Source organism: Mesoplodon bidens (genome assembly GCF_964165515.1).
Source record: "Mesoplodon bidens genome assembly, chromosome: 13".
Lineage (NCBI taxonomy): Eukaryota > Metazoa > Chordata > Mammalia > Artiodactyla > Ziphiidae > Mesoplodon > Mesoplodon bidens.
The window spans coordinates 47234499-47478074 of record NC_138169.1 but is presented as its reverse complement, the minus strand read 5'-3'; the positions used below and the strand labels follow the sequence as shown (position 1 = coordinate 47478074).

General features: G+C 38.5%; 3 protein-coding genes and 1 pseudogene across 11 annotated transcripts; 1 reads left to right on the top strand and 3 right to left on the bottom strand.

The window, feature by feature from the left end:
- Positions 1-7670: 7670 nt before the first annotated feature.
- Positions 7671-111539, bottom strand: RNF125 (ring finger protein 125). Of its 6 annotated transcripts, XM_081253442.1 has the most exons (8): positions 72831-73083; positions 61307-61474; positions 41337-41487; positions 29008-29161; positions 25039-25133; positions 22551-22641; positions 14707-14814; positions 7671-11959 (listed from the first exon to the last, which is right to left on the bottom strand). In XM_081253442.1, exons 4-8 carry the CDS (start codon positions 29047-29049, stop codon positions 11873-11875), a joined length of 423 nt encoding a protein of 140 aa, XP_081109568.1. In that variant the 5' UTR covers positions 29050-29161; positions 41337-41487; positions 61307-61474; positions 72831-73083; the 3' UTR covers positions 7671-11872. The 6 variants fall into 6 exon arrangements, with proteins under 6 accessions (XP_081109568.1, XP_081109569.1, XP_081109567.1 ...); XM_081253443.1 differs by lacking the exons at positions 41337-41487; positions 72831-73083 and adding an exon at positions 111420-111539; XM_081253441.1 differs by lacking the exon at positions 41337-41487.
- Positions 111540-111778: 239 nt separating this feature from the next.
- On the top strand, positions 111779-204652 carry TRAPPC8 (trafficking protein particle complex subunit 8). Of its 3 annotated transcripts, none has more exons than XM_081252084.1 (29): positions 111779-112291; positions 119060-119254; positions 129461-129550; positions 130363-130537; positions 132603-132756; positions 135263-135356; positions 135980-136233; positions 136587-136702; positions 137391-137541; positions 143590-143690; positions 147684-147789; positions 154039-154170; positions 157698-157922; positions 159138-159246; positions 161157-161351; positions 162499-162626; positions 165549-165623; positions 166151-166277; positions 168221-168375; positions 174618-175060; positions 176411-176558; positions 179636-179732; positions 187709-187777; positions 187868-187926; positions 190259-190432; positions 193674-193775; positions 196181-196326; positions 202563-202652; positions 203620-204652. In XM_081252084.1, the coding sequence occupies exons 1-29, from the start codon at positions 112135-112137 to the stop codon at positions 203852-203854; spliced, it is 4302 nt and encodes a 1433-aa protein (XP_081108210.1). In that variant the 5' UTR covers positions 111779-112134; the 3' UTR covers positions 203855-204652. The 3 variants fall into 3 exon arrangements, with proteins under 3 accessions (XP_081108210.1, XP_081108209.1, XP_081108211.1); XM_081252083.1 differs by having other exon boundaries at positions 135977-136233; XM_081252085.1 differs by lacking the exons at positions 174618-175060; positions 176411-176558 and having other exon boundaries at positions 135977-136233.
- LOC308627135 (small ubiquitin-related modifier 2-like) lies at positions 139478-142891 on the bottom strand (annotated as a pseudogene). The gene is made up of 2 exons: positions 142839-142891; positions 139478-140024 (listed from the first exon to the last, which is right to left on the bottom strand). The product of its transcript is annotated as a small ubiquitin-related modifier 2-like (transcript).
- LOC308626696 (homeobox protein NANOG-like) lies at positions 176566-179613 on the bottom strand. Its single transcript, XM_081252086.1, has one exon. It carries the CDS (start codon positions 178552-178554, stop codon positions 177835-177837), a length of 720 nt encoding a protein of 239 aa, XP_081108212.1. The 5' UTR covers positions 178555-179613; the 3' UTR covers positions 176566-177834.
- Positions 204653-243576: the final 38924 nt, after the last annotated feature.

Here is a 243576-nt window from a genome sequence, read left to right as displayed (position 1 = left end):
GTGTGACTTTCTTCTGATTGGTTGGTGGTAAGGTAACAGGGTGGCGTTCCAGGAATCCCAATTATAAGCCTTCTGGCTCCAATCATTCTGGTGTCCACATGCTTGTGCCCAGCCTGAAGTTACCATCCTCCACACTGAATGGGGGCCTTAGTTTCTGTAGAAGAACTCAGAGATATATACCAGACTGCCTTGCATATTTCCCCCTAGGAGGAACCAGAACTCTGCCCCATTGCTGCACTATTGTTTCTTGACTGCCTTTCCTTTGTTTCTGCATTCCCTCATTTCCCTGATTAGTAACAGTTTGAATCTGCCCTTTGGAACCCAAAGAAGGTCTAAGAGGCTGAAGTCTTTTTCCTACAAACAAGAAATGGGGAGACACAGAAAGGCTATTGTACCTGGGAGGGTCCCACAGGATCCTGCTCGGTTTCAACAGTACCCATAACAAAAACAAGAACTGCCTTCTCGTCCTAAGAGTTCCATCAAAAATCCTATAAAGAAGTGATGCTAACTCAGACTGGCAACTCAAATCAGTAAATATCTAAGAGAATGTACAACTGCAAATGGGGGAAAAAGCAAGCAAACAAAGCTGTGTGCTCTAAGTTTATCAGAAGTCTGGAGAGAGACCTGGGGGTGGAGGAAAAAAAGCAACAGGGAGAAGCATTGTTCAGTCTCTATATTTAAGTACGTTATTTTTGAAACCTCAAGGGCTTCACCAGTGACATGATACTTCTTTCCTAAATTTCACCAACAATTGTAATTTCCCAAACTGAGAGGCATGAAACTATATATTCGGCATATAAATTGGTATTTGGTTTACCCACATACCAATTTTGTTTGTTTGTTTACTGTGGTTAAAAAAAAAAGCATAAAAGTTTCCCCTTTGGGCTTCCCTGGTGACACAGTGGTTAAGAATCCGCCTGCCAATGCAGGAGACACGGGTTTGAGACCTGCTCCAGGAAGATCCCACAGGCCATGGAGCAACTAAGCCCGTGCACCACAGCTACTGAGCCCGTGTGCTACAACTACTGAAACCCACGCACCTAGAGCCCATGCTCCGCAACAAGAGAAGCCACTGCAATGAGAAGACTGTGCAATGCAACGAAGAGTAGCCCCCACTTGCCGCAACTAGAGAAAGCCCGCGTGCAGAAACAGAGACCCTATGCAGCCAAAAATAAATAAATAAAATAATTTTTAAAATAAATAAATTTTTAAAAATTTCCATTTTAACCATTTTTAACTGTATGGTTCAATAATGTTAACTATATGTACCTTGCTATGCAACAGGTCTCTAGAATTTTTTCATCTTGCAAAACTGAAACTCTATATCCATTGAATAACTCCTCTTTTCACCCTCCCTCTGCCCCCGGCAACAACCATTCTATTTTCTGTTTCTAAGAGTTTGACTACTTTAGGAAAAAAATTTCATTACAAATTTTTGGCCATGCCACATGGCTTGCAGTTTCTTAGTTCCTCAACCAGGGATTGAACCTGTGGCCCCTGCAATGGAAGTGCAGAGTCTTAACCACTGAACTGCTAGGGAATCCCCCTAAAGTAGTTTTAAAATCAAAAAGCCTTGAGACTGAAATTTCTGGAGAACACGCTCTTGAAATACTGTCAAAGCATAGTATGATTTTATATATAAGACTTTGACCTTCTTGCATGTATTAAGGATGTGTCAAGGGGACAAAGTGAAATACATTTAGAGGCATATCAAAATATAGTAGATATAAGAACTAAACATTTCCTTCATTTTATCTGATTACCTGGGTTTTATTTAGTTGTCTACAGTGACTCTGCAGCAAATTACTACACTGTATAATCTGGAGCAAGTTAAACTCAGCAACTGTAAAATACAATGTATAGTTGTCCTTCAGAATTAGTGCAATACCTCTAATATCACCAAATGAAGGTGAAATAATACTGCTTGTCCCATAGGAGCTATGTTACTGGACTGCTCACTGCTTTAAAACTCTGTCTAGAAGAGAAGATGCCTAGTAGTTTGGCTCACTTGACAAGTCTCTCTCTAAAAAGAAGAGCTGCATCTGGCTTGAAGACTTTATTCGTTAAGAACATCTTGCCTATGCTTCTCAAACTACAATTTATTCACTAATTTATTCATCAGATATTTATTGAGTGCCCATAGATGCACTGTGCTAAGTTCTGGGGAAATAGTAATGAGCAAATTCAGACATAAAGTTGCGCTTTTTACTATAATTTTGCTCCCCATATAGACTTTATTAGTGAGGAAAGGATATACTGAGGAGCTAACATGAGTATTCTGATCCACTTGTCAACCACTCATTTTTCCGTTCAACAAACATATTGTTTTGTTTTTTTTGTTTTTTTTATTTTTTTCGGTACATGGGCCTCTCACTGTTGTGGCCTCTCCCGTTGCGGAGCACAGGCTCCGGACGCGCAGGCTCAGCAACCATGGCTCACGGGCCCAGTTGCTCCGCAGCATGCGGGATCTTCCCGGACAAGGAACAAACCCGTGTCCCCTGCATCGGCAGGCGGACTCCCAAAACTGCACCACCAGGGAAGCCCCTAAACATATTGTTATGGCCTGATTTTCTGTCCCCCTCAAATGCATATGTTGAAACCCTAATCCCCAATGTAATGGTATTTGTAGACAGGACATTTGGGAGGTAATGAGGGTTAGATGAGGTCATGAGGGTGGTGCGCTCATGATGGGATTGGTGCCTTTATAAGAAGAGACACTAGAATGCTTGATCTCTCTCTCTCTGCCATGTGAGGACACAGTGAGAGTGTGACTGTCTGTAAGCCAGGGAGAGAGCCCTCACCAGAAACTGAACCCTGAAGGTCCTTGATGGCAGACTTTCCAGCCTCCAGAACTGTGAGAAAACAAATTTCTGTCTAAGCCACCCAGTGTATGGTGTTATGTTATGACAGCCCTAGCAAACTAAGACACATGTACTGAGTTTCTAGTAAGGCCCTGTGAATGTAACCCTCGCCCTTAAGGAATGCCCAATCTCATGAGTATCAGTCATATAAACAAAGAAATATAATATGGTATCTATAGCAATGGAGGTGTGGTCCAGAGATAGTGTGGTCTAGTGATATAAAAGATGGTGTGATTGACTCTGCTTGGATAGCTCAAAGGAGTCTTCTCAGAGAAATTATGAAATTTATTATAAGGAGAGATAAGATGCCACTACCAAATTGCTTTGTAATGTGTAAATTCTACCACTAACACCATCCCAGTGTGCCAGTTCCTCCACATCTTCTTTGCATGGGGGACCATCAGTTGAGAAATTTGCTAATAGACTGATTCAAAAAGTATTTACTGAGAGCTTACACTATGTCAGACATTGTGTTAAGATAGAAAAATAATACATCACTATAGAGTTCAAATTAATATCTATAATTACTGTATTTGCATGTTTTATATGTATGTTTTACTAGCTATTTCTCTCTATTCTTACTTATATTTATATTATTACATACTTATTGTTATGGGCTGAATGTTTGTGTCCCCAAAAATTCATGTTGAAGCCCTAACCCCTTATGTGATGGTATTTGGAGGTGGATCTTTGAGGGTAATTAGGTTTAGATGGGGTCCTGAGCAGATTAGTACTCGTATAAGAAGAGGAAGAGACCAGAGGTCACTGTCTCTGCTATGTGAGGATTCAGCAAGAAGGTGGCCATCAACAAGCCAGAAAGAGGGCCCTCACCAATAACAAAATCTGCTGACACCTAGATCTTGGACTTCCCAGCCTCCAGAACTGTGAAAAATAAATGTCTATTGTTTAAGCCACCCAGCCTATGCTATTTTTTTTTTCTTTTCTTTTTTGGCCACATCCTGCGGCTTGTGGGATCTTAGATCCCTGAGCAGGGATTGAACCCACACCCTCAGCAGTGAAAGCTTGGAGTCCTAGCCACTGGACCACCAGAAAATTCCCATACGGTATTTTTTTTTAAATTGAAGTATAGTTGATTTACAGTGTTGTTAGTTTCTGGTGTACAGCAAACTGATTCAGCTATACATATATATATATTCTTTTCCATTATGGCTTATTATAGGATATTGAATGTATTTCCCTGTGCTATACAGTAGGACCTTGTTGTTTTTCTATTTTATATATAATAGTTTGTATCTGCTAATGCTGAACTCCAAATTTATCCCTCCTCCACCCCCTCTCCCCTTTGGCAACTTTAAGTTTGTTTTCTATGTCTGTGAATCTGTTTCTGTTTTGTAAATAAGTTCATTTGTACCATATTTTAGATTCCACATATAAGTGATATCATATGGTATTTGTCTTTCTCTGTCTGACTTCACTTAGCATGATAATCTCTAGGTCCATCCATGTTGCTGCAAATGGCATTATTTCAATCTTGTTTATCAGCCTATCATATTTTTTTATAGTCTGCTAAGCTAAGACACTTATCTATTGAGGTATTCTTACTAATGAGTTAATTTACACTTCTGCTTGGTTTCATGAAGACTTTGAGCTAGATTACTAGGGTTTTAATATTTTTTATCACTCTTGTGAACTCCATGTGATAAAAACATTATGTTTTTACATGTTTTTATATCATCAATAACTATAATGATAGATTAGCAGAAATATTTACTAAGTACTTACCATGTGCCACTGTTTTTGATTTTGTCTTAAGATGCACATTAAGATATTGGGTAGATTAGTGGTGTATACCTGCACTCAAAGAATTTATATTCTAGAGAGGGGAGACACTCAATAAAAATGAAAATAAACATGTAAGCTAATTTCAAATTCTAATAGCAGTTAAGAAGAAACTATAATAGGATAATAGACAAAAGGGGGAAATGACTTTGGCTAGAATTATGATAAAAATCCTTTATGAGAAGATGACATTTGATCTGGGAGTTAAAGATTAGAAGGCAGCCATGTGAAACTCTGGGAAAGGGCTTTTCAAACAGAAGGAATAGAAAGTGCCAAGGTGCAGGAACCACTAATCTTGGTGTGCTTAACCTAAAGACCAGTGTGGCTGACTTGTAGGGATTAAAGGAGAGAGTAGAGATGAAATTGGAAAAGTAGGCAGAGGCCAGATCATGAGGAACTTTGGAAGGGAATGGAAAGGCATTTAGATTTTATTCACGTAACAATGGAAAGCCCTTGGTGCATTTTAAGCAGTGGGAAGGGGGTGGGAGCATGATCAGATTTATGCTTTTGAAGATCTCTCTGACTGCTCTATGGATAATGGTCCATACTGCCATAAGTGGAGGGAGGCCAATTAGATGTTTACTACAGGGATCCAGGAAACAGATGATGATGGTTTAGATTAAAATTGTAATCATGGAGATAGTGAGAAATTGATAGATCTGAATGTATTTTGATGACTTGCTGATGAATCCATCAGAATTTCAGACATTCTAATTCTGTACATCTGGGGAGGGCTGAGAAAAATGCAGTTATACCAAGTAACCCAAGTGGTTCTGATGAAGGTACACAAGTATACTGAGAAAATACAGTGGTAAAGACTGAGAATGCACTTGGTGTTTCTTTTAATAAATAAGAAAAATGATTCAAAAAAAGAAATTATTGTCTTATGTTTGAGAAACGGACAGGTTTCTCATTTGGTAAACTGATCCCAAATTGTGAAATAAAATTAATGAAAAAATTACCATGGCAAAAAAGAATATTATTTCCTGTTTTTAAAAACCCACTCTCATTTTGACTTTCACCCTTCCATTTCAAAGATGTTTTTAAGACCTTTCCCCTATGGACCTCTGCTTCTCTGTCAGCTTTTCTTGGCTTGTACCTCCATGGTTGACATTAATATTATATCCCAATATCCAGAATCTCTGTGTTTCACCTTCACTGGGCCCTTTTTTTTTTTTTGGCCATACCACATGGCATGCAGGATCTTAGTTCCCCGACCAGGGATCGAACCCGTGCCCCCTGCAGTGGAAGCGTGGAGTCTTAACCACTGGACAACCAGGGAAGTCCCCATTGGGCCTTTTATTTTTATTTATTTATTTAAACATTTTATTTATTTATTGGCTGTGCTGTGTGTTAGTTGCAGTAGCACATGGGATCTTCATTGAGGCATGCAGGATCTTTCATTGCGGCGAGTGGGCTCTTCGTTGTCTCGCGCGGGCTTCTCTCTAGTTGTGGCATGCGGGTTTTCTCTCTCTAGTTGCAGCGCTGGGCTCCAGAGCGCATGGGCTCTATAGTTGCAGCACGTGGGCTCTCTTGCTGAGGCTCACGAGCTCAGTAGTTTTGGCGCACGGGCTTCGATGCCCCACAGCATGGGGGATCTTGGTTTCCTGATGAGGGATGGAACGGATGTCCCCTGCATTGGAAGGCAGATTCTTTACCACTGGACCACCGGGGAAGTTCCATGGGCCTTTTAAATGGCTGCTTTGGGGCAATGATTAGCCCTAATCAAGACCCTTGTATGGTCTTCTCTGAAGCCTGCAGGATTAAAATACCAGATGAGGGCTTCCCTGGTGGTGCAGTGGTTGAGAGTCCACCTGCCACTGCAGGGAACATGGGTTCATGCCCTGGTCCGGGAAGATCCCACATGCCGTGGAGGGGCTGGGCCCATGAGCCATAGCCGCTGAGCCTGCGCATCCGGAGCCTGTGCTCCACAACGGGAGAGGCCACAACAGTGAGAGGCCCGCATACCGCAACAACAACAACAAAAAAAATTAAAATAGGCTAAAATACTAGATTTTTCTAGACGTAAGATAAAAACTTAAATATTTCTTAGCCTCAAGGATCTCAGACATACGTGTCCCTCTGTTATATATTTACCTTATTTTTATTTGTTTGCGCGAGGTCTTAGTTGTGGCTTGCTGGCTCCTTAGTTGCAGCACTAGGGCTCCTTAGTTGTGGCATGCAAACTCTTTAGTTGTGGCATGCGTAGGAGATCTAGTTCCCTGACCAGGGATCAAACCTGGGTCCCCTGCATTGGGAGCACGGAGTCTTATCCACTGTGCCACCGGGGAAGTCCCATTTTACCTTATTTACTTCAATAACTCTAACCTAAGTGATGAAAGTAAGTCTTCCCAAACCATTCTGGGTTCCTGGTATCTTTTAGGATGTCACTCAGCAAACAGTCATCAGAGGTCATGCCATTAAGACCTGTGCTCTGGCCTGTTCCTCTCCTTGTGAAAAAATCCAAAAAAAACTTTCCTGTTTTAGTATATTCTGAACTGGGGTACATATGACAGCTATAGCCACCCCAAACTTAGTATGTATTTAGCAGGGAGTAAGAGATACAAAATTCATCTTCATCTTGCCTTTTAAATTTCAGTGGAGTCCCTTGGAAGCAGAGCCAATAATAACTTCATGATGCTCAGCTTTACCTTGACTCAAAACAGGGTTTCTAAACCTCATCACTATTGACAGAAAGGGTAATCCTTTGCTGTGAGGGGCTGTCCTGTGCATTGTAGAATGTTGAGTAGCATCCCTGGCTTTGATCCACATCCTGGGCAATAGCACATCACAGTTATGACAACCCCAAATGTTTTGACATTGTCAAGTGTCCCCTAGGAGGCAAAATTGCTTCCAATTGAGAACTACTGGCCTAAATGAAAGAATATTTTCATGATAGATATTGCTGAATGATGACAATTTAAAAAACATATGAGGTTTAAAAGCATAAAAGGGTATTAGATGTAAAAAATTATCAAGATCCATGTTTAAGAACAGACACAGCAGATATTTTAATGAAAGCAATGGTCCTGCCATTCTTTATTTCTCACAATAACGTATATTTACAGAAGAAAAGGAATTGTACATTTTAATTTCTGATCATTATACAGATTTATTTTTTGCAGTTGAATAATAAAAGGATGAATCTCTTAGTGACTTTTAAAAATAATTTCAATGTTACTTGAAGGTACTAATTATATGTTAAATGTGTTCAGTAACTGTTGTAAGCTCACTTGAAAACAAAGGACACTTAGCACCCAGTAAAAGTAATAAAGTAACATCATTAGAGCCAGGATCTTTTAGAAGATCTGACCTGGAACTATCTTCACCGTAGATTCCCAATCCAATTTCTCAATATGTTTTAGAAACTTGGGTGTAAAAAATATGTAAAAGGAAAATCTCCATAGGTTTTTGTAGGATTAGAAGAATTTAGCTTTTAAAGAATAACATGTGAATCAGTTTTTCCCTCATAAGGCCTTGAAAAATTGGCACCTTGAGGTGCTATTAAAAAAAAAAGGAGATTTTTTGCTTAGTCAACAGCTTCAAATATTGGTTTTCATTTTTTAAGACAACAATGAATTATAAATTCCTTTTAATAAAAGGTTAAAGGCACAGTGAAACAATGAATAATAGTTGCACTTCACTATTTTAGAACTCAAGATAATTCAAAAGGCAAAATAATTCAGGTGGCCAGCACCTGGTTTGTCCCGTAGGGGGCAAAACTATCATAAGAGATATCCAGGGACAGGATGTAGAATTGCTGCACTGAGGTTTAACAGTGGCAGGTGACTTAAAGCTTTACTCAAAATACAGTTTTTAAGTTTTGAAGTTTTTTTTCAAGTTTTACAGATTTAAAGATGCCTTTTGTATTGCTTGGAATTAACAAAAATTTATTTTCTGGATAGTGAGTACTAATACTCAGAAATATATTCTTTTATTTTTCCAGGACTATATTTTCAATCTAATGATTACCTCTTAAAAGTTCCTCTCCTTTTGCCCTTGTTGTCCAATAAGTTTTGCTTTACTGGTTGAGCCATCCAAACTGTAGGAAGAGAGGTGGTGAAACTAAAAATCTGTTGTTACTTGTTAGCAGCTGTGAAAAGCAAGCTTGAAACTAGTATCTAAAAGGGAGGAAATATGGCCCTCTAGATTTCACCCAGCTTTACGTTTCTCTAATTACCTTGCAGTGGATGGCAGAATGGTAAGCAAGGCTTTTAAGAAGTAATGGATAATTTACTATAGAAAATTTTGGGGAACATGACTATGACTACATTTACGTGTAAGGAACAAAGAAGTTTATAGACGATTACAGTTAAGAAGCTAACCACAACCAAGTAACATTTTATCCTCAGGAGTTGAAATCATGCATCTTCGTAGCTTCTTTGCTTGCCTTCAAGATGGAAATATTATTCTATGTGCTAGATTTGTCATTAGAGAGCCAAATATGAAAAATAGAGCCATCAAATAAGGAGTGGTAGCAAGCACTGAATATACAGGTACTTGAAGAACTAAGCTAAATGGGGGATAGAAGAGAGTATTGTATGTTACACCAATAGGTTCTCAAAAAACGTTTTTTTTGGTCTTCCCTGCTGGCGCAGGGGTTGAGAGTCCGCCTGCCGATGCAGGGGACATGGGTTCATGCCCCGGTCTGGGAAGATCCCACATGCCACGGAGCGGCTGGGCCCGTGAACCATGGCCGCTGAGCCTGCGCGTCCGGAGCCTGTGCTCCACAACGGGAGAGGCCACAACAGTGAGAGCCCCGCGTACCGTAAAAAAAAAAAAAAAAAAAAAAAAAAAAAAAAACAAAAACAGAAAACGTTTTTTTTTTGTTCTGGCTGCACCGTGCGGCTTGCAGAATCTTAGTTCCCCCGGTTCAGGGGTCAGACCCGGGCCCTGGGCAGTGAGAACACAGAGTCCTAACCACTGGACCGCCAGGGAATTCCTTGAAAATGTTGATATACTACAACTTTAAACAATAGGAGATTAGGGAGAACAAATGAAAAACATTTTTAATTGTACCAGCTATCATACTGGTGATGGTTTATTAGTATTATTATTCTGAGACTGTTGCATGCATAAAGTAGATTAAGGAAACGAATAATTGTGGGATATTCCTGTGTCCTTGAAGGCCAGGATTCTCAGTAGAGAAAAACAAAAGACACAAATGTAATAGAAAAGATTAGGCAAAAACCCTGTAGTACTTAATTTGATTTGCAAGTATCAAAATAAACTCAAGAATAAGTGTTTTATCTTAAAAAAAAGGGTATTTCCTAGCTCTCTCCTAGAAACAAAGACCAATATAGCCGCTATGAACTTAACAGTCACAATTACAGTTCTGAAGCACTATTTCTCACTGAAAGTAACCAGGCTCATTAAGAGAAATGGCTGATACCAGGTCTGGGGCAGGAAACATCCAAGTTGAGCCTGGAATAGCCTGTCATACGAGACTACAAGGAAGCCAGTAAAGACTGCTAGAGTAGTGTCAAAAGGACTCAGAGTGAACTTGGTAAGGCTCCCAATGACCAAAGATAGGACAATTTGAGCTTTAATAAGGCAATATGTGAAATGGATTAAAGCCTATCAAATATGTTTGAATCCATGAGTTCACAACACTTAAAAAAAGTGATCTACAGAGGATGATAGAAAACAAATTTATTATCTTGAAATTTGGTAAATAAAGGGGAAAATTCAAGTTTATTTTCCCTTTCCTATATGAACTTGACCACTGGTTAACCAAATAGTAGATATGGGGAAACACCTCTTTAAAAAAATGTTCCAACTAATAAATGAAAAAGAAATGATAGAATATTCTCCAACCCACAACAAATCAATGGATCTAGGCATTGAGTATCAATTTCAGCTGACATCACAAAAGAGAGAAGCAGACATTCTGTGCCCTCTGTTGAAAGAATACACCATGATCTATGGTCTGGCCAAAAGTTTGAACCTGAGTCTGCTCAGATCTCTGGATCCATGTGTCAGTATCCAGAGGATAGAAGAACATGCTGAATTGTGCCATGAGTATGCAATTAACAAAATATAGACAGTGGGAAATGTATAAAACCAGGTTCTTCAGTAGGTAAATTTTAAGGAAAAGAAAGAAGGAGAAACCCAGAAATTAAAAACAGACATTAAGAGATATATCTAATAAAGCAATTTTAAATGGGTAAGATTAAAAGCTAGTGTGTAGAGACACACACTTGGGGGATAAACTAAGAAAGAAATGCAAGGAAGTGAGTACTATTAAAATCAATGTAGTGTTTACTTTTGTGGGGTTGAGGAAGAGGTTTGTTAACTGTGACAGGACACATAGAAGACATCCAAGGTGACTGGCAGAGTTCTAAAAGAATGTTTCTTTATGAGAATGTAATAAGCTATATATTTTCTGTTTGGTTTTCAGTTTTTCTGTTTATTTTATAATTTTCCTAAAAGATAAAATTAAAAAAAAAATAAAAGCCCTTAGGATTTTCCACTAAAAATTATGGATGTGAATACTTCTACTGTAAATATCAGCTGATGGTTCTTAAGAAGTTGCCTGTATTATAGAAATATTTCTAAATAATAAGCTACAAATATTTGAAAAATATAATATTAAATTCTTATGTGTGCATAGTTATAAAAAGTCAAAGCATTAAGTATACATTCCTAACATGAAATTTATTTTATTACAGTATTATGTTATACAATTTGGTTAAATGGATGTTGTCAACTGCCAAAATTTTCCTTTCCTACTCCATACAAGGTTATTCCTTTTATTCTATTAGCGGTTAGAACGTGAACTCTAGAAGAGATTTCACATTTCCTTGAATGACCACACTTTGTTTCACTCTCCATAGAACAAAGATTAGTTAATTTGACCAACCATGAGGGAAGTTATCAATATGTAGCATTACACACAATGTCATCCGATTTGCAAATAAAGATCCTTCACCCACATACTCAGCCTTATGTTCTCTTCCATATATTAATGGCTGATGGAGACTTTTTTTGCTGTTAAGTGTCTGAGAAACTCAAGAATGTAAAACAGACCTAAACCACTAAAATGAAAGCAGTTTTAAAATGCAGTATAACAATAAACGTGGACAAACATATAACTGTGTTGTACACTTTTTTGCCCATCAAACATTGACAGTTTCCCTCCAATCCTTCAAGCAGCATCTTGAAAAAAATGGTGCAATTGTACGATCTCCTTCCCTTTTCTTTTAATACAATTATGTGGTGTTCGAGTGATTCACATATTCCAGAAGTGACCGGTCTAAAACCCTTTGAATAAGAGCTTCCTCAATTATATTAAAATCCTACAATAAAGAAAAATAATTAGAAACATACAGTCAGAGATGACAGTTTTCAGAAATTGGAGGATGGGAGTTAAGACAATGCCTCATTTTGCAAAGTGAAGCCCTGAATTTAGTCCAAGTTTCCACAAAAACTCATAGAACCCAGGACTTCTGCTTTGGGGCTTGTGTATTTTCTATGTCATTTTTACTGCCTATCAACTAACTAGGTACAGTCATAGTAAAATAGTTTTGATCTGGAATTTAAAGTTTTTATCTGATCTAACTAGTAGTTTTTAGTCAACAGTACAAATCCTGTCAGAGTGCTATGCTCCACATAAACATGTAATAGTTAAGACATTCCCATAGATGAGACATGTAATAGTTAAGACATGTAAAGTTAAGACATTCCCATAGGACTCATCGATCCCGGCAGTACTACTGAATATCTAGTTTTGAAAAAAGAAAGGCTGAAAACAAAACGCTCTTTCTCCTTGCTACCCTATGGTCAAAATGGAATTCAAAACTTTAGGTCAGCACATTTTATAAATAAAGCAAAAAGTATTAAGAGCCCCATCCTCTGCAATCCATCTCCTCTTCGCCAATAAACTAAAAAAATAAAATAAAATCATTATTGGAAGTCCACTCTAAAACATAAAAGCAAATAAATGAAATCCAAAGGAAAGCTATAAAGCACAGCAGAGCACAAGATTTGGACTCAATGCCAGGTTGTTCTGAGGCAATTTATTAACCTTTGAGAATCAGATATTTCATAGCTAAGTAAGGATAATGATATAGTACTTACTTCACAGAAGTTGCTGCAAGGAATAAAATGAGATAATTTGCATAAAATGCCTAGCATAGTACTTGGTAGTTTAGGAAACAAAAAATCAAAACAAAGAACACTTTTTCAACCTCACTTCCACATCCAAAAATATGGTTTTGAGTGGGTGGAAAGTATTCTCATCAAAGTGGCTTCTTCCTGACCAGCCCTGGGTCATACTTTGAATGATCTTGAGAAGAATGGACTGAACATGAACAGCCAAGACAGGCATGGAATCAACCTGGCTTTTAGAACGTCTTATGGAGCTAAGATAAAGAGGAACCCCTATGTGTTATGAAAAATGAGAACACATGGCTCTGTTGAGGGCTTGTGTGCCTTGGTGGCCAGAAAAGACATTATTTGAGAGACGGACGAAAGAATATGAAGCCTCTGTAGTGTGGTTTGTTTGATTCTTCAAGTGGTCCTGATATTCCCATTTAGCCTCTCCCCATCTCCAGTTTGCCTAACATCCGTGCCCTAACTGTGCAAATCACTCTACATGAATTATCTCATTTAATTCTCACAAGAGCTTCTGGAAGCAGTGTGTACTTTGCTCTCCTCACTTAACAAATGAACAAACAGAGGCTCCAATGTTAAATACCTTGCCTAAGGTCACACAGCTGTGACAGGGCTGTTACTGAAACCCAGGTCAGAACCCAGGTTTCCCTGTGTTGAATCTGGATAATCATAGTGGGCAGATCAGAAGGCATGGAGAAAAATTTCCAATGACAATCTTCAACAATTATTAAATTCCATCTTGAAATTGCATAAAAATAGTCAAAATCATGTGAAAATTATATGCAAATTCAAATTTAACCCTTAACATTTCATGTATTTAGATAAACGTAACAATAAAATGTGCTATTTCAGAACATGGCTATGAATGATTTTCCTGCTCATGATAGGCAATACCCCTTTGCCGAAAGGGACTCAGGAGACAAAGCATTACTCTCACGTGACAATGCATAGAAAAAAGGCTATGTTAACCTTTTGCTTGTTATTACCATTTTTGATAACAGAAACTACGGTCATAAGTATTAGAACTATTCATACTATACCAGATTTTTCTTTCATCTTAAAAAAATCCTTAATATAATGAGATTGGCCATGAGTTGGTAGTTATTGATGGGTAGCTGATGGGTATACAGGGGTTCATTATATTATCCTACTTCTGTATATGTTTAAAAATTTTTCATGATAAATTTGTTTTAAGTTGAAAAAAGTTCAATAAACACGAGAGTTGTGTTTTTTTGTTTTTTTGGGTTTTTTTTGCGGTACGCTGGCCTCTCACTGTTGTGGCCTCTCCCGTTGCGGAGCACAGGCTCCGGACGCGCAGGCTCAGCGGCCATGACTCAGGGGCCCAGCCGCTCCGCGGCACGTCGGATCTTCCTGGACCGGGGCACGAATCCATGTCCCCTGCATCAGCAGGCGGACTCGCAACCACTGAGCCACCAGGGAAGCCCGAGAGTTGCGTTTTACAGAATTTAAATTAAAAATAGAGCCCGTGTGTCTCGCTACACTGATAATGTCATGTCTGTTACTAGCCATTCAGTATATTATAAAATGAACGCAAATTCTCTGAGCCATTTCCTTACGGATATGATTTCCTCTCAGCTATATAAGTTTTTTACTTCATAAAAATTATAACTATTAACGTATATTGGGAGGCACTAGAGTAGAAATTAAAATAATGTGAAAGTGAAATCTAGGTCTTTACACGATGGCTAATTATTTACATCACAAAGAAAATGATTTTGTCTAAGGGAGGTAACTACTTTACTATTAACAGTTTATAAAACAGCATGTTTTTATGATTTCCTACTTAATGCTAATACTTAGCATTTCAGCTATACATACATTTTTTCCTCTACAATCTTACTCACTTGGATTAAGAAAGCTACGCTAAACACAGCATAAAAACAATGTAAAAGTAAGAAAATATACTTACTATGAAATCATCATAAAACAAAGTGTGACTGACTTGCAAATGTCTTATTAAGCTGCCATTGAAGCTGCTTGGATTCTCATTAGGTACTAAACGGCAAAGTGGACAGAACTGGAAATAAACAAGATCAAGAGTTCAAGAAAGAATTTTAAATAATCATTACTGTCAGAATTAAAAAATTAAATAACCATTCAACAAAATAAATTTTAATTTTATGAATATATTGGCCATACCTTGGTATTGTCTTAGAATTGTATAAATATTAAAGCAACATAAAGAAATAAAATTGCACTTATTTCTTCATATGCATTTCTTGTATATAAAAGTATATGTTTACCACTTAAAAAAATAATTTATTTATTTTTGGCTGCATTGTGTCTTTGTTGCTGCGCGCGGGGCTTTCTCTAGTTGTGGCGAGCGGGGGCTACTATTTGTTGCGATGTGCAGCCTTCTCATCGTGGTGGCTTCTCTTGTTGCAGAGCACGGGCTCTAGGCACATGGGCTTCAGTAGTTGTGGCACGCGGCCTCAGTGGTTGTGGCTCACAGGCTCTAGAGCGCAGGCTCAGTAGTTGTGGCGCACGGCCTTAGTTGCTACGCGGCATGTGGGATCTTCCCAGACCAGGGCTTGAACACGTGTCCCCTGCATTGGCAGTCGGATTCTTAACCACTGTGCCACCAGGGAAGTCCCTATCACTTTATCATTTAAACAATATTACAGTCAGTAGGTGTGCCATAATTTAATTAGTTACCTACCTCTTGGAATACTGACGTTTTCTTGGTATGTGGATATTCTATTATTACCAATTATAGTATCTATATTGTTTACTTTTGGGGGGATTATTTTCTTAGGATACATGACCATAAATGGAGATTAGAAGGTCAAAGTTATGAACTTCACAGTTCATAATATATATTACTCTATAGTTTTATACTGCCACCAGCAATATAGATTATAATACACCAGCATCAAATACTAATACCAGCATCAGGTGTCAGTATTTATACATATTTTCCTAATTTAATAGACATTAATGGCTCTCTAATAAAACTTTTTCATTTTGAAATATTTATAAGCTCACAAGAAACTGCAAAAATAACACAGAGAGGTACCATGTCACAATCACCCAGCTTCCCCTAATGGTAACTTCTTACATAACTGTGGTACATTACCAAAACCAGGAAACTGGCAATTAACTAGACAACATCTGACTTAGATTTCACCATTTTTTGCATGAACTCATTTTTTTGGGTGTGTATGTATAGTTCTATGAAATTTTATCACACATATAGAAATGCACGTAACTACCGACACAATCAAGATACAGAACTGTTCTCTCACTACAAAGAACTCCCTTGTGCTGCTCCTTAACTTCCTCTTCTCTCCCAGACCCTGGCAACCACCAATCTCTTCTCCAGAACTTTTGAGACTGCCTTTTTTTTTTTTTTTTTTTTTGCTGTACGCAGGCCTCTCACTGCTGTGGCCTCTCCTGTTGTGGAGAACAGGCTCCCGACGCGCAGGCTCAGCGACCATGGCCCACGGGCCCAGTCGCTCCACGGCATGCGGGATCCTCCCGGACCGGGGCACGAACTCGCGTCCTCTGCACCGGCAGGCAGACTCCCAACCACTGTGCCACCAGGGAAGCCCGAGACTGGCTTTTTTCACTAAGCATAATGGCCTTGGAATTCATCCAAATTGTTGAGTGCATCAATATAGTTCCTTCCTTTTTACTGCTGAGTAGTATTCCATGGTATGGAGGTACCACAGTTATCCATTTACCTTTGAAGGACATTTGTTGCTTTGGGCTGCTACAAATAGAGCTGCAATGAACATTTGTGCATAGATGTTTTATGTAAACATATTTTCATTTTTCTAGGATTAATTTCTAGGAGTGTGATTGCTGGGTTAGTGTTACAGTTAACTGTAAAAAACTGCCAAACTATTTTGTTTGTAAATGGCTGGACCATTTTACATTCCCACAAGCAATGAGTGAATTATCTAGCTTTTCCTCATTCTCATCAGCATTAGTTACTGTCAACATTTTTCTATTTTAGTTGTTTTCACAGGCATGTAGTGGTATCTCATCATGGTTTTAATTTGTAATTCTCAAATGGCTAATATAAATGACTCTTTCTTTTAATATATACCACTTTATCACATCTTAACATAGGTTTTTTTAAAAATTGTATTTCTTCGTGTATTCATTTTGAAAAATGAGATGCAGAATCATTACTGAGTGCCAAGTATATGTTAGGCAATAAATGAGGTGGTATTCTCATTTGATTCTCACAGAAACCCAGTGAATTATCATCTTTATTTTGTTGATGAAACCAATTTCAGAGAGGAAAAAGATTAGCTTAAATCTACACCACTTCAAGTATCAGAGCTGGAATCTAGGCCTCTACTAGACAATCCAATGTCCTTTTCATATTATAACAGTGTCTAATTTATCAGCTTGGATGATGTTTTTCTCTAAATTTAAATGAGATCTTTACATATTTCTTTTCATTCTTATTATTTTATGGGGGGGGTCCCAGTTTCAATATGCTCAACTTCTATAAATAAGGTCCATTTTAAAATTTTGCTCTACTCAATTAATCTTAATGTCTTATTTTAAATAAAATTACATCATTTAAATTATTATTGCTTTATAATAATTAATGATTTCCTTACATTCTAGCTATCTTGGTTAATTGACAACATGGCTATCCCAAAATAGCACTCAATCTACCCTGAGACCCCTACATAGTGAGAACAGAGCTGAGACCAAGAAATATTTTAATAATAGAAACAACCTAAGTGTCCAGCAACGGATGAATGGATAAATAAGACATGGTATATACACACACACACACTCACACACACACACAGTGGAATACTATTCAGCCATAAAAAAGGAAATATTGCCATTTGCAGCAACATGGATGGACTTGGAGGGTATTATGCTAAGTGAAATAAGTCAGTCAGAGAAAGGCAAATTCTGTATGATATCACTTATATGTGAATCTAAAAAAAATACAACAAACTAGTGAATATAACAAAAAAGAAGCACACTCACAGATATAGAGAACAAACTAGTGGTTACCAGTAGGGGAAGGGGAGGGGTAACATAGGGGTAGAGGATTAAGAGGTGGGGGATTAAGGGGTACAAACTATTATATATAAAATAAGCTACAAGGATATATTTTACAACATATATCCCATATATTGGGATTATGGACAATATTTTATAATAATTATAAATGGAGTATAACCTTTAAAAATTGTGAATCACTATATTGTATACCCATACCTGTAACTTATATAATATTGTACATCATCTGTACTTCAATTGAAGAAAAAGGATGTTGGCCTCACCTCTATGACAGTGAACGCAATGGGTAAATAACAGTCACCATATTAGAAGCTACCACTAACCTCAATCCTTTGGAGCATCTATTACAATGGACACCCAGCTCTATCTGTGGTTTCGATTAACTCCCACAGCAACTCAGCCAATTACAGGACACTTTCTATATAATGGTAAATACCATTTGGGGAAGAAATTAAAGACAACGGAATCCAGTGCCAAAAGAGACACGCACTGAAAATAATTATAGACAAATATGCAACCAAACTTAAGGTACCAGATGGCACATCTAATTTAATGGGAGCTTGGAAGCATATCTAATGAAGATTTTCTCCTTCTAACACGTTTATGCATATATGCTCCCACTGCCCAGTCCAGCCACAGACATTCTGAATACCCATGGAAATAAACTACTGTGGGAATGAGGGCTCAAGCTCTTGTCACTACAGCTTTTAATTCCAAACCAGCTGAAGTCCTGTCCCTTCCCATAAGGAATGAACCTCAGGATCAAGGCAGAAAGTAAGACTACCTTTGAACCTGTGTGAATCGAAATACGATTTTTAAAATACCCTATTTTTCATATCACTACATCCTACTATGTGCTAGGTTCTCTGCCAAGAGCTGGGCATGCAGTGCTGAACAAAGAATTAAGTTCTATGGCTTCATGAACCTAATAATTTGGAGGGAGAGACAGACACAAATACACAATTAACGATTTGTGATAAATGAGAAAAAAGGGGAGAAATGCAAGAGCTGAAACTAATTTGGGTGTCAGATAAGTGAAATTTAAGTTGAGTTCTAAAGGATAAATAAGAACCAACCAGTGGGGACTTCCTTAGCAGTCCAGTGGTTAAGACTCCATGCTTCCACTGCAGGGGGCGCAGGTTCAACCCCAGGTTGGGTAACTAAGATCCCACATGCCGGGCAGAGCGGGGTTGGGGCAGGGGGGCAGGAAGCACACACAAAAAAGAACCAACCAGTGAAAGAAAACACTGGAAAGGGAGAAGAGCCAGAAAGTGTGGTTCTTGCTGAAACGTCTTCCTTTTATAAGATAAAATATTAAATTTCTCTCGAGTGGCCTCATAATTAAATCTGAAGCATGCTGTGTGTGTCATTTGCCTTTTTTTTTTTTTTTTTTTTTTTTTTTGTGGTACACGGGCCTCTCACTGCTGTGGCCTCTCCCGTTGCGGAGCACAGGCTCCGGACGCGCAGGCTCAGCGGCCATGGCTCACGGGCCCAGCCGCTCTGCGGCATGTGGGATCTTCCCGAACCGGGTCACGAACCCGTGTCCCCTGCATCGGCAGGCGGACTCTCAACCACTGCGCCACCAGGGAAGCCCCCATTTGCCTTTTTTGAGTCCAATATTCCATAGATATAATTTTTCAAAAAGAAAAAAACATGGCAGAATATAATTACTGTGTGACAAAAAGGAGCTGTTCTGAAGGTTGCACATGAGAACAGTCAAAATTCCTTGATGTTCATAACTTACTACCCCCGTTTGCTTCAGCAACTCAGAAAGAAAAGATTAGTTGCTTGTGGTTTGATCTCGAATTATCTAATTCTATCTGGAAGGCAGAATCATTTGCCCAAATCTCTAACCGCCCTGAAACTTCTTACATCTGGTAAGTCAGATGATGTCACTGATCTTATCTGAAGGCAAACCCAGCAATTCAGTCCTTCAGAGCAATAATTCCTTGTTAACTTCCACACCAATCCAGAAGCAGCCTTGGACTCAGCCCTCCTCATCCAAGGATTCCACCAGGTGTTTTCACCTACGTGCCCCCAGAGGGTCCCTAAGCACGTGACCCCAGCCCTGCCACAGTATCTGCATCCAGCCTTTCCCTAACCACAGGGTTTTTCCGGACTTCTAGTGGCACTAGATGCTTCAGAGTGCATGTGTCTTAAGCTTCTACACTTAAGCACGAAACACTAACCCAGGAAACCTGAAGGTGTTCGGTTCCAGAGACCACTTTTACACAGCCCTGGTGTATTACAGAACCATGGCTTTTCTGAGCAATCTGTTCCTGCCTGAAGGCCTTGATAGCATCCTGGTCTTGTGGTAAAATTTACTTCACCTCCTCCACCTCTCCCAGTTTGGGTTCCCCAACTGTGAGAGTACATGGCTTCCTCTGAGAAATCTGCTCTAGCCTTGATTTGATATAGCTGCAAAAATGGTAGTAACCCGGCATCATCACCTGACTCACTTACTACTACCCTGTGAAAAAGGCATCATCATTACCGTCATCTCCATTTTACAAATGATGAAACAGAGGCAAAGAGGTTAATGGGATTTTCTGCGATTTGCACCAAAGCTTATCTCCTCCAAAGCCTAGGCTTTCCTCCCCCTGCCCCAGGGCATTTCTGTTCAATAGAAATGTAACAGAAGCCACACACATAATTTTATTTTTTGAGTAGCCACATTACAAAAACTAAAAGGAAACAGGTGGGATTAATTTTAATAATATGTTGTATATAACTCCAGATATACAAGTTATTATTATTTTTAATAGAAATTTATTGAAGTATAAACGCTTCACAATACCGTGTTAGTTTCTGTTGCACAACAAAGTGAATCGGCCATATGCATACACGTGTCCCCATATCCCCTCCCTCTTGAGCCTCCCTCCACCCCCCCATCCCACCCCTCTAGGTCATGGCAAAGCACCAAGCAGATCTCCTTGTGCTATGCTGCTGCTTCCCACCGGCCAGCTATTTTCCATTCGGTAGTGTATATATGTCGATGCTACTCTCACTTTGCCCCAGCGAAGCCTAGGCATTTTAACTACTAAATTCCACGATTCCTGGTTTATCTCTGTCCTTATGTCGGCTTTCTTCAGTGACCTCTATGACCTCTAAATCATAGAAGACCCAGCTTCCATGGACCACCTTCAATCTGATGGCCAAACTGAGTGGCACGTGGACTGGACTTCTGCGGAGCAGGTACACAGTACCAATGGATGGACAAATATGGGGCCTGCCCTGGAGGGATGCTATAATGCGGCCCATGGTCCAGAGTGCCTAGTGTTCCTCCAGCCAGAGCAGCACCCCGGGCACTACTGGTCAGGGCTCAGACTGTGTCGATAATATCTCCTTCATAGGGTTGCTAGGAGAAGGCAAAGAGGCACTCAGAACTCAGTAAATGGTAGTCACTATTATGCCATCCTAATGTTTTCTTCAAGCTTCCTCTAGGACGGTTCCCCAGGGACATATCATAAAACACCTCCTTAGCCCAGTTCCTCCCACAGAGCAACTTGAGCAGGAAAAGCCCCTGACAACCTCCTCTGCTGCCCCAACACATGTCTAGCTCTTAGATAGCCATTCCAAGAACCAAACCTCTGGGCCATTAGGATGAATAACAAATTCCTTTGACTGTGCTGTAGGAGGACTTTTGTCTTGAACTTGCTAGTGGAGCACAGTGTCTATGCCCTGGAGCTAGACTACTTGGGTTCAAACCGTAGCTCTGATTATTTACCAGCTATGAGATTTACCTCGTAAGACTTAACCTCTCTGAGCCTCAGTTTATCATTTGTAAAATGGGGATAAGAATCATATCTATCTCATAGGATTGTCGTAAGGGCTATCTAGCTATCTCTCCATCAATCACCTATCTAATATACTTACATTTCAACTTCACCCACTTTCTGAAAGGATTTTATGGAAAAAAAAAACAAACCTTAAGACAAATTTAAAAAAACCCAAACTCATATATATGAAAAACACATATACATATATACACATGTACACATATACAACATAAAACTAAAATAAAATTCAAAAAGCTCTTCAAGGTATCATTTTACATCTGTCAAGCCTGGATAATTTAAAAATAAGTGTACGTATAATTTATCCCTTATAAGTACAACATTCAAAAGTCCATACATTTGTGTTCATACCATCATTTTATAATTTCCTTCCATATAAGAATAGTCTCTACTCTGATTTTGTTGATCATATTTTGTCCTTTTTCTCTGAGTTAGAAATATGCTACAGGGTATTACTGTGTAAAGAACTCTCTTATTGGGTAATTCAAGACACTCTCCTAAGTCAAAAAAAATTTTTTTAAAATAAATAAATAAATGTACCCAATCTTGGCCAGGTTAAGGTGAAAGTGGTTTACTCATAAATTGCTGACACAAATATAAATTGACTCAAACTATTTAGAACACATTTCAAGAGTTAATAAAAACTTGCACTCTTGGTCCCAGAAATATCAATCTAAGGAATTTCCTCTCAGGAAAAAAGTGCTTTAGACGGAAAAGTTTAAATGTACAAGAATGTGAATTCGAATCCTAAAAACTGTTACCAATCCAAATGTTTTAAAATAGTAAAATGGCTAAGTAAATGATGACATATCCATCGTCACCCTGCCTTACCTCTCAACTATACAAAAATGAAAATTATAAGGGGAACTCCCTGGCGGTCCAGTGGTTAGGACTCCACGTTTTCTAATGTGTATCAAATTTAGACACTGCAGAAATGTATAATAACACAAATCCTCACCACAGGTCTCCTTTCTGATCTGTGATGAGTAATGCAATGATCCAGCAAGCTGTCTTCATCCAATTCCTTCTGACAAAATGGACATACACACCTGGAAATTACATAGAATACAAACGTTACTGAAATTGTTGATCATTAGACAGTAGTCACTTAACTAAAGGTAAAAAATAGAATGTAAGGGGATCTAGTTTCTAGTCCTCATTCTTTCTGAGTTGATGTTCTTTTTCCAATCCTGATAATAATCTTGGTGCCTAAATTTTTTCTCATGAGAAATGTAAATGTGTAACCTCACAGGGGCAGGATAGAGAATCAGTTATAGTGCACTTGAAACACTTGATTTTCTTTGGAAGAGAAGTACAATCTGAGCACCCCATTAACTGAGAAACAGAGGAACAAACCACCCAGCTGTGCCTAGGTTACTTCTTCTGTCCCTTTTACTTCCTCCCTTTCCTAAATCAGGTAACATCTGAATGGGGTGTTACTTTGTTCTCCAACTAGCATATCTAACAACACTGGCATATATAACTAAAGGTGTCAACTCACAGTATTAGCATCCAGTGAAGAATGGAAAATGGCCTGCAACTACCTTGTTACATCCTTATGCACACCTAGGAGTATCTGTCCCTCACATCTGTGCTGTCCAACGGACTAGCCATTCGGTATGTGTGTACTGGGCTAGTCCAAACTGAGATATGCTGGAAGTATAAAACACACACTCAATTCTGAAGGCTTTATATATACATAAAAAAGTAAAATATCTCAATAATTTATATATTGATTACATGTTCAAAGGATAAGACTTTGGCTATATTCAGTTAAATAAAATATATTACAAATTAATTTCACTTGTTTCTTTTTACTTTTTTGAGTATGGCTATTAGAGAATTTAAAATTACATATGTGCTCTGCATTATATTTCCATTGCACAGTGCTGCCTTAACTTCTTAGGGACAATATGGAGGCTTGGAATTTTTTGCTCACTTTCCATTGTAGATATAACTTCCTGTTCCCCAAGAGTTGTATTCTGGACAAGCTCCCTGCATAAGAATTTTAAAAATTTGAATTATGTAGTAAGTTCTTCCATAAAGCAAAGATTTCTATCTTAAATGCAAATATTAATCTATCCTGTAATACTGATTAATCAACAACACTTCTCATTTTCTGTTATTTCAATTCTTTATTATTTCATTCTAACCAGCAGGAGAAATTAGTATTTAAAGTAGGTTTCATATATTTCAAAATTTTCATAAAGCCTATCAACCTTACAATCAAACCACACAGAATTCATACTCTGCCTAGAGCTAAAATACTCACTTACAATTTAACAGAATGGCATAATCCTATAATAAAAGGTATATTTGCAAAGTAATCTCTAGTAAAATGAGAGGAATGGGGTGATCATTTAGACTTTTGGGTTAGGAAATTTAAGTTATATTTTGAGTAGTATATTTTCTTTTTTTAAACATTTTTATTTAAGTACAGTTGATTTACAATGTTGTGTTAGTTTCAGGTGCACAGCACAGTGATTCAGTTATCAATCAATCAATCAATCAATCAATCATACATACATATATATTCTTTTTCAGATTCTTTTCCCTTATAGGTTATTACAAAATATTGGGTATCTATCCCTGGGCTATACATGCGTTTTCTTAAAATAAGCAGAACTAACATTTATCTTCAGGAGAAAAGAAGAAATTATACTGAATACCTCTTTGGATAGCTGCGTTCATAAGCAGATTTAATGGTTTCAAAACCATCATCCCTATGCAGGAGAACACAAATCATTTCTTTATTTCTTTAGCAGAGGCAGATGCCGAACTTTCTAATTCCTCTGCCTATCAGGAGAGTAATAACCCAGATTTCTTTCTTTCTTTTTTTTTTAAGAAAAAATAATTAATGATCAATATCCTCCATTACACCTACTAGCCACCTCCATCCTTCCTCCAGCCCCATATAAGATTACCCAGAAAACAGGTATAGCATTCAGAATGCCTGCCCCACACCTGTTCTTTCTTGTTAGAATACATACTGAGATGTCACTTCGTCCCTTCTAAAGAGAAACCAGCAAAAGGAGAGAGAATGAGCTGGGGAACTGAGAGGAGGTGATGGAAAAGTAAAGACAACAACCTCTAAACCATCATCTACTTCAGGACTCTGTTAGTCACAAAATAAAGCCTAGCAGAAATTGAACAGTTCTGCTTTCTATTTTTGTATCTTCCTCCATATAAACTTGTCTGAGGAAGTTTCCACAATCTCTCCAGTGTTCAGTTGGTTCTCCCCATACAAAGTTTTTAAAGCAGAGAGAACAAAATTCTTTTGTAATTATTCCCATTAACAAATGATTACCAATAATAGGTATTATGGTCAGAAGCCAAAACATAACTACATACATATTTTCAGGACAAAAATGTTAAGCTTTCTGGCTCATTAAGTTCTTTATAAGCGTATCAAATTTAGCATTAAACTAAATTGTACTGAAACAAACCTTGTTGCTGTCTCTCCAAGTTCTTGTAGTGGTCCATACTTATCTATGTACTTCTGACATGTTCTTATGTGTGCCCTCATTTCACTGAGGCAAACCTATATAAAAGCAGATTAAAATAAGCTCACTGTTGAAAAGGGGTTCATTTCAGTCAATGAAGTCTTTTGTGACCCAGCTTTATTGCTTTCCTTATTTCAAATAAGGTCATAGTGTGGGGTCAGTTGATTAAAAGGATGCAGTCATGATAACAGTACAACCAATTTAAGGCATTATCAAGCATAACACTATTTTAAGTAGTTTTTTGGGGGGGCCGCGTCCCGTGGCATGTGGGATCTTTGTTCCCCGACCAGGGATTGAACCCCCAGCCCCTGCATTGGGAGAGCGGAGTCTTAACCACTGGACTGGCAGGGAAGTCCCAAGAAAAACACTATTTTAAATTTTTCTTACAACTAGAAGACCCAAAAGCTGAGTTCTTGAATTTGGTTCTTCTACAAAGTATATGTTTTTTAAAGTGCAAAGAGGTATATTAAATCAAATTTACTTTTTTTGGATACAATTACCTAAATCGGTGATGGAAAGAGGGAAGTAAGGAAGAAAAAGGGGAGGAAAAAAAGAGCAAAAGGAAGGAAAGGAAAAAAAGTAAAAAGAGAGATAGAAAGAAAGAAAAACAAAGAGAGGTAAAAAGAATAAATAGATGGATTTTAGAGATGTCCAGAGTAAGTGAAAAGAAACCCTGTGCTTCAGGGAAAGATATAAATACCATGGCTTTATAATACATCCAGTAGTATTACATGAATTCACAGTATACAGTATACTTAATGGCCCCATTAAGAGCAAACATAAAGGACAGCTACTGCAGTCCATTTTTATCAAGGCAGAATAAAGAGCCCTTGTCCTTCCAGATATACATTCAGATTTCCTAACCATGAGGGATCTGTTGCTAAATAACACATACTCTACTAAATGTGTCATTAGAAACTCTGATAAGATCTTGTGCTAAAGGAAGCTCTGTACAGCTGTAAGGTGGCCCACCCACCCCGCTTCATTTTGCCCAAGCTACGGAAGTTAAACCTCAGACATGAAATCTACCATGTCAAGAAAACAGTTATAACTGTCACAAAAGACAAAAATAAAAGCAAATGGGGGGCTTCCCTGGTGGAACAGTGGTTAAGAGTCCACCTGCCAATTCAGGGGACACGGTTTCAATCCCTGGTCCGGGAAGATCCCACATGCCGCGGAGCAACTAAGCCCATGCGCCACAACTACTGAGCCTGCGCTCTAGAGCCCGCGAGCCACAACAAAGAGTAGCCCCCGCTCGCCGCAACTAGAGAAAGCCTGCACACAGCAATGAACACCCAACGCAGCCAAAAATAAATTAAAAAATTTTTAAAAGCAAATGGAAAAGTAAGAACAAATCCTTGCTTTATAACTATCCATCTAAAAAGATGTAAAAGCTAGGACCGATCTAGGCATCTGTCTTAAAACAGACTGTTTGGGACTTCCCTGGTGGTGCAGTGGTTAAGAATCCGCCTGTCAATGCAGGGGACACGGGTCTGGGAAGATCCCGCATGCCACGGAGCATCTAAGCCCTTGCGCCACAACTGCTGAGCCTGCACCCTAGAGCCCATGTGCCACAACTACTGAAGCCCGCGTGCCTAGAGCCCTTGTCCCACAACAAGAGAAGCCACTGCAATGAGAAGCCCACGCACCGCAACGAAGAGTAGCCCCCGCTCTGCAACTAGAGAAAGCCCGTGCACAGCAACGAAGACCCAACGCAGCCAAAAATAAAAAAAAAATAAAAAAAAACCCAGACTGTTTTACAACTTTTAACATCCAACTTTGCACATCAGTGCTCTCTCATCTCCTTATGACTTTTGTTAAAAGTTTCTTTCTTCTTCTTTATATTCCTTGATCAACAAAGAGACACAGTCCTCATATAAATTAGCAATCTGGGGACTATGTCCTGACAGATGAATTGATAAATGGATAGAGCGTCTACCCCAGACACAAAACTGTGAAAGCCATTGTCAGAGGTGGCAGAAGGAGCACAAGCCACTGAGCTTGCGCTAAAGGAGCTTATCATCTAATGGAGGAAAAACAAACAAACAAAAGATGTGAAGACAAGCAGACACTGGGGACTGGAATACTAAAGCCAGGCTCATGGAAGGGAGGTAAGGAGGACTCTGAAGAGTAAGAAGAGTTGAAAATGGCTATAGGAGGAATGGCAGTATTCCTGACGAGAGGAAGAGACAGATACAAGAAATACCTCAAAGCAAAGATCAAAATACTTGTGAATAATCAGAAATGCAGGGGGGTGAAAAAGGAAGGGGATCTCCACCCAGGATAACTGAGAGAATGCTCTTGTTTCTGACAGGTACCAAAGGTGGGATAAAGAACTGGAAGACAAAATAATACGCTGAGTTTGATTCTGTGCATGTTGAACTTTAAATGATGGCAAAATATCAAAGTAAAAATAATCAGTAATGATATTAAGAATGTGAAAGCTATTGATTTTAAGCATTTACTATGTTTCACAGTGCTAAAAGCCACTTACATTTTGTTGTTTACCTTTACAACCACTCTGTGACACAAGCATTACCTTTTCCCTCAATTTAAAAGAGTCAAACAAAAACTTAGATTAATCACTTGCCCCAAATCACAAAGAGTAAGGGAGAGAATTAGTGTTTAATCCCAGGATGTCTGACTCCAAAGACCATGCATGGATTCCGTAATCAGGCAGCCACGAATAGATTTTTGAGTCTTACAAAAATATTCAAAAATGCATTGAGCATTTATTATGTGCCAGTCACTCTTCAAAGTGCTGGGTATACAGCTGTCAATAAAACAGTCATGGTCCTTACCCTCATGGAATCTTGTGGAGATAATGGATAATGGACATTAAATTTAAAAATTCACAAAAGCATAATTAAAAATGGTGATAAGTGCTATGAAGAGAAAGCACAGACTGCTAAGAGAAAGTGTAACAGGCTATATTTTAGATGAACAATCAAGAAAGGTTCTCTAGAGAAATGTAGATCTTCAGCACATGATCTCTCTTTTGATCTCTAGACTGGTAATACCTAAATACCCTTCCGTTAGCAGTTCAAATTTAATGTATCTAAGACTTAACTGTGGATTCTTCTCTGAATTTGCTCGCCATATTAGCACCTTCACCTACTCATCTCAGAAACTTGGGGAGCATTTTGATACCTCACTGTCACTCACCTCCACATCCAGTTAATTATCAATTTCCTTCAATCCCTCTCAGAATACACCTTGAAACAACTTCTTATTCCATACCTAATGCTAGACCCTAACCCAGCTTCCTTAACACCTATCCTAAAATCCACTAAACTGGCTTCACCAATCCTGCTTTTGCCCCCTCCAAACCATTTTCCACTCACATGCTAGAGTGACATCTTAAAAATATAAACCTGATCAAAAGCTTATACTTTTTCTATGACTCACTATTGCGTTTAAGATAAAATCTAGAATCTTTGTCACAGCTTCTAAGACCTCACATGATCTAACCAGGCTAGCATAATAACAACGGAGGAAAACTGCAGCAAGGAGGAAGTGGTCAACAGAGACAAATACTGCAAAGCCCAGAACAGTACAGGTGGAATTATGCGACTGGAATTGAAAATAAAGCTATTCATTGGGTGGGCTGCAACCGCATAGCAGGAATGGAGGCCACATAATAGGGGGTCATGGGAGTAATGGGAAGAGAGGAAATGGAGGTGGTCAATGAAAGCATTTGTTTGAAAAATGAGCTGACAGTGGGCATCAGGTGACTGCTGTCCAGCAGCCCATACATAGGAAACCAGAGGAAAGGAAGAGGAGAGGCTGAGACAATAAACTTTGGAAAGTCGGGGTAGGATGAGGTCAAAGGCATAGGTGAAACAACTGGCTGCAAAACAATTTTCTCAGAGTTCTAAGCCGGTAACTATGAGCAAAGGCAGGGTCACATACCAGGGTGTCACACTCAGTGCAATTCTGGAACTCGGATTTCATTTTCTTGGCTACATCAGTGGCTGGAACTCCTTCAGAAGGAAGATATGCCCGGCAGTAAGGACAGGTCCACTTATTGTTCTTGAGACTGGTAGCAATGCAAGAACGGCAGAATCTACAGGACACAAACCAAGAACACATCACTTTCCTTAACAGTATAAAGGAGCCACCACTAGGTGTTCATTTATGGAAACCGTATTTTAATGACACCTTGTACACTAAGAGCTGTTCTGCCAAACGAAAGCTCTATCTGCATCCTACAGCTGCTGGGGAGTCTCTTACCTTCCCTGCAAGACCTCCCTGGGGCCACACATTCTCACCACGTGTGCTGCACGCATTGAAACAGAAGGTGACAGACAAAGTGGTGAAACAGCCTTCCTACAAACAGAAGGAAAACTATAACTCAAATATTGCCAGCCATAAAAAAGAATGAAATAATGCCATTTCAGCAACATGGATGGACCCAGAGATGATCATACTAAATGAAGTAAGTCAGAGAAAGACAAATATCACATGGTATCATTTATATGTAGAATCTAAAAAAATGATACAAATAAATTATTTACAAAACAGAAACAGACTCACAGACATAGAAAATAAACTTACCAAAGGGGAAAGGGGGAGGGAGGGACAAATTAGGAGCTTGGGATTAGCAGATACATACTACTATATATAAAATACATAAACAACAAGGGCCAACTGTATAACATAGGGAACTATAATGAAAAAGAATCTGAAAAAGAATATATCTATATCTATATCTATGTGTGTGTATGAATGAATCACTTTCCTGGATACCTGAAACTAACAAAACATTGTATATCAACTATATTTCAAAAAAAAACCCCTCTAACTCAAAGGATATCTAATGTGTTCTTTCTTTTCTTTAATCCTATTTTACCTTAAAATCTGTGGGGCTGGGGGGAATAGGTCTTTGCTCTGTGAGATTCTGTGTGTTAGATTAGAAAATAGCAGCAAGTTGAGGAGGTAAAAATACGAAACACGTTAAAGTCTTCATAAAATAATTTTAAACTCATCCTCAGATGCAGGAAATTATCTAATCAAAAGTACCACTTTAGGAATGTCCTCCACGTCAGTAAATACATTCTCTGTTTACTTAAAGATGATCATGATGAAATCTTAACACAGTCAACAGAATTCACAGAAAATCTTGACCTATCTATGGGAGCTGCTGAAGGCTACATGTGCACAGAAGTAAAAGTGAGCATTTCAATAGGTTATACACATTAGCATGAGCTGACAGCTCTTAACTCAGCATGTAATATATATTTGCGAATATTTATACACGGCAAAAGTTAAGCTGTTTAAGTAAATTATACATACTGAAAAGTTCATATATCATAGGTATACATACAGCTGAATGAAGTTTCACAATCAAAATTCCTAGTATATTAGCCATTTCTGATTCTTTTTAAAAAAATTTATTTATTTTCATTTTTAGCTGCGTTGGGTCTTCGTTGCTGCGCACGGACTTTTCTCTAGTTGCGGTGAGCAGGGGCTACTCTTCGTTGTGGTGCGTGGGCTTCTCATTGCGTGGCTTCTCTTGTTGCAGAGCACGGGCTCTAAGCACACGGGCTTCAGTAGTTGTGGCACGCGGGCTCAGTAGTTGTGGCTTGCGGGCTCTAGAGCGCAGGCTCAGTAGTTGTGGCACACGGGCTTAGTTGCTCCGTGGCATGAGGGATCTCCCCGGACCAGGGCTCGAACCCGTGTCCCCTGTATTGGCAGGTGGATTCTTAACCACTGCGCCACCAGGGAAGTCCAGCCATTACTGATTCTTAAAAGTATTCTCTTCCACCTCTGTTATAAAAGTCTTATATTCACACAGAGGATGCTTACTTCTGCACTGTTCTTGAGGCATCTGCTTGATGTTGATGCCTGCCCAGCACCCATTTCCCCCTTTTTCTTGCCATAGCATCCTGATTTTGCTCTGCAGGAACTACACCTCTTATATGAGATACAATTTGGTGGGACCTCAATCCAGGTGCCCATAATCCCCTGCTGAAGGCAGAGCGCCTAATGTCGGCCACGCTAAGTAAACCCTCTCTGGGAGATGAATACTAAACAGAGTGACATAAAGACTGATTCAGCAACAACTTGATAGGACTATCCTGCTCTTTATTTAGAACCCCAGATCTGCCTGGGTTCCTACCCTTTTCTTCCTGGGTGTTTTTGTTATTAATGTCGTTTGGTAACTTTATATTTTGATATAATTTCAAATTTGATACACTGCTTTTTTTTATTTACAAAATTTTAAAACACTTCCACATACCTTAATTCATTTAACCTTAATAAACCCCTAAGAAAGATCATTATTTCCTTTATAGATGAGGAAACTGAGGTACGTAGAGGTTAAGTTACTTCAGCAAGGTCACAGCTACAGAAAGTGCCTGAACTTTGTTGACCTTAAGCTGGGGTTTCCTGACTCAGAATTCAGTGACCTATCTTTCCACAACTGCAGCTACCCCAGTTGGAAAGAGCAATACTTTCAGAATCAAAAGACCTAAGTCCCCTGCTGTATTTTACTTCTATCTGCCTCAGGTGATTAATTGTAAGTTCTAAGGCACATTTGCCCTTGCATTTCTTTTAGTCCCTAAGAATTGGTTCTCAAAGTGTAAGCTTTGAAGGGTATTTATTACAAATGGTCCAAATGCTCAACTCATAATTAACATTTCTAATACAACACCTGTGGTTCTGACAGGAATTCTTTGTTTACATAATTTAGGAGCAAGCAGATAACACTGTGTTTCTTGTCAACTAAAAGTCTTCCCCCCTTTCTCACAGTTTGAGTTTTATGCTAATACAAACAGAAGATGAATATTGGTGCAAAGGGACTTCCCTGGTGGCACAGTGGTTAAGAATCTGCCTGCCAATGCAGGGGACATGCAAAACAAACAAACAAAATATACTGGTGCCAAGCCCCGTGGTAGGCACTGATACAACATCAGCTCATTTCACCTCATTTCGCTCTCACAGGAATCCTAAATGCTGCTCTTTCTCCTTACCCTGACTGATAGCAAACTGAAGTTCAAAGAGGTGTAACAACTTGCTGAAGTCACAGAGCCAGAAGATAGTAGTATTTTTTTTTTTTTTTTTTTTTTTGCGGTACGTGGGCCTCTCACTGTCGCGGCCTCTCCCGTTGCGGAGCACAGGCTCCGGACACGCAGGCTCAGCGGCCATGGCTCACGGGCCCAGCCGCTCCGCGGCATGTGGGATCTTCCCGGACTCAGGCACGAACCTGCGTCCCCTGCATCGGTAGGCGGACTCTCAACCACTGCGCCACCAGGGAAGCCCCTCTTCTGTTATTTTATAAATACTTCATACATGTTTTTGTAACTATGATTGATAACCACAATGGAAATTCCTAGTAGATATTCATGAAAAGTAGCACACTTGAGGCATTAAAAAAATTTTTTTTATTGGCGTATAGTTGCTTTACACTGTTGTGTTAGTTTCTGCTCTACAGCAAAGTGTATCAGTCACACGTATACACATATCCCCTCTTCCTTGGACTCCTTCCCATTTAGGTCACCACAGAGCACTGAGTAGAGTTCCCTGTGCTATACAGTCTGTTCTCATTAGTTATCTATTTTATATGTAGTAGTGAATATATGTCAGTCCCAATCTCCCAATCCATCCCACCCCACCCTTACCCCCTTGGTATCCATACGTTTGTTCCCTACGTCTGTGTCTCTATTTCTGCTTTGCAAATAAATTCATCTATACCGTTTTTCTAGATTCCACATATATGGCTTAATATACGATATTTGTTTTTCTCTTTCTGACTTACTTTACTCTGTATGACAGTCTCTAGGTCCATCCAAGTCTCTGCAAATGGCACAATTTTGTTCTTTTTTATGGCTGAGTAATAATCCATTGTATATATGTACCACATCTTCTTTATCCATTCATCTGTCTATGGACATTTCGGTTGCTTCCATGTCCTGGCTATTGTAAATAGTGCTGCAATGAACACTGGGGTACATGTATCTTTTTGAATTATGGTTTTCTCTGGGTATATGCCCAGTAGTGGGATTGCTGGGTCATATGGTAGTTCTATTTTTAGTTTTTTAAGGAACCTCCATACTGTTCCCCATAGTGGCTATATCAATTTATTGAGCATTTAAAAAATCAAGTCCCTCCCTATAACCCCCCCAACTAAGTCTGTACAGTGGTATTATCTGTGGCATGAAACTCACAAATAAGCATTATATAGATGTCATTGCATTATGTGAGAATATTAGTTGCAAATCCGGTAGATTAGTCAATTAACTATACTTTTGATAGAAGAGATTATGAACTGGAGAAAACACATCAAGATCAAGGTGTTTTGGAACAGATTGAACTTACTGATTATGAGTATATGAAAACCACAGCTTTTAGAAGTGTTACCATGGAAAGGTACTGGATGCTGCTGCACCTCAAGTCTCATTTTCTGGGGTGCAGAAGCAAGACTGCAGAACTGCTTAGTTCAAAAGATCTGAGGAGAACATTCTCTCCTTAAAGGTACAGTTATCAAATTCAAGTCATGAGAGCTGAAGCATCTACCATCCTTACCCTAGCACCTTGGCATGAAAAGTATACAAGTGATCATTTTCTGAATCGTCTAATCAGAATCCTCACAGGGCTATTCAGCTTTAGGTAATATATATTATATAACAGGGCACAGAGAAAAGATAACTCTAAATTAAAACCTCTGAGAAAGCAAAGTGTAGAAGTGTATATAGAGTGTGAGCTTCTTACAGGTTTGTAGATGTGTAAAAACACCTAGGGTAAAGAAAATAAGAACATTTACCTACCTGTTGGAGAAATGGGAACTGGAAAGAAAGGGGTATATGGTAGAAGAAGGGTATTTTCACTGTCGAATTTTAAGTGTGAACCATATAACCTTATTACCTACACAATAAACAATTCTTTTAAGAAGTTAATTACCTACAACCACTTGGGATAAATGGTCTGGTAGTGTCTGATAAAACAAAATTACAAGCACCCCTTGACCCTGCAGTACCAAGCCCGTGTTTTACTCGAGAAGTTAAAAAATATATCCATTTGTATTCAGAAGGGATGTTTTCACAGTAGACCCAACCTGGAAATAACCCAGATATTTATCAACAAGAAAATGAATAAAGAACCCATGGCACATTCCTACAATGGAATACTACACAGCAATAAAAAAGAACAAATTACTGATACACGCCATAACATGGATGACTCTCAGAGACATACTAAGAAGCCAGACACATGAACTTATCTACGAAACAGAAACAGACTCACAGACATAGAGAACAGACTTGTGGTTGCCAAGGGGGATGGGATGTGGGGGAGGGATGGATTGGGAGTTTGGGATTAGCAGGTGCAAACTATTATATATAGAATGGATAAGCAACAAGGTCCTACTGTATAGCACAGGGAACTGTATTCAATATCCTGTAATAAACCATAATGGAAAAGAATACGAAAAAGAATATATATAAATATAAATATATGTAACTGAATCACTCTGCTGTATACCAGAAACTAACACAACATTGTAAATCAACTATACTTCAATAAAATAAATTTTAAAAAAAGAAGCCAGACACAAGAAAGTACATCTTGTGTAATTCCACTTATTTGAAATTTTTGAATAGGCAAAACTGATCTATAATGGGAAAAAAATAACTCAACAGTGATTGCCTACGGTGGTACACGGACGGGGATGGCTGGGAAGGGGCATAAGGGAACCATATGGGGGGTAATGAGACTATTCTATATCTTTTTTTTTTTTTTTTTTTTTTTGCAGTATGTGGGCCTCTCACTGTTGTGGCCTCTCCCGTTGCCTAGCACAGGCTCGGGACGCGCAGGCTCAGCGGCCATGGCTCACGGGCCTAGCCACTCTGCGGCATGTGGGATCTTCCCGGACCGGGACACGAACCCGTGTCCCCTGCATCGGCAGGGGGACTCTCAACCACTGCGCCACCAGGGAAGCCCGAGACTATTCTATATCTTGATAGGGGTTTGGGCTAAACATTGGTCAAAGCTCTGCAAGTGTTATACCTAGGATGTATGCATTTCACACTATGTGTAATTTACCTTTAGAAAATCCCATAGACAAGTTGTGAACTCTGGTTAATATTACGCATGCTGATATGAGAAGGGGTAGAGTGTGCTGATGTTTGTAACCTACTCTAAAACGCATCCAAAAAATAAGATGGATTGATGGATGGATAGGTATGTGATAAAGTGAGAGGTAAAAGCAAATACGGTAAAACTAACAATGGTAGAAATAGGTATGGATATATGGTTGTTCACTGTACAATTCTTTCAACTTAGCTGTATGTTTGACATTTTTCATAATAAAATGTTAGGGAAAATGAACCACCTTACTATGACTTAAATTTTCTTTACTTTTCAGAAAAATTTGGTTGGAAAACCGGGAAGGGAAATGCTTGGAGGATGAGAGACCTGAAATATTTAACAGAATGTGATTTGAAGAGAAAAACATTTTTAAAAATGATATTTTTAAGAGCATCCAAATTCAGTGTGAGGAAAAGATTATTTTGCATTTATGATTATTTAAATAAATTTAAAGAGCACAGAACAATTTGAAAGATAATATAAGGCTGAAGTTTTGTTTTATGTTTAAGTTTTTTTTTTTTTTTTTTTTTTTGCGGTACATGGGCCTCTCACTGTTGTGGCCTCTCCCGTTGCGGAGCAGAGGCTCCGGATGCACAGGCTCAGTGGCCATGGCTCACGGGTCCAGCCGCTCCGCAGCATGTGGGATCTTCCTGGATCGGGGCACGAACCCGTGTCCCCTGCATCGGCAGGCGGACTCTCAACCACTGCGCCACCAGGGAAGTCCTATGTTTAAGTTTTGTTTTATAAGGTTTGTTTTCCCTCGAAAACAAAACTGTAAAAAAAATGAATTCGTGTGGCTTTTAGCAAGAACAGTTATTGCATGGTTATAATGAAGATTTATAAAACATGCACAAGTCTCCCCAGACCCAACCATACAAGCATGCATTCACTAACGAAATTTTCACTAATAGCTTATGACTGCCAATGTTTGACATGCCAGAGATGAAACCATGGCAGTGCCTGAGGTCCCTGCTCTCAAGAGTTCTAGAAGGAGGAGAGAGGAAATGAGAAGGTAAACAAAAAGACTGGCAAACGATAAATGCTCTGAGAAGAATAAAACAGTTGACAACACACATTGAGTGGGTGGGGCAGAGGGAGCAGTGAGATGGGTGGTCCCTCAGATGACATTTGAAGGCATCAGTCTTGGGAAGGTCTGGGAATGGTTTTCCCAGCTGAAAACAGGGACCATTTTGCTGAGGTACAGAAAGCCAGCGTGGTTGAAATGCAGGAGGCCCAGGGGAGGGTGATTGGCAGTATGTGGGACAGTAAGGTAGGTAGGAGACCAACCATAAAGCCAGAGCTAAGCATGATGGGAAGGCACTGGAGGGTTTTAAGTGGGAGAGTGATACGACTTGATTTACATTATATAGATCACTGGCTCCGGTGTGAAGAATGGATTACAGAGGTACGAGAGTCACGGCTCAGAGTCCAGTGTTAATTCCATTGTAAGTGTTGGTTCAAGAGAGCATGGTGGCTTAGCCCAGCAAAGGAGCAGTAGACAGTGTAAATGGACAGACAGATTTAGGATTGATTTGGGAAGCAGAGGCAAAAGGGCTTACAATATACCAAATGACAACAAATATATGCCCCATTATGCCAAGGGAAAGAAGTCAAATACAAGACTATTTACTGTATGACTCCAAAGCTCAGTGACAGAAAGCTGATGGGGTTGCCTGGGGCCCAGGAGTTTGGGGAGTGGATTGATTGTAAAGGATTCCAGGGAACTTCTTAGGGTAATGGAACTAACTGTTCTAGATCTTGTTTATGGTGGTGGTTATAGGATTGTATACAATTACGTACTGTATCACCTCAATAAAGCTGAAAAACGCAACCCAACTAAACAAAAAATGCCCCAGTGACAACAGGTCAGTAACAACAACACAGCATGAGCATCACAGAAATACACACAGCACAGAACCATTCAGAATCCTGTAGGGGTCCCTCCCACACAGCCCCAGGTACAGAGTAGCTACTCAGTAAATGGTCAGTAGATTGAAATAACCAAATCAGTTATGAGGAATGGGCCCAAGGGGAATTTTCTGGGCAGGGCCCAATGTTCCCATTAATAAATAAGTGTTGTGTCCTTCCGGAAGAACCCAGGGGGTAAAAATGAACACAAACCCCAGAGATAAGAAATTCCTATTTGTCTGTCCCCCTCTCCCCCTCCATAAGGTGGCTGAGAATGACAAATCACAACAGACATGATCAGAATTAGGAGAATGTAGGGGAAAGATAGAAGTCAACTGCATTGTTTTTAAAGACCGATTTAATGTTTTCAAAAATTCTGAATGAGTTGTTGTTGCCTTTTTTTTTTTTTTTTTTTTTGGCCGTGCCTTGTGGCATGCGGGATTTTATTTCCCTGACCAGGGACAGAACCCGTGCCCCCTGCAGTGGAAGCACAAGATGTCATAGCTTTAAAATCAGATTTCACACACAAATTCAAATTTCTGGCTTCTCTTGAAAAGCTAAGTCTCCTGCAACTCTGGACTCATCTCCCACGTGGCCACATGGGTCGGTGTCCCTTCCTGTAGATACCCATCCTCCTCGCTCACTCACACACCTTGCCTCCCCCCTGCTGAGTTTGCAGCTCCTGATGACATCAGTCAGGAACCAGATAATGACTCTAAGAACTTTAAAACCAGCTGGGAACTTAATTATCCCACCCCCATTGTTTACTTTATTAACCCCTTTCTGTTTCTCTAATTAAGTGGTTAGCAATAAAACTCATATAAGGAAAGGGTGGCAAGGTATTGGAGGAAAATGGGGAAAGAGTTGCTGAGGACACTGGGTAAAGTTATGCACACAGTCGTAAGGGGGAAAACTGCACCCTAAGTATAGGAGAATTAAAGAGGAAAGGGCTGTATTAGGGACTCCATGGGGCCTAGGGCTAGACAGGTAAAATAAGTAGCCAGAGGTGGCCCCTAAATGTGGTTCTGGAAGAAGCCCTTGGCAACATGTGGTTGGTCTAACATTTTCGTTATGTTCTCAACACTGGGCTGCTTCACTGTGGGTAGGCCAACATGAAGCTGAATGAAAATCTTGGGCTCCCTTGGGGAGCTGGAACATATAAATAGAATAAGGGGAGCTGCAATTGTTATTCAAAGGGAGGATGAGAGTCTCGGGCTAAAATACTCCAATATAGGACAGTACACACACACACACACACACACACACACTCTCTCTCTCTCTCTCTCTCTCTCTCTCTCCCTCTTCAGTGATCCAATGATGGATCGATCAGCCTGGACAGCCCCAAGCACAGCTATTCTTAGAGCACAGGCCTTTAGCCACTGTCCCTCAAGATTTCCTTGGAGGTGTTTATGTATTCAATTAGGTTACGCTCAAAGTCCATCCTGGGAATCATTCAGCCTCCAAAAATTGACTCTGCATATCTCTACACTCCTTTACATGTTGATTTTTATATTTAGCCCCCTAAGGAAAATTTTATTTCCTTTAATCTACAGTCTTAGAGGGGTACCTCTCTATAACCCTTAAACACTGTCCTCAACTTGCAGTATCTTACTGTCAATTAAATAGGGTTATCTGAGGCTGTACTTCTCAAATCTTAAAATGCATATAAATCACATGGGCATCTTGTGAAAATGCAGATTGCGATTCAGCAGATTTGAGTTGGGGGCTGAGATTCTGCAATGCTGCTGGTCCTAGGACCAGTAGTCAGGTGCTAAAGAGAATCCTGGTGTAAAACTCAGTCTGCTACATTATTTAGGTTCTGTTTGTTGGAGAATACGTAATTTAATAGATCACTAATATTTAATGTGCCTACGACAACACCAATGTTGCTAAGTAACACAGAGCAGTCCAACCACCAGATGAGGCAAACTTCAGGCCAGCTTATTACATCTTTCTAAAATTCTCAGTGATACAGGCACAGATGAGTAACCCTATAAAAGGAAGGGAGTTCAAAAACTATCATGGGACTTCTATCTATGACTCAAACTCCATAGCACCAGCTGGCTGGCACTATGAAATGGTTGTCCAAAGTTGTGCTCACCAAAGTATCTAAATTCTGTCTTTTTTTAAAAAAAATAAATTTATTTTTTATTTATTTTTGGCTGCGTTGGGTCTTCGTTGCTGCACGTGGGCTTTCTCTAGTTGTGGCGAGCAGGGGCTGCTCTTTGTTTTGGTACATGGGTTTCTCATTGCAGTGGCTTCTCTTGTTGTGGAGCACGGGCTCTAGGCACACAGGCTTCAGTAGTTGTGGCATGCGGGCTCAGTAGTTGTGGCTTGTGGGCTCTAGAGCGCAGGCTCAGTAGTTGTGGTGCACAGGCTTAGTTGCTGCACGGCATGTGGGATCTTCCCAGACCAGGGCTTGAACCCGTCCGTGTCCCCTGCATTGTCAGGCGGATTCTTAACCACTGCGCCACCAGGGAAGCCCCAAATTTTGTCTTATTATTTTTAAATTAATTAATTAATTTATTTTTGGCTGCATCGGGTCTTAGTTGAGGCACAAATCCTTCATTGCAGTGCACAGGCTCTTGGTTGCAGCACTTGGGCTTCCCTCCAGTAGTGGCACCCGGGCTCCAGAGCACATGGCTTCTGTAGTTGCGGTGCGCAGGCTCAGTAGTTGCGGCATGCATGTGGGATCTTAGTTCCCCGACCAGGGATCAAACCCGCATCCCGTGCATTGGAAGGTGGATTCTTAACCACTGGACCACCAGGGGAGTCCTCCAAATTTTGTCTTAGAGTCATTCATTAATTAAAAATACTTAACACCTACTAAGTGCCAGACCTTAAAGGAGTGGCAATGCAGAAAGTAGCATTCCTTTATTAGAGCAACGGCTCTCAAGAGTTTTGGGTCTTGATGGTACAAAAGACTCCAATCATCCTATTTTAAGTGATGCTTATCCAAGTACATTAGAAGAAGGAAGCATTCTATTTAGCATCAGGGGCCTGGATGATTTCATCTTAAAATCAAATCACAGGTCAACAGGCACATGAAAGGATGCTCAAGATTGCTAATCATGAGGGAAATGCGAATCAAAACCACAATGAGATATCACCTCACACCTGTCAGAATGGCTATCATCAAAAAGAACACAAATAACAAATGTTGGAGAGGATGTGGAGAAAAGGGAACCCTCGTACACTGTTGGTGAGAATGTAGATTGGTGCAGCCACTGTAAGAAAATGGTATGAAAGTTTCTCAAAAGACTAAAAATAGAACTACCCTATGACTCTGCAATTCCACTCCTGGGTATATATCTGAAAAAAATGAAAACACTAATTTGAAAAGATACACACACCCCAACATTCATAACAGCATTATTTACAATAGCTAAGATATGGAAGCAACCTAAGTGTCCATCAACAGACGAATGGATGAAGAAAAGGAATGGACTACTACTGAGCCATAGAAAAGGAACGAAATTTTGCCATTTGCAGCAACATGGATGGACTTGGAGAGCATTATGCTAAGTGAAATAAGTCAGACAGAAAAAGACAGATACTGTATGATATCACATGCGGAATCTAAAAAATACAACAAACTAGAGAATATAACAAAAAAGAAACAGACTCACAGAGAACAAACTAGTGGTTATCAGTGGGGAGAGGGAAGGGGGAGGGGCACTTTAGGGGATTAAGAGGTACAAACTATTAGGTATAAAATAAGCTACAAGGATATATTGTACAAAACGGGGAATATAGCCAATATTTTATAACTAAATGGAGTATAACCTTTAATAATTATGAATTACTATATTATACACCTGTAACATATAATATTGTACAGCAACTACACTTCAAAAAAAATCAAATCACAGGTCAAATATTATGTCAACATAAGTTGCAATCAGATGGGAACCTTCCACCAACTCCCACTACTTCAACTACTTGCATCTGTGCCCATTTAATATTCTACATCCTCTTAAATGGATGAACTGTCCATTCTCCTGCCTAAGGCCAAGCCCCCCACTGTAAATCCTAGCCCTGCAATTCTCTCTTCTCTCCTGTGCATCAAAGTTTCCCTCACTATTGGTTCATTTCCATCAGCATACAAAATATTCCATTCTTCTTTTAGAAGAAAATTCTCTTGATCCCACTTCTTTTTCCAGCTATTGCCCAATTTCTCTCTACCCTTTGCCTCTAAACTTCATGAAAGGGCTTTCTCTACCCCCCATCTCTATCACGTACTCGACCTTTAAAGCAGCACTGGATTCAGCGGGTCGCTCTTCCCTGGAAAATACTTCTTGCACTCACTCAGCCTCCAGGACACCTGGGGGTTTCCTTCCTCTCCTTTGGCTGCTGCTTTTCTGGCTTCCATGTCCCAGCTTCTTCTTCTTCTTTTTTCTAAAAATAATTAATTAATTATTTATTTGGTTGCGCCAGGTCTTCGTTGTGGCAGGCAGGTTCCTTAGTTGCGGCCTGCGAACTCTTAGTTGCGGCATGCATGTGGGATCTAGTTCCCTGACCAGGGATCAAACCCGGGCCCCCTGCATTGGGAGTGTGGAGTCAACCACTGCGCCACCGGGGAAGTCCCCATGTCCCAGCTTCTAAATATCGGTGGGCACCGCTGCTCAGTCCTTGGACCTCTATTCTTTTCTAACTATATTTAACTCCTTGATGAGCTCATCCAGTCCCATGGATTTATATCGAGTATATGTTTATGATTCCCAAGTTTATTACCTACAGCCCAGTTCCTCCTCTGAACTTCAGGCTCACATATCCAATTGTCCACTCCACAGCTCCACTCAGTTGTCTGAAACTTGGCTTGTCAGTAACTGAACTCTTGACTTAAACGTGATCTTCATCCCATCCTCTTAGTCTCTCCCATCTCAGTCAGAGCGGCTCCAGCCTTTGCTCAGGCCAAGCACTTTGCAGCCATCCTTGATTCTTCACTTTCTTCCACACTCCGCATCAAATCCATCGTGTTACTGGTACCTTCAATGACATCTCTACAGTCCTACTATTCTTACCACCTCCACGGTCCCCATGCTGGTCCCATCCTCTCCCATCTGGATTACTATGGTGGCCTCTGAACTCAATCTCCTTAGCTTGCTCCTCCCTCTACAGACTATTCTCAGCAGCCCGGCAGATGCTTTTAAATCAGCTCAAGCCATGAATCTGCTCAAAATCCTCACTCAGAGGAAAAGGCAAACTTCTTATAAATGTCCCCACACCAGTCAAACTAGCTTCCTCACCTCCTGCTTCCCTCTGGACCAACACTGTACAAAATCAGGCCCTGTTTATTAAGAGTCCATGCTTATTAAGAATAGAAATTGAGAGAAGTAATATTTAGAAAATTGTATAGGAATCTGACAGAGTAATATTATGCTGTTGAATCTAATAACAATTTTTCAAATGATGGCTTGTATTTGATATATCTTTTTTTTTTTAAGTTGGCCGCACTTCATGGCTTGTGGGATCTTAGTTCCCCAACCAGGGATGGAACCCGGGCCACGGCACTGAGCCCTAACCACTGGACTGCCAGGGAACTCCCTATCTTTGGTATTTTTAAATTTCATTGTTCCACAATACATTTTTTATTTTATAAAATTATTGGTCTGGAAATTAAAACAAAACACTTCAGAGGTTCTTTACAACAGATAATTTAAGATGCACTGCTCTAAGTATCCTAATATTGCAACTCCCACATACTTCCTATCTCACTTCTTTGTCTTATTTTTTTTTAATCCTTAACACTATATAACAAACTATATACTTAACACCTGTATCTTGTTTATTGTCCATCTTCCTCATAAGAATGCAAACTCCAAAAGGATAAGCCTTTGTGTCTGTGTGCTCAGCACAGAGCAGGCCACGCTGGCTGGATCAAAAAACGAATGCACCGTATGCAATAGTAGGTCTAACCAAACAACCCACAGCAAACTAAAATGATAATGATGAAGCTAAATGAACAATGATTTTAATTTTAAGAGAACTGTGGACTCCTACTGTCTGCTTGAGCAACGTGTAGGTGTGTGCATGGCTGCCTGATAGTCAGGCTTCTTAAGAGAATTCTGAAGTGTCTTCTAGTAAAGCCTGAATAATGATCTAATTTTTGGTTTTGATCACCTGATTTTAATAACCCTTAAAAGCCTGTTGAAAAGATGTGATGGTTAGTCTTATGTATCAACTTAGCCAGCCTATAGTACTCAGTTTAATTCAACACTTCAGCAAATGTTGCTGTGAAGGTATTTTGTAGATGTGGTTAACATCTATAATCAGTTGACTTCAAGTAGAGCGATTATCCTCAAAAATGTAAATCAATTCCTTAAAATCAATCTCTCTTTCTCTCTCTCTCCATATATTTATATACAACCTATTGGTTGTTTCTCTGGAGAATCCTCACTGATAGAAAATATGTATTAATATCTATAATAAATAATAGGATAAGTAGCTTTAATCTTAGGTTAAAAAGAAGTCTTTGGGATTGTGTACCTCCTGTAAGAATGAAAGCACTGTGGGCTTTGGAAGTGAAAAGGGTAAAGGGAGTCAAGAGGCACAAACTTTGAGTTATAAAATAAGTAAGTCATGGGATGTAATATATAGCATGGTGACTATAGTTAATTAATACTGTATTGCTTATTTGAAAGATGCTAAGAGAGTAGATCTTAGGACTTCCCTGGTGGCACAGTGGTTAAGAATCCGCCTGTCAATGCAGGGGACACGGGTTCCATCCCTGGTCTGGGAAGATCCCACATGCCGTGGAGCAACTAAGCCCATGCACCACAACTACTGAGCCCGTGTGCCACAACTACTGAAGCCCGTGTGCCTAGAGCCTGTGCTCTGCAACAAGAGAAGCCACTGCAGTGAGAAGGCTGCGCACTGCAACGAGGAGTAGCCCCCAATCACCCCAACTACAGAAAGCCCGCGTGTAGCAACAAAGACCCAACACAGCCCCAAAATAAATAAATAAATAAATTAGGAAAAAAGAGAGTAGATCTTAAAAGTTATCATCACAAGAAAGAAAAATTTTGTAACCATGTATTCTGACAGATGTTAACTAGACTTTTGGTGGTGATCATTTTGCAATATTTACAAAAATTGAATCATTACGCCATACACCTGAAACGAATATAATGTTATATGTCAATTTTACCTCAATAAAAATTTTAATATAAAATAAAATATACTAAAATTTAAAAAAAAGAATGAAAGCACTGATGTCTATTTCTGGGTCAGTTTAAAACACATCAGGAAACCCTCAGACTCTACTTAGAGAACCATGAATTTGATGCTCATACTTGACCACAAATGAAACGTTTTAATCCATTTACCAGAAAGCACTTCAGAATTATCTTCAACAGTTTCATTTAAAAAAATTAGGCAAACTCTGTGACTTGGAGCAACTCAACCCAACTCAGGTCTATGGCGATGTGGCTCTTTGTACTGTATGGTCTGCTCTGGTTTGTATTTAGCTCTCTTAGGCCTATTCTCAACCTCTTGACCCTTTCTGGTGACTCCCTCAGCTCCAGCCTTGAGCTCTGTCCGTAAACCCACGTTCCCAGTGCCTTTGGGACATTTCCATTTAGATGTCTCCCTATCAGACTACTGTACATTCAACAGGCTTAATTGTGAGTTCATTAACTTCCTCCTGAGCTAAACTCTGTCCCCCTATATCTCTGTCTTCGACTTCTGTCTCCCTCGGTATATACCATACCAAATTTCTTGAATATTTCTTTTAAATGTAAATCAGATTCCGTTTTAGTTTCCCTTATGCAGTTTCAACTTATCTATTCCCTCTTTTCCCAGCTCACTGTTAATAGAAAAAAGGCAGAGGTACGAAGTCTTTTCCCCCAAATCTACTTTTACAACTGATACTGATACTGAGATATGAATAACGTCAGTTTGAAATGACAGACATTAAAATGGAACTTCTTAAATTAAAGTCCACCAAATGAAAAAAGAATTAAGCTAAAAGTAAGGCTATCTGGGACATCTTGGAAATGTCAGACTTATCTTTTGTGGCCCAGTTTTATTCCAAAAGAAACATAGAGATAAGAAATAAAACATGGGGGCTTCCCTGGTGGCGCAGTGGTTAAGAATCCATCTGCCAACTCAAGGGACACGGGTTCGAGCCCTGGTCCAGGAAGATCCTACATGCCGCAGAGCAACTAAGCCCGTGCGCCACAACTACTGAGCCTGCGCTCTAGAGCCCGAGAGCCCGAGAGCCACAACTACCTAACTCCGAGCACCTAGAGCCTGTGCTCCGCAATGAAAACAGAATAAGAAGCCCCCGCACCACAACAAAGAGTAGCCCCCGCTCGCCGCAACTAGGGAAAGCCCGTGCACAGCAATGGAGACCCAGCACAGCCAAAAATAAATAAATAAATAAATACATAATTTTTTAAAAAAGAAATAAAACCTGTTCATGGGTTTTTGCTTGCTTTACGGAATGACTTCGATGGAAATAGAAACTATGTTTTGACACCTGAAACTAAGACAACACTGTAAATCAACTATACTCCAATAAAAGTTAAACAACAACAAAAAAAGAAACGTTTTGAGCCTATATTATGGGCTACTTTTACACTTTAAGTACTCATAAAAATTCCATTACTCACCTTATTTTACAAATGAAGAAGCTGAGATCAAAAAGATTAACCAAAGTGGTGATTACACAGCTGGTTAGTGGCTATGAAGCTCTCACTGTTTTACTGCATCACAATACATAGATACATATTCATTCAAGGTATTGTTGCCGTATTATACTTGCTTGACTTGAAACTAGTTTATAAACAGAAATTAGCATAAACAACCTAGTTCAGCAAGTTTGGAAATTAGCTTAGTATGGGATAATATAGAGGTTTCATATGCATTTCCTCATTTTCCAATTTAAGTTCAATGGAAGAGAGTAATTCATTTAGGAAGTACAAACGGTGTTAGGAAGGCTCACCATCCCCAGAGCAGAAGGGACTCTAGTTAACATTTACAAAGTGGAAGAGGCCCAAGTAAATTTGCCAAAAGTAGGAATATGGAAATTCTGCCCCCGGCCAGAACAATGGACATAGATTTGTCAAAACAAAGAATAGTAAAGTGAGGGAAGGCAATTTGTCCAGCCCTTATTGTGCTACTTCATGACTATTTTTCCAGTTGCTGGTTTCCTATTCACTCTAACAAAGAAAAAGATTAAACAAAGGATTCAACATTTTTCAAATTTATATTACTCTAGCAGAAGCAAAACACTGCAGACACTAAGTTATAGCATTCAAAATCCAAACCAGCGAAAACAATCAGATAACAATCTCCAATAGCAAAGCTGCCCAGTTCAGTTCTACAAAAGAAAATCTTCCAAGACTTGAGCCCCACTGTGTGTCTTTGGTGCAACCTAAAAGTTTTAATGCTAATACAGACTAAATTTAAATGTAGGCTAGGTATCCTGCGGTTATTACTGCTCTGAACTAATCAATGTATTTCATATAATGCAATAACATCTTGGCTTCCATCTTGGCCTTGGGGAATTACGTCAATGAGCTACATCTGGACAGCTGGGAAACAATGTCAGTAATCAGACAGGAGCTAAATTAGCTTTGAGTTTAAAGTACAGAGCTGAAACAACAGGCCCTGAAAATATGGCCACAAAAGAATGCCCAGGGACAATTTTTCTTTAAACATTGTGTGGGCTGCAGATTTTTCTCCCTGGCTCTCTGCTTTTCAGTATTGAAAACTGCTTCTCAGATACTAGGCTATAGGTGTCAAGGACCACCTAAGTCCTTTTAAAGACGGTTTGTGCACTTGCATTCATGATTTATGATACTTCTTTTTTCCTGGTAAGCCAGAAAGCACTTACTGCTTCGGGGCTTCATCAAACTAGTTAGTCGGCGGTCCAGAGAAGACATTAAGTGGGTTTCCACTCATGCTCTATGCAATCCCCTCCCCCGCCCGCCCCCCACCAATCTCACCCACACAGTCACACACCCACGCACCCACGGGAAGAAAGCTTTTAAGCAAATAGAACACAAACTCACAGATCCAACCCCTACTACTAGTTACTCAGGCACACGTTAAGGACGTGCCAATTTTATAAAGGGATTTTGTTTTTAAACTCTTCCTAGAAACTACCACGGATGTGCGCTAACAGCGAGTTTTAGTTGGTGTGTACGTGGTTTCTAAGACAGTTATTTTTATCTCTACTTCCTACCGCGGTGGGGAGTCTGTGCATAAGGCAGGTAGTCTGCAACCTCCTTCACTCGGTTGGCTGTGTTTTTAACTGCTGCATTCACGGGCTTGGGGGTAACGTTCAAGCCGCAGACCCAGCCCTGGCGGCTTGTTCAACTCTAACGACTACAGAAAGTCACTTGGACGTTCCCGTTTGATTGATCTTTGAGGGGTTTGGGCGTCTGTGTTGGGAAAGGGAGGTGGGGATGGAAGGACAGTTTGCACAGATCCTTGTTTGCTCAAGAGACCAGCCTCGCGGGCGTTCTAGAACACGTGCACAGAGCCAGCAAAACAAAACCGACCCGGGTTCCGGGCGGAGAAGGAAGCACCGCCCGATTAACCGAGTGGAGCGGGAACTGCGCTCGGCGGGAGCCCCTGCCTTGGGCCCAGGCGGGTGCTGCTTCTCCAGCCAAGCGCACCCTCCTCAGCCGGCAAGCCCTTGCTCCCCGCGGCTCTCGCGCCCGGAATTCCTGTCCCTGGGACTCCGCACTTGGGCTGCGGGAGGAGGCGGCTCTACGGCGGCTGCAGGGCCCGCTTGTTGCTGTTTTCTCCTCCTGAAATCCTGTGTCACCTTCCGACTGGGCACTTTCCCCGTGGTCCGCACTCGACGGGTCCAGGTCTCTCCCTGCAGCAGTTTCCTTCAAGCGCCGGCTTCTGAACCCCCCGATCCCCAACGGCTCCGCTAACATCGCCCTCCCCAGGGGGTGGGCGCGCAAACCCAGCTTCCCTGGCACTTACACGTGGCCACAGCGGGTCCGGACGGGGTGGTGCAACACCTCGAGGCAGACGGAGCAGTCGAAGGACGTGACGGGCAGCTCGGGGTCCCCCCTGCGCTCCAGGGCCCGCGGGGTGGCCGAGGCGGGTGCGGATTTTCCGCTATCGCTGCTCAGCACGGAGCCCATCGCTGCGCCTCCGGCCCAGACCGTTACCAAGAGCCCGGTGCCTGCAGCCGGCTTGTTTTGTTGTCCTGCGGTGGAGGAAGTAAGTCCCGGCCCAGCCGCGATCGCCGCCTCCCAGAGCGCGCAGCTAGCGCAGCCCCGAAGCAGCCTCCGCGGCGGGGCCCAGCCTCGGTCTGCGGCAGGCCGAGTGCGCGGCCGCGCGTCTGAAGTGAGCCTTCGCTCGCTGCCTAAGTCTAGGCTTGGAGGCGGAGGCGGCCGCCGCACCGGGCACGCCGCGACGTCCAGTGGCCCTGGGAGAATTGAAACCTGACACCTCAACTGCAGAGCAGGGGACCTGGGCGGGCAGTGAGCCTTCCAAGCAATCGCCCGCCTCCTCCTTGCGAACCACTGTAGCAAGTGAATGAAAGTGCGGGCGTGGTCCTGTTTGAAGGCAATCAGAGAACACCCACTTGTAAGGTGGTGGTCCTACGGGTCCTGCACTGTTGTAATCATAATAGGCCACAAAGATTATCTACGAGCGTCTCCTAAGAAAGTGCTAATCACCACTTCCGTCTTGTAATCAACACTGCATAAATGGAGAGGTAGCATGCAGTAGTGGAAAGAGTTCTGGGACCTGGATTCGAATCCTAACGCTAGGACAGGGACTCTAGTGCTAAACCCTAGGACCCTCCCGACCCCCACCCCGTCCAGTTTCGTCACCTTAGAATCTCCTGCTGTTGTTTGTATTCCCCTCTCCATCCTCTTTTGAATATTTATGACCAAATATAGCATTTATTAATTCACGCATTTAATAAGGCTTTAATGCCCACTGCATGCCAGACTCCTTTCTGGTGATGGGGACACAGTTCCCAACAAGCAAACAAAATCCCAGTTCTCACCGAACTTACTTAAAAAACATTTTTTTGGAGATATAAATTCACGCTTTTTATTTTAAAAAATCCATGGTAATACATAATATGCATATGCAATACACACAAACGATAATACACAAATAATAATCCTGTAAACTTCACCCAGTTTTCCCCAGACTTTACTTTTAATGAGAAGATATAAGTAATCAACACTAAATAAATAAATGAACAAGTTCATTTCAGCTGATAAGAGCCAAAAAGAAGATAAAACAGGGAGTGAGGATGGGGGCGGGGAGGGTAAGAAGGTCAGGGAAGACTTCTTGGATGCGGTGACATTTGAGCAGAGTCATGAATAATGAAAAGGAGTCAGCCACTCAGAGATTTAGGAAGAAGCTTGCTAAGCTCTGGGAACAGTGAGCAAGGCAAGAACAACAACAACAAAAACCAGGGTGTGGAGCTGGAGCATGAGGGACCAGAGGTGTAAATGGCATGAGATGAGGTAGGAGACGGTCCTGATCATACCCAGTCTTACAGGGCAAGACCAAGAGCTTGGGTTTTATTCCAGGTGCCACGTTTGATTTAATTCCACTGCTGTGTGGTTTGGAAAAAACAGGAACAAAATAAGAATGGAAGCAGAGAAACCAGTTAGGAGGTTACTGAATGAATCCAAGTGAGGATAATAATGGCCCGAACCAGGGAGTCACCTGGGTAGTAGGTGAGAGATGGACAGGTTTGTGATATATTTTAGACAAAGACCTAAATGGGCTTGCTAATGAATTGGGTATAGGAGTGAAGGAAAGATAGCTATTGCTACCTGTAAAAGATAAACAAAAACCTTCCCTTGATCCCACATTTCCCTCAGCTCCTACACTATGTCTTCTTTAAGGCCAAATTTCTTGACCTGATTCTCTACTTTTTAGGTCTTCATTTCTTAATTACTCCATCCTTATGCCATCTAACCTGGGTTCTGAACTGACCACTTTATCTGTCCAAAAACTGCTTTGTCATCAGTGTCAGTGGTGGGTGGCTTTTATGTGGATAAATCTAATAGACATCCTTTTAGTCCTTTTCTTGCTTCACCTCTCAGCTGCATTTGTCAGTGTTGACTGCTCCCTCCTTGTAGAAACATGCTTTGGCTTTCCTTCTTTCTTTCTGGCTGTTCTTTCTCAGTCTCCTTCACTGGACTCCCCTGCTCCATGGAAAAGCTAAGTGCTACGGATCGCAGGATTCTGTCTTGGGACCTTTTCCCTTCTGATCACTCATTCCCTACCTAAGAATCTCAAAAATCACATAGATTCTGTTACCATCTAGATTCCAAACTCTTTATCTTTCCTCTAGGCTCTCAAATGCCCAACTGCTTTCTTGATATAATCACCTGGTTGCTTCAGGCACCTTCAACTCAACACTGCCAACAATGAACTCATTATTGTGACTTCCCACCTGTTCTACCTCCAGTTGTTTATTCCTCTCTTAGTAAATGGCATCAAAATCTACCTAGTAGCTCAGTCCAGACACCTGGGAGCCATCTTTGATTTCTTCCTCGTCTTCACTCACATTGAATCAATCCCAATCACAGTTCTGCCTCCAATATATCTCTCAACAGTTCTTGAATTGTTTCATTTTTCTCTATTCCCATGGCCAGCCACCACTTACTTTAAACCACTGTGTTCTCTTGTGTGACCTGTTGCAATAGTTCCTATCTGCTCCACCTGCATCCACAATAGCCACTGTCCAATCTATTATCCACATCGCAACTAAAGTGACCTTTTGAAAAGATATCCTATCTTGTATCACTCCATGCTCAAAAGACTTAAATGGCTCTCCATAACCCTTAGCATTACATTTCAAATACTTAGCATGATCTACGAAGTTCTCCATGATCTTACTCCTTCCATAACTATAATCAGTAGAATACCTTCAGCAGCAGGGAATAGAAATTCAACTGAACACACCTTAATCAATAAGGATATTTATTATCTAATAGGTAAATTAGTCCAGAGCGAAGCAGTTCCAGAGTTGGCTCAGCAGTTAAAGATGTCCTTAAGGTCTCAGCCCTTTGCCATCCCCAGTGTATTAGTAGTGTCTTCCTCATGACGGAAGGATGGCAGGAAGTGCTCCAATAATCACATCTACACACAACCATCTCCAAAAGCAGAAAGGAAAGATAGAGTTTCCTTCTATTAGCTCCTTCTCCTTTTAAAGTGGGAGGAAAACACTTCCTAGGGGCCTTCTTCTGCAGACTTCCCCTTATATCCTATTTGTCTAAACTGGGCCCCATGATGGTTCTTAAACCAGTCACCAGCAGAGGACAATGAGGGTACTCTAACTGGCTTAAACTCATAATATACTCCACCAGGCTTGGCACTTCAGTTGTCTGAGCAATACAATTAGGGGTTCTTTACTGGGAAAGAAGAAGATAAGGAAATTGGATAGGCCAACAATAGGGCCTCCCAAAATACCACTGTGGGCCCCATCTGCTATCACTCTCTCCCTTATTCTGCATGGTCCTAAATTTCTCTTACTTCTTATAATTTCTGGACTGTACGAAGCTCCTTCTGACCTCAGCGCCTTTATACATGCTTTTTTGCTCTGTTTGAACACTTCCTACCAACACCCACAACTCTCAGCTCCTCTCATTCAAATCTCAGGTCTTAGTTTGGTGACTTTCTACACCACATCCATCTCATACTATCATCTCCTTGATTTTCTCATAGTCTGCTGTATTGGCCTTCCTATTTCTCCTGTGGCGGCTACTCTTAAGAGCAGACATAATGAATGTGAAGTGTAGGAGCAGCCTTGCGTGTAGGAGCTGATACATGTATTTATCCTTATATATGTAATTCGATACTAAATTCACAAGATAGATATTATGTGTTCCCATTTTATAGGCTCAGAGAATGTAACTTAGCAAAGGTCACATAGCAAACATGTGGCAGATCCATAATTTAATACCAGATCTTTTGTTTTAAAATCCATGTGTTTTGCACTAAGGCACTTGTGTAGAGATGAGAAGTACTAAGAATCTTAGAAAAGAATAAGACAAAAATTAGATAAATTAAGGCAGGAAACTGGGACCTGGGAGGATAGATGAAAATTAAACATCTGATATTATTTATAAGGCTCTTAATAAACTTATAAAATTGACAGTAATGATGATAATGATGATGATGATGATAATGATGATGATGATGATGATGGAGGAATCAGCCAGAGAATAAATTTATAATCCAGACTCTAGGCCCAGAAAGGCATCAGAAGTATAGGTTAGTACAAAAGAAATTTGAAAGCCCTATAATCAACACCTCTGGTATCAAGAAGGCTGATGAATCTCTCACTAAATCAAAAGGAGAATAAAATTGTCAGAAAAAATACATACTTTCCTTACTTAGTTCCTTCCAGTTGTAATGAAAAGAAATGAATTTACAATTTTAAGTAGTGCTGAAGATATGAGAAAGACGTCTCTATATTCTTTGAAGTTTATTGTTCATACCAGAAACTTAGAGGAAATCTAAATGTCCATAATAGGAAAATGTTTTTGTAAAGTATGGTAAATTTACTTAACAAACAGATAAAGCTCCATTTAAAAATGTGCAGCTTGGACTTCCCTGGTGGTGCAGTGGTTACAAATCTGCCTGCCAGTGCAGGGGACAGGGGCTCGAGCCCTGGTCCGGGAAGTTCCCACATGCCACGGAGCAACTAGCCTGCGCTCTAGAGCCCTCAAGCCACGACTACTGAAGCCCACACGCCTGGAGCCCGTGCTCTGCAACAAGAGAAGCCACCGCAATGAGAAGTTTGCGCACCGCAAGCAAGAGTAGTGCCCTGTTCGCCGCAACTGGAGAAAGCCCGCGCACAGCAACAAAGACCCAACGCAGCCATCTCCCCTCCACCCCCCAAAAATGTGCAGCTTGCCATTTTTAGGCCTGTTTGTAGTGTTTCATTTTAAAAATGCACGTGGGTGAAAAGACAGGGATGTTTATTATGGTATTGTTTGTAATAGCAAAATATTAGAAATACTTTGAATGTCTACCAATACAAGAGTGATTAAATACATTATGGTACATCTTTACAATGGAATACTATGCAGTCTTTAAAAAAGAAGAGCAACTCTGTAACTCTCCTCAAAGGAACCTCTCCAACATATACTGTTGTGAAAAGGGCTTTAGGAGCACAACTGTATGTATTGAATACTATCATTTATATTTTTTAAAGCCCATATGCATGCATCCACACATACACACACACACACATATTTGTACTGGCATATGCATATTAATATCCTTAAAAATATACACAAGGAATGTGTATGTAAGTGTGATTGCCTCAAGGGAGGGGAACTAATTGGTTGCTGGGGAGCAAGAATGGGAAGAAGTAATTTTATTGCATGATCTTTTGCATATTTTGATATTTGTGCTGTGTATGCACTGTAATAGATAAAAATTAATTTTAACATACATATACCCTTCAATGCAATAATTCTAATCCTTGAACTAATGTGTAGACAAACATATAACAAGGAGATATAAACAGAAATGTTCTTTGAAGCATTGTCTATAATATCAAAAATATGCAGCTAACAAAATTTCCATGGGGAATGATTAAATATATTATGGTACACACATTCTGTGGAAAGCAATGCAGTAATAAAAAGAACAAGCAAAATTTTATAGCACTTAACTATATATCAGGTATTAAGCTAAATGCTTTATATATAGTAACTAATTTAATCCTCGTGGTAACCCTATGACATAGGTAACTAATTTTGTCCTCCTGATTTTCCAGAGAAACAGAGGTGCAGATAGGTTAAAAACTTCCCTCAGATCACATTCATGGTAAAAAGCAGAGCTGGGAGTCCAACCCAGGAAAGCTCTCTCAATATCTACGAATTTAACCACTGTGCAATATTGGCCTTCCCTGGGATAACATGGGAGGTATCTCTAAGACACTGTTAACTAAACAGGGATATTGTTGAAAAAAGAGATGTTATACTTCTTATGAAGAAAAAGCATTATATATTTCTCACTGGGGGAAGGCAGTGCAGTACATGTTCAAGATCCTAGCTCTTTCTCTTGCTGAGTGACCTTGGCAAGTTACTTCTTTGGTTTCGTTTCCTCATTTTCAAAACACAGATAATGTTTACTTGTAGAACTGTTGTGAGAGGTCAAATGCAATAATGTTGAAACCCTTGCTCATTGCCTGGCAGGTAGTATTAAATAAATGTTAGTTAGCTCTGGCTTTGTTTATTCAGCAAACATCCAAGGAGAGCCTACTGGGTGTCACGCTCCTCACTGGACTCTGGGGACACAAGCAGGAGCAAGACTCAATGGAAGGACTTCCCGGGTGGTGCAGTGGTTAAGAATCTGCCTGCCAATGCAGGGGGCATGGGTTCAATCCCTGGTCCAGGAAGATCCCACATACCGTGGAGCAACTAAGCCCGTGCGTCACAACTACTAAGCCTGTGCTCTAGAGCCCACGAGCCACAACTACTGAGCCCACGTGCCACAACTACTGAAGCCCATGCGCCTAGAGCCTGTGCTCCGCAACAAGAGTAGCCACCCCAATGAGAAGCCTGCGCACCACAACGAAGAGTAGCCCCCACTCGCCTCAACTAGAGAAAAGCCCATGCACAGCAACAAAGACCCAACACAGCCAAAAATAAATAAATAAATAAATTTATTTATTAAAAAAAAAAAAGACTCAATGGAGTGGAAGCTGTTGCTTTTGTCTGCCCAGTATCTCCTAACCTTTTTCAGTAACAGCACCACATCCTCTTCCTTTGGAGGAACTGACTTTTCGTCATCTCACATGACCTCACTGGGGCCACCAATCATGTGTCTGCTTTGTAGCCCTCGTTGCCCTCCCCTGTCCTGAGTAGGAGTTCCTGTTGCTGGGATCTGCAGCTTCCCTGGTGTCTGTGCTTCCTAAGTACAGTTGACACACTTCCTGTTTATCTCCTAGCTATGCAGTATCTTAACAGTGCTTCCTCTTTTTTCTTGATTAATTTATTGAGTTGAGTTCTGTTGCTTGCCACCAAACTCACTTACATATTTATTCTGCGTTCTCAAGGCCTTTCATGGCCAAGTAGGTAAGATGGACAGAAAAATAGCATTACTTTTGTTATTCAATATGATAAGACCAATCTATACAGAGAAAGATCATTATTGGTGCTGACTTAGCCCAGGTGGAATGTAATGAAGGGGAGGAGGAAGAAAGAGCATTCCAAATAGAGGGAATCTGGAATGAAAGACAGAAGGGCAGAGCATTCCAGATAGAGGACCTGGTGAGCACAGATAAGGAGGCAAGCAGCAGCATGCTCTGTTCGAGTCTACAAGTCTACAAGTCTGCTGCAATTTTAAGCACACAGCAGGCGGTAAGGAGAGAAAAAAACCAGAGACCTAGGCAGAGGTTATATCATGAAAGGTATATTTGACAGGTGAAAAAATTTCAACTTGCTTCTGTGGCTTAGCAGAGCCAGTTAGGAGGTTAGGTAGAAGAGTGAAATGGCCATACTGCGATTTTGACAAGTCACTCTGTTCATGTCAAGGGTTCTCAAACATTATGTAGCATCAGAATCACCTGAGGAGTTTATTAAAATGGCCTCATTCCAAGATATTTCAATTCAGGAGTGAGCTATGGAAGCTGCATTTTTAACAGTCCCCCAGCTGGTTCTGATGCAGGGGGTCAATGGACCATTCCTTGAGAAATGTGGTTCCACATGATGGGCAAGCAGCAGATCCTTTGGGTTACTCTGACAACAGCAGAGATGTCAGTTTCCAGGAGAGAGTTACTTACATGCATTGCTAATGTAATCTGTCCACCACCTTGACCCTGCCTCCTCAATACTGGATGAGATTACACTGGTAAGTACCATGGCACCGAAACATACATATCTCTGTATTTACAAAGACAATTAAAAAATTCCTACCTATAAACCTATCGAGAGTAATAAAGATTCATAGTATTCATCAGAAATACAGGCATCCGACATGTGAATCTGAATGGTGTGAGCACACCTCCACAATCTGAAGTGTCATTTGATGGTACAGTGAGGCACGATTCTCTTCTCAAAGGGAGAAGAACATCATTACAAATGAAGTTTTGCTGAATGAAAGACCTATGAGTTCCCCCCCAGGTAAGGTCCTAAATCTTCGCCTCCGGCTTCAGCATAATTGGTTTTTCATACTTGAATACTGTCCTCAGTTTTCCTGCTAAGCAATCTCACTGCTGTTTGTTGCTAGGTTTCCCAGGTAGCGTGTTAGGGGCAGCTGTCCCTGTGCCTTTCCGACCATTGCCATTTTCTGCAGCCATGGACAGTCACATTACAGCATATTCTCAAAACATGCTGTCTGACTCCAGGAATAACTCGGTGGAATATTTCTGTAACTTTCAGTGGACAGCACAACTGAGGAATGTTGGAACCAAATCCACATTTGGGGTGTTCTACTTCAATGAACATGAAATCGTGGCGTGCCTAGAATGGGAAAGGACCACAGAGGGTTTCTGACCCAGTTCTCTCATTTTGCAGATTAGTAAGCTGATTTCCAGTGAAGTGAAAGCAGTTACACTGCATCCTTCAACATTTCAAATGGACACATTTGAAAGAAAAATTAAGGCATTAAGTACTCGGAAAGTATTGGCATATTTATAAGCGACGCAGTCTATTTGGGGAGGCAAGATCACAAATGATGAAAAGGTAAGTAACAATAAATGATTTAAACAGTAGTTTAAAACAAAATTAGAAGCAATATTAACAAAGTAGTCCATGATTAATTGCTTACAAATATAAGATCTCTTTGTGATTTTGCACAACACCAACAATTTGCCATTGAATATTCTTCTATTACCTACACAACTATCCATCTTTTATCACAGAATAATGTCAATGCTTCAGGCTTTAATTCCAAAAAAATGTGATTGCTTTCTGTGCTGCCATTATAAGCAAATAATATAGATATATTATGTCTTTTCACCTGGGGAAGGCAAAAATATACTTTATTGGTACACATGAGTGTATATAAATATGCTCCCATTACGGAAGTCTTCTTTAAGCTAGAAGATAGTAAAGATAACAACAGATACTATATTGATTGATTACTACAAATTATGCACAATGTTTAATGCCAAGTACATATATGGATGTATGTATTATAACAATTAAGCCATGTATACATTCATATACATACATGTGCTTTTATATACATATGTGTGTGTATAGTTGAATGTTTCAATGACACATTTCTTTCTGATCCCCTTTTCAAAATTTAGGCTAAGAGAGTAACTTGTCCGAAGTCGAACAATCGCCATGTGACAGAGCCAGAGTCTGGCACCACATAGCTCAGCCTCCTAAGTCTATGTTTTTGGTCACTACACAAGGTTACAGGTGTCAGGTTTTTCCCATTATAGCACCAGATATATAGGTAGGACTGAATCTGTTTTATTTATGCTGTTTGTTTCCTTAGGTTGACACTCTGAGTTCCCAAATCCAGAAAATAATATAGGATATGGTGAAAACAGACTTGATTTTTTTAAGGCATAACATAGATAACTGAAAATATCTTACAGCATTAAAGATGTCCCTAGAATAAAGCAGCTGTAAACTTTGTTATTCCCACTTTACAAATGGACAACTCAAGCATACAAATAGGCCTAACACACCATTTATTTCTAGCCTATGCCCTCACAATTTGAAAGGTACGTCAGTTGAAAAAGAGACACAGAAATTATGGTAGAAGTTAAATTCCAATGATCTGGAGTGGCAACAACAGCTACTGTATGAATTTTATGAAGAAATTTCTGGGAAAATTAATGGTAAGAGCTCTTTTTCTGTGCCTCAAACTGAAGAACAACTTCTCCTCTTAAAAAATAGCATAGCAGTAAAGGTTGTGGGTGTCATTTTTTTGACATTATATCCAAATCCATATCAGTTGCACCATGTGAAAGACCAGTGGTGTCCTCAGATGTTGAAGTAAACAACTACTGTCTATAAGAAAGTGCTAGAATAAATATGTTTTATGCAGTGCTTGTGTTCCTCTTTTCCCTCCTCTGTTTGTATTTGGTCTTCTGATCTTTTGCACAAGCAATAGGAAAAGTGGGACAGGGTGGAGAGACACGGCCCACCTGGGAATTAGATGCATACCCCTGGGCCAGGATAAGGACATGCTGTGAAGCAACCCTCCAGGTGCCGTGCTAGATACACAGAGCCTTTTTCCAGATGGTGCCCGGACAGGTTAGATGAGGTGCTGGCTGGGTGGGGTCACTTTGTGTCCCTTTACAGTTAGCAGCACATGTTGAAAGAAGAGGTGTTGTGGACCAATGGACACTGGAGTAAGTTTATTAATTTTAAGACTTCAACTGGGATTATTAAAAGTGTAGCAGTTCTCCAACTTCAGTTGGAGTACACCAAAATAACATAGCATCACTGTAAATTTATTAAAAGCACAATATCCAAGATTTATATAAAAGATCATACAAAGAGAATTAACTTAAATCCATAAGTCCTTCTTCAGAGCACCAGGCAATTCGATCCAGCATGTTAAGAATGTGCCACAAAAAAAAAAAAAAAAAAAAAAAGAATGTGCCACAATTGTTTTGTAGTGTATGTATATACCTCTAATGAATTGTATTGGCCTATTTTCTTCTTTTATTGGTCCCAGTATAAAACTGGCTTCCCTTCCAATATGTAAAACCAGTCACTATTAAAATGCCAGTGAGGGTCCAGTGAGCATTTTTTTTTTTTAGCAAGCAATTTTGTGATCAGAAACATATCAATCATATGATATCGCTTATATGTGGAATCTTAAAAAATGGTACAAGTGAACCTATTTACAAAACAGAAATAGAGTCACAGATGTAGAAAACAAACTTATGGAGGGAAATGGGGGAGGAGAGATAAATTGGGGGACTGGGATTGACACATATACACTACTATATATAAAATAGATAATAACGGACTTCCTTGGTGGCACAGTTGTTGAGAGTCCACCTGCCGATGCAGGGGACACGGGTTCGTGCCCTGGTCCGGGAAGATCCCACATGCAGCAGAGCGGCTAGGCCCGTGAGCCATGGCCGCTGAGCCTGCACAGCCTTGCTCCACAACGGGAGAGGCCACAACAGTGAGAGGCCCGCGTACCACAAAAAAAAAAAAAAAAGATAATAAGGACCTACTGTATAGCACAGGGAACTCTACTCAATACTCTGTAATGACCTATATGGGAACAGAATCTAAAAAAGAGTGGATATATGTATATGTATCACTGATTCACTTTGCTGTACAGCAGAAACTAATACAACATTGTAAATTAACTATACTCCAATAAAAATTAATTTAAAAAGAAACACATCAATAGTTTGTCAATTTTTAAAATAAATTTTAAAATTTACATGAGTCTAATCAAACATGATTCCACTCAAAAAAAGAGAAATAAGCAGCTCTATATTCGCCTTATATTTAACCTTTGTATTTACAACTGCTAACTGCAATACATAAACTAACACACTCAAAAGATTTAATGGAAATACTGCTTTATTAGATTTGCTTCAGAGAATCATCTGGAACTCCACTGCCAGATAAGAATGAGTAGCCAAAAGGTTGGTCAAAAACTGAAGTTATCAATAGGGATGGTAGAGTAGCAGTAATGCAAAGGACAAGCAAAATTTAAATGGAAAATTTTTATGTTAGAATAATATAAAATTAACATTAATTATGAGTTAATCCTATCCTAAACATAAAACTTACAAGAATAAAAACTAAACACCAATTGTAAACTGAACCACTGTGCCCCTGGCCTAACTCAGAAATAATGGCCTTTTCTACGGCATAGCGGTGGCCTCCTTCTAGCTTGTCTCCGTGTCAAAGAGAATACAGAAAAATCAGGGGATTCTAGGTCAGCAGTTGCAGAGGTAAGAGAAGGATCACTGTTTCCTTCACTTTCAGGCTCTGGAGAGTACTCCTTCAGGCAACAGTGGAAAAATCAATGCCAGATGGCTCTCAAGGAGATTTTGCTAATGGTTCTGTTATTGTCAAATCCCCTGTGGAAAAATTCCGATACAGCAGGGCGGGGCAGCAGACTTCATATCTCGTGAACCGCTGACCTCCAAGGTAGAGGAAGCCGCTGGTGCGGTCTCACCCACAGGCCCTAGCAAAGACTGTTTTTCCCAGTACCAATGAGTTATGACTTGGTTTTCAGACAAACAGCAGAAATTTCCTCCCTTTTCCACTTTTGATTTGTGTTGAAGTGGTATTTTATTTTATTTTATTTTATTTTTTATTTTTTTCGGTACGTGGGCCTCTCACTGCCGTGGCCTCTCCTGTTGCGGAGCACAGGCTCCGGACGCACAGGCCCAGCGGCCATGGCTCACAGGCCCAGCCGCTCTGCAGCATGTGGGATCCTCCCGGACCGGGGCACGAAGCCGCATTCCCTGCATCGGCAGGCGGACTCTCAACTACTGTGCCACCAGGGAAGCCCTAAATCCACTTCTTAACTATCACTTTGTCTCTCACTGAATTCTTTCTGCTATGAGACATCAAGAACCTCAGCTTCATTAAGTCCTGAGGCCAGGTTTGTGATCTCAGTTAAAAGACCATGGGTTCAAGTCCCAATCTGGGTTTTGGCTGGGTTTGAGTCCCGGCACCTGGGTTCAAGTCCATCAGAGGTGCACAGTTTCAGCTGGCGAGTGAACTAAGGGACAGTGATAAGCTAGACCAACTCCCGCTCATCGTCAACACCATGGGGGACACCTTCTGTACCATTCCTTGGCGACAACTTTTCAGGCACCAACACCTGGTTGGGAGACTACCTTGGAAGGGATAACATTTAAAATTGTTTACTGAAGTTCAAGTTTATGTTATTCTTGTGACAGAGTTTGTCAGCAGGAAGAGAAATACTAAATTAACTAGGATTATTTGGCTCTAATGGGACGCTTGTCCAGATGTGAGTCCCTTGGGATATACATGTTTCGTGCTCACAGTTTTGTGCTACATCCTTAGAAGGCTTGGGGGATGGTGAGGAGAGAACGGCTGGCTCTGTGGAGTGTGCGAAGGCGTCCACACCTTGTCTGCAGGTCATTTCAGTCACATCTTCTTAATCAGAATATATAATCTTACTACTTTACTCAATTTCATAGAGAAATCAAAAGAAGCATACAATACTATGAGCTTTTTTGCATGGTCTACTCAAGATAATTCAGCAGCTACTATTTTTGACTGAGTATTGGTGTCTTTGGGGAAACAAAAAAACGTTGGATGGATTTAGAAGTACTTGCCTGTCTCATCCCAGATGTTTGTGATCCAGGCTCCAGGTGTACATTTTGTGTCCTCATCTCCATCATGACCAAACTCTTTTTGGCATGTCGTGCAGTATGCTCTGCTTTGGTTAGTTATTCCCTGATTCGGTGGTATGCATCCTTCTGTCTTTCATTAAAATAACATGGCTGTCAAAAACAAAACAAAACAAAACAAAACAAAACAAAACTCAACAGGGGATTATGTCAGCAACAGAGAAGAACAATGAGCAACTTAATTTATTTGACCTTACTTGTATTGCTATTATGATGGTGGCTCATTGTTCATTTTACATTAGATGTTCTGGTTTTGAAATTATTAATGTCAAGGGTTATCTAAAAATGCAGTAATCAGTTGTTTTGTCTGCCTCCCCAGATAGGAATCTCATTCAACCTTATGGACCTAATATCTAGCATAAGGTCTTAAACATGGTAGGAACATGATGAAAGTTTGCTAAATGCCAAGTGAAATTCCTTGTAACTAGCCACTCACAGTCACTCCACATTTACTGATAATTTTAAAATGAGCTCTTCCTGGAAACTTTTACTTCTCTCATCTATCTACATGCTTAGCATAAAATATAGGAATATAGGGAGTTCTTGAAAAATTGAATTGTTAATGTTAACATCAACATAACTTTATAAGCAAATCAAGTCTTCTAAATTATTTGAAAGTAGTTGAAAACCATTTGCTTAAGGTGTATAAATATGTCATTTATATATATGTAGTGAAAACTATTCTTCATGGGAAAAAAGATGAGCCAGTTTACCAAGGCTTTATCCGTTTGTAGAACACATGGAAGTATATTAACAATCATCATTTAAATGTCAGTGATTCTCAGCCCCACAATCACTGAAGCAGGACCTCTACTTTTTTTCAGTTTGACCACAAGTATTTCTGGGGCTTATCAAGAGGTATCTCACATATGCTTGCAAAAGAGTCCTTTCCCATTGGGCGTTGTCACTGCTCTATGGTAACTACTTCATCAGATTCCATCACCCTTTGCTGGGTGCTGCTGCAGACCCTTGCAGGGCTGCCCTGATTCTCTGCCTAACACAGGGTTGTCTGCCTGCTCCCCTACAATTCTGATAGGCACCACTGTCTCTGTTGGTTACTACCACTGATAGGAGTACCTTTCCATATTAATAGATATAATTATATGAAGCATTTTTGTTGACTCATATTGTTATTTATTTGTACACATCAGAATTTATCATACATTTTAATGGCATTTTATGCACTGTACCATAATTGATTTAACCAATCCCCAATTATTGGACATTTGGTTATTTTGTTTTTTACTATTATAAATAATGCTGCAATGAACATCCTTGCAGTCAAAACTTGCACATTTCCTTAATCTTTGCTTTAGGATCATAATAGCTAATTGGATGTTTTACATGCTTCTTAAAAGCAAGGAAATTATTTCATAGGTAGTTCAAGAACTGAAGAGTTTGCAGGATTTAGAAGAGCAACTGATAAAAACAGAAAACTCTAACAATTATACCATGTATACCAGCTTAATTACCAGCTACAACAATTCAAGGAAGAGCTGTTCACTGGCCTAGAGCAACTATCTTCCTGGCTACGTTGGTTTTGTTTAGAAACTGCTCACCATCAAGTAAACATGTGGTTTTGGAATAATTTTGCAGACATTTTTATTGTTTTTCTTTAAATATGTAATTAAGTTATTTGAATCCAAAGAAGAGCCCAGCAAAATGAGAACTAAATAAGCTCATTTAATTTTACTATTTTTTACCTGTTTAAGTAGTATAAGCATTTAAACAGGAGAAGTAGAGTTTATGTAAGAGCACATTCCAGAGAAATTAATAATGGGAGCTCAAATGAAGGCAAGGAAAGGACTTAAGGAAGTCTCTAAAGCAGAGCTGGCTGGCTGATAAGCTAGGACCATAGGAAAATTCCTAGCTGAAAAATGGAAATTAGGAAGGAGACTGCAGTTCTCAACATTTAGATCAGTTCTGTTTTATTTCTTCTGCTGGTTTCTTCACTGTCAACCAGAATATAAATCTGGTCTGCCAGGGGCAAATACCAGGTCAATTCTGTACATCTTATTCTAGTCTTTCTTTCTCAGAGACTGGTTCTGCTCATCATAACCCTTACTCACGGACAGGAAATTTCTCTATATCCAGATAGATCAACCAGTCATGATCACTGCACTGAGTGACTTACAAATCAGTTGCCTGCCTGAAATAATAATAGCTATTATTTATATGCACCACAAACTGGAGTAAGGTCATTACTTTCATTATTTGATTTTATCCTCCAATAACCCTAGGTTGCTGCAATCTGCAGGGAACAGAAACTGGACTCAAGACTGCTTAAACAGTAAGAACTTGTACTGGCTTACAGAACAGGAAGAGCAAACATAGTGTTGGCTTCAGGCAAGCTTTCTCCAGGATTCTGGCTCTATTTTCTTACAATTCTGTTCAATTCTATATGTCAGCTGTGTTCTGAAGCTGATTTCCCTGGTGGTGTGGAATGGGTGCTGGTAGCATTTGGGGCTACTTGTGTTCTTTTTGATGTATGGAATGAGAAAGAGATTTCCTGTCCTTCCACTAGCAGAGCAAGGAAAACCTTTCCCAGAAGCCTCCATTAATTCCTTTGTATTAGTCAGAGTGGGCTGCCATAACTAAATATCATAGACTGAGTGGCTTCAAGAGAAGAAATTTATTTTCTCACAGTCTGGAGGCTGGAAGCCTAAGATCAGAGGGCCACCATAGTCAGGTTCTGGTGAGTACTTTCTTTCTGGCTTGTAGACTGCTACCTTCTCTCTGTGCCCTCACATGGCAGTGAGAGAAAGAGAGAGAAAATGAGAAAGAGAGAGACAGAGTGTGCAAGAGTGCTAGCTGTCTGGTGTTTCTTCTAATAAAAGCACTAATTCCATCTTGAGGTCCAACCCTCATGGACCTCATCTAACCCTAATTCCCTTCCAAAGGCCCCACCTCCAAATACAAATACAAACACCATAGCATTGAGGGCTTCAACATATGAATTTTGTGGGAACACAATTCAGTCCATAGTGTCCTCCTTCATATCTCCTTAGCCATCCTGGTGCAATCATTTGCATTGAGAATGAGATTCTCGTGATTGGCTTAGATGGATCAGCTGAGGTGAAAAGAATGTGGGGGCATCAACCACAGAGCCTATGGTTAAGTAGATACATTTCACAAATCAGAAGACTGTATCTGAAAGATGTTAAGTGAGCAGCCAAGGTCATGAACATAATGAGTGGGAGAGCCAAGATTCAAACAGCTATTTACAGGTATAATTTACATACCATAGAATTCACCATTTTAAAGTATAAAATTCAGGGACTTCCCTGGTGGTCCATTGGTAAAGAATCCACCTTCCAATGCAGGGGATGAGGGTTCGACCCCTGGTTGGGGGACTAAGATCCCACATGCCATGGGGCAACTAAGCCTGCGCGCCACAACTACTAAGCTTGAGGGCCTCAAAGAGAGAGCCCACGTGCTGCAAACTACAGAGCCCACAGGCTCTGGACCCTGCGCCACATGTGCCGCAAACTACAGAGCCCACATGCCCTGGAACCCATGCGCCACCACTAGAGAGAAGCCCAAGCGCCACAACGAAGAGCCTGAGCTGCAACGAAAAGATCCCGCGTGCCTCAACTAAGTCACGTGCCCCACGTGCTGCAACTAAGACCAGACGCAGCCTAAATAAATAAATAAATTTATTAATTAGTTAAAGAAAAAAAGACAATCTATTAAAAAAAATAAAGTATACAGTTCAATGGGTTTTTTAGCAAATTTATACAGTTGTGCAACCGTTACCAGAACATTTCCATCACTGCAAAAAGTTCCCTTAAGCTCACGTGCAGTCAATCCTCACTCCCACCTCCAGTCCTAGGCAACCACTGATTTGCTTTTGGTCTCTACAAGCTTACAATTTCTGAAAATTTCATATAAATGGAATCATGTATTATGTGGTCTTTTGCATCTGGAGAGCCAAGATTTAAACTCAGCTGATGCCAAAGCCCTTGTGCTTTACACTACATGATGTGTCACTTGTTTGCTTTTCTAGTTTGCAGCTTATCTGTCCCTTCTAGTTTTAGAGTGTTTTCTCTTTTGATAGCAGATACCTTGCCCTGGCCCTTGCAGCCTGCGTGGACAATCCAGGACCCCGAGTGCCGTGCCCCATCTTGGCTTCCAGGCATGGAGGGCCAGGCCCAAAATTAAATAGCTTCCCACTGCTCTTTGGACTTCGACTTAAGGTCTTTTTACAAAGTCCTTACTTTTAAAAGGTCTTTAAGAAGCCTTACTTTACTCCTTACTTCTTTGGTAGAATGCCACCCTTCCACTTCCTGAAATCTCCCCTCCTGTCAAATCCAGCTGCTTGCAGAACTCCAAACAGACCTTCCATTATTAGATCTCCCTGCATTTGTTCACGCTGTTCAAACTGACTGGAGGCCTCTGATTGGATTTCGTGACCCTCCTGGTGGAAAAAATAGAAACTTTGAAGTAAAACACTGTGATTTATAATAAGAAATATATATTTGGTCTGTATCCCTGTTTCTGTTTCACAGAGCTCCAAACACTCTCGGAATTTCCTAAGGGATAAGAACACTAGGAGCATCTTCTGTTATAGAATCTGTTCTTTTATCTTTGGTTCCTGAAATAGCTCCAGCGCCATGAAGGTGAAAGGAATGTCTTATTATTCACAACTAGTCCCTTTCAACCACACCTGAACTTATTACTTTTGGAAAGCCTCTCAGGATGAGGGCTGGTTGCCAGGGGAACCAACCATGATTAGAGGGTTGGAACTTTCAGTCTCATTCCCCCAACCTTTAGGAAGGGGAGAGGGGCTGGAGGCTGAGTCAACCAACAACTGGGAATGATTTAATCAACCGTGCCTACGTAATGAAGTCTCCACAAAACCCCAAGATGATGGGGTTCAGAGAGCCTCCGGGTTAGTCAACATGTGGAGTTGCTGGGAGAGTGACACACCCAAAATGGGCATGGAAACATGGAGCCCCTTCCCACATACCTTGCCTTATGCATCTCTTCCATCTGGCTGTTCCTGAGTTATATCCTTTTATGATAAACTGGTAATTTAATAGGTAAAGGGTTTTCCTGAGTTCTATAAGACACTCTGGCAAATTAATCAAACCTGAGGAGAGGGTTGTGGGAACCTCCAATTTATAGCTGGTCAGTTAGCAGCACAGATGACAACCTGGACTCTCCATTGGTGCATGCAGCGGGGGGTGGGGGTTGCGGTGGGGCAGTCTTGTGGGACTCAGTCTGAGCCCTGTTGAAATAAATTTCTAGGACCAAGATGGAGCCGCTCCTGCCCAAGGTACCACATCAGCAGAAGTTAGATAACTTTCATGTCCCTGTAAATGTTCCGCTTGATCAGGATTGCAGTATATCCAGCCAGCCAATCTCCAACTGCCAAGAATCCGTAATGATTTCATTGTTCTAAATAAAGTCAGATATGCAATCTCAGCCAATCAGTTTAAGCCAAATACTTTTTCCTTATTCCCTGATTGACCTGCTAGCCTTAAAAGGAAATCCCCAAGTTCCTAGCCAATCATGCCCTGTTTCCATGTTGCCTCTTCTAACATTCTATAAAGCTCAGTCTTGCACATACACCCCTTGGGAAGAGTGCTCCACTTGTGAGGCACTGTTCTCTCATCCATGAATTGTTTTCCCTTGAATAAAGGACATCCTATTCGTTACTAAATTGTTTCGTCATTTGACAGTGCTTAACTTGTGGGATCTGGTGCTATCTCCAGGTAGATAGTGTCAGAATTGGGTTAAACTGTAGGACATCCAGCGGGTGTCCCAGAATCCATTGGTGTGCAGAAAACCCACCCATCTGGTGTCAGAAATGAGGTAGTATTGTCATAGAGTATTGAGAGGAGGGGAGACACAAAAAGGGAGTATGTTTTTTCCTTTACAGAACCATTTGGTTTTAAGCCCTTTTGCTATTTCCTGGCTGAGTGACTTAAAACAAGTTGCTAAAACCTTCTGAACCCGTCTCCTCCTTAGAGGACCATGGATACTAATAATTATTTCATAGGTTTATTCTGAGAGATCAGAATCTGCATGTGCAAATGCCTGACAAGTAACGCATACTTAATAAATGTGAAGTCCTTCAGGACCAGAAGTCCTACTTCCTTCATGAATTTTCTTTCATCTTCCCAACCTAAACTGGTTACTCTTTCTCTAAACTGTCATAAAAATCACAGCTAACACAATTGGTTTCATGATTAACCAGGCCTATGTTGTGATAACTCTTCTGGTGCTGTCTTGGATTACTATTTAAAACTCATAACTATTTAACTTTCCAATTAGATTATAAGCAACTTGCAGTCTCTGCATTACATAGCACAGTGTCTTTCCCAAGTATTTGGAAAGAATACCCAGTACAGAACCATCTCTTCTTCAGGCATACTTCACACCACTTTAGTATGCTCAGTAAATAGCAGTCATTCTCAACTAGGAAGCTGACAACAGAAACAGGACAGAGGAAGACTATATCCCCCTGCATTTGGAAGGACTGCAGGAGTCATTGTGACTAAGGACACAGACCTTTATTGACATTCTGATGTGGATGTGGCTGTGCTCACTCTGAGATTCCCAGTAACTGCAGGGGCAGCTTGCTTACCGTCCTCCTCCCGCAAGTGGTCCTGGGTCACAGTTCCTATTTCAAGCCCCTGTTGCCCTCATTTATAAAGACGGCTTCTGCCTCGGTTCCTAGATCAAAAGTTGCTTTTCTGGTATTCCAAGCATCCCATACCAAGAATGACATGATCATTAGTCCTAAGCAGGACCTTGCTGAGGATGCAAGGGGATGCTATTTATACTTATGTCAAGACAACAGGCATCACTCAGCACTGTCCAGGCCAGTTATCCACACTTCCCCTGGTACCGGATCTCTACCCTGCATTTGCCCGTCCTCTCCTTGAGGACCAAGAGCCTGTCCCTGAAACCCAGCAACAGATCTCCCAGACACAGATTGCCTTAACCTGAGGACACTGTCCTTTGCCCTCCTGGGCTGGACTTCCGTTGTTAGCTGAGTCAGACCCTCCCACCCTCTTCCTAGGGGAGTGAGTTTGGCCAAGTCCCAAGATTAATGCCTGTTTTACTCTGAGAAAAGAGCTGTGCTTCCTGTGATTGGGCAAGTGCTGCTGTTAATCCAGTTATCTGGTTAAAGTACAAACAGTCCTCAAATAAGGGACAGGGAGCTTTGCACTGACAGGCTGCTGCCAATTCCACTTATGCTGGAATCTACAGCACTCCCAGCCCTCCTAAAGTAGGTCATTGGGTCAGAATGCTTTGGGGAGTTCCAGCAGACCACAGTGTCACCTTGGCTATGACTCTCAAGCAGATTCCCTCCACCCCAGCTTTTCTCCTGGGGGTCCATCTCTCTGCCAAGTCACAGACTTGGGTTTCTCTAACTCCTAGTTTTAGGCACCACTTGATACTAAAATACTTCCTAAGACACCTCTGTCTATCACTGTAATTTCTCCTTTAATTAGAATCATTTTCCTTGGAAAGCCATGTTAAAAATGCACATTGAGGGCTTCCCTGGTGGCGCAGTGGTTGAGAGTCCGCCTGCCGATGCAGGGGACACGGGTTCGTGCCCCGGTCCGGGAAGATCCCACATGCCGCGGAGCGGCTGGGCCCGTGAGCCATGGCCGCTGAGCCTGCGCGTCTGGAGCCTGTGCTCTGCAGTGGGAGAGGCCACAACAGTAAGAGGCCCGCGTACAGCAAAAAACAAAACAAAACAAAAAAATGCACATTGACTTGAGTGGAAAGAATGCCAAATATGACACACTGCTTTGGGGTTATTAGAATACTGATACTTCAACATACAGATGGCCAACAAACACATGAAAAGACGCTCAACATCACTAATTATTATAGAAATGTAAATCAAAACTACAGTGAGGTATCACCTCACGATGGTTAGAATGGCCTTCATCAAAATATCTACAAACAATAAATGCTGGAGAGGGTGTGGAGAAAAGGGAACCCTCGTACACTGTTGGTGGGAATGTAAACTGGTACAGCTACTATGGAGAACAGGATGGAGGTTCCTTAAAAAACTAAAAATAGAGCTACCATATGACCCAGGAATTCTACTCCTAGGCATGTATCTGGAGAAAACCAGAATTCGAAATAATGCATGCACCCCGATGTTCATTGCAGCTCTATTTACAATAGCCAGGACATGGAAGCAACCTAAATGTCCATCGACAGAGGAATAGATAAAGAAGATGTGGTACATATATACAATGGAATATTACTCAGTCATAAAAAGGAACGAAATTGTGCCATTTGCAGAGACGCGGATGGACCTAGAGATTGTCATACAGAGTGAAGTAAGTCAGAAAGAGAAAAACAAATATCATATAATATCGCTTATATGTGGAATCTAGAAAAATGGTACAGATGAACTTATTTGCAAAGCAGAAATAGAGTCACAGATGTAGAGAACAAACTTATGGTTACCAAGGGGAGGGGGTGATGAACTGGGAGGTTGGGATTGACATATATACACTACTATGTATAAAATAGATAATTAATGAGAACTTACTGTATAGCACAGGGAACACTACTCAATGCTCTGTGGTGACCTAAATGGGAAGGAAATCTAAAAAAGAGTGGATACATGTATACGTATATCTGATTCACTTTGCTGCACAGCAGAAATGAACACAGCATTGTAAAGTAATTATACTCCAATAAAAATAAAAATAAAAAAAGAGAGGGGACTTCCCTGGTGGTGCAATGGGTAAGACTCTGTGCTCCCAATGCAGGGGGTTCGATCCCTGGTCAGGGAACTAGATCCCACATGCATGCTGCAACTAGGAGTTCTCATGTCGCAACTAAGAAGTCCACCTGACACAACTAAAAGATCCCGCATGCCGCAACTAAGACCTGGTGCAGCCAAAATAAATTAATTAATAAATATTAAAAAATAAAAAAGCATACTGATACTTCAAAAGACAAAGCTTTTAAGGTGGAGAGGGGGTCTCTACACACAATTTGCCAAAGAGTTATCAGTATAATTTCATCTCCTTGAGGGTGTTTTTGGGAGTAAAAGGACAAGATTATAAAAGTCCAGTTAAAAAAATCTTCCTTGAAGTAATTTCAGTCCCCTTTTACTGGTCTGTTTCTCTCTTTGGTGATCTCTCCACTTCTGGAAATTCAGGTAAATTCAATTCAACAAGTATTTATTGAGGTCAACTTTGTGCATGCTATTATACTAGGCACTGGTGATATCAAGAAGAGGAAGAGAGTCCTGGCCTTCAAGAAACTCGGGAAAGAATTCCGCATTCCCTATTCACAGAAGGTGTTATCTACTCCCACGCAGTCAAAATTTCAGCCCCTACATGTTTTAATTTCATTTCAAAGTTATATAACTTATATACACACACATTGTTAGAAAAGCAAAAGAATCACACTAAAGATGATCCACCACCCAAGCGTACCTACTGAAAAAGAATAAACTATACATGCCTCTTTCAGGGAGAATTTCCTGCTAGGTTGCAAGTGCATTCTAATCCCTATGTCTTCTAGAGATTTTTTTGGTTGTTGAGTATCTATGTATAAAGTAAGCTTCAATACAACTAGATTCACATTTATAGTAAATCCAAATGCATAATTCCCTCCCACCTCTTTCAGGAGCCAGAGAAAAGACAAAGAGAGCAGGAGAGACTATCACAGATGTTTTGATAAAGCCGAAAAGCCACCACTTGCATGAGAGATGAAGTCATTCCACTTTTTTTCAAAGGGCACATGAATTTGGGTAAACACCAGTGGGCATATTTAGAAGGAACAGAAGCAAAAGCCTTCTAATTATCAAGTTTCTTAAAAATAGAATGGGCTGCCTTGACAGATGGTGAGTTCTTTACAAGCTTTAAACAAAGCCAAAGCTAGACAACCTCTAGAAAGTAGTGCTGTAAAGATAAAGATGTCTATATGTTTTCACAAGGCATCTATGGCCCAGATTCAAGAAAAGGAGGGACCCTTGAAAGATTCTGGGCCAGTTGAATGGCACTGAATGTTTTAAAGGTCTCCTTTTTTGCTGGTCTCTAAAATACCAAGTATGGAATATTTATTGAATGAACCTCATTCTCTTGGGAGTGGAGGGAACTTGGTAAGACATGATGTTATCTATGTGATTACCCAGGTTTGGAAACTCCCAAGGAGGTGTTAACACTGGGATTGCAGATCAGGTTAACGGGCTCTGCTAACAGGAAAACTCACATCTGGAGGAGTGACTCACGTTAGGCTGAAAGGCTGTTGCTTTAAAAAAGGAGACAGAATCTGGGACATTATTCAAGCATTTAGAACAAAGTTTAAACCCACACTGGGACCAGTGCTTGGGTATTCATCAACTTTGCAAAGGAAAACAAAATAAAATTGAAAACAATCTGGTGAGATGAAGTAAGGAAAAGAGTCAAAGGTATATTTACATGTTTGTGAAGTTGTACTTTTTTTTTTTTTTTTTTGCGGTATGCGGGCCTCTCACTGTTGTGGCCTCTCCCGTTGCGGAGCACAGGCTCCGGACGCACAAGCTCAGCGGCCATGGCTCACGGGCCCAGCCGCTCCACGGCATGTGGGATCTTCCCGGACCGGGGCACGAACCCATGTCCCCTGCATCAGCAGGCGGACTCTCAACCACTGCGCCACCAGGGAAAAGAGGCTAATTTTTTCATGAGCATCCCTAGTGATTCTTGTGGATGTTAAAGTTTGAAAACCACTGCTGCTAGCCCTCTTGAATTACCCTGAGTACTGGTAGCCCCCTTTAGCTTTCTCCTCTTGGAGCCCTGCCCCTCTCAGGACATTCCTCTTGTTCAGTTCCTTCTTTTTTTTCTTCTGCCTCTGGCGCTTCTACCCCTCTGCAGGTAAAGCAAAAGAACCTGCACCATCCTGAGAAAACATACTTGGACCCCTTTTCCTGTATTTAAAAAAAACCCTGTATATTGGGGAAAAGCTGGAATAAAGTACACACACCCTAAACAGAGATCGTTCTTATTAATAAGGTCAAGAGTACAGTGAATGAAGCGGAATGTCTAACAGTCACTATAGTACATACATACGTCTTCAAGACTTGGACCTAGAGCTTTCCTTTCATTTCTCAGAGATATCATTGCTAGCAGTGACTTACAAAAGCAAACAATGGAAGTCCTTTCATTTTTCAGATTTTCCCAGCTCTCATGAAATATGCTTATTTATCCACCTAATAATATATTATTATTTTTGCAAAAGTAATACACATTAGAACAACATAAAGGAAACGCAATGAAAAAAAAAAAGTCCCTCCTACAGTAACCCCAGCAAATGACACACCACTGTGGCCAGTTTATCCTCCAGAGATACTCTATACATGCCAACCATATAAATACATAACCCCCCTTTTTTACACAAATAAAAGCGTATTGTATACAACATTGTACACCTTGCTTAATTCATTGAACAAAACATCTTATTGATTGTTGCAAATCAGTACCTCATTCTTGTCAACAGCATATCCACTATGTTAAAATATAATGTAGTTGTGGTTCCCCTTCTTTCACTACATGGGTGAAAAAGTGTCTTGCAAAGATACTGAGATCTCTTTGATGACTGTAATCAGTCTGTTTCCAGGCTTTTCCCACTATGCTTCCTTCAAGGTATGCTCCAATATAACTTCAGTGAAATAACTGAGGATTATTTAACCCCTATTATTTGGATTCATCCTAGGTAGATCATAGGTTCAGTCAATAATATTGCATAGCTCACAGGTAAAAGGAAGACTACAGGGTACAGAGGAGGGGAAATTGCTAAATCATACCCCGGTGTTTGCTAAAGCAATGCTTCTTTCAACTTCAGGTTGTGACCCATGGATAGATTGTGAAATCACTTTAGTGAGTTTAAAAATCCAGCATACATTAGAAAGAAAAGTAGAATAGAAAAGATGTGCAGCCCATATAAAAAAGGTAGGTATTATTTTATGAAACATTTCAGGTTTACATTTACAAGCATGTGTGTAGTGGTTTCTGATATGAAATATATCCCTAGCTGAAGTCACAGTAAAAATAAATTTGAAAACCTTTGTCCTCAAGCATACTCCTTGGAAAAATAAATCCTTTAAATCTGAAGAAAATGTAAGAGGTTTGTGGTGTTAAAAGATAAACTCAAGCATGTTAAAAATTTGAAGAGTTTATTTGAGCAAAAATTGATTGGGACAGGGCAGCCCCAAACCGGAAATGGTTAAGAGTGCACAGCCAACAGGAGCCGGGGAAAGACTTATATAGCGAAAGTGCAGAAGCAAAGAAAGGAAATTATTTGATTGTCTATAGCTTAAAGCCTAGGTGGCTGTTTGTAAATGGTTGTCCTTAAGTTTCAATTTCCTAACTTTGAGGCATTTACAGGTTTAGATTTCAGTTTGCTTAATAGGCAGACAGGGCATAGAGCCACCTGTCTAAGGGCCTCCATGTTTAATTAATTTAACAATGGTCAAATAAGTTTGGCAAAGACTGAGAACCAATTTGCCTTTTGGAGATTCAAAACTCATATTAGCATATTACAAGCCCTGTAAGTCTTTCAGTGAAGAAATGTTTAACTAAACATTTTCTAAAGATTGGCTGCAGAACTTCTTTTTTTTTTTTGTATTTCAGGGATAACATCTATTAACATCTTTCGGCCCTGGTGTTGGGAGAAGCAAGCTTTCGTCTGTGCTGTCATGGTCTCTGATTTCTACTGGCAAGTTGTCATCTCTGAGAGTGCTAACTCCTGTCCAAGTTTGATCTACTTCAGTCTAACCCAAGTTATCACCAAGAGGGGACTGTGGTGTGTGCGTGGAGAGAAGTGTAGGCCACTGGCAGTAAGGAAATAACAGCATATGTCGATCTGCTCAGTCGCATTCTGGTACTCAGAATCAAACTGCTCTACCATGTCTTGCTTTTCACTACTCATTTAAATCCCAGGGTTTCTTCCAGGTCTGTGGCTAAGACCTCTTCCTAAGCTTCCTCCAATCCAGGCATGTTTAGGGAACTAATCTGGAGCCAGAGTGAGAGATCCCAGGGCCTTCCCTTGATAATTCCTTCTGCAGCTCTACTGCTATTACATAAGGAGATCTGAATTAAGACTTACAAGTGACTCAGTAACTAACTGGACTGAGATATTGTAAACTTGGGCAAGTTATTTAACTCTTCTGTGTCTCCAGTTGCCATATATAATATAAGGAGGTTGGACACTGATCTCAGAGATCTCATCCTGAACCAATATTTGGGGTTTAATCTGGTGGTTTTGACCTTTACAGTAATCCTGAAACTTCTTCCCTCCAGCATTTTCCTCCCTTCCTCTTTTTTTGACTTAATTTCCAGGTGTTTTGGAGTCTGCCTTTCGCTAAACATTGTATCAATGGCTGGAGATAGGATGGTTAACATGATGGTGAGTAATTTTTATATCCTGTTCCCAGCAATCACCTGCTTGGACAAAATGGTGATTCCTAACTCTGTCTGGTCACTATCATTACTGCAGAAAACATTTTGTTCATTTCACAGAAACATCTACTCTGCTAAAACAAATAAATACATGACTCATATTTACATTAGAAAATAGATCATGCCAGTTTCCTGTTTGGGAGGCTTCCTCAAAGAACACCCTGCTTTGTTCCCTTGGAGAAGAACAATGATATCAGTAAGTGCTGCCACCTTATAGCAACAGCTGGCCAAGTACTATATTCATGATCTAAGTCCTAGCCAGTGGAATTCTGTTCAGGCAAGACTCACTTCTGAGAGGCTGATAGACTGATTTAAAATTGAGTTAGGGACTTCCCTGGTGGTCCAGTGGTTAAGACTCCGAGCTTCCACTGCAGGGGGCACAGGTTTGATCCCTGGTCGGGGGAACTAAGATCCCAAATGCTGTGGGGCGTGGCCAAAAAAAAAAGTTAAAATTGAGTTAAATGAAAGTTGTTACTGATGCTAATACAACTATTCCTTTAAAAGGGTAGAATATCTATGTTACACCTAACTATCAAATATACTGAGAAGGTGGATACAAAATTAAATGTCTCATAAACCTTCAAGTCTATTCTGCAAGTTTTCTTAAAAACACACACGAAACAACAAGCAAAGAAGGGAATACCCTGGTGGTCCAGTGGTTAGGATTCCATGCTTTCACTGCCAAGGGAGGGCCCAGGTTCGATCCCTGGTCAGGGAACTAATGGGGAACTAAGAGCCCGCAAGCTGTGTGGCGTGGCCAAAAAAGCCAAACCAAACCAAAACAAAGAAAAAACCAACCAAGCAAAACATGCTGGCTTTTCGGTAAGAGCATTCAGACATACTTTTGGAATGCTGCTACATACACGGTAGTCACTGTAAAACTTTCTTTTTTTAAATTCCTAATTGTTATATGACCTTAAAAAAAGTATACTCTCAATGATGGAAGATAATAGTTGCACTGTACTTTGTACTGGTCAGATCACATGTGGGACACTGCGTTCAACTCTAAGCACTGCATTTTTAGAGAAACACAGACAAATGAAAATATTCTCAGAGACGTGAGGGAACTTAAAATCATTGGTAAATGGAATTGCTAAAGAGGGTGTGTATTTTGGGACCAGAGAAGAGCAGATGATAAGGGCACAGAATAGCTAGCTAGCTGTCTTTAAATATGTAAAAGGAGGTAGCATTCTTATACATTGCTCTGGAAAGCAAAACACAGACAAAGGGTAGCCGTCAGAGGAGGCATATGTTAGCTTAACCTAAGCTGTAGATTAGATTTTTGCTTTGGTATTTGATCATTAGAGGTAACCAAACAGAGGCTAGACTATCACCTGGCTGGAATATTGTAGCTTTTAATTTTTTTGAATATTAGATTTTATGTTCCTTCTTTCCCTTTGGTCAGTGTGAAACCCAGAATCTGATGAAGGAATTAGGCCACATAGTACAATTCTATATTACATTTGAAAAGGTTACCTGGTACAATTTGATACAGAACCTAGGTTTTCTTTGGAGCCATGTTTCTCATAGCTCTACACTAATTGCAAAGTTGTGCCTGATCTTATTCATATTCCTGATGTATATTTCCAAGCATAAGTAGTATAAAATATCTCATATTATGACCTCAAGGACATAGTTTTGAAGATATGTATAACTTGCAGTGCCAGAAATGTAACCTTCCAGCTTTTTAAAAATTGAAACTTCAAGGGCATTTTCTTGAAATAGATTGAGCTCAACTTGCCCTGCAATTTTCTAGAAGAAAACCTGTTATCAATTTTCAGAGAATCATCCCAGGAAGTGCTCTCTGACTTTCAGAAGTAGGATGAAAATCACATCCTGCGGGCATCACATCCTGCGTGTGGGCAGAGTGCCTCTATAAATCATCAGTCATGGATGCACTGCTCTGAGTGAGGGCTGGGGGCGTGAGTGACAGGACAAAGTCAATGAATACAAGTGGGGTGAGGAGGGGGTGTGGAGAGGGACATGATGGGAGGGTGGAGTTCCGCAGAAGGGGAGAAGGACTAGCAGTGCCTCTGCAAGCAGTGGTTACAGCCTGAAGCAGAGCAGCTGAGATTATGCACAGATACCTGCAAGGAGACTGTGGAAAGATTGAGTTGCCTTTCCTTTCCAGAAGAGCATTTAGATGGATGAAAGCAGAATTGTATACTCTCAGATTTTAATCCATTGGTGTTGGAGAATAGAGAAGCCTACAGATTCTGATGATGGTAAAAATACTACTTTATATTTGAATATTATCTTATATTTTTCAGTTCTTTCACATTTTATGGGACCAAATAAAACACTGTAGAGACTTAAAATATTCTTGCAATTTTTGGACTCCCAAACCTGTGTAATGGCTGCCAAATTTTGCATATCCAATGTCTTTGTAGGGCCAGTGAATTTAGTGGGTATCAGGGATGATCTCAGCATTTTATTTTTTCAGTAACTAATACAAAGACCATGTGTCCAACTTCATATTCTGGCCCATTGTGTAGTTTGGAAGTTAGAGCTAGTTTTGTGGTGCAGAATATTGTCCAGAAGTAAATTTGGCCAGGACATTGACTTGATTGCTTAAAAACATGTGCAGGAGGTCCAGGATGCATTTTATAAGTTTGTTCTGGTTTACTCTGATAAACCTTATGGTCATATGGTTTTAAGACTGGTGCCAGTGATTCCTCAAACTAAAGCTGAAATGTTGGGCTTCCCTGGTGGCGCAGTGGTTGAGAGTCCGCCTGCCGATGCAGGGGACATGGGTTCATGCCCCGGTCCGGGAAGATCCCACGTGCCGCAGAGCGGCTGGGCCCGTGAGCCATGGCCGCTGAGCCTGTGCGTCCGGAGCCTGTGCTCCGCAAAGGGAGTGGCCACAACAGTGAGAGGCCTGCGTATCACACACGCACACACACACACAAAAAGCAGAAATGTTAAGTATTATTTTTCAAATCAATATTCTTCATACCTTGTGGTTATTCTCAGAAAACACAACTCTATTATTTCTCAAATACAATATTAAGGATTATATTCAGATTCATGTATCAAGTATTTATTGAGGAGAAAGTCAAAATACAAGTTATGTACGATTTATGTCATTATAAAGAGTCATGGCAACAGAAGGGGTATAGCATATAATAGATAAGAGTATGGAGTCACAGTCTGACTGTCAGAGTTTAAATTTTAACTCTACCACTTACTACATGAGATTTCTTGGGTGAGTCAATTAATTTCTCTGTGCTTTGTTTCCCTCAGTTGTGCACTGGGCATAATAATAAGACCTACTTCTTAGAATTGTGAATTTTCAACGAATTAATACATGTAGAACAGTCTGAAGAGGACCTAGCCTTGGTAAATGCTCTGTAAGTTGTAGCTATCATCATGCAAAGATTTCTACTTGGATTATAAGAATTCAAGCAAAAGTTTCCTTAACTTTTCCATATGTTTTGAAGCATAGTGAAAGAATTTTATACCTTAGATCTTTTTAGAAATTACACTTCTTGCTGTTTCAGAATTTCAAATCAGTGGACAAGTGTAAATATAATAATGTTTAGATATGTAAAGTGAAATAATTTCATTTAAAAAAGTGAGAGAACTTAAGTATGTGTAAAAATGAGAGAATTTAGGTATATGTATTAGATTAAGGGACTTGCCCAAGATGTGAAATACGAAGCCTGTATCAGGGATTCTGTCTTCCGATAATCTCTAGAGCGTTGCGTAAGTATGTAAACCATAATCTGCAAGCAAAAGTAAATAAATACCCAGAACCAACATTGGATCACAGATGTTTTTAGCACTTTTGTACCCACTGGTATTTTTATAAACGTGGCTTTAAATGCAAGATGAGTTAAAGTCCAATGTGACTTTAAGTGAGTTGAGTCATCTTAGCTTCTGCAGAATGTACTCAATTGCTTTTCCATGACAGCAACCTTAAGAGAGTATCTATACATAGGCAAGGTAGAATGATTATCTGGGGAAAGCAAACCATATAATTCAAACCAAATGACACCCTTTGGTCTGAACTTTCTGATATAACTATGACTAAATTGGTTGTTCTTTGTTTTATTTTGTTTGTTTTATTTTGGAAACTGGGGAATCAGCAGGAAAAGTGGATGAAGGAAGAACTAACTTATCCAAACAATTGTCTCAATTTTCTACCCAGGGACAGTCAGTGTTGACCCTTAAAACAGATAATAGAAAATGCTGTGGAAGTGTTTTGCCCCAAAAAAGGAACCCTAGCTTCTGTCATTTCACTGTTGTAGCATAACTTCTATTTAAATTTTGTTTTAAAGTATTGTCATTATTAAGATGTTGATTTTAAGCTGCTATCAGCCAAAACCTATACTTGCAGTGTCACTACCCTGTCAGCAGAAAGCAAGGCTAGCACATTGATTTCTTTTTTTTTTGTATTCCTGTTTTTTTTTTATACAGCAGGTTCTTATTAGTCATCAATTTTATACACATCAGTGTATACATGTCAATCCCAATCTCCCAATTCATCACACCACCACCACCACCACGCCCGCGGCTTTCCCCCCTTGGTGTCCATACGTTTGTTCTCTACATCTGTGTCTCAATTTCTGCCCTGCAAACCGGTTCATCTGTACCATTTTTCTAGGTTCCACATACATGTGCTAATATACGATATTTGTTTTTCTCTTTCTGACTTACTTCACTCTGTATGACAGTCTCTAGATCCATCCACGACTCAAAAAGTGACCCAATTTCGTTCCTTTTTATGGCTGAGTAATATTCCATTGTATATATGTACCACATTTTCTTTATCCATTTGTCTGTTGATGGGCATTTAGGTTGCTTCCATGACCTGGCTATTGTAAATAGTGCTGCAATGAACATTGGGGTGCACGTGTCTTTTTGAATTGCAGTTTTCTCTGGGTATATGCCCAGTACTGGTATTGCTGGATCATATGGTAATTACATTTTTAGATTTTTAAGGAACCTCCATACGGTCCTCCATAGTAGCTGTATCAGTTTCCATTCCCACCAACAGTGCAAGAGGGTTCCCTTTTCTCCACACCCTCTCCAGCATTTGTTGTTTGTAGATTTTCTGATGAAGCCCATTCTAACTGGTGTGAGGTGATACCTCATTGTAGTTTTGATTTGCATTTCTCTAATAATTAGAGATGTTGGGCAGCTTTTCATATGCTGCTTGGCCATCTGTATGTCTTCTTTGTAGAAATGTCTATTTAGGTCTTCTGCCCATTTTTGGATTGGGTTGCTTGTTCTTTTTTTTTTTTGCGGTACGCGGGCCTCTCACTGTTGTGGCCTCTCCCATTGCGGAGCACAGGCTCCGGACATGCAGGCTCAGCGGCCATGGCTCACGGGCCCAGCTGCTCCGCAGCATGTGGGATCTTCCCAGACCGGGGCACGAACCTGTGTCCCCTGCATCGGCAGGTGGATTCTCAACCACTGCGCCACCAGGGAAGCCCCATTTGTTCTTTTAATATTGAGCGGTATGAGCTGTTTATATATTTTGGAGATTAATCCTTTGTCTGTTGATTCATTTGCAAGTATTTTCTCCCATTCTGAGGATTGTCTTTTCGTCTTGTTTATGGTTTCCTTTGCAGTGCAAAAGCTTTTAAGTTTCATTATGTCCCATTTGTTTATTTTTGTTTTTATTTCCATTACTCTAAGAGATGGATCAAAAAGGATCTTGCTGTGATTTATGTCAAAGTGTTCTTCCTATGTTTTCCTCTAAGACTTTTATAGTGTCTCGTCTTACATTTAGGTCTCTAATCCATTGTGAGTTTATTTTTGTGTATGGTGTTAGGGAGTATACTAATTTCATTCTTTTACATGTAGCTGTCCAGTTTTCCCAGCACCACTTATTGAAGAGGCTGTCTTTTCTCCACTGTATGTCCTTGCCTCCTTTGTCATAGATTAGTTGACCATAGGTGCATGGGTTTACCTCTGGGCTTTCTATGTTGTTCCATAGATCTATGTTCCTGTTTTTGTGCCAGTACCATATTGTCTTGATTACTGTAGCTTTGTAGTATAGTCTGAAGTCAGGGAGTCTCATTCCTCCAGCTCCGTTTTTCTTTTCTTTTTTTTTTTTTTTTTGTGGTATGCGGGCCTCTCACTGTTGTGGCCTCTCCTGTTGCAGAGCACAGGCTCCGGACACGCAGGCTCAGCAGCCATGGCTCACAGGCCCAGCCGCTCCACGGCATGTGGGATCCTCCCGGACCGGGACACGAACCCGTGTCCCCTGCATCAGCAGGCAGACTCTCAACCACTGCGCCACCAGGGAAGCCCCAGCTCCTTTTTTTTCCCCTCAAGACTGCTTTGTCTATTCGGGGTCTTTTGGGTCTCCATACAAATTTTAAGATTTTTTGTTCCAGTTCTGTAAAAAATGCCATTGGTAATTTGATAGGGATTGCATTGAATCTGTAGATTGCTTTGGGTAGTACAGTCATTTTCACAGTATTGATTCTTCCAATCCAAGAACATGGTATATGTATCCGTCTGTTGGTATCATCTTTAATTTCTTTTATCAGTGTCTTATAGTTTTCTGCATACAGGTCTTTTGTCTTCCTAGGTAGGTTATTCCTAGGTATTTTATTTTTTTTGTTGCAATGGTAAATGGGAGTGTTTCCTTGATTTCCATTTCAGATTTTTCATCATTAGTGTATAGGAATGCAAGAGATTTCTGTGCATTAATTTTGTATCCTGCAACTTTAGCAAATGCATTGATTAGCTCTAGTAGTTTTCTGGTGGCATCTTTAGGATTCTCTATGTATAGTATCATGTCATCTGCAAACAGTGACAGTTTTACTTCTTCTTCTTTTCCAATTTGTATTCCTTTTATTTATTTTTCTTCTCTGATTGCTGAGGCTAGGACTTCCAAAACTATGTTGAATACTAGTGGTGAGAGTGGACATCCTTGTCTTGTTCCTGATCTTAGAGGAAATGGTTTCAGTTTTTCACCATTGAGAATGATGTTTGCTGTGGGTTTGTCGTATATGGCCTTTATTATGTTGAGGTAGTTTCCCTCTATGCCCATCTTCTGGAGAGTTTTTATCATAAATGGGTGTTGAATTTTGTCAAAAGCTTTTTCTGCATCTATTAAGATGATCATATAGTTTTTATTCTTCAGTTTGTTAATATGGTGTATCACATTGATTGATTTCCATATATTGAAGAATCCTTGCACCCCTGGGATAAATCCCACTTGATCATGGTGTATGATCCTTTTAATGTGTCGTTGGATTCTGTCTGCTAGTATTTTGTTGAGGATTTTTGCATCTATATTCATCAGTGATATTGGTCTGTAATTTTCTTTTTTTGTAGTATATTTGTCTGGTTTTGGTATCAGGGTGATGGTGGTCTCATACAATGAGTTTGGGAGTGTTCCTTCCTCTGCAATTTTTTGGAAGAGTTTGAGAAGGATGGATGTTAGCTCTTCTCTAAATGTTTGATAGAATTCACCTGTGAAGCCATCTGGTTCTGAACTTTTGTTTGTTTGAAGATTTTAAATCACAGTTTCAATTTCAGTGCTTGTGATTGGTCTGTTCATATTTTCTATTTCTTCCTGGATCAGCCTTGGAAGGTTATACCTTTCTAAGAATTTGTCAATTTCTTCCAGGTTGTCCAATTTATTGGCTTAAGTTGCTTGTAGTAGTCTCATAGGATGCTTTGTATTTCTGTAGTGTCTGTTTTAACTTCTCCTTTTTCATTTCTAATTTTATTGATTTGAGTCCTCTCCCTCTTTTTCTTGATGAGTCTGGCTAATGGTTTATCAATTTTGCTTATCTTCTCAATGAACCAGCTTTTAGTTTCATTGATCTTTGCAATTGTTTTCTTTGTTTCTATTTCATTTATTTCTGCTCTGATCTTTATGATTTCTTTCCTTCTGCTAACTTTGGGTTTTGTTTGTTCTTCTTTCTCTAGTTCCTTTAGGTGTAAGGTTAGATTATTTATTTGAGATTTTTCTTATTTCTTGAGATAGTCTTGTATAGCTATAAACTTCCTTCTTAGAACTGCTTTTGCTGCATCCCATAGGTTTCGGATTGTCATGTTTTCATTGTTATTTGTCTCTAGGTATTTTTTGATTTCCTCTTTCATTTCTTCAGTGATCTCTTGGTTAGTTAGTAATGTAGTATTTAGGCTCCACGTGTTTGTGTTTTATACGTTTTTTCCCCTGTAATTCATTTCTAATCTCATAGCGTTGTGGTCAGAAAAGATGCTTGATATGATTTCAATTTTCTTAAATTTACTGAGGCTTGATTTGTGACCCAAGATGTGATCTATCCTGGAGAATGTTCTGTGCACACTTGAGAAGAAAGTGTAATCTGCTGTTTTTGGATGGAATGTCCTATAAATATCAATGAAATCTACCTGGTCTATTGTGTCATTTAAAGCTTCTGTTTCCTTATTTATTTTCATTTTGGATGATCTGTCCATTGGTGTAAGTGAGGTGTTAAAAGTCCCCCACTATTATTGTCTTACTGCTGACTTCCTCTTTTACATCTGTTAGCAGTTGCCTTATGTATTAAGGTTCTCCTTTGTTGGGTGCATATATATTTATAATTGTTATATCTTCTTCTTGGATTGATCCCTTGTTCATTACGTAGTGTCCTTCCTTGTCTCTTGTAACTTTCTTCTTTTTAAAGTCTATTTTATCTGGTATGAGTATTGCTACTCCAGCTTTCTTTTGATTTCCATTTGCATGGAATGTCTTTTTCCATCCCCTCACTTTCAGTCTGTATGTGTCCCTAGGTCTGAAGTGGGTCTCTTGAAGACAGCATATATATGGGTCTTGTTTTTGTATCCATTCAGCAAGCCTGTGTCTTTTGGTTGGAGCATTTAATCCATTCACGTTTAAGGTAATTATTGATATGTATGTTCCTATGACAATTTTCTTAATTTCTTTGCGTTTGTTTTTGTAGGTCCTTTTCTTCTCTTGTGTCTCCCACTTAGAGAAGTTCCTTTAGCATTTGTTGTAGAGCTGGTTTGGTGGTGAATTCTCTTAGCTTTTGCTTGTCTGTAAAGCTTTTGATTTCTCCATTGAATCTGGATGAGATCCTTGCTGGGTAATCTTTGTTGTAGGTGCCTCCCTTTTATCACTTTAAGTATATCATGCAACTCCCTTCTGGCTTTTAGAGTTTCTGCTGAGAAATCAGCTGTTAGCCTTATGGGAATTCCCTTGTATGTTATTTGTCGTTTTTCCCTTGCTGCTTTCAATAATTTTTCTTTGTCTTTAATTTTTGCCAATTTGATTACTATGTGTCTCGGTGTGTTTCTCCTTGGGTTTATCCTGTATGGGACTCTCTGCACTTCCTGGACTTGGGTGGCTATTTCCTTTCCCATGTTAGGGAAGTTTTTGACTATAATCTCTTCAAATATTTTCTCGGGTCCTTTCTCTCTCTCTTCTCCTTCTGGGACCCCTGTAAAGTGAATGTTGTTGCCTTTAATGTTGTCCCAGAGGTCTCTTAGGCTGTCTTCATTTCTTTTCATTCTTTTTTCTTTATTCTGTTCTGCAGCAGTGAATTCCAACTTTCTGTCTTCCAGGTCACTTATCCATTCTTCTGCCTCAGTTATTCTGCTATTGATTCCTTCTAGTGTAGTTTTCATTTCAGTTATTGTATTGCTCATCTCTGTTTGTTTGTTCTTTAATTCTTCTAGGTCTTTGTTAAACATTTCTTGCATCTTCTCGATCTTTGCCTCAATTGTTTTTCCAAGGTCCTGGATCATCTTCACTCTCGTTATTCTGAATTCTTTTTCTGGAAGGTTGCCTATCTCCACCTCATTTAGTTATTTTTCTGGGGTTTTATCTTGTTCCTTCATCTGGTACAAAGCCCTCTGCCTTTTCATCTTGTCTATCTTTCTGTGAATGTGATTTTTGTTCCACAGGCTTCAGGACTGTAGTTCTTCTTGCTTCTGCTGTCTGCCCTCTGGTGGATGAGGCTAAGAGGCTTGTGCAGGTTTCCTGATGGGAGCGACTGGTGGTGGGTAGAGGTGGGTGTTGCTCTGGTGGGCAGAGCTCAGTAAAACTTTAGTCTGCTTGACTGCTGATGGGTGGGGCTGGGTTCCCTCCCTGTTGGTTGTTTGGCCTGAGGCAACCCAACACTGGAGCCTACCTCGGCTCTTTGGTGGGGCTCATGGCAGACTCTGGGAGGGCTCACATCGAGAAGTACCTCCCAGAACTTCCATTGCCATGTTCCCATCCCCACGGTGAGCCACAGCCACCCCCCTCCTCTGCAGGAGACCCTCCAACACTAGCAGGTAGGTCTGGTTCAGTCTCCTATGGGGTCACTGCTCCTTCCCCTGGGTCCCAACACTCACACTACTTTGTGAGTGCCCTCCAAGAGTGGAGTCTCTGTTTCCCCCAGTCCTGTCGAAGTCCTGCAATCAAATCCCACTAGGCTTCAAAGTCTGATTCTCGAGGAATTCCTCCTCCCGTTGCCAGACCCCCAGGTTGGGAAGTGTGACATGGGGCTGAGAACCTTCACTCCAGTGGGTGGACTTTTGTGGTATAAGTGTTCTCCAGTCTGTGAGTCATGCACCCAGCAGTTATGGGATTTGATTTTACTGTGATTGCACCCCTCCTACCGTCTCTTTGTGGCATCTCATTTGTCTTTGGATGTGGGCTATCTTTTTTGGTGAGTTCCAGTGTCTTCCTGTCGATGACTGTCCAGCAGCTAGTTGTGATTCTGGTGTTCTCACAAGAGGGAGTGAGAGCACGTCCTTCTACTCCGCCATCTTGGTTCCAATCCACATTGATTTCTAAATGCTTGTTGAGGAAGAGAAGAAGTGCTCAGACATGAGATGCGAGAGGACTCAATTTTCCAACACACGACTTGGATTCAGTCTAAAATGTCAACCTAAGAATCGGCAGTCAATATGAAACTGAGTTCTTATACATACACATGAAATAACTAGAGCAAAATCAATTATTTTTTGTCACTATCTAAAATATTAGAAACTTCTTAAAAGCATTTGTCACCATAGTTGATGTGAACTAAACCATCAACTATCTTAACTGATATTGACAGAACATGACACCTAATAGATTTGTTCTCTTCGATTGTACTTTAAAAATTTTCAAATTTCTTTTCAAATTCATGTTGATTAATGAATAGTGACTCAAAGATGTTGACTAATTTTTTAAAAAATCTAATGAAAAATGATAATCATGTAGAATATTTTATTTGACTACAACAGGATTAAATTAGGAAACACGAAACAGGCATCTTGATATATCAGGCTGCTCAGGCTGCTCAGGCTGCTACAACAAAATACCACAGCCTATATATTCAAAGTGCTGAAGGGGAAAATAACTATCAATCTAAAATCCTATATCTGGCAAAACTGTCCTTCAAAAATGAGGGAAAAATTGATATAGTCTTAGAAAACCAAAAGCTAAGGGAGTTAATTACCACTGTACCTGTCATGCAAGAAATCTTTCAAGTTGAAATGAAAGGAAACTAAACAGTAACTTAAAGCTGTATGAAGAAATAAAGATATTTGGTAAAGGAAAGTATAAGAACAATCTTAAAAATTAGCATTATTGTAAGTTAAAAAAAAAAAAACACCACAGCATAGGTAGCCTGAAGAACATAAGTTAATTTTCTCACAGTTCTGGAGTCTGGATGTCTAAGATCAAGGTGCCCAAATTTGGTTTCTGGTGAGTGATTTCTTCCTTTCTTGCTATGCTTTCACATGGTCTTTCCTTGGTGGGTGTATGAGTAGGGGAAGAGAGAGGGAGAGGGAGAGAAAGAGAGAGAGAGAGAGAGAGAGAGAACTCTGATGTTTCCTGTTATAAGGACACTAATCCCCATAAGACCCTTATGATCTTATTTAACCTTAATTACTACCTTAGAGGCTCCATCTTCAAATACAACTACACTGGCATGTTAGGTCTTCATCATATGAATTTTGGGGGGATACAAACGTTCAGTTCATAACACTTGGAAAACCTCAAATATTTAGAAGTTAAACAAAAAACTTCTAAGTAATCCATAGGTCTTACTATGGATTAAGTAAGAAATTGGAAAATATTTCAAACTGAATGACAATGAAAATACAAGATATCCATTTTAGGACGGATGCAACTATGGTAGTGTTCAGATAAAAAATTTATAGCTTTAAATTCTTATATTAAATAGAAGAAAGTTTTAAGATCAATTATCTGAGATTCCACCTTAATAAACTTTAAAAAAGAGCAAAGTAAACCCCCAAAGTGGAGATGCCAGGAAATAAAGCTAAGAGCAGAAATCAATGTAATAAAAAACACCAAACACTAGAGAAAATTAATAAATGTAAAAGCTGATTTTTACATTATTTACTAATCATGCTGAAAAGATTAGGACAATTAGTCAAACCTTAGAAGGACTAATCAATGGAAAGAAATAACGTTATTACCAATAACAAAAATGATACAGGAGTTACCACCACAGATCCTATGAACATTAAAATAATAATAAAAGATATTATTAAAACATTTTGCCAGTAAATTTGATAAATTATATGAAATGGAAAAAAGTTCCTGGAAAAATATAACACTAAAATTGGCAAAGATGAGACAATATCTGAATAGCCCTGTATCTATTAAAGAAATTGATTTTTAAATCAGAAACATTTTGATGAAGAAAACCCCAGTTTCAATGGTAAATTATCAAATATTTTAGGAAGAAATAATGCCAATCTTGCATAAATTCTTTCAGAAATAGAGGAGAAAAGGAAATTACCAGTCTGTTTTATGTGACCAACATAACCACAAACCAGAAAAATGTATTATAAAAAATAAATAAAAGTATAGACTAGTATACTTCATGAGCATAGACTCAAAAATTCTTAATAAAATATTAGTAAATCAAATCCAACAATATGTAAAAAGGATAATATATCATGATAAAGTAGGGTTTTACCCTGGAATGCAAAGTTGATGTAACATTTGAAAATCAATCAGTATTCACCATAGTAATGGAATAGAAAATAAAAATAACATGTCATTTTAATAGATGCAGAAAAAGTGTTAGACAAATCTAAATACCAATTCATGATTCAGTTAACATCTGAATCATGAACATAATCGATGTGAAATGTTAAATGTTTTCCTTCTAAAGTTCAGGATCAAGTAAAATATACCTTTCAAAAACTTTTTGAAGTATAGTTGATTTACAATGTTGTGTTATTTTCAGGAGTACAGCAGTGATTCAGTTATACATATATATATATATATTTTTTTTCAGGTTATTTTCCACAATAAGTTACTAGAAGATATTGAATATAGTTTCCTGTGCTATACAGTAGGTCCTTGTTGTGTAAGGACACCCTATTCAACCTTGAAATGGAGGTCTTGGTCATTGCAATAAAAAAAAGAGAAATAAATGCAAAGCATAAAAATCAGAAAGGAGTAATGCATCTCTATTTGCAGATGACGTATAAAAATGCTAGAAATGATTATAAAATGCTAGAAAACAACTCCTAGAAATAATGAATTTAGCACAATCAAGAGGTACAAGGTCAATATACAAAAGTCAATTATATTTTTATGTGCTAGTAGCAAACAGTTGGAAATCAAAAAAAAAAGATTCCATTTACAATATTACTACAAAATGTGAAATACCTAGGAATAAATTTAACAAAATGTATACAGACCTCTTTTCTGAAAAGTGCAGAACATTTCTGAGAGAAATGAAAGGCCTAAATAAATGGTGAAATAAACTGTGTTCATGAATTAGAACATTCAATATTATTAATATCTCAATTCTCCTCTAATTGATCTATAGATGCAACATAACCCCAATCATCATTCTAGTGGGGTTATTTTTGTAGAAGTTGATGAGCTGATTCTAAAGTTTATTTTAAAATGTGACCTAGATTAGCTAAGCAATATTTTTAAAATAAATTTATTTATTTATTTATTTTTGGCTGCATTGGGTCTTCGTTGCTGCATGTGGGCTTTCTCTAGTTGCGGCGAGCGGGGACTACTCTTCCTTGCAGTGCATGGGTTTCTCATTGCGGTGGCTTCCCTTGTTGTGGAGCATGGGCGCTAGGCATGAGGGCTTCAGTAGTTGTAGCACATGGGCTTAGTAGCTGTGGCTTGCGGGCTCTAGAGCACAGAATCAGTAGTTGTAGCACACGGGTTTAGTTGCTCCACGACATATGGGGTCTTCCTGGAGCAGGGCTTGAACCCGTGTCCCCTGCATTGGCAGGCAGATTCTTAACCACTGTGCCACCAGGGAAGCCCAGCCAACCAATTTTTAAAAAGTTGTTCACTCAAGAAGTATTTATTGGTAGGTGATATAAGACAAAGTAATTTTAAAACAAGAAAAACAAACTTGGAGGATTTGACCTGATTTCAAGACTTACTATAAAGCTATAGTAATCAAGATGGTATGGTACTGGCACAAGGATAGACATAGATCAATGGAACAGAGTAAAGAATTCAGAAATAGACCTTCAGGTATATGGTAGATTGATTTTCTACAAAGGTGCCAAGGCAATTCAATGGGAATGAAAGTCCTTTTAACAAATGATGCTATAATAACTTGATATCTGTATGAAAAAAATTAATGTCACTCTGTCTCAAACCACTTACAAAATTAACTTCAAATGGATAAGTCTAAATATTAAAGCTAGAACTATAAAACTTCTAGGGAAAAACATAGGGAAAAAGTGTATGTCACCTTGAGGTTCTTTTGGGAGGCAAATTTAACCTATTAAAGTATAAAATATCAAGGAAAGAGTACAAATTTGAATTTACAGATCACTGAACTTTTATAAATGAATACATCTATGCAACCACTCCCAAGATCTAGAGCATTACCAACACCACAGAAGCCTATCTCATGCTCCTTTCCAGTCAATATTCCTCCACCAAAGTTAACCATTATTCTGACACGTCATTATAGCTTAGTTTTGCTTGTTTTATTTTGTTACATGGAATCGTATAGTATATCTTTGCACATGTAGCATTTGTTTATTCTTTTTGCATAGTTTCTATTATACAAATACACCCTAATTTATCCATTCTATTGTCAAGAGATATTTTGAGTTTTTCCAGTTTAGAGCTATTGTCAATAAACTGCTATGAACTTTCTTGTACAAATCTTTTAGGGCATATTTATGCATATGTGTTAAATATGTATTTGAGTGGAATTGCTGGGTCCATAAAAGTATGTTTGGCTTCATTATATAACTGAGATGTGACCTATTTGTGTTTCTGAGAGGGTCCTGGTGTAGGTAAGCAAGCCAGTAATGGATTTATTTAGTTCCCAGGATTCTAAGTGTGAAGAGCAGCTGAAGCCAATGGGACTGAATCAACTTAAACTCCCACCAGCAGAATATGACAGTTCCAATTGCTCCACATTTTTGCCAACACTGAGTATCAGCAATAGCATAAATTTAGCCATTATGGTGGGGGACAAACGATGTGGAGCATGCTTTCATATGCTTATTGGGCATTTGGACGTCCCCTTTTGTGAAGTAGGAATACACATCATTTGCCTATTTAAAAATTGCAGTCTGTCTTTTTCTTATTGATTTGTAGAAGTTACAAATATATTCTGGATACAATTTTTTGGTCATATATGTATATTGCAAATATCTCCGATTCTGTGACTTGCTTTTCCATTTGTTAAACAGAAATTTAAACTTTAATCAAATCCAATTCAGCAGTCTCTTTCCTTATGTGTCTTGTGTTATGTTTAGAAAATCTTTGCATATCCTAAAGTCTTGGGCATATTCTCCTATGTTATATTTTTAAAGTTTTTTTTTTTAATTTCACACTGAAGTCTATGACACCTGGCATAGAATTTTGGTGTCTGCTTTTGAAATTTGTATTCTGTTCCACTGATCCATTTGTCAGCACTTGAAACAATAATACACTTTTTATACCTTATTTAGAAATGTTTTGGAATCTGATAGTGTAAATTTGTCCTTTTTCTTCAATATTGAATTTATTTTTATTCCTTTACATTTTGACATAAATTTTAGAATCAGTTTCACTAAATTCTCAACTTCCACAAAAAGTTTTTTCAATATGGGAAGAATCATCATCTTTAAAACACTGAATCCTCAAATCCATGAAGATGGCATACACCTTGATTTACTTGGGTCTTCTCTAATTATTTTCAATGACGTATTTTTGCTTTCTGAATATAGGTCTTGCATATCTTTCATTAATTTTTTCCTTAGGTATTAGATGTCTTTTAAAAGTTATATTGTTTTAACATTTTATTATCTATTTTTCTAGTATATGGAAACACAAATGATTTTTAATATACTGATTTTATTTTATTTTTGGATTATTTTTTTAACCTTTTATATTGGGGTAGAGTTGATTAACAATGTTGTGATAGTTTCAGGTATACTGCAAAGTGATTCAGTTATACATATACATGTATCTATTCTTTTTCAAATTCTTTTCCCATGTAGGTTGTTACATAATATTGAGCAGAATTCCCTGCGCTTAACAGTAGGTCCTTTTTGGTTGTCCGTTTTAAATATAGCAGTGTGTACATGTGAATCCCAAACTCCCTAACTATCCCTTCCCTCCCTCCTTCCCCCCTGGTAATCATAAGTTTGTTCTCTAAGTCTGTGAGTCTGTTTCTGTTTTGTGAGTTCATTTGTATCATTTCTTTTTAGATTCTGCTTATAAGCAATATCATACAATATTTCTCCTTCTCTCTCTGACTTACTTCACTCAGTATGACAATCTTTAGGTCCATCCATGTTGCTGCAAATGGTATTATTTCATTCTTTTTAATGGCTGAGTAATATTCCATTGTATATATGTGCCACATCTTCTTTATTCATTCTTCTGTCGATGGATATTTTGGTTGCTTCCATGTCTTGGCTATTGTAAACAGTGCTGCAATGAATATTGGGGTGTATGTACCCTTTAGGACCATGTTTTTCTCCAGATATATGCCCAGGAGTGGGATTTCAGGGTCATATGGTAGCTCTATTTTTAGTTTAAGGAACCTCCATACTGTTCTACATAGTGGCTGTACCAACTTATATTCCCACCAACAGGGTAGGAGGGTTCCCTTCTCTCTACACCCTCTCCAGCATTTATTGTTTGTGGATTTTTTTGATGATAGCCATTTTGACTGGTGTTAGGTGATACCTCATTGTAGTTTTGATTTGCATTTCTCTAATAATTAGTGATGCTGAGCATCTTTTCATGTGCCTCTTGGCCATCTGTATGTCTTCTTTGGAGAAATGTCTATTTAGGTCTTCTGCCCATGTTTTGATTGGGTTGTTTGTTTTGATGATATTAAGCCTCATGGGCTGTTTGTAAAATTTGGAGACTAATCCCTTGTCAGTCACATCATTTGCAAATATTTTCTCCCAGTCTGGGGGTTGTCTTTTCATTTTGCTTATGGTTTCCTTTTCTGTACAAAAGATCTTGAGTTTAATTAGGTCCCATTTGTTTATCTTTGTTTTTCTTTCTATTACACTGGGAGACAGATTAAAAAAAATATTGCTGCGATTTATGTCAGAAAGTGTTCTGCCTATGTTTTCCTCTAAGAGTCTTATAGTGTCCCATCTCACATTTGGGTCTTTAATCCATTTTGAGCTTATTTTTGTGTAAAGTGTTAGAGAATGTTCTAATTTCATTTTTTTACACATAGCTGTCCAGTTTTCCCAGCACCACTTGTTGGAGACACTGTCTTTCCACCATTATATAGTCTTGCCTCCTTTGTCATAGACTAATTGACCATAGGTGCATGGGTTTATTTCTGGGTTTTTTTATCCTGTTCTATTGACTTATATGTCTGTTTTTGTGCCAGCACCATATTATTTTGATGACTGTAGCTTTGTAGTATAGTCTAAAGTCAGGGAGCCTGATTCCCCCAGCTTCATTTATCTTTCTCAAGATTGCTTTGGCTATTTGGGGTCTTTTCTGTCTCCAAACAAATTTTAAGTTTTTTTGTTCTAGCTCTGTGAAAAATGCCATTGGTAATTTGGTAGGGATTGCATTGAATCTGTAGACTGTCTTGGGTAGTATAGTCATTTTGACAATATTGATTCTTCCAATCCAAAAACATGGTATATCTTTCCATCTGTTTGTGTCATCTTCAATTACTTTCATCAGCATCTTACAGTTTTTGGAATACAGGTTCTTGTCTCCTTAGGTAGGTTTGTTCCAAAGTATTTTATTCTTTTTGATATGATGGTAAATGGGGTTGTTTCTTGAATTTCTTTCTGATCTTTCATTGTTAGAAATGCAACAGATTTCTGTGTATTGATTATGTAACCTGCAACTTTACCAAATTCATTGATGAGCTAAGTAGTTTTATGGTAGTGTCTTTAGGATTTTCTATGTGTATCATGTCATTTGCGAACAGTGACTGTTTTACTTCTTCTCTTCCAATTTGTATTCCTTTTATTTCTTTTTCTTGTCTGATTGCCATAGCTATGACTTCCAAAACTATGTTGAATAAAAGTGGTGAGAGTGGACATCCTTGTCTTGTTCCCGATCTTAGAGGAAATGCTTTCAGCTTTTCACCATTGAGTATGATGTTAGCTGTAAGTTTGTTGTATATGGCCTTTATTATGTTGAGGTATGTTCCCTCTATGCCCACTTTCTGGACAGTTTTTTTTTTTTTTTTTTTTTTTGTGGTACGCGGGCCTCTCACTGCTGTGGCCTCTCCCATTGCGGAGCACAGGCTCTGGACGTGCAGGCTCAGCGGCCATGGCTCACGGGCCCAGCCGCTCCGCAGCATGTGGGATCTTCCCAGACCGGGGCACGAACCCGTGTCCCCTGCATCGGCAGGCGGACTCTCAACCACTGCGCCACCAGGGAAGCCCTGGACAGTTTTTATCATAAATGGGTGTTGAATTTTGTCAAAAGCTTTTTCTACATCTATTGAGATGATCATATGGCTCTTATTCTTCAATTTGTTGGTGTGGTGTATCACACTGTTTGATTTGTGGATATTGAAAAATCCTTGCAACCCTGGGATAAATCCCACTTGATCAAGGTGTATGATCCTTTTAGTGTGTTTGGATTTGGATTGCTAGTATGTTGTTGAGGATTTTTGCACCTATTTTCATTAGTGATATTGGCCTGTAATATTTTATTTTTGTGGTATCTTTGTCTGGTTTTGGTATCAGGGTGATGGTGGCCTCATAGAATGAGTTTGGGTGTTTTCCTTCCTCTGCTATTTTTTGGAACAGTTTCAGGAGGACAGGTGTTAGCTCTTCTCTAAACGTTTGATAGAATTTGCCTGTGAAGCCATCAGGTCCTGGACTTTTTGGTTGGAAGGTTTTTAATCACAGTTTTAATTTCAGTGCTTGTGATTGGTCTGTTCATATTTTCTATTTCTTCCTGGCTCAGTCTTGGGAAATTGTGCCTTCCTAAGAATTTGTCCACTTCTTCCAGGTTGTCCATTTTATTGGCATACAGTTGTTTGTAGTAGTCTCTTATGAGCCTTTGTATGTCTGTGGTTTCAGTTGTAACTTCTCCTTTTTCACTTCCAATTTTATTGATTTGAGTCCTCTCCCTTTCTTTCTTGATGAGTCTGGCTAAAGGTTTATCAATTTTGTTTATCTTTTCAAAGAACCAGATCTTAGTTCCATTGATCTTTGCTATTGTTTTCTTAGTCTCTATTTCATTTGTTTCTGCTCTGGTCTTTATGATTTCTGTCCTTCTGTTAACTTTAGGTTTTATTTGTTCTTCCTTCTCTAGTTGCTTTAGGTGTAAGGTTACGTTGTTTATTTGAAACTTTTCTTGTTTCCTGAGGTAAGGTTGTATTGCTATATACGTCCCTCTTAGAACTGCTTTTGCTGCATCCCATAGGTTTTGGATTGTTGTGTTTTCATTTTCATTTGTCTCTAGGTATTTTTGATTTCCTCTTTGATTTCTTCAGTGATCCATTTGTTGTTTCATAGCATACTGTTTAGCCTCCATGTGTTTGTGTGTTTTACAGTTTTTTTTTCCCTGTAGTTTATTTCTAATCTCATAGCATTGTGGTCAGAAAAGATGTTTGATATGATTTCAGTTTTCTTAAATTTACTGAGGCTTGCTTTGTGGCCCAGCATGTGGTCAATCCTGGAGAATGTTCCATGTGCACTTGAGAAGAATGTGTATTCTGCTGCTTTTGGATGGAATGCTCTGTAAATATCAATTAAATCCATCTGAGCTAATTTGTCATTTAAGGCCTGTGTTTCCTTATTGATTTTCTTTCTGGATGATCTGTCCATTGATGAATGAGGGGTGTTAAAGTCCACCACTATTATTGTGTTACTGTTGACTTCTCTCTTTATGGCTGTTAGTATTTGCCTTATATGTTGAGGTGCTCCTGTGTTGGATGTATATATATTTACAATTGATATATATTCTTCTTGGTTTGATCCCTTGATCATTATGTAGTGTCTTTCTTTGTCTCTTATAACAGTCTTTATTTTAAAGTCTATTTTGTCTGATATGAGTACTGCTACTCCAGCTTTCCTCTGTTTTCCATTTGCATGGAACACTTTCTTCCATCCCCTCACTTTCAGTCTGTATGTGTCCCTAGGTCTAATGTGGGTTCCTTGTAGATGGCATATATACGGGTGTTGTTTTTGTATCCATTCAGCCGGTCTATGTCTTTTCGTTGGAGATTTTAAGCTGCTTACATTTAAGGTAATTATCAATATGTATGTTCCTATTACCCTTTCTTAATTGGTTTGGGTTTGTTTTTGTAGGTCTTTTTTCTTCTCTTCCTCTTTGTTTGCTTCTCTTGTGGTTTGATGACCATCTTTAGTGTTGTGTTTGGGTTGCTTTTTCTTTTTTGTGTGTGTATCTACTGTAGTTTTTGGGTTTCTTGTTCCCATGAGGTTTTGATATAGCAGTCTATATATGTACAAGGTTGTTTTAAGTTGCTTGTCTCTTCCTCTTCTAGAGGAGGTCCTTTAGCATTTGTTGAAAAGCTGATCTGGTGGTGCTGAATTCTCTTAGCTTTCACTTGTCTGTAAAGCTTTTCATTTCTCTGTCAAATCTGAATGACAGCCTTGTTGGGTAGAGTATTCTTGGTTGTAGGTTCTTCCCTTCTATCACTTTAAATATAACATGTCACTCCCTCCTGGCCTGCAAAGTTTCTGCTAAGAAATCAGCTGATAACCTTATGGGGGTTCCATTGTATGTTATTTGTCATTTTTCCCTTGCTGCTTTTAACATTTTTTCTTTGTCTTCAATTTTTTTCAGTTTGATTAGTATGTGTCTTGGCATGCTCCTCCTTGGGTTTACCCTGCCTGGGACTATCTGTGCTTCTTGGTCTTGGGTGACTGTTTCCTCTCCCATGTTAGGGAAGTTTCAATTGTTATCTCTTCAAATATTTTCTCAGGTCCTTTCTCTATCTCTTCTCCTTCTAGGGCCCCTATACAGTGAATGTTGGTTTATTTAATGTTGTCCCAGAGGTCTCTTAGACTGTCTTCATTTCTTTTCATTCTTTTTTCTTTATTCTGTTCCATGGCAGTGATTTCCACCATTCTGCCTTCCAGGTCACTTAACCGTTCTTCTGCCTCAGTTATTCTGCTATTTATTCCTTCTAGTGTATTTTTCATTTTAGTTATTGTTTTGTTCATCTCTGTTTGTTCTTTAGTTCTTCTAGGTCTTTGTTGAACATTTCTTGCATCATCCCAATCCTTGCCTCCATTCTTTCTCCAATATCCTGGATCATCTTCATTATTATCATTCTGAATTCTTTTTCTGGACTATCTCCACTTCGCTCAGTTGTTTTTCTGGGGTTTTATCTTGTTCCTTCATCTGGGACATAATCCTCTGCTGTTTTATTTTGTCTAACTTTCTGTGATTGTGGTTTTCATCCCACAGGCTGCAGGATAGTAGTTCTTGCTTCTGCTGTCTGTCCTCTGGTGGATGAGGCTATCTAAGAGGCTTGTGCAAGCTTCCTGATGGGAGAGACTGGTGGTGGGTAGAGCTGGTTCTTGTCCCTCTGGTGGTCAGGCCATGCTCAGCAAAACTTTAATCCACTTGTCTGCTGATGGGTGAGGCTCTGTTCCCTCCCTGTTGTTTGGTCACCTGAGGCAACCCAGTCCTGGAGCCTACAGGCTCTTTGGTGGGGCTAATGGTGGCCTCTGGGAGGGCTCATGCCAATGAGTACTTCCCCGAACTGCTGTTGCCAGTGTCTCTGTCCCTGTAGTGAGCCACAGCTTCCCCCACCTCTGCAGGAAACCCTCCAATTCTAGCAGGTAGGTCTGGCCCAGTCTCTTATGGTGTCACTGAGTTTTTCCCCTGGGTCCTTTTGTACCCAAGGCTTTGCATGTGCCCTCCAAGAGTGGAGTCTCTGCTTCCCCCGGTCCTGTGGAAGTCCTGCAATCAAATCCCACTGGCCTTCAAAGCCAGACTCTCTGGGTACTCCTCCTGTTGCCAGACCCCCAGGCTGGGAAGCATGACGTGGCACTCAGAACCTTCAATCCAGCCGGAGAACTTCTGTGGTATAACTGTTTTCCAACTTGTGGGTCACCCCCCTGGCGGGTATGGGATTTGATTCTATCATGATTGCACCCCTCCTACTGTCTCCCTGTGGCCTCTCTTTTGTCTTTTTGTGTAGGGTATCCTTTTTGGTAGGTTCCAGCTTTTTTCCATTGATGGCTGCTCAGCAGTTAGTTGTAATTCCTGTGCTCTCACAAGAAGGGGTGAGCACACGTCCTCTACTCTGCTATCTTGAGCTAATCTCCCCATCTAAATATACTTATTTTATAACCAGTGACTTTACTAAATTCACTTATTTATCCTAGTGGTTGATCAAGACTCTCTAAGTGGCTATGACTTTGTAATGATCTCTCTTCCTCTGTCTTCTACATTTTTCTCTTATTCTCTCTTCCCCACTCTGCTTCACAACTCTGGTGTAAGATTACACAGGAGATATTAGTGAACTAGACTTGTGTCCTGAATGGCAAGTACTGTTCAGAACCATGGAGAGCAGTGTTCATGGTTCAAACTTCTAATGGTCATGATATGATTATGGCAGGTCTTTGTTGGCCTTGTTCTAAATCATAGTTTACAGCAGTGTGTAATCTATAAAAAGTAGTCAATAAGTATTTATTGAATGAAATGAAATGAATTCTCCATAGTGAAATCAAATTTGTGCAGGACTATAAACAGTTTCATAGCTCTTGATACTCTTCAAATTGCTTTTCAAAAGTGGGATGTCAATTTACAAAGCCACCAAGTAAAACTTCTAAGATTTCTCTCTTTATAACTTTCACTCATTTATCTTATGTGGGTGATGAAATGAGTGCCTAATGTGTACTTGCTTGCTAAAAGCTCAAAATTTAAATAAGAGAACAGATGAGAAAACAAATGGTTATTTTACGAGATACAGTCTATATTAAGGTATGCTATGAGACACATAGAGGGACAGCTTATGGTTAGATCTGAAGGTCAGAGAATTCTATCTCATGAGAAGGTGAAATTTGAGCTTAATGTTGAAAGAATAAGAATTAATCACATTAAAAGAGAATGATGAAGAAGTGGTAGTAGGATTAAAGGGAAGTTTTCATTGTCTGCCCTTCTCAAAACACTTTTTATAATACATGACTGCTTGTCACTGACCATGGCTAATTAAAGCAAGGATGAACACCTAAAAACAACTAACCATTTTATCTGTTTTAATAAACTGAACAGGGAAGCAGAGGGAATACTTTATTACATCATATAGAATTGGGATTTGGACAACTATATTAAGTATCGTGTAAAATGAGTAAAGAGAAAAAGGTGTGTTTCTCTGTGTGTGTGTGTTTGTGTGTGTGTGTGTAAGAGATAGAGGGAAGAGGAAAAGGAGGAGGAGCAGGAGGAGGAGGAGGAATGAAAAGAAATGAAAAGGGGAGGAAGAGGAAGAGGTGGAGGAGGAGAACAAGGGGGAGGAAGAGGATGAGAAAGAGGAGGAGGGAAAGAAGAAAAGGAAGAAAAGAAAGAAGAAGAGGAAAGAGAGGGGCTTAGAAAAAGCGTAGACTCCATAAGAGAAAAGAGGCTGAGATGAAAAGAACATTAAGAACTCTGACTGAGGAAGGAGCTTTAGCTCTAGAATTTCTATTTCTGTTGCATCAAGCCCTGTTATATTTCAGTTCTTGCCCTTGGATTTGATGAAAAGTCTATATTGTAACAATTTACTTTACTTTGCATTGTATGTGAGTTATTTTGAGTGAGTCTCAGTTTTTCTGTAATTAAAGGCTTAGGGAACTTCTATTAAAATTCTATTATAATTAAAGAGAGTTGATAGATTTAAGAAAATTTAAGGGTTTTTTTGTTTGTTTTCTTTTGGCCTCACAGCATGCAGGATCTCAGTTCCCGACCAGGGATTGAACCCATGACCCCTGCAGTGGAAATACAGTCTTAACCACTGGACCACCAGGAAAGTCCCATCAAGTGTTTCAAATATTGTTAAAATTTTGCATTTGAGGAGCAAAAGACTGGGGGGAGGACAAGGACCGTGTCAAGATATATCCTAATATATGCCAGGGATTTGGGCTATGGGGAGTCACTGAAAATTTTATGGAAGTGAGTAACATGTTTACATATGCATTTTTGGAGAGTTCACTTTGGTGAATAAAACTGGAACTGGGCAAGACTGGAAATTGAAAGAGCAATTAATTGGCCATTGAAAAATTGAGGTGAGGTATAATGAAGCGCTAAAGTGAGACAATAACTGAGGATGGAAAGAAGAAATGGGACTGATTTGAGAGATGTATAAGAACAAAAACATAGAAGGAAAGATTTATCATAAATATAACAAAAAGAAAACGTTTCTCATAAAAAGGCTTTATTAGAAACCCTTTATATAAAAAACATATTTGCTTTTTGTTACATGTATGATAAATTTTTCCTCCTGTGTTTTTGTTTTCCCAAATTTTATTACTTTTTTTGATCAAATAATAGTTTTAGGGACTTCCCTGGTGGTCCAGTGGCTAAGACGCCAAGCTTCCACTGCAGAGGGGCACAGGTTCTATCCCTGGCTAGGGAACTAAGATCCCACATGCCATGCAGCATGGCCAAAAAAAAAAAAATAGTTTTAAGTTTTTTTTTTTTTTTTTGCGGTGCACGGGCCTCTCACTGTTGTGGCCTCTCCCGTTGCGGAGCACAGGCTCCGGATGTGCAGGATTAGCGGCCATGGCTCACGGGCCCAGCCACTCCATGGCATGTGGGATCTTCCCAGACCGGGGCACGAACCCGTGTCCCCTGCATCAGCAGGCGGACTCTCAACCACTGCGCCACCAGGGAAGCCCTAGTTTTAATACCCATTTCTTCTATTGTGATTTTAATATTCTTAACCTTAGAATTGAAGTCATATATTAATTGGGGAAGATCTGCCATCTTTATTGTACTGAGCTCATGAACAAAGTATATCTCTATCTATTTAAGCATTCTTTTAAATTCCTGAGTTTTTCAATAAAGTTTTGTAGTTTTCTTCACAAAATACCTCCAAGTTTAAAAAATAATTATATGTATTACTATGTATAAATATTTTGTCAGTAGTCTCAAATATTTGTTATTGAAAAATGTACCTCTTAAAACATCTATTTTCAAATTTCTAATTGTGCTGATATGTAATAGCACAATTGATTTTTTTGTATATTGATCTTTTATCTAGCAAACTTGCAGAATTCTTTTTCTGTTATAAATAATTTTTCTATAATACTAAAATAAATTTTCTATGTAGAACATATTATTCTGCCAAATAATGAGAGATTTGTTTACTTTCCTTTCTGATCCATAAACCATATATTTCTTTTTTTTTTGCCTTATTATGCTAGCTAGGGCCTCCAGTATGATGCTGAATAGGAGTAGTAATAGACATTGTTAAATAAGGGAGTTAATTCATGAAGAGAAGTTAGCACTACTAAATGTTAATGTACATAATAAAGAACCTCAAATTACATGAAGCAAAAACTGATAAGAACTGAAATGAGAAATAAGACAAATCCACCATTATAACCAGATATTTCTATACTTCTCTCTCAATAATTAATAGTAGTACACCAAAACTCTTAGTCAAAATTTTAGTCTAAAGATATAGAAGGATATATCCTTCTATGAGGATAAATATAAGGATATAAGACTAGATGGAAGAATAGTATTGTAGGGGAGTTCCCTGGTGGCTTAATGGTTAGGATTCTGGGCTTTCACTGCTGTGGCCCGGGTTCAATCCCTGGTCAGAGAACTGAGATCCCGCAAGCCACGAGACACAGACAAAAAAAAAAAAAAAAAAGAATAGTATTGTAGGTTGAATTGCATCCCTCAAAAAGATATGTTGAATTCCTAATCCCTATGCCTATGAATGTGACCTTATTTGAAAATAGGGTCTTTGCAGATGTAATCAAGTTAAGATGAGGTCATACTGGATTATAGTGGGCCCTAAGTTCAAGGATTGGCCCTTGTAAGGAGAGAGAGGTTTGAAGATAGAGACATAGGGAAGCAGGCCAAGTGACAGCAAGCAGAGACTGGAGCTGCCACAAGCCACGGAATGCCAAGAATTGTCAGTATCCATCACAGGCTCTAAGAGGGAAGAGGATTCTTCCTTAGAGCCTTCTAAGGGAGCATGGCCCTGCTGACATTTTGATTTTGGGCTTCTAGAATTCAAAACTATGAGAAAAGAAATTTCTCTTGTTTTAGGCTTCTCAGTCTGTGGCAATTTGTTAGAGCAGCCCTAAGAAACTAGTACAGATAAACATAAAAATACAAGACAAAGATATAGAAGACTTGAAGAACACAATATTACATAATTAACATTTAGAGAACATCCTTCTAACAATTATAGAATCCATCTTTTTTTTCAAATGTGCAAAGAACATTTATCAAGATAGACCATATTCTGAACCTTAAACGAACTCTCAATAAATTTAAAATAATTCAATCATACCAAGTACCTTCTGATAACAATGGAATTAAATTATAAATCAATAACAGAAACATTTGAAAAATCCCAAATATTTGAGAAATAAATAACATACTCTTAAATAATCCATGGGTACAAAAATAAATAGCAAAGGGAATTTGGAAAGTATTTTGAACCAAATGAAAATGAAAAACAAATATATCAAATTTTGTGGAATGCATCTAAAGTAGCGCTTGTTTGTAATTTAACTGACCATTAACTGTGATCTTATCTGTTACTGTAGCATTTTTACAGGAACATTTAAGTTTTGTTTGTTTTGTTTTGTTTTTGTCATATATGGTGTTGAAATATTCATTGGTTGAGATAACATTCTAATTTAGGAGTATGGATTTGAATGTGGTATCTTTTTAAAAAAATTTTTTTCTAATTGAATTATTCTTATTCATTGCTATAGACTTTATGAATTTAGAATTCTTTATTGAGTACTTTTATTAATTCTCACATTTTCAGCAAATTTATCTGAGCTGTCTGAGTATATAATGATTTGCTTTTCTTTTCCAATATTTATACTTATTTTTATTTCATTAACCCAAATTTTCAGAACAATATTAAATACTAATAGTAATTAATACTGCCTTGTTTCTGATTTTCACCAGAATGCTTCTGATGTTTATCAACTTCTCAAAGAGATCTGTGATTCTAAACATTAAGAGAACCATTGCTTAGGGCTTCCCTGGTGGCACAGTGGTTGAGAGTCCGCCTGCCGATGCAGGGGACACGGGTTCGTGCCCCAGTTCGGGAAGATCCCACATGCCGTGGAGCGGCTGGGCCCGTGAGCCGTGGCCGCTGAGCCTGCACGTCCGGAGCCTGTGCTCCGCAACGGGAGAGGCCACAACAGTGAGAGGCCCGCATACTGAAAAAAAAAAAAAAAAAAAGAACCATTGCTTAGAATCATGAGTCATTAGCAATCATACAATCTTTAGTCTACAGGTGATGATTCTTGAGATCAGAAAGGTTAAGTGACTAGTTCCAAGGTCTTAAAAGTGGGCAATGGAAGAACCATGACTAGAATTTCTTTTCATTTATGGTTTTGTTGTTACCAAAACTTACAACAAAAATTGTAATAGTTTTCCTCATCTCTGATTTTTAAAAAATTGCAAAATACTGCATTTGTACCTTTTTTGGTAACAGCTTTATTGAGATATAACTCTCATACCATACAATTCACCCATTTAAATGATAGTTCAATGGCTTTTAGCACATACACTGAGTTATGCATCATCATCACAATCATTACTAGAATATTTTCACTACTTCAAAAAGAAACCTGGCACCCCTTAGCCATAACCTCCAAACTCTCCTACTCTTCCCATCTCCATCTTTACCACCAGGCTTAGGCAAGCACTAATCTATTTTCTATCTCTATAGATGTACATGTTCTAAATGTTTTGTATAAATGGATTCATATGTGGTCCTTTGTGACTGGCTTGTTTCACTTAGCCTGTTTACAAGGTTCATCCATGTTGTAGCATGTATCAGTACTTCATTTCTTTTTTAAATATTTATTTGGCTATGCCAGGTCTTAGTTGCAGCACGCGGGATCTCCGTTGCCACGTGTGGGATCTTCGTTGCGGCACGTGGGATCCTTTAGCTGTGGCATGCGGAATCTTTAGTTGCAGCATGTGAACTCTTAGTTGTGGCATGTGGGATCTAGTTCCCTGACCAGGGATTGAACCCAGGCTCCCTGCATTGGGAGTGCACAGTTTTAGCTGCTGGACCACGAGGGAAGTCTCAGTACTTCATTTATTATTATTGCGAAATAATATTCTATTGCATGGCTATAACACATTTTACTTATACATTTATCAGTTAATGAACATTTGGATTGTTTCTACTTTTTGGCTGTTACTAATATACTGTTATGAACATTCAGGTACAAGTTTTTGTGTTGACATATGTTTTTATTTCTCTTAGGAGGCAAACTGCTGGATCATATGGTAACTCTATGTGTAACAGTTTGGAAAACAGCTTGTCTTCCAAACCAGCTGCACCACTTTACTTTCCCACCAGCAGTATATGAAGGTTCAAATTTCTCCACATTTTTGTCACACTTGTTATTGTCTTTTGGATTATAGCGATCCTGTGGGTGTGAAGTGGTATTTTATTATGGTTTTGGTTTTCATTTCCATGATGGTTAATTATGGTGAACTCCTTTTCATGTGTGTATTGCCTATTTGTATATCTTTTTTCGGAAAACTGTCTATATCCTTTGCTCATTTTTTAAAACTTTGAGAATACTTAAATATATATTGGTCATTCATTCAGATTTCCTCTTTTGTGACTTTCTGTCACTTGTATCATATTGTGTTGTGTTCTGGTACTTATACAGTATCAATTGTATATAGATTGCCTTTTTTCTTATTAATTATAGGAGTTCTTTATGGTAGATATATGTCTTTGCACATTTGTAGCTTGAATTTTCACTACTTTGTGATCTTCTGATAAAAAGATCTTAAATTTAATGTAGTTCGATTATCAATCTTTTCTGTTACGGTTTGCACTTTTTGAATCTTGTTTAAGAAATCTGTCCGTTTCCTTCATGAAAGGGAGGCAGTGTTAGTGTAGTGGTTTAAAATGGGTACTCAAGAGGCAGATTACCTGAGTACAAATCACAGCTGTTTTACTTTGTGGTACTGTGGCCTGGGACAATTTAGTTAATCTACTTTGCCTCAGTTTCCTCATCTATAAAATGGGAATTATATTAATAGTACCTACTCACAGGGTTGTTATGAGGACTAAATGAATCGGGATATATAAAATGCTTAAAACTGTACTGGGCACAAAAGAAGCAACAAGTAAGTGTTATTACTGTTTGCATCTTTATTCTACCTGACCTGATTTTTTTTGTATGCTGTGACATAGAAAACTAATCGGGTTTTTGTTCCATAGAGATAACCAATTATTGAAGCACTGTTTATTGAATAATCTGCTCTACGTCGCTTTGTTTAGGTTTCAAGCTGGTCTGTCCCACAGCTCTCTACTCTATTCCATTGGCCTATTTGTCTACTCCTGTCTCTTGATAACCATATTATAACTTTAATATATCTTGCTTGCTGGTCGGGCAAATTCCTCTACCTTTTTATTTAACTTCAAAATTATCTTTTTAAAAAAAAATTATTTATTTTATTTATTTATTTGGCTGCACTGGGTATTAATTGCGGCATGTGGGATCTTTAGTTGGGGCATGTGGGACCCAGTTCCCTAACCAGGGATCGAACCCAGGCCCCCTGCATTGGGAGTGTGGAGCCTTAACCACTGGACCACCAGGGAAGTCCCCCAAATTATCTTAACTATTCTTAGATCTTTGCTCTTAAGTATGAATTTTAGGATTACTTTGTCAAATTCCATAAAATCTCTGTGGGTATTTTGATTGGAATTGCACTGAACCTCTGGATTAATTTTAGTGGAACTGACAGCTTTATGGTGTCTCTCATTACCAATGAGAGCATAAATGAAAGCTCTCCAAAAATATGTTTCCTCATATAATTCACTTTCAGACAGGATTCTTGCACATATATGTCTAGCTGACAAAACTCAAGTCAAATGATGATGTCTTAGCTATAAGAGAAGCTGAAAATATGAGTCCTGCCTCCTACTTTTGGGAGGAGAGGAGATGGACAGCTACATAAATATGATGAAGGTGTGCTATATATTTATTCCACTATATAATTTCTTTTTTAAATAAATTTATTACTTATTTGTTTATTTATTTTTGGCTGCATTGGGTCTTCGTTGCTGCACGTGGGCTTTCTCTAGTTGCGGGCGGGTGGGGGCTACTCTTCCCTGTGGCGCGTGGGCTTCTCATTGCGGTGGCTTCTCTTTCTTGCAGAGCACAGGCTCTAGGCACTTGGGCTTCAGTAGTTGTGGCTCGCGGGCTCTAGAGCGCAGGCTCAGTAGTTGTGGTGCACGGGCTTAGTTGCTCCGAGGCATGTGGGACCTTCCGCGAACCTGTGCCCCCTGCATTGGAAGGCAGATTCTTAACCACTGTGCCACCAGGGAAGTCCCTCATTCTGATTTTAAAGGAAATAATTCTTTCTTACATTTAACCATTAGGTATAATATTATGAATCTTTGCTACATAACCTTTATCTGTTTGGGAGTTTCCTTTCATTTTTATTAAGCTATAATTCACATAATAGTATACTACTTCCAGGTGTATAAGGTAATGATTCAGTATTTGTATATATTGTGAAATGGTCACCAAAAAGTTGCTAAGAGAGTAGGTCTGAAAAGTTCTCATCACAAGAAAAAACAATTTTTGTAACTATTTATGGTGATGGATGTTAACTAAATGTTGCACATTTTTGATTGGATAATTTATCTTTCTGATTATTGAGTTATAGTAGTTCTTTACATATACTAGATTTTTTTCCTTGTACTTCTGCACTTTTGGTATCCAAAACCAGTTTTTGGCAGTATTTAAATTGATCAGATTTTCATCAAATCATATTAGATATGTGATTTGCAAAAAAATATCTCCCATTCTGTGGGCTGTCTTTTCACTTTCTTAACAGTGTCTTTTAAAGCACAGGTTTTAAAATTTGGTGGTGTTCAGTTTCTCTTTTTGTTGTTGTTGTTGCTTCTGCTTTTGCTGTTGTATCTAAGAAACCATTGCCTAATTCCAGGTTATCAATATGCATGCCTATGTTTTTCTCTAAGAGTTTTATAGTTTTAGATCTTACATTTAGGTCTTTAAATGTGAGTTAATTTTTGTGTATATGGTGTGAGGTAGGGGTCCAACTTCACTCGTTTGCGTGTAGATAACCAGTTGACCTAGCACCGTTTGTTGAAAAGACTATTTTATTTTCCTCTAATTGTCTTGGTACCCTTTAAAAAATTCAATTGCCCTTAAATGCGAGGGTTTATTCTGCCTGTATCACACTGTCTTGGTTACTGTAGCTTTGTAATAAGTTTGTAATTAGCTGGTTTGAGTCCTCCAACTTTGTTTTTTGTGTTTTTTTGTTTTTGATTTTTTTAAAGATTGTTTTGGCTATTCTGGATCCCTTGAATTTTGACATATACTTTACTATCAGCTTGCCAATTTCTACAAAGAAGCCAGTTAGTAATTTGATATCAATCTGTAGAACAATTTGGGGAGTGTTGACATCTTATTAAGTCTTCCGATCCATGAACATGAGATGTCATTTCATGTGTTCAGGTCTTTAATTTCTTTCAAACTGCAAATATTTTTTTAAGTTGCATAGCAAGTTAGCTAAAAAAGTACATGACTTTTGGGGACTGCTTGGCAGCTGTAACTATTCCTTTTATTTTTGTAGAGATAAAATCATTATTAATGTGTTGACATTAAAAGCATTTATAAAGAAGTATGTATGAAAACAATATCCATTGCATTAAATAATTTCTGAAATAAGGGGGGACAAATAAGTAAAAACATTTCAGTTAATATATAAACTGAGGAAGTATAATGAAAAGTGCCTGAAACTAAAAGTCAGGAAACTGGGAAGCGTTTTCTAGCTCTGCACCTAACTAGGTATATAACCTTGGGGAAATTACTTTATCTCTCTAGGACTGTTCCTCACATTTAAAATGATACTGTAATTTTTCCTAAATGGAAAGTCATGGGTTTATGCAACCAATCTAAATATGGCATGCAAATGTGTATTTATTTTTAGCCTAAATCTTGAGGATTAATGTTTAGAGAATTGTTTAGAGTTTAGATCTTCAACATTCTCACCCACCGTTCCCCCATCTACATTTTTCTTATCCAAATCCAGTTGTTTTTGGAAGTATTTACATATGATTTTAAACCAAGCACTAATATTATTCCCTATCTTAGAAGCATAAAGGAGAAGATATGTATAAAAGATTTTTACTTGCTGCAGATTAAATTAGAGGAGGATTTATATGGGGCTTAAATACCTATAATAAGTATAAAATAGAATTATGAGCAAAATTGTGGCTATGATTCATCCTTAAAATAACCAGGAAATGGATGCCATCTGTTTTAGTCAGAATTTTAATGATAATAAGTACACTCAAAACATCCAGTACAGGGGCTTCCCTGGTGGCGTAGTGGTTAAGAATCCTCCTGCCACTGCAGGGGACACGGGTTCGAGCCCTGGTCCGGGAAGATCCCACATGCCGCGGAGCAATTAAGCCCATGCACCACAACTACTGAGCCTGCGAGCCACAACTACTGAGCCCACGTGCCACAACTACTGAAGCCTGAGTGCCTAGAGCCCGTGCTCTGCAACAAGAGAAGCCACTGCAATGAGAAGCCTGCGCACCACAAGGAAGAGTAGCCCCTGCTCACTGCAACTAGAGAAAGACTGCCTGCAGCAGCAATGAAGACCCAACGCAGCCAAAAAAAGAAAAAAAAAAAGAAAAAAAAATCCAGTACAGTAAGTAGAATAAAAAGTGTGGGCCAATATGTGTATGATATATTTAAACCATTCTTTTTTTATTGTTTTAAAGTAGCATAGCATAAAAATCTTTGAGCTTACAAAACTTTTTAAAAAAGTGAAGTATAGTTGATATATGATAATGTATTAGTTTCAGGTGTACAGCATACCAGTTCAGGATTTTTGCAGATTATATTCCATTATCGGTTGTTACAAGATATTGGGTATAACTCCCTATGCTATACAGTAAATCCTTGTTGCTTATCTGTTTTACGCATAGTAGTTTGTACCTGTTAGTCCCATACCCTAGTTTGTCCTGCCCTCTCTCTGATAGCCGTAAGTTTGTTTTCTATGTCTGTGAGTCTGTTTCTGTTTTGTATATACATTCACATTTTTTAGATTCCACAGAAGCTTAAGAAACTTTTAATGTACAAATTTTCTCAGCATCCCCTGACCTCCAATGCTCTGATGTACAGGTAGGTATCTCCTATGTGAGATCCATGTACTCAGGAATCAGAACCGGTTTTTTATTGGCTTTTGAAGCTAATACTCAATAGTACCATCTACTGTTAACACAGTGAAATTTAATAATAGTGGACAGAATAATAGATTCTCATATCTTCATACTGGAATGAATACAAGAAATCTTCTAGTCCCAACTTCATAAGCTTACAGATAAAGAATGTGAGGTTCACAAGACAAGTAACTTGTTAAAAGTCACAGATTTCTTGCTAAAACTGTATTGCAAGCTAAAATTTCTGTAGATGCTTTCAAAGCGAGGAAACACATGGAAAAACAACTTATCCTAGTGATCAAGTCTCTAGGATTAAGAACCGAGCTGGTGCTGCTCCAGTGCTATCTTTGGCCAAATTAATTAATCGCTCTGTGCTTCAGGCGCTACATCTGAAAACCGGCAATACATGTGCTTCTCAGGGTTTGTGTGAGAAGCAGAATATATATGTAGTAGACATATATGTAAAGTGCCATGCTTGATATATGGTGAACAATAATGGTGATATTATTTTTATTCACAAGTGGTGGAGTGGTTTTGAATTCAGGCTTCTTTGACTTCAGCGTCCGTATTCTTGACCACACCAGACATCAGAAGAGACTAGCAGTATCACACATGCAAAATAAAATAATCCATGAATGTTTGGTAACACAGTATTTCAAAATTGGCATAGCATACGTTTTACGGGATTCTTTGATTTGGGGGAGAGTAGGAAGCTGGGTCTCATCTTCAATACTTGGAAAAGAGGTCCTTAGTTGCTTGTGTTATTACTATTTTGTCCAGCAAGCTTCCTCTCTTTTAGTGATAGACCCTGTCTGCTTGGCCTTGAGGGTGGGCACATGGCCAAGGCCTGGCCAACCATAACACTTCATGTTTCCTGGACAGAGTAAATGGTTCAGAGGACAAGTGATGCAAAAAGGGTCATTGTCCAGAGGAGTCAGAGAAATGAGAGACGTGATATCTTAGACCTCAGGCAAATATTGATACATCCTGCAAGGTACCTCATTCCTAATAAAGCGGGGTGGAGACCGTTGACTGTCATCCCTGACTGTCATCCCATATTCATTCTCCTCTTCATCTAGCAACAGAACCCTCAAGCCTACATTTTCCAGTCTCCTTTGGACACACTGGGGCCAGTCTACAATTTGATCTGAAACCATCAGTCATGTACGTTTCCATTCTCTTTTCCCCATTCATGTAGGCTGAAAAGCAAATGTGACTCAGCTTTAATCTTTAGGGGAAGACAATACCTTAGAAGTTGAACATGTTAGATAGTTTAGGATAAACTAGGAGAGAAATAGTTTTTTACAGTGCTGTCACTCACTGGAAACAGTGCGTGCACGTGGTGTTAGATTGTAAAGGCAATGCATAAGACGAAAATCCATTTAGGCATAGTCATAAAAAGGAAGGACGTACTGATTCATGCTACGATATAGATGAACCTTTAAAGTTATGCTAAGTGAAAGAAATCAGACACAGAAGGCCATATATTGTATGATTCCATTTACATGAAATGTCCAGAATTAGTAAATCCATAGAGACAGAAGGTAGATTAGTGATTGCCAGGGGCTAGAGGGGGTGTTGCGGTGCAGAGTGACTGCTAGGGGGCACCAGGCTTCTTTTTGGGGTGATGAAAATGTTCTGGAATTAGCAGTAATGACTGTGCAACTTTCTGAAAGCAGTAAAACCCACTGAACTGTACACTTTAAAGGAGTGAATTTTATGGTATGTGAATTATATCTCCAAAAATCCACTTAGGCTAAATTACCCTTGAAAGTCCTTCTCACAGAGCCTAATACAGCTAGTTTTACCTTCAATGTAAAAAATAAATTGCCTTTTTAACTTTGAGTTGAGTACTAAAGTAGTATGCTTGCATTAAGGAGCCCTGTTACCAAAAAATGTATCTTATAACTTGAGTCACACTCTGTTGTGTGAGATTCTTACATTATAAAGGGTAAGGGATATATTAGAGGTATTCAAAAGGGAATATGTATACCCCTGGGGATAAAAGAAGACTTTCCAAGAGGTCCTCAGGCACAGATAGTTTTAAGGAAATGAATTTCCAGGTCCTCAACTCCCACGTGTTATCTTTTCTAGATTGATCTGTGGCTAAGTTGTCATGTCATTATGTCCTATTGTCCTTTCCTACCTCCCATTTTTCAATTTATAAGAGAAAGGCATACTCAACCTATAATAAATTCTTACCAGGGTAGAAACTTCAGGGTGCCAACCTGACAATTTGAGATACTCTTGTTTGGGGAAGCCTCCTTTAAATCAAGGACCATAAAGCCATGATGTTGGCTTTATGAGTGTTGCATTTTTCCTTGTCTTATATTTTTGGCATTTAATTCAGAAGGAATCCAATCAGCTGAATAAGATTATAGTAAAATTCCTTTCATTCACTTCTACATATTTAGAGAAAAAATCTATAAAAATGAAAGCTAGGAATAGAAGTTCAGGCGTCTATTCGGCACATAATTACTGGATTCCCACACCTCCATCACTATAAAGTAGATACTCTAGCAGAGTGTAAAAAGAAGGCGGCAGCGGATGAACGGGTCGGAGGTTGGAGGGCACATCCTTTCCCTGAGACCAACAAAAACGCAGTAGTTTCTCACACTCGGGCTAACTGCAGTGCCCACAACGGCACACATTTCTGCTCACTGGTTGAGTCCACAAGCCTGGCAGTCCCTTCTAAAAGCATGGTTGGGTTTAAATGATACGTGGCCTGTTTAGGCCGGCTCCAGCGAAACATCCAAACACCCGGCGGGAAGCATGCTCTCTCCGCTGAGCAGGTGCCCCCAGTCGCTCCACCAGGAGCGTGGGAAGGGAGGGGCGAGCGGGCAGCAAGCAGCTCGAACAGCCACATGGTTTGCCTACCGTTTCCCAGGAGGGCCGAGTGGGCGTGGAAGACGAACGGGTGCCTCCACCACTGTGACAGCACCGACCACGAGCGTCGGCCTACCGACTCCTACGTCACACCTTGCTGGGCTTCGCCAAGGACGTGCGCGAGAACCAGGCCAAACCCCGCGTGCCTCCGCGCCTGGCTCCGCCCACTGCGCTCGTAGCCCCGCCCCGCCCCGCCCCGTAGGGGGGCCCACCCGTCGCACTTCCGGCGTCAGCCTCCGGACCGGCCTCGGTCGCTTTTTACTTCCCTCTCCCAGGCTTTCTTCCCCCGCCCCCATCTTCTTTAACACTGTCACGTGAGGGGCGAGCGCGGGGGCTGCTGGGATAAGTACGCCGGTGGGTCAGGGTTCGGCCTCAACATGGCGGTTCCTGTCGGGCGGCGATCAACGCTTTGCCGTCGGGAGGATTAACTGGCGATTGTTGGCGTCTCCACCTATCAGGGTGGAATGCAAGGACGCCGGGGCGAGCGCTGAGGAGCGGCGGTGACGGAGAGGGGTCGGTGGCGGGTGCCCCGGGAGCCGAGGCGGCGGCGTCTGTTCCGTTGGTCTCAAGACTTCAGTGTCGGGCCCCGCCCGGCCGAGCCGGGCCGGGCCAGGCCGGCGGGCGGCGGCAGTAGCTGCTGCAGCCGCAGGATCAGCCTCTGAGAGTGGGCAGGAGGGCGGGCGCCGCTGCTGCCTCTGCCGCGGTGATGGCCCAGTGTGTACAATCAGTGCAGGAGCTCATCCCGGACTCCTTCGTCCCCTGTGTCGCCGCGCTGTGTAGCGACGAAGCCGAGCGGCTCACTCGTCTCAATCACCTTAGCTTCGCGGAGTTGCTTAAGCCCTTCTCTCGCCTCACTTCTGAGGGTATGTGGTCTCCCCTTTTCACTGAGCTCCCGCAAATCTGGAGCCGGGAGAGGGAAGTTGGGGGCGGGCAGGGAAGAGAAGGGCGGTGTTTACATTCCGGAGCCGGTAGAGTGGCGTTGGGCTGGGGCCCCGCGGTGTCTCCGGTGGCCGCAGGAGGAGGGGCCGTGAGGTGGTCAGGACATCATGGTCCTAACCTCCAGTTTTTCTAGGCACTTCCCCGACAAGCCAGACTGTTAGGTAATTAAAAATGTGAGCCCCAGAGAAGGGCATTGAGACTGTTCTCAGCTGCCACAGGGAGGGAATTAGGAAGTTGCAAAGCAGAGCAGGGTAAGAAGATGCTCCCTGTTAGACCGATTAGGTCTTAGGGGAAGACGACGAATCATTTTTCCCTGGGAGTTAAACCGGGCTTTCAAAGTTGTCTTGAGTATTATATTCTATGCAGTGAGGTGCATCCCCTTCAAGAGTTCTGTTCAGTTATTTTACTTTTTTCCTTTGAGAATTCAAACATTTCCTTAGGTATCCAGTATTTTACTTAATCTCTCAAGAAAATAAAAAGAATTATAAAATTAATGAAACTTGCAGCAGCCTTTTTTTGCCTAATAGACGAGGAAGTAAGGACAAGTTGTAGTTAATTTAATCGAGATAGTTGGAGTTATGATTTATAGGGATGGAAAAGTCCTGAATTTTTTTTTCAGTTAAAAGTTTAATCAACGGGAGAAATATCTTTTATAGAAGACCTGCCTGTTTTCTCCAGCTTTAGATTCTTTATTAGGGAAAAGTAAGTGTAATAATAGTCAAGTGTGGTTTAACCAATATCTTTACCTGTACTTTGCAAACAGAACATAGCAAAGTATAGGTAAAGTTCTGTGTTAAGAACTTAAAAATAAAAAGGTTCTATAATAAAGCTGTGTCAAGGCAACGACCATGTTTATTTGATTATGACTTCACACAAAAAAATGCTGCGCCATAAATTTATTTACATGCCACACGTGTGTATTCTTGGGGAGAATATCTCCATTATAAGTTTGCTTTTGTATTTATTATTTTTTAAAAATAAATTTATTTATTTATTTTTGGCTGTGTTGGGTCTTCGTTGCTGTGCGCGGGCTTTCTCTAGTTGCGGCGAGCAGGGCCTACTCTTTGTTGCGGTGCGCGGGCTTCTCATTGCGGTGGCTTCTCTTGTAGAGCATGGGCTCTAGGCGTGCGGGCTTCAGTAGTTGTGGCTCGTGGGTTCAGTAGTTGTGGCTCGTGGGTTCAGTAGTTGTGGCTCACGGGCTCTAGAGTGCAGGCTCAGTGGTTGTGGCCCACGCACTTAGTTGTTCCGCGGCATACGGGATCTAACCGAGCCAGGGCTTGAACCCGTGTCCCTTGCATTGGCAGGCGGATTCTTAACCACTGCGCCACCAGGGAAGCCCTCACTTTTATATTTAAAGGAGAGAGAGAGAGAGAGAGCGCGCGCGAGCGAGCGAGCTATCCAAAAAAGCAAAGATTGGGAACTCTTGGATTTTCTTCAGAATGTACTTTAGCCATCCATCTCATCTCCTCCAGTATTGTCCTAAGTCAATAAAAACAACAAAGCGTGCTACATTCTTAAATTCTTAAAAGACAAAGCAGTGCGTTTGATTTTGAGCTGTGTGCTCTTTCCTGCTTTGTTAATAAAGAATAATAATGCTAACACCTATACCTACTTACGTAGCATTTGTCTTTGAGTTCTCCTTGAGTCCTAGGAAGTAGATACCGTTAATACCATTTTAAATTTGAGGACGTTGAGGCCCAGAGATGTTAACTTGTCCAGTCTTACAGGTGGGAAAGATTTAAAAACAGGCAATTTGATTCAAGACAAGGTGTCCTTAATCAAGTCATCTTATCTGCTGGTAATATTTAGAATCACCTATTCACACAAGGGAGCAGTGCTGTCCAGTAGTAACATAATGTGAATCACATGTATAACTTTTATTTAGTAGTCACATTTAAAAAGGTGAAGAGAAATGGGTGAAAGCAGTTTAAGTAATATCTTTTTTAACGCAGTATTTCCAAAATGTTGCCATTTCAACATGTAGTAAATATACAAAAATCTTAATGAGATATTTTTCATTTTTTTTATTGCTAAGTCTTTGAAACTTGGTGTGCATTTTACACTTATATTACATCTCAGTTTGGACTAGATATGTTTCAAGTACTCAGTAGACACATGTAGATGGTGCCTCCTGTATTGGACAGTGCAGTGAATAGAGGCTGAAATCAGTACTCTGCTTTCCTTGTGTAGACTGCAAAAGATTTAGGGAAGGGGTATAATGAGTTGGACTTTAATAGGTAGACAGTTGGTGGAAAAGAAGAGGGTGGGCATTCCCTGTCGAGGACAGGGATGAGGTTAGAATGGTATGGGCAAAGGTATAAATTATGATTGAGTGGTTGGGGGAGAACAGTGGGAAAAGTCCCTATTGAGTACAGGATAGTAAGGGAAAATGCCTAGATAAGGAAGGATCTTGAATTCTAGGAAAGGAATTTTTGATTTCATATCTAATGGTAAATATGTGGCACTCACAGATTTCTTAAGCAAGGGTATGGAGTTTTGGGGGAGTTGGTGTGGTTTATAGGAAATTGAGTTGTTTTTTTTTAATAAAGTTTTGTGTGCTACGTAAAAACAAAAGATATCATTATTTTATTTTTCAAAATATTTTCTGTGGTATACCAGTTGTATGTTTCCTGGAAAAATTTTGTGGTCAAAGAAGTTTGCTTAATATAGCACGTGTTTGGGAGAATTAGTGTCCTTCAGCATATGGAGAGTTCTGGGAACACCTGCTGTAAAGAGACCTTTTAAAAACTTAATCCAGTATTTCCCAAATTTATTTGAACATGGAGTTGATTTTTCAGATAACTATCTTGAGCAACCAGTACTCCATGGGCAGCACATACTGGGGAATGTTGCTTCATAGTACAGTATTCAAGAAACTATATTTATATGGTAGTCTATAAAAGTAAGGTAATGGTAGAGCTGAATTTCACCCCGAAATTGAGATGTTATATGATACATAACATCACCTTTTGTGACATTATAATCTTAATGAAGCCTTAATATAATTATTTAATTCTGAACCTTTGGATTTTTTGTGTGTGATTTAAGAGCATTTCTCAGTCATTCTTAGTTTTTGCCTTTCTCTTTATTAAGTTGGTTTTGTGCTACTCCAGTGTATTACTTAACTATTGTTGTGTAACAAATTATTCCAAAACTTAGCACCTTAAAACAAAAGCATTTATTATCTCTCAGTTTCTCAGGAATCTGGGAGTGGCTTAGCTGGACAGTTCTCTCTTGAGGTTACAGTGGAGCTGTTAGCAGGGGCTGTGGTCATCTAGGGCTGGAGGATCCGCTTCCAAGCTCACTCATATGGTTGTTGGCAAGTCTCACTTCCTCACTGGATGCTGGCCTGAGACCTCAATTCTCTGCCATGTGGGCTTTTCCATAGGTTCCCTGAATGTCCCCATGACATAGCAGTTAGCGTATCCCGGAGGGAATGATCAGAACCCAAGATGGAGGCTGAACCCTTTTTTTAAAAAAAAAATTATTTATTTATTTATTTATGGCTGCGTTGGTTCTTTGTTGCTGCATGCGGGCTTTCTTTAGTTGGGGGGGCTACTCTTCGTTGCGGTGCACGGGCTTCTCATTGCGGTGGCTTCTCTTGTTGAGCACGGGCTCTAGGCATGTGGTCTTCAGTAGTTGTGGCACGCGGGCTCAGTAGTTGTGGCTTGCAGGCTCTAGAGTGCAGGCTCTGTAGTTGTGGCGCATGGGCTTAGTTGCTCTGCGGCATGTGGGATCCTCCCAGACCAAGGCTCGAACCCGTGTCCCCTGCACTGGTAGGCGGATTCTTAACCACCGTGCCACCAGGGGAGCCCTGAACTCTTACAACCTTATCTCAGAAGTAGTATACCATTGTTTTTGCTGTGTTCCATTGGTCACACATACCAGTCCTGGGATATGGGAGGGGACTCCACCAGAGTATATACCAGGAAATAACCGGGATCATTGGGTGCCATTTCAGAGTCTGGCTGCCACACATAATAACTCATTTCTGGATTATTAGTAAGATTACCCAATAACTAATAACGTAATAACTGGTTAACCTGTTCTGAATATAGGGCTCAACTAGGATAACCTTTTTGTGTTAACACTTACGGATACTAGAGTCAATTTAAAATTTCAAAAGAAGTTTAATACACACATGGCTACTTATGTTGTTTGACAATTACGGATCAGCCCTTCAAGGAAACTACTTGTATAGTACGTACTAAAAATATCAGAAATGTACCATAGTATTTTTGTGTTTTTTGGTCTCTGTTTCATAGTTAGACCAGCTGAGAAGTTTCATTAGGGAGAGAGGCCTGCATATGTTTATTTAAATAATTTAGAAAACAAACAATTACAGATGGATGCAGAGAATACAAGAAACATCCAGGTCCTCATTACCTAGAGCCAATGAATCTTGCCATATTTGCTTTGTATCTTTTCCTTTCCTTTAAAAAGAAACATTATAGATAGAGTTGAATTCACCTTTTTACCCTTCCTCAGTCCCATTTCTTTCCTTCTTTCATCATAGGTAATCATTATAATGGAATTTGCCTGTATACTTTATGTACATATATTTAGTTTTGCAATACAAGTACACATATTCATGCCACGTGTATTTTAAAAAGATTTTTGTCTTATGTTTTTTAATTAAAGATTTAGAAGTAAACAGAACACACAGGAAATTTAGGAAGACAGTTGTTTTTTTTTTTTTTTTTTTTTTTGTGGTACGCAGGCCTCTCACTGTTGTGGTCTCTCCCGTTGCGGAGCACAGGCTCCGGACGCGCAGGCTCAGCGGCCATGGCTCACGGGCCTAGCCTCTCTGCGGCATGTGGGATCTTCCCGGACCGGGGCACGAACCCGTGTCCCCTGCACGGGCAGGTGGACTCTCAACCACTGCGCCACCAGGGAAGCCCAGGGAGACAGTTTTTAACAGATGTAACTTTATTTAAAATGTAGGCGGGCTTGAGCTTAAAAGTTTGGTATAAAGAATTTTCCATTGGCGAAAATAATGTCAGTTTTTACTGGGTAGGTACCCAGAGTCAGTTTTCCAGAAAGTGCCTCGTTTTTGTATATGATCCATGATGTACTTGAAATAGAGTATGTTGTACGTGCTGCCTCCATCTTAACTATACAGTCATGTGTCAGGCTTGTGCTGAGTGCTTTACACTTACTATGTCTTCTAAGAATATCTCACCTAAATCCTTCAAATAACCTTGTGAAGTACGTTACTTTCTTTATATGTTATAGATGAAGAAATTGAGCATGGGAAAGTTTAAAAGCTGTTTAGGGTAACCCAGTTAATAAGTGGTGGGTTGGAATTTCAAATAAAGTCTGACTCCAAAAGTTGGGTCCTTAATACAGTGGACTGCTTCTTTTTTTTAATTTTAATTTTTATTTATTTATTTTGCGGTACGCGGGCCTCTCACTGTTGTGGCCTCTCCTGTTGCGGAGCACAGGCTTCGGACGCGCTGGCTCAGCGGCCATGGCTCACAGGCCCAGCCGCTCCGCGGCATGTGGGATCTTCCCGGACCGGGGCACGAACCCGTGTTCCCTGCATCGGCAGGCGGACTCCCAACCACTGCACCACCAGGGAAGCCCAATACAGTGGACTGCTTCTTATAGTACCATGGCAACTAATCATCTTGTCTTATTATATTTATGAGAAAAAAAATGCTCACATTTCCTTCTGTGCACCGTGGACACTGTCTTGCTACCGTCGCCTGAGAACCTGTTCCTTGGCCTTGAAGCCCTGAACCAGTGGTTATAAATCCCATAGACTGAGCCAAGGCAGAGAGGAGGCAGGAGGTATTGGGTTAGGAGAAGGGATCTGGGCATTGTTGTTTTCTTTCTTTCTTTCTTTCTTTTTCATAGACTTTATTTGTTAGAGCAGTTTTAGGTTCACAGCAAGACTGAACAGAAAATACAGAGAGTTCTCATATACCTCCTTTTCCAACACACGCACAGCCTCCCCCCACTGTCAACATCCCGCACCAGAGCGGCATTGATTTTTATGATACTAGAATAGGGGCTGAGAATGCAGGCATCGCTATCGGAGGAGCAGAGAAAGCCTGCATGCAGTATTTAATTCCCTTTCTTCCCTTTTACTATTTTCAGTGTTGATACCATAGACCTCACACTGCCGTGGACCAGCCTTAGGGTGAGGTGAGAATTAGACATTTGGTATGGATCGTAGTTGGTCCCTGGCAACTCCAACATAAGAGGAAGGAAGGACCTAGAGTAGAGTAGTTGTGAGCAGTAGCATTGCGGGAGAGGAAGTTAGACTGTTTAGCCCTTTTTTTTTTTTTTTTTTTTTTTTTTGCGGTACGCGGGTCTCTCACTGTTGTGGCCTCTCTCGTTGCGGAGCACAGGCTCCGGACACGCAGGCTCAGCGGCCATGGCTCACGGGCCTAGCCGCTCTGCAGCATGTGGGATCTTCCCGGACTGGGGCACGAACCCGTGTCCCCTGCATCGGCAGGCAGACTCTCAACCACTGCGCCACCAGGGAAGCCCTGTTTAGCCCTTTTGGTGTATAATGGAATGTTGTAAGTCAGTTGTATTCTCGAAGACTGTTCCACTTGGAATTTCTGGTTTCCAAATTGAGCATCCTCTATAAACCATTAACCCATTTTTTTATTGTTGTAATAGTTGGCCTGTTACGCTTTGTATAGAAATAATTTCAAGTTTTTTTCTTTTTTCTTTTTAAGTTCATATGAGAGATCCCAATAATCAGCTTCATGTAATCAAAAACTTGAAGATAGCAGTAAGCAACATTATCACCCAACCACCTCAGCCTGGAGCCATTCGGAAGCTTTTGAATGATGTTGTTTCTGGCAGTCAGCCTGCAGAAGGATTAGTAGCTAATGTGATTACGGCAGGAGATTACGACCTCAACATCAGTGGTATGTAATAAGGTTTATTATTATTTTTAAAATGATGTTTTCTTTTTATTAGAAAAGGTAATTCTATAACTTGGAAATCATTCAACACTTAAGTGATTGCTGAGTGCTAGAGCCTGGAAATACAATGTTGAAAAAAAAAAGTCCTTGCTTTTAAGGAGGTTACAGTCAAGTAAGCAGGCAGCCATTCAAATAACTATGAATTATGTGATTTCACTTTTTCATAATGAAAAATTTTTTTTGTAGTTCTAATTGTAAAGTTAGTACAAGCTCCTTGAGGGCAGGAACTTTGGCTCTTTATTTTTTTTTTTTTTTTTTTCTTTTTGCGGTATGCGGGCCTCTCACTGTTGTGGCCTCTCCCGTTGCGGAGCACAGGCTCCGGATGCGCAGGCCCAGCGGCCATGGCTCACGGGCCCAGCCGCTCCGCGGCATATGGGATCCTCCCAGACCGGGGCACGAACCCGTATCCCCTGCATCGGCAGGCGGACTCTCAACCACTGCGCCACCAGGGAGGCCCTGGCTCTTTATTTTATTCCTAGTATCTAAAGTAATGCCTAGATCATAAGCATAATAAATATTTCTTGAATGAAAGAACTAACGGTAGATAAAACTATTCTTTTGTGACATTAAGTAATACTATGATTACATAAAAAGCATTAAGTTTATTATATTTTTTATCTTAGCGCTAAGTGGAGGAAATGTTTATAATATATAAATAAATATTTGATCTTAATCTGATTTGAATGGTAAATGTTTTCATAATAGGATAGGTAGGTAAAATTATGTAATACTATGTAAAGTGAGTTAGCAGTGGTTGGTGTGACTCCTTTCCAGTATGAAAAATACTTAATGGGGAGACATGGGATAGATTTTTAGAGGGGAAAGATTAAAAGTACATCATCTGGGAGTTCCCTGGCAGTCCAGTGGTTAGGGCAGTGCGCTTCCACTGCGGGGGAGCACGGGTTCGATCTAAGATCCCGCATGCTGCGTAGTGCGGCCAAAAAAAAAAAAGAAGTACATCATCTAATTAGGATATTTTAGCAGCCTAATAAAATAATCTTCTTAGATCAGTATAGCTCATAATCTATTACTTTAACACCTCCTAATTGCATATTTAAAGATTTTCCCAAACATACAAAGAGAAAATAAGTGGCATGTTTTAAATGCTGAAGTTAGTTGGTTGCACTTGTATGGTTAGAAATATTTGTAGATTTATTTTGTTTAAATGTTTATAATTTTTCTTCTTTCTTTGACATTTTAATTCCAGCAAGGCAAGTTAACTAAGACTAAGTTTAGAAGATTATGGTTATCTTTGTAAATCAAAAGAATCCATTTTCAGGATACATATTTTAAGCAGTTCCTGGCATAACATGTTTTCAACATGAGGCAAAATTTGCAGATTTCTGGGAGAAAGCGGTGGAATTTGAACTATTTCTGTCATCAATGGAAAATTCATGTTGAGATGTGAAGGGCAATGAATCAAGGGCCAGAGTTATCCAGTAGTTAATTGGATAACTTGAATAAGTCACTTATTCAGAATCCGTTTTTATTCTCTGAAAACAAGAGGAATTGGCTGGATTACATCTTAAGGCCTCTTCTAGACCGTTAATCTTGTGATTCTATTTTATAGGGACTTTAACATTTTTATTATACATGCAACAAATATTTATTGATTTCCTACTGTATGCTTTGCATTGAGATCAGAGATGAATGAGATGCTATATATAACTTCATATATTAGTCATATATCTGGTCAATAATTATAATACATTCGAATTTATAGTATCTTAAAATGACAATACGTTGTAATAGAGATATGGTATATCCAATATGCCAAAGTGCTGAGGGGCACAGAGAGAAGGATTAACTTTAAAAAAAAATTATCTTTTTCTATACTGAAAATATTTTCCTAACCTCCAAAGCTTATATACCTTTTACTTAAAAAAAATTTTTAATTTATCAGAATGATATATACACAGAGACATAATGCTAAAAAGACTTGAGAGGAACAAGCAACAGTTGATCTGCTCTCTGCACCCCTGCCCCACCAACTCTTTTCTCTGGTATTCATTTCGTGTTTCTAAGTAATATTTTTATATGACTATTTATGGCCTAATTAAAATTTTTATTTATTGATTTCTCATTATAATGGATGAAGATTTAGCTTAATTACTCCCCTTCCTCCATCTCCCTAATGCACTCTTTATAATTTTTGATTAATACTCACTGTTTACAGTACTGTGACTGAGTATTCACTTCTTCATTGCTGAGCCGAATGTTGGACTTTCAGTTCATTCTTACACAGCTCTTGTTTTTTTTTTTTTTTTTCCAGTATTTAGTAATTGCCTTTTTAAAAACAACTTGCCCAGAGTTCTTTGTATTTTTTACTAGTCCCTCAAACTTCTAATAGCCTCTCACTCAGTAAGATTTTCCCCTTGACAGATTAATTTATGAGATAATCCATTTATTAAGATCTCCTTCCTGAAGTCTTCTGTCTTTCTACTCCAGGCATTCTCAGTGGGGAATGATACCATCCGTCAATGGGGTGAAAATTTGGTACCGGGGGAGCAAAAATATTAGTTATTATAATGGTTTGTGGCTCTCCAAAGGACCACAGTCTGTAAATGGATACACAGTATATATATCTAAGTATGTAAGAATATTTTTAAGTATTCATTGGGGAGAATGATCAATCAGAAAAATGTCTAAAAAGGCTCATGGGGGGAGATAATGAAATAAAAGTTTCAAAACACTGTTCTACTCAGTCGTGGTCTAGTTGCTTTCCAAGGCCTGCTCCACTGCTGCCTTTCTGGAGATTTCTTTCACTTTTCTGTAGCCTCTCATTCATATCTTTTTTGGTGTATTTTGTTGATTTGGTGTAGGACATCTCCAGCAGCTTCCTGAGAAAAGTTGTGTGGAAGGTAAAAAAATTTTTTTTTTGGGGGGAAGGTAAAATTTTTGAGGAATGAATGTCTGAAAAGGTTATTAGTAAATTGTTGTTGGCTTCTTTTAAGTCTTTAAGTTTTCTTCTATCCTATGCTTTTTCTTTCATTTGTATTATTTTTGAGTTTGTTTTGTTCTCTTTTTCATGTTGGAAACTTTCCTTAAATGTCTCGTGAGCCTTTGGCATTATTTTCTATTTCAAATTGAGGTATTATAACCCTGATCGGGCATAAAAAAGTTTGTCATCTTGTGGACTTCTTTATTGGGTGGTAAGGCTGTGAATAGGCGTGAGAGTTGCCCAGTTTTTATTACTCACAGTTCCTTTTTTTTTTTTTTGGCCTCACTGCGCAGCCTGCGGGATCCCAGTTCCGCGAACAGGGATTGAACCCGCTCCCCCTGCATTGGAAGCTCGAAGTCTTAACCACTGGACCACCAAGGAAGTCCCTTCTCACTATGAATTATTTGGGGCCATTTAATTATCTTTAGAGAAAGATTCTCAAATCCAATGTCTGGTTGCCTGTATATTAGGGATTGGCGTATTTATTTTTGATAGTCTGTTAAAGTGGTTTGGTATAGATAGTTTATAGGAACAATGTGGTCATGATTTGGTTGTGAGAAATTTTATCTAATTATATTACATTCTCAGGTCCCTGCCAACATCTCCACATAAGGAAAGATTCAGTGCCATTTGCTTTTAAAAGTGGGTGGAGGCATTACTATAGCTGAACTCCTTAGGCAGATTTTAAAAAAGAATTCCAAGTGGTTAGGACAAATTACAGAAGAAAACAATTTCTTCAGGTTCTTTCCCTGCTACTTAAGGCACCTCCCTTTAGCTTTATTTTTATGTTGGTCTTGAAGACTGGGAATGTGATATGAAGGACTGAATTCATTTTAATAAGATTCTGTTATAACAGAATACTTCTCTTTGGAGATATGAGAGTGGTTTTATCCATTGTAAATAAGATTAATTCTCTGTTTGTCTAGAAATACGCTTCTAGTTTTTACAATTAATGTGAGTCATCATACTTTTCATGCATTCTATTTATGAAATACATGTTAGATATTTACCTCATAAGCTTGGCTTAACAGTGCCATGTTTTCTTCATCAGATTGGTCAATTAAAGCTAGTGTTCCTGGGGCTTCCCTGGTGGCACAGTGGTTGAGAGTCCGCCTGCCGATGCAGGGGACGCGGGTTCGTGCCCCGGTCTGGGAAGATCACACATGCCGCAGAGTGGCTAGGCTCGTGAGCCATGGCCGCTGAGCCTGCGCGTCCGGAGCCTGTGCTCCGCAGCAGGAGAGGGCACAACAGTGAGAGGCCCGCGTACCGCAAAATAATAAAAATAATAAAAAAAAAAAGCTAGTGTTCCTTAGTACAGTAATTGGAAAGACACAATGATGGAATTGAAAGAATCTTCATTATTTACAGTTATTTCCAGTGGTGGTCTGTTCCAGATTGTTTACACTCCACTCCTTGCCTATTATCTTTTTTTCCATTTAGCTACTACTATTATTAGCATTTCTGTCTAATTTTTCTAAAACGGAGTTAACTTTTATCTATCCTATCATCTACTGTCTATTGTGTTTACTTTTTTTTTTTAAGGCAATTAAAAATTTTTTTTCAAATTTTATTATTTGGCTGCGTTGGGTCTTAGTTGCAGCACATGAGATCTTTGTTGCAGCATGCGGGATCTTTTGTTGTGGTGTGCAGGCTCAGTAGTTGCTCTGTGTGTGCTTAGTTGCCCCGCGACACGTGGTATCTTAGTTCCACAACCAGGGATGGAACCCGCATCCCCTGCATTGGAAGGCGGATTCTTATCCACTGGACCACCAGGGAAGTCCCTATTGTGTTTACTCTTCTTTTGTTTTTAATATAAATTTGCTTATTTATTTATTTATATTTGGCTGTGTTGAGTCTTCGTTGCTGCGTTCGGGCTTTCTCTAGTTGCAGCGAGTGGGGGTCACTCTTCGTTGTGGTGTGTGGGCTTCTTATTGCGGTGGCTTCTCTTGTTGCGGAGCATGGGCTCTAGGTGCGCGGGCTTCAGTAGTTGTGGTGCGCTGGCTCAGTAGTTGTGGTTCGCAGGCTCTAGAGTGCAGGCTTAGTAGTTGTGGCGCACGGACTTAGTTGCTCCGCAGCATGTGGGATCTTCCCGGACCAGGTTCGAACCCATGTCCCCTGCATCGTCAGGTGGATTCTTAACCACTGTGCCATCAGGGAAGCCAGACATATAGCATTTTAGACTAACACTGTCTAATAGAAATATGTAAGCCATTTACATTATTTTCAGTGTTCTGTAGCTACAATAAAGAATGTAAAAATAGGGCATTCCCTAGTGGTCCAGTGGTTAGGACTATGCGCTTTCACTGCCGAGCACCCAGGTTCAATCCCTGTAGGCGAACTAGATCCCACAAGCTGTGCATTGTGGCCAAAAAAAAAACCCACAATGTAAAAAGAAACCGGTGAAATTAATTTTAATAATATATTTAATTTAATTCCAGTTTATATATATATATATATACACACAAAAATATTATCATTTCAAATGTAATAAATGGAAAATTTTATTCTTTTTTTGTATTGTCTTAGAAATCTTACGTGTATTTTACGCCTATAGCACACCTCAGTCAGACAAGCTACATTTCAGGTGCCCACTAGCCACATGTGGCTAGTGGCTACCTACTTTATTAGACTCTGATGGCAATGGTGAAATTTATCATATACAGAAATCCCAGTCTGTGAGTCTTCAGATGACAGTATCCAGGACAATTTTTCTCAAGCTCAAGAACTGATGAGTGAACAATGTATTTCTAAGAACAAAAAGAAAATACAGTATTTTCATCCAGCTAATCACTAATTTAGCAGAAAGACTTCACACAATATTTTGAGATGATAACCTAGACCCTCCCATTTTGTTAAGGGACATGTGACTGTATTCTTTCATCTTTTATGATGTTTGTGTAACAAAATTTACTTGATACAGTTTGTAAGTGGACAAATGCTGAAAGCAGGTATGTGTATGAAGGTAATCTGAAAGAATTAGATGATGTAGAGTAAAAAATTTATTAGCTTGATCGTTCTGTTTGCTGTTTAGAAGTCTAAAGAATGAAAACGTTTTGCAGTGATGGAGCAAATAGAGTGACCTTTTTCTTTTCAGTGAATATGAGCCATCACATTTTTCCAAAATATTGCACCTTGACTATGCAAGTGCAAGAAGAACCAGAAGTAATGGTAAACTAGAAGTTGTTAGAGATGTGTTTGAATCTGGAATTGGTATTTACATGATGGATGTGTTCTAGGTTTGTGCATGATAGTTGATGAACAGTTAGTTGCATTCAAAAAACGTTGCCCAACTGAGGCATGTATCTTTAAAACGGGGAATATATGGAATACAATTTGAGTTTGCTTTACTAAAATTTATTAAAAAGTTTGTTATGGTTTTAGTCTTAATTCTGTAAATAATTTGTAAAATGAATTAAAAATACAATAAAGTATCAAGGGTCAGTTAGATCCAGATAGTAAATGCAGTGACTATTTTTCCTGATATACTGAGGGTTAAAAGGAATATAGTTTCAATAAAGGACAACCTGTTTTAAAAAGTCTTCTCCTGTGGTATGTGAGAAATTTAATAATTGGGCATAAGTAATCATGACTCTCATCTCTTTAGAATACTTTGATTTTTGCTGATTTTTCTGAAAACACTTGATTAGAAATATTCTCTTCAAGGATAGTTCTCAAGGTTGTTGTTAAAATACAAGGTTAGTATTCCTTAGCTCTTCATATTATTTAAGATTTGATTTGCACAATGCTCATAAATTTTATATGAGTTCTGGTTTTAGTTTGTTGGTGCTTTTGTAGTCTAAGATACTCTGAATTAAACCATATATTCTGATAATCACTGTGTTGTCAAGTATTTTTGACCTTGAAACTGTATTTTAAAGAATTAAATAATTATACAGCATCTAATTATCTGATTTCTTTTCCTTACTTGAATATTTTCATTCTGAAATATACTAAGCTTTGGTACTACTGTTTATCTAAAGTTATAATCAAGTGACAACATTGTGTGGAATTTGTAATATTTCTTAGTGCTTTTTTGTTTAGTGTGAATGGTGGTTCTCAGGTACTTTCAACTTTTGTGAATGATTAGAAAGGGAAAATATGTGATTTACAGGTGACATTTATGTTTAGGATAGTCAGTCTTTTTCACTGGCAGATTTGGGATTTCTAATGATAGTATTTGGTTTCAGTGGAAGGAGGACCAGAGTTGCTCTAGGTCTTGCTCACTGCCGGCAGCCCTTGTTAGATATGTATTGGAACACTAGTAACTCTGTGTCCGAAGCTACTGGCACTAAGAAGGGAACAAAGAAGAAATGGGGAGAGAGAGAGGGCTGCATTTTGTGAGTGTGAGTGGAGGATGTAGAGCATTATGTTGTTTTTCAGCTCTTAGCTGCCTTCCTTACCCTTCTTACCAAGGGAAAAGTACATTCTGCATAGGGAAACTTGAACTGGTAGGTTAACATGGTTGCTGTTTCAGTTCCAACCAAAGAACATGTAGAGATGGAAAGGAGTATGAGCAAAATACCGATTTCATCCCAAAATAAGTACAAGAGAATTTTTAAGGGAAGAGAATTGTCACTAAATGTTAGTCTTTTGTTAATATTAAAAAAAATAATAAACTTATTTTTTTCTACTTTCTTCAAAAATGTCACTAGAAACAGCAAAAAAGAAAGATGCCCTAGACTTATTGACATGTAAGAAAAATAAAGGGAGACTTCTAGCCCTTCAAGGAAACATGTGGCCGAGGGAAAAACTTACCTCATCAACCTGAATGTGACCCACCTGAAGGATAAAACCCACTTCTGCCATATACATTTAGAAGATTTTCCTGTGCTCCTTATATTCTTTGTTGAGTACCGAGTGTTTTCTTGCACCAGTATTTAGAAAGTATTATTTCCGTTTAAGAACTCCTACATGTGTGTACTTGCTTTTTTTCTTTTTAATTTTAGTTATGTAGACATTTATATTGTTCCAAAGTCAAAACTGTGAAACAAGGTACATTTACAGAGGTCTAGCTTCTGTTCAGTCCCTTACCCTTTCTCATCTGTTCTTTCTTCTTTCTCTTACACATGATGGCATTTGTTGGTGGCATTTATCCTTCTGTTATTTCTCTTTGACAATATAAGCTAATACATGTGTGGCTTTCTGTATCTTCTTCCCTTTCACAAAAATGTATACTTTTCTGCTGTTGCCTTTTTTCACTTAATGTATCCTGGGAGCACTTCATAGTAATATATATAGATTTTCCCCTTTCTCTTAAAGCTGCATAGTGCCTCCATTTAATGTCCCCCCCGATGGACATGTAGGTTTTCTAGTCTTTTATTCCAGATAGTGTTGCAATGGATTTGGAAGACCTAATTTGTTTATTCAGAACTCCCCAGCCCACCGTGAAACAAACCCCTTTTCATATGTCTACATTTTATATGTCTACGTATGTCTTCATGTGTCTACATATGTCTACAACTTACTGTTATTTGTTAATTTGTTAATAATTTGTTAATGTTGCATCATTGAAGCAACAAACAGAAAAATAATCAAAGCTGATAAAGTCATTTCCCCCATCTGTGGAGATTGCTTCTTCTTTAAAAATTTCATTATCTAATCTTTATATTTTCTTGGCATTGGTATTAAATGAAAATTAATACTAATTTTCAAGATAGAGACTAATTTTGATTCATTTGGGGGGGGAAGATATATTTACTGGTTGGTAAGAAAATTGCTTTCCTGTTTTAACAGACTAATCCTTGTCATTCATTCTCCAATTTTTGCCACTTTTCATATATATTGTACTGTTTCTGGGAATGTTTTTCCTCTTTTATAGCAATGAACATGAGATTTTTGTAATAGCCCTCCTAAACAATATGTGGGTTATTCTCATAGGCATTTCTTGCAACTAAAGTTTTTCTGTATATATGGCACCAGGTTGGATATGCTATTCGGTCAAAATGAATAGCTTTTTTTCTTCAACCTTCCCATTCGTTTAATGTAGTATTATAATGTAAACAGAAAATATACTTGCTGTGTTTTCAGTGATTCTAAGAATAAGACAAAAAAGTACACAAGGTTTTATAGTCAGCATAAGTAAATAGGAATGGTGTATCCTTTTAGTAAAACTGATTTAGATAATCTGCTTAAACCTAATGAAATGACTAAGTTTAACTAAATTTAAATTTTTAACATTAGAATAGTTTTTTTTTTTTTTTTTTTGTGGTACTCGGGCCTCTCACTGTTGTGGCCTCTCCCGTTGCGGAGCACAGGCTCCGGACGAGCAGGCTCAGCGGCCATGACTCACGGGCCCAGCTGCTCCCCGGCATGCCAGACCTTCCCGGATCGGGGCATGAACCCGTGTCCCCTGCATCGGCAGGCAGACTCTCAACCACTGCGCCACCAGGGCAGCCCTAGAATAGTTTTAATGTAAAATGCTTAGCATGGAGCAAGAGAGATTTGAAATTTTAAGAATCACCTCATATACATGTATACAAAAAGTGAAAACACACGTCTTTGTGTTTGATTATAAGGTAAGTATGCTTTGAAATTCCATTTGAAGAGGTTTAGTTGCTATCATACTCAAGTAATCAAATTATAAAATAGGGTTTGTCAGCCTCACCACTGTTGACATTTTGAACAAATAGTTCTTTGCTGGGGTCGGGGGGTGCTGTCTTGTTCTCCCCATTGTAGGCTGTACTGCATCATTCCATCATTCCTGACCTATTTCCCTAGATGCCAGTAGCACCCCCTCCCTATCCCTGGTTGTGACAGCTCAGAGTATCTCCTGACATTGCCAAATGTTTACTGGGGGTCACAATCACTCTTGGTTGAGAACCACTGTTGGGAAATAATAACCATTTATATAAAGGAGCTACTTACGACAACATGACTAGTGGCAGGGATATAAAACTTTAGTTCTAAAATCTGATTATTCATGTAGCTAACATTGAAAGCATTAATAAGTAAGCTGTGGGATCATTGGGTAGGTTTAGGAATAGGTCAGTTTTATTTTTGCAAATATATATACTGCCATTTATGAATATATTTGTGTGTATGGCTTATACGCATACATTACATATGTATCTTAAAGCAAAAGTGAAAAATGCTTGTGTATTGCTAGAAATGATGTTTCATACCTTTTAGGAAAATGGACTTGAAATTTTGTCTGTTGTAAACGGATTCTACTGAGGAATTTTAACTGGTTTATTTATTGTTAATTTTAGCTACTACTCCATGGTTTGAGTCTTACAGAGAGACCTTTCTTCAATCGATGCCAGCATCAGATCATGAATTTCTGAACCACTATCTAGCATGTATCCTTTGACTTTTATGTTCTTTTAAAATCAAATGTTTTGGAAGTTATTAATCTCAGAAAGAGTTACATGAAGGCAAAATTGTTGAGAGGATATAGAGATGGAGAAATTATTGATGATGCTACAAGTTTTATTGCTGTCGTTGTTAAATGGCATCCTAGATACAAGACTGGTGTAACTAATTTTTGATTAAAAAATAAGAATACTAAGGACTTGCTTATTTTTCTTTATCACCCAACTTGATTATTTCATGCTTAATATGTTTTTAAGCTATTTTAGAAAGAAAAAAAGTAAACTGTCGGTGTTAACTGCTTTTGATGATTGCCTCAAAATTAATTGCTTATGCAAAAGCTCATATTTAAAAACAGTTATCCATTTTTTTAGTAATCTGTTTTATAGCTATTAACCTACTTTGACAGTTATGACTTTCATTTTCTTAATGCAGTTACAGTGAAAAGTTGAGATGGGATAGAATATGAGATCACAGTGAGATGGAATGGAGAGATGCAAGATTCAGCAGAATTTTTCATTATGTTGATAGTTGCACAATTTTCATATTGTCCATTTTCATTTTCATGGATTTCCTTATTACATATATAAATGATCTAAAAAACTACCAACAAAATAGCTTTACTATTTAGAACCTTGAATTACTTAGAAATGTTGAAGAAATTATCAATGTTTTATGCTTGCAGGAAAACCTGTAAAATCAGATTTTTTTAGCTCAAAAAATATCTCCCTAAAGTTTATATTAATAGGATAATATTTATTATTAAGTGATAAGTGATGATTACCTTAATATGATTTACAAGGTATGTTGGTGACGTCGTCTAGTGAAGCTGAACCTATGGAACAGTTTTCAAAGTTGTCACATGAACAGCATCGAATTCAGCACAACAATGATTATTCCTACCCCAAGTGGTTTATACCAAATACACTTAAATATTATGTACTTTTACATGATGTAAGTGCAGGAGATGAACAGAGGTAAGCTTTTTTATTTTTTAAATTTTAAATAACTTCCTGTTAAATGAGTTAATGTTAATTTGGACATGCCTTAAGTTTTTGATATATTTTTCATCCAAGAAAGTAAAAATTCATTAATAAAACATTTAACTATATCTCTTATTTGGAGTTATATTCAACAGCTACATCATTTTATGTTAGATTTCATATGCTTACCCAAAATTTTCTTTCAATGTATATCTCTATTGTAATCTTTGTTCACAAGTGCTTGCCATTTTATACCTATAGATCTTCACTGTTATTTCTTACTTTGTATAATATTATTTCTCATTTTTTTCTCTTTTCTCTTTCCCAGTTTTTCTCTGATTTTTCACTTCCTGGTTTATAGGCACTGCTTTTTTCACTCTTCACTTTATATTTTTAGCCTTAATGTTTTTCACAGTCTGAGAAACATCCAAGCACTTCTTTCTTATGTTCCCTTTAATGTTCATTATTAGTGATTTGCCATAGTCCTTTTATCTTTGGGATAAGAGAATAAATATCTTTAAGGATGAGTTCTTGAAAAATAAGATAATATTAAAACAATTTTACTTTTGTGGCTTTGCAGTTTATTTTGAATTTTGGTTCAGGATGTGGATCAAATTAATCTGTTGTTTCAAACTGTTATTCTGATATCTTAGTGCTGTTTAGGATATGCAATTAAATAATTATTTCTTGCCCTTGTTATGAGCACAATCCATCATTTTAAAATAAATTTTCCTCTGTAAGACCACAGAATTGTTCTGAGGGTTACTAATCTTTAGGATTTTTTTGACATCATAAACAATCTGTAGCCTATTGGATAAAGTGTACTATATAAATAGAAATAATTTGAACTGGCTATTAAAATTAGTTTCTATCATTTGAATATGGTATATATCTTCCATATTGGATGGTTATAACTTGGATATTTAAGTGATAATTGCAGTATTAGATCAGTGGTTCTTATGCTTAGCAGTGTCATTGGTAAAGCAAGTAGACATTTAGTTTATTGTACTTGAGTGTATATACATACATGTATACTTATATCTGTGTTTATACAAATTTATAACTATTTTATTTATCCAGCCTTCATTTTATAGTGTGTAATATGATTTAATTATTTGTTAGGCTTGTTATTTGTATAGTATTAGCTTCTGCATTTGAATGTGATATAGGATTATCCATGTGCTTTTTGGCACCAGATGGCTGATTGGTTAAAAAAAAAAAAAAAGCTATTTAAATTAGGTTAGCTCTATGTACCAAAATTTCATTTTCCATCAGAATGTACTCTTTGATTCTTAGGCTGACTTATCATTTGAATTATCTTGTCTCCCACTAACTAGCAAGTCTAGTTAACTAAAAGTAAGGAAATCAACTGCTTTTTGTTGTATCTGAGATTAGCTCATGGATCCAGCTATTATAAATTTTGCAAGAGAAAGGGTGGATTTTTATATAATAAATATTTTGGCCGCTTTTCTTGCATTTTCCCTTTTTACTTCCTCTGAACTGTGTCCCTTTGGAAACTCTAGCAGTGAAAGCTGATTTTTTGGGGGGTGCCCTACTCTTTTTTGTTAGCACTTACATTTTTTGATAAATGTCTGTTCTCTAAGACAGACTTTCGCAAAGTTGTATTTCCTGAAGACTAGTTCCCATAGTTGAAAGAGTTTCTGATCTATAAGTTTGAAGCCACTCTTTGGAAAATCACAGTACATGTTAGCAAATGGAAGGCTCTGAGGTGGTCTGCTGCAAAAGAAACTGGTTGGCTTGCTTACTGTAGTTCCCCAAACTAGTTTGACCACCAAAACTTTCTGTTTGACTAACATAAGAGTATCTTGCAAAATTTTATTCCATGATGCATACTTTGGTAACTGTGCTTTAAGGTGATAACCAAGCTAGCTGAATTTCAGTTAGGATCATGAACTTTTTGTTTTTTAAATTATTCTACCTCTAACGTTTTGTTCTGTCTTTTTTGGGGACTATTTTTTCATGGTTTTTGTATTATTTTAATATTATTGCCTAAGGTCTGCTCCCCATTGGCTACAAACTTTTCCATTTTTTATTTTAGAGCTGAATCAATTTATGAAGAAATGAAACAGAAATATGGAACTCAGGGTTGCTATTTACTTAAAATTAATTCTCGAACACCTAATCGAGCATCAGATGAACAGATACCAGATCCTTGGAGTCAGTATCTCCAGAAAAATAGTATTCAAAACCAGGTATATGTAAAAAACAACAATGAAGCAAACTACAAAAGCTGTATTTCAGTTTTATGGCTAATGGTATCACTGTAGAATTTGTAGACTTACTAATAGTTATTTTGTGGAATCTGGCTAGTTTTGATCCATCAGTATGTGAACTCTTAAGTCAGTAGTTCGGAAGCTGTTTTTAACTAACTGCAGTAATCCCTTATGTGTATACCTTTCAGATATATAATATCAGTGTTAATTGATTGTTTTCTTAAAAGATGAAAAGTGGGGACTTCTCTGGCAGTCCAGTGGTTAAAACTCCACGCTTCCACTGCAGGGGGCGTGGGTTTGATCCCTGCTCCGGCAACTAAGATCCCATCCTGCATGACGTGTGGCGCAGCCAAAAGAAAAAAAAATGATGAAAAGTGAATTATACATTAAGAATTGAATTAGATTGACTAAACATGTAGAGAATAGAATTTTTGGCTTGTACATTTAATTCATTATGAATGCTTACAGTCAATTCTTTATTATCCACATGCTCTGGGGTTGCCTTCCTTCATTTTCAACATGCTGTTCTTATGGCCACCTTTTGGAGCTCATACTTTTTAGGTGGGTGGGCTTTTTTCCCTAACTTTCCTCTGATTTTCTTTTCTTTTGAATTTCCAGGAAGTTTTGTTTCTTCCTAATCAACTCTTCTAATATAGAGTTCTAGACTAATGTTAATTGTTGTCTGTTGGCTAATGAGTATGGGTGTAAGGTTTCACATCCTGTCCAACTTTTAAGGTCGAATTTTATGCCACTTGGTAGTGGTCAAATGCCAAGTTCCTATGCTTAGTTCAGATAATCAAGAGTTGACTGTTTTTTGTTTAGAAAGAGGATTTCTTAAGTAAATGGAAAATATATTTATATTTTGTACAGTTACACTACATTATGTGCTTGATGTGATATTATTTTAAGAAATATGAATTAGAAAGTTCATGTAGTTTTTGATGTTCTAATATAAATATTTTTTAATAATCTGTTTATTTGCCTTACTTTTCTTTCTTATATATGGAATTCTTAATCCAGTTTTACTCACTTTAATATTGAGATGATTGTTGACCTTCTTTAAGATAACGCTGAGGAAAGGTGTCTGAGAGAAAAGAACCAGTTGGATGTGGAGGAACTTTAAATGGTGTTTCAGGGCCACACTCTGAATAGGAATAGTGTTGAAATATTCAATTTAGAATCCAGCCATCTTAGGTTGGGAAAGGGAACATAATAAGTCAGATTGTCTGGTTGGAGAACTTCTAATAGAAGACAGAGCTATAGAAATTCTACAGCTTAGAATCCTAGAAGCCCAGGATTGAAGGATAGTTTAAAGGCTGTCAAATCCAACCCCTGTTCTAATGCTTTAATTTCCTTTAAACCTATAAATGACCTCATCTAGTAAAAGTACTCATTGTCTTCTCAGGTGACCTGTTCCATGTCTGAGCAGCTTGAGGATCAACCAGAATTTTTCTCCCTTTGCTTGTACTCAATCTTATAGGGACCATATCAGTTTTCCATTAAGACAACTTTCAAATTATAAAAGATAGCTCTCATGTCTTTTAAAATATTTTTCTAGGCTAAATATACTGTTTTTTCAACTCTTTCTTAAATGTTGTTTTTAGACTGTTTCTTGTTCTGACCACGTTCTTCTTATTAAGTTCTAGTTTATATATTTTTCTCAAAGTCTGGCACTCAGAATAATACCTCATAGTATTAGTGGTCTCATGGAGTAGTCTGGGTATTTTTATTTTTATTTTTTTAATTTTTATTTATTTATTTATTTTTTTCTGTACACGGGCCTCTCACTGTTGTGGCCTTTCCCGTTGCGGAGCATAGGCTCCGGACGTGCCGGCTCAGCGGCCATGGCTCACGGGCCCAGCTGCTCCGCGGCATGTGGGATCTTCCCGGACCGGGGCATGAACCCGTGTCCCCTGCATCGGCAGGCGGACCCTCAACCGCTGCACCACCAGGGAAGCCCCATATTTTTAAAGGTTTTTTTTGTTGGCTGAAATCAGTGCCCTTTTTACAAGTAAACGTTGCATTGGATATTTTTCCAGAACACTTCTGTGTTTTCAGAATGCACTCCAACCTATTAACGCTGCATCTGTGATCCAGCAGATTCCATACCATCCTTATTTTTTTACCCCTGCTTGACTCTAGTAGTCCATCTGTCTTGCCATTATTCCTTACATAGATACATATACAGGTATTCATATAAGCATGTGCATATCACATATAAACAGAAAAACTGAGATAGAAGTAACTTGAATTCAGAAGAATGAGGATAGTAGGTTGCATGTGAAACAGAATTTAAGAGTATAGTAGGTGTGGATTGAAGTGATAGAGTATGATACATGGAAGAAGTTAAGAATTTGGAGGATTGGAAGAAAAGAGTTGCTGTAGCAAAAAAAAAAGAGATTTACCATAGTTGTTGATGAATTTGATGGTATCTTAAACATGATTAAATATAACCATTAATGTTGTTTAAATTTTATTTTGATAGGAATCATATGAAGATGGCCCTTGTACTATAACTTCAAATAAGAATTCTGATAGTAACTTGCTTTCATTGGATGGATTAGATAACGAAGTCAAAGGTCTTGATATACTTTCTCTAAGTTTCTCTTTTGATTGAAAATATGCACTGTTGTTAAATCTTTATACGTAAAAGATGGGGGAATTTTCATGATGAAAAAAGATAATGGACAGGTTAGCTTTTCCTCTGAAGATTTTATTGAGTTATTTGAGTTTGATGTTTTTTGACATTTAAAAATTTGTTTTTTAAGAGTAATATATCAGGCTTCATAAAAATTTTTTTTGGTAGAAAGCAAGGGAAGATATTATGTGTAGCATTAATTATTCCCCTAATTCACATGATCTTGAGAGCTTTATTTTTGTATTTTAAATTACAGTTTAGACAGTGATAGCTTTAAAAATTTTTCGTTATAATTTTTCTTATTGTGCTATTTAAAAGTAATTCTTTATGTTTTAACATTATATTTCTTCATTTCCTTACATGAATTAAAAAATTTATATTACATGTAATAGTATTAACCCAAGTCCTAAAATTTTAGGGGGAAGACTTTAATGTTTTAGATTTCTTAAGACATACAGAAAGATAAACGGTTCCAACATTCTTTCTTTTCTTTAGTAATATGGTAGTAATATCACAATTTTCTGTTGTTTTCTGAGAGTAAAAGAAAGATTTGTTTTTCAGTAGATGGCTTACCAAACAACTTTAGAACTCACCCGCTTCAATTGGACCCATCTGGTGACTCTTCTAACAGCATTGATGGCCCAGATCATGTAAAATCTGCTTCATCACATGAAACAAAGAAAGCAAATGCTGGAATTATTCATGGTGCATGTTTAACCCTTACTGATCATGATAGAATTCGACAGTTTATACAGGAGTTCACATTTCGGGGCCTCTTGCCACATATAGAGAAAACAATTCGGCAATTAAATGATCAGGTAAGATTTAATTATTTGCACTAGTATTTTAAAAAATTTCAGTAAATAGTAAACTTGAGAATATAGTAGTATAAGTTATTTAAAGAACTTAAGTTTTTGTTTTAAAAATAGACCAATATTAAGGTTTATTAACATTACTATCAGTGATGAAATTCTGTTAAATCCTAGAAGAGGCTTATTTATTTTCACTAGGGATTTTGTCAGCATTTTGGACAGTTTTCTTTAAATCAATGTTGTTAAAATGCACATTTGCTCACTCTTAAAACTTTAGTTATTTAGAATTTTTTCTTTTGTATGTAAGAGAAAAATATTAAATTCTGATATTTGTCAATATGTTTAATCTTTTTTCTTAGCTAATATCAAGAAAAGGTTTGAGTCGATCTCTATTTTCTGCAACTAAAAAATGGTTTAGTGGCAGTAAAGTTCCAGAAAAGAGCATTAATGAGCTAAAAAATACATCTGGATTGCTGTGAGTAAAATATTATTGTTTTTAGTTTTCCTGTATTTGACTCTGATTAGTGTTTGACTGTATGATGTTCTGCAAAAAATTGACTGTCTCTTTAGTTTCTTAGTTTCATATTGGTCAAAGCTGGGGTAGATAAGAATAGTGACCATAAGTAAATTATATTAAATTAAAAAACTATAATTGGATATCTAAAAATAAACAATAAGGAGGGTCACTTTATTTTAGGTCGGTTTTCCTGTTTGTAAAAAGATGGAGTTAGATTAAGTATTCATTAATAACTACATTAAAGTATCGAGGTCTAATAATTCTAAGACATGGCATATATTTAGAAATTTTGTTTAATATAAAATCTGTTTTTAGATTTTCTTTTTTTTTTCTGCTGTACATAAAGGTGAGTCACATGGAATTGATCATTTATTTACTTCATAATTTGACAATAGAGAAAATGCTTGCCTCCTGTTGAGAAGTTCTCAGTATAGGGATATAAATTATATAAATAAGGATGTAACATTCTGTTTCTGAATATCTTTGAGAAATGACACTCTCTCCTTGGAGGTAGAATGCTTTTCAAACAGGATCAGTTTTTCTTATGTTTTGGACAGTTGGGCATCTTTTTAGACATTTTATAATATTTAATGGTTTAAAGGTCATAAATTATAAATTCCTTTCTTAACTTAATTTGTATTTACAGGTATCCACCAGAAGCTCCAGAGCTTCAAATCAGGAAAATGGCTGACTTATGTTTTTTGGTGCAGCATTATGATTTGGCTTACAGTTGCTATCATACTGCAAAGAAAGATTTTCTTAATGATCAAGCAATGCTTTATGCAGCTGGTGCCTTGGTTGGTATTCTGTAGTATTGTAATTTCTTGCTTCTGCTACCATAAATGACTTAGAAATTTTTATTTATGAAATGGCAAGCAAAATACCTAGGGATAAGTTGTACTCAAATAGCATACAATGCTTTATAGGTTTTGAATTCATTTATGATATCTTGATGAATTTTTCTTAAACTAGTGCATTGAAACATGGTCATATGTGAGGGTTGGTTTCTTAGATTTGATTAGTACTTTCTATTTAATTTGAATTACAGTTTTCACTGTATTCACAGTATAAAAACTTTTTTTTTGGAAGATGCTTTTTGATCTCTTAAAATGATTTAAAATTGTTTGAAATGTATTTTTCTGATCTAAGACTATATATTGGTTAAGAACATGTACTTTGGTGTGAGATAGACTTTCATACACTGGGGAAAAACTTGTTAAATCCACTTTTAGGATGACTAAACATTTTTCTGCAAGTTTTTAAAATAGAAAATAAAATACAGAAATAATTTAATTATCTAAAAAAAAGAATTAATTATCTAAAAACTGAGATAAGATTAAAGCCTTTAACCTGACAGACTATATAAGTTCCATGACAGTATGAACCATATCTGTTTCAGAATACCTCTGTATCCTCAGCATCCAGCAGTGTCTGCTCAAAAATTTATTGAAGAAACTGAATGAAAATACGTGATTTTCACGTGAAAATAATTTCTACAGCTCTGAAACGTCATGTTTTCTTAACTAGTTTATATTTTAACTAATATACATAATGATATACATAGGGGTCTATATTATACAAAAAAATCTAATATATATTATATATGGTATATTATATAAAAATACATTATATTTGCTATATATGAACTATATATATTGCATATATATACATCAGTAAAAGTGTACTAAGAAAAAATCCTGTAAGAAAAATAGGCCCCAATTCTAAGTTATTTTCTAATTTCATTCTACAAGAAATTACAAATCAATATACACACAAACTGACAATTTCTAAGGATACAGTGAGAACATGCAGAATGATCACCCCAAGTTACTGCACAATCTTCAATAATCAACCATTAAATCATTTCTTATAGTCTACAGTAATGGATTAATACATTTTACAGAGACTTTCATCAAGAACTGGAGTGATCTACTTAAGCTTCAGCTAGTTATGACTAATTTAACTACAGAAAAACCATATTTCTCCAAGAATTCCTATTATTGGTTTCACCGTGATATATCTTTTAACTTTATAGTTAAAATAACTAAGTATCTTCTTAACTGTCATCGAAAAACCCAGGCAATATAGTCTGTTATCAGTTAGCTACTATGTTACTGGTAAATAGGAAAGAGATATCAGTACAAATAAAATTCATCTTAGGCAAGTTATTGAACATCTCTAAGCCTTAGTTTTCTCATCTGTATAATGGGAATCCTAATGGCATAGGGTTAGATAAGGTATAAGGTTTGTAAGGTGCCTAGCACACTATCTTATATATATAATAAGCTGTCAGTAAGCATTGGCTATGTTAGTTTTTGTAATCAGTATAAAACCTGGGTGTTTCAGAAAGAATTTTCTATGTTGCCTTATAACCTTTTAATGTAATTGAAAAGTTGTCATAAATATATTTATAATCTGCTTTCTGTGCTTAGAAAAGAGTAAACTAGCACTGTTACTTTCTACATACTCTAAATTTATTTAAACAAGAAGTTTACTTAAACAAGATGCTTAAGTTGAAGGAAAAACTATAGGATTCATTTCTTTTAGAGTAATTTATCCCTATTTAAAGACAGCTTCCCCTACATATAATAGCTATGTACAAAAAAGGTATAAAATTGTCCTTGGTTTTACAATGATAAATGAAAAACATTAAAATTCTCCTTGCAACAAGGTATGCAAGGATATTTATGTTTTTTTTGTTGTTGTTCAACAGCGAGAGCAAAATAACTTGCTGAGTATACTATCCCATATCCATTTGATGTCGATCAAAACATACCATTGGCCATTTAGTTAAAAAAAATGCAATATGCTTTTGCACATACACCAGTTACTTTATGTACAGTAAAGGAATGGGGAAGGGGAGAATGAAAGAGTAGAGAAGCTATATTGTAGTAGTCAGGATGTGGTGGAACCAAGTTGCAGTTTTCTAATTGAGAAAGTCTTCTTCGTCTGGAGGAACAGAATTCTGAAGTAAAGTAGCAGGTTCCCTTTTTAGTAGATACCTCCTGTCTGCTGCTGAAACACATCAATTGTATCTTCAGCCTCCATTTCCAACTGTGCAGGTGTGTCTGTTTTATTGATTGGCTGCCCATCAAATCAGAAGCTGATCTGCCTCATTGACAACCCCTGTTGTTCATAATAGGCTTTCATTAGTTTACTAAGTGGTGTATGCCTCTTAAACTGCACCTTAGAACCATCCTGCCCCACCACCCTCAAATTTATATGATCGTTGTTCTTAGTCTTGACTCCTTCCTTCTGCTTTCGTTGGCCATGGCGGGAGCTAGAGTCTCCTCAGCTGACTTTTCACAAACGAGTTCTGCCCCTTACGGGCACACAAGCAGCGCAGAAGGAGGAGCGGCAGCCCTGGAGGAGGGAGAGGGCCTGCGCCCCTCACGAGCTTCCTCCCCCGCACCCTGCGTGCCTACGTAATTTTTTTTTTTTTTGCGGTACGCGGGCCTCTCACTGTTGTGGCCTCTCCCATTGCGGAGCACAGGCTCCGGACGTGCAGGCTCAGCGGCCATGGCTCACAGGCCTAGCCACTCCGCGGCATGTGGGATCCTCCCGGACCAGGGCACGAACCCGTGTCTCCTGCATTGGTAGGCGGACTCTCAACCACTGCGCCACCAGGGAAGCCCCCCTACGTAATCTTTTTAAAGACACACAAGCTATAAACAAAAGTGGAAAGAATAAAAATTCATAAGAACTCTACTTCATTGATAATTATCGTGTAGATACTTGTTTAATAACTGCCATCTCTTTTGCATTTATTTTAATACTATGTCTATAAAAATAAAATAGGTGATTTTAAAATGTAAAACTAAAATAGCAAAATTACTATTTTTTATTTCTTAGTATTTTTAATTTTAAAAAGTCAGCTAACTTTTAAAAAACCTTCAGGAACTGAAAATATGTTACCTTTATGAATAAGAGTGTTTGAAAAATTATGTGAATTGTCCTTGACTAGACAGTCTCTGGTCTTGTAGTCATCTAATATGAGCTAATATAAAATCACAAACACTTAAATGTTATTTCATCATTTATAAGTTTATAATTTCAAAATTGTACACAATGCATCTGCAAATTGAAAGTTTGGTAAAATCTTGGAAAAGTATGACAAAAACTTGCTATGATTTTATGGTACTTAAGCTTTTTCATTTCTGTCTGCAGTCTGATAAATACTGTATTTAAATCATTTAGATGGAGGCATATTAGTAGCAGCTATATGAGAGAAAGTAGTTTAACACTGGAAAATAAAGGCATAGCTGCTGTAGCATAATATATGCATACCTAAAAATCTTTGTAGTCTAGAATAGCTGCCCTAAAAATAATAGGCCTTAGAGAAAAATAGGGCTGGGAGAGTCTCATAAAACCTATGTATGTTTGTAACCAGAGCATAAAGTGTTTGTGTGAGGCAGGTTAGCATGGCAGGAGGTTATCTCAAGGAATAAAAAAGTACGCAAAAACAATACGTGAACATTGGGGTGGGGAAGAGGAACTTGTAATCAGTGTAATTGCCATGAAGGTGAGCATGGAAGGAAACGCAGCCTGCCTTAAACCAAGAACTGTGCAAGGCTGGGAGCATAAGTCTCTAGAGAGGCCCCCTCCAGCCCCCCAGCCACACACAGATACGAAGTGTAGGCATTCATTTTATATTTTCTTAAAATACAGATTTAAAAAGCTCCTGCTTGAGCAACAGCTAAGCTCAGAGCTTTTTCCTTTCCTGCTGAAGGTTATAATTCTATATTTGCTATATTTGATCCCGTTGCCTAAGAAAAACTATTTTTGAATGAATAAAAATTTCATTTGAACTGATATCTCTTTCCTATTTACCAGTCACATAGTAGCTAATTGATAACAGACTATATTGCCCGGCTTTTTCGATGATAGTTAAGAAGATACTCAGTTATTTTAACTGTAAAGTTAAAAGATATATCACAGTGAAACCAATAATAGGAATTCTTGGAGAAATATGGTTTTTCTGTAGTTAAATTAGTCATAACTAGCTGAAGCTTAAGTAGATCACTCCAGTTCTTGATGAAAGTCTTCGTGAAATGTATTAATCCATTACTGTAGACTATAAGAAATGATTTAATGGTTGATTATTGAAGATTGTGCAGTAACTTGGGGTGATCATTCTGCATGTTCTCACTGTATCCTTAGAAATTGTCAGTTTGTGTGTATATTGATTTGTAATTTCTTATAGAATGAAATTAGAAAATAACTTAGAATTGGGGCCTATTTTTCTTATAGGATTTTTTCTTAGTACACTTTTCTTGATGTATATATATGCAGTATATATAGTTCATATATAGCAAATATAATGTATTTTTATATAATATACCATATATAATATATATTAGATTTTTTTGTATAATATAGACCCCTATGTATATCATTATGTATATATATTTTTTTCTTTTTTTTTTTTTTTTTTTGCGGTACACGGGCCTCTCACTGTTGCAGCCTCTCCCATTGCAGAGCACAGGCTCCGGATGCGCAGGCTCAGCGGCCATGGCTCACGGGCCTAGCCGCTCTGCGGCATGTGGGATTTTCCCGAACCGGGGCACGAACCCGTGTCCCCTGCATCGGCAGGCGGACTCTCAACCACTGCGCCACCAGGGAATCCCGCCCCCTATCATTATGTATATTAGTTAAAATTTAAACTAGTTAAGAAAACATGATGTTTCAGAGCTGTAGAAAATTTTTTCACGTGAAAATCACGTATTTTCATCCAGTTTCTTCAATAAATTTTTGAGCAGACGCTGCTGGGTGCTGAAGATACAGAGGTATTCTGAAACATATGTTTCATACTGTCATGGAACTTATATAGTCTGTCAGGTTAAAAGCTTTAATCATATCTCATTTTTTAGATAATTCCTTTTTTTTAGATAATTAAATTATTTCTGTATTTTTTTTCTATTTTAAAAACTGTTGCAGAAAAATGTTTATTCATCCTAAAAGTGGATTGGCATTAACAAGTTTTTCCCCAGTGTATGAAAGTTTCATTTATTTCTAATTAAATTTTTATTAAAACTTGGTCTATATGAGACCACGAGTATGGACATAATAGAATATTTTACTAAGAAGCCAAAACCATCGCTTTTCGGCCTTTTGGCTAAGATCAAGTGTAGAAGCCAAAACCTTCATTCTCATCTTCATTTCAAAATTCTTCAGCACTATTGTATATTATTTGAATTATTAACAATGGAATGGGTTTTTAAAATGAAATAAGAAGTCCTGGAAAATTGACAGTAGTATAGGTCTCAGAAATGGTGTCTGTGCCTTCTGTATGGTATAGGATATAAACTATAGAGTGTGTAAGTAGCTGAAAAGATACATACTGCAAGCTGTTGTGAGCTCTGTTTTCAAATTTTGAAGCCAGTGCATTGGAAAGAGACGCAGTTTATTTTGTTTCTCTCTATATGGTTCTGTCATTGGTCTGTTCTTTAGTCATTAAGGAAGAGGGAATAACGAGGAGGAGGTGGCAGCAGAAATCTTAAGCTAGGCTCACTTGGTAGTTATATATACCATGACTGAAAGTGTAGTTATGTATATACCATGACTGAAAGTGTAGTTGTGTATATACCATGACTGAAATTGTTTACTAGGTCTTCTTGGAAAAACTCGTTTAAATACTGAATGACAGACTTTGGAATTTGACTAGAGAATTTTGAAACTTAAAGCATATAAATATATTTTCCAAGTCTGCGTTAGGCTCTCAGATTTATGTATGTGGATACATAAAAAAACTCAGCAAACTTCATTCCAATTTTTAGACTGCCTGAATGCTAAACTACAAGAATATTCTTCTTTTGAAATACTATAAATAATGTCTTTTTCTCTAGGAAATGGCAGCAGTGTCAGCGTTCCTTCAGCCAGGAGCACCCAGGCCATACCCTGCACATTATATGGATACTGCAATCCAGACATACAGGGATATCTGCAAGTAGGTGACTAGAATATTTATGTTCTATCCATTTAGAGGTAAATTTGACATTTATATGGTTATTAGATATAAATGGTTCTTTGTTTTTTATGCTTTAAACTTAAATAAGCTCCCAAATCAAGTTAATATAGATAAGATGAGATGATCTTTTTTTTTTTTCTTTTTTTTTTTTTTTTTTTTCTTTTTGCGGTATGCGGGCCTCTCACTGTTGTGGCCTCTCCCGTTGCGGAGCACAGGCTCCGGATGCGCAGGCCCAGCGGCCATGGCTCACGGGCCCAGCCGCTCCGCGGCATATGGGATCCTCCCAGACCGGGGCACGAACCCGTATCCCCTGCATCGGCAGGCGGACTCTCAACCACTGCGCCACCAGGGAGGCCCAAGATGATCTTTTAAAACTAGGGTTTTACTACATTTTCCTTTCCTTTCCAATTTTGTTTGGATATGTGGTTAGGAATTTGTTATATGTAATGTTGAGGTTATTTGTTCTATTGAGGGTGATTTATATTTTGGGGACATCTCTAACTTTAGCTACTGTTAAGCCAGGAGTTAGCTAGTTTGAACTTTCCTTGTTAAATAGGCAAACACAGAGTTAAATAATGGTCCAGGGAAGAAAATGAGAAATGTTTTGTACACATAGTGAGTTCTGTTGAAACGCTATGGGAGTTAGAACTCATCACCTGTAAAGGAGATTATGAACTGGTCCAGAGACGGTGTCATGGTATGTTTGAGGAATAGACCTTGAAAGAAAGGTTGGTTGGTAGTTGATAGCCATAAAGACATTTTAGTAATTGTGATTGCCAGGAACAATGTTTTGGTTACAGCATAACTGCTGAAAAGGAATAGAGCCCTGGCTAGGTTAGAGGGTTTGTATATATGGAAAGGTGTTTAGAGAGAAATCAGCGTGGGGAAGCATTAACTCTCATTTATTATTATTTTTAAGCTGTAGTTAAGATTTATGTAGTAGTAAATGGGGGAGTTACTGAATATTTGAGTAGAGCCTTGATATAATAAAAGTTATTTTTCAGAAAGATTAATATGACTTTTCTATGTAGAATGGATGGGTTAGAGTCAGAGACACAAAGGCAGTTTTGTGTCCTATAATGTTGAAGTAGAAGTAGTAGTCATAGCAATGTGTTTACAACACAACACTAGTAATAATGATTAACATTTATTTAGTGCTCAGCATTTACCACTATGCCAAGGTAATTTACATGCTCATTTAATCTTTACAACAAGCCTATGAAATGGTGGATACTATTATTCTTCCATTTGATAGACAAGGCGATTGAAACTTAAAGAGTTTAACTTGCCCAAGGGTATGCAGTTAATAAATGGTGGAGCCAGTATCAAATCCTGCCCTTTGTATAGAATACTTTGTATAATCTGTTTGAGAATATATTTGGAGCTTCTGGCAGGAGAAACAGCCTTCTGTGAAAGAGGAACCTTTGAAGGATTCCGAAAAAGTGAGATTCAAAAGGTAGAAGAACTATGAGAATGAGGCATTAAGGAAGCCAGAGCAGTAAAGTCCTTTCTCTGAAAAGATTTTCCTTGTCTTCATGAAGCACAGAGCCTTTGGAGAGATGCACGTGGAGTGGTGCAAAAGAAAAGTGAAAATACCAATTGACCCAGATAGCCAAATAAGCCATGGCAATCCAGTTTTGTCCTCCTGTTCATAGCAGACTATATGCTTTTTCTAAATACATACTTAACTGACATGAGTTTACCTTATAATCTTTTTTCTAAGTTACCATAATTGGTAAGGTTTATCAATAATTTAATAGATATGTTGGGATAAATTAGAAAACACTACATTAGTTATACATATCAATTTTAAGAAGCTCCCTGGTCTCAGAAATATTAAAATGTAAGTAAATTTTCTTAAGTACAGGAAATACAATATTACTTTTGCAATGCCCTTATAATGCCAGGCTCCACTTTTTTTTTTTTTTTTTTTGCTGTACGCGGGCCTCTCACTGTTGTGGCCTCTCCCGTTGCGGAGCACAGGCTCCGGACGCGCAGGCTCAATGGCCATGGCTCATGGGCCCAGCCGCTCCGCGGCATGTGGGATCTTCCCGGACCGGGGCATGAAGCCGCGTCCCCTGCATCGGCAGGCGGACTCTCAACCACTGCGCCACCAGGGAAGCCCCCTGCCAGGCTCCACTTTTTAACTGATGCAATCCTATTTAGCTTTATACATTTCTTTTTTCAAGCTTTCACTTCCCTCCTTTATCTCCCCAAATCATAATAAAAATCAATGGTACCCTGTTCATTATCTGTTTTATGTCAGTTTCTGCTTTTAGATAGGGATTGTGTCATAGAAACACTTGAATCTTTAGTAATTCCACTGCCTGACACAAATGACTTTTTAAAATCTTGCTTTAATAAACAAATTAATATAAAGTCCTGAACTTGGTAGCCTTGTGACTTCATAGCTGGTTACAAGGGGAAATAGCTGAGGATAAAAATAAAACAGTTGTGTTAAGATTTGTAAAGTTGGGCTTCCCTGGTGGCGCAGTGGTTGAGAGTCCGCCTGCCGATGCAGGGGACGCGGGTTCATGCCCCGGTCCGGGAAGATCCCACATGCCACGGAGCGGCTGGGCCCGTGAGCCATGGCTGCCGAGCCTGCACGTATGGAGCCTGTGCTCTGCAATGGGAGAGGACACAGCAGTGAGAGGCCCGCGTACTGGAAAAAAAAAAAAAAAAGATTTGTAAAGTTTACTTAAGAAGAAGATTTAAGAACTGAGCATATTGTAGTACGTGAGTAGGTACTGGCAAGGAGGAGTTAGTCTTTTGTGTTCATTAAAACATTCTCAGATATTCATAAATACCAACTCTCTAAAAAAATCATGATTTGTAGAAAGTTTATGGCAGATCACTACAGTAATTTTGAAAGTAGTGAATTGTATTTTTAAAATATCACTGTTCAGAATGACCTTCAAGTTAGTAGTCTTTGGTTGTAATTTTAAGGTCAAGTGGTATATTTTTGTATAAGAATTAGAAAGTAAAATGAGAAAAACTTTGCTGCTACAGTTGACCCTTGAACAGGATAGGTTTGAACTGTGTGGGTCCATTTTTTGGGGGGGGCATGATGTGCGGCATGTGGAATCTTAGTTCCCCAACCAGGGATTGAACCTGTTCCCCCTGCAGTGGAAACGTGGAGTCGTAACCACTGGACGGACCGCCAGGGAAGTCCTGTGGGTCCACCTAATACATGAATTTTTTTCAAGAAATATATACTACAGTACTACACAATCCACGGTTGGTTGAATCCATGGATGTGGAACTGTGGATACTAAGGGCCAACTCCATATTTTTGACTGCACTGTTCAGTGGTCAACTGTATTTCTCAACAGAAGGATTCCATCTTGTAATTTCACAGTAAAAAGTATTTTCATTTATTTTTATTATTTTCAAGAGTAAATTATCTAACTCTAGATTTTTGATGGTAGTTGTCCACAAGAAAAATCAACTGATTTTGTGTTTTTACAAAGAAGATTTTGCTCAGTACCAGGCAACACTGGCTCCATGCTACCTCCAAGTGAAACATTTCAGTAGTACTAACCAGAGAGAAAATGCCTAACTATTCCTAAAAGTAGTCAGTAAAATGAAACACACATAACCAGAGTTTGCAGTAAGGAAGGAAAAAGAAATCTGGGTAAAATGTTTTTATTCCTTTATGTCTGAAAGCAAGTTTTGTTAACTAACTGCTGATTCAGAGATACAAGTTGGGTTCTAGCTTTTTTCATACAGGAAATGTGACTTTGTATTGTAGTCTTACTACAAAATTATACAATGCTAAAAAGTTTTGATGAGTTATGAGAATTCTTTGAAGTTTTTTTTTTTTAACCTTTTTTGGTAAGTAGAGAACAAGGACATGGATTTCTTTTTACTTAAAAACTAGAATTGGAAACTTTTGTTGAACACATGGTTACTATGATGTACTAAAATATTATTGTAGTGCTAATTATATTTTTCTTGTCTTTTTTCCTCTAGGAATATGGTATTGGCTGAAAGATGTGTATTGCTTAGTGCTGAAATCTTAAAAAGCCAAAGCAAATATTCAGAGGCTGCAGCTCTCCTAATACGGTTGACCAGTGAGGTACTAAAACTGTGTAGTATTTGTTCTAATTAGTATTGTTTCATATTTTTTTTAAAGTGTTTCTTTTTTCTTGAGAGGGTATGCAAAACAAAATTAGAGGGGTATCTCTCTTTGGGAATTTATAACCTGGCTACTTTAGTAATTTGTTGAATTAATTTTAAGTGCAGTATTTTGTAAACTGAATTTATTTTATTTACAGATTTTAAGCCTGCATGATTATTAACCACAAACATGCACTGTATTTCTTCTATGAATTAGGTTTTGACTTATGGATAACAATATTTAAGGCAACATGCATATACATGTTTCCTAATATAAAATTGATACTTTAAAAAGTAATTACTCAGGAATTTTTAATTTTGTTTTCATTCATATGAACTTGTTAAAAAATCATCTTATGCATTTTTTAAATCTATATTATGAATATTTCAAAAGGGAGAAAAAGAAATTGACTTAAATAGTTGCTGTTGAAGGTTTCCAACAGACATTAAGTTGCATTGACTATAGGCTTGTAAAGAATGGCAGTAATTCTTTGTAAGTATGGTTAAAGACATGTTTTTTAGATGAATGCTCAAGAACAGAAAAAACAAACACCTTTGTGTTTATATTAATGTTCCCTAGGGTTTTAATCCGTGGACCATTGTACTTTTTTACTTCATACATGTTTTAGGTAATCTATTTACAGTTATGATTTTCACTCTCAAATCTGTCTCCAGCCCTGACGTCTCCTTGAGCTTTAGATTTGAATGGCCAACTGCCTTTTAGACTTAACCTATTTGAGTGTTCCCAGTGCACCTTTGAGTCAACATAGCAATAACTAAACTTCTACTTTCTTACCTTATAGATCTTGATCTTAAATTATAACCAGCCAGCTCCTTACTTGCTCAAGGCAGAAACTACTTGAGATGTTCCTATATTCTTCTATATTGTCAGTGACACAATTAGGGGATTTTTAATCAGTTAATTAATTAGGCTGCATCGGGTCTTAGTTGTGGCATGCAGGATCTTTGTTGTGGCATGTGGATCTTTTGTTGTGGTGTACGGGCTCTAGAGTGCACAGGCTCAGTAGTTGGGGCACGTGGGCTTAGTTGCCCCACGGCATGTGAGATCTTAGTTCCCTGACCAGGGATCGAACCCATGTCCCCTGCATTGGAAGGCGGATTCTTAACCACTGGAAAACCAGGGAAGTCCCAGGGGATTTTTTTTTTTTTTAACTTCTTAAACATGTTTTTATATCTTCACATATTTTACTTATCTCTCTTTCTCTTTTTAAAATCCCTCCTATTACTGTCCTGGTTCATGTCCTTAATGTCCTTCTCTTGGACTTCGGCCCTTTTCCTCTTTCTTCACCTTAATTTAGTAGTCCTGATATCAGTCATATCCTTCAGATATTTGTATGTAGTACCCAGGTTGTTCTTAGTGTCTCTGTCCTGTCCTCTCATATATGCTGTGAGACCTGACTTGTCATATTATATTGGGAATTATATTTAAGCTGTTAACTTCTTGAGGATAGGGAACTGGGTTGCTTTCTACATTTTTATCCTTAGTGCCTAACACTGGGCTTGACACATGGTATATGATTTACAGGTGTTTGTTGAACTGAACCATTAATTCTAAAAAGGTTTCTGTCAGTTATAACTAAGTAGGCTAAGGGATGATTTTAAAAATATTTAATAATTGATACTGCATGGACACTGACTGGTATGACCAGTTGTCAGAAACTATTTGTTAGAGCTGAATATAGGTTCTTGAGTGTGTTGATGTTCTGTATTATAATAAATAATCTTAACTTGGGTTTGAATATGTTGCTGAGTTTTTCAGCCTAGGGGTTATCAGTGAATGTAAAAGGAATTTATGGTTTAGGAGCTTGGAGTAGAATTTCTTTAGAGCAAATTCTTCCGTCTGCATTGTAACGTTATTATTTTCTTTCATTATTCTTTTTCTTTCCAACTCTTTGTTTTTACCTTTCTTTTTCAAGCCTGGATGATTTATTTTGTCATGAAATTCTAGGAAATTTATCATTGTCATTTACTGCTTTGGGGTGACAGATGGGGGTGAATGCGATATATTTCCCCAGAAATTGTGATTTTCAATGGCCTTTTCTACTATACTTGTCAGATATTTCTTTGAGATAACTTGAAAGTAAAGACTGCTAGGCATAATATGTCTAAGATTATTAAATTTTAACTAATAATTTGTATTTATTGTAATTTTGTTAACTAGAAAGGCTGTATAAAATGAAAAATGTACTCATCCTGAGGGTAGGGAACTGAGTTACATAGTCTTGACATTCATGAATTGTTTTTCCTAGATTTTTGTTAATACCATTATAGCAAAAGGTAGCTGTGATGAAAAGAGTTGTGCTTTGACTTTATTTTTTGCACTGTAAGTTGATGGGCAAGTGGGTCTTATTCTTGTGTTATGCCCTGGGATTTTCAGTATGGCAGAGCAAACCCAGTTTAATGATGAAACATGTCACATTTAGTAGCACATAGGTAGTGTGTCTAAATTTGGTGCTTAAAACATGGTGCTTTCCCCCTCCTTGTGTCTGTGTTTCTGTGTTGAACATTTATTCTGGTCATATAACCCTTTTTGTCTGTTACTCCATTTAAATACAATAAATCACCTTATGGATATAGTATAGCACCAGTTTTTTATAAGTTTCTCCAGTTTGGGAGGAACTGTTCCTGTGGTAAGTTGTTCAGCTGCTAGCACCTTTCCTGTTAAATTCACAATTATGTAAAGAAAAAAAATCTTAGTGCCATGCCATCCTTGAGATTTAATTCAGTTAAGTTTGTGCAGTGGGTGCCTCTTTTTAATTGAAGTGTTTATGGAAACCTCTACCTCAAATGATTTTTTCCCTTATATTTATCTTCATATTTTAAGTTAGTGTTGCCTTTTCAGCTTTTGTTAAAATTATATCTTGGCTGTGGGCAAAGTTCACAGGTTGGAGGTCTTGTTGAAGTGGTATCATGGGGTTTTTTCCTTAGTTCTTTATAGACCATATATGATAGACTTGTCATAGCGTGGATGTGAACTAACACTAAAATAAAATTTTATTCTTCAGCTCATTCAAAGAAAGCCTCTGCTTTCTGGATAAAACGATCACTTTGTGAAATTCTTCCATTTTTCTTCCATCAACACAGATGGCAGTTGCCATTCTTTTCAGGGCCATTTTTTGGTTTCAAAGCAGTGTTTTTTTTCTACTTTAGGTGTCACTGTAAGACAGGACCTAAACGAAGAACAAAGACTGCAGTGAGATATGAGTGCAGGGTGTTTAGCTCTGCAAATCTATTCTTTCTCAGCAAACAGTTTTACTGGATGCACGAGGCAAATTTTGCTTCAGCTAAATTAATATATGCTGTGGACTTCCGGGTCTCTCTTGAATTGGTCAGTCAAATTAAAGTTCAGAATGCTGAGGGTTTACTGTGCTGGTTCTCAATTGAATTGTACATTAGAATCATTTACACACCATCAAAGATATCTAGGGTATATTCCTTATTTTATTCAGAATGTCCAGGATTGCAGCCCATCCGGGTTTTGCAGGCTAATGAAGCTTTGTAGACAATTAAAAAAATGTTTTTATGCTGTGTGTGTGCATGCATGTGTGTGTGCGTGGGTGCATGTGCATGCTAAGAATAAACTTAAGAAATTTGTAGGACTTAAACTGACTATTGAGAAACCTAAATAAAATTCCAAAATAGAAGAAGTAATTAGAGGGAATCTACCTGTTCTAGATATTAAAATGTATTATAAGGCTTTAGAAGTTAAAACTGTTTACAATGATAAGAATAGACAGAGTAATGGAATAGAATGAGAATTTAAATACTACATATAATTAGCTGTCATTTTGCCATATCAGTGGGAAATGTTAGGTTATTCACTGAATGGTATTGTGACATCAAACTAGCTGATTCTTATTCATTACATGATAATATAATTATAGCTTGATTAAGTTATAATATGAAAAAATGAACAACCTGGAAGAATATATGGGAGAACATTTTTTAAAATCTAACATTTTAGATAACATTCTTTCTTAGTTTGATACAGTATTTTGAAGCCATAGAAGCAAAGATATAGTATGTTTGACTACTAAAGAATAGTCTCTTTCATGTCAAAACTGCGAAATACTATTTGCAAATGTATGAGAGGCCTAATATTAATTAAGTGTACAAAGGGCTCTTACAAACCAGATAATCACAAAAACCCATTCACAAATGGGCATAAACAGGCAATTCACAGAAAAAGTACAAAGATACTTAAACATATGGAAGATGAACAGCCTTACTATTAAAGAAATGTATGTTGAGGAACAAAGTGTTATTTTTCTTTTATGAAAGTGATAAAATTTTAAAAAATGATTTTTGGCTGAGTGGAAAATGAACTCTTATTCTCTTATGGGAATTTTTACTGGTATGGCTTTTTTTTTAAAGTATATGCATAGCTTTCATTAACTCAGCACTTCTACGTCCAAAAACTTGTTTAATAAAAATATTTGTATAGTTACTCAAAAATCTTTTTGTAAAGATGTTTATTGAAGCATTTTTTGTAGTAATTAATGTGGCAGTATTAATCAATTGGAGACTATTAATAAATTGTGGTACATTTATATAATGGAATACAATGTGGCTTTAAAAGAAATGAGAGATTTAGATGTTTTGGAAAGAAGTCCATGATATTAAGTTAAAACGCAAGATAATAATACTCTGTATAATACCATTTATGTATAAGGAAGTATGAGTATTAAAAAAAACTGTTGTATTTAACATATAAGTACAGGGAGGGAGAGAGAGAAATGACACAAACCAGCACCATGTTGGTAATAGTAGTTACCTCTGGCAAATTGGATGAGGAATGAGGTGGGAAAGAAAGATACTCACTTTTTTTCTTCAAACATTTATTCTTTAAGGAAAAAAAGAGGCTGTATTTAATAATTTTTTAAGAAGAAAACATTTTCCTAAAAAAATAAAGAAGTAAGCTCCCTAGCTTCCCCAGGTAATTCCGATGAAAACCCTTGGTTAAGAACTGCTTGTTAATTGTATATTCCTATTTTTCCCACTCATTAGCTTTTGGATTTAGTTAACTGAGAAAATCATCTGATCATTTAGTTTTTGTTATGAAGGGGTTGAAATAGATTAACAATATCTACCATTTACTGAATGCTTTCTGGAGTGTCTCCTCAGATCTTTTTCCGCTCTAATATAATTTTATGATTGCTACAGAGATAGTTACAGTAATCAATGGTCTGTGAACACTTTTTGATGTAACTATAATTTGTTGAAATTATTGCATTTAAAGTCAATGTTTTCTGTTTTCAACTTTCCCTGGGGAAAATAATGGCAGCAGAACACATGGAAGGGCATGGTAAGTTCAGCTTGAGAATAGCTGAAAAACTAGAGAAAGTTTGGTGAAAATGTTGTTGATGCTTGATCAGCAACCTTCAGTACTTTCTCAGTTATTTGTAAAGTGATGATGGCTCTGTCATTTGAAAGGTTGTCCTTACGAGTGAGGCTATAAATGTAATATGTGGTTTTTGTAGACTCTGTTGTAAGTAGTTGAAGTGGAAACTAATTTGAGTTATACCATTTACTAACTAATATGCTAACAGTAGGTGATAATCTTTGAAGCCTTCTGAACTTTTTAATGCAAATCAGTCATTTTGACCCTCTTGAACTAGAGCAAAAACTGAGAATTCCTTTTAAGTACAGTAAAGCTTGATAGAGGACAGAGTAGTAGATTAGATTATATCATGATCTACACACATTCTGTCTTTCCTTTTTTCTTGGATGGATGGAAGTATGCTATTGTATGTCACAGATCAGTTTCCAGAAGAAATTAGATTGGTGTGAATATATTTTTTTCTGTACTCCATTTTCTGGTTTATCTTTAAATCAGTATACCTGTATTAAATTCCCAGTTTATATTCTTTTTTTGCCATTTGAAAAAGGATTGCATTTCTTCACAGATTTATTACATGGGGCATATCATAACCAGACATTTGGCTCTATGAAAAGCAAAAGAAAATATTTCATGATAGAGACTTTTTTGAACGTTTTTAAAATTTGGCTTATTGGAAGAAAGAATCATCAAGACTGGATTGTCTCTTGATCTCTGCCCTCAGATACTCCTAAGTTAAATATTGTGTATGCTATATATTATTTTAAGAAGGTAAATGTTTTTTTCACTAATTACCTCTTTACTTTTAATTTTGTGAAGTTAACCTTCTTTTTCTTTAACATTCAATAGGATTCTGATCTTCGAAGTGCACTTCTTTTGGAGCAGGCGGCACATTGCTTTATAAACATGAAGAGTCCCATGGTTAGAAAATATGCGTTTCATATGATACTGGCAGGCCACCGGTTTAGTAAAGCAGGGCAAGTGAGTGCATTTGCTTTAAAAAGACAATAATTTATTTATTTTAATTTTTATTTGTTATAATTTGTTTAGTTTATAGATGTATGTTATTTGTCAATTTTTGATTTAAAGTTCTAAAGATGGAATTAAATTTTGTTCTGAGGTAATGTGTTATATTGGTAAGGACATGAGATTTGGATTTAGACAAATCTGAGTTTAAATCTTGATCTACTCACAACTTGACTATTTAAAGTTATGTCTTTGAGCCTCCTTTTTTTTTTTTTATTTATAAAATTTGGAATTTTGCCCCAATTTTTGTGAGGTTAAACTAAATCATATATGTGAAGGCCAGATATACTGCACTGAAGTAATTTTAATTCTTCTTAAAGGTGATTAAACCCTCCCTACTTCAACTCTGGTCTTCTATTATCTCTCAGAATGTCTCTTAATAGTATTTACTAAATATTTAATGGGTAGAAATCTTCTGTCTCTTGTCCCTGGGAGCAGTTGGGTTGGAAAAGATCTTTATTAATTTAGAGAGATTCTCTGGCCCCAGTTTTCCTTTTAAGCGTTAGCTGGAGGGACCTTTCTAGAGGCAGTTACCACTTTCTAGAGTGGTAACAGCAGTTGAGATATGGTGGTTTACTGTAAATATAGATAGAAGTGTGGGTTGAGTAATCATCTCTATATTCCAGGGACTTTGGCTAGGAGCTGAGCTTACACCCGTAAAACTAACATGTCTTGTCTCTTAAGGAATTTTTTAATCTAGTCAGGGAGTGTGAGGATATTTTTGAATTTAGTTAATAAGAATTTTTATGAACATACATTTTTCAAAGTCTGCGATAACCAAAACATGCCAGTGTTGTAAATTATATGTTATTTCAAAGATACAAAGAAATAAAGGTGTTCTAAAATTATTCTCAATTTCATGTAAGAATGCCATGATTTTTAAAAACCAACTTTTCAAGATTTGGGTTCTTCCCTCTATTTTTGGAAACTGGCAAATTAGAAAATATGTGACCTTGCTTTATATTAAATACAAAACTAAAAATATTTATAAAATTAAAAGTCTTTATAATAATTTGATGTACTTTATGTATTAGAATTTCTCAGGCTCTGAAGTGGGGGAAAAAAATAAAAAGGCTCTGATTTTTCACAGCTCTTTTTCCATAGTAAGTATAAAATGCATCTGAAACATACTATTCCATTGTTTATCTTTGCTTAAAAAGTGTTATTCAGAAATCTACAAAATGTGTTAAGCATGTGGTTTCCTTTCCTTGGAAGAATAATTATATGCCCCATTAGGAATGATTGTGTCTCTTATTAAAAATAAGTTATCCTTTTTCCACATCTTTGTCCACTTTTGTGAATGGTTTCATTTGTGGTTATGATGTCATTGGATCTTGTATTTACCTTCTAAAAGTACAGGGCATATTGTTTCTAGGAAATGCATAGCAAGTTAAAAATGGCTACATTGTGGTAGGTTGACATACATTTGCTATCTGGCCTAATAATTATCTTTAACTGTAGTTATCTCATGGAGTTAATGATTCCAAGGTAGGTTGCTGTTTTGTGACCACTCTGTATACCTTGAACCCAGGGAATCGCTTTCTCAAGTAGTAGAAACTTGAAAATATAACTGGTAATGAAGACCTATTGGAAAAGCAAATATATGTCCCATTGAAGTTTGTCAAGAACAGTTATCTTCCTTGGAAGATAGGGCACGCATAGGGCACGTAATTCTGACTGAGGCCAGGTTGTTTCTGAGAAGCACCAACTTTTTATAACATTTCCATTAAAAACAGGTGTATGTATTGGGAGGGATGAGTGAGGAGCATAGAGGAGATTATATATATAGTAATGTCATTTCTCAGTCCTCTCTGTGAGTTCATGTTGAATTACTTGTCCCCAGAAATTTTTTATAATTCAATTTTTTCATTAAGAATATGAACACATATAAGGTATTTAAAGTTAGAGAACCGACATTATAAGAGACTTTTACAGTTAAAAAAAAAATTAAGAAAGTGCTGGAGAAGGTGTTTGTGCCCAGAATACCCTGGACAGTCTTTCTATTTTTTATTTCAAAAGGCAGGCTTTAAATCCTTGTTACCTCTTAAATCTCTTTAGACGCTTTTTCAAGAGATCCTAAAAAATGCATTTGAACGCGACACTTCTAGACACGTTTGTTTCTCTGTATCTCTCAGTTTTTAAGATTCAGTAACTGTGTTCCTTTACTAAATGAAGTACGAAGATTGGGTTTTTTGTTTTTTAAAGAAACATCACTTAAAAATTATTTTGAAATAATCTCAAACTTATAAAAAAGTTACAAGCACAGTTGAGAAGCTTTTGTTTACTTGAGCCATTTGAGAGTTGTGTACCTGGTGCCCCAGTACCCCCAGTACTTTAGGACATATTTCCTGTTTCTTAGAAACAAAATTTTTTCTCCTGTATTACCATAAAACAACAGTGAAAATCAAGAACTTAGTACTAATACAGTACTACTATCTAATCCTTAGACACCATTCAGGTGTTGATAGTTGCCCCCTAAATGTCCTTTATAGTGAAGGATCCTGTTCAGAAGGATACTTTGACTTTTATGATATTGACACTTTTGACGATTATAGGCCAATTATTTTATAGAATGTCCCTCAGTTTAGGCTTATCTGATGTTTCCTCATCCTGAGATTCAAATCGGGTATCTTTGTAAGAATATCACAAAAGAGAGACTGTTCTTATTGCATGCTCTCAAGTGGCAGATGATTTTGATTTGCTTTCTTTATCTCTTTTCAAGAAAACATTTCCTTAAAAAATGAACAATTCTGGTTAAACATGGTACAGAATTTGTAAATCTGCCCTGGAGAGGGGAGTGGTTACAAGAATTTAGTCTGAAGCAAAAGGTTAGATGGAGAGAAGCCTTTTTCTTGGTACCAAATCCCATTTTTAGAATGGAAGTTGTCTGAGTTCAGAGGGTGGCAGTGATATGTAATTAAAGCCAAATATCTGCTCATGGGTGTGGCAGGATGCAGCGGTGGGCAGAAGAAACGGATGCCAAACTTTATCACTACACTGCCAAACAAACAAGAGCAATAAATATATGTACATACTTACACCATATACTCATATATGCAGTATTAGTGTGCACATTACTGTTCAGCCCAGTGTGGTGGTATAGAGAGCTAACCATAACAAAATTTAGACTTTACAAGATAGCTCTCACCTGCAAGCTAATGGCAAGTCTCTAACTGATCCATGACTCCATGTGCTACTGCTCTGGAAACTCCCAGATGGTTTTTCATGAAGTCATTATTAGCCCTGACTTCTTAGACTTCTTGCCCTTGGACAGAGCAGCTACTTGTTTGCTTCAGGACCTCTTGGTTTTTAGCAGTAATTGCAAAGGGGTTTTCATAAATGTTAGTTTCATTTTCCTCATCATCCCAGTGTCTGTTAGAGGAAGAACTAATTACCAGTTACTTGATTTCGTGTGTGTGTGTGTGTGTGTTTTCCAGTCCAAGAGAAATTTGGATTGTAATACTTTGTATATTTTCTTACAGAAGAAACATGCTTTACGCTGCTATTGTCAAGCCATGCAAGTTTACAAAGGAAAAGGCTGGTCTCTTGCAGAGGATCACATTAACTTCACCATTGGACGTCAGTCCTATACTCTTAGGCAACTGGACAATGCTGTGTCTGCTTTTAGGCATATTTTAATCAATGAAAGTAAACAATCTGCTGCTCAACAAGGGGCTTTCCTCAGAGAATATCTTTATGTTTACAAGGTGAACACTTATTTTCAGTAGTGGATATTAAAATTATATTTGTCATTATTTTCAGCAAAAAGCACATTCAGTACTAGCTAGTAGGAGTCTTATAAGTGTTTTTATTAGAATATATGCAATTATCTGTCTTAATATGGCAGGCTAGGCTTTTTGGTCATAGATCTGAGTTGTGCTACCTTTCCACAGTTCTCATAAAAGAGAATTTTAATATTCCAGTAAACATTTGTATCTGTACTTGGAATCTTAAAAAAAGAAAAGATTCCATGAGCTTTCTGGACTGTTTCTTTATTACGTATTTTTGAATTATAACTGGTTTTACAGTATATTGGGTTATCTCCCCATTTGGAAAGTACATTCCTCTCTTTTTCCTATGAAAGATAAGGAGATACGGATCTGTGGGAGGTAGATAGATTAATTTGATATAATGCAGAAGAATTAATCGGAAGAAAAAGTATTTCACTGAGACAGGAGGATAGTAACTTTAAAGCATTGTTTTGTGGAGAAATGGAAAGTTGTAATTTTTTCCTCAGGGTCCATGAATAGTAAATATTTTATCTGTCCTGCAAAATATAATTACCCTTTTATACTTTATTAATTTGAAATCATATGGGTAAGAATTTTGGCAGATAGGATGCTATAATGAGTCCAGGTAAAAAACATACAAAAATCAAGATGTGGTACATATATACAATGGAATATTACTCATCCATAAAAAGGAATGAAATTGGGGCATTTGTAGAGACGTGGGTGGATCTAGAGACTGTCATACAGAGTGAAGTTAAGTCAGAAAGAGAAAAATACCGTATATTAGTGCATATATGTGGAACCTAGAAAAATGGTACAGATGAACCAATTTGTAGGGCAGAAATAGAGACACAGATGTAGAGAACAAATGTATGGACATCAAGGGGGGAAAGCGGTGGGGTGGTGGTGTGATTAAAAATAATAATAATAATAATAATATTTGGAGGTATAACATCTAGAGGGAACTAACTAGCGGAGTAACCTTAGGGAGATTCTCCTGGACCACAATCAATGATATCTAAAGTTCTTCCCAGTTATAAAATTTTATGACTCAAATATTAAGTAAAACTAGTAATTAATATTCTTGTTTAACATGTTTTTAATATCTTGTGTATTAAAAAATGAGGAAGTACATTTTGAAGATAACTAAGTTTTCTCAAAAATTGTTCTTTTCTTTGGTATTTTTCCTAGAATGTAAGTCAGCTATCACCAGATGGTCCTTTACCGCAGCTTCCTTTACCATATATTAACAGTTCAGCAACACGGGTTTTCTTTGGCCACGACAGACGACCAGCAGATGGTTAGTAAAGTTTAATTTGGCTTTGTTACCGCTTGACTTTTTTTTTTTTTTAAGTTTTTTCATCTTTTTCCATTTAAAAAATAATGTGTAGTTGTTAAAGAATATTTGAAAATAAACAGCAATACCATATCATCTATTATCCTGCTACCTGAGCTACTACTTCGGGGTTTTCCTTCCAGCTTTAAAAACTAAAAACAATAACAACAAAATAGCCGTACTCATAATGACTTTTCTTATATAATATAAAGAATTCTCATGTTTTTACATAATCTTGATAAACATCTTTAATGGCTGTAAAATATTCCATTCAGTGCATATAAAGTATTGTAACATTTGCTTGTTATATTCCATCTTTTTGCTTATATAAAATCTAAGTTATAATAGACATTTTTGTGGATAAAACTTGCCTTAACATTTTATTATGGAAAATTTCAAATGTATACAGATGCAGTGAACAGTTGCCAATATTATGCTGTTCTTGTTGTAAGACTTCTTTAAAACATAGGATTGGGCTTCCCTGGTGGCACAGTGGTTGAGAGTCCGCCTGCTGATGCAGGGGACGCAGGTTCGTGCCCCAGTCCTGGAAGATCCCACATGCCGCGGAGCGGCTGGGCCCCGTGAGCCATGGCTGCTGGGCCTGCGCGTCCGGAGCCTGTGCTCCGCAACGGGAGAGGCCATAACAGTGAGAGGCCTGCGTACTGCAAAAAAACAAAAAAAACCATAGGATTATTTCCTTAGCATTGAGCCATAGAATGGCAGTCCTGGGCCAAAAGTATAAATACATCAAGGGTCTTCATGCATGTTGAAGTAAACTTTGTAATTTTAAGCCTTCTTAATTGGAGCTTAATATGTTTCTTTTTAAGAGCTAATTTAGTAATTTATTTAAAAATATTTATCAGGATGCTTATAGCAGCATTGTTTTTAGTAGCAAGAAAAGTAAAACAGCAGGGAATGAATTGATAAATTTTGGTACATTCATATAATGGTTTCATGGACAATACCCACAACATAAAGCTGAGTGGAAAAGTTGCAGAATGATGGCTGAAATGTAATTCCATGTATATAAATTTCAAAAATATAAACCAACTCTATGAACTGTTTATGTATACACTCATTTGGTAAGGTAAAACAAATAAAAAATATGAGTGTGAATGCTATACTTCAGCTTCAGAGTAACTCTGGGAAGAAGTGGTACCAGTGGAGGAGATGAAGGAGAGTGAGTGACAGGATTGGGGAGGGTGACATAGAGGACATCAACTCTATCTGTAACATTTATTATTTTTTTTAAAAAAAATTTTATTTTATTTTATTTATTTATTATTATTATTTTTTTTTTTGCGTTACACGGGCCTCTCACTGTTGTGGCCTCTCCCGTTGCGGAGCACAGGCTCCGGACGCGCAGGCTCAGCGGCCATGGCTCACGGGGCCCAGCCGCTCCGCGGCATGTGGGATCCTCCCAGACCGGGGCACAAACCCGCGTCCCCTGCATCGGCAGGCGGACTCTCAACCACTGCGCCACCAGGGAGGCCTGTAACATTTATTTTATTTTTAAATAAAATTTGGGATCATATAACAAAGTTGACATTTGTTAAATTTTGATATACAAGTATTTGTTATATTATTCTCCATGCTTTGTGCGTATGTTTGAAATATTTCATATAAAATTGTAGACAACTAGGAAGATGTATTCTTTCAGAGTCAGAAGGAAAAAAGCATCAATAGTATAAGTTAAGTTCCAATCAGGCTAGAATTAGTAAGAGGATATTTTTCTCTCAGATAATTGGAAATAGGCAAGAATGGTATATGTGTTTATTTGGATACCTTAGACCTTTATTTTAAATATATTTCATTTGAGGGCAGGTGTTAATAAATATGTGTATTTAATAGTGACATTTTTCTTTTTTTTTAAGGTGAAAAGCAAGCAGCTACTCATGTAAGTCTTGATCAAGAATATGACTCTGAATCCTCTCAGCAGTGGCGAGAACTTGAGGAACACGTTGTGGCTGTGGTCAATAGAGGAGTACTTCCATCCAACTTCCATCCCACAGAGTACTGCTTGAACAGTTACTCAGATAACTCAAGATTTCCGCTTGCAGTTGTAGAAGGTGATATACTTGAATTTCTTTTCCAAAAAATATTTATTTATTTATTTATTTATATTTATTTATTTTGGCTGTGCTGGGTCTTAGTTGTGGCACACAGGATCTTTAGTTGCAGCATGCGGGATCTTCTTAGTTGTAGCATGCGTACTTCTTAGTTGTGGCACGCATGCGGGATCTAGTTCCCCGACCAGGGATCCAACCTAGACCCCCTGCATTGGGAGCGTGGAGTCTTACCCACTGGACAGCGAGGGAAGTCCCTTGAATTTCTATTCATGGTTTTTTTTGTTTTTTGTTTTTTCCCACATCTTTATTGGAGTATAAATGCTTTACAATGTTGTGTTAGTTTCTGCTGTACAACAACGTGAATCAGCTTTTATTTGTTTTGTTTACAGTGTATTCAGGATAATGTGGGAGTTTTTGTTTTTTCTTTTAATTAAATTAATTAATTCATTTATTTGGGCTGCGTCGGGTCTTTGTTGCCGCACGTGGGCTTTCTCTAATTGTGGCGAGCAGGAGCTACTCTTCATTGCCGTGCGCAAGCTTCTCATTGCGGTGTGCGGGCTTCTGATTGCGGTGGCTTCTCTTGTTGCGGAGCACGGGCTCTAGGCACACGGGCTTCAGTAGCTGTGGCACGTGGGCTCAGTAGTTGTGGGTCGCGGGCTCTAGAGTGCAGGCTCAGTGGTTGTGGCGCTCGGGCTTAGTTGCTCCGTGGCATGTGGGATCTTCCCGGACCAGGGCTCGAACCCGTGTCACCTGCATTGGCAGGCAGATTCTTAACCACTGCACCACCAGGGAAGCCCTCAAGATAATGTTCTGCATGCCAAATATGACTAGAAGTTGGGGATGCAAAAGTAAATTGAGTACTCATAATATAGTGAGCTGCATTTATAAAACCATGCAGTGGGGGCTTTAATACAGGAATATGCAATGTGCTTTTGAAATATAGAAGACAGAATGACATTCTTTGGTACAGAGAAATTGGGGAAATCTTCTTGAGAAGGTAATTTAAACTGGATCCTGAATAAATGGACGTTTACAAGGTGATAGGCAGAAATGCAGAGCTGTGAAAGCAAGGTGTGTTCAGAGAATTGAAGCATAGGGTGATGTATGGGGTTTATTCAAGTTATTAATTTAGGCCTTTCTTTTATAGAGCCAGTAACAGTGGAAGTGGCTTTTAGAAACCCTTTGAAAGTTCCACTTTTGTTGACTGATTTGTCATTGCTCTGGAAGTTTCAACCTAAAGATGTCAGTGGAAAGGAAAATGAAGTTAAAGAACTAGTAAGTTGTTAAAAGGTATTTGTAATAAGCATGTTTCAGTAACAGTCTAACAGATGCTGTAATAGCATTTCAACTTCTGTTCAGTGAGCTGAAGTTACTCTTTTTTTATGCTTATTTTCTCTAGTTACAAAAAGTATGAGATATGCTTATTGAAAATTGAGAGTACAGAAGAAGATGAGGATAGAAGTAAAACTGTTTTGTCTTCTCAGCATTTATTTCTTCCAGTTTTATTGAGATATAACTGACATACAGCGTTGTATAAGTTTAAGGTGTACAGCATAATGATTTGACTTAACATACCTCAAGAAATGGTTATCATAGTAAGTTTACTAGCATCCATCATCTTATATAGGTACAAAATTAAAGAAATAGAAGAAAATATTTTTCCTTGTGATGAGAATGCTTAGGATTTTCTCTTAACTTTCTTATATAACGTACAACAGTGTTAATTGTACTTATTATGCTGTACATTATGTTTCTGGTATCTTATCTTACAACTGGAATTTTGTATCTTTTGACTTCTTTCATCCAGTTCCCCATCTCCCCACTCCCTGCCTCTGATAACCACAAATCAGATCTCTTTTTCTATGAGTTTGTTCATTTGTTTATTTTGTTTTTGAGGTATAATTGACCTACAATGCTATGTTAGTTCCTGATACACAACATAGTGATTTGCTATTTCTGTACATTTTTAAATGATCACCATAATAAGTCTAGTTGTCATCTGTCACCATACAAAGATGTTACAGGGTTATTGCCCATATTCCCCACATTGTACATTTCTTGTGACTCATTGACTTTGCAACTGGAAGTTTGTACCTCTTAATCTCCCTCACCTATTTCCTCCCACCCTGCCCCCTGGCAATTACCTGTTTGTTCTCTGTATCTATGACTGTTTCTGTTTTGTTATGTTTGTTCATTTGTTTTGCTTCTTAGATTTCACTCTCTTCTCAGTATTTAGAAATAACTACTTTAACACTTTTGTATGCCTTTCTAATCATTTGCATTTGTATGTTTTTTCCTCATATGTGGGATTCTCATTATGTATGTTGCTTTTTTCATTCTGTATTTATATGCATATTTTGGTATTAAAAATATTAATATTTCATTTTTGTATAATATTCCATAACACGAATGGTCTGTAAGCTGTTCTACTCTCTCCATTGGTAGTAGTTTTGGAAGTTTTCATTTGTTTACTATTATAATAATTCATTGGTGAAAATTTGGGTACATAGTTTCATATCCTGATTACTTCTGTAGGAAAAATTCCTAGCCATGAAGTTAGAATATTTTAGGGAATAAATATTTTAATACTCTTGGTTTCCCAAAAGGTCATACCAGCAAGCTTTGCACCAGCAGTATATGGGGTTGGGTATCTCATCTTTGCAAGATTAAGTATTCTTATTTATTTAAAAAAGTCTCGATTTTATGGGTTAAGAAAAATGCTGTCTTACTATTTTATTTTCCATTTCATTGATTTCTAGTGAAGTTGAAGTTCTTGTTTTTATATTTCTTCTTTTGTGAATTGTCATAACTTTCATTTATATTTATCTTTTTTCTTATGTATGTCTGTAATAATTTCTTTATATATTTAAGATAGTTATTTTTGAGGCAGGAAATTTTGTTACGCAGCTGATTGTAATAGAAATAACTTGGGCAAATACTTTTTTTACTTAGTTATTTATTAGTTTATTCACCAATATCTATTATGTTACTTATACTTCTTTATACTACCTTGCTATATGCTTTAATAAAGTGGTAAAATTTATTTTTAAATTGGGAAATATCCCAATATTTTGGTGCTGATTTATGAAGGGAGAACTTGAAAGAAGATGTCTGTTATACTAACTTTAAACTATTTAAACTATTTCTCTTGAAGCATTTTCATTTTTTTAAAGATTGCCTTATTAAGTCTTAAGTCTTGCTGCTTAAATTCATTGAAGACATTTTGTGATTATTTATACTTATTGTGAATAGTTTTGAAAGATTGAGGTTTCCCAGGCTCTATTCTGACTTGAATTTTAGCAACCTCAGTAATTTTTCTAATGTTTTTTGGATGCCTGGAATACAAATTAGAAGAGTATAAATTATTCACTCTTGGAAAAGTTTTTTCAAAGTTCTATTAACTTTTGATGTATGTTAGTCTGTTCAAGATGTTAGGTTTTAAAGGAGGTTTATTAAAGTTAAGTGAAAATTGTCATTGTGTATAATGAAGTTGCACTTTTTTCTGTAAATTTCACACTCTTTGGGTTTCTTCATGAGCTTCTACTGGTGATGGACTAAGATGCTGAACTGGAATTTAGGGAAATGAAATTTTTATTTCTTGCGTCAGTTAACTAATTTCATGGTAAAAGTTAAACAGGGTTTATGAGGATTAAGTTTACCCCAGTGTGAGCCAACTTTAGCTCTGCTTTTGGAAGAGACAGGACTTTTTTGCTCTCCCGCACTGCCGTTATTGTCCACCAATCTTATGTATCCTACTTAAGCTGTTATTACTTTTTCCATGTGTAATTAGCCAATTTGGAAAAAGAGGCTGGTCGGAGTAAAAGAAGAAAAAATTTGCTCTTATTGCAAGATTAAATTAAATGGCCATTTTGGCCATTTTTTTTACGATGAGCAACTGAACTTGTATCTCTTGAGGTTTTACCTTCTTGGTGGCTGTGACTTTGAGTAGATCACTTATCTTCTGCAGTTGAATTGGACTGAATGAAATGAAAATAAAATAAATCAAGTACCTACTACTGCATGACTTTACTGCCGGTGTGAAATCAAAGCACTTTGCATATTGCTTAGCACATGGTGAAAAGCTAATAAATGCTAACTATAACTATTGTTATTGTTCTTAAATATTGATACATAGAAATGTTAATAATCTGATACTTTATTCATTAGAATGTATGTTTTACATAATTTACTTTTCAGGTAAAAGGTGAATCTGAAATGATTGGAACTGAAGTTGTTTCAGAATTCTTAATTAATAGTGAAGAATCTAAAGTGGTAATTGTTTCATTATTTTTCTGTCAAGTCTTTAAAAGTAAGATGAAAACAAAATTTAAAAATCCATTTATTCAGTTTGTTTTATATTCCAGTTTTCTTAAAAAAAACTAAAATTTGGAATATTAGGAAAGTGGAATTGCACGGGGGGAGATTGATTGGGAAAGTAGGTTTGCAGTGGTCTTTAGTTTGTTAATTTCCTAAGAAGCCTGGTGAAAAAAGTTTTTGCTTTCTTCTTGGGATGAGTGTTGTAATTTCATATGATATTTGGTTGACCAGAATATTTTGGTTTTTATTAAAAGTATTGATGAGGATCCAGGCCTATAACTTTTGAATTTAGAAAATTTCTTTTGAAGAAAATGCTTTCTAGTAAGAGAAATCAATTGATAGTTAAGTTTAGGTCATGAGTTTATATTGATATTAAATTATTGATATTAAATATAAATTCTGCAGTATTACAGAATTTAGGTATTGCACTATTTAAGAGACTATGAAAACAGATAATAAGAGTGACTTAAATATCTCCACAGGCAAGGCTAAAGCTCTTTCCCCATCACATAGGGGAGCTGCATATTCTGGGAGTTGTTTATAATCTTGGCACTATTCAGGGCTCCATGGCAGTAGATGGCATTGGTGCTCTTCCTGGATGTCACACAGGTAAAGCTATAGAAACCAATAATTAAATCTCCATAGAATAAAATGAAAAATGAGGTATTTTAAAAATAAGTTTAATGTACATTTAGTAAGGCATTTAATCAAATGAAAGAATGAATAATTAGGATTATTTTTAACTCTGCCATTGCTTCAAAAATAAAACAACTTTATTCCCTTCTGATGTATTTTTGATGATTCTTTGGTTCTACCCTATGTATTTTTCTTTTTTGTTATTGATCCAAATTTAGTAAATTCTAACTAAATATATTCTAACCATTGGTTGAGATGTCTGCTGCCAGTACAAAAATTGTCTTAATATATTCTATTTTTTGAACATGAAAACTAAAGACCAGTGTTTTCATATCATTGGATGTGAAACACCTTAAATTCTGTCATCTGTTTTGTAAAAAGAGTAGGATTTAGAGTTAAGCTGATATTCTTGGTGCCCCAGATGATAAGTTTTACAAAGTTTTGAAGAGTAAAACTACCAGATACATGTTTAACATGGTTTGCCTTTTTTTTGCCCTTTAATTTCAGGGAACCCATCTAATATTACCTTGTAATTGTTATTTGAGTTTAAGTTGACAAGATGCTAGAGAGAGAGTTTACTATAAAATCCATCACTTCTATCTCTTAATTTTAGTAGCTAAGTCTTATTTTTTTTTTTTTTAACAAATTGTGGTCATTGGCAGACTTGAATTTAGCATTTACAAAAGCTGATTATATTGGGAAATCTTTTGGGAACACTTGGAAAATTTGTTGGTCCTTTTAACCTTCAGTTGGGTATTTCTACTTTCCTGCACATCTAGGATAATTCAATAAAACATTTTTTAAAAAGTATACAGAAGTGGAATGAATCCATAAGAATTCAAAAATTATAAACAAAAAATTGTTACTAAAGTTGAGTATGGTGTTTCTGCATTTTAGTACTATATGTGTAATTGACACTAAAGTTGAGAATGGTGTTTATGCATTTTAGTACTATATGTGTAATTCTTGGTTGAAAAGCACCAGACAAGATTCTTTTATAAATAATCTTGCTAATTTTTGAATATTTTAAGTAAGTAAACTGAGTGTTAAAAACTTTTTGAAGCTTCTTTCCTTTCCCACTGTGCCTACCTAGGATTTTAATCGAGTACCACAAAGTTACGGTTGTCAATAAATTATAGCTAATTGCTTCATTTAAGGTACCAAATATATGCATTAATAAATATTTTATGACATTAGTGGGAGGAGAACCTGAATTAACTATTAAATTGCATCTTATAGCAGAATTTTTATGAAGTTTTAGTGTAGTTCTATTTACTATGTAAAATGCTAATAGGGATCTGGGTCAGATGAGGTATGGGAAATGCTACATAGTGTGTCTGGTCTGGGAGTATCACGGTGATCTCAGCACATTAAAGGCTCTAAGTATTCCTGCAGGAAATACAGTTGTACACCCTGGCTTTTTTCACACCTACATGCAATGTGTGGAAGCTTTTGAGGAAAATCTCACATGATTATTAAGTGAGTTTAATTTTGAGAAAGCTACCTATACTATCTTTAATTTTCTTTGTGCAGTCTATTAAGAAGATGTAGTTATTTAAAAATCCAGAAATAATTCAAATTAGTATGTATATTGAATATGAGTAGCTGTTCTGTCAGATAGATCTTTTTGGTTAATAGCCATTATGGTTAAATATAGGTTTCAAAAGCTTCCTATTTAGTAGTCCTTCTGCAAAGTAAGTAAATCCTAACAAAATGAGAAATTAAGCAGCATACAATATGTGTTGTTAAGCATGGAAATAAAATATGCTTAATTCTTTGATTAACAATGCTAAATAGTAATTGTCTAGAATTTTTCTAGAAATAATCTGAAACATACAGTATTCATACATTCAAGCTAAATTGATGTCAGTTAACATACCAAATTATTTTAGGGCATTGATTGTTTTTTATTTCAGGAAAGCATTCCTTGAGTATGTCAGTCCGAGGGAGACAGGATTTAGAAATTCAAGGTCCTCGACTTAACAACACAAAAGAAGAGAAAACATCTATTAAATATGGTCCTGATCGACGTCTAGATCCCATAATCACTGAGGAAATGCCACTGTTGGAGGTATTTCACTTTTTAAAATTTCATGCACTTAATAATTTATCTGTAAGGATGATATTTTGGGTAGATTAATTTTAGACTTTGGTATTATTGATAGATTGAAATGCACTTTTAAATTCTTGGGGACTTCCCTGGTGGTCCAGTGGTTGAGACTCCGCACTTCCACTGTGGGGTTGTGGGGGATGCGGGTTCGATCCCTGGTCGGGGAGCTGGGATCCCGTGTGCTGTGTGGTGCGGCCAAAAAAAAAAGCTGATGCTGAACAGATGTAATTCACAAAGATAAGATAATCATGCAAATTAGCATTAAGTCACAGTCAGGTTGTAAGATATAATCCTCAAAATACTAATGGAAGTTGAGAAAAACCTTCTGAAAGAACACTTTGGCTGTTATTAAAATCAATGGCTCTTTCTGGGTAGGATATAAAAATAACAGGAGTTAATTCTTGTAAAAAATTTAAGCAATATAGATAATTTTTATATGAATAAAACCAATATTCCCTTCACTTTCTTTGTATCCCACCCTGTCATACTTTCATGCCATCTTTTAGTTGCAAAAGATAGAAACTGATGCTGGGTAGCATAACCCGCCTCCCCCCACCAATATTATTTAGTTTGAAGGATTTTGGAATATCTCATGGAAACTAAAGTATCACAGAACAGTAGGTCTCAAGGAAGAATAAGGACTCAGCAGCTCCAGGGAATTCGTAAAGCCTTTAGAAAGCATTACTTTTGATATGACTTCAGTCTTACAACTTCTGGTCTTTGTGCCACTTCATTACAAATCTAGGAAAGAACTATGGCCCACCTTGAATCAGGTGTTTACCTGAGAGGCAGGCCAGTGGCACAGCCATGAAGTATAAGTGTGAACACTGGAAGGAGGGTCTTCCTCCTGCATCCTCATGTTTCCCTAGTAGGGGAGTTGGAAGCTTAGTCATTCACCTTCAGAAAGCGCCAGTGATTCCAAACTGATGTTTCTCTTTACAGACCTTTCATTGTACACTTATATATATTTTTAATAATCATACTGCACATTTTATCCTGTGACTTGCTTTTTGTCTTTAACAACAAAACTTGGTTTTTGTTTTCAATCAGTAAAATTCTTTTTTAACAGCTAGATAAGGTGTTCCTTTATTCAGATACATTATAATGTATTTTAATCATTTACGTATTGATGGGTGTGGTTCTGGTTTTTCATCATTACTGACAGTTCTGCAGTAAACATTATTTACATATTTTGTTCATGTTCTAGTTTAGGCTTCTAGAAATGGAATTGTTGGGTCAATCATGCAATATACTATAAAATTACCTTCAGCAAGGCTGTAGGAATTGACACTTTTCCTTCAGAATGAGAGTGCCCATTGCTTCATATCTGTGCCATAATGGATACTATCAGGTTTTTTTTTTAACTTCTGCAAATCAAAATGGCATTTCTTTGATAACTGATAGGTTAGTCAATCTTCATTTTTTTCGTCCGTATGATTTTTTTCTTCTGTAAGTCCATATGATACCCTTTAATTGGGTTACTTCCTTTTTCTCATTGGATGATTTTATGGGTACTAATCCTATAGTGGTGGGGTAGGTAACATGCTCATGAAAATGGTGATGTGTGTGTGTTAAGGGAAAGGTATTGTTGAGCTGCATGTATTCTGCCCAGATTTTACACTTGCTTAATTATGTTGCATTTAAGGAGTTGTGTAGGGCAAATAAAAGACTCATTAAAGACTGATGGCAGTGCCACTTTCTGGTTGATAAATATTTGCACATACTTTAACTTTGATTTGGTGTCTTTCACCACTTAAAGATTTTTAACTTATATTAAATCATTCTTAACTGATAGTCCTTTACTTGGTTGCTTCTAAGTTTTATATTTACTTACAGAGACTTCCCTAGTCAAAACTTTTATAGTTTTATTGTTTAGTATCTTTGCTTTGAAATCCAAGGGAATATACTCTATGAATGTCAGGGGTTAGGGATCAAACTTTGTTTTTAGTCCCAATTACCATTAATTGAATATTGGCAACTTATTATGGCATCTTTCTAATATACTAATATCCTGAAAGTATATTATGCAGATGATACCTATTCTCCTTGACATTTCTTCTTCTGTTTTTGTGTCACTTCCGTACTCTCGCTTTATCATCTTTTTTTAATTTGGCAAGCCGAGGCCTGCTCATAATAATTTTTTTCTTACACTTGTGCCACTTTTGTCCAAGTTTGTCAAGTTCCCACAATAATACAATAATGAAAATTGGCATTTTTATTACAATTGCATTGCTATAGCTAGGAGTTTTGAGACTGAAGATGAAATGAGTTGGGATCCAAATGTTACTTTAGGGCTATTCAATACCATTGTAGTTTAGAAGTCACTAACTAATAAACATTTTGCTTAAGATTGTATATGTAAGAATTTGCTAGATATTACTTGCAAAAGGGGAGATTCTGACCTCTCTGGTTAAAGTTTTGAGATAAATCAGTAGAGAATACAAAAATACTCAGTTTTTATAGATTCTCCTAGCTTATGGTTTTTATTATACCATATCAGTTAAATGTTCTTCAGTTATTAAGACTGTTCAATGTGCCAATGGTTTTTAAGTACAATGCTTCTCAGGCACACATTGTTAAGGATAGAGCTTAGCTTTTCAGCTTCTGTCTAAGCCCATCTCTATATGATCTTGGAAAGTTTCTTCACTTATAAAATGAGGGAAGTTGAACTAGTTGATGTTTGACTTTAAGTTCTGTTTAACTCAACAGTCTTTAAATTTACATTCATCTTGTTTTCGATATTGCTGGTTCTGTACTTAACTTGGCCTCTTGCATACCATAGTGTTTTTTTTGTTTTGTTTTGTTTTTGTGGTAAGCGGGCCTCTCACTGTTGTGGCCTCTCCCGTTGCGGAGCACAGGCTCCGGACACGCAGGCTCAGCAGCCATGGCTCACGGACCCAGCCGCTCTGCGGCATGTGGGATCTTCCCAGACCGGGACACGAACCCGTGTCCCCTGCATCGGCAGGCGGACTCTCAACCACTGCACCACCAGGGAAGCCCTGTTTTGTTTTTTTAATTTTATTGTTATAGATGCAGTTCTCCCTGAAGAGGGTGTTCTAGAGCAGAGGACCTCTTGTTCTACATAATACAGCAACTGGTGTTTGGTTGATTAAACAAAAAAGCTTGTAAAGTGAATAATCAAAAAAACCATAATAGATCCATACCCCAAACATTTTACCTTAATTGAAAACATACGAATATCCATTTATTTACTATTTTGGGGGTGTGGGTTTAGGTTAGAGGCCTTTTCTATGAGTTCTTTGTGTTGGTATGGGTTTCCTAATAGGAGTTTCATTTCATCTTTCATGCTTTCTTCCACATCCATAAGTTGACATTTTAAGTTTCCAGTTTTGGTTTCTTCAGAGTGAGAAGCTAAAGGAAATTGTCAAGTAATCTAAGTACAGTATATGTCTAGATTTTATCTACAGATAAAAGTTGTACTTTAAGGTATAAAAGAGGGTGGGTTTAGTAGAAAGCCAAAAGCTACTAATGTTCAGTTCCATAAACATCACTTAGTATTTTCTACTGAAATACTAGAGAACTTGGTTAATCCAACAGACATGGTATGATGGAGGTTAGTTAAGAGACCTTATATTATACTTGGATGAACAGTAGTATACATTAATATTAGTAAAAACAAATCATAGAATATTCCCATTCCTAATATCTTATGTCAGAAATACTTTATAGAGTTTGAAGTGTTTAAGGAAGTAGTAAAAGACGTAATCAATCTACAACATCTGATGAAATAGTCTCTAGCAGTATATATTTATCAAAACAAGATTGAGGATGAAAATTAGGGGAACTCATTGAGAAAAGATAAAGTGTCATGTGTTAACTCTAATGTGTATAGCATACTGAAAGCAAACAGTGAGCTATGAGCTGTATCTACTTAGAAATATTTTGTATTTAAGTTCTGTTGGAGAAAAAATGGTGTCATTCCAAAACTTTTTCTTCACTTATTAATTTTTAACATTTTGTTAGGATAAATTTTAACATAGAATAGCAGAAAGAAGAGCAGGCCCCTTCAGGTTCTCACTGCATAGGCAATAAGTTGTGTATATGTAGTTTATTCAACCAGACTTGTCTGTCACTTGTGTCCAATCACTTGCTGTTACAGATAAAACCACAATGAATAACCTTATGCATATCAGTTTATATATTATGTATATGCATATCACACATATATCTTTAGGATAAATTAGTAGAAGTCACATTCCTGGTTCTTGGTCTTATTTTCCATTAAAATTTGAAGCTGTCCAAAACACCACCTGTTTAAAAGGACTTTTAAGGACTTCCCTGGTGGTGCAGTGGTTAAGAATCCACCTTCCAGTGCAGGGGACGCAGGTTCAATCCCTGGTCAGGGAACTAAGATCCCACACGCCATGGGGCAGCTAAGCCCGCACACCCCAACTACTGAGCCTGTGCGCTGCAGCCAAGAGCCCACATGCTGCAATGAAAAGATCCTGCGTGCCACAATTAAGACCCAATGTAGCTGCCCCCGCCCAAAAAATAAATAAAGGACTTTCAGCAACAGTGCATTTGAAGTAAAGGCTAGATACACTGGTTCTCCTTAGAGTCAACATAGTGTATTTAGTAAAACCTTTATTCTAAAAGTATATTACACAGTATCCTACAAGTGGTGTATCACTGGTCTTATTCTATCACCCTTCCCATTCTACCAGTGCTGTAGCCTTATTGATGGTATCTGGGTATCGGTGTGTGTTTTAGTGTGTCTTTACAGTACTCTCTTTCACTTGTTACTTACTCATGCAGTTGTTTTTGATATAACAACTCAAAGTTGATATTCCCTCACAAATTTTAGCTTATTTGATTAAGCTTATTTGATACTAGCTAATTAGTACATCATCAGTGTCTTCAGTATAATGCTATACTTGGTTTATTTTTTCCCATCTTCTTAATCTGTGTTTTGGATTTCTGCCTTAATCCCTTATTTTCTCATGTTAATTTTTAAAGTTTCTGATTTCCCCAAATTTTATCTGATTCCTTAAGAATATGGCCATAATGAAGTCCTATTCAAACTTAGATTAAAAGACACAGATATTTCCACTGGACTTTCTTTTTTTTGCGGTACGCAGGCCTCTCACTGTTGTGGCCTCTTCCATCGCGGAGCACAGGCTCCACGCGCAGGCTCAGCAGCCGTGGCTCATGGGCCTAGCCGCTCCGCGGCACGTGGGATCTTCCCGGACCGGGGCACAAACCCATGTCCCCTGCATCGGCAGGCGGACTCTCAACCACTGTGCCACCAGGGAAGCCTCCACTGGCCTCTCATAACTCCTTTGGGACAGCCAGCTGTAACTTTATTCCTCATACTGTTACCTTTATATTCTTCCTTTCTTAGATGCTGTCAGAGTACTTCTGACATTTATTCTTCTGGATCTTTTAAATGCAGATGACTTACTGGATGATTTTGTTAGCCCGTATTTCCATCTCTTATCTGAAATCCTGAGGCCAGGCATGTGTTGGAAGTCAAATTTTTTTTTTTTAATTTTTAGAAATTGTGCATGTACATGTGTGTTTTTATCTAAAGTGTTACGTGACCCCTGTTGGGTTTGTGGCAGCACCTGGTAATCAAGCACATTAACGTGGCTTAAGTGAACCACATGAATATCACACTAAATGGAAAAGGCTATAAAGAGCCTCCATTTGTCAGATCAGGTTTTGCTTCCACACAGGTTACTGAAAGCCTGAGGATGTTCGAAGATAACGGCTTTTTAAATTATACATATGGAATCATGCATCTGTATGCTTTTCCCTTTTAAGACCTGTTGTGCATCTTTTCATTTTAATGATGTATAAATAGATAGTTGAGCTACTTTTTAAGTTGACAATGTCAAGGGTTTTTCAGCTGATAATTGTTCATGTAACCATGCTAAATTACTTACAGCTTCTCTTGTCCATAATCTACACAGTTGTGAAAGTTTTGCCGGTGGCCCTCTAGTTATTGACACTGTACCTTTAATTCATAACTCTGAAATCTGCTACTGAGTAACACTGGTCTCTGTCTCATCCTCTTTTTAAAAATGGAGTTCTTAATACCACATACCCAGGGAGATATCAAAGAGAATTAATAAAATACTTGTAAACCTGTAGTAAAGAAATACAGCATCTTAAAGCGTTATTAATTAGAAGTTCAGAATTTTTAACAGACAATATAATAATATTTTTTCCCTCCAATGCAGGTGTTCTTTATACATTTTCCTACAGGGCTTCTCTGTGGAGAAATCCGAAAAGCATATGTAGAATTTGTCAATGTCAGCAAATGTCCTCTTACTGGATTGAAGGTTGTTTCTAAACGTCCAGAGTTCTTTACTTTTGGTGGTAACACAGCTGTTCTAACACCACTAAGTCCCTCAGCTTCTGAGAACTGTAGTGCTTACAAGACTGTTGTGACAGATTCTACCTCTGTGTGTACAGCACTCATATCATCAGCTTCTTCTGTAGACTTTGGCATTGGCATAGGAAGTCAGCCAGAGGTGATTCCTGTTCCCCTTCCTGACACTGTTCTTCTACCTGGAGCTTCAGTTCAGCTACCAATGTGGTTACGTGGGCCAGATGAAGAAGGTGTCCATGAAATTAACTTTTTGTTTTACTATGAAAGTGTTAAAAAGCAGCCTAAAATACGGTGAGTATTATAAAACTTTTTAGGTTTAACCTCTGCATCTAATATATATAGATATATATACACCCATTCAAATAAACATTTTGTTATTTGTTAACATATGTCATAGTTTACTAAGAAATTACTCCCTTCCAAATTATGCATGAAGTTTATATCTGAGGTTGTCCCTAATCTAACTGTAAGTTCTAAGCAGCCAAAAGTGGAAAAAATTAAGCTACATTAATCTTTTTCATGCTTCTTTTTATAAACTTCATGATTCTTTGATACAGCTAAGTACTATGGCCAAAGTTCTCACATAATAATGAAATTCACAGGTATCATGTATTAAAACAGGGTGTCATTTGTATATGAAGACAACTTGCCTACAGTCATCCTTTTTAAAGAAAATTATTCTGTTTTACTTTTCCTTTTCCCTAGTGCCCTCCCCTGCCTCCCAAAATGTATGTATTTGTAGAGCACATGATTTAGGTGGTGTTACGGGCATCGCTGAAGAAATCAAACCTAACTGACTTATACAAGGATCTGTAGCCTGTAGCGCAATAGAGTATTTTATGATAATGCCATTGTCATTTTTACAAAATTAACCGGGAATAATTGTGCTACATTTTAAAATTTAATAAAATATCTTGTAAGGCTTACTGTGAGAACAAAAAGATATAATATTTGTAAGGACAGGTACATTTTAGGTCCTCGGTAGATGTTAATTCCCCTTAAGAAGATGATAGAGAGTTCTCTGGCCAAAGCAATCCATTAAGACTTTGTAGAATGTAGTAGTGGTAAAATGAGCTTCCAAAGAAAGTAAAGATTTCAGAATTTGGATCAAAGGGGATAGGCAAGAGAGTAGTCGGTATTCCAGGAAGTAACTGTATATATGAATGAAAATTTCCAAGTTGGGAAATATGAACTGCATATAGTTAGTTTGGCTACAGTATAAAATGTATAAAGGGGGAATAAAGGTTGAATTGTAAAGCTCTATTGTGGAGAACCTTAAATGCCAGGTGAAAGTTCGGCATTTACTTGGTAGGCATTCAGTCATTAACTTTGGAACTACTATCAGAAGAGGTATAATCAAGACATGACTATATGATGATTATTTTCATGTACTATACTGTAGCTGAGTTTGATGAGCAGGGAAAAAGGGAGACTAACAGTTTTCTTCCAAACTGAGAGTAAAGAATTGAACTAATGTTAGGCTAACTAGATAATTTTACCTTATTGTATTATCTGTCTTGGTTTTTTTAGAGTATAAATTGTCCTGAGGGTGAATAGGTTTTAAAAAGCTTTATTTGGAATTAGAGAATCATAACACTGGGAGGGGGTCTTAGATTAAATTTGTAATTTTTACTTCTTTAGTCACAGAATATTAAGACACACGGCAGTCATTTGTACCAGTCGATCTTTGAATGTGCGAGCCACTGTCTGCAGAAGTAATTCTCTTGAAGATGAGGAGGGCAGAGGAGGCAGTATGCTAGTCTTTGTGGATGTGGAAAATACCAATACCGTAAGCTGGTTTAAAACTAAATTTTGTCTTTAATTATATTTTAAGTGTATCCTTTGTTTTTCGTAATGATTTTTTTTTCCTTCACAAGACAGCATAAGCTAGGAATTTAGGAATGTTCATATAGAATAGAATGTAAAAACATGTTAATTCTCAACTTGCTTTGTAATTTTATCCCTCAGTACTTCAAATAAAAGGATCTAGTGGTATTGGGCTTCCCTGGCGGCGCAGTGGTTGAGAGTCCGCCTGCCGATGCAGGGGAAATGGGTTTGTGCCCCGGTCCAGGAGGATCCCACATGTGCGGCTGGGCCCGTGAGCCATGGCCGCTGAGCCTGTGTGTCCAGAGCCTGTCCTCCGCAACGGGAGAGGCCACAACAGTGAGAGGCCCGCATAACGCAAAAAAAAAGGGCGGGGGGGATCTAGTGGTATTAGTGGTATTAATATGGTACATAATCATATGGTATATGGCCATATACCAGTAATTCAACCCAAAAAAGATCTCATAAAGTGCTTTCTAGTCTCACCATTGAGGATGTGTTGTTGTTTTTTTTTTAATGGGTAATTTTTTTATTTATTGGTACTTACAAACGAACCAGCCAACTGGTAGTATTATGATGTGGACAAATCAAAACATCTTTCTACAAATACTAGACTGGTGGAAAAAATTAGGGGTTGTAGTAAAATAGCAAAAAGGGGTAGAGGAAATCAGTGAAGCACATTGTAGCTTAACCCTTCACCTTAACAACTAAGGTTCTTAACAAGTAAAGCCTCCCCATCCCAGAAAATGTGAATAATCCTTCATTACACATCTTTGTACTTTTGCTCCCTATTCTTGAGGTTAGGTTCTAGATCCTAAAGATACCCAAAAAAATAGTAGTATAACCTAGTTATCTATAGCCGCCAGTCATCTTTTATCATGTTGTCCATAGAAGCCAATGCTTCTGAAACCTCTTTGATTAGACACCAATCATACACCCCCAAATTGACACAAAAGGCACAGTGAAAAGCAGCTTATCAAGGCAGAGAGATACGTAATTGTAAAAGAAAAATTCTAGGGAAGTAATACAGTCATGGCTCAAATTGAGATTGAATAATACAGCCATCGTTACAGATCTTCAGGCTGTATGTTCAGAGAGTAATTTGGGGATAAATCCATGATTTGCTGTTGGGAATTGAAATACTTAGCAGTTTGCTGTATTATGTTATAGCTTTCCCCGGCAGTTCCCAAGGTGGCCTCCAAATCACTAACAGGAGAGTTTTGCTGGAACTGGATCTGGGGCTATATGAATTCCTCAACATAGTTGTTGAATTGATTGTTCCAGGTCTGGTTATTCCAGACTTGGGGGCACCAGGTCTGACTGTTCCAGCTCTGGTTGCTCCAAATTGGGTTATTCCAGGTCTGGTTACCCCACATGGGCAGGTTTCCGGAAGAGTTCACCAGGCATCCTTGATGGTAGGAATAGAAGCCCAGGTATTCTGTAGTTGCTGGGCCCTGAGTCACAATGTTGCTATTCCTCAGCCAGTTGTTTTTCTGCCAGCTCTTACATTTCATTCTCTGGTTCTGGAACCAGGTCTTAATCTGTTTGTAGCTAGGGTTCAGGATGTTGGGAAGTCCTTGCATCTGCTGGAGGCTGAGGTATTTCTGCCTCTGAAATTTGTCATTGAGCACACACAGCTGCGTCTGAGAGAACACGGTTCTGGTCTTCTGCTTCTTGACCAGGACCTTCTCTTCCTTCTTCTCTGTGCTCTTGTCTGCAGCCGTGGCCAGTAGTTTTACTCTGGGGCTTGTGGAAGAATCAGGACTGTCCTGAATAAGCAGATCCATGGAGAAGGAAGGAAGAGGAGAGACAGTCTCCATGTCGTGGGTCTCAGCAGATGACATTTGCAAGGACACATAATTTTCTTCAGGCCCATAAATCTCTGACATTGGTGAAGATTCCCTAGAATTGGATGCTTCGGGGCCACGCAGGCTTTGGGGACAAGCTGGGTCCACACTCATGTTGAATTGAAGGAGAGGGAGAAAACCAAAGAGCTAGATAGATGGTAGGAAAAGTCCAGGCTTAAGAATCTAGGTAGAAGAGCTTAGAGAAAGGTGAAGATCTCCAGGTGTAGAAGTATTAAAAACATGGGATGAAGGGAAGTCACCTGTATGATAACAGAAGCCTACCAGCCCAATGTAGGAAAATGATGAGGGTGTGTTTTGATGTGCTTAAATTTACAAAGTTCTGTTAGGATTTCACATTCAGTATTAACTTGATAACCCCTTACTTATACATTTCCAGCAGTACCATTTCCTTTATATAAAGCATTTCAAACATTTTATCATTCCTGTTTATGTACTCTAAATATCAAAATGAATATTCTTGAAGAAGGAAATGTGATCTTATTAAAGTAGAATCGTAGCTTCATATTGATTCAGTTTAGATACCTGTTTGAAATGTTACTTATTATTTCTGTAATGTCTTTTTTCTTTTAGCTTCATAAATTTGTATGGTCACTTCATTTTAGGACATTTAAGGTCAATGTGCTGATACTTCGGTGATCTTCCCCAAAAATCAATATTTGTAAGAGTAAGAACCTTTGAATAATTTCAAATTAGCTCCTATTCAGGAGAATAAAAAATATATGCAATTTAAATAATTTTATGTACATTGACTGTATATTGGGATTCTGTTCTTTGTTGCTTCTGGCCTTAACAGGAATGTGAGAGAAAGATCAGAAGAAATAAATGTGCTATGGTTTTGATTAAAAATTGGCAGCAAATAATTTTTGATATATTAAATAACTCATTATAATAGATTCTAATAACTGAATGCCTTTCAGTATTTAAAAATTTGCCACTGGGAGTATATTATAATTAAATCTATTTCGTGAATAAGATGATGACTTATGTGTTTTAAGAATGTTTATAGAGGGATTTAAATAATTTACATTTCTGAAATGTACTGTTAATTTATTTCAAAATAAAAATTTCGTCTTATGTTAATTGATACTGACTTTGGTAGCAGTGTCATTCTCATTAGAATATTCTACGTTAGTGCTCCTAAATCCTGAATGACTCTTTTATTTCTTTTTGTTAGAGTGAAGCAGGTGTTAAGGAATTCCATATAGTACAAGTATCAAGTAGTAGCAAACACTGGAAATTACAGAAATCTGTAAATCTCTCTGAAAACAAAGGTTTGTGCCTTTTTCCCTCTTCATAATAAATTCTGCTATCTTCCTTGGTTGATTTTATTTTTTTCAGAACAGTACCAGAATGTCATAAGATTATTGGTGCCTTTCTTTTTACTCATTTAAATATCTGTATATACTTTGCTATAATTATATCATATATTACATCATATCAAAGTCCTTTTTTAACATCTTTATTGGAGTATAATTGCTTTACAATGGTGTGTTAGTTTCTGCTGTATAACAAAGTGAATCAGCTATACATATACATATATCACCATATCGCCTCCCTCTTGCGTCTCCCTGCCAACCTCCTTATCCCACCCCTCTAGGTGGTCACAAAGCACCGAGCTGATCTCCCTGTGCTATGCAGCTGCTTCCCATTAGCTATCTGTTTTACATTTGGTAGTGTATATATGTCCATGCCACTCTCTCACTTCATCCCAGCTTACCCTTCCCCATCCCCGTGTCCTCAAGTCCATTCTCTATGTCTGCATCTTTAATTCTGTCCTGCCCCTAGGTTCTTCACAACCATTTATTTTATTTTATTTTTTAGATTCCATATATATGTATTAACATATGATATTTGTTTTTCTTTTTCTGATTTACTTCGCTCTGTATGACAGTCTCTAGGTCAATCCACCTCACTACAAATAACTCAATTTCGTTTCTCTTTATGGCTGAGTAATATTCCATTGTATATATTGCCACACCTTCCTTATCCATTCATCTGTCAATGGACACTTAGGTTGATTCCATGTCCTGGCTGTTGTAAATAGAGCTGCAGTGAACATTGTGGTACATGGCTCTTTTTGAATTGTGGTTTTCTCAGGGTATATGCCCAGTAGTGGGATTGCTGGGTCATATGGTAGTTCTATTTTTAGTTTCTTAAGGAAGCTCCATACTGTTCTCCATAGTGGCTGTATCAATTTACATTCCCACCAACAGTGCAAGAGGGTTCCCTTTTCTCCACACCCTCTCCAGCATTTATTGTTTGTAGATATTTTGATGATGGCCATGCTGACTGGTGTGAGGTGATACCTCATTGTAGTTTTGATTTGCATTTCTCTAATGATTAGTGATGTTGAGCATCCTTTCATGTGTTTGTTGGCTATCTGTATATCTTCTTTGGAGAAATGTCTATTTAGGTCTTCTGGCCATTTTTGGATTGGGTGGTTTCTTTTTTTGATATTGAGCTACATGAGCTGCATGTATATTTTGGAGACTAATCCTTTGTCAGTTGGCTTTGTTTGCAAATATTTTCTCCCATTCTGAAGGTTGTCTTTTCATCTTGCTTATGGTTTCCTTTGCTGTGCAAAAGCTTTTAAGTTTCATTAGGTCCCATTTGTTTATTTTTATTTTTATTTCCATTTCTCTAGGAGGTGGGTCAAAAAGGATCTTGCTGTGATTTATCTCATGGAGTGTCCTGCCTTTGTTTTCCTCTAAGACTTTTATAGTGTCTGGCCTTACATATAGGTCTTTAATCTATTTTCAGTTTATCTTTGTGTATGGTGTTGGGGAGTGCTCTAATTTCATTCTTTTACATGTAGCTGTCCAGTTTTCCCAGCACCATTTATTGAAGAGGCTGTCTTTTCTCCATTGTATATTCTTGCCTCCTTTATCAGAGACAGTGTGACCATATGTGCGTGGGTTTATCTCTGGGCTTTCTATCCTGTTCCGTTGATCTATATTTCTGTTTTTGTGCCAGTACCATACTGTCTTGATTACTGTAGCTTTGTAGTATAGTCTGAAGTCCGGGAGCCTGATTCTTCCTGCTCCGTTTTTCTTTCTCAAGATTGCTTTGACTATTGGGGGTCTTTTGTGTTTCCATACAAATTGTGAAACTTTTTGTTCTAGTTCTGTAAAAAATGCCATTGGTAGTTTGATAGGGATTGCATTGAATCTGTAGATTGCTTTGGGTAGTAGAGTCATTTTCACAATGTTGATTCTTCCAATCCAAGAACATGGTATATCTCTCCATCTGTTTGTATCATCTTTAATTTCTTTCATCAGTGTCTTACAGTTTTCTGCATACAGGTCTTTTGTCTCCTTAGGTAGATTTATTCCAAGGTATTTTATTCTTTTTGTTGCAATGGTAAATGGGAGTGTTTCCTAATTTCTCTTTCAGATTTTTCATCATTAGTGTATAGGAATGCAAGAGATTTCTGTGCATTAATTTTGTATCCTGCTACTTTACCAAGTTCATTGATTAGCTCTAGTAGTTTTCTGGTAGTATCTTTAGGATCCTGTATGTATAGTATTGTGTCATCTGCAAATAGTGACAGTTTTACTTCTTTTCCAATTTGGATTCCTTTTATTTCTTTTTCTTCTCTGATTGCTACGGCTAAAACTTCCAAAACTATGTTGAATAATAGTGGTGAGAGTGGGCAACCTTGTCTTGTTCCTGATCTTAGTGGAAATGGTTTCACTTTTTCAGCATTGAGAACGATGTTGGCTGTGGGCTTGTCATATATGGCCTTTATTATGTTGAAGTAAGTTCCCTCTACGCCTACTTTCTGGAGGGTTTTTATCATAAATGGATGTTGAATTTTGTCAGAAGCTTGTTTTGCATCTGTTGAAATGATCATATGTTTTCCTTCCTTCAGTCTGTTAATATGGTTTATCACATTGATTGATTAGTGTATATTGAAGAATCCTTGCATTCCTGAGATAAACCCCACTTGATCATGGTGTATGATGTTTTTAATGTGCTGTTGGATTCTGTTTGCTAGTATTTTGTTGAGGATTTTTGCATCTATGTTCATCTGTGATATTGGCCTCTAGTATTCTTTTTTTGTGACATCCTTGTCTGGTTTTGGTATCAGAGTGATGGTGGACTTGTAGAATGAGTTTGGGAGTGTTCCTCCCTCTGCTATAGTTTGGAAGAGTTTGAGAAGGATAGGTTTTAGCTCTTCTCTAAATGTTTGATAGAATTTACCTGTGAAGCCATCTGGTCCTGGGCTTTTGTTTGTTGGAAGATTTTAAATCACAGTTTCAATTTCAGTGCTTGTGATTGGCCTGTTTATATTTTTTATTTCTTCCTGGTTCAGTCTCGGAAGATTGTGCTTTTCTAAGAAGTTGTCCATTTCTTCTAGGTTGTCCATATTTTTGGCATAGAGTTGCTTGTAGTAATCTCTCATGATCCTTTGTATTTCTGCAGTGTCAGTTGTTACTTCTCCTTTTTTATTTCTAATTCTTTTTTCTTGATGAGTCTGGCTAATGGTTTATCAATTTTGTTTATCTTCTCAAAGAACCAGCTTTTAGTTTTATTGATCTTTGCTATTGTTTCCTTCATTTCTTTTTCATTTATTTCTGATCTGAGCTTAATGATTTCCTTCCTTCTGCTAAGTTTGGGGTTTTTTTGTTCTTCTTTCTGTAATTGCTTTAGGTATAAGGTTAAGTTATTTATTTGAGGTGTTTCTGGAGGTAGGATTGTATTGCTATAAACTTCCCTCTTAGAACTGCTTTTGCTGCATCCCATAGGTTTTGGGTCATCATGTTTTCATTGTCATTTGTTTCTAGGTATTTTTTGATATCCTCTTTGATTTCTTCAGTGTTCCCTTGGTTGTTTAATAGTATATTGTTTACCCTCTATGTGTTTGTATTTTTTCCAGATTTTTTTTCCTGTAATTGATATCTGGTCTCATAGTGTTGTGGTTGGAAAAGATACTGGATACAATTTCAGTTTTCTTAAATTTACCAAGGCTTGATTTGTGACCCAAGGTATGATCTATCCTGGAGAATATTCCATGAGCACTTGAGAGGAATGTGTAATCTGCTGTTTTTGGATGGAATGTCCTATAAATGTCAATTAAGTCCATCTTGTTAATGTATCATTTAAAGCTTTTGCCTCCTTATTTATTTTCATTTTGGATGATCTGTCCATTGGTGAAAGAAGGGTTTTAAAGTCCCCTACTATGATTGTTTTACTGTGAAATTCCCCTTTTATGGCTGTTAGTATTTGCCTTATGTATTGAGGTGCTCCTATGTTGGGTGCATAAATATTTACAATTGTTATATCTTCTTCTTGGATTGATCCCTTGATCATTATGTAGTGTCCTTCTTTGTCTCTTGTAATAGTCTTTATTTTAAAGTCTATTTTGTCTCATACGAGAATTGCTACTCCAGCTTTCTTTTGATTTCCATTTACATGGAACTTCTTTTTCCATCCCCTCACTTTCAGTCTGTATGTGTCCCTGGGTCTGTAGTGTGTCTCTTGTAGACACCATATGTATGGGTCTTGTTTTTTATCCATTCAGCCAGTCTTTGTCTTTCGGTTGGAGCATTTAATCCATCTACATATAGGGTAGTTATCGATATGTATGTTCCTTTTACCATTTTCTTAAGTGTTTTGCGTTTGTTTGTCTTTTCCTTCTCTGTGTTTCCTGCCTAGAGAAGTTCCTTTAGCATCTGTTGTAAAGCTGGTTTGGTGGTGCTGAATTCTCTTAGCTTTTGCTTATCTGTAAAGGTTTTAATTTCTCCATCGAATCTGAATGAGATCCTTGCTGGGTAGAGTAATCTTTGTTGTAAGTTTTTCCCTTTCATCACTTTAAATATGTCCTGCTACTCCCTTCCGGCTTGTAGAGTTTCTGCTGGAAGATCAGCTGTTAACCTTATGGGGATTCCCTTGTATGTTAATTGTTGCTTTTCCCTTGCTGCTTTGAATATTTTTTCTTTGTATTTAACTTTTGAGAGTTTGATTAATATGTGTCTCGGCATGTTTCTCCTTGGATTTATCCTGTGTGGGACTCTCTGCGTTTCCTGGACTTGATTGACTGTTTTCTTCCCCATATTAGGGAAGTTTTCAACTGTAATCTCATCAAATATTTTCTCAGTCCCTTTTTTATTCTCCTCTTCTTCTGGGACCCCTATAATTTGAATGTTGGTGCGTTTAATGTTGTCCCAGAGGTCTCTGAGATTGTCCTTAATTCTTTTCATTCTTTTTTTCTGTATTCTGGTCTGCGGTTGTTATTTCCACTATTTTATTTTCCAGGTCACTTCTCTGTTCTTCTGCCTATGTTATTCTGCTGTTGATTCTTTCTAGAGAATTTTTTATTTCATGTATTGTATTGCTCATCACTGTTTGTTTGCTCTTTAGTTCTTCTAAGTCCTTGTTAAACGTTTCTTGTATTTTCCCCATTCTATTTCCAAGATTTTGAATCATCTTTACTTTGATTACTCTGAATTCTTTTTCAGGTAGACTGCCTATTTCCTCTTCATTTGTTTGGTCTGTGGGTTGTTACCTTGCTTCTTCATCTTCTGTGTATTTCTCTGTCTTCTCATTTTGCTTAACTTACTGTGTTTGGGGTATACGTTTTGCAGGCTGCAGGTTCGTAGTTCCCGTTGTTTTTGGTGTCTGCTCCCAGTGGGTAAGGTTCGTTCAGTGGGTTGTGTAGGCTTCCTGGTAGAGGGGACTGGTACCTGTGTTCTTGTGGATGAGGCTGGATGTTGTCTTTCTGGTGGGCAGGATCATGTCTGGTGGTGTGTTTTGGGGTGTCGGTGAACTTATTATGATTTTAGGCAGCCTCTCTGCTGATGGGTGGATTTGTGTTCCTGTCTTGCTAGTTGTTTGGCATACAGTGTCCAACACTGTAGCTTGCTGGTCGTTGAGTGGAGCTGGGTCTTAGCTTTGAGATGGAGACCTACGCGAGAGCTTTCGCCGTTTGATATTATGTGGGGCCAGGAGGTCTCTGGTGGACCAGTTTCCTGAACTTGGCTCTCCCACCTCAGAGACACAGCCCTGACGCCTGGCTGGAGCACCAAGAGCCTTTCATCCACACGGCTCAGAAGAAAAGGGAGAGAAAGAAAAGAAAGAAAGAGAAAAAATGAATAAATAAAATAGTTATTAACATAGAAAAAAAATTATTAAAAATAAAAAGCGAGAAAGTAATTAAAAAGAGAGATAGAGAAAGAAAGAAGAGAGCACCCAAACAAAAAAGCAAATCCCCCATTGATAAGAAGTGCTAAAAAGTATACCCCCAAAAAAAAGGACAATCAGAACCCTGGGACAAATGGCAAAAGCAAAGCTATACAGACAAAATCACACAAAGAAGCATACACATAACACACACAAAAAGAGAAAAAGGAAAAAAAAACCCATATATATATATATATATATATATATATATATATATATATATATATAAAATAAAAAAAGGAAGAGAGCAACCAAATCAATAAATAAATCTACCAATGATAATAAGCTCTAAAAAATAAACTACGATAAACATAAAACCAGAAACAAATTAGACACAGAAAGCAAACACAGTTGCTCCCAAAGTCCATCGCCACAATTTTGGGATGATTCGTTGTCTATTCAGGTATTCCACAGATGCAGGGTACATCAAGTTGATTGTGGAGATTTAATCCTCTGCTCCTGAGGCTGCTGGGAGAGATTTCCCTTTCTTTTCTTTGTTCGCACATGTCCTGGGGTTCAGCTTTGGATTTGGCTCCACCTGTGTGTGTACGTCGCCTGAGGGCGTCTGTTTGCCAGACAGGATGGGGTTAAAGTAGCAGCTGATTAGGGGGCTCTGACTCACTCAGGCCGGGGGGAGAGAGGGTATGGAATGTGGGGCGAGCCTGCAGCGGCAGAGGATGGCATGACGTGCAACAGTCTGAGGCATACCATGTGTTCTCCCAGGGAAGTTGTCCCTGGATCATGGGACCCTGGCAGTGGCGAGCTGCACAGGCTTCTAGCAGGGGTGGTGTGGATAGTGACCTGTGCTTGCACACAGGCTTCTTGGTGGCTGCAGTAGCAGCCTTAGCATTTTATGCCCCTCTCAGGGGTCTGCACTGATAGCCACGGCTTGCGCCCGTCTTCGGAGCTCGTTTAGGTGGTTGATGACTTTCTTATAATTAACTATTGTAAGCATTAAATTGTGCTTTCACTACTTTACATGACGGTAAGTGAAATTACTGTGTTAATCGATTCTTTCCCATCTTTTTATTCCACATCTTTTCTATTTGTATATTTTTTTCTTTTTTAAAAAATTCAATTGTAAAATCAGTGCCTGAATACATGGTCACTGTCAAAATTTCAAACAGTACAGAAACATACAGACTAGAATTAAAAGTTTCTCTTTGTTTCCTTTACTATTGGAAAACTGGTTTTTCTGTGTGTAACCAAACTTGTGTGTTGACTGGCTTTTCTGTGTATTTGAGTACCCATATAACTTTAAATAAAAGAATATGCACACCTGCGATATATACTGTCAAATTGTTTTCCAAAATATTTCCATCATTTTATCATCCTGCTAGTTTGAAAGTGCTTAGTGCTTGTAGGAGTAGATTGAAGTTGGCAAAATATTTACTGTTTTTGGAAAGAATTGTACAGTGTATTTTAAAAGATTAAAAAAAATGTTTAAACCCTTACCTAGCCTCATAGTAATTCTTATTTTTGGAATTTATACAGAGGAATTAATTCAAAATATAAGAAGATCCATATATTCAGAGCAGTTTATTGTAAGATTATGTTTAATAGGGAAAAATCAAATGGAGCTTTAATGTGAATTAAGCTACAACTCAGATTATTTTGTGGTCATTAAAATATATAAGCTTTTAAAATGTGTCACAATAGTGGGAAAATGCATCATAGCAAAGTATGTGCATATAGTAATATTGGTATAAATCATCCATATGAAAAAAATATTGATAGGAAATGCAGAAATGATAGAGCGGTGGAATTGTGGACTCCCTGGCTCCCAAGTTCTAATTTCTCAAATTTTCTGTTTATCTATAATGTCACACATATCTGAATATATATGTGCATATGAACATGCATTTCAAGAAAATTTAATCTTATCTTTTTAAAGAGCTGAATGAGATTTGCTTTATTGAGAGGAAAGCAAAGATGCTTTTCATTAAACACATTTATAATTATGAAATATTTTCCAGTTTGACTTAAGAAGTCTGAGTAATGAATTAGGTTTTACCATGTTATAAACTGAGAAAGATATTTGAAATTTTCTCTTTTCTCTTCCTAGATGCCAGACTTGCAAATAGGGAGAAGGGAAAGTTTTGCTTCAAGGCAATACGATGTAAGGAGGAAGAAGGTAAATTCATTTTACTGTCACACTTTCTTACATGGTTATTTTATATTTCATGCCAATGATATGATTAGTTTGTTCTCTCCTGTTTTTTAGTTGCTACACAGTCCTCAGAAAAATATACCTTTGCAGATATCATCTTTGGAAATGAACAGGTATGCGAATAAGCACAATAACGTTTGATATTAAAATTCGCAGTCTGGAGTATCTTGACTGTTTTGGTAAAACTATTGCTTTAGTAATCCCCAAATTCTTTGGTGGCTGAACATGTCAGCTTTGTTGGGTTTTGCAACTTGTCTTCATGCCCCAAAGCAAACAAAAATGCTATATGGAATATAGCATTTTAATTAGTTATTTAAATTTAACTTTCTTTTAGAGTGTAAGATACTCATGAAATAAGTTTAGTCCTTGGGATTAAAGAAAAAAACAGGATTATATGAAGGAGCCTGTTTATTTGGGAACGTGGTCACAGTGGAACATACAGATGATAACCCTCTGGATTTGGGAATATCATATGGTTCTGTTACCCAAATAATAAGCTGTTTTGTAATTTTAAATGTATTATTGACTAGGGCACTGATACTCCCAATAATTATATGTTAGAACCACCTTGAGAGTGGTTTTCAAACTTTGAAATAATGTCATGTGAGTCACCTGGGGATCTTGTTAAAATGCAGATTCTCAGTCAGTGGGACTGGATGAGACCTGGGGTTCTGAATTGCTAAAGCTCTGAGGTGATCTTGAGGTTATCAGTCTGCACCCTCTGTTTTTTTTTAATTAACTTATTTTTGGCTGCGTTGGGTCTTCGTTGCTGCGCATGGGCTTTCTCTAGTTGCGGCGAGTGGGGGCTACTCTTCATTGTGGTGCGTGGGGCTTCTCATTGCAGTGGCTTCTCTTGTTGCGGAGCATGGGCTCTATGTGCGTGGGCTCTAGAGCGCAGGCTCAGTAGTTGTGGCGCGTAGGCTTAGTTGCTCCGCAGCAGGTGGGATCTTCCTGGACCAGGGCTCCAACCCATATCCCCTACATTGGCAGGCGGATTCTTAACCACTGACCCACCAGGGAAGCCCTGCACACTCTATTTTTTATCTAGAGAATTTTTATAAAAATGAAAGCTTTGCCGTCCCACCTCTAAAGCTCCGGCTCATACTTTGGGTAGAGTTTGGGAATACACATTTTCATCCAGCTCTGCAGATACTCTGAAGAGGTGATTTGGGGACCTGCTTTGAAAAATACGGACCAAATTCCCTGTCGTTTTGTGCTGTTACTAGTAGTATTTCTTTGTGTTCTTCTCCTTGATAATTCCAAACATACTTAGACTTTTGTATTGTGCTTATCATTTGCCTTCATCTGACCCACTCTTTGTACTATCTTTTGGCCATTTGAGGAAGCAGCTATTTAGAAATATCCCAGAGCACCAAAAGTCCAGTAATTCCAGAATGAGTATGACTTTTGGACACTGTCCTTCCTTGCTTCCTGAATGGTTGAATTTTAGCTTTTAGGACTTCAGTTGTTTGTTTTGTTCGTGTCTTTTTAAAAACATTCCCTAGAAACATCATCAGGACCCTTAAATTATATTAAGGTTGTAATTTTTATTGTATTTATTGTTAATAATTTTGTATAGGAGCACTGTGGATGGCATAAACAAAGACATTTTCCCTTTTGATGAATCTGAGTAAATAGAACTTACTAGGCACTACACGTTGATGAGATAACTATGTGGACAATGGTTTACCAGAAGGAGTTCATGTCTAAGGGGGAAAATATATGTATTTATTAATATTTAATAATTAACTTGAAGCTTAACAGCTATATAATATAGTTTATAATGCAGGAAATTGTTAAATGTAGAGATTTTACTATGAAATACAGTAGTCATTAATTAAGGGAAATTCTGTAGTTCTGAGTCTGTTTAAAAATCTTTTCTCTTGTTCTCTCCCTTCAAGTATAAAAGCCAGGTTAATGCCAGTGGCTTCATTCGTTGTGTTTCATTGGATATCACTTAGTCTTCCAAGTATTTGAATGGGAAATATTTGTTATTTTTAATAGTTAAAAAAATCATAATTTGCTTTTAACAATTTACTTTTAAAAAAATTGAAGTATAGTTTATTTACGATGTTGTATTGGTTTCAAGTGTACAGTAAAATGATTCAGTTATACATATATATGTTGTTTGCCAGATTCTCAACAATTCACTTTTTATTCATTTTCTTAGAGATACCCATTTGCCCTCCCTGGATACTTAGAAGGTTAAAGCCAATGTCATGGAAGTGTAGATTTATGAATTTGAGCTTCGAACTTTAAGATTCAGGGTAATTTGTGCCAAATATTTTAGGTATTCAAGTCTTAGGGTTGCCTCCTTGTATTCAACCAAATTGATAAGAAATTACTGAATAAGCCTTTTGGGTATATGTAAGTTGTAGAAATATAAATTTTGGCAGGGTATATCTAATTGAAAACACATACAGACAAACGATTTTCTTTTAACAGATAATAAGTTCAGCAAGCCCATGTGCAGACTTCTTTTATCGAAGTTTATCCTCTGAATTGAAGAAGCCACAAGCCCAGTCTTCTCTGCATACAGAAAAACAGTCAATAGAGGACACTATGAGATTAATTCAGAAGTGCAATGAGGTGGATTTGAATATTGTTGTATTGTGGAAGGTATGTGTTGTTAAATTATTTCAGCAAGCCTCACTTATACTTGATTCTTAAGGTGAAGAGTAAATGTAAGCTGCTCTTTATATTTTCTCTGCTTAAAATTTCCAATTTGAATATTGAAGTAGTTTTATAAGTTTTTCAACAGTTCCGAAATAACTTTTTTTTTTTTGCCTGAAGGGAAGAATTCATTCAAATTAGATGACTTTATTCTGTGTTACTTATTACTTGTAAGGGGTACTGAGAATATTGTAGACATGATAAGCTCCATGAAAGCAAAAATGCTGTTATTAAACTCTTTATTGTGAGCATTTTCAAACTCTGATAAAGGAAAAATAGCACTATGAGCCTCTAAGTACCCATTACTTAGGCTCCAACAGCCACTAATTTGCTGCTGTTCATTTTCACCTATTCCTTACTTTGTTTTCTTTTCTTTTTACCTTCCTTTATTTTTTAGCTGTAGTATATGTTTTTTAATGACATATTTCATCTGCTTTTATGTGTACTTCTAGCAGATGAGGACTTTCTCGTTTAATATAACCCCACCATATTACTATCTCACCCAAATTAACAGTAATTCTTTACAATTATCTAATTGTTGGTCTGTGTTGAAATTTTTCAGATTATTTGAAAATATTTTAATTTAAAAAAAAGTCAGATTCAACTAAGATTTGCACATACACATGGCAGACCAGAATGAGGTTGTTTAGGCATTGGTCTTCCCTAAAGTTAACCATAATGCAGAAGAGGTTTAATTTTTACAGTACACCCTTTTGTATCTTAAGTATGTATCTTTTTTTTCCACTGTAGAAATGATTCTACAGTGAAATTTAGGATCTTGACCAGGGATATTCACCTGAACTATGTGAAGAGGTTTGATTTTGTATTGTCTGATATAAGGCCTAACATGGAGACATGCTCATAGTAGATGATTAGAACATGTTATTTTAAATTGATTCAGATGTTCTAAAGTGTTCTTTTTACTAAACTGCACACTTTTAAGTAAACTTTCTTGAAACCAAGCTGGCTTTACATGAATTCCAATAAAACTGCTTAAGCAAATTGAACTTCTGTTGACTATAGAAGGTGAAGGTGTTTAATGTTAAAAAGATGAGTTACACGTTATTAGTTTGAAATCAAGTGTTCTTGAAGCTTAGAATCAAAAGAATCCTGTTTTCAGGCTCAGTAACATTGCCCCTTACTGTAAACCAACCATCCATTAAATGTATAGTAGACCTTTAGCATTTGTAGCTGTCACTCCACAGATTCCTGCCATGTAACAATTTGTAATATTCGTGAGACGAGATTTTGAGTTATGTGTGCTGTATTCTGTACTCATCGTTGAGCCCACAGTAACCTTGGTGGGGGCAGGGCGGCCAGGGGTTATCTTTCAAAAAATCACCCTGAATAAAAACCAGTTTCTGGTATTGCTGATCTTCATTGAAGAAGAAGAAAACTGCCCAAGATTATAATACTCCTTAGTTAGAAAATGGAAGTTTGAATAGATTACAGGATGGGATATTAAGTTTGGTAGGGGCTAGTTACTATGATAAGTTTATTATTCAACTCGTTTGAGGAAGTGACTAGTAGATTTTCTTTAGTGAAGACTCTAGATAGTGCACAAAGGACCCCCTTGAATGAAAGAAAACTTGACAAGTCATTTAAGTTGTGGAGTTGATGCATAGGGAACATAGTACTCTAAAAAAATACGATTCAGGAGAAAACTAAGACCTTGGACAACATTTTTGTAAAAAAAATTAGTTGGTAAGGGGGTATAGTATAACTTATAACCAATCTTAACCAAAAATAAACGTTTGTTTTGAAAAACTAAGACTTTGTGCCGGAAAGAGAATGCATTATAGGGTTATGCATGGCTATGGGTGACTTTTGTTTGGTCCCTGAGACCATTGGAAAAGATGTGTGACCTGTCTCAGATTGTTATCTATCAGTTGTCATCCTCTCTTGATTAAAGGTCACCCCATCAAGTATTTAACTCCTCCTGCATTTCTGGGTTGTGCATGGATGGGTGCTGAGCAGGTCCTGGGCCTGCCTCTGCCTTAGTGCAGCAGTTCTCCAAGTGTGACCCATGGATGGCAAATTGTCACTCATGATAAGTATAGAAATTGAAAATAAACATTTAGGAATGTTTATAGCATTCTGACTGAGTAATTTTGAATCTGTTGAATCTAATATTAAAAGAAATCAGGCTTATCAAAAAAAAAAGCATCTGTATTTGCATAATGTGACAGTACCAGTATATCAGAGACATTTACAGATTTTATTTTTTCCAACACAGAAGAAGTTCAAGAAGAAAAGTTACGTGCTGGAGTAAGTGTCTTAATTTAGATGAGATCAGTTCATTGTATATGAAGAAAAAAAGCCTTTTTTTTTCTTTTAAGCATATGTATCAATACTTAAATTTAAGATCTCCAAGGACATGGCATTTCCACTTCTAGGATTTATGATTGTACTCACTGATTTTGCTCCACTATATGATAAACCCTGGTGCATTTCAGAAGCAAGACTGTAAGAAAAAGCCTTGGGACTTCTCTGGTGGCTCAGTGGTTGAGAATCCACCTGCTAATGTAGGGGACATGGGTTCGAGCCATGGTCCAGGAAGATCCCACATGCCATGGAGCAACTAAGCCCGTGCGCCACAACTACTGAGCCTGCGCTCTAGAGCCCATGAGCCACAACTGCTGAAGCCTGTGAGCCACAACTACTAAAGCCCACGCGCCTAGAGCCTGTGCTCCGCAACAAGAGAAGCCACTGCGATGAGAAGCCCATGCACCGCAACGAAGAGTAGACCCCACTCGCCACAACTAGAGACAGCCTGCACGTAGCAACGAAGACCCAACGTAGCCAAAAATAAATAAATAAATTTAAAAAAAAAAGAAAAAGCCTTTTGCCTGTATATTGGCAGTCCAGTAAAGAAAAAAACTTGTGTTATGGTATAGCACTGTTCTTTTGGACTAGTTTCTTAAGCGCTCTAGAGAAAATTGGAAAAGATTTCAAGAAGTGCCTCTCACGTATCCAGGCCAACTGTTTTATATTGAGGCAGAGCAGATTTTGACAGATACTTAATTGACTGAATGAATGAATAAAAGGAGAAATGCTGACACAGTCATGAGTGTTGGTAATTGTTAGATATTAGCCATAATACCTCTGCTTTCCATCAGATATTGCATTGGTAACTTTTGAGGTTACTGCCAAGCAGGCTAACATTTTTGTGCTTTGTACTTCTTAGGCATACGTAGTGGAAGACAGTAAGCAGCTTATTTTGGAAGGTCAGCACCATGTTGTTCTTCGCACTATAGGAAAAGAAGCTTTTTCTTATCCTCAGAAACAGGTAATGACAGAGTTTGCTTTGGGGCCTTCCTGTGAACTTGTGGGGTTTTTTGTTTGGTTGTTTTTTGTGTTTTTGAAGGTGTCTGGTTTGTGTAAGCTTTTGTATTGGAATTTGAGTTGTGGCTTGGTGGCAGAAAACTGATTAAAATTAGAAATGAACATAAATTGATTTTAAAATTCACTAGCACTTCATAAGAGTATTGAGATGCATTTGTGATCTTGGGGTTTCCTAAGATATATTCTTTATTGAATCTAGAACTCACAGTTAGCTTGAGAGGAAGGGAACCATATTCTCTATATTATCTTGTTTGTTGTTGAACAGGCCCATACCATTGCAGAACTCTATGGGGCCTATCATACAGTGTAAAGGATGGCCTCTGGAGTTGTGCAGAAGCTGGTAATACTGTTTATTTTCTTACTTTTCCTAAAATACTGTTTAATCTTACCAAAAGTTTTCATAGTATGTGTAACTATTTAAACCCAAATCTGTTTCTTATTTTAAGAAAATTGTTTTTCTCAAACTGATTTGATTAGTTAAAAAAGTCCCAAGTTTTAATTGCAAATTGTCATATTTTGATAATTTTGAACATCTCAAACAAGGCAAGATTTTTCACTTAGAAAATGAAACAAATTCTATAAAATTCACTCAAATTATAGTCCCATTTTACTAAAATACTGTATAGGGCATATCCTTTTTTTCCTCTGTATTTCACCTTTGAAATACTTTATATTCTCTTTATATGATTAACTGAGTTGGGAGATGCAGCATGTTCATCATACTAAGAATAATATATTTGGAGCCCAGAGACTTTCAGATTGATGACCTAGTGCAAGTTACTCGCATAACTTGATAAACTTTTAGCTTACATATAAAACAGGGGTAATAGTACCTTTATACCTTGCCTCTCTTGTGATGGGACTGTCTGTTATCAGGTTGAATCAAACCCTTATTAAAGAACTACTGTACAAATTGTCCAGCACTCATTCCGAAAATACTTGTTGCTTTTAAGCTAGAAGAGAGAGAAGGTCTTCTAAATATTCCCTCAGTAAATTAGCTTCAGGTTTTTGGTATCCTTTTCTGGCCATTGTTCATGTGTGTTCCTCCTGGTAAGTGGTATGTAGAGATTTCATTTAATATAATTTAGAAGTCTCAACAGCTTGTTTTTCTTAGATGATTAGATTATAATAAACAATAGTACATTTTTTTAACTTTTTATTAAAGTGTAACGTAAATGCAGAATAGTGACTAGGTCACTGACTCTTCACAAATTGAAGAACACTTCAATATAAGGAGGACCCAGATCAAGAAAGAGAACATGACCCGCACCCGGAAGTTCTGCTCCTGCTCGCTTCCAGGCACAAGTCTTCCCTCCTCCAGAGTAAACCTCTAGTCACTTTTCTCTCACTCATAAGTCAAAAGCAGTTTTAATTCTTGCTTTTGCAGCTGTATAAATCAAGGGTCAGCAAACTTTTTCTGAGAAAAGCCAGATGGTAAATATTTTAGACTTCGCTGGCTCAGTCTTTGTCAGAATTACTCATCTGTGTTGTTAGGAGTCCAAAAGCAACCATAGCCAGTGTATAAACAAGTAGATGTGGCTCTGTTTCCATAAAACTTTCTTTACATAAAGAGGAAGCAGGTTGAATTTGGCCCATGGGCTGTAGTTTGCCAGTCCTTGCTGTAGATCAGAATCCAGCTAGACTAGCAGGAAATTAAAAAATCAAAATTTTCTGGACGGTGAAGGAAAATGGAGAAAAAAATTACCAAGAAAGAAATAATAATGCTAGAAGTGGGACATGATTCTCTATTTTCATTTAGACGATAATAATATTTATTGAAATCTTTACAGTGTGCCTCACTAGCTATATTGAGACTTTTACATGTATGTTAACCTTCAGTTAATATAGTTGAGGCACTATAATCTGTAAAAACTCAGGAAGCTATTTTCAAAAATGACTCTTTAAGGCAATTTTAGTTTTTCAACTATTAAAACAGATGCTATACAATTGAATATCTATAGCCTAAGTACTAAGCAATTTTATTAGATGAGAACCACAGCAACTTTTGAAATTATTACTATTGTGAACCCCTTTTTTACATATGAGGAAATTGTCTTAAAGTATTAAATAACTTATCCAGGATCACAGAGCTAATAGGTTGCTGGATTTCAAGTCTAACCCCAGCACATAATAAATAGAGAATGAATAAATGATCATAGAACCTAGTTTTTTTATCCTAGGTTGTATGTATTGCATATGATTTCAACTGTTTGTTAGTTTTTACAGCAGAAAAAGTATTATTCATGCTTTACTTTATCTCTACTGGTTTTAACTTCTTTAGTTTGTATGTGCTATACTTTATTTTAACAAGGCAGTCTTTTTATTGTCATATATTTTTTCTTTTCTCAGGAGCCACCAGAAATGGAACTATTAAAATTTTTCAGGCCAGAAAACACTACAGTTTCCTCAAGACCATCGGTAGAGCAGCTTTCCAATCTCATTAAAACAAGTCTTCACTATCCAGAATCATTTAGTCATCCTTTTCATCAAAAAAGGTTTGAGATGTATTTTTGTTAACATTTTCCTACAATATACACACCTGTGCGTGCATGCACACACAGACATACACACATTTATTAATAGCATTAACCCAGATGTTGAAGAAACAATTTAGAATACTATTGAGTCTGTAGAAATTGCCCTTAAGTAATTTACCCTTTACTATGATTACTATATGTTGCTGCTGTAATTAAAAGATGGATATTTCTTCAGCCAGTTAGTTGTCAAAAGTTTTCTTTTGATGAGCAGGTTTATCATTAAGTCAAAAAGAAGGAAAAAATACCGTCATTTTGTTTTAAGTACAGAAATTAAACCTAAGACATGACTATAGTATAGACTCATCAAACAGTTTAAATTTAGACAGCATCATTTACTTAAGATTTATTAAGTATTAAACTTTTGGGGGACTGATGTATTTATAACTTTGGTAAATAGCCTGATTATATAAACTTAAGGTTCTAAAATAAAAAGTCCTAAGTCAGATGACACTTCAAAAAGTGGCTGGTTTACAGATATAAAAGAAGATGGAGAGAAGTCTGTTAGAGCCAGTCTGTGAATTATAACTGAAGGTATAAATTTTGGTGAAGTCACCTTGGATAGAGGTAGGGATTGGGTGGGATAGAACAAAAGAGAATGGTGACCTATAGAACAGTGGTGTTTGAGAGATGAGCTAAGGGAAAAGTCCACGAAGAAGACTGGTTGGAAAGTAGCACAACCGGTGGAGTGAGAACATTTCAAGGAGGGAGAGTGGTTAACAGTTTTAAATGCTGCAGAAAAGTCGTTCATTGACTCTGACAGTAAAGAAATTGCTCATGCTTTTGAGAAGAATGTTATTATATAGTGGGGGTGGAAGCATGATACAGTAGGTTGAGGAGAAATGGGAGGGAAGTAAGTAAAGATACTCGTGTAGACCACCCTTTCAAGAAGCTGGGCTATGAACGGGGATCAGGGAATAGCCATGCAATATTATTGTTTTACTAGGTAAGATATGGATGTATTTATGGTCTTGAAGGAAATGATGGGATACAGGAAAGGCAACAGAATCCTTAATAGATGGAAAGATACACCAAAGAGTGGCAGGATTAGCTTTGGACTGAAGAACGGACCTCCTTACTATGGAAACGGGGAAAGATGAAAGTAGGGAGAAATTTTAACAAGTTTACACATTATTGGAATGCCTCCATTTTTTGGGAGTTTATAGAAGCACAGTTAAGTACTCAAAGTAATCTAGGAAATAAGAGAATAAAGGGTAGAGAATTTTTAAAAGTGAAATTTGAGGACAGCTAATGAGAGGAATGAGGAGCTGGCCAAGGGCACACAGAAGGAGTGCTGGGCAAAATTAAGATGTTGACTTAGCATCGGAAATATTTAAAAAGTAGCTTAAATGGTGCTAACCATTTTAAAACCCTTTTATCGTGAGATATAACACAAAGAAAAGTGCTCAAAAATGAAAACGTGTGGCCATAGTGATTATTTTTCACAAAACTAATACCCAAATAATCACGTCTAGGGAAGAAATTAGAATATTGCTAGCAATCTCAGAAGCCCCCTGTGTACTCCCTTCCAGTCACTCCCCCTTCCATCCCCAGTATTAGCAGTCATTTCTTTGCTCCTCTTTATAATTTTCCAACCGAGTGTTACATATCTGTATTTTGATTATCATGGTTTTTTAAAATATATATAATTTATTTATTTATTTATTGGCTGCGTTGAGTCTTCGTTGCTCTGCGCAGGCTTTCTCTAGTTGCAACGAGCGAGGGCTACTCTCTGTTGCGGTGCGCGGGCTTCTCATTGTGGTGGCTTCTCTTGTTGTGGAGCACGGGCTCTAGGCCCGTGGGCTTCAGTAGTTGTGGGTCACGGGCTCTAGAGTGCAGGCTTGGTAGTTGTGGCACATGGGCTTAGTTGCTCCGTGGCGTGTGGGATCTTCCTGGACCAGGGCTCGAACCCGTGTCCCCTGCATTGGCAGGCAGATTCTCAACAACTGCACCACCAGGGAAGTCCTGTGGGTTTTTTTGAACTTTATTTATGAATGGGATTATACAGAGTATATTCTTGTTACATCCAGTTTCTTTCACTTAATATTGTTATTCGTCAGCCATTGACGAAGCTGTGGAATTTTCATTGCCAAATGAATGTTTGAACATATTAGAATTAGTTTATCTACTCTATTGTTGATGGACTTTTGGATTATTTTCATATTTCAACTTTCTGCTCTAGAATATTCTTGTATATATCTCCTGGTGCATGTGTGTTTGCTCCCCTCTTTTTTTTCCACATTTATCTAGGAATTTTTTCAAAGTAGTTTTACTAATTCGTATATCGCACTAGTAGTGTGTGGGAGTTCCCTCTGCTCATAACCTTCACCAACACTTTCTGTTGTCACACTTTTAAAGATTTTAGCCATTTAAGTTATTTTTAAATACTTTTGGTCTTAAATCTTTGTCTAGGTCTTAATTGCTCAGTACTCATTCTGTATGCCTTTGACTGACAGAGGCACACTGGGGTCACCTGGGGAAGTTTAAGAAATACACATGCTTTGGTCCTCCTCCCAGAGATTCTGATTCGATTGGCTGAAGGTTGGGGGCTGGACATCTAGATTACCTAAAGTTCTCCAGGTGATTCTAATGTACAGCCAAAGCTGAGAAAAAATTTCATGTTTTATCCCTAGTGAACCTGTCTTCCCACTCTTCCATAGACAGTTTTGATTCCATAATGTTTCATTTTAACCCACTGTTCTACTTTGTCCCTGTTTATCAAACCTGTCCTGCTTCACGTACTTCCTGAATATCTTAGATGCCATGGTGCTGCTTAGTGGTTGAAACCCTGGCTATGCCTTAGAGGCTGGGATATGTAGGACTTCTCCATGTGCTTCTATTAAGGTAAAAAGCATCATAGACTCTAGGCAGTTCAGGGAAGTATGTGAAACAGGACAGGTTTGATCAAACTAAAAGGAGAGCAGTGGGCTAAAATAAAGCATCATAGAATTAAAACTGTGCATGGAAGTATGTGAAAACAAGGCAGATTTGAGAAGGATAAGATATGGCAGTTTCTTCCAACTTTGGCTGCACATTAGAATCACCTGAAGAATTTTTGAAAATCCTGATACTTAGGCCAGTTCAATCACAATCTCTGGGAGTAGGACCTATGTGTCTATATATTTAAAATAAATCCTCAGATGATACCAGAGTGAATCTGTATCAGTTACTGTTGCTAAATAATGCCTCGTAAGAACCCACTCCAGAATTCAGTAGTTTACAAGACATTTATTCCCACGCTCATGGGTCTGCGGGCCAATGACAATTTGGCTGAAACTCTGCTTCAGACTGTGGGTTGGTTGGGTTCATGTTTGTGCCACATACATTTGGGGTCAATCCAAATGGGCAGCTGCTAGCTGGGTTATATTCTTCTCATGGCATATCTCTGGAGTACAAAAGTGAGCCACATTGCAGTAGCACATTTAAGGCTTCTGTTTGCTTCAGAGTCATTAATATTCCATTGCCAAATAGCCTCTCCTTCACAATCAACAAGGATGATCCACTGTTGCACAGTGGGAGGTGAGGGGAATGAATAACTGCTAAACAATAATTACCATTATCACAGTAACCAGGATTGAGAATCAGTGAAGTAGAGGGTCAAGTGATTGGTCATCCTTGTGAAACTAAAGATCAGAAGTATAATTGAGTGAGAGAGCTGGAGATAGTGGTCAGAGAGTGGAGAATCTCAGTAGTATTTCAGAGGCAGTTATTTTAGGTGACTGAAATAGATTCACAGTATGGTCATGGAAGTTAGATTGCTGAGTTTTGAATAGTATTGGTGGTTATGGAGGTGACAGATCAAGGGTTTGAGAAGGAGTTGAATGAGTTGTCTACCTTGACTGTGAAGTTCTCCAAAAAGACGACAAAATTCAGGATTGAAAAGAAGAAAGCAAACTCATCCAGAAGCTTTTAATAAATGAAGCCAATAAGATGATATGGAAGAAAAATCTTGAGCAATGTTTCCTGTCTAGATGGTAGGCCTCTGCTTGACAGATGTAGTAGATGAATTTGGGCTGGGGGGAAGGGAGTGAAGCAGATATTTCAAAAGACTCATCCCGTTCCCCTCCCCCAAAGAATCTCTGGTGTACTGAGTTACTGTCACTGGTTTTAGTTTGTCAGTAAAGGGACAGAAAAAAAGAATAAAAACCTTGGAGTAGTTTATGACCAAAAAAATGAGGTGTTTTTATAGGAGAGGTAGGAGGAAGAACTCAAGAAATGGTATTAACTATGTTAATGAGACATTCTGGCTAGAGATATGGAAGATGTTGGAAGAAGAACAGCATGTGTTATTGAGAGGCCTGCAGAGGAAGCCGTGTACTCAGCCAAATTTCAGTTAAAGTAAGATGCAGACATATAAAGAGAGGAGATTGAGGCTCTAGAGGAGTGTTGTTAATGTGATATAGAAATGTGGGAGGGATGGGACACGGAAGAGGTTTGATCATGGCAGTGGGACACAGGGCAGCAGAGGAATGAGAATATGAGAAACAGCAGGTGACCAGAGATAACAAAGATATGAATCAAATAAATTGACAGGAATTTGTGAAGAATAGTAGAAAATGGGGAATGGGGGCTAGTGAGGCAGTAGCCCCCATTCCCACTTACTAACACTTAGTTTGATGCCTAAGGTTTGCTGGGGAGATGGGGGCGCTATTCACTGAAGCAGTGAATGGAGGAAGAAGAGGAATGAAGGTAATGATTTGGGGGCTAAGAAACATCCAGATGTTCTGATTTCTTCTTTTACTAGAAGCATTTAGATAAAGCATGGAGAATTTGAGGCCCAAATGGTAACAGAGTAGCAAAGTTTCTGAGGTTTTGCTTTGGGTTACAAAGTATGCGATTGGAATTTAACTTAATGAGGTGCTCTAGACTGGAAACCTATTCGGTAGTCTTTGCTGTCCTCTTCCTTGTTAGAAGTTTGTGGAGGAGGTAAGGGCATAGCACCGGTACAATCTAAGAATAAGTCTTTGAAATTATCTTAGTTTTTGTTTAGGGAAATCTGTTATTTGCAGTATGGTTCAGAAAGTATTTCTTAATAAGAGGATATAAAATTTCTGAAAGCATAAAATATATTATCTGAGCAGAATTTTAAAGTTAATTTTGTGGGAGCTTATAGGATTACTTTTTTCTTTTTTACTGTCCCTTTGTTCTTTGTGTTAATAGAGTAAACTATTTTCAATAATCGTATGTAACCATTTGTGCATAGATATGTTAATTTATTATGTTCTTGATTTTATTTTTATTTTTTTATTTCTTTCTTTTTGGCTGTGTTGGGTCTTCGTTTCTGTACGAGGGCTTTCTATAGTTGCGGCAAGCGGGGACCACTCTTCATCGCAGTGCGCGGGCCTCTCACTATTGCGGCCTCTCTTGTTGCGGAGCACAGGCACCAGACGCGCAGACTCAGTAGTTGTGGCTCACGGGCCCAGTTGCTCCACGGCATGTGGGATCTTCCCAGACCAGGGCTCGAACCCATGTCCCCTGCATTGGCAGGCAGATTCTCAACCACTGCGCTACCAGGGAAGCCCATGTTCTTGATTTTAAATCTGCACCAGTCTGTTCATTAGGTCCTCTTCTATCACTGCATGTCCTTTCTCCTATGCTTTAGTGATTTACTAATTATAAAGTGAGATCAGAAATTAGGTTAACTGAGCAAATGTGTCTACTTGAAAGGGCTCTCCTCATAGCTTGCTGTACAGAAATAATTCTCATATTCTCCCGAACGTGATGGCTTTTATGCAAATTTGATAGAAGAGCAAATGTCAGTTCTCAAAATTAAGTAATTTTCACGAAGCATAGAGAAAAGGATTAGTTGTTGGCATTTTCATGATTTTTTTTTCTCCATTGATCTTTCTTAGTTGCGATTTTTCTGTTTTGCATTTTGGGAAATAACCACCTAGATACATTTTGGTTATTTTTTAAGATTAGCTTTAATAAATATAAATAAAATGGTTCTGTGGATGTATATATTCTGGTATTTAGTATTCAGGCATTGTATTAATATGTTTTACTTCTTGCTTATGCAAATAATTTGGCTTGAGTGATTTTAGAATTCAGTTTTTTTCCTTACTTGAATCTGATTGTTTTTGAGGAGCTTATGCTATTAGGTACTCTTAAGTTTTATTTTCAAGAAAGTGTGTTTTTGTTGTTGTTGTTGTTTTTTAATATTCCGCTAACCTTTTTTATTTATTTTTTTTCCACAGCCTTTGTTTAGTACCAGTGACCCTTTTACTTTCCAATTGTTCAAAGGCCGACGTCGATGTAATAGTTGATCTTAGGCATAAAACAACAAGGTAAAGATTTATAAAGGGCAAGTTTATTTTGCAGTTAAAGATTGATTTGAAAGCAATTTAATATTTTGAAATTATGCAAATAATTACCTAACATAGATAGAGAAAGTTTACTCAGGCATGCCTTTATTTTTTTGTTTGGTATTAAGAAGTGTTAGAGAAGACTTAATGAAGATTGTCTTAGAATTTCAATAGTGGCAAATGGAAAGCAATTTCCAAAAGCAGCAAATTATTTTGACCAGAGACAACAATTTTTATAAAAGTTTGTTGGTGATAAAGAACTCTAAAATTGAAAATCAGTAAGTTCAGGATAGAAGTTTTTTTTTGTCTTGTTTTCTGATTTATAAAATAATGCTTAACAGCAACAACAACAAAAATGCTGGTCCATACTGGCACTCCAAGAGCTAGATGCTTTTCAGAATTCAGAAATTTGGGGGTTTTTAGAAAAGCAGCATGAAGCGTATACTGATTATTATTGTATAACACTCCAAACAGGATCTGGGTTAGCTCTGTGAAATCCAAACATTTTGTGTATGATTATGTGTATCATAAATTAATTTGCTAATGCCTTATTGGTAGACCCTTGGTTGCTTTCCATTTTTCAGTATTATAAACAATTTCAATATTATAAGCATTCTTATATGCACGTTTATTTTTATGTATGGATAACCAAGTGGTTAAAAGCTCAGGTTTGAAATCAGGTTCCATTATTTACTAGCTGCTGTTGCGAGTGTTAAGTGAGATAATTCATTCTTAGCATTGTGCTTGGAACATAGTAAGTGTTAATAAATTTTAGCTATTATAGAAATTGTAATATTAGCTATTGCCGTTATTGTTATTAATACAGTTGGTGTCATAAAATAATTTCTAGAAATAGAATTGCTAGATGAAAGGGATGTGTTATTGGGACTTTGGGAAAAAATTTATGAAGAAAAACATTCTCCAACTTACTTCTTGCCTCCTCCCTTAGCCCAGAAGCATTGGAAATCCATGGATCATTTACATGGCTTGGACAAACACAATATAAACTTCATCTTAAAAGCCAGGAGCTTCACAGTTTGCAGCTGAAAGCATGCTTTGTCCATACAGGTGTTTATAACCTTGGAACTCCTAGGGTATTTGCCAAGTTATCGGACCAAGTTACAGTGTTTGAAACAAGTCAGCAGAGCTCCATGCCTGCCCTGATCATCATCAATAATGTGTGACAACTTACAAATTTGTACTGAAATCCACAGGAATCAGTTTTATTTTACTGAGTGGTTTTTACAGCAGTATTTGAAATACCTAACTTGTTCGGGAGGTTGGTGTTAGATCACTGTAAAATACTTTTGATTTGTCAATTTGTTGATGATGCAAAGCACGTTGGACTGAGAGTACTTAAATTCTTTTTTTGTATTTCTTTAATCCCTGGTAATAATTTACATGCTCATAATACAGAATTTCAGCATATCCATGCACCTTATTAAGCCCCACTTAAAACCAGTGTCTAAGTCTGCTGTTACAACTTATCAATGGTATATGAACATTAGGAGATGATTTTGAGGAAGAAAAGGCCTTGTTGGCAATATTCCTGTTAAGCCATTAGTCTATAAATTCCAGCTTTACTGTGAAGTTCTATAGAGTGTTAAATACAGATTTTCCTGTCTTGCTTCACACAGTTCTCTAAAATCAGTTTTGAACGTTGGTTATAGGGTCTTCATACTTCAGTATCTGGTTGTTCCTATGGCTTATACATAACTTTGTAAAAAGAAAAACTTTTTTTTCTGATGCTTTGATTATAGTTTTGGAAAGAGTTTGACTCCCCCCCCCCCATTCATCTCAGCATACAGTGCACTATTTCACAATATGAGATTTTTGTCATTTAAATTATCATATTCTTTATTATGTAACTTTAACAATTGAGATGATCTGTTTAAAATATAAATTACTCAAGTTAATTAAAAATAAGCTTTTCAAAAATGTATTATATTTATAACAAATGTACTGTAAATAGAATAAAGACATGCTATTCACTGTATAGATTTATTAGATCCCTTTTAAAAACTTAACATATTATTGAAAATGAATGTCAGCCGAGACTTCCCTGGTGGTCCAGTGGCTGGGCCTCCGTGCTCCCAGCGCAGGGGGCCTGGGTTCGATCCCAGGTCAGGAACTGAATCTCACGTGCGACGACTAGGAGTTCACCTGCCGCAACTAAAGTTCCCGCATGCCGCAACTAGAAGGTCCCGCATGCCGCAGCTGGGGATCCCACACACTGCAGCTAAGGATCCCACACGTCACAACTAGGACCCAGTGCAGTCGAATAAATAGATGGGTAGATGGATATTTAAAGAAAAGAAAGAATGCCAACCATATTATAGCAGGTGCCAGATCAATTTCCTGAGAAAGCATTATCTTTGTGTCTAAAACTGAAGGACAGTCTTTGTTCCTGTAGTCCTTGGTGGCCGTGTACATGAACAAATGAATTTTGTCTTTAAATGTTTCATGTCTGATACCCAGTTACAATTTTGGATAACCTTTTTATGTCCTGGAAGAAAGGAAGATCTATGCTTATTGACCCTACTGTAAATAACCACATTGCAGATTCTTATGCTGGTTATGGCAGACTAGGTAATTTAGCCCTCCTGCTGGAGAAAAGTAAAAAGAACAAAATAGAAGAAAATGTTTTACTAAAAACAAAGTGTTATCAATATAGTCTGTTATTAGAGGACCAAAATCCAGTAGAAGAAAGTCTATAGAGAGATGATACTCAGGCCTACTTTGCCTTGGGAGTTTTGCCCACTTAGGAAGAAGCAGCTGAGAGGCAGAGCATATCTTTGACTTATTTTGAGACAAGAAGTGTAGGTTAGGAGAAATAACTGAAACTGAAGCAAAGAGAAGAAAAGGATGGAAAATAGGCCAAAAAAAGGTAAGAAACCTGGATTCAGTGAGAAAGTCTTACGTACTTATTTGGAGTCCTAGAAAGGGGAGAGGATAGGGCAGAAGCAGTATAGAATCTGAGAATTTTCCAAGATGGACAACAAGTTACAGATTCAATTAGTTCAGTAAATTCCAAACAACATAAATGTAAAGGAACCTATATACAGATTCATCATAGCGGAACTGCTAGAAATCAAAGACAGGGAGAAACAGTCTTGAGTACAGAAGGCAAAACTTACTTGAGTGGTAGCAGTAATTCAACTGATGGCAGACTTCTCAACGAAAATAATGGAAGCCAGAAGATAGTTCCTTTCAACCCTTTGAAGATACCCCACTAACTGCTAAGCCCAAATTCTAAATGGCAAGGATACCTTTCAGAATGAAAGTGAAACATTTTCAGACAAAACCAGAGAGTTTACTTCAGGTGACTCTAGGACAATCTGCCTAAATCTAAATCTTTCCACTCATTCTCCAAATAAGTATACAAATCAACAAGAGCAAGTGAAACCACACCTAGCTCGTGTGTTTAGCATAACTAGGAAAAATACTAACTTCAGATTATCTGCACATGGAAAATTTAGCCTTAAATTCCAGCTGGCTCTCAAGCATCTATGTCAAGCCTTTGTACAGAGTGGATGCAGGTGGGGAAGACTGGAATCCGGAAAGACCCTATGGAAAGGAAATAGAACAGGGCTTAAGGGTGAGTTGAAATCACTCTAAACAAAGTCATCCTGACTGTAAAAGTACAAGACATCTGGTAGATCAGAGCCCTGGTGACAGGCAAGGCACTTAAGGCTTTGCAGTGGGGTCTTGTAGGAGCAGAAAGGAACAGGGTCCATTTATCACACAGCTAAGGAAATGCCTCCTAATAGGAATTACCTTATAAGTCGGCTACTTAGAGTGTTGAGTATTTTGAGGCTCGTGCACCCCGAATCAAGTGAAATTGTTCCATTAAAGCTTCATACCCTTAGGCCTGAGTTCCAGAAGACTCCGTTAAAATGCAACTGCCTGTAGGTACCCTAATAACTCGCCCTCACTGACCTTTAAAATGTTAAGATTTGTCAGGCAGCGTATGAGTGAGGCAAGACTTGGAATGGGACACACAACAGTGTCTAGAAGGGAGGTGAGGGGAGCTGGTGGGAGGAGCAGGAAATGGGGAGAGGGGAAGGAGGAAGGGATAGGATGCTGAAGGAAAACAGCCCGTTTCATAATCTTGCTTAGGGTCAACCCTATTTGGTAGTATTCCATTGTTCCTCAGGATTATTGGGCTGTAGTTTTTCACCTCGGGAGAAAAGTTTGCATGTCATGTGTCATCTGTCCCCACACCATGTGTTTTTTTTTCTAATTTATTTTTGGCTGCGTTGGGTCTTTGTTGCTGGGCGCAGGCTTTCTCTAGTTGCGGCAAGCGGGGCCTACTCTTTGTTGCGGTGCACGGGCTTCTCATTGCGGTGGCTTCTCTTGTTGGGGAGCACGGGCTCTAGAGCACAGGCTCAGTAGTTGTGGGTCACGGGCTCTAGAGCACAGGCTCAGTAGTCGTGGCGCACGGGCTTAGTTGCTCCGCAGCATGTGGGATCTTCCCGGACCAGGGCTCAAACCCGTGTCCCCTGCGTAGGCAGCAGCTTCTTAACTGCTGCGCCACCAGGGAAGTCCCACTCCCTGTGTTTTTGTTTTGATTTTTAAGCTGTGATAGATGTCAGCTTTCCTAAAACTTGGAACAGTTTTCAGTTTCTCACCTACTTGAGTAGTTATGCTGTACTTGATGGCAGGAAAGGATGCGTCTGGTAACGGGATGTTTGTGAAAAGGCAAAAACGAGTGTTCTTTTTCACATGTGAACGAATGGTATGTCTTAGTTGAGTTAACATTCCACCAGGACGTAGTATATAAAACAACGTGAAATCTTTTGAAGACTATTAGTAATCTGTTGCTTAGAAAGTCTGCTCTAAAAATAACTTTTTGCACTAGAGAAGAGGCATTTGGCCGCAAGAGGGAACGATAAGGAATTTTAATGCAAAGCGCAGAGGAAGGGGAGGAGAGTGCTTGGAAGGGAGGCTCCTGTCCTTGAAGGAGAAGGGCTGTGGGCGAGAGGGTAGCTGCAGGAGCCTGACCCCTGTGCCACTCCAAGGTCTGTTCCAGTCTGCATCCCAGCAGCCCTCCAGAGGAACTGCACGAAAGTGAGGCGAGATCAATAAACCCCATTTTCCAGGTTCAAAAAGACTGACGATTCAAAGCCTGGGCGCAGAGCAACTCTTGTTGAGAGCAGGGGTTGCTGGTCTGCGCCTGCCATGTCGCACGTGGGCATCTCTTCTGCTGCTCCACGCCTTCCGCCCTGCGTTTCCCTGCGTGTAGGGCAAGGTGGAGAGGAAGGTCACATTTGAGGGCACGTATTTCTTCCCTGGAAGTTTAGGGCCATGGTTTGCAAAAAATGTTCAGCAAAGAGCAAATTTGAGAGTGCGAGGGAGGTGTAGTCACTGCTGAGGTGACACCGTACACCTCACATGGGACTGGAACCCACCATCTTCCAACTGAATCCACACAACTTGTCTGAGGACTTAATGAAGCTCAGGTTCTTTATGTCTCAGCTCAGAAGGAATTCAGCAAGCAGCAGAGTAATATGTAAGAAGTAAACTTATTGAGAGATACACATTCCACAGGCAGGATGCGGCCCCTCTCAGAAGGCAAGAGCGACCCCAGAATATGGGGTGGATAGTTTTTATGGGCTGGGTAATTTCATAGGCTAACAAGCGGGAGGATTATTCCAACTGTTTTGGGGAGGGGAAGGGGATTTCCAGGAATAGGGCCACTGCCCACTTTTTGGCCTTTTATGGTCAGCCTGGGAACTGCCCTGGCGCCTGTGGGTGTGTCATTTAGCATATGCTAATGTATTACAGTGAGCGCATAATGAGGTTCAAGGTACAGTGGAGGTTGACTCTTCCACCATCTTGGGCCTAATCAGTTCTAACCGGTTTTTGTCTATCCAGTTTTTCTCAAGGGCTGTGTATTGTACCCTGCCCCCTTCCCTCTTGTCTCAGAAGCATGTTCACAACACGCAGGAGGGCCAGTTATTAATGTTCAAGACTTCTGTGAACCGACTGTTCAACACAGACACTACTGAAAAATCAGATTATATAAATTTACAGATAAATACGGTGTATTCAAAATGAAGGTAAAACTGAAAATTCCTCACTTGCTAAATATTTTGCTGTTACTTATACTGTTGTTTGTGTCTATTGTGTGTGTGGAGGGGTGCAGGGGTGAATACTACCTAATGGGGAGCCCCTGTGTATCTCCTCCCAACTCTGCATTCAATCTCATCTCTTCCCAACTCCATGTTATCTGGCTCTGGGAGCTTGAAATTGGCCAGAGTGGGAACTTTGGCCTCTGGAAAGTCAAATGCTGAACATCCGGGCTTGCTGTATTGATTTTTGCCGTTTAGTCTCAAACTAAGAAAGTCATGCAGAAAATGTTAATGCAGGTTAAACTTTAAAGTGTTGCCTGCCTGTAGCTGTCACATTATGAATAGCACAAATAATTGAGAAGCTATTCCTCTGGTGTCGAAAAACTGTTACCCAGGTCAACAAAGTTGCTCATGTCATTGGTGAACAGGAGCAGATGTGCCTTCTCACTTTCCTCTTCCTCCTTAGCATAAACAAAAATATCAACCAGCATCATACTGGAATTATTTTCATTTGTGAATCGGAACCAGGTTGGTTATCCAAGAGCTCGGCAAAACTCAACAGAAGTCCTTTGTGAGAATCAGTAGGCTGTATGGAATTTGCAGTAAAGAGTATTGCATATTTTATTTTTGTTTGTAAATTGTGTGCTACAAAGACTTTATATCAGTTAAAAAAAATTTTTTTTCCTGGAGAGGATTTGATAAACATTTATCAGCACACCTCAGTGTATGAGCATAGACCATGAAAAAGTTAGTGTCCTGACGTCCACATTGCTCTTAGCCGAGAGGTAAGGTGTCTTGCTGAATCTTCCAGCCATTAGGACCCCATAAAGCAGTGGTTCTCGAAATGTATGGGCATGATCATTGGGGTAGCTACCAGAAATGCAATTCCAGAGGCTACCTCCCCAGCAATTTGGTCTACCTGCCTTGATTAGTTTTGTTGGTCTGGTTTGAGTGTGGAATCTTATTTTTGTTGTTGGGTTTTGTTTCATTTGTTGTTTTTAAATCGTGGGGTTTTTAACAAGCCCTGACTCTGAAGAGGAGACCTGGACACCACACTTTGGGAAACGTTGCCCCGGGGAGCCTGAGAAGCACTGTGTCCAGCAGCAGACTTTTTTTTTTTTTTGCGGTACACGGGCCTTTCACTGTTGTGGCCTCTCCCGTTGCGGAGCACAGGCTCCGGACATGCAGGCTCAGCTGCCATAGCTCACGGGCCCAGCCGCTCCGCGGCATGTGGGATCTTCCCGGACCGGGGCACGAACCCGTGTCCCCTGCATCGGCAGGCGGACTCTCCACCACTGCGCCACCAGGGAAGCCCCAGCAGCAGACTTTTATAAAGTTTATTTCTATCAAGTTTTCAGGCATATCATGGAAATGTTACTAGTCTTTAAAAGTTCTGGGTGGCTGGCTGGGCCAGTGTTTTGAATATATGCCCCTAAGATATGGCAAATTGCTCAAAGATTAATTTTCTGCTTAAGGACAGTTGAAATAAGAATTGGGTTTGCAATAACTCATTTGCTCAATTAGTTAAACACACTAAAGGCTGGGATTGACACTCAATCCCAGCTTGCCTGTCAGTTTTAGTTCTTGGCCATTGATCATAACTGCTACCACTTACTAGCTTTTGGTGTTGTCCGTTTTGCCATTCACAATGGTTAGGCTCTTTTGGACAGATATTTGTAGTCTCTACTAGGTACAGGTAGATGAGAGCTGTAGTTAGGATAATTGCTGAAGTTTTCACCCAAAATGAGGCATTTTGAGAGTGAAAGGGGGCACTTTAACAATTACGGTGTGTTCCAGACACGCTGGAGTGTGAGTTCATACTGGCCTCAGCTCTCCTCTCAGGCTCTCTGCTCACTGGTATGTTACAATGAATTCTGCTACACATACAAATACTGCATATTCACGAAAGTCGTATGGCTTATCCTTAGATGCTTGGGGGAGTCCTAATTCCCTGTTTTTTTGGCAGAAATGTTCACTCAATTCAGATGTGATGATGAGTGGCAAGATTCAGCTAACCTTCAGATTAGAATCTGGTGGCAGAATCCTCTGGTTACCTAGTGCCTGGAACCAGGACTGAATTTTAGCCCTGGGCTAAGAATGCCACTGCAATGAGTATAGGCTACTGGCCTAACTAGATTCCTAAACCCTTTTCATTCAAGTGTGAAGGAGCTTGTACAATAGTTTTAGCCAGTACACGTATCTTGAACACCACTTATATGTCCTTTATGTTGATTTGCAAACTTGTTAGTGCTGATATTTGCTGAGATCATATTTGAAAGGCTTTTTGTAGCCACTTCTGGACTATGGACTGACCAGAGTTTTTCAAAGGCTAAATAACCACTCTTGGGTTAGGTACTGGAAATGTTTTTTAACTACTCCTAGGTGGTTAAAACTAACTTACCTTACATATATATCACACTGTTTTTGGTGAAATATTTTAAAGTAAATTATACTCAGTATAACATTTGATTCCTAAGGCACAATGTTCCAAGACAGAATTTCCTCTCATATCAAGAAGAAGTGTAGTAATAATGACTTGAATCTTAAATTTAAGCACAATATTATAAAACAGTATTTCCCTATTTCACTGAATAGGATGTTAATAGGTATTAGGTGAAAAAGAAGTTCCCTGACTAAACAAATTAGGGAAATATGGAATTAAATGAAATTAAAGAGGTTTCTTTATTGCTCATGTGCATTCATGGGGGGTTTCCCCACCATATTGATAGGGACCAGCCAGCTCTTCCCAGACAAAGCATTTTTCATAACTGGTGACATGCTTTCATCACTAGTGACATGCTTGGTAAACTTTTTCTGCAAAGTGGCAGATAGTAGTTTAGGCCTTACGGGTCATACAGTCTCTGTTGAAGCTACTTAACGCTTCCAGCTGTAGCACAAAAGCCGCCAAACACAATATGTGGGTGTGGCTATTTTTGTAAACACCTATTTCTGTAAATAAAGTTATATTAGCTTTAGCACTGAATGACATTGTCAGCATATCTTGGAAACCTGGATAAGACTAGACAATAGAGGAGAAAGGAGAGAGGACCGATTGTAGGGAGAAGAGATGCCTCATTCCTTTCTAAGGCAGGTTTCTTGTTAAAACCTAGCAAGTGAGTCTTGAAGCCAACTGTATCCACTAGAGGGCACCAGAAGTGCAATTTTTGCATCAGTGCCATCCTTACTATTTACCTGTAAAATATTGCAATTAGCATTTTATGAGGTAACACTTAGTGGGGTTGGGTTTCACATTAAACATTTTTTTCTTCTGCTACAGAGAATTAGAATCAGGCAAGTTAATGGTAATCTACCAACCTAAAGTTACGATATTAACTCAAGAAATACCTCATAATTAAAACTTGCTGCTGGGCTTCCCTGGAGGCGCAGTGGTTAAGAATCTGCCTGCCAGATGTAGAGAATGGACTTGACACGGGGAGGGGGAAGGGTAAGCTGGGACGAAGTGAGAGAGTGGCATGGACATATATACCCTACCAAATGTAAAATAGCTAGCTAGTGGGAAGCAGCTGCATGGCACAGGGAGATCAGCTTGGTGCTGCGTGACCACCTAGAGGGATGGGATAGGGAGGGTGGGAGGGAGACGCAAGAGGGAGGAGATATGGCAATATATGTATACGTATAGCTGATTCACTTTGTTATACAGCAGAAACTAACACGCCATTGTAAAACAATTATACTCCAATAAAGATGTCAAAGAAAAAAAAAAAGAATCCACCTGCCAATTCAGGAAACAGGTTCGAGACGTGGTCCAGGAAGATCCCACATGCCGCGGAGTAACTAAGCCTGCGTGCCACAACTACTGAAGCCCGTGCGCCTAGAGCCCATGCTCTGCAACAAAAGAAGCCACAGGGCTTCCTTGGTGGCGCAGTGTTTAAGAATCCGCCTGCTAATGCAGGGGACACGGGTTCGAGCCCTAGTCCGGGAAGATCCCACATGCCACCGGGCAACTAAGCCCGTGCGCCACAACTACTGAGCCTGTGCTCTAGCGCCCGTGAGCCACAGCTACTGAAGCCCACGTGCCTAGAGCCCGTGCTCCGCAACAAGAGAAGCCACCGCAATGAGTAGCCCGTGCACCGCAACGGAGAGTAGCCCCTGTTCGCCGCAACTGGAAAAAGCCCGCGCCCAGCAACGAAGACCCAACGCAGCCAAAAATAAATAAATAAAATAAATAAATGTATTGAAAAAAAAAAGCCACAGCAATAAGCCCGCGCACCACAACAAAGAGTAGCCCCCGCTCGCCACAACTAGAGAAAAGCCTGCATGCAGCAACGAAGATCCAATGCAGCCAAAAGTACATAAAATAAATAAATAAATTTATTTAATAAAAAACAAAACTGTTGCTGACTTTTCAGTAGTCTTCATCCAGAGAATCAAGATAGATGGATTTTCCTGAAACTTAATCTTTTCAGACATTGTGAAGTTTTATTGATCAGAAAGTCATTTAATTTGTCATAGTGCAATGTAAAATGGAGGTTAAAATGGAACATTGTTAAATCAATGAAAATTCTGATAAAATATGTGGGTAAGAATTCTTCCATCCCTGCTTGGTGGCTATGGACACACCTCTTAACCTTTTTCTTTCCTTATATCACAGGATTCTTGTACGGTATATGGTGAGATAAGGGGTTTTAAAGTTCCTAGAAGGTGGTTGGTGTCCAGTGCATGCTGGCTAAATCATGTGTTGGTGAGCTGCCAATGTACCTGGAGAATTCCTCCCAGCAGGATATGACGTTATAGGGCAAGATGACTCAAACCAGAAGAACGCCCACGCATTGTGGAGAACAGGAAAACTTACCAGCTTAATTCAGTCATTTGGGCAGTTTTTTAAAGTATCCCACAGTTACCCAAAAGTCACAATCTGGGGCTGTTAAGAAGAAGTTGGCTTGCATAATCTTTCAAATTTTGTAACAGAAGTTACAATATTATAAACTAAAACATTGCTTTCAAAATCAATACCAAGATAGAGACGTCAAGTGTAATACTTAAGCATTTTAGATATTTAAAGGGAGGTTGTAATATTTTCTGAGCAAAAAAGTAAGGGGCTATGGTTCGGGGCATATGAATTTACTTGTGGATAATGGACCATAATCTCTGCAGACAAGACTGCCTTGGAAGATCTAGTACCAATGGCTCCTAAGCCTACATGGATTTGAATCCACAGCTTTGCTCCTTACCAAATGCGAGACCTTGGGAAAGTAAAGGTAACTTAACTACCTTAGTTTTCTCCTCCATATAGTGTGACAACAATAGTTCCCATATGACGAGGTCATTGTGGTGATCAGATGACTAAATTCCATGAATTTCTTAGTTCAGTGACTGACTGGTAGTGAACACTCAATAATCTGTTATTTTTAAACATGATTTACTTAAATCCCATTTAAGAATGCTCTTTGTGAGAAAGACAAATACCGTATGCTAACACATATATACGGAATTTAAAAAAAAAATGTCATGAAGAACCTAGGGGCAAAACGGGAATGAAGACGCAGACCTACTTGAGAATGGACTTGAGGATATGGGGAGGGGGAAGGGTGGGCTGTGACAAGGCGAAAGAGAGGCATGGACGTGTATACACTACCAAACGTAAGGTAGATAGATAGTGGGAAGCAGCCGCAGAGCACAGGGAGATCAGCTCGGTGCTTTGTGACCGCCTGGAGGGGTGGGATGGGGAGGGTGGGAGGGAGGGAGATGCATGAGGGAAGGGATGTGGGAACAGATGTATATGTATGACTGATTCACTTTGTTATAAAGCAGAAACTAATTAAAAAAATAAATAAATAAACTTAAAAAAAAAAAAATGCTCTTTGTAAGCTCCTCTAATAGATGCCATTTCAAATGGCTGTATGAACCATAAACCCATAATTCTATCTATAGCAACCACCACACTATTTTAAGTTTCCAATTTTGTTCAAGATTATAGGCTTTATTTTGATTGCAGGCTTAGGCCTCATGCACATCAACTATGAGATTTGCTCCCTTCATATCATCCCTTAATACTTAGAACGGTGCGGGACACATGCCAGAAATTCTTGTTGAGTTGAATATAAGAATTGATTAAATTACCTTTTGTCTATTACAAGTGCAATGAATCTTGTGATTCGCAGTGCCAATGCCAATGACTTAAATGACTTTAATATAACATATGTGTAATGCTTTATAAATGAGAAATATTCATAATCCTGGCATTTAGTTTGATAAAAATGAGCTTTTAAAACTGAATTTACATACTTGCATTCATATGAATTCATTTTCCTGTTAAAAGAATGGAAGAAAACAGCAAGAATAACTGAGTCTTTTATTCATGACAAAAAGTTTAAGGGTTTTAGGGAAGTGGAAACATTGGGTTTGCTTCTGTATTGTGCCTTTTTGCTAACATTTTCACTAAAAGTGATTTCAAGTATAGAAGTTCTGATGGGTCATTCATTCAACAGTTATTGATAGGGTTTTGCCTTGGCACTGTTCTAGGTGCTAGAAAGACGATCCTGGGCATTGGCTGCAGTAATAGCTAATGTTAATTTAAAGATATGAATTTGAGGTGGGGAGGAATTCCCTGGAGTCCAGTGGTTAGGGTTCCATGCTTCCACTGCAGGGAGCACGGTTTCAAACCCTGGTCGGGGAACTAAGATCCTGCATGCTGCATGGCGGGACCAAAGAAAAAAAAAAAGTATTAATTTTTAACTTAAGTGTGGCACCCTTCAGACAACAACTATATGAATAGTACATTTTTGAAGAATCAGAATTTCATATTTGAAAGTTACAGGAAAGTGTTTTGCTATGTGAATTTACTAGACCAAGCAATGAAATCTTTTGATTACATTTTTCAAGCTACTACCTTTAAATTTTTTGTTCACTTTATTTACTGTAAATTCATTCCTTTCGGTATACACTTCTGAGTTTTGACAAACACATGTAATCATGTGACTACCATCATGATTCAGAGACAGAACAGTTCATCACCCCCACCCAAAATTCCCTTGTGCCACCCCTTTAGTTTAGTTTCCTAGGGCTGCTGTAATAAAGAACCACAAATTGGCTGAATCACACAATAGAAATTAATTTTCATATTGTTTTGGAGGCCAGAAATCCAAGATCAAGGTTTTGGCAGAGTTGGTTCCTTCTGAGAGCTGTGAGAATCTGTTCCGTGCCTCTCCCCTCCCTTGGGATAGTTTGCTGGCAATATTTGGTATTCTTTGCTGTGTAGAATCATCATCCTATCTCTGCCTTCATCTTCGCATGGGTTCTCTCTGCGTGTATGTCCATGGCCCAATTTATCGTTTTTATAAGGACACCAGTCATTTCAAATGAAGGGCCCACCCTACTCCAGTACGACTTCATCTTAGCTAATTACATCTGCAGTGACCCCATTTCCAAATAAGTCACATTTTGAGGTACTGGGGAGTTACGACTTCATATGAACTGGGGTGGGGGGGACACAATTCAACTCATAACGGTAGCCAACCACTACCCCGACCGTCATCCCTGGCAGCCACTGACCTGTTTTCAGGTCCATAATTGTTCCTTTTTCAGAAAGTCATATAAGTAGCATTATACAGTATAGACTCTTGTCTCTGGCTTCTTTCACTTAGTATAGTGCATTTGAGATTCATACACATTGTTGAATTAATACCAGTTTTTGGAGGTCACAGATAAGCTTGCTATTAACAGTCATATTCATGGTTTTATGTGAACATAGTTTTGATTTTTTTTTTTTTTTAGTGAATTCCTAGGAGTGGGAGTACTGTGTCACATACTGTGCAGGTAGTGTATGTTTAACTTGTTAAGAAACTCCCAAATTGTTTTCTAAAGTGGCTCTACCAGTTGGCATTCTCACCAGCAATGAATGAGAGTTCCTGATGCTCTGCATTCTTGCCAGCAATTAATATTGTCAGTTTATTTATTTATTTTTAAATTTTAGCCATTCTAATAGGTATGGTAATTCTTAGCTTTTTTTTTTTTTGGCTGTGTCGTGTGCTCGTGGGGATTTTAGTTCCCCGACCAGGGATCAAACCTGTGCCCCCTGCAGTGGAAGCGCAGAGTCTTAACCACTGGATCACCAGGGTTAGTGGTTTTAATTAGCATTTCTTCGTGGTTTTAATTAACATTTCTCTAATAGTCATCACTTAAAAATTTTTTTGTTAATATAATGGGTACCTACTGTTTGTACTGTAATAGTTATGCTGTATAAATCCTGTCATCTTTTGATATTTGAGGACTCTCTTTGTATGTTTTTGCTTATAAAGAAAATCATTTTGTTTTCATTAGAGGTTTAAACCTTGTTGTAATATACCAAGGAGCATGTGACTTAATTCTGCCATCATGCCTTTACTCTTAGCCTCACTTTGATGCTGCTTTCTTATTTGGTGGTTTCTTGCATTGAAATATAGTATTTTACCTTAAAACAAGTAAAAAATCCAACAATTTTATTTTGTCAAGAAAAAATATGGTTTCCCGAAGCATCATGAGTGTTACTACCTATTAAAAAAACTAGGTTACAATATGCTTTCTAAAATTTGAATGGTTTATGACTTCTAAGCCCACAGGCGTTGGTTGTGGCTACTATTTAAATACAGATTTTGAAAACTGCGTGATGTTTAGATTATATTTATGGAAGGTTACAGAAGAACCAAGTCATGGTGGTTGCCTCTAGACTGGAAGGTTGATAACAGTGGGACAGGAGTGGGAGGGAAACTTGCTTTCCCCTCCATATTCTGTGTCGCCATTTATATTTCAAACTAGGCAAATATCTTTATTTTAAAAATTGAAATAACTGGGCTTCCCTGGTGGTGCAGTGGTTGAGAGTCCGCCTGCCGATGCAGGGGATACCGGTTCGTGCCCCGGTCCGGGAAGATCCCACATGCCGCGGAGCGGCTGGGCCCGTGAGCCATGGCTGCTGAGCCTGCGCGTCCTGAGCCTGTGCTCCGCTACGGGAGAGGCCACAACAGTGAGAGGCTCGCGTACCGCAAAAAAAAAAAAAAAAAAAAAAAAAAAAAAAAAAATTGAAATAACTAAAAACAAATAACTTAAAAGTTAATTTCCAACTTTTAATTAAGCAGCTGTGAGTAGGGAATCATGAATTTACATATTTAACAACAAAAAAGTTAACTTTTTAGGTTTCCTCAGGAATTTGTCATTGGTATGAGTGTAATGATAGAATTTAGAATTATCTCCTGAAGGAAAGCATAGTATCAATATTTACCAGTTGTTGCTGTTAATTGCTGTAGTTTTCACATTAACTAGATTCATAATAATCTAGTTTTTTTGCCTCTAACCGATGTTTTTGGATCAATTCCCCTTGTTGACGAGGGAGGGGCATGTTCTCACGGAGATTCTCAAGAAGTACTTTACATCACTCATGGGCAAAACATGTCCCATTTCCTCACACAATGCTCAGTTGTTTCACTCTCTGAATGACCAATAACCCAAACTCTATGTGTAACAGAAGCTCAAAGATTTGTGGCATTGGAGGGTTGTTATCTTGAAGCCAGCCCTATAGCAAGTGAAAACTGAAAACCAGACATCTAGGTAGAAGTCCTTTGACAACCCTTATCCTTGGGCATCACTTCCCACTGACCTACTTTCACACAGTTTCCATCTCATCATCTGGCTCCCAAACCTGTCTCCCTTTTGCACTGCCTCCTGAAATGCAGTCTTCCTGTCTTGTGTAGCTGTTACCTGGAAAGAGCAGGACTTCATCGGATGCAGCAGAAAACAATCCTATTCTTTTCCCTCCCTCCCCCTGCCCCCAACACATGCACCCAAACCCACCCAGACACATTGAATGAAGTGTTGGTAACTCTTTCAGTCAATGTGCTCCTGTCCCTTTAAATCTTAAGAACAGCCTCGATTTCAATAATTAAATTTTCTAAGCACTTTAACAACCAGCATTCTGAATGTCATAATGTTAAAGCTCTAGCTTTCTGCTGGGAAGCCTTAAATTAGGGAGGAGGGTGGCCAAAATCTCCCTTCTTCTATCGTGGGCACTGCCTCTTCTGTCTCAGTATACCTGGCTGCCTCGGAACCTCCCAGAATTTGTCCTCCCTCCCTGGTGCTGTGGGAATCTGGCATTGATGTCCTGTGGGCACTCTGGTCTTGGTAGCTGTTTAAAACTCATTCTCAACGTCTTGTCCTTGTGATCTTGTATCTCTCTGCCTTGTGCTCTTGTTACAGAGGGGTTTGGTTCATTGTGGGGTATTTTTGTTGTTTTTTGTTTTTGTTGCGGTACGGGGGCCTCTCACTGTTGTGGCCTCTCCCGTTGCGGAGCACAGGCTCCGGACGCTCAGGCTCAGCGGCCATGGCTCACGGGCCCAGCCACTCTGCGCGGCATGTGGGATCTTCCCGGACCGGGGCACGAACCCGTGTCCCCTGCATCGTCAGGCAGACTCTCAACCACTGCACCACCAGGGAAGCCCTGTGTTTGTTTTTTTATCTGATGGGTGTATCAGTATCTTTGGTTGCATATTCTGTCTGCTCTGTGTCAACATTATTCTGATAATTTTTCTTGTCCTTCCTTTTTCCTTGTAGTATTTTTTATATATATTCTAGTCCGATTTCTAAACCTATCTTTAAAAGGAATGAGTTCCCTGACCTATTGTTCCCATTTGCAAGAGGCCCATGGAGAGAGGGTTGTGTATGTTTATATTGTTGTGTCCCAGTAATTTCCTTATGATTGAGGGTTTTATATATAGATAGATAGATAGATTATTTTATTATATATATATATATATTTCTATAGATAGATATAGAGATAGATAGCTAGATAATTTTAGCCTTTGCTATTTTTTTTTTTTTTTGCGGTATGCGGGCCTCTCACTGTTGCGGCCTCTCCCGTTGCGGAGCACAGGCTCCGGATGCACAGGCTCAGTGGCCATGGCTCACGGGCCCAGCCGCTCCGCGACATGTGGGATCTTCCCGGACCCAGGCACGAACCCGTGTCCCCTACATCGGCAGGCGGACTCTTAACCACTGCGCCACCAGGGAAGTCCGAGCCTTTGCTATTTTTTAGCCAACTAGGATTAATAGCTGTAGAAGTTGTTGCAGTGTTGCACTCTGCCTCACTGCAAGATTTTTCTTAGAAAAATGGCTGGTCAGTGTAATTTCTAGTTCAGCCCTGCCTTCCCTGCTTTTCTTCAGATTCAAACTCAGACAGGAGAGACTGTCATCTTGACTTTTATGTTAGAACACCCTTCTGGTTTTCCTCAGACAAATCTGATGCTCCGTTTGTGTCTCCTTTTTAAGCTCGTTTTCCTTTCTTCAACCACTTCCACAGGCCTAATTATTTTCTTAAAGAGTGAGCTGGTTTGGGCACAGAGTGAGGTTTCCATTAAAAGGGGGGCTTGATTCTACTCCTATTTTTTATGTCCACACTTCCCTGGGATTTGGGGTTAATAAGCATAGAAAATCATAGGGAAAGTGACCTTTCTCCTGAATTTTCAGGGTGCGTAATTAAGCATTTAAAAAATCAACAGTGCTCAAGGACTAGATGAATTAATAAGAAAGACAACAAAGAAATTGCTGTATAATAGAAAAACACTCCAGAGAAATGAGATAAAATGAATTTTAAAAATATTCTTATATAATAAATGCTATTCTTTAGAAAGTTATTATTTTGTTATGAAAAACAGAATTGTAGACTCAAGGAAAGTTAATTAAAATCTAGGAAATGTCTGTTAGTCTAAAATGAATTGCAGTTTGGGGAGATTCAAAACTCCTTGTTAAGGATCCTAGATCACCCATGACATGCATGCCACATGTCCCTATAATTGATGAATCTTGTCATTTAATTGAAGTACAACTATTCACTTAGCCAAAGCTAACTGAACTTTTGAATAAATAAACAGACTCAAGCCACCAGCAGACAAAATATATATGGAAGTTATCAACTTAATTTTTAAAAAGGATCTAAAAATGCAAAATAAAATGTATTTGATTTTACAACCAAAAAAAAAAAACTCCTTGTTAAGTTTAATATTTAAAAAATTGGGACCATCTGCCTAGCAGTTAAATTTTTTATGATGCATATTTCATGTTGAATCAGTCAGAAAGTAGATAACTGCAATTCAGGTATGATTTAAAAATAAATGATTATTGCTAATGTAATAACCTAATACAATTAATGTAATGTAGTAATTCCTATATTCCTGTATACAGGAACTTGGAAGGGGCTACTTTACATAAACATTCATCTGCCTATTATAACTATTTTAAAATGTAAATTTAGGTCTACCATATAGGAATTTGGAATTGGATACTTTTCACAAACACACATTTGTCAGTTATAATTAATTTAAAATGTAAGCTTAGATCCACCATTTTGAACATGATGATCAATCACAAATTTCTATCTCTAGCCAAAATTTCTCTCTGAGCCATAGCCCTGGACATTTGACCTCAGCGTGTTCTGAGCTCCCCAACCCTCCCAAACCCTGATGCGCCTACCAACTTCCTTGTCTTGGATGTGGCACTGCCATCAGCCACATCAAAGCCAGGACACGTAGACTTCTCCCTAGCTTTTTCCTCACCCTCATTCTCCACATCCAATGAACCGCCATGTCCCCTTGATACTATCTCCTACCAGGTGAATTTGTCTTCCTTTCTCCTTTTCTCTTGCTACCCCCAGACTTCAGGCTGCTGTGATGGCTAGTCTGGTTTACTACAAAAGTGACATAATGTGTCTAACCCTTGTGCTACCCCACCTCCAATCCAGTTTCCACATTGCAGCCAGAGTCTCTTTCTAAAGTGCAAAGGTTATCAAGTTATTTCCCTGTTTGACCCCCTTCATTTTCCAAAAAGAAAATCTAAACTCCCAGCAAGCTCTTCATTGTGAGTTTTATTTTAGCTGCATCTCCCACCCGCCTCAACCTTGCACTCTGTGCTCAGCTTTCAAAAGGACTTTGAGCTTCTCTAATGCATCGTGCTTTCTCTCACTTCCAGGTCTTTACATAAACTCCTCCCTCTACCTGGAATGTACCCTCCCACTCATGCCTTCAGGACAAACCTAGCTGTCCTTCAGGATTCCAGTTAGATCTCTTCCCCAAAGGTCCCCTAAATCCCAGAAGTAGTTCCCATAGCTCCCAGTGGGCTGCCTACTGCCTTGTGTTATACAAGCTATGGCGGTGCTGCTCATCTCCTCTCATTTCACATAGTAGAGCCCCACATCTTTAGCTGTTACATGGCTGGTCAGAATAAGGAACTCTCTGGTAGAGTTGATGTAGCTATGTTTCTAAACTCCAGCCTCTGGTATGTAATTGGAAGTATTATGTGGGACTTCTGGGGAGTGTCCCCAAAGGGAGGGGGCATACCTTCCTTCTCTCTTTTCATCCTTGCTAAAGGCCAGGAAACACAGGCTGGGATGGCTGAAACTAAAACAGCCATCCTCAGCCACACGGTGGAAGCCATGTGTTGAGAACGGAGAAAACAATTAGTAGAAGCCCGTGGTCCTAGAGATTGTGGAGTCTACGTAGTAGCCTATCTACCTGAACTTTGGTGAAAAAGAAGTGAACCTTAATTTTATTTAAGCCATTGCTCTTTTTACTGAACATAACCCTAAATAAAACATAATAAAACTGTGTAGCCATTGTCAGTAAGATGTGTTGTTACCTTTAACTGTTAAGATCCTCAAGGGCATGCATCATGTTCGCCATTGCACCTCTGCATCTTAGCATAGTGCTGGCCGGCAACTATATCCTCAGAAGTATTTGTCCAATGAGCGGGTCACTCTGATAGTTTTATGGAGGCAGGCTGGTTTGGTGTGCCATATTTTATTTTTTTAATTTTTATTTCTTTATTTATATATTTTTGCTTTTTTTTTGGCTGCTTTGGGTCTTCACTGCTGCACACAGGCTTTCTCTAGTTGCGGTGAGCGGGGGCTACTCTTCATTGCAGTGCGTGGGCTTCTCATTGGGTGGCTTCTCTCGTTATAGAGCATGGGCTCTAGGTGCACAGGCTTCAGTAGTTGCGGCACGCAGGCTCAGTAGTTGTGGCGCGCAGACCTTAGAGCACATGGGCTCTAAGTTGTGGCTCACGGGCTTAGTTGCTCCGCGGCATGTGGGATCTTCCTGCACCAGGGCTCGAACCTGTGTCCTCTGCATTGGCAGGCGGATTCTTAACCACTGTGCCACCAGGGAAGTCCCCCATATTTTATTATTTAAACCCAACTTTTAATACAGAAGTTAATTTGGTTGAGGTTAGCATTGCTATTGTTAACCAATTATTCCCCCTAATTCTCCATTTCCCAGACTCATCCTTTTAAAGTCTAGTCTTTGACCAGATTCCCCTCACCATTCCCAAGGAAGTTTACCCTACTGTAAGTCTGATTTTGGAGAGACAGCAATGAGTGCTAGCTTGCAGTGAGCGGCAGCTTGAAGCAAGATCTTAGTTCCCTGACTGGGGATCAAACCTTGGTCTCAGTGGCGAGAGTGCCAAGTCCTAACTACTAGACCATGCGGGTCAGTGGCTAGAGTCTGGGTCCCAGTTCTCATATGCCTTGAAAAAAAAATGGACAAGGAGACAGAAGGTAGAAAGGAAAGTAAGGCATTGTTTTAGAAAAACAGAGTACATGCAGACAGATGCACGGGGGAGCTCAGAGAGAGAGTCGTGCCTTTGGGAAGTTTAAGTCATTTATAAGGGGCCAGTCTTCCAGGTCTTTGTTTTCCTCTGGCCAATCGGCTTGCTTTGTTCTTTGACTCAGGACCCTCTCTTATGTGTGCATGCATCCTTTAGCCAAGATGGATTTCAGTGCAAGGACCTTTGGGAAGCTAGCAAAACTTATTATGGTCTGGCGTCCCCTCCCTTTTTGATCCCCAAGGAGCCTTTCTGCTCATGTGCAGTCGAGGTCTCTCTGACCCAAAGGATGAAAAATATGTGACCTCTTGATTTTTTACGCAGGCAGTGGTTAGCCCGCCTCTGTCTCTGCCATTACTGTTTTCTTAAAGTGTCCACAGGAGACAAAGTCCAGATATTTACCCTGTTCCTGTTGTTATTTCTATCTTGAAGTATAAACAGGAGGCTGGCTGTAAATGTCTAACCTGGAGCCCATCTATCTCCTGCCTCAATTCATCCTTGTTATGCTTGTCTGGACAGCTGCTGCTCTGGCTTCTGGGCCACCTCTGGCCATTGGGAAGGTAACAGGCTTCTCTTCAGCTGCAGCTTCTCCCAGGCTGCTTTGCCCCAAGTGTGGCCAATCTGGGCCCTTGATTAAGTCCCCAAAGGACAGCTGTTACTAAGCTGTAGCATTGAAACAAGAATTCACTGAAGGCTTACTGTTAACAAGAACACAAACTAGAGTCTGTTTTCAAATGGAGTGAAATTGCCTAAATGGCCAAATTTCCTAATTTAAACAAAAATTTAAAGTCCAGTCTTCATCAATCCATTTTTCTGAAAGGGCTTTCACTGACTGATTATGGGACAACATCAGTTCAAAAGGCTGTTTATAGAATATTTATGCCAACAAAAAATTAATCAATAGTTGATCTAAGAAAGAAATGGAAAATTTTATTCGAGCCAACCTGAGGATTACAACCAAAGAGATAGTCTTTCAGAAAGTTCTGAGGGCTGTTCTGCCCATTGGAGATCAAAGCATAGTTATATACGTTTTTGAAACAAGGGATTATACATCACATAATGCACTCACAGTTTACATAGTTCAGATCTGCATGTACAAAGCAAGTAGTAGGTCATCGTGATCCCTTACGAGATTAAGAAGTAAGGTTATCTCCTAGGAGGGCTGGTTAATGCTGATGCACAATACACACTAGACGGGAAGGAGGAGGCCTAAACGGGCAGAGAAAACTTTTATGTTTAAATTTTTCTTGTCTTGCTGAAAATATGAATTTTATTTCATCATTTGTAAGATACCTTTTATAATGGGCTATAAGCCAACCTGCTTGAACTTGACTGCAGAGAGGGTCATTAACTAGGGTTATCCTGGACACTAAGCTTACAAGGCTGTTCACTACACATCCTGGAAAGAGTAGTCTGAAACCAATGGCCAGGTGATGCTTCGGCTCACAAGACACGTAGAAACGCAGGAGCCCCGTGGAGAGCTGTCTCCCAACAGAAAGCAGCATTTTGTCTCTTGAGGCTACTTGAACATTTGAGAAGTTTCCTGAGTAATGTTAAGACTAGCAAAACACTTTTACACCTCAGCATGTAATCTTAAAGGAACAAGGAACAGGTTATATCAAGAAATTGTTGGGATTGCTAGCCAAGAACCAAGGAACATGGATAGCCTTAGAAACGATATCTATACCCTCTGCGGTTCCATCATAAACAAAAATCTGTGCTAGACATTTATTTCTTGGTATCATGCCTTAATAATCTGATGATAATCAGGAATTCTTTGCAGATGAAGACAGTTGTTCTACAGTCTGTCCTCAAATGACTGATAAAGCAATTCCAGGGTTCCTGATATTCACTCAGATTTTTCTATTTGGGGTGGCTGGCACCTGGTTCACAGCTTGTTATTTCCTTTTTCTTATTCACCAGTTTGGCTTTGCATGCATTCAAATGTTCTATATTTAGCATAACTCTTCCCCAATACGAGATGGGGTGATATCGTAGAGGATTGTTAACTCTTGCCAAGTAATGTGGCTTTACCTTTTTCTTATTTATGACAGAAATATCACAAATCTCATATTTTGTAGTATTTTTAATTCTTTCATTTTTTAATGTGATGGAATAATATGATAGAAAAAATATAATTTTTAAGAGAAAGAAAGAGACAAGCTGACTCTAATTGAGCAAATTAAACTCTGAACTTTATGTCAACTTTTAAGTGATTGTGGCTTTGGGCATTAAAATTCTATGTGCTCCAATCTGTGAATTAGAAAGTGTGTGTGTGTGATATACACTTTCTTGTTTGTAATATTAAAATACATATATGTGTATATTTATTAATTCATAGACTGTTTCATAGAAATAGTTATTCTGAAAATTAGAATTGTTTGCAATAATCAAAGCAATGTCCCTATTTGGTTGAAACTGATGAGGTTTTATACAAAGGAAGTTCTCTAATTTGTTGATTTAAATTAAGCTCAAATTTTCACCTGCTAAATGTTCTTAAAGCACAGGGTCTTATACTGTTGCCATTTTGAACGTTAAGATACATACCCACATGTTGCAGGAGGGTATCTGTCGCCGGCAGAGACCAGCTGCTACTCCCAAGAGCGTTCACAGGTGGTATTCGCCTCAGCCAGTTCACAGCTTTGAAGGGATGTTCCAAAGCCTCCAACTCTCAGAAATCTGGCTTTGACAAAAACCGAGAAAAAGATTCAATACTTGTATAGACTGAGGTAGGCACACAAGCCCTGCCCTGACACATGCATAATAACTGAGGGGAGTGTAACGTGTACACCCATTTATTAACTTACAAAAACAACAGCACCGACAAATTGATCAGAACGCTTACGTTGTCAGATCTGCCCTTGGGCTTCTTGCGGACAAGCTACTAAGGATCCAAGTTATCATCCAAATGTGGTTTGGAGAGTGTAGGGTCAGAGCAAGGGGAGTTTTTTGATCGGAGTCTTTAATTTCACTGACCTATATCAATCTCCATGAAAAAGATTTCGGATAGGAGATTTTGGAGTAAACTGTAGATAAATAATGTGTCTGAAAAGTCTACAAATATCTAATCCTTCAATCTAGATTACTCTGAAGCAAGGGACTGGAAAGTGATTCTAATTTAGTAAAGGGAAAACCAAGTTATATGGTGCCTTCTTCGGAGAAAGCCTGCAGAAACCCAAGTGGCTTGGTCAATTTGAAACCTATAAAAACCTATAAAACTTGTTCCCAAAGAACCAGCCGTTGGCAGCACCCACCCAAGCAGGTTTAGGAGAGAGGGCACCCCGTCCAGACCTGTGCCCTCGTGTCCTGCCTCAATCGCACCAGTCATTGACCTTGACGTGAAGTACAGTTTCCTCATTAGAAAATGAAAAAAGTCCTCACACCAAGTGCTATGTATGGTCTGTATGTTCGCACCCCTGTACAATTCACATGGTGAATCCTAATGCCCACCGTGATGGTGTTAGGAGGTGATTAGGCCATGAGGGTGGAGCCTTCATGAATGAAATTAGTGATCTTATAAAAGAGACCCCACTGAGCTCCGGAGAACCGCCTGGTGTGTAGAATCTTGGATTCTATTCATAGGAAGATACCTCTATCCTGAGAGGAAACAAAGCTTTGTTCAAAGCTTATTCCAGTGAGGTACAGAGGCCATAGAAAACAGGATTTTGATTTTTTTTTTCTTTGATGACTGTGTGTCCTTTCTGGGTTGTTCCCTCCTTTCTGATAGAGCATGATCTTGTCAGCAGGCAAATCACATGAATTCTGGGTGTTTCATACAACCGCATGTTTCAAAATTTGTATATAAGTGGTGTGGATTTGGCTGGGATTGAGGATTTTGATTCTATTAGAAACTGGTAAAACCCAACAGATGTAGCAGAAGTATTCTAAGGCAATTAGCTGGGACAGCAAAAGCTGCAAAGGCTGGTCATTATGCAAATGCAAGGTCATTAAATGCCAGCTTTCCTTGCATAGATAACAGTCAGAACCAGCTTTACACCCACAGGAAAGGAAGATAAATGCATAATGTTTTCCTTCAGCACAATTCACCCCATTCAGACCGAGCCATCCCCATTAAACCAGGCTAACAGATTTTGCTTAACAGTAAAGACTAGCAGATGATTTCTGACGTAAATGATGTTCTCGCATTCTGGTTTGGTCACCTTTTGGTATCTCCTCAACTTTGAAGGTTTTTTTCCCCTAAGTTTCAGGGTCAAGGACACACAAGAAAATAAGCAAGGAACATAATCTTTTAAAAGTGTTGTAGTCCATTTCCCACTTATTTTGCATCTCATGAGCTGTAACAAGTATTTGCGGGGACAAAGGGTATCCGTTTTGCTTCACCATTTAACAATCCAGATTGTGATAAATGGCTGTTTTTCCTCTTTCTCCTCCCAATCTTCTCTTCCCGGAACCCGTCCAGGTTAGTGTTGCCTTGCCTTAGGACTCCTTGCTAAAAGAAGACAGAACAGGGCTTGTAATTTATAGTTCAGTTATTACCTAAATGAAAAATCCCAAGGCAAAGAGCGGTCGGTGGCATCACAGGGTGAGGGGAGGGAGTGGCGCTGTTGCCTTTTTTCTACGGGGTCCTCACAACAGTCTAGACACAGCGCCACCAAGAGGCACAAATTGGGAGGAACGTAAAGGGGAAGGATGGAGCAGTAAGCAGGAAAGAGAAATGACAGAGGCCTGACGAGAAAGGGCATATCTGGGGAGACAAGCATTGTTTTGCGGTCAACAATCCTACGGGGGGAGTTTCTTTGACTTGGACTCTGAAGATCGGTTTTAGAGCAGTTTGCTGCATACTAGCAATGGTGTTGCCTGTTTCCTCTTAGCAAGGGGAGCCTGACACCACCTTCTTTGCTCCCCTCACGGAGATTGCAGCCAGTGAGGTGCAGATGAAACCCTCTGTGAACTGTACAGCAGAATCCAAATAAATAGGAGTTCTCAAGAGTGTTAAGCTGAGGCATATTAAAAGTGTTGAGTTTATCTGAGCAAAAATCTATGAGAATCAGGCAGTGGCAAACTGGAAGTGATTAGGGGCATCCAAGGACAAGGAGCTGGGGGACACTCAGAGAAAATTCACAGAAAGGAAATTACAGTAAGAAAGGAAATTACAGTAAGTCCCCTACATATGAATGAGTTCTGTTCTGAGAGTGCATTTGTAAGTCCAATTTGTTCATAAGTCCAACAAAGTTAGCCTACGTACCCAACTAACATGATCGACTATATAGTACTGCACTGTAATAAGTTTATGATACTTTTCACACAAATAATACATAAAAAATAAACAAAAAATAAAGAAAACATTTTTTACCTTACAATACAGTACGTTGAAAAGTACAGTAGTACCAGCTACATCACCGCCGCTTTTACGCTTGCTTCCGGACATGCTGGGCTTGAAATAAAGATACTGTGCTACAGTACTCTATACCGTACTGTGCAGTAAAGTACACAATAGCACAGCCTCTTGTAGAGGATGCATGCACGTGACAATGTACTCCAGACACGTGAACTGACTTACGTGATCGGACATGTGAATGCACGTTCGCATCTTTGAAAGTTCGCAACTTGAAGGTTGGTATGTAGGGGACTTACTGTATTTGATTGGCTACAGCTTAAAGCCTGCGTGGCTGTCTGTGGCCTTAGTGTTTTGATTTGTAACCTTGAGGCATTTACATCACACTGTTGGCTAATGGAGGACGGCAGGGTATCAGAGCCATCTCAGTCTAATGGCCTCCTTGTCTAATTTAACAAGAGCCACAGGCCAAAGAGAGCTGAGGTGGGTCCCCCCTGGGAAATGAGGAAGCAGCTTTCCTCTGCTCTCTTCTTGTTTCTCTAGCCTGCATTCCTGTTTCTCCGTAAACCACAGCCTCCAAAAAAGTACTTTCTGGTGATGGAGTTTCTCAGATTCAATGTTTCTTCTTCCTGACTGAACCCTGAGGAATCCCTTCTCATCATTCAATACCCATTTATTACCTTCCCTGTGGATGACCACCTCTGCTCACCTGTCCCTCTTCAGATACTCCTGTGGTCATGATAAAGCTGGTTTCCTTCTGTGTTCAGTCAAGCATCAGTTGCTTTTCTTCTGCTTTCTTCCCATTCATGGCCTGGGAAAAACTCTAACCTCTAAGATAGAGCCTCTTGAGCAGATTGAATCACATCTGTTATAAGTCACTGGTTTAACACTCAGGGGTTAATATGGTATCTCTTTCTTAAAATTTATTGGGGGAGATTTCACAGTCACATCCATATATGTGTCATTATCAGAAGGTGGAAATGTCACGAAAGTAGGGATTTTGGACTTGGGAGACTGCTGACTGTTGCCATGGCACTGGCTGAGCCCTGGACCCCACACCACGCTGTGTGTGTGTGTTGTGTGTGTGTGTGTGTTGTGTGTGTGTGTGTTGTGTGTGAGTGTGTGAGGTTTCCCCTGAAGAGAATACATGTTTCTACTGTTAATCATCCTGAGGTAGGATGGGAGGAGGAAGGACACCATCTGGGGTAGATTTGGGTCTGGAGTCAATTTGTGGGGATGCTTAGAGATGCCTGGGATTCCCACTGGGGAGCAAGGCCTGCTCCTGGCAGGAGGAGGGTCTGCTGTAAGTCGGTTAAGCAAGTCTCGAGGTTAGGTTTGTAGCAGTTACACAGTGTCCTCAGCATCATTTTCTGTATTCCTACTTTACTAAAAATTAATAAAAGCTGCCATCTGGTCTCAGCTGTTCTCTGGGCAATTAGTGGCAACAGGATCTCCAAGCTGAGGACCGAGTGGAAGCAGTGGCATGGTCGTCATGAGGGACAGCTGACCCCACCAGGGGGCCGCTTCACAAGGCTCATCAGGGTTGCAGGTTAAGAAGAAACCGGGGCACCTGCGGTAAGTTCCCCTGAGGCAGGACCTTGGAAACGCCAGCAAGTAGCTAGGAAGCCACTTTGGAGGAAGCAGGCCTGTGGGTGTCTGAGTCATAATAAGTTGAATAAACAAAGATGTAAGCCCATTCTGAGGTCACAGGCCCTTGTCACTGGCAACAGGAGTTGCGACAGTGTCTTTCACACCCTCCACTTCCCTTTCTCCTAAAGCCAGGCTCACCAAGTGACCTTTAAATAATGATTTAACTTCCCCAGGATTTGCCAACAGGGAGAGAACACACTGGTAGTAGTAGTAATATGTATTCCAGTTCTCCTGCAGGCTTCATTTTGCTTGTTAATCAATATTACTCTTCTGGTTCTTAAAATAACCTTTTATGAGTTTGGTACCTATGAGTCAGTCCTTGAGTGATTATCTAGTGTGCACACGAACAAAATCTGATTCTTGTTTCTGCAGGGTTGAGGGTGAGAGCTGGGTCCATAGCCTCTTATATTAGTCTGCTCTGGCTGCCAGAGCAAAGTTCTATAGACTGGGTGGCTCAGACAGCAGAATTTTATTTTCTCACAGTTCTGGAGGCTGAGAATCCAAGATCAGCTGTTGGCAGGTTTGGTTTCTCCTGAGGCCTCTCTCTTTGGCTTGCAGATGGCTGTCTTACTGTATACTCACTGGGCCTTTTCTCTGTGCACCCACCCCTGGTGTCTCTTTCTCTTCTTATAAAGGACGGATCATACTGAATTAAGGTCCCACCCTTCATGACCTTAATTACTTCTTTAAAGGTTCTGTCTACAAATTCTGTTCTATCACATTGGGTGATAGGGCTTCAACATGAATTTTGGGGGCACAACTTTGTTCACAATATCCTCCTTCTTCTCTCCCCCAACCCCAGGAATATGGCTCTGTGAGGCCTAAAGAAACCAAATGCTCTCCCTAGACCACCCTTCCCTAATAACCCTTCTCTATGACCGCATCAACTCCCCATACAGTTCTTGTCACCACTGATTGAGCATCAGGAGACTCCCCTACACATGGTGACGCTCACCCCAGAGTCCAGTCTTGACTCCACCCTTCCTCATGCTGTCACCGTGGGTGACTTCGGCAAGTGGAACACTTCTCCCCCAGGACTCACATCTTTACAACCAGGTCGACCCATTGAACTGCTCCCTCCCTACCAGTCTCAGCTTGTAGATCCACTGTGGCTCCATACAACTCACTTTGTAGGCCCTCGACCTTGGATATGTCTTAAAGCTCACTTTCTCTTCTCCAGCACTAGGTAGCTTAGCTCTACTTGAGAAAATCTAAACATCTTTATTTTTTTTAATTAATTTTTATTGGAGTATAGTTGATTTACAATGTTGTGTTAGTTTCAGGTGTACAGCAAAGTGAATCAGTTATACATACACATATATCCACTCTTTTTTAGATTCTCTTCCCATATAGGTCATTACAGAGCATTGAGTAGAGTTCCCTGTGCTATCCAGTAGTTTCTCATTAGTTATCTACATATCGTAGTGTGTATATGTCAATCCCAATCTCCCAATTTATCCCTCCCTAAACATCTTTAGATTAATACAACAATCAACCCATCGTCTGCAACCTCATTCAAGCATCACTGGAATTTCATTTTACCTTCCTCTTGCTCTGGTTTCTCACAGTAGCTCTTAGCAACCTTAAGCCTCCAAATAATAATACACTTAATATGTGTCAGTCACTATTCAAAATGCTTCTTATGTATTAAGTCATTTAAATTTAATTCTCATAACAACCCTGGGAGGTAGATACTATTATTATTACTTCTCACCTCATTTTATAGACGAGGAAATTAAGGCACAGAGAAGTTATATAACTTGCTCAAGGTCACACAGCTACTAAGTACCAGAACTAAGATTTAAATGTAGGCATCCTGTCTGCAGAATCTCTTAATCACTATGTGACATTGCCTCTGTTTCCTGTACATTTGGGCTCTGAACAAGGTCCTCTCTTACAAAGAGATGATGAAAGCATAAGCACCATTACCTTCTTGTCTTTCATCTACTCAGTTCTATACTGATAATCAACTTCTCTCCCTCCAGGCTCAGAACAAGAAATGCTTTTTCCTGTCCCAGGTAAATCCCTCCACTTGAGATATCCATCATATTCCCTCTTCTGAGACCTGGTTCTCTCAGTTATTTCCTGTCTTCAAATTCTTTTTTTCATTGGCTTTTTCTGGCTTCATGATTCCCCAAAGCTCAATTATGTCAACATCTGTGAAGTTGAGTGAATTCATGAGAAGTGATATATCAAACAATCCTGAAAAGTGGCATCCCAATGTATTAATTTAGAGTGACAGGTGTACCTTCCAAGGAAACCAAGAAGTCATTACTGTTCCTTTGAGACAAAGCTTAAATCTCATCTCCAAGAGGCCCTTTCCTGTTTTGTTGTTTAGCTTTCCTTGGGCACTTTGCATTTGCCACTGTGTGTTGCTATTATTGTAATTATTACTATCCTGTGACACCCAACTAGGCTGAAGATCTGTTGAGAAGAGAGATGATAGCCAGTCTTACTTTCTCTGTTTGGCCCAGCATCTTGCACACAGAAATTGCGCATGAGAAATCTTCTTGGTTCTTTCAGCATTGTTTTCATCCAACACATATTTATTGAGCTGCTACTATGTGTCAGACATTGTTCTAGATTTTGGGGAGTCAGTAGTGTATAAAACAATGAATCTGATTGCATGGAGCTTATGTTCTAGCAGAAGGAGATGAGCAACTAGTAAATAAATATATGTCAGGTTATAATATGAACTATAGAGTAAAATAATGCAGAAGATAGCATTAGGGGCTTGAGAGGGGTTGTGGCATTATTTTTACAGAAAGAGTCAGAGATATCTCTGATAAGGTGAAATTTGAGTGGAGAGCTGAATGCAGTGAGGGAGCAAAGGACTGGCTTTATCAGCGTGAATATTTATGAAGCTGCTGGTTTAGGCCATCTGACACCACTAACCAGCCACATAATTTTTTTTTTTAACATTTACAAAAGTTGAAATAATTTCACAATGAACACCAATACCACCACCTAGATTCTACCACCAACATTTTGCTTTATCACACATCTCTCTGCCCACCTTCTAGTCATCCATCAAGTCATCTTTTTTTTGATACATTTGAAAGTAAATTCAAGACGTTTGAATAGTTTCCCCTAAATACTTCAGCATACATAGCATTAGTTCAATTTTTTTTAGTTTTATTTTTCCTGTACGTAAAATGAAATGCACAAATCTCAAGTATGCATACACCTGTATAACCCAAATTCTTATCAGGATATAGAACATTACTTTCACCTCAGAAATTTCCCTCATGTCTCATCCCATTAATCCCTGTGACCTACAGGCAACCACTGTTCTACTTCTTACCACCAAAGATTAGTTTTGCCTGTACTAGAACAGCATATAAGTGGAATTATACAATATATGCTCTTTTCGGGCAAGGCTTTTTTCACTCATAATGTTTTTGAGATTCGTCCATGTTGTTGCATGTATCAGTAACTTTACTTCGTCTAAAACTCTTGTCTGGTGGTTCTCAATCAAGGGCAATTTTGCCCCCAGAAGATGGTTAACAATGTCAGGAGACATTTTTTTTTGGGGGGGGCACGTTGTGTGGCTTGTGGGATCTTAGTTCCCCGACCAGGGATTGAACCGAGGCCCTGGCAGTAAGAGTGCCGAGCCCTAACAACTGGACCACCAGGGGATTCCCTGGAGACATTTTTGGATGTCACCCTGTGTGGGTTGTTACTGGCATATAATGATTAGAGGCCAAGGATGCTGCTGAATGTTTGGTCCTGCAAGGACAGCTCCCACCCTGCACCTGGCTCCAAAGAATTATCCAGGTCCAGATGTCAGTAGTAGTAAGGTGGAGAAACCCTACTCTAGCCAGATATAAAGCATGAATGGGCATCTTTCCATCCAGTCAGTATCTTCTGTCAGTTATCATTGATCAACTAAGGTATTAAATCTGGATCTTTGCTTGGTGTTAGTTTTCTTGGGATATTTTACATTTTAAAAAAGGACCACATTTTAACAAAAATAATTTTTCTTTCAGAGTGGAAAATCCATTCATCATAGCAGACCCAGGTAAGAGGAAATTTGGGTATGATTCTTTCCTGGGATTCATCAAATCCTATTGCATTCAGACTTCTTGGAAAACCCAGGCTGGGCCCAAACTACACTAGCCTCTAGGAACGACCAGAGCAGATGCAAGTTAGAACTTTCTTTTCCCTTCCCTCCCCTTCCCTTCCCCTCCCTTCCCTTCTCTTCCTTTCCCTTTGTTTTCTCGATATCCCTATGAGCACGGGGAGTGACTAAAGTGGCCACCTGATTGAGAAGGGTCTGGATGTTTCTTGGTTTCATTTTTTTCCCGTTCAGAGCAATACTCCAAGAACAGAAGCAAGCTAGTTGGGGGGAGGTAGAAGCAGACAGTACTTTGAAATATTCTGCTGCAGTTTTCAAACAAAAGTCATTGACTACCATACAGAGAAAATGAGATTCATAGAAATGTGTTGGAGAGCAGTTACATTAAGTGTCTCATAAATTTAATGGCTACTGTTTTGAACTACCTGATAGATTTTCTCTTATAGATTCTGCCATGATGTGGAATTTCTTGTTTCAACAAGAGCCGTGATTAGCATTCGCATAGCTCCCAGGTACCTCTGAAAGTGGGGTAAAAACAGAATAGAACAGTTCTCTTAAGAATCAGCTGCCATTTTTGCATTTACACACAAATTTTAGGATTCACTTGTCAATTTCCACACACATACAGTGATTGAATTGAATTTATAAATAAATTTGGTGAGATAAATTTGTAATTACAAAACAATTACACTATTGTTTTGTAATCCATGGACATGATATATTTCTCCATTTGCTCAGTTCTTCTTTAGCCTTTTTTTTTTTTTTTTTTTTGCGGTACGTGGGCCTCTCACTGCTGTGGCCTCTCCCGTTGCGGAGCACAGGCTCCGGACATGCAGGCTCAGCGGCCATGGCTCACGGGCCCAGCCACTCTGCGGCATGTGGGATCTTCCCGGACCGGGGCACGAACCCGTGTCCCCTGCATCGGCAGGCAGACTCTCAACCACTGTGCCACCAGGGAAGCCCCCTCCTATGATTTTATATAAGTGGAATCATAAGTACATAGTCTTTGTTGTCTACCTTTTTTCACTTAGCATAATTACATTGAAATTCATCCATGTTGTTGTCTGTATCAACTGCTAACTTCTTCTTCTTGCTGAGTAGTATATTCCAATTTTTGGGTACACTATAGTTTATCCATTCTCCTGTAGATGGACATTTAGGTCATTTCCAGATTTTGGCTATCACAATGAACTTTAGCTAATAGCTATGGACGTTTGTGTACAGGTCTTTCAACGGACATATGTTTTCATTTCTGTTGGTAAAGTGCCTGGGAGTGAAGTGGTTGGAACATAGAATAGGTGTACGTTTAACCATTTAAGAAACTGCCAAAGTGTTTTCCAAAGTGGCTGTACTACTTTATACACCACCAGCAGCGTATGAGAGTCCAGTCCCTATGCATCCTCACCAACACTTGGAACAGTCAGTCTTTTAAATTTAGTCATTCTGATGGGTGTGAAGTAGTAACTCGTAGTGGATTTAAGTTGGATTTCCCTCATGAATAATGATGTAGAACATCTTTTCAGGTACCTTTGGGTCATTAATTCAGAAGAGCTCATTGTGAAACACAATTTCTTAGACAAATTTGATTGTGATTTTGCCTAAGTTCATTAATTTTCTAGGGGGCGAGGGAATCAGTAAAGTTCAAAGAGGAGACAGAGAGAAAGAGAGGGAGAAGGACAGTGAAAATAAAGGTATTAAATAGTTTGGAAAAAGAATGATTACATAAGTAGCTAATGTTTTTCAAAGTTAGAAATATTTGCAGTTTCATTTCATATCACGACTCTATCAGTGGTTACACAAAAAGTCTGTGAGGGCTGGTCCCAGATGCCAGGTATGCCGTCTACCAGACAAGAAAGAACAACCATCTACAAGCAAATGAGGCAGATATGTCTATGGGGCTGATCACTGGAATAGCAAAATTTCATCCCCCAGCTGAGGTGCTGATTAGTCCAATCAACCCGAAAGGGTGAAATGGGATCAGGCAGAGAGCAGAAGCGGAGGGCCTGGGAGTGCAGCTGAATTTTAAACAGGCCATTGCCTGTAATGATACTTTTCAGGATCCAAACAAAGATGCAAGATACAAAATTCTTCCATTTCCCAGTTTGGAGACTATTCTTTCCCCCATGATACTATTAGAGAGCATGGGAGAATATAATTGTTCTAGGTAATAAAGTGAGGGGAGTTAAGTGTCTGTGGATTGTCTGAGGAAGGGAACCTCTGAAAAGAGGATGGTGTTGGAGGAATGAGGGCAGCTGAATTGCACGATGAGGTGAAAAACAATTTAAGAACCTGTTTCATCTAATTTTTAGGATTTGGAATTGCTGTCTTCTATACCTCTGTCGACTCCAAATGTCAGTAAGTTCTGTTATAGGCATGAATGCCTTATTTTGGTTGTGTGTGAGCATATGAGTGTGTGCGTGTGTGTGTGTGTGTGTGCGTGTGTGTGAAAGAGAGCTATTTACTAGTTACCCATTGGAAGTCTGGAAGGACAGAGAGCCGTATCTGTGTCTGACACTGGCATAGAGACCACAAAGGGGACCAGACTTGAAGTGACCAAGCCCTCACCTGGCGGTTCTGTGGAGCTGAAAGTTGCAAAGTATATCTTGACTTGTGCTGCCTGCCTGCACGGGAAGACTTCGTTCCAGTGTGAAAACATACACACTGTGACTTAAACATACTTATATCCATGAGTTGGAGGATGTTGTATGAAATCCATTTGCCAAACCTCGAATGGTCCATTAGGCAGTTGAAAATGTCCAGGAGCTGTATAAACAGGCTTTCTTGGGTTGTATTTGGACAAGTGGGACAAGTGAGGTGGGCACTCTTTGTGGCATTGTTAATGTTTCCCCACCAATATTGGTCCATGAATGCTATAATTTTTTCAGTAGACCAGTGGTTTAAGGCATGTACAATGGTGAGGAGTGGGAATTCGAGAGTCTCCAGTAGGACTGGGTTGTTACTTGGTGCAAGCCAGAGCTTTCTCTTTTTACCAAACCAACAATTGTTGAGCTTCCAATCTTGTTTCTCCTTCTCTGAGGTCAGTTTTTGCACTGTTCTAACCAGTTTTCCTAAGTTGTCATTTAGGGAAATATCTCTTGGGACAATGGCAGAGGTTTGCTTGGTATTGGTTTCTTTAAGGGCAGCGTTTTTTTTGAGGAAATGTCACCAAAATGATTTTCCTTAACTTCCAGAGAGTCAAGTTTAGAATGCCCTGAAGTCTTAATAATAAAGCAAAAACACAGGTAAAAGTATTGCATCCAATAATTCCTGAAATAGGGGCCATTTTAAATTCTATTTCCACTGGGAGTAAGGTAGTCACATTACTTCTACAACATTCCAAAATCATGGGCTATTCCAAAAACATATTTACTATCAGTTATAAATGTTGGCAGTTTTGCCCTTGGCTGAAGTACAAGCCCATGTAAGAGCATATAATTCAGCCTGTTGGAGAACTTAATCTCTAAGTTCTAGAATGATTCAATGATATCAAAAGGAGCAGCAATAACATACCCAGCACAATATCTGCATTGTCACCTTTTAAATAAGATCCATCAGTAAACCATAAGAAGTCAGCATTACCCAATGGAATTTCCTGCAGATCTTCGAAAGGAGTCAGGTGATCTGTCAGTGTTAAGGAATCATGAGGGACTTTGTCAGTGATGGAGGGGAGACGAGTATCCAGGTTAAGGTTATGACAATGTAAAAGAGTCATGGAAGAAACAGTTAACAAGGGACTTCATAGTAGGTGAGGCATGTGACTGAGAAATGTTGAGTGTGATGAGAATTCAGGAGGGCTTCTACTGTATGAGGTACAAAAGTGATTAAAGGGATCCCACAGTGATGTTCTTGGTGGCCTTCACCAAAAGGGCAGTGGCTGTAATGACTCTAAGGCAAGGGGGTTATTATTCCCATGCCACAGGGTCCAGGTGCTGGCTGTAGTACTCTATGGGTCAGTGGTGGTCCTGTGTTTGGGGGTGAGTACCCCAAGGACCGTCCCTTCCTTTTCATGTACAAAAAGGAATAAAGGAATTCAGAATTGGGATGCCCAAGGGTGGATTCATCAAACTGTCCTTTAAAGCCTTGATGGCTATGTTATCTGATTCTTCCCATGAACTTGGGTTCAGGGTTGTTATAATTGAGTAAAACACAGAGGTTTGACCACAAGAGAGACACTTGGAATCCAATTCGAGCAATAGCCAACTAGCCCAAGAAAACTTCACAGTTGGTTCTTAGTTTTGGGTTTTGGGAAACTCAGGACACCATGAAACCTATCTAGATTGAGGTGTAGTCTTTATCCTGATAGCAGATGCCCTGGATATTGAACCTGGGTCTGGGCAAGCTGCAATTTTCTTTGGCCATCCTAAGTCCCTTTAAGGCTAAAAACTTTAGCAAGTGGTTGCTGTCTTCCTGTGAGGAGGCTCAAGTAAAAGAGCAAAGAAGCAAATCATCCACCTATTACAACAAAGTAGAACCTCTAGGGAACTTTATATCAAACAGATAAGCCTTCAGGATTTGCAAAAAATAAGGATTCTCAGTAAAACCCTGAAGCATTACTGTCCAGGTGAATTGTTTTTCTTCCCAAGTGAAGGCAAAAACTTATTGCTAGCTTCATCAACTGAAATACTAAAGAATGCACTGCATAAATCGATTACAGTAAAGAATTTGCTTCTGGCGGGAATGGATGTGAGTAATGTATGAGGGTTAGAAACAGCAGATTGTCCGGGAGATAACAAGGTTTTTTATTGCTGGAGGTCCTAAACAAACCTCTACCCTCACCCTTTAGGTTTTCTCACCAGTAAAACAGGGGTGTTACAAGGATTAATACCAGGGATAATGAGGACTTAAGCCTTGTCATCTTCTGTTATGGGCTTTATGCCTTGAAGGGATTCTTTACTTACAGGATGTTGGTTAATTCTGGGAAGAGGTTTTGAGGGATCTATCTGAATCTTGATGGGAGATGTGCTGTGAATTTTTCCAATATCATTTGGAGATTTTGCCCATAAAGAGGGTGGTAGCTGATTCAATGGGGACAAATGATCGGTGTTTCCAGATCTACTCTAGGACTGTTAGAGATGGAACAAATAAAATATGTCAGAGTCAGGTTGGCTGCTTTGATGACTTATCTCCAAGTTCTAGAATGATTCCCCCTTTTGGGAGAAAGCAATCCCAGCATAATCCTTCTCTAGGAAGTCTTGCCCTAACAAATGGGGCAGAGGAACTAAGGGGAAAGGGGTGTGTATCTCTCAAAGAGCCTAAACAAAAGGGAGTACGTTCAGAGACAGGAACCTCTCGAGGTTCATTAGAGATCCCCACGATTTGAACAGGGGTTGCTTTTTTTTTTAATTTTTTAAAATTTTTGGCTGTGTTGGGTCTTCATTTCTGTGCGAGGGCTTTCTCTAGTTGTGGCAAGTGGGGGCCACCCTTCATCGCAGTGCACGGGGCTCTCACTATCGCGGCCTCTCTTGTTGCGGAGCACAGTCTCCAGATGCGCAGGCTCAGTAATTGTGGCTCACAGGCCCAGTTGCTCCGTGGCATGTGGGATCTTCCCGGACCAGGGCTCGAACCCGTGTCCCCTGCATTGGCAGGCAGATTCTCAACCACTGCGCCACCAGGGAAGCCCCAGGGGTTGCTTTATAGTAGTGGGGTTGAGGACCAAGAGTGTGCCTCTGGTGTCAATTAGGACGGGAAGAGATTCATTCCCAATATGGAGAAATGTCTCTCCAAGCCAGTTAAGAGAGAGGATTGGGAAGAACCCCTACAGTTCCTTTGAGTCTTGTCATTGAGAATTGGGAGGACAGTGGAAAGGCTGATTAGAGCGCTGAAGGTGCCTGAAGCATTTGAATTTTTAACAATCTCTTTGGCATTGTCCTTGTTCTTTGCAATAATAGCTGAAACTAGAAGCGTTTTGGTTTCATTTAGGGACTTTCATTTGGAGTTGAAGATCAAGAATTTTCCCTTTTCATCTAGAGTGAGAGAGAGATGCTTTGCCAGATAAACTGAATCTGGAGTAGACATAGTTTCCCATTCCATTCTGGTCCTTTTTACTAGAAGGGAAAGGTCCCAGTTCAGCCCATTAATAAACAGAGTTAAAAGCTACCCAGATGGAATCAACATTTGAAGGAAGACCTGAATTTTCTTTAAAAACAATCTGAAGTCAACTGTAAAGTCATGAACAGGTTCATCAGATTGTTGTGTACTAGGCTGAATTTTGTTCCAATCAACAGGCTTTGGAAAAGCCCTGGAAATTGCTCAGTGAAGTCTACTAGCGAGTACTCAAGCCTGATCATGTATGAGTTAGTGGGTTGGTCTCCCAGTTGTAATTCTAGAGACATTCAGGATTTTCCCAGTGAGCTGTTTTCATCCAATGTTGGGCCTGACCTTCACTGACAAACGTATGAACTAGCTGATATAAGTCAGAGAAACGAGGCTGGTAAGTTTGAATGACTCTATTAAATCCCTCAGCAAATCTGGAGAATCCTTAGTTACTTTGCCTAAATCTTTGACTATGGCTCACAGTTCAGCTTTAGTCCAGGGAATATAAGAAAGTAAGGGTTTAGCCTCTGGATTCTCGGAAGGCTTAATTTTAAAGGAACTGATTCTGATAAATTCAGAGGAAAAGGGAGTGGGGAGAGTCTCAGCAGAAAAGGGAAATTTGACAAGAAAATTCATATTGTGGGGGACAGGGGGGTGGAGAGGTGTAGGTGGCATAGAAGGGAAGGAAGAAGATGGTGCCCGAGTCAGAGTCAGAGTCTGAGACACAAAAGCTGGGGAAGAAGAGCCTGAGGCTTGAGAAGCCATTTTATCTTCCTTTGTTTGCCTCAGTTAATCTTGAAATCTTATTTTTTAGAGAGGCAAAGTTTCCTAAGAACATTTAGAAGCCTCAAAATACCAATCGAATTAGGTGCTGCATTCAGTTTTGGAAATTTTAGAGTTAAGTAAGTTTGGGGATTTCAAAAATTCCCCATTATGGCCATTGACATTCTAAATTGTCTTTAGTTAGGTCAGTCCATTTAGTTGGAAAGGCACATAAGGAAGGACGGTGGTTTTCAAACATAAAATTGGCCGAGGTCCCTGTAGAGAATACAAAATGTGAATATGAAAATATTTAGATAACTGGGATCCCATCTCTCAGAGGTTTTTCTCTAGAGTAAGGGAATAATTTTCAAATAGACTTACTGTTCAAATAGCTCAAACGGCCTAATACCAGCCAGTTCTAAGGGACAATCTGGTCCCCAAGGAGCCAGACTAAAATCTTCTTAACAGGGCAATTCCAATAGAACAGCCCCTATTTCTGATGGAATTGGGTTGAAGACAGAACCGGCAGAGCTCCAATGAAACAGTCTCTGTTCCTGACAGTATGGGCTGAAGTGTAGCCAGTTCCAATGCAGTCTCATTTCACAATCATGCCGAAGTGCCAAACGGGTACTTGCATACAGAACAAGGCCTTAACCAGAAAGGATGAAACTTTAAATAGATCCTGACTAAGACCTGAGAGCTTCAAAAAGCAAAGAAGGCCGAAGTTGGGATCCTGGAGAAAGACTTACCCTCAAATCCCAGAGTCAGCAAGAAAAACAAAGAGCAAAAACAGGTTCAATGTGAGCACTGCATCTGTCTGCCCAGCAGTCTCGGAGTCATTGGGGGTCTTCTCTGGTCCCTATACACACCACCAGAATGCTGACCTAAAACAAATAGACTACCAGTTATTTCTCTAGCAAAAATGGATATATTGGGCCTCAATGAAGCATGGCAATTTGGGGTCTGCAATCATGGCAAGCCACGTGCAAGTTCTCTACATCAAGGAGAGAACAACTCTTTTAAAGAGGGGCAAAGGAAGTTGGGAGGACTACCGTGAACAAAAAGTCCATTGGAGGAATCGAGATTTCAAAGTATAGTGGCTTTTCGTTGGCTGAGTTGTGACAACCTCTTATCAGCTGAGCTCTTGCCAGGCCAGAAGAGGACGCCTTTCTTCTCCTGTTGGGCTCTGCTTTCATTATAGGACAAGAGAGCGCCCCCTTCTGACCTCCCAACTCTATATTAATTGAGGTTCCTGTTTATTAATTTTTTATACTCAAAGTCCAGAAAACTCTGTGAATGAAATCCATTTGGTGGCAAAACTGCCCTATCCTGACCTAATTTGACTGCACAACCATGATTGAACAGATGGAAGGCTATGCAAGCTCCTTAGCGCACTTAGTGTGGTTAGCAATATACTTTGTGGCAGAAGTTTTTTTTTTTTTTGGCTGCACTGGGTCTTCGTTGCTATGCGCAGGCTTTCTCTAGTTGTGGTGATTGAGGGCTACTCTTCCTTGCGGTGTGCAGGCTTCTCATTGTGGTGGCTTCTCTTGTTGCGGAGCATGGGCTCTAGGCATGTGGGCTTGAGCAGTTGTGGCTCACGGGCTCTAGAGCACAAATAAGCTCGTGGGATCTTCCTGGACCAGGGCTCCAACTCATGTCCCCTGCATTGGCAGGCGGATTTTTTTTTTTGAGTTTTGAGTATTTATTATATTTGATTTTAATAAAATAAATTTAATTTTATGTTTACATAATTTAATTTTTAAATAATGGCTGAGTTTCAACAATCAGTTGTCAAAATTCCTGCAAATTTTGGGAATTCCCTGGTGATCCAGTGATTAGAACTCCAAGCTCTCACTGCAGAGAGCCTGGGTTCAATCCCTGGTCGGGGAACTAAAATCCCACAAGCTGTGTGGCACGGCCAAAAAAAAAAAAAAAAAAAAATTCCTGAAAATTTGACAATGAGCCCTTGTGGGCCAATATGAACCAGCTCCAGCACTGCACCATTCACCATCCTGCCTTAATGAACAGGACCAGGATTTTATCTGCTTTATTGGCAGGCGGATTCTTAACCGCTGAGCCACCAGGGAACCCCTGTGGCAGAAGTTTTAATGTGTTTGATTATGAGACATTGCTACAGTTCCTGCCGGGAGCGTTTTACATTTGTTGGGTTTTCACTGTATTCCTTTTCAAAATCTGAAACATTCTGAATCCTGAAACACAGCTGTTCTCAAAGAAGAGATTGTGAATTTGTATTTGCAGACAATTCTTAAGCCTTGACATCTGCAAATATCAGCATTTATCAATACTTTAGGAATTGAATCTTTATCTCAGTTTTACCAAGAAGTCTTTGCTTCTCTCCAATATACTTTTCAGAATTCTGGTTATCTGCTTCTATAGCTGCTCAAGGAGTGGTTGCTCAAGGTCACAGTCCTCTCA

What these genes read in the sequence shown, in the direction of transcription:
- RNF125 (XM_081253439.1), bottom strand. Translation starts at nt 48,200, where the DNA reads ATGGGCTCCGTGCTGAGCAGCGATAGCGGAAAATCCGCACCCGCCTCG. An exon ending in CCAGGTGTCCTGGAGGCTGA is followed by an intron (nt 29,162 to 41,397) that starts GTGAGTGCAAGA and finishes TGTGTCCTGTAG; the next exon opens with ATTCTGCCGTTCTTGCATTG. An exon ending in GCACTGAGTGTGACACCCTG is followed by an intron (nt 25,134 to 29,007) that starts GTATGTGACCCT and finishes GCTTTTATATAG; the next exon opens with GTTTGCCTCAGTGAAATGAG.
- TRAPPC8 (XM_081252083.1), top strand. Translation starts at nt 112,135, where the DNA reads ATGGCCCAGTGTGTACAATCAGTGCAGGAGCTCATCCCGGACTCCTTC. An exon ending in ACGATGTAAGGAGGAAGAAG is followed by an intron (nt 187,778 to 187,867) that starts GTAAATTCATTT and finishes CCTGTTTTTTAG; the next exon opens with TTGCTACACAGTCCTCAGAA. An exon ending in CATCCTTTTCATCAAAAAAG is followed by an intron (nt 196,327 to 202,562) that starts GTTTGAGATGTA and finishes TTTTTTCCACAG; the next exon opens with CCTTTGTTTAGTACCAGTGA.
- LOC308626696 (XM_081252086.1), bottom strand. Translation starts at nt 178,554, where the DNA reads ATGAGTGTGGACCCAGCTTGTCCCCAAAGCCTGCGTGGCCCCGAAGCA.